Raw genomic sequence first — 288,358 nt, 5'->3', positions numbered from 1 at the left:
TAAATTATAGCGAGAAAACATCAATGCACCGCATTAGGAACGCAGCAGACTTGCTCCCTGCGGAGTAGTGAAAGCTAGAACCAGACTATGCCTTTTCACCTGATATGAAGTTTGAATGCTTTAAAGGTTACCTTCTATTAATGTATGTTTTATCAAAAATTTTATTCACAGAGAGAATTCCCAAAATTCTTCACATTCCGGGCGAGAGATAAGGTAGGTGTTGACCTAAAACGGGTTAAAGTGTCCACTCTTTGCTAAAAATCATCAGTTGCTAACATTAAACTGATTAAGAGTCTTCCATTTCCATTATATTTGGAAAGAAAACAGATTTACCACTCGTACCCCTCCCTCAGCGCTCCTGAGTTTTATTCTTTCCGAATTAGTGATGACTCGTCTTGTCCAGCACGCCTGATAGTTTCTGTGCAACTCCACTCCACTAAAACTCATTACAGTAATGAACTCTTTAATTATGTTCCCCATTTAAGAGAAATGACACCCATTAGCAGCTTCCTGAGATTAAGATTGTTCAGGATTTCATTTGCTTAATACATTGTGTTGCTCCAAGGCGTCTCTCTACTCTTATATCAACTCGGTCCTAATATGTTCTCCTGCTACTTCTCCTATTAAAAAGACTGTTAGATGTTATAACTACAGAAAATGTGTTTAGATATGAGTTGAAAGAAGCTTTTTCAAAACTTTCTTGAGCTAACTGTTGGTTTCGTCTCTCTGCTTTTCCTCTCAGTTTGAAGAAGACAGGATCTATCGACACCTGGAGCCGGCGTTGGCTTTCCAGTTGGAGCTCAACCGCATGCGCAATTTTGCACTGACCGCCATTCCCTGCGCCAACCACAAGATGCACCTGTACCTGGGCGCAGCCCGTGTGGAGGTGGGCACAGAGGTTACCGACTATCGATTCTTTGTCCGAGCAATCATCCGCCATTCCGATCTGGTCACAAAGGTGAGAAAAGATGGAAACTTTTTTTCCCCTATCTAAATAAATCTGAATAATAAGAACAAGATTTAAATTATGAATGAATTTTCTAGCCTGCCTATAATGAAGTGTTATTTATATCAGTAGCAAGGGTGCCACCATAAAACAAGGTTTTATTAATATTTTAAGATGAAGACATAAAGATGATGAAGTGGACATTTTTAACTGTCTTTAGCATTTGTTGTAATACTTTGTGCTTTAAAAATAACATCTAACTTTGTATTCTGCCCTTCACAACAACTTCCACACTAAAGAGTGGGAGTTCGTGTTTACCTGGTAGCATTTAGTTATGTTGTGTACTTTGATCAGGAAATAATTGGACTTTTGAGTTTCTTGCTAGCTGTTCACCACATCAGGGCCAGACAAAGTAAAAACCAACCAAATCCTGCCGTCAGCAGGAATGGGATGCTGGTGTATCTCTTGGTGCATCTCCTTTCCCAAATGGTTTTATAATATACAGGATTTATTTATTAATCTTATTCAAACTACTGTTCTGTTGACTTAATAGGAAGCTTCCTTTGAATACCTTCACAATGAAGCAGAGCGTCTTCTGCTGGAAGCCATGGATGAACTGGAGGTGGCTTTCAACAACACAACTGTGAGGACAGACTGTAACCACATCTTCCTCAACTTTGTCCCTACAGTCATCATGGACCCATCAAAGGTTTGTCAAACATTTGACACGCAGCACAGATTATCATAAGCGCATTTGCTGCTTAGTAATTTAATTCCGTACAAACGTCAGATCGAGGAGTCTGTGCGCTCCATGGTGATGCGCTATGGCAGCCGTCTGTGGAAGCTTCGCGTCCTGCAAGCTGAACTAAAAATCAACATCCGCCTGACTCCGACGGGAAAGCAAATTCCTATCCGGCTCTTCCTAACTAATGAGTCAGGCTACTACCTGGATATCAGTCTGTACAAGGAGGTCACCGACTCCCGAACGGGACAGGTGGGGCCCAAAGATCGACAGGTGGGGCACTCATCCATTTTTCATCTCATCCTCTTTTTATTGTCCAGTCTTGGGCAAGGGACTACAAATTATTTCTAGAAGGCTATGGTTCTGGTTGCACTTTGTGAGTAAAGAATTTAAAAAAAAATTATTTTCAAAAAGTCACTTTTAAGATTTGTGACAATTCAGAGAGGATCCTCTATTTGGTTTTGTGCCCTTTGCCTGGTGGACAATTTTTTGTGTTATTTTGCTTCCTGCAGCAGATGAGGTAAGACTTGCTTCATCCAGTCATTGGGTCATCATCCTTTCATCCCTGTGATTCATTCATTAACTTCATGTTAAAAAGAAAAAGACTAAATCCATATTAAACCATCACCAAACATTTACTTTGGTTCACATTTCCATTTATTAATTTTTTTCAGTGGGTTTGGGGGGGTTGGTTATCCATTGATTTCTTCATGTATTCCTTCTACATGACTGAGAGGTTACTATTTTGTTTTTTAATTGAAGATTGGAGAAACTCGTGAGAGAGATCAGTAAAATTTAAATAGGAACCAATCTTTTACAGTTTGAGTATGTCAAAGCCTTAAAAAAGGAGAATATTGTCCTTATTCAGCCAATCAGTTTCTTTATCTGTTTTGTTTTACAGAATAAGAAATACATTGTGGTGCTGGATGCTGTACGATAGATCAATACCTATTATCTAATATAAAATTTATAATTTCCATAAACTCTTACCCAGAACCGCACTTCGTTGTAGGCAGAAGGCAGAGGAAAGGCTTTAACTGCTCAACCTCTCACGGCTTAGCTAAGAAAGATTTGTGGAATCAACTGACTCACTCGCTCTTTGGTTACCTAGCAACAATTTAAGTAACATGCCAGCAGCAGTTTCATGTTCGCCCTCAACATATTCGGCCATACTTCACTCCTCGGATGTCCGCGCGTGCTCAAGCCGATGTCGTAAAGAGAACGTCCGTAGGTCCCGAAGCCAACGTCCGAGGGACACGTTGTCGCAAAGGTAGTTTTTTTATTCTAAAGACTGCGGACGTGTACTCGGTGTCGGACTGTGTTCACATCGAAAATGTTTGCGAATTGCGACACCGAGCTCACCATGTTGAGAGTCAGCTTTGTGTGACTGCTGCTCTCTGTGCAGCGCCGACAGTTGTACGGTGTCTGGTGGAGAAGAAAGAGATCTGGACGCCCGACTAGCTCATCAAACTTGCTAGTATCCATTATGATTGTGGGAAATGAAGGACTTGTAAGAAAATGTAAGCTTGAAATCACCGTCCACCGACAGTGCACACGGAGTCTGCGTGGTATGCGGAGTATGTGGAGTGGAAGTCGTTTCATATTGTTCCACCATTCGGCGCTTTTGAAAGTTCGCGATGAGCGCGCGAGATCCAAGACGGTCAGATCAGCATCCGCTGTCAAATCGTCATACGCCTAGCACGAACTGATGGCTATATCTATCAGACAAGTATACACTGTCATTACCATATGATTTTTATTTAATCAGCAACATAGAATCGTGACGTAGATCGTCATACACTTTGCTATTAACAGCCGTGTGACATCCCGACTTAGCGGTTAAGTGGGTTAATGAGTTTTACATGGGTGTGTGTTGTAGTTGACTGCAGCTGCAGCTAGACCCTGCTTTAAATCCACGTTGAAACCACGACAATGCATGTATATACATCTAGTTATCATTGAAAACAATTTAATGACTTATTTTCGTCACAACTTTTCGCGTATGCTGAACTGACAGTTCCTCTGACGGTCGGACTTCTTAATGCGCATGCGCAAGCATGCGTAGTCACTGCACGTATTCATTGCGTATGATAATCTGATAGGACACCGGCGTTCATAGTAATGTGGACGCCGGAAACGTTTCTGTCGTCGGCGCTTTTGGTGCACGCTGCCATGCGCCCGGTTCAAAGCGTCAACTCTGAATCTAGCTTTACTGCGTAGAAAAATAACTAAAATAAAAACGTCTCGGTGTAATAAAAGGAAAATGATCAAAACGGCTTAAGAGGACATTGTGGTTAAAAGAGGAAGGGTCACGTCAGTAGTTTGGGAGTATTTTGGATACTTAAAACAAAAAAAAAGTAATCAATAATTATCGATATGAAATTACATGAAGTCTTTATTTATTTTACAAACATGTAAAATGTTAAAGAAAAATAAAATGGAAGATGACAAAAAGTACATCAGAAAATTAATCAAACGAGAAAACAAAACTTTCATATCCAGTCCAAAAAAGAGTAGGAAGAAGACAAAAAATAATTAATTCCTATGAAATGCTTATTGTAATACTTTTTCAGCCATATTGCCCAGTCTTCTAATTACTTCTGTCCTATAACTTGGAGGATTCCACTGCACAATTTTCAGTGATGCAGAGAGACAAAAAGCTTCTAAGTTCTTTTTGTTGTTGTTCAGACTTTACTTAACTGGAATTGACGGGTTGGACCTCTTACAAAGTTGGTTAATATAAATTAATCGGATTTCTGATTTCTGCATCTCTGCTTTTTCATTAAATTTAAGGGGATCACTGTTTGTAGTTGCAATAGAATTTAACTACGAATGTGATGTCAGTGGTACTGTGATATGTCATAATCATTAAATAATTGTTTTATTTTTTCCATTTTAATCCCAAGTTTGAAGACAACAGTGCATAAGTAAATTGGCTAATTTTATAATTTGTCTTTCCAGATTATGTTCCAGGCATATGGTGACAAACAAGGCCCCTTGCATGGCATGCTAATCAATACGCCTTACGTGACCAAGGACCTGTTACAGTCCAAGCGCTTCCAGGCTCAATCTTTGGGCACCACATATGTCTACGACTTTCCTGAAATGTTCAGACAGGTATTGAACAGAAACTAGATTCTTTTTAAAAATGGTGCATATTTCTTAATGCTCATTTCTATCTTTTTGTTATTGCCTAGTCTTTGAAAAAGCTGTGGAACTCTAGTCAGGCCTATGCTTTGCTTCCTGAATGCCCGCCTCCTCCTGAGCTCCTCACCTTCACCGAGCTGGTTCTGGATGCACAGGGTCAGCTGGTGCAGATGAACAGACTCCCAGGAGGAAATGAGGTCAGTGAGTTAAGCTGCATAGACGAACACATACAATAAAAACGGAAGTTTTTCTGTCAATATTTTGACATATATTTTTAAGTATGTAATTCATGATTTCCTCTGTAGGTGTCTCTGTTGCTTTGGCTGTCTGTTTGAGTTGTTGTCAGGCACTTTCTTCCCTGCAAAGCTCAGGATTTTAGTCTGTAAAGTCAGAACTTTTTCAGAAGATTGCATTTATATCAAACAAAAAAAACAAATATAAACAATTTATATAAAATCCTGTGTCCAGTTTTGTAGCTTCTTTTCTAATCAGTCTTAAAACAAATCTTAAATCTTAAAATTTTGTATTCATAATATGTTTTTTTTCCCCCTTTATCACTCTAAATTGTCTAATTGTCTGTGCAGATTGGCATGGTGGCGTGGCGGATGACTCTGCGAACCCCCGAGTATCCAGCAGGACGTGAGATCATAGTCATAAGCAATGATATCACTCACAAGATAGGCTCATTTGGACCTCAGGAGGACGTTCTGTTTCTACGAGCTTCCGAGATGGCGAGGGAGAGCGGCATCCCTCGCATCTACATCGCAGCAAACAGCGGCGCCCGCATCGGCCTGGCGGAGGAGATCCGACACATGTTCCATGTGGCCTGGCAGGATCCAGCTGATCCATACAAGGTCAGGAAATGTTTCAGGCATCATAAACCAACTCAGGGTTGTTGGGTGTTTTTAAAATCTATGGGTAATCTGCGGAGAGTATTATTTATTTGCAAAAACAAATGTAGTTTTCTTCTTCTTACAAGATTTTCCTGTTTTATAAGGGGAAAAGTCATCTGTATTTCTACAACTTCATTTCAAAAATCCATATTATTTGTTTTCTATCAACATTTCTGTCTATTTATGTTTAATTTACTATGAGTTCTATATTCTCTGCAGGGTTTCAAGTATCTGTACCTCACACCTCAGGACTACAAAAAGGTCTCAGCTCTTAACTCTGTACATTGTGAACATGTGGAAGACGAAGGAGAATCGAGGTAATATTTGTTGTTTTTTTGTTGTATTTATAACAACAAAATCTTGCTACAGAATGCGAGAAATATGCATCGTTCTGTTGAAATTGTGTAAAATTCACAAAGTCTGCCGGTCACATTTGGTTTGGATGTAAACTGTCGATCCTGTCATGCAGGTACAAGATCACTGACATTATTGGAAAGGAGGAGGGGCTTGGTGTGGAGAACCTGAGGGGATCTGGAATGATTGCTGGAGAATCTTCTTTAGCTTATGAAGAGATCATCACCATGAATCTGGTAAGACTAAAGCACACATGTTTAACTTGAGCGAAGGCTTGAGTCCTACCTCAAACTTCTGTGGGTTTCATTGGGATTTCATGTGATGACAAACACAAGGTATATAGCTGTAAAATGGAAGGAAAATGTCCATGTGTATAAATCTGAAAAGTGTGGCCAACATTTCACTTGGTACCGAAATAAAATCCAGTGCAGCCAATTGCTTTCAGAAGTCATTTAATTAATCAGCTCCTACATGATATTGTTGTGTTTTTTTCTTTTTCTCTTTTATTGTTGCAGCCTAAAAATGACTGATTTGTTATGTTTACGATTTCCTATTACGATTTGTTACGTTTTTCAAAATGTTGCAATCAAAATTGCAAATGTTATTGCAAAGCTTTATTTTTACCATAACTTGATCTTACAAAAAAAAGTTTAAATTGCTGCACATAACCTTCCCAAAAAAGACAAGATTTTAACATACCTAAAATTTAAAGTGCAATTAACATTTGCACGTTCCTTCTTGAAATAGCATCCTTAGGACACATAAAATCGTGGCCTGTGCAGTTGTGAACATGCAAAAGAAGAATTAAATATTGATAATTTAACTTAACATGAACTGTATACACGGTATAAGCAAATACTACAGAACATCTCAAAACGTTTTTAACCGTTTAGCATCATATATGATTTCATGTTGTAGGTTTGGCTTTCCAGAGATGTCCTAAAACAGGAAGTTAAATTAGAGCGGGACTAAAAGGACTGCTCCAAATTCAGCCCTGGTGCAATGATTAGTCAGAAAAGACAAAAATACAGAAAATGCTACCGTGATTGGTCAGACTTGCGGAAGAGTCGCGATGACTGAATTTGTATTAACAGTTGGGATCTCAAATTCCTAGAGGGACTAATTATTAATTAAATGGTGTTGAAAGATAATGGTAGTGGTGGCATCACGATGGTTTGGGAGACTTAACAGGCAAGGCAAAGGAAAACCTGCAGCCAGAGAGACAATGTAGCAATTTAAATCAAAGCATATGCATGTCTTAAAGTGAACATATGCCACAAGACTTGCAGCTGTATGCATCTAAAGGTGATTCTGCATAGCATTGACTCAGAGGGTCTAAATACAAATTCACATCACACTTTTTAGATTTTTATTTGGTAAAAAAAATGTAAAATGTATATGCTTTTGTTCTGTTTCATATATATACTATACTCTGTGTTGGTATATCACATAAAATCCCAAGAAAACATATTGAAGTTTGTGGTGCGAACATGACAAAATGTGAAACAGTTCAAGCCTTACAAATACTCTTGCTCTATTAAAGATGGCATGTTGCTACTTTGAAAATATCTGATATTTTAGGACGCTTGTCTCACAGGTCACATGTCGAGCCATCGGCATCGGAGCCTATCTGGTGAGGCTTGGACAGAGAACTATCCAGGTGGACAACTCTCACATCATCCTCACTGGAGCTGGGGCGCTCAACAAGGTAAAATGAGCTCAAATGCGCAATCTGTGCTTCGGCATAAAGACAATTTACTTTTTTTGTTAGTGGAATCAGTGTGAGCACCAAATGAGCTGTACCTTAAATTAGCACCAATAATGAATCTGCATTTTAATGAGGAAAATCTCTTAAAGGATTTACTAGTTGACTATTAAAATTTAAAGCCATTAAGGAGAGAAGTTCAAATAAGTGTTAGTGAAACACTTTTTTTTAAACCTGTTTTGCGATATAATGAAGAAATCCTATAGAAGGACATGATTGGAGGAGGAAGGAGATTTTTTTGTGTCAAAAAAGAGAAAAGGATTCTGCTCGGATTTTTTTTTTTTTTTTGTGGCTTGTTCCGACTCGCTGATCCTGCAATTTTCAGGCTCGCTCCTCTCTGCTCTGCTCTGTTCTACAAGGATTCCCTTTCCGACGGCAGCCACGGGCCTGCCTGCCACTCAAAGCGGAATAATTGAAAGCGAACCATGAAGCTGTATTTGCATAGAAATAGAGTGACATGCCAGAGGCTGCAGTGCAGGACACCCATATCATTTGTTTTTAATCAAAATGAAAAGTTTTGCTGATGCAGATTGTTTTTCTGCACACAATTGATGTGTGTGTGGGTGTGTGTGTGTGTGTGTGTGTCTGTACGCTTCATTGCCTCCTGCTGTCTTGCTTTCCATTCTCTGTCCTTGTCAGTGCATTAGGATGACTCCATTTCAAATTATATGACACGCTGCAACATGGTAAACCATGCAAATGGCCAAATGATGGCATACAAATATTCCTGGAAGCTCAGTTATTAGATCGCCCTGCTGTTTATCTCCATTTGTGGGAGCAGTGATTGTTATTTAAAAATATTTGCAGTCTAGAAGATGTACAGTATATCTGAATGCAGTGCTGTAAAATAGTATTTTCCATTTTTGTTTTTGTCACATTTAAAGACAAGAATAACCTGAATATGACTGACAGCTTCCAACTGAAGATCTCATTTACTGCTTAAAAAAAGTTCTACCTGAAACCTAATAACTTGGGTTGTCATCAGTGACAGCAGCTAGTGTTTTTGTAAACGACGATGAGTATTTTTGCATCACTGGGGAGAAATTGGAGTGTCAAAGGCTCAGAAATCTTTTGTGATTTTTCTGCCTACTTTATGCTATCAGACAAGATGCACTTATTTTTTATTCTACACATCAGACAGACGGTCATCAGACTCGGGCTTGGATTGGGAAATTCAACCATTAAATTTAGTCATAGTTTGTTCACTATTTAGGAAGATTAGAAAATTTGTGCCTAATGTGAGTTGTTCTTTTTCTTTGTTTTTTTTTTACTACAGAATTGGATCCAATTAAAGCTAGAACTATTCCACTTGAGGATTTCTAAGTAAAACATATTTGTGGAAGCAGTTTATTTACTAACTTCAATGCAAAATGTAAATATTTTTTTGAACAGTTTTGCCTTAATTACTGCTGAGTATGTTGTTCTTCCAGCCAACGACCTCGTTTTAAATATATACTCCAGTTAACGCTAGTTTTAATCTAGAGTTCAAAACTCTAGATTAAAACATAGAGTTATATATAAAGTTGACAGTCATTTCAATAATCGATTCATCATGATTATTCCAATTAATTGTTTCATCCCTGTCTGAAGATAAAATACGTTTCATGATCTGCAACATTTAAGCGCAACAAATAAACAAACCTGATCTGTAAGTAGTTAAAGTAGTAGTTATTGGGGGTTTTTTTTGTTGTTATTTTTAATGGAGCTGTATATTTAGCTTCCATTCAATTTTGAGGAAAGTGAGGAATCTCTAATCCGTCATGTGGATTCTTGGCTATTAGCTGAAATGTAATGGGGAGCAGCAGGCGGCCACCCGCAGATCATCATTTCATTAGCTGCTAGAAAACGCTCCGATTTTCATGGGGAGTGGATAGTAACTACTACCACAAATACCCCAGTGAGCTGTTGCTACCAGTTGGCCTCGAGTTTTTCTCCTCCCAGTCATCCCACTCTGTCCCTCGTCCAATATCTCCTCCTCCTCCTGCTCTTCCTCTCTCCGCCGCGGAATCTTAATGAAGCAGGCGATGGCCAGAGGCTCAGAGGTTTTGTGTATGTCAAGGTGACTGTAATGTTTCTTGGGGCTGCCGCCTCTCCTGACAGCTTTAGGAGAGTGCCCCAGATTTGTGGCCAGATACATAACCATTAATGGTAATAAAGAAAGTAAATGATGGCTGAAAAGGTGAGAGCTGAGGGTAGGGATTGAGCTCCACTCTTGATTTTTATGGGAGCATGTCAGCGCCCAGCCACCTGTTCTGAGCTGCTTATGAAAATAGGGTGGGCTGACAGGGGAGACTTTATGGCTTCACTTCACTTCCAACTTGCTCCTTTATGAAGCCTGTTTGCCGGTTACATCTGGACGATTCACAACTTGTCAACAAATACCATGCAAAAGACCAAAATTAGTTTTTCATCATCTCTGAAAGTCCCGGGGTAAGATGAGGCAGGATCTGTTTCTGAGACCACTGGCCTGTTCCTGCTGTGATGCTGTGCTCTCAAGCTTGTTTTCGCCCCTATTGACAAAGATGCTGTTCCTTGGGATGTCTTCATCTGTGTCAGATCTCATTAAACTCAGTTGAAAATACCTTCAGCTGTCAATGTTGGATATTTCTTTGAGAGCTTTTGGAAGAGGTTGTTATCAGTATTATGAGGTAATCATTACTTCATGATCTTTTCTAAGAAAAACTAGTTGCGCTAACCTACGTTTTTCTTTCTTTTCTAAGAAAAACTAAGTTTTAAGTTTTTCTTAGAAAAGGTTTGGGTTTTTTTAATTATTTTTTTTATTTTTATATGATCAAAAGAGAAGAAACTATTCCTATACTATAAACATTTCCCACAACTGCAAAGGTCAATGTATTTTCCTGGGATTTTAATATGATATGCTGACTCAAAGTTGTGTGTCATTCTGAAGTGGAAGGAATTGGATAAATAATTTTACACATTTCAATCAAAATATGAAAATATTGTTCTTGGACTTTGACTGGGTCATTTTATCTCATGAACGTCCTGTGATGTAAATAACTTATTTGGCATTGTTTGACTAAAAGTGGAACCTTCACTCAAGTGTTAAAACTTTTTCCTTTTTTTTGTTGCAGCCTCCAACAGATTTTCTTCCAACATTACTCTGTTCAGGTTCCTATTATGCATTACTTTGTGCAGAACTATCACATAAAATCCCAAAAAACTGCAGTCATTTTACACTGAAAAAAAGTTTGAGTTAAACTCATTTAAAGTTTATACATACATTTATATTACCATTTATATTGTTCACCCTGTGAGCGATTTAAACCGGAAACAAGTTCCTTATTTGTGTGAACGTCTTGGCTAGTAAATCTCTTTCTGAATGCAATTCTGGGATTGAACCGATTTAAGTGTTGTGTTTTCCTTCTTAAATTCAACAATCATTTGTGTTTTCAGGTGCTAGGCAGAGAGGTGTACACCTCCAACAACCAACTGGGCGGAATTCAGATCATGCACAACAACGGTGTGACCCACAGTACTGTCTGCGATGACTTTGAGGGAGTCTTTAACTTGTTGCAGTGGCTGTCCTACATGCCCAAGGTAATCTTGCTCTTGTTGACTTTCACACATATGAAGTTAAAGAGCTGTTCTATACGTTTGTAACATGTATGTTCCTTAGTGCACATCCAATCCAGTACCCATCATCAGTGCAAAGGATCCCATAGATCGTCTGGTGGAGTTTGTGCCGACCAAGACACCTTATGATCCTCGCTGGATGCTGGCAGGACGTCCTAGTCAAAGTAAGTCCCTTATGTCTCTGAAAAAAAAAAAAAAATAGATAGTGCAGATAATGTCAATCTTACTAAAGAAAGTAAATATTTCAGACAAAAGTTAGAAGATATATTTAAGTCCATATCACCTAGCCCGTTTTTCCTCATTCTGTTTATGTTTCAGTGGAAATCATGCTCTGTTACATGTGAGGCTTAGAATTTGGTAGTATTTACTCTTCTGGCTTCTAAGCTGTGATGATAAATATAACTTATCAATTTGATGTTGCTCCTCTAATTATTAATGCTGCTTTATCTGCGACTGATAAAAGTTGCAGTCTGATTCTCTGCGTCTTTTGAAGCACACGTACAGATTTATCATTCCAGACGATGAGTTAAAGGTTGGAACAATTCATTAGAATATATAAAGGCTATTAAGTAAATAAAGTATTAGAGGCAAGGTCATCAGCAGAATGTGTGTAGTACATCTTACTCTGCAGGTTAAACAGTGGTGTAATTACAGAGGATTTGAGGTACGGTGTGGGAACTCTGTCAACTTCTCTGTTAGCGAGGAGTGGCGAGGCCTAATTGAATGGTAACCTCAAAGGCCGGGCATGTTCCTTGGAGTGTGCAAGCAGAAAAACCGCTGAGCTAGCCTGCTTCTACAGTCATCCATCATGGCCACTGCTAAGCACAGAGAAAGAACAAAATGAGACGAGACAGAATCCAGAAACAAGTTGAGGAAATAGAGGGAGAAGGGATAATCATGTAGCGATTGATTTGGCTGCTTTTGGTGTACTATTCACGTGAGGTCTGAATAAAGCTTTGTGCTTTGTCTTGACGCTCGTAACTCCTCTCTTTGTGAAGATCCAAAGGGTTCGTGGCAGAGTGGATTCTTTGACCAAGGCTCCTTCATGGAGATCATGCAGCCATGGGCTCAGAGTGTGGTGGTGGGCAGAGCCAGGTATAATCAACACTCACAGAAACATTAGCTTTGTGAAATGTTTTGGGCGCTTCTTTGTGACTGTTTTCCTGTTTTTTGGGGGGTTTTTTCAGGTTGGGAGGGATACCTACTGGTGTTGTTGCTGTGGAAACCAGGACAGTGGAGCTGTCAATCCCAGCTGATCCAGCCAATTTGGACTCTGAGGCAAAGGTAAGATTCACTTTGAGTGAAAAGGTGCAGTGCCTCACCAGATGTTTCCATCCTTCCTTTGTGACCTTCCTTTCTTTCTTCCTTGTCTCCTTTCTGGCTTCATCCTTCACTCATCTCCTGTCTGATTTTCTTTCTTCCTTGCTTGGTCCCTTACACCTTTCCATCACGGTTTTCTGTCTTTCTGTTTCTGTTTGTCTTTCTTTCTATTACTTCCTCTATGTGTTTTTTTTTACTCATTCTCTTTCCCTGTCTTTCCTTCCTTGTCTGTTTTTTTTCTCCCATCATTCTTTCTTTACTCGTTTGCTTCCTGATTTCTTCCTTGTGAAAAAGTCTGGAATATTTACATAAAAAATGTGCAGTGGAAAAGCTCAAAGGATAAGAATACCTTGACTGGACGCTGTGTATTAGTATTAGAATACTAATTGTGGTATTGATGCTGAGTATCCTGTTTTTCTATGTTTAGATTATCCAGCAGGCGGGACAGGTGTGGTTTCCAGATTCTGCTTTTAAAACAGCACAAGCCATCAAGGATCTGAACCGAGAGGGTTTACCTCTCATTGTGTTTTCCAACTGGAGAGGCTTTTCTGGGGGAATGAAAGGTATTTCTCCTCCTTGGTCATCTACCACTATGAGTAACAGTAAACTTTCTGTAATTTGACTTGAAACGATTCTTCCCAGACATGTACGACCAGGTGTTGAAGTTTGGAGCCTACATCGTGGACGGACTGAGGGAGTACAAGCAGCCTGTTCTAGTTTACATCCCCCCTCATGCGGAGCTGAGAGGAGGCTCCTGGGTGGTCATAGACCCCACCATAAACCCCCGTCACATGGAAATGTATGCCGACAAGGACAGCAGGTAAGTTCATAAAGCTGAAAGATATAAATTATTAACCGGGTTGCAAAAACATGCATCCCTTTTCAACTCTTTCACGTTTTGGAATTTTACAGGACAATCATAAATATCACCGGATTTAATGTGACAAACGGGGAGAGGACGCTTTTCTTCCTTATGCTTAAAAACTCTCTTTAAATAGATGCCGCAAAATACCAACCCAATCTTTGTAGCTTATTTGTTTAAAATCTTGAAAATTGCACATAATTTTCTATTGATTAAACAATCATCTTCTACTTTATGTTTGCTCTATCACATGAAATCGCAACATAATCTACTGACATTTGTGGTTGAAGTGGAAGTAAATTGGACTGAAAAGAATCTTAATTATTAACTTTATTGTGTCTCTTTTTCAGAGGTGGCGTGTTGGAGCCTGAAGGAACAGTGGAGATCAAGTTCAGAAAGAAGGACCTGGTGAAAACCATGAGGAGAGTAGATCCGGTCTACATGGGCTTGGCCGAGAGGCTTGGTGAGTCCTGCCATCTTTACACCTGATGCTTTTCCACTTGTAGCCCTTTTTTCAGTTCAGTGAGTTAGCCGTACATCAAGTGGGACTTGTGTGTGCTTTCCCCACCCTGCTTTGTTTTGGTGTTGATTGTGTCATCTTCGCTGCAGTCCCCCGGGAGATGTGTCAATCACAGCCCACTCGGATCAATCACCAACTCCCCGGTGCAGGCTATTGATTTTGGTTTCTCTGATGCTGCGCTGGTTTGGCGCTTTAAGCAAAACATGATGGAATAAAGGTGGGCTTCTGGAGGGCTGGAGAGCTTACAGATTGGAATTGACAGAAATCAGCAAGGGGTTTGGGAGGGGGGAGGTTGGAGCTCCAAAACAAAATGCTGTTGATTCTTTAGCTTCATTCACATGGGGAACTTGAATTGATGGTAACGGGATAAGGAGATGAGGAAAGGTGAATACACACGGAGAGTTCTTTTTGATTGTAGAATTTTTGTGTTTTAGATTCAAGCTTCACCTTTATTGGCTTTGGCAACAATGATTTATGCAGTGTTTATCAGCCACATTAAAGGATATTAGTGTTAATGAGTCAGTCTAAAAGTTATCAAGAATCTATTTGACTCTAATATGTCAAGAGGATGGTTATTCTAATGGTCTAATTCTCATTTTTATGGTCTGATTTAAGTGGTTTATTAAAAGAGGCAAGCAAAACAAAGTCCAGAGTTTCAAAGCTACTTTGATAATCCAGCAACCTTTGGTATTTGTTAAAAGTGAAGAGCTTTTTTTTTATTGTCTCAAACCATGCATCTCAGTTTTCCAGGTTTTCATACTAAAGATTGAAAAAAGTCCTTTTGTTTCAAACAGAATTTAGAAATGTTAACTATGAGCTTGTGCTTCGATGAAAAGAGGGAAAGACGTTCAGCAAAGGAACCAGGATGAGAGTCGAATTCGGGACGGCCGCACTGAGGTCACACATGGTTTTCTACTGAGTACAACAATGCAGAGTCCAAACGCGACTAAAAAGATGAGCAAAGAAAGTCAGAATTTCACTTTAACAACATAGCAGTTAGAGCGCGCGCCCTGCATACTGAGGCTATACACACTGCTTTATACGAACCCTTGGTGGCAGAGAGGCTTTTAGGTCAAAATGGGTAATGCAGTTAATCTACATTATGTAATATTTAAACGTTTTAGGTTAATCGGATGCTTTAATGTTGACAGCCATATATATAATGAATTACTATTCATAAAATTATTTTAAAGCAGCTGTGATCAAATTTGTGCGGCTGCTGAATATCAAAGGTGATGATTTTTTTTCCCTGTTTTTTTTAATCATTAAACTAAGCAGTTTAAAAGGTCTGAAAAAACTTTTTTTTTCTTTTTTTTTTTTTAAAGGAGAATTATGAACTACAATTTAATTTTGTCTATATCCTAAAATCCACTCTGACTGGGCAGAAGAGCAAAGACTCTTTGGGTTTTCACCATTTTGCTTAAAATTGTGCCATTTGAATCTGAACAGGAACTCCAGAGCTGAGCCCCGCTGACCGCAAAGAGCTGGAGACCAAACTGAAGGAGCGAGAGGAGTTCCTGCTGCCCATCTACCATCAGGTGGCTGTGCAGTTCGCTGACCTCCACGACACGCCGGGCCGCATGCAGGAGAAGGGCGTGATCACGGTGAGAGCCCAGACCTCCATTTGTTCATGTGTGGCGTCAGTGGGAGCGTGTAGTAAGTGAATCACCTGAAAAGCCCCCAGGGCAGCATCGGTCTAGCTGCTGCTGCACCTGTCCAGTGAATAATGTTTGGTCTTACCAAGCTGCTCGACTTGTCTTCATAATTATCTTCTGATGACCCTGGTCAATCATCTCACCTAGTATAGAGCAGCCTGAGGCAGGCCTCAGCTCATTCTGCACCTCCACAGTCCCATCCCTCACACACACATACACTCTTTGCTCACATTACCAGAAGGGTGTTTCACAGATGGATGGTTGCCAGTGTTTTATTACACACAGTATTCACCCAAGAAGATTATTATTTGAACTCGACTCGATGTTTACCTTAGTCTGCCTAGAGAAATCTGTGATTGAGTCTTTGACTGATTGTGATCACTCAACTCAGAGGTTTACATTTCTTTGATAAACGTTAAGAAAATGTCCTGCAAGTTTTATACTTTATTTTTAAAAAAAACAACTAATAAATAACCCAATTTTTAAAATTATTATCTATTAGTCTTACATAGTCCAACAGAAACCTTGGGATATTCCACTTTTCAGACTTTGAGTTTTTCCAAGTCCTTTCCAATGTAAAATGCAGAACACTTTATGAAATTGTAAACACATGAGACTATCTATAGTATCTAAAAGTCATATTTTGATACTTAATGCCCTCTCTTTGCCCTTTTTCCCCACTCAGGATATCCTGGAATGGCAAACTTCCCGTCAGTTCTTCTACTGGCGTCTGAGGCGCCTGCTGCTTGAGGACACAGTAAAGAGGAAAATCCAGGCGGCCAACAGTGAGCTGACAGACGGCCAGATTCAGGCGATGCTGCGGCGCTGGTTTGTGGAGGCAGAGGGGACTGTGAAGGTAAAAGCCTAGTATAGGCGTGAGCCCCAGCTGATTTTGGAAGTAAAGTATGAAAAAGTATTTTTCTTATTCTGATTAATGGAGTCAGAATATCAAGAAAAGAACTATTCAAAAAGTAAAATTTTGCTAGCCTATGGGGATGGTGTTTTTCAAGTCATGCTCAGCATTTTGTAGATGTTCACTGATAAACTTCAAATAGGATTTTACATGCACCTTTGTTAAAGCAGGAGTCTGCAGGATTTCGACAGTAGAATAAAAATGGCTAGGACAGGTTTTCCTAGCCACCAGTTTTTTAGTTTCATTTTATAAGCTTACTTCTGGAATTTTCAAAAATATATATATTCTCTCTGTATTAAGATGAAACTGGCAAAACTGTTTGCTAAATTATCAAGTGATCAAACCGAATTCCCACCAACATGGACATGTTTTTATGCATTTATAAGGAAACTCGGCTAATTCTGACCATATTAAAAGTTTTCCGTATGGGTATTTTATTTGGAAAATTTGGTCTCTTATTCCGCTACCCATTATCTGTGTTTAGAGTTATCTCTCACTTGAAATGAGCCAGTTGTCCAGCATCTGTAGGTTGCTGTGTGAGAGACTCTGTGGAAAGCCAGCCGACTCACATCGGGGTCAGCCACAGCAGCAGCCTTAATAGACCTCATGAAGGGAAACATCAGACGAAATGGGCCGGTGCTTATCACCAAATAATCAGCCGCAACAGATTGGTCAATAAACTAAAACATCCCTCAAAGATCCAGAAACGGCGCTTCCCTCCTGGGCCGGTCTGGGTTTCAGACGAGCAGCTGCTGCTGTGACGGGAGCCAGCTCCGCGGCGGCGATCGCTCAAGAAAAAGGCCTTGTTAGCTCATACGTTACTCCGGTCCCGCCCGCCTGTCTTAAGCCACAATTAATCACGGCCCTGGCACGCACAGATAGGAGAGCAACACACTGTTTCTTAATTAAAAGCAAACAGATTAAAAATGATTAATAAGGGCATTAAATGTTCTCGTGGACCTCAAGCAGGACTGCTCAGGAGCAGCAAGAGCCTATTAAGGCCTCCCTCCCCCCAAATCTTTGCTAAGCCCTGCAGCCTGGCTTTGTTTGGGAGCAGAAATAACTGCACTTATGAATGCTAATTTTTTTTTTTGACCAGACCAGTCAACAAGAAATGAAGACTTTACCTTTTTTGCAGTTATTAATATTTATTTGTTCCTTCAGGAGGTGCTATAGTTTTTACTCATTATCTTTATATATATATAAACTGAAATGACCCTTTTCTTATCCTTGTCACCACCTAAGGGGAAAAAAAAAAAATATATATATATATATATATATATATATATATATATACAGTATATACATATAGAATGTGGATGGATTTTATTTTATTTTATTTATTTACTTATTTTTGCAAATATGAAGCTGAAACATTTGGCAGTTGAAAACAGCCCCTTTTATAGATATTCCTAAAATAAAACTGAACTCCAAGTCACTTTATTGGCAAATAAATTCAAACTATATGTAATTGAATCTTGAACTTGAAACACTGTCCCAATGGAGAAACACGATAGCAGCAGAATCATGCTGTGATTATGCTTTTCTTCAACTGCTTAAAATTGATGGGAGGATTGGCCTACAAACCATAATGGCATGGATTTGAACAAGTCATATTCATTTCTTGCATGGCCCAGTCAAAGTCCAGCTCTAAATCCCATTGAGAATCTGTCACAAGGCTTGAAAATTGATATTTATTGATGCTTGTTATTGAATCTGATTGACTGAACTATTTTAGAAAGGGAAAAAAAAATATTATTCATTCTCCTTTTTTTTCCTTCTTCTTTTTCTTCTTTTTTATTTTGCTCAGGCGTATCTGTGGGACAACAATGAAGAAGTGGTGGCCTGGCTGGAGAGGCAGCTAGCGGAAGAAGAGGGCGCCAGGTCCGTCATCGACGAGAACATCAAGTACATCCGGCGGGATCACCTCCTCAAGCAGATTCGCAGGTGATGACTCGCCCGATTCTGCTGTAGAAATTAGTTAAAGACGTGACGTCGTTTGAGCTAAAGCCATTTTTTTCTTCCAGCCTCGTGCAAGCCAATCCAGAGGTGGCTATGGACTCTATCGTGCACATGACCCAGCACATCTCCGCCACGCAGAGAGCTGAGGTTGTGCGGATCCTGTCCACCATGGAGGCGTCTACCTCGTCCTAACAGGAGCCCCGTCTTCGTCTTGCTCTCTGTTGCAGCTGTGGGAGAAATGACTCTGAGCTGGAAACACTGGACCAGAGGAGCCGGGTTGATGCAACGGCCAATACGGGACTGCTGATGAAACGTTGGCAATGATTCTCGCTCAGCAAGACGGTAGATAGTTGACATTAGCTCTAAAATTTTGTAAATTGTCTTTCCTAAGTCTAAGTGTTTGCGTAAGTTGATTTTCAAGTGCAATCTTAAGAGAATTGACAATGTAGAAATAGCAGGTGATTAATATTTAATGTTTAGGGTTTGTTTATGGATGGATTTTGTCCTTTGATAACAATCAGTGGCCTCCATCCTTTTGATCTGAAGCGTTCACATTAATATATATGTATGTATTTTTGAAAAAAGCAATACTGCTGTTAGAAAAGCACCTTGGTTTGTGACATATGCTTGTGAAGGTTTACAAGTGTTTTGATGACCAGCTCAACAATGACAACGCGTCGCCTGGGGAGTTGACCAAAAAGGAGTTTTCACTCTGCTAAATAAAAAGCACTTAGTTACTGAACAAAGACGGGGGGAAACGCCAAAGCAGATTTGGCCGGGGAAGCCCAGCGGGGAGCGGGACGAGGTCCCTTTTAGACCCCGACTGTTTCACAGTTACCCTGCGGTGAGCGGTGGGCAGCTTGCCTCATAACAAAACCACAGCTGTCCCTTCTGTTCTCACCCACACACGCTGCTTAACAGGCACTTTAGTGCTTACTGTTCCCCTCGCACTGCACCGAGAACCGCGCCCGCGCAGGACTCTCTCGTGGACGAACGCGCGCGCACAAAGTGGCACAAACTCTGCCGCACAGAGTGGATAAAAGCTTAAAACACAAATCGGTAATGGCTCAGTTGAAAGAGAAAGCAAAAGGAAGTGTGTTTGAAGGGATTAGCTTGAGGTTTTTAGCCAAAGATGTCAGTTTGAATTTAGGACAGATAGGTAGCCAAATCAAGAAATGTCTTAGAAATAACAAATGCTGCTGTTTACTTTATTCGACATGTTACACGTCTGATGTTTAAATGTGACCCGCAAACACTTTTCTGTCTTGTTAATGAATGAATTGTTACTGATTGTTAATGTTCTTGTAAGCTCCGTGGGAATCACATATGACTTGAGTTTGCGCCTGAATCTGTCTTAGACAGGAGAACATAATACTAGCTAAACGGCTCTATTATGATGAATTCAGCTTTAGAAGTTTGTGTCATTTTTGCTCCGTTGAAATCTTTACTCCTGCATGGATCAGTTCTGTGCCTTGAGTTCCGTCATTTACATATTCTCTGACCAGATGTTTTACATGTAACCGTTTACCTACAGACATGGAGAAGAACTTACAGTGATGAACTCTAAACGTGTCTGCAAACTGAATAAAACTTTACCAATTCCCGTTTGTTTTTATTGCAAACTTAACATTTTGATTTGTATTCCTTCAAACTTCAACTGAACCTTTGTGTTTTAATGGAATTTTACACAATTGACCACTAGCACATTGAGCAGCACATACATGAGTTTGATTAACAGCACCTAGACATTCCCCATGGCTATGATTGGTTGTTTCGTTTCAGACTTATCTGATTTATCCTGATGGCAGTAGTTGTTTTTTTTTTTTGTTTGATTTTTTTCAGATTATTTTTCGTTACACTCACAATATAGTGAGTTTTAACAAATATGAAAAAAAAAAGTTACATACTGCAGCCTTAGGGCTTTATTTCAATAGCATAATAAAATTTAAAAGTTTTAAGGAATATTAATATATTTGCAGAGCGTTTAGAGGTTTCAAAAAATGCCTCACTAATTTAATTTGACAAATACGTTCATATATTGATGATTTGCGGAACAGATAAGCACATCACAGGAAGTCTCATTAATTTTTTCCAGTCAGGAACAAAGTTCGTCACTCCAGAGAGACTTTTCTCCTGATTACTGGAAAATGATAGTCTTCCTGTCCCTCACACCACAGATTATTAAAGTGGCGTTTTGTTTCTGGGTTTTAAACTTCAACAGTATTAAGAAGGATGAAGCAGATCAAACAAATATTGAGGGATCTATCATCCGTTTCCCCCATCCCCCCCCAATGTCTGATTCTTTTAAATCATCCCCTTGGCTCTGTCAACTCTATTACCATCCAACCAACAAATATGTAAGACAAATTGAGTTGCATGCACCCAATACCCACCACAATTATAGAAGGCCCAATAAGAAAATGAGTCATTTGGAAGTATAATTGGAAATGTTCTTTGCTTGGTCTCTCTGGTTTCCCAGAGGGCTCTCCTCATTTGGTGGCATGCAAGGCAGGCTAATTCAGCTTTTAATCACTGACAAACTGCAGAATCAGGTTAGTCCTGAGCCAATCAAAAGACGCGCAGAGTTTGGTAAAACTTGCAGGGAGCTGCTTAATGTCTTTAAACTTGTTAACCATCTGGACCCAGAGCGCCGAATTTGCTTTTTGTCACATCATCACTCCACATCAGCTTCACTGGCTCTGAAGCGCTTAATGTTACAATATACTGTGTATATATATATATATATATATATATATATATATCAAAAGGCTAAAGTCCCAGCAGTGACTGCCAGTTTCGGGCACAAACCTTCTCAACAACTGTACACAGGAACAGAGAGAAATCCTAATGAAAAAAAGGGGAGGAAAAAATCAGCATCTGCGTTGAAACTGAAATGGACGCCTTAATATAGCGCAGAGGGGGAGACATTATCACGCATCTGAGGCACCCATAATTCCACATTCACGCGTCTCAATGACTTGACAGCACTTGAGAGACAAAGCCTGTGACCCAGTTGCAGGATTCCAATTAGCAGGGTGTATGCAACAGTTGATATGAAAGGAGAACAGGGTCTTTACAGAGCCCCAGGGCTGTCTGATTACTGCCTGAAAACACAAGTCTTTTGCCCGTGACAAAGGCTGGAGTGACACAGAGGGAGCGCCAGGACTCAGCTGCTCTACAGGCTGAGGATTCTGAAGAGCTCATCTCATCTCATCTAAAGCCCGCACTGCCAGGCTTTTTACATTTCAACTAGAGTTAAAGTGCGGAGCGGCGGCCCGGCTGCTAAGATGCTTTTCAGACATGTCCAGTGGGTGAAGTGGTAGATTTTTCCTGCCAGACTCGGGTCAGATGAATGACCTCTAACTCAAAATCCTGTAAAGTCAAAAAGAAACTGCAATTTTTTTCTTTTTATGTTCTAAAGTTTTACATAAGAGAACATAGTAAAAATCCACTGACCTTTACTGGGCTCTAAAAATAACTATATTTAACTTCAACTATGCAAAAACATGCAACAGACTCCATGTTTTTATTACTTATTAAATGAAGATGAAGTGGTTGTTTTCTGTTGATGGGCCTCTCGCAGTGTTTTGGGGGAATTTTGACCCACTCTTTCCACTGATGCTTCAGTTCACTGATGTTGGCACACACACTTTTCAGACCATAGCTTTCAACCCGAGTTGAGGCCAGGTCACTAAAATAATTTCCAACCATTCTGCAGAAATGTAAGTATGTGCAAAATTGCACATATTTACATTAAATATGTACCAATTTTCCAAACTGTTGAACATTTGACTCTCCACTATTTCACTGGTGAACGTGCCCAAACCATCACCCCTCCATCTTCAGCGTAGTGGTGCCATGTTGTTTTAACTACAAAAGATTAATTTCCTATGAGGTTCACTTCTGGGAAAGTGGCATCCATCTTTACTGGGATCTGCCTCATTCCCATTCCCAAAATGATGGGAAGCAACAGTCGCTTTTCGAAGTTCATTGATGACGCCCTTCCATCGTGGCATTGTGTAAACACACCTGTATGCTCAGCAGACTAAAAAGGTGCTGGAACTCCTGCCTTTTTAGCTGTGGTCACACTTTCTAATGACCAAACGGTGAACTGCATTCATTTGCCATGTCTGATCCCATTTTTCAGAGATTTGTGTGCATAAATATTGGCTAAAAATCATTCAGCTGCTACTTCTCCTCTTTCATTTCCAATTTTCCTTTTTGTTTTGATGATCAAAAATACCTGCTGAAGTACTTCTTTTGTTTGTTTTTTGTGCACTTCGCGTTAAACGTCAACAATTGTGGCACCTTGTCAATACCTGATTTTTTTTGTTTTTTTCTGGTCTGACACATTTTTGACAATCAACAAAACAGTTTCCAAAAGTTTCCACATCTAGACTGAGACTTCTTGAGTATCTGAATTTTATTCTATTTGCTGTATTTGTCCAAAAAATGTTAGCATTTAAAAAGAAATATCTTAGCTCTGCATCTCAGCATTTTGTTACAGTGTAATTTGAAAACATAAACGACTTTTCCTTGGCAGGTTAATCTATTGAAAGCTGATTTATGTGGAACTTGAACTTTATGGAACAAAATAAATCCCAGAAAGAACCTAAAACTTGATGAAGGCAACTTATCTGTGGTAAATTGTTGGATTCTTTAACAAGATTTCCACAGTGAAAGCAGGGAACAAATAAGACAGACATTATGAACTCTTAGAAAGTTAATAGATGTAATAAGCAAAGAGTGCTGAAACTGAAGCAAAGCTTTTTCATCTGGAAAATAACCTTTTATGATGGATGTACCTACAAGTGGGACTCAGAAAACCTTCAAATTATAGATCTAAATATTTTTTTAAAGAAATAAATCCTTGTATCTTCCCTGCATGGATGTCAGAGTGCAGAGAAAACCTCTGGGAGCAGAGAGGCAGCCTGTCAAACAGATGCAGCGGTTAAAGATTACAACACCCTCCAATCATCATCACCACCTAATGCACACATTTTCAGTCAGCAGGCGCTAAGCAAATATTAGAAGAACACAAATGGCAAAGGAGAATATTCACAAGTAAAAAAAAAATAAAAGCATTGGACAGGAAAAAGAGGAAGAAGACAAACTCTAGAGTTTAACAAAAGTGCAAAAAAAAAGAAAAATGTTTTAATCACCTTGACTAAAACGGAAAAAAGGGTTCCTCATTTATTTATTTTCAAATTAAGTTTCCAGCAGAACACAAAGTCTGGCCTCCCGTTCTCTTGTATTACACTTTTCCACTGTCCATGCGGGTGTCGGTATTTAATATTAAACGTGATAAATGTAGCAGATCCAACATGAACCGTTATATGCAAAGAAGCTCCTGTGTGTACTGCAGACCAGGTGAAGCTGCAGCCTGTGTCGTTCGGTTCCCCCTGCTTTCCCCTCCCCTCTCCTCCCAGCATTAACATTCATGGAGTCAGTGGAGTGTGGCGAGCCGCATACATCGAACCGACCACGAGATGCAGCATGATGTGTGTGGGTGTGTGCGTGTGTGTGTGTGTGTGTAGGGGTGTGGGGGTGTGTGTGTGCGTGTGTGTGTGTGTGTTGGCTTTCCTGAATGTGGGTGGCAAAAAAAAAGAGGGGGGAGGGCTGCAGAGGAATGATGTTGAAGGTTGCCCAATGTTGGATGGTGGAAAGGTCAGCAACCAAAGTGCCACGCCTTTACGGTCATAGATCACAATTATCACTGGGGGTCATTGAGCGCTGCAGGAATTATGGGAGCAGGGACAGGTTCACGCCGGAAGAGCAGGCAAGGCCAGGTTAGCTGCTCTTACTGGGTCTTGAAGTAAATGTCAGGAAAAATATGGCTCCAGCCGTAGCGGCAGCAAACCTCTAGGGAGGGAGAGGAGAAGTTGTTCTGGTGGTCTACAACCTAGAGCCACATTACATAAAATATTCCTCTGATTTTTTTTTTTTTTTTTCGGTAAAACAATGACTTGACTTTTAGTGCAAGTGAGATGCATATATTTCTAAATGTGCACCCAAATAAATGCAAAGTTGTTTTGTCTCTGCAAAATAGAACATTAAAGAAAACCAAACACATACAGAGTCGGGACTGTGGAGATAATTTTACCTCTAAATCTACCAATCAGGGATTTCAGTAGACTCTCAGTTTAAGTTTTTTATGAGTTCAAGTCTTGACTTCAGGAAGAGTTCTCCATAAAATGTAAGCGTTACCAGAGCATCAGCAGAGCGTAGAAAGTCGAGTTCACATGGAAGTGTTCGCTTGCCGGTTTGTCGTCGCCTCAGTGAAATGAATGGATTGGTGACCGCGTCCTTTGTCTTTGAAGGACAGAAGCATCCGGACAGAGAAATCATTTTTGCTTGATGGCACATCTGCCTTTGTCATGTAGCAACCTTTGAAGGTTCTCAGAAACTTGTACCATTTCATAAAAACATGTAAGAGTAGAATTAGTGCAAACGATGGGATACAAATGAATATGAATGCATGAATGAATGAATGAATGAATGAATGAATGAATGAATGAATAAATGAATGGGAAGATGGATGGAGCTTAATGCAGGACAATGCTGTAAGGTAAATCGGCAGGATTTACCTTACAACAGAATAATGCCTTTGAACATAAAGCCAAATCTCCAATGCAATAATTCAGTTCAGTATCACGAGCTAGAATGGCCTAGTTAAGTATGGAGCAAGAGATGGACCTGTTTTTCAAAGAAGACTTGGTCTCTTGATGTGCACATCTGGTAGAGATATAAACCAAAAAAGACTTGTGATGGAATGAAAGTAACAGCTGGTTCCACAAATGATCAACTCAGAGGTTCTGTGTACAAATGCACACATTTTATTATTATTTTTTTTTTAAAAACATCACCCATCAATTTTATCCTACTTTATTATGCACCACTTTGTCTCAATAAAATTCACTTCTATATGGACAAAATGAAACATAAATGTTGCCTGAATATTTCATGTATCCACTGTGTAAATATTTGCTCCAATAAACATTCGGGCCGGTGAATAAGATGGACATCATTCTCTTCAGGTCGGGGAAACTCTGTGCTAAAGTGACAGAAAAAATAGTAGAGGGAGGTGTGGGCTACCACCCAGATTCCTGCACCTTCGTCCTGCTCTTTCATCCCATTACACACATTATAGCAGAATACCTTTCCCCCCCCCATCACATAAACATAAACAGTACATGCTTGGATGCAAATGAGAAAAGCATAGAGTCTTCCCGGGTTGTCTCTTTGTCTTATAGCGATTCAGTTGGTAAAAGTAGAAAAAAAACATCTGATGAAGCCACAAATGTTTCAGAGAACTGCTTTTGTGTAGATGTGAGGCATCTCTCTGTTTGCTGCTTAAGGCAAACCTAGAAGAAGAAAGGGCATAAATTGCTAATTTCATGGATTAGCGGTGACAATGATTGCAATCACGTTATCTGACGGGCAAAACTGGGGTCTGTGTGTCAGTTTACATCGCTGCCGTGGAAAAATCACAATCTCATCAACATATGGTGGAGCAAGCGACCCAAACATCCCTAAAACAATGAACACTAAGTGATGGGAATCTTAACAAGCCAAAGCAAGGCTGCTTTTTCTCTCAACGAGTGGCTAGTCAGCATCTGTGGCTGAAATCTGCTCCTGGGTCTCGCAGATTAAACACCAGCAGAAGAGACAGTAGGTGGGGAACACATAATTCTGTCCTCTTCAACTTTAATCAGGAGTACACTGACGCGCCGCGGCCCCCCCTCCACGTCTCTCATAATAATAGGCCGCTAAAAATTCAGGAGGCAGGCTCCACATCAATCACTCGCCAGATTTGAGTCCAATGCAATAAATATGTAAATGAGCAGAAGCCAATGTCTCATAGCTTTGAGATCTGCACAAGGAAGGGCGGGGAGGGAGAAGGAGAGGGGCTAGAAGGGAAAACTGTATTAATTGCCCGTGGCCAGAGGAATCCTATTACTGTGGGCATTGATTATAAAATTGTACGTGTGAATGATTTTCATGCAGAAAGTGGCTGGCCGAGCCTAGGGCAAGAAGTGTAGACGGAGTTGAACTGGATTGGATTGTGTAAAAAAAAAAAAGAGGAAAAAAATTAAAGGGAAACAGTCACAACAAAAAGGCCAAATATAAGTTGAAGTAAGATTTAGATTAAGGAATGAAAAGGATCTGGCTCCAATTACAGAGAAGGAATTATTCCGCTATGACTCGCTCCATTGTGCCGTTTTCTAGAAACCGGTTACGCCCGCAAACTAAGGATTCCAACATTGTGGGTCTCCTTCCACAAAAGTAGCTCTAGTAAAAACTGAGTCAGGTCTGCAGGCCATCTTGCTCTCATGCATATTTTCAGCTATGCCCAGACTTTTTTATGGAAGAGAGATCATGCCTTCGAAATGGACACTCCAAAATGTCAACCAAATTTGGTGTTAGATGCTTAAGATTTCAGTCCATACGGAAGATCGATTGTGCACAAGCTAGAACTTCCTGTCTGATGTTCTTTCAGTGTTTCCACGTTATTTTGTGAAGTGCACCAGTCTCTTTTGCAGCAAAGCACCCACACACTGTGATGGATGCTGTTGGGATGGTGTTTTAAGGCTTACAAGTTTCCCTCATTGTACCAATTGGTCATTATGGCCAAACACTTACATTTTAGTTCAATTAGAGCACAGGGAATGTCTCCCAAAGGGAAGGAATTTACCCTAGTGTGTATTTACAAATGGTAATCTGCTTGTTAATGTTGCTTTAGTAATGATGGCTACTTCTTTTCAAGTTATTTCACAGTGGTAAAGCCACTCTCTTATTGCTTCAAGCCAATATGTTCACATTGTAGTTTGTTTTCACACCAAAAAAAAAAAAAAAACTCTAACCATAGAACTCAGAAGATCTCTCCTTGCTAAATAGTGTGGTACTGAATATTCTAGTGCTTTTTATTTTTACGTATATCTGTTTGAAAAAATCTTCTGGAATGAACCAGTCTTGTGGAGATCCACAATTCTCTTTCTGATGTCTTGACTGATTTATTTCATCTATGAAATTATGTCACAAAAGAAAATAGTTAGTTTGATTTGTTGCCTTGAAATATACATCCACAGGTGCTGTGATTCTTTTTGGTTTTTAGACACTTGGTCTTATATAATTTCCACCAAACATTGGGTCAAAAACTCAGATCATTTTATTAAGTTAGAAGCAAGACTAAACAAATCTCTTTTTTAAATCTGCCTTTTCTTAATGCCTCATGTGGGTTTATGCATTGTCTTGCATAAATGAAGTTTTACTTACTTACTTATTTACTTAGTGTCTTGTAAAGATTAATCCTCCTTTACAGACCTCCACAACGTGATTAGACTTCACTGAACTTTTGCGACAAGATCGAATAACAAATAGTAAAATAGCACTATACATTAATATTCATGACTTTAGTTCACATCAGAGAACAAGTTGGCTAACTTAAAACTATTCATCACCAAGCATAACCTTTGGTATTTTAACCACCGAATACAGTCAAAAAGGATTGTTTTTCTGTTCGTTACAGTGAGGTACCAAACAGAAGTATAGGAATTATAGCAATTTAATTGTTGGAGAAAAAAAAAATCTTTGAATTGTTTTAAATTTGACTATATGTTATACATTATGAAAATATCCAGGACTCCTTCTCACCTAATAGTTTAAGTTTGGATTTAGGGTGAATGGAAGACTCATGCATTTTGACCCAAATATTCCCTGTTTAGAACTTTGTCCTATGGATTATTCTCTTCAAGCCATACTTTGGTAGCTACAACATTACACACTAGTCCTTTCACCCTATTTTGTGGATTGAAAAACTGACCAATCAACCCCATAATCCAAACCTTTTAGAGTTAAATCCTTGCAGGCCAAGCGGTTAGCCCATTTTTAACCCAAGTCGGGTTGTTATCAGCACAATAGATATTAGAGTGTACAGGCTACATGGAACATATGTAAACCTCTTATGCTCAATAATATGATCAACAAACTAAACTATAGAAAACATTGTATAATCAAAGACAGATTAGAGATTTTGTTATAAACAGCTTGACCAATTCCAGTACCATAGTAGTTTCAGTATGAAGTATTAGGGTTAACGCTAACCCTAACCCTAACCCTACCCTAAATGAATTGGGCTATCCCAAGAGTATTAATGTGTCATATCATCAAAATATGACATGACCTTATAAATCTTAATGATAAGATAATAAAATTATCAAATTGACTAATAGCTTGTTTTCGTCCTGGTCGTGGAACGCTGGACCAGCTCTACACCCTCGGCAGGGTCCTGGAGGGTGCATGGGAGTTCGCCCAACCAGTCTACATGTGTTTTGTGGACTTGGAGAAGGCGTTCGACCGTGTCCCTCGGGGAGCACTGTGGGGGGTTCTCCGGGAGTATGGGGTACCGGGCCCTTTGATACGGGCTGTCAGGTCCCTGTATGACCGGTGTCAGAGTCTGGTCCGCATTGCCGGCAGTAAGTCGGGCTCGTTTCCGGTGAGAGTTGGACTCCGCCAGGGCTGCCCTTTGTCACCGATTCTGTTCATCACTTTCATGGACAGAATTTCTAGGCGCAGCCAAGGTGTTGAGGGGATCCGATTTGGTGGCCTTAGGATCTCATCTCTGCTTTTCGCAGACGATGTGGTCCTTTTGGCTTCATCAGATCGTGATCTGCAGCTCTCGCTGGAGCGGTTCGCAGCCGAGTGTGAAGCGGCCGGGATGGGGATCAGTGCCTCCAAATCCGAGGCCATGGTCTTGAGCCGGAAAAGGGTAGAGTGCCTTCTCCGGGTCAGGGGGGGTGTCCTGCCCCAAGTGGAGGAGTTTAAGTATCTCGGGATCTTGTTCACGAATGGGGGAAGAAGGGAGCGGGAGATCGACAGGCGGATTGGCGCAGCGTCTGCTGTCAAGCGGGCGCTGTACCGGTCCGTCGTGGTGAAGAGAGAGCTGAGCCAAAAAGCGAAGCTCTCGATTTACCGGTCGATCTACGTTCCCACCCTCATCTATGGTCATGAGCTTTGGGTCATGACCGAAAGAACGAGATCGCGGATACAAGCGGCCGAAATGGGTTTTCTCCGTAGGGTGGCTGGGCTCTCCCTTAGAGATAGGGTGAGAAGCTCAGTCATCCGGGAGGGACTCAGAGTAGAGCCGCTGCTCCTTCACATCGAGAGGAGCCAGTTGAGGTGGCTCGGGCATCTGGTCAGGATGCCTCCTGGACGCCTCCCTGGTGAGGTGTTCCGGGCACGTCCCACCGGGAGGAGGCCCCGGGGAAGACCCAGGACACGCTGGAGGGACTATGTCTCTCGGCTGGCCTGGGAACGCCTCGGGATTCCCCCGGAGGAGCTAGAAGAAGTGGCTGGGGAGAGGGAAGTCTGGGCCTCCCTTCTGAAGCTGCTACCCCCGCGACCCGACCTCGGATAAGCGGAAGAAGATGGATGGATGGATGGATGGACTAATAGCTTGCAAATATTTTACATATAATCGACAAATAAGCCAATCCAGTAGTAGGGGAAACATTTGTATAATAGAAGATTGTGAAATCCAGCAGTTTTATATTTGAATCTGTATAGAAAAGCCCCCTTTTATTGCTTACTTGTTTATTTTTTAGACAGAGTTTGTTGAAACTGTATGCGTTGGAACAGCTAAAAGTGCAAGACTGGATCCATGTTAGCCTTAAACTGTTTCTCCAACCGAAAGACAACATTTCACTGAAATCAAACACTCGAGCAGCAGAGCTTTCAGAAAACCATTTACTGTTCTGTAGGCTACAATATTTCTTCATTAATCCACTTACAGCTGGACTCATATCGAAGCCAAATCATCGTTCTTCACCAATATAAAATCATCAGACTTACAAAGATATCATTCTGAAGGCAGACATGTAAAGACGTTACAAAAAAACCCAAATCTGATCACAGTCCTGAGAGACGCACTGTACTGATCTACTGGGCGTCACAGTCATAGTTTGTGATTTGTCACTAAATGATAAAATCCTATTTTACATCATTACAAAGAGACAAAGTTCTGTGTATCAGTTTGTATAAAACATATACAGTACATCATGCATGTTCATGTCAGAATCTCAGACAAGTAGATCTTAGAGTAGACAGTGCTGCAAAAACCTCCAAGATGGTCATGTAAAATAATAATTTAAAACTTCTTTATCAATCAACTGAAGACAAAGTTCGATGTAAACAAAGGGAATAGAAGCGTTTCACATCTTCCTCTCCAAACAAATGTCACATTTATTTACTTGAACACGGATTTGAAGGTTTGTCGCAGGTTTTGTAGGTTCAGCCAGTCTCACCCGACACCCTGTGGGTGTCTTTTAAAACCCCCGGACTGACTTGGTAAAGTTGAATTTTGATAAGGTTGAATTTTGAGATTGTTTATAATGACTTTTGCTGCCCAACTTCTCAAACTAACTAAAGTTCCTGTAGTTGCTTTTGCTTATTGCTTGATCAATGAGGCCTGGAACTTGAGAAATACTGGCAGTCATTCACATTTAAACTTTTTTAATATTTAAATATTAAAAAAATCTTGTCAAAAAAAAGTGCCTTAATGATAAATAAATAAATAAATAAATAAATAAATAAATAAATAAATAAATAAATAAATAAATAAAGTGTGCTTTGTTTTAGCTGGATTACCAGGCAGTGCCTTCACTCAGTTCCGAGGACGGCTGTGACAGCTGGTTGGTGTATCCGTTGTCGCTGAGAGACACGGCCGTGAACGGCGTGCCGGGCCCGCACATCTCGCTGGAGATGCTGTGAATGGAGCCGGGCCCGCTGGGCTCCGGGCTGGGCGAGTCCGCGGGGTGGTGCGACGCGCCGTCCGAGAAGCACTGCACTTCTGCGCCGCAGTGGTGCTGCCCCACCCCTGCGTGTTGGTGGGGGTGGTGGTGGTGGTCCATGGCTCCTAACGGGGTGCCGGCGGGGACCGTCGAGGGTACAAAGCCCAAATCTGCGGGGGTCTGAGCCTGGGACGAAGGGGGGCCTTGGAAGTACTCGTAATTCCCACCTGGGCCGTAGTATTCGCTCGGATAATCTGCGTTTGTGAGAGGTGGGATTAGCGCATGAATCGCGTCAAAACACAGAGAAAGAAACAATTTGGAAACGTGCCCCCCCCCCCCCCCCCCCCCCCCCCCCCCCCCCCACACACACCCCACCCCTTTTTTTAAGCTTATGACGTTTTATCAAATAAATGATTCCGTCGAGCATCTGACCTCCATAATAAGAGAAATGGCCGAGCTCTCCTGGTTCCAGTCTCTCTCCTAGAGATCTCATTCTCCTCGGACTCCGGAAAAACACGTGTCTCCGCGCGCTCAGCGCGCTCAGCTGCTTCATGCGTCGCTCTTTGGACCTCCGGTTCTGGAACCAAACCTTAAGGAGACACGAATAAACACTTTTACTTAGAGAATATAGACGAATTAATAAAATGGGTAGATACTCTTTCATTGATATCAAACGAAAAGGCTGTTTCACTCGATATCAAGAATCTATTGTGAAATCTTAAAATAACAAACAAAACAGAAAATATTAAATAAGGAAGCAGTAGAAAAAACATGCAAGTTTCTTTTTTTTGTTGCTGAAAACTCACATTATTGAGGTTATTAAATATTAGCCATTCAACTGCTTGAGTGTTATCCAAGCATGTTAATTTCTAAAGGTAATTTAAAATAAAGTGTAATTTGGAACTTATATATATATATTTGGAATCTATATATATATATATATATATATATATATATATATATATATATATATATATATATATATATATATATATAAGTTCCAAATTATATCCCATTTAGATTAGAGTTTAAGTTGAGATTTTGGCTCATCTCATTTGTTGTGTGAAGGTCCATCAAAGACTGATGAAGCAATCTGTTGATAAAGAATTTCAGCAATACAACTTACTGTAAAAATGTGCACACATTTTATTCGTTTTATTGATATTTATGAACAGACGTTTTGGAAGTTGAACACCCATGGAATGTCTAAATAATTGTTTTCAGCTTTATTGTATTTATATTTTAAAAATATTTTTACTGAACCGAGGCTGCTCAGTTCTGACTAATTGCTGTGATAAGATAAACATGCCCAACCACAGCTAGGAAGTCAAGCTTGCTAACAAGTTTGACTTCAACTTTAGCGCTGTCACTAAACAATACCAAAGCTGGATAAAAATTGTGTTCCAACAAACACAATGTCTCAGCCAAGTCTCATAGCAGTTATCTGCGTTTGTAGAGTTGGTGAAATCCACTAGAATGCATAAATACTCTGATATCTGTTGAAAACAAGACAGAACAAATTAAGCTAACAACTGACTTCAGAAACACTCTTCTTTAACTATTTAGGAAGGATTGGTCACCAAAACAAAATAATAAACCTTGGTAGAATTTAGGCATTGTAATATCAACTAATTATAATTGGTTTATTGATATTATTTTTACAATTGGAATGGTTGATATTAAAATCTGTAAAAAAAACAAACAAAAAAAACAGTGTGATGTGTTAATCTGAATGGCATTATGAATAAATAGAAGAGTTCCATAAAAACTAATGACTGCCATCAGACTTTTTTAAAAAAAAGTTTTTTTTGATAGAAACAAGAATAATGACGTTTGTGTGACTTTGCATAAAGTCAGACTTACAAGCTGGGATTCTTGGCAGCTCCTGTCAATGAATGTAACATCAGGTGTTAGTTTGTTACTTCAGTAACAGTTAAGCCTTAATCACAAACCAATTCTGATTTTTGGTTTCTTTTAAATAGCGAAGAACAGCCAAAATCTCAATAATTATTATTCATTCGCTTGTTTATTTGAGCGTCTTTAAGACCTTAAGCTTACATAATCGCAACTCAGAAGTGTGCATTTATTAGAAAACTATGCCAATTAAAATATGCAAATTGTTTCTCGGATCGTATTGGTTGAATTCTAACAGTTTGTTTTATGAGTGTTGGAGAGAAAGAGATTAGCCAAGAATATTGTGAAGTTTTTTGATTGGGGGACAAACGAAATAAAGAAAAAGCTGGGAATGCAGAAATAATAATAATAATAAAAACACACAAAAAAAAAACAAATGAAATGATGTTTAATCTAGTTTGAACCCAAATACTCTTCCGAACTTCGTCACACCAAACTCTGGGTTTTTAGACAACTTTATTATTATTTTTTTTTTAATAACTCCTGCTGTTATCCCGAGAGCATGACCGCCTGCTCACCTGGATCACCCTCATGTTGAGGCCGGTCTCCCGGGACAGCTGCTCCCGGATGTGCCTGGTGGGCTTCGGCGTGGCCGCGAACGCAGCCTTCAGCGTCTCCAGCTGCTTGGCCTTGATGGTGGTCCGGGGCCCGCGCCGCTTGCCGACGGCGCTCTGCTCGTCGTTGTCGTTGCCGCACGCCTCCTTGTCGGACGCGTGTCCGCCCTCCGAGTCCTTCCCGTCGTCCTGCGGGTCCTGCGAGTCCGGCGAGAGGCTCGGGTCGCTGCACGTCGTGACTGTCACGAAAGGGAACAGTTATAGGAGTGGATCTGAATTCGGCAGTAAAATATTAAATATATATATATATATTCATAAAAAAAACCCCAGTAAGATAAGATTCGATGAGTTCACCTGACAGGAGGATCGTGTCCTTCCCGTTGTTGTTCTGGTAGTCCTCCTTGCAGACAAACTTGAACTCGTCCAGGATGTACAGCTCCTCCCCGGTGGACAGCTGCTTGTTACACATCATGCAGGTGAAACAGTTGAGGTGAAACACTTTGCTTTTGGCCCTGCGGACAAGATCACTGGGCAAAATCCCCTGTGAGCAACCTCCACACTTGGTCCCAAATCTCCTGTTCAGGAAAGATAAGGTAATAAATAATAATAATGAAAAAACAAGACGAAGAAGAAGAAGAGAAAAAAAAACAGGCCAAAGTTTTAGCAGACTATAACGTGGTCAATAAATATGAATATATAAACAAACATTTTAATAATCGTGACCGAAAGCACAAAAGGCCTTAGTTTTTCCAACAATATGGTTAAACTATATTTAGTTGCATTTAGTTATATGAGCACAATAATTGTCAGGCCCAATGTTTGTTACAATTTCCACCCGATTCTTAACAGAAAATAACACTCAAACAAATTTTAAAAAAATGCTAACAACAAAAATATAAATAATAATCCAAGCATAAAGCAATGTGAGCCAATATTTTCCCTATCACTTATTTATTTAATCGACTTTTCACCTTCTTAGTTTATTGAGGGAATTCTCAATTGTCAAATATTGCAGTTTATCTAAAAAAAAAAAGTAAAATAAAATTTCACACCTGTAAAAAAAAAGAAAGAAAAAAAGAAAAAGTGCCATTCCTTCTTCTTGAATTGAAGAAATAAACGCGTTGGAGGCTTACCTAAAGAAGTCGTTCTTACAATACAGTCTCCCATCCCTAGAGAAGCACTTTTCTGTCAGACTACATTTGCATTCGCAGCACTGGACACACTTGATGTGCCACGGTCTGTCCAAAACTTTGAGCAGGAACCTGTCCAGAATAGGTTTCTCACAGTCGGCACAGTGTAGCATCGTTCCGGTCCAGCTGATGAGAATTTCACTAGTTGTGTCCTCCCGACACCTCCACTCTCCTCCCTCAACAATCTTCGATCGTCCGAGTGTTCTGATACTGGATCAGGGGAATCCACTGGGTCCAAGCTGCGCTGAAAGACCAGGCTTACATCACCATCCGTTTGCGGGGGTCCTGTAATCCACATCCAGACATCGGCTCCAAACGAGACATTGTTTTCATCACGTATACAGAAGCATTTCTGTGATCAAATTATTTATTGTAAATCAAAGTGGGCCCCGCCAGGATCTTCCAGTGTTTGCCATTTTATCGAAAAGCACAGGGGAGGGAGAGGCAGGTTGAATTAAAAACAATACTGATAAAAGGTGACAAGATATCCCCAATGTCGTGTGATGAAGAGATAAATAATGTAGAGCAGCAGCCGGAGCGCTTTGCCTCGTTGTTTGTGCTCCGCTTTTCCTCTGATGAGCTCTGAGCCTGAGAGGAAGGCTGTAATGAGCTCACCTTGCGCTGCTCAGCCTACTGCCTAATAAGGAACTGCCTACGTCATCACCACGAGAAACCTATGAGGAGTCATTTCTGTTTTTGTTTCACCTCAACACTTCATTATAACAAATAAAAACACAGTAATAATAGTACAAAATCACCCGGTGTATTTCCTTAAAAAAAACAACAACAAAAAAAACAAACAAAAAGAATTCTAGAGTTACACTATAAAAATAGATTTTTGATATTTAGACAAAATATACTGACATTTTAGTTAAAATATATTAGTTTGTAAATATAATGTTTATTAAAAGATAAAAATAACATAATCTACTTCATTTTTGAATACTTCTCGCCTTAACATTTTATCTGAATTGAGCAGATGTTTATTTAGTCAGGTGTTGGCTTAATTCATTGAGTTATAACAAAACTCAATGAGAGCAAAGTGAGCAAAGAAAGGTTCATATGTTTATGTGGTAGGTGTTATTAATAAAAAAAATAGTAAAAAAGTTAATAAAACTTGTTAGTTTTTTGGTTGTGAACGTTTGTGTGTTGGGGTAGAAATCTAAGTTTGTAACCAGGCTTAAGTAGCTTAGCAATAGCGCTAATGCTAAACTTAAACTTTTCAACCTTGAGACAGTCATTTCCAATAACCACACGTTAGCTGTGGCTAATTGTCCGGTAAGCTGTTCACATGTCAGCTCGTTATAATACATTCAAAACGTTTTCATCATCTTTAATTGTTTAAAGATAGTTCTGAAGTCAGACTTGCTAGTAAGCAGCTTCTGAAAAGTTTAGCTGTGGTTGTCAGAAAAACAGTTCAACCTTATTTTATGACTATTTCAGTAGCCTACTATTTTCACAAATCAGTTCTTGCTATGTACACAAGCACTACTGGTTAAATAAAATCCAGCAGTCTGTTTTAAAAAATAATAACTTCGATTTTATAGCTTAATTAATTTTTTCTGGCTGAGGGAACTCTAGTTTTACAAAACATTATTGTTATTTTTTGTTTATATAAATGTTTGTTTTAGAAACAATAATAATTTCATCCTGAGAGTCAATGATGATGTCATGAATATGTTCTCCTTGGAAAAAAGCCTGGAAGTGGTGGCAGCTGACTGATGATCAGCAGGTCTGTCCCTTCAGCATAGGAGAGGACAGATAGATTAATGTTGTGGTCCGGCATTATTCTTCATTTCTCTGAAAGGACGAGATTCACTAATGGTTATAATCTGAGGCGATAGGCCGTCTCTTATAGATCTTATCGGATCATGTTGGTGCACATGGGGACGTAGATAGCGCACTTCCCCCTCCCAGGCTCCCAGCTCTGTTCGACTCCGATAGCTGCAGTTCCCGGCAGCAGGGAGAACTGTACTGTGGGGAAATTAAAAAGCCCAAATGCAAATTGTTTCTTTTTTATTTTTATTTCTTTAGTTAAAAACAGAAAACAGATCAGATAGTTGTAACTTTTCCTTGATATTTTAAAATGCCTTTCTTTTTGTTTGTTAGTTTATCCGTATCACGTTTGTGTTGATCATTTTGGCGCAGAAACAAGATTGCAGAATAACATTTGTTCCAGGATCTCTAGTCCTACTTTCTGTCTAAAAGTATTTCATTTAAAAGATTCTATTGTTTAGATCTTTTTACGTCCATTAAAGATGATTGATTAGAACCTTGTCAGTTGGATAAGAGGGTGTTTATTCACTCTAAACTCAAATATTTGAACTTTTTTTGTGTGTTGTAATCATTATAGTCATGAAACACACTGAAAACACAGCTTAAAACAAAGTACAATATTTTGAATTAACAGGAATTTGATTGTCAACTTAATAGCTATTGGTATTAATACATAAAGTCAATATTACTCTTATTATTTATATCAACATTTTGCCTGTCAATCATGCACCACAGGCAGCAACTCTGAAATGTAGCCTTTTCTTAAAAATAAATGAAAGATAAGGCTGCAGGCTGCTGATTATTCAGAAATTTTTATTAGATTGCACTCTTTCATCTATTTATTTATATATTCATCCATTCATTTGAGACTGGCAGAAATATCAGTTGTCTGTCTCATTGCAGGAAGTACAGTTTTTCACATTCATTTTAAGAATGCATTATCATAATGCTCAACTCATCAGACGTGTCTGATAATCTTTGCAGGAAGAAAAGTTGAACAATGTTGAAAAAAACAAACAAACCCAGAAATTATTGCTTGAAATGTTTTCATATTTCCTCACAGCAGAATGAACCAGGTAATTTTTGTTTAATCTTAAGAAAGATGATATGCATGTTATTAGTAGCCTTTTCTCTGCACTGGATAAGAGATCTTATAGTGGGTTTCAAATTCAAGTGTGTTCAGCTCTTTTTAATCAGCGTCTGATAAAACATCAGGGTAAAAGAAAATCACAGCACACATAAAGCAGATCCAACTAAATCTCTCTTAGCTCGACTCTGTTTGGAAACCTACTTGGAGATATCGCATGCGACGACCATAAAAAAAAAAGCTAAAGTGAAAAACTTATTCCACCCAAAGCACACAAGTTGGACCTCCTTGATGAGTAAATGTGTGTCTCATCGAATACCCACCCTCACACCAAAAAGGTCTCTTCGCAGTGCTGGAATCTGGCAGGGTGTGCACTGTTTGTTTTGGAATGAAAAGAGGCACGTCATTAGTGTTTGTTAATTGCAGCTAATTGGCCCTAACGAGTTGAACAAGACCACCCACTGGGATCAGTCACACAAATAAATTGTAGAAAACAAAATTAATTACTAGATGCTAATTAAAGTCAATTAAAACTGATTAGGCAGGAGTGGGATGGGAAAGTTATAGAGAGCAGGAAAATACCTGGCAGCGCACAATATGGCATGACAAGTGTGTCTGGCAGCATCGGGAGAGACTTGCTGTGAAACACGATGGCTTCACTTCCTCTCATAGAGACACACTCGGCGGTGCTGATTCCTTTGTTCAAACAAAACACTTAACCATCTGGCATGAAGAACAACTTGATGATGGGAATACAAACGAAAAAAGTCGTTCAAACACATTGAAACGTCCAAATTATTCACATTTTCATTTATTGATTTTTTACAAAAAAGAAATTCTCAGTATTTCTTTGGGGACAATGTTTGAGTAAGAGAATTATTCACTAATCCTTCCTCTTTCTCCCCTTTTTGTTTTCAGTCACACTGTTTCTTTCCTGTTTCATTTTCCAACTACTCCCTTTGCCATGTTTGGGACTTTTTCATTGGAAATCTTAATACATTTCTTCTTTCATCCTTCCCTTTAAATATGTGGGTTGTGGGAGTGCCAAGTGGTGTAGGACAGCCCACACCCTACTTCTTCTCACCTGTAAAACTTCACCTTTGGCATATCATGTGGGGATGATGTGCAGAACCAGTCTTTCTTTAAACATTATGTGCAAAATGATAGCTAAAGAGTTTCTTTCTCTTCATCTGAACAGACTATATTCTCCCAGTACTTCCCAGTATTTGACTACCTTCCGTAAGTTCAACACGTATTTTCTTCATCAGTGGAGTCCTGTTTAGAGTGTTAATTGAGGCCATTGTGTTTGATTGCATTACTTTATGTTTTCATGGGAAACTTGTGCTTGATACTTCCAGAATTTCCTGGAGGACCTCGCAAGTGTTCTTTGATTCTTGTATAACTCTTTTGATAATTTTTTGACCCCTCTGTCAACCATTTTATGAAAGTCACCTGGTCATGGCTTGTTTATGGTGAAATTATGTTTATGGCAGTATATGTATATTCAGAGGTTTAGAAATGCTGCTGTAATCATTGCCCTATTAGTAACATTCATTCTTTGTGAAGGTTGTTTGCTTTTACCAATCTTACCACTCTGTGCAATACTTTGGTAATGAGAAACCTTATAGGTAATTAATTATCATGTAATCTGACATTGATTTGTATGTACTAGCACATATGCTTCATACAAACAAACACATTTACAAACATTTCTTAACTTTCTTTGCCATCGTACATATCATTTTCTTGATGTGTTCAATACTTTCCCCCACTATCATACCATTTATTTACACAAAACTTCATTTATGGAGTAATCTGATTAGATTTCTTTGCATGTGTGGATTACTGGCCTCATTTGAAATATTTTAAACAAGAAAAATTGGGATGTGTTCAATATTTCATTTACCTGCTGTATCTCACTTTAACAGTGGGAAAAAACATGCAGCTATTTGTAGTGGTCTCTATTTTATATCACAAACCCATGGCTATTTACACAGGGGTGTGTACAGTTCTCTGGCCAGTTTTAAACAAAGTTCATTATTCTTTTTCTGGCAACGGGGTAGACCATCTGTACTTCCTCTTGTCTGAGCCAAATGACCCGAAAGCCTCAATATTTTTAACTGAAAAGTAGAGCAGCTTAGCATGACATTGGCAGTTCAGCAGAAATCGCACATACATCTTCCCCTAATACACTCTGCTTCAATTAGCTGTAATTTTGTAAGAATAGAGATGTGCAAGATTAATCAGTAGTCAGTTCTCTGAATAGATTAATTTCTACATAAATGGATTATGCAGAGTGCCTTATGAAAGTATATTTCATAAACTCTTCAACATTTTACCACATCACAGCAACAAATAGCACAATATTCAATACTCAACATACAATGTCTCAAAGAACTGTGTTTGAAAGCATGCAACCTATAGAAGTCACCAAATTAGAATACAGAATAGTGCAATTGTGTGTATCTGATCTGTTCTGTTAAAATTGTTATTTACCCTTTGTGATCTAACAGCACCTTGAAAATCACACAAAAATGATCAAGGGAAACTTTGGGGAAGTTTATTGTAGTTTTAATTTATCCCAAGTTATAAGAATTTCATACACTTGCAAACCCACCCAGACGCGGTTGCTCATATGAACTGGCAGGCTAAAGAAGAGCAATAAAGAGCTGGTCAAGAGGCCAGTGGTAGCTGCAAAGTTTTAAGAACTCATGTGGGAAAATTTATGAGCGTTATTAGTGGAACACATTTTTTCCAAGGAATCAAGTTTGAAGTTCTACGCAAGTCATGTAGGGAGCTTCTGTTTCCGTCTGCATGCAAAACTATGTAATAGTGTTTTGTAAAGCTAATGCTGTACATTGTACACTGTGGACATACTATCTCCAGAGTGAAACATGGTGATGTCAACATCATGCTTCAGAAAAGGGGATTTCATTAAAGCTGATGGGAAGACGCATGGAACAACCTGCAGGGTAGTTCTGCAAGAAAACCTGTTAGAACCTCTAAAGGATTTGAGACTGATGGAGATTTACACTCCTGAACATACAACTAGATATACAATCAAATGGTTGATTCTCTTATTAAGATATATTTTTTTAAGTCTAACTACTAAAGAAGATTATTAAAAGAAAAGACTCAAATTATGTGCTATAAACTCATGAGGAAAACAGCATATGCAAGGTTAATGGGAAAACTCCCAGGTGTATAATCCAAAACCTCTTGTGAATAAGATAAAATCACATCCTCATATGATGAATACCATAAAATTATCCCTAAAACAGATGTAATATCTGCTATGATAGTAATAACCTAATCCTGTTCACATAAAAAAATGGGCTTAAAATAATATTTTGTTGATGACAGTTTGAGGCAGTGTTGAAGCAGCGTCACATTGTTTGCATGCTTGAATACGACTGTGAGGTAGCCGGGGTGGTGAGATGGAAAACGACCCCATATGAGAGGAGTAGAGAGAGTGATTCGCCTGAGGGGGGCCGCTCGGTGAGAGGGCCCAGGGGACCGTGGGGGTACCCATGGCCCTGGCGGTGATGATGGTGATTGATGTGGGCACAATTCAGACGGCCCAGACGCTGCAGCAAATTAAAAGGCTATTTTGTAAAGTTGTAAAAGAGCAGAATGGCAGAGGGGAGTGACGAGCCCCCGACAACCAACACACCCTGCCACCCCTCCCGCCCCACTTGACTGTTCTGTCACACCATCAGCTCCTGTTTGGTTTCCCTGGTGTCATCAGTCCCGCGGGGAGGAGAGCTATCACAGGCCTCTCATGCTCATTCATACTGGATGAGTACATTGCTGATGCTCCACGTAGACGTACGGGGGAGCTTGGATGAGCGTGATATGAAAGCAAATGACCATGTTTTAAATTCAAAATTTTATTTTTCTGATTATAAATATGGTGCCTTACAAAATTACCACACCTTCCAAACCCTTTCATCTTTCACTGCATTACCACGAAAATTAGCATTTTATTGGGATTGTGTTGTTGTGAGAGAAGCATTAAAACATTACAATGTGAGATGCAAAACAAAGGAGCAGGATTTTCAAAAGCAAATTGTGGTGTCCTTTTGAATCCAGCCCTCTTTACTTTGAGAGCCTTAAAGAAATCCTGTGGAATCACCAAAATTTGCCTAATTACTGTGACATGTTTGATTTTCAGTATGACCCAAATTAAGGCAGATCAGAATCAGAGAGGTAAATTGAAGAGTTTTAATGCTGAATAAAAAATAAAAAATAAAGCCTTGAAATACTAGCATAAAGAGAGCAAGAAATTGAGCAATGAACAATGCAAACCACGGACAAAGGTGGAAAAATACAAAGGAACCAGGTGAGCTAATCAGATTAGATGTGGAACAGCAGTTAAATGGAAACTCATTAACACAAAAAGAGCTAAAGTAAGTGTCAATAATAACAAACTAAAATGCACTGATGAAAGAATATAGGAAATAGATAAGAAACTAACCACAGAAGAATGAATTTATATGGCAAACCAATAATGACAATAATAAACAACTGTATATGGCAAGACCTATAATTTTATTTTATTACCTTTTTTAATAGGCATGTTCTCATTTACATTATTATATAAATATTTTTTCATCACAAAAAAGCATGAGATATTAAACTTGATTTTAGATATTTTGACATTTCACCCCAGTAAACTTTTTTATGCGCTGCTATAGTTTACAAATTATTCATTTCCTTTGATTTGAGAAGATGCCGTAAAGGCAGACTTAAGGTGCTCCAAACTTTTGATATTACTTGTCAAAAGACGGCTCATTGTCATCGGGCATGTATTAGTAGTTGTGTAGCTTACATATAAACTCCTGAATTATAAAACACAATTAGTGGCAAAGTTTACCCTTTTGAGCATTAGTTTCTTATTTGAACCATTGAAAAACAACGGTTCTGTTTTTTTTATTTTCTTTCATGAGGATATCTGCATTAACTCAATTCCAGGTCAGTACGGTCACATTTACAGGCTCTAGATGCAAGCCTAAGATTGAAATAGCTGCTTTAAAGTTTTACATGAGGAAGTGATTACAGAGATTTTAAAATATTTAAACTAATTTATCAACCTAATTTTTCAGATGCATTCATGTAATACACCACAGGATTGAGAAGCCAGTAACAGACCTGATGATCATTTGGATCGATTAGATTAATGTGTCGACATGCAGTCATGTTCCAATGGTTTTAAATGGATTTGGGAGGAGGATTCCGCTTTCCAGCCCGGATCAGAATGTGTCTGGATGTTAGGCCTAATCCTTTAAGTTAATTTGAGTAATTAATCTGTCTGTTTCATTAGAGGACTTCCGTGCACTTTTTCAGTAAGGACAGCCTAGGTGGTTGTATTTGTCCCAGTCTCTCCATTTTCGTCACAGTGATGGCATTAAAGGAGTATGGAAGATACGGAAGAGGATTAGGGCCACCGGAAAAAAAAGCAGTTCTGACTTTAATCTCAGAATTTTGAGAAAAAAGTCAGAATTTTTTCTGACTTTCAGAAAAAAAGTCAGAATCTCAGAATTCTGACTTTATAATTTATGGGCACCGATTGGAGGAACCATCTTTCAATGACCAACATGCTAGTTGTGCAGGAGGACAACGAAATATCTGGAGGAACATGTTGGATTAAATCAGCTTTTCCGTGTTCGAGGGGTCTTCGAAGATGCCCATCATTAATTAAACAACAAAAAGTGAGTAAAACAAGATAGATAGTTTAATGTCTAAAGTATTAACGGCTACAGCTAGTTGTTAGCATGGTTTTAGCTTTCATCGACGGAGGAATTAACGTGTCTCGCAATGTTACATCACATGCGTTTTAATAAAGGGTGTAAACAGTTGTTTACTGGATTAAAGTCAGAATTCTGACTTTAATCTCAGAACTCTGAGATTAAAATCAGAATTTTTTTTTTTTTTTTTTCCCAGTGGCCCTAATCCTCTTCCGTAAAGGAGGCATTTTAAGGCAAAGTTAATTCTTGGGCTAATTGCCTCAATTAGACTAAGACCTAATCTGAAGTTTCCGTTACTCTGATCAGTGTCCGTAGTAATAAGGATGGGCGCTCCTTTTCTCCCTTTAACTGGACATCTGCTGACTTTGCACGTCACAAAGCACAACAAAATACCAACACAAGCTTCATGAATTAAGTTTGTCTTTCAAGCCTAAAAGGGACTTCAGAATCAAACAAGACAGACACAAGTCACAATCTGCATGCTGTCAGTTTTTGGTACTTTATATAATTTATGCCTTCCTAAACAGCAGCTCAGTAAAAAATTACAGTAAAACTTAGGGGTTAAACATTTTTTACTTTTTATTGTCACTCAGATCTTTGTGCTTGCTCGGTTTTGCTTCCACTTACCCAATTGTGAGTTTGCACACGTCCCAGTGTGTCCCATCCATCCCTGGGTGGCTGCCACTGTAATGAAATAGTCAATGTTAATCATTTCACTATTAAGTGGCTTAAACGTTGTGGCGGATTGTTGCATAAGTACATGTTTGCAAACAGCCTGTTGGTGCTTAAAGAACACACACAGGATAAATTGAAGATTTAAAACCCATCTGAAGAGTCACAGGAATCACAAGTGCATGGAACCGGGGAAAAGCGGGCATATACTGTACCTATCCCAGCAAAGGTGAAGACAAGCCACAGTGTGACACAGTTTTACTCTGTCTCAGATACTGACAGATACTGACACAAGCTAATTATTAATTCATATTATACAAGTAGCAGCAGGCTAAAACCCAGCAGCTTTTTCCTGCCACCCGGATTCCAAACAGGATAAAGCCAGAGCAGACAATGGCAGGCGAAGGGATGCCTTCCAGTGAAAAAAGTGCCAATTATATTATGCCATTTTATTAATTCAATTTGATTATGTGAGGATTTTTTAAACTAAACTCGTTTTAGTTCGTTTACCACTCACTGAACTGAGTGGTATTTATAAGTGCCTATGAATACCACTCATTTAGGTCTAAACATTAATTTTAAACCTAATATTTAGGTTTAGACCTGTACATTTAGTTTTACCAAATAGCTGAGGATAAACAGGAATCTTATTTTTCAAAGTAAATGTGAGTCTAAGCAAAAGCATATTAACAATTCTAATATGGCCCAGCCAGAGCTTAGAACTAAGTCTGACACAGTTTGTGTGGTCATCTGAAGAGGACTTAATAGTCTAATAAATTTGGAGAAAAGACATAGTGGGGCTAATATTACCAAGTTGTCTTGTGTGATGCCGATCATCTTCAATCAAAAATGGCTGAATGCTGATGTCAACGCAAAGAAGAAAGTGAGGTAAGCGTAATATTATTTCAAGGGTGTGCAGGTCCATCCAACCATCAAATATGGATTGTCTACTGCATGGTCATATGTAGGAGTTGGTACCTAACTGCAGCACAATGCAGGTTTTCCATCTGCAAGGTACATATTGGACATGTCACCAGTCCAGAACAGAAGGTTGACCCAGCTTCTTCTCCTTGTTTATCAAAGTTTGTTTTTTTTTTCTTCCGCATAACAGTGACCTAGGGTGAAAATGTAACCCCGTAAAATTGTCTGACAAAAACAACAGCACAAATAGAAAAATAAAAAGGTTCTAAATTTGAACCTGTCAGATGACGATCCCATACAGTATTGACGATGTAAACCAAACTTAACTCCTCTGTTGCCATCTAGCGGCCCATAACGGCATTGACAAAGATTGTATATTCCTTTAGTTTACGTCAATGATTCAGTTCCTTCATCTCCTACTCAAGGGCATATATTACGTTATCGACAAAACATGAGGGTACACAATTATTTTGCATAAAAATGTACTCATCATTAATCTGAATAAGCTGAGTTGGTTAGTTTGGACATTTGATCGTAGCCTCTTGCTTATTTCCCTTGCATTGTGGTATTAACATGAATGCATAAGCAATATGAGCGATATGTTCTACAGCAGGATTTGACGTGACCCTCACAAAAAAAGTTAAAAATAACTTGATCCCTGGACATAATACTGTGACGTTTTGGTCAACGGCAGGTAAATTTACAAACCAACGTATGTTAAAACGGTGGAGTCTAGCTCGAGACTGAAACCAGATAACAACACACCGGCACACGACGCACGTGCAATGGCAGTTGACAGTCCGGCTCTTCCGGGTGCATCTCCTCGTGCGCCCGCTCTAACCCCGCCTACAAAAGCATTTGGAATTTTGATTGGTCCGCCATGAATGGAGAGTTTCTAGATGTAGTTGTTACAGATATGAAATACTCAACTCGAATCTATCTAACATTTGAAAAAATACTTTATGGTTTGACTTGATTTTAGTGTAGTTCGCCCTGATTATTTATTTAATTTAAATTAATCAACATTTTATGACATCAAGAAAGGAGAAGAAACAAATTTAAAGATGCAGGTGTTTTGTAAATTTGAGGTAGTCTTTAAAGTCTCACTTCATGAAACTGCTGATGTTCTTCTTTCTGTGTTTTTGACATGCAGTAAATTTAATTGTCATACTTAAAAAGTACTAATAAAAAATAAATAAGGCTTAAATAATAAGCCTTATTATTTAATAAGGCTTTATTAAAAATTTAAAAAGGAACTTTAATTTCATCTCCACATTGAAAACCCGTTGGGAGCAACGTTATCTATTGGAACTAGTTCTACAGCGGAAGAAGTTGTCATAGGTCATTGTCCCCGGAGTAGAACCTTCCTGCGCATCATCACATCACCCCACTCTCATGCTGTGGAAGCGGCTGCGAGAGTGGAGTGACCTCACCATGATGTATTTTCTTTCAATTTTTTTTTTTTTTTGTTTGTTTAATCTTGCAGAAGAAAGACATGTCCGAAAGAAACCGCTAAGTTATTGATTTCATTCAGTCAACCTTTCCAGGATTACGTGTCGGTTTATCTGCACCGGTAGGTTTCATGCCGACTAGATATTATCCCAGATGATGTTCTAACAAAGAGTCCACGCTGTGGGACTGGTGTTTTACGCTATAGGATTCGCGTTCAGGCAGTGCCACTGTTCACTGTAACGCATTATAATAGCTTTAGCTGTCGCCTTGTGAGCTAGCCATATTAGCATCTTATCCTCCTCTCGTCTCTACCTGCTGTAACAGTAGAGGCAGCTAGCTTTGACAGGTGAAGTAAACTCGAAGCGAGGTTTTAATAAAGAGCTTTAGTTATGTAATATTATTATGTCTGACAGGGAGTTATGTTAGATAACAAGCTAAATGCAGCCATCGTTGTCATTTAGTGATGTTTCCCTGGCTCACCTTTACCGTGTGTCTGGCTGCTGTGTTCGGCTTGTTTTTCTGGTCCCGCAAGCACTTACCGATAGGTAAGGTGTGCCCTAAGAGACGTTTCTTCCCTTTTTAAACCAACAAGAGGGGTAACAGTCAGTGAGCTTGTTTTCTCCGCTCGGTGTTTCACTTTAAGTTGGACATTCTTGGTAATTTAGAAACCTAAAAAGTTACTGAGGAGTTTAGAATTACATTTACTTGCATTAAGTGTCGTTGTTTATCCACATATTTAGTTTGCTCTTGTGTTTGTTATATATATATATATATATATATATATATATATATATATATATATATTTAGGGTTAGTATGTATTTTCTTTGTAATAGTGTCACGCTGTAAAGGAAAAGCGTGTTTAATGGTAATTTGTATGTATTTGTGAAGTAGACCCCAACTCATAAATTAAGGGCTTATTTAAATAAATTTTTTATGCATTTTTGTAAAACTGTTTAGGATATGTATCACTGTAGATTTTTTTTAGGTTCATTTTACACTTTTGTTCAATAATTTATATAAATATGCGTTTTAAAAGCCAATTCTTAATTGGCACTTAGGGCCTCTGATATATTTGGCCTCCTAACTACTGTTGAATGCATTGCAATAATTGTATACATACATTGTATGTAAGAGTGGCGTGTTTAATAAAGTGTATCTTTCTAGATGCTGTTAAGGATCTGGGTCACTTTCTGTTACCCAAGTGTTGCAATATCAATAAAAGTTGTGTTTATGCAATCCACTTTTGCAATTTAACAAACAGCACCATGCTGCAGCTTGATGTGATGCGATATGTTATGAACTTTGACCCTCCTTTAGAACTCATTATGCCTCTGTGCCGCTTCCCATTTTCAGTATTCGCTGCCTGCTCGCGTTGGCCGGCCATGGCAGAGCAGGACGGTGCCGCCAAGAAGAACCCGGCCGTCGGGTCCTTGCAATCTCACTTCCTGGTGGGCTCCATATCGGAGGAGAACTCCGAGGATGAAGTCCACGGAAGGGTAGACGGGTCGCTGGAGGACAAGGAGATCAGATCGCTGTCACCGTCTTCCTGTAGCTCCGACAGCACAAATGAGATGGGTTTCGATCACATTGAAGGCACCATGCACAATTTAAGGTGAGCATCAATTTGTGTTTTTTCTTTTTCTTAGGTTTGTCTTCATTCAGAACTCTTTTTCCCATTGGAATTAATGTGTAAGGCATGCAGATGTGAATTGTTGTGTGGTCCAGTGTGAGTTAGAGCATAGCTGTACTTTTCCATTCGTGCATAAGGCCTTTTTACAGTACGTCTGAAAAATGCGGTCTCCATATTTGCACATGGGTTTCTGTGTGTACACTGTGTGTGTGTGGTTTTCCAGGAGACGGCGCAAAGATTTCTGAGTGTGGGTTTGGAAAACATGAAAGACTCACACACAGAAATCTTTTAAGTAGGAGTCAGAAGGAGATGCTCAGCACTGATGGACATTTGTCGAAAAACTCCCTAAAAAAACCCCAAAATCTTCTTTTGACTTCATGTAACTTTTTTTTTTTTTGTTGAGATCATTTTTTTCCCGCTGTTTTTCACTTAAATTTTATTTCTAAACAGTATTCAAACTCGCAGCCAGCAGGATGAAAACTCTAGAAATAGTTGTAGAAATACAACTTTAAACACTGGATGGGGATCCCTCAGGCAGCCATTTACATCTCAAACTGTCAAACTAGCTGAAACTCATTCGCCTCATGCCGTGACCCCTGCAGTGATGCAACCAGTCAGGATCAGGCCACAGAAAGCTAACCAGCCATACAAGCTCAGTCCTGCCACACCCGCTAGCTGATAGCAATTCTCCACGTGTTTGTCATAGCTCTTATTCTGACTGATAGTTAAAACTCGCAAATCTCACTGAGCCCATGTTGTTACAGCTGTGTTTTAATCCCGGTAAAAGAATTCCAGTTATTGTTTTGCACATTGTGCTTTCCCTGTTGCATTGGTATTCCCTTCCTGCCAGTGCTTTTCAGGTTTTTAGCACAGACGTTTCTGGGCTCTTGTGTAACTCACCTACAAGCAATTACGTGTGAGATACAGTAGTCAAGCAATTTGCAAATGCAGATAAGTTTCTTATCTAAATTAGGTGATCTGAATGCTGGGCTTTAAACAGATTTCTTTTGTACCCAAAAGGCGCACACTGAGGATTTGCCTGTATTAGTTTATGATTTTGTGTATTTCTTGTGTTTTTATTTTGTTTTTTTTAAACAGACCAAGCATGTCAGGGCTCCACTTGGTGAAACAAGGCAGAGATCGCAGGCGGATTGATCTTCAACGGGACTTCACTGTCGCTTCACCTGCTGAATTTGTCACCCGCTTTGGTGGTACCAAGGTCATTGAAAAGGTAATTCATGGGGTGCTGTGGTGGCGCAGGGGTTAAGCACAACCCCCATATAGAGGCCTTAGTCCTCGACACGGCTGTCGCAGGTTCAATTCCCGGCCTGGTTATCGTTCCCGCAAGTCTTCCCCCTCTCTCATTACCCCTTTTCCTGTCAATTCACTATCAAATAAAGGCCACTAGTGCCAATAAAACCTTTAAAAAAAAAGAAGGTAATTCATGTTATTTGGTGCTCTTGTTAAAAAAAAAACTTTTGAGAACTAGTTAGTCAGTGTCTTGGAACAACTGAACTTTTAGATATGTTATACAAATCTCAGTGTATTATATTATGTTTTGATTGTTCTTTGATGTACCAATGCTAAGAAACCCCAAGTTTTGAAATGGAAGAAAATGTGACACATGGTTTCCAATTTGTCATTTATAAGTAAGAAAAATAAAACACATATTGTGTATACAGGGATACAATTTAGGTTCTTATTTTGACAGTGAGCTTCATTCAACAGCCCTCCTTTTTAGTCATTATCCCTCTAAAAATTCTTTGTATTAGCCCTGAAACTTTTAAATTCACCAGTCAATAATTTGTATCTCTTCAGTACCATGTGTTTAGTTTTTTTTTTTTTCAATCTTTCTGGAGTCTCTAATTTATTTATTTATTTTTAAGAACCTAGTACATTTAATGGTATGTATTAGAGCCACTGTCAATCAGAAAAAAAAATGTCGTGGACAAGTAAATATCGCCCAAAACGTGTCCGACTTTACAATGTCGGAGAGTTTTTTTCTTGTCTATCTGTCCTGCTCAAAACATGTAGCACTTTTTTTTTCTCCAGGACAGGCTTATATTCAGCTACCGCTCTCCTTCCCCCTTTCTGCTTACTTTGGCCGGTTCTTTAAAAACATCCCCACAACATAATGCTGCCACCACAACATGTAGGGATGGTCTGTTCACAGAGATGTGCAGTGTTTGCTTAACACTGCAGCTCGTGTATTGTTCTTCTGTATATTTGCTGTGTCACCTACTAGGTTTGTAGCCAACTGCATCCTGGTCTTTATGTAGTATTCTTTCCACATCTAACAAATTCTCAGAACTGAACTGTGATACTCTTATAAAAAATATATATATATTGCTTCTTTTCCTCACAGTTACTGCCCGATATCCAAACAAAAATCTTCTAAAGTTTTTGCTCGTAATGTGAAAAGGTTCACTCAGTATGACAACTTTTTAAAGAATCTACTTGAACGTACAATATTTTCATTCCATCGCTTTTTTTGTTTTCATCTCACTGAAAAAATAAACTTTAATTATCAAAATATTTTTGCTCGTTCAGGTGCTGATTGCCAACAACGGCATTGCTGCAGTCAAATGCATGCGCTCCATCCGCCGCTGGGCCTACGAGATGTTCCGCAATGAAAGGGCAATTCGGTTTGTTGTCATGGTAACCCCAGAAGACCTGAAAGCCAATGCAGGTCAGCGTTCTCTTAGTTGTGTTTTTTTCTTTTTTGCTCACATGGAGCTAGTCAATAATTGAAGCCCATTAGTTATAGATTATGACCTGGAGTCATTAAGAAGTTAGTAAACAGGTTCCTGAAACACTGAATTTGATGTCTGTCCAACATAATGATTCAGTAAAAACCAGATTTGCCTGTTTACACATGCATGTTAATCCAGTTTTAGTAGTAATCTTTGCATCTAGTCTTGATGGTTACCTTTTTGCAATGGAACGAGTGCAGTTAGCGACCAGGAAGTAGACTGCATCCGACTCGTTTGACTTGTACTTTTGAGTCATTTCACAAATCAGGTATTTTGCATTTCCCAGAATACATAAAAATGGCCGACCATTATGTGCCAGTACCTGGAGGAACCAACAACAACAACTATGCCAATGTCGAGCTCATTCTTGACATTGCAAAGCGTATACCTGTTCAGGTACAAAGAGTGTGCTCATTTTTTTTTTCTTTTTTCCACAGTTAACTAATGATTTTTCTTTTAGCTGTGTCTCCTTTGTCACTGTTGTTTATTTACATGTTGCAGGCTGTGTGGGCAGGATGGGGTCATGCCTCAGAGAACCCAAAACTCCCAGAGCTTCTTCACAAGCATGACATTGCTTTCATGGGTAAAGGAGATTTGGGTTCCTATTTTTCCTACATTTTTCCACCCACTTTTGTTCATTCGGATTTCCTTAATTTGTACGGTTTTCTAGGTCCTCCAAGTCAAGCTATGTGGGCTCTTGGAGACAAGATTGCCTCTTCCATTGTAGCTCAGACCGCCGGTATTCCAACTTTACCCTGGAGTGGAACAGGTAACTAAAAGATTTTTTTTTTTTTATACTGTTAAAAAGTTTTTTTTAAGCTCACACTAAAAGTAGTGAACTGAGTTTTCTTCACTCAGAAAAAACTTCCACACTGAAGGGTGTTGACATTGTGACCTTGCAGCGATTATAGATGCTTTTCACTGATTGCAGGAAAATAACTGCTACTCTGTCAGCTCATTTCCCTATATCTTACTGGTGTTTTAAGGCTATTTATCTTTTCACTTTAGCTGTTTGTCTTTATATTTTAAGGCCTGACAGTGGAATGGTCAGAAAGCAATCAAAAGAAGAAAATCATCAATGTACCTAACGAGTTGTATGAGCGCGGCTGCATCCAGGATGTAGAAGAGGGCCTCAAAGTAAGCACAGTTTTAACACCATACCGTCGTTTTATCTGTGCAGAGGTAGTGCATGCTCAAAGGGTTTCTTAAAACTCCCGTGTCCTATTTCCAGGCTGCAGAGAAGATTGGCTATCCAATAATGGTGAAAGCCTCAGAGGGCGGTGGTGGAAAAGGTATCCGTAAAGTCAACTGCGCTGATGACTTCCCTAATCTCTTCAGACAGGTAAGCATTCATTTACATGTCTAATTTTAAGCCGAGGGGTGTTTTGTTTCACCTAATCAGGATCACACTCTCCCTCCGGCGGTCTAGGTCCAGGCTGAAGTTCCAGGATCGCCTATCTTTGTCATGCAGCTAGCCAAGCACGCCCGTCACTTAGAGGTGCAGATTTTGGCGGATCAGTATGGAAATGCGATTTCCTTATTCGGCAGAGACTGTTCTGTGCAGCGCCGTCACCAGAAAATCATAGAGGAGGCTCCGGCCACCATTGCCACCTCGGATGTGTTTGAAGATATGGAAAAGGTTTAGTTGAACTTGCCAGGCTTTCAAACATGAATATGATTGGATTTAAGCCTTTAAGTTATTTGTTTTGCTTATTTATGTTTTCTGCAGTGCGCTGTGCGGCTGGCTAAGATGGTTGGTTACGTCAGCGCAGGAACTGTGGAGTACCTCTACAGCCAAGATGGCAGTTTCTACTTCTTGGAGCTCAACCCCCGTCTGCAGGTGGAACACCCCTGCACTGAGATGGTGGCTGATGTCAACTTGCCTGCCGCTCAAATGCAGGTCAGTAAATCTTGCAAAAAACCCTGCAAGTTTCCCTTCCCCCCTTTGTTTCCTTGGATACCATTTGAAAAAAGAAACAGGCAATATGCAGAGACAGTGTGGTGGATCCAGGCGTTGTAGCATCATTAGGTCACGAGGTCTGTTCTGCAGCGTTTAGGATTGTGCATAAATAGGTCAGAGGCAGTGAAGCAGAAAGGCTGGGAAAGCTTTCTGGCCGAGCTGATTGGGCGTCTTTGTGGGAGGATGAGTGACCACCCTCTCTGTCCCACTGGGAAATGACTGACATTGTCTTGTAAACTGAAAATTTGATCCTCATATCCATGCCTTGGAAAGGCTAATGTGTAATATTCAGGTCACTGTACCTTGAAAAGTATTCATACCTCTTGAACATTTCACTTTTTGTCATATAACGCCAAACTTGTAGTTTATTTTGATTCGGTGTGATGTGCAACACAGGGAAAGGCATGATTGTGAATCACCTGGATTTTCCCAACGCGGGACATTAAAAGATATCTCTATTCCTTTCTATTCTATTTTAAACCTTCACCTCTGTCCCAAGTGTTTTGCAGCTCCTAACTTGCTATCTTCCATGATTTCCTTTTATTTAGTACCATCCATGTTCTTGTTACCTCTGACTAGCTTCCTTTCACCTGTTGAAGAAAAGTGTTCCAACATCAAGAAGCTGCTATGTTTCAATTATGGGACTTTGTATTAGTTTGCGCTGGATTTGGTTTAAACATTTTGAAAACCATGACTTCTTTTTCCCCCCACTTTATGCAATAATTGGTCAATTTCAAAATTCAGACCAAGTTCGTGTTTGTAACATAACAAAATGCAAAAAGTTGACTTATTGAACCTGTCATTGTCTTCCAAGCGAATTTCTTAGCATGAACATGAACTTTTTTTTCAGATTGCGATGGGTATTCCTCTTCATCGGATCAAAGACATCCGGATGCTCTATGGAGTCCAGCCTTGGGGAGACTCTCCTATTGACTTTGAGTCTCTGTCAAACACACCGTGCCCACGGGGACATGTCATCGCGGCGCGCATCACCAGCGAAAACCCCGATGAGGTACGACACCGATTCTCTTCTCACAACCAAATATCTGTGGTCTCTTTTTGTAGTTGTTTTCAGTTTGTGAACATTTAGCCCTTTAAAGGTAAATTAGTGTATCTTTTATGTGTCTGCGCAATTGCAGGGTTTCAAACCAAGCTCCGGGACAGTGCAGGAGCTGAACTTCCGGAGCAATAAGAACGTGTGGGGTTACTTCAGCGTCGCAGCAGCAGGAGGCCTGCACGAGTTTGCCGACTCCCAGTTTGGACACTGCTTCTCTTGGGGAGAGAATCGTGAAGAAGCTATCTCGTGAGTTAACATTAAAACACTACCACCGCTAAAAAGATACCCCCACTCGGATTTAGCTAAGCAAATTAGTAAGAGGCTTCCTTTGGATTAATAAAAATGAAGAACATTACAACATGTGGAGCTGTAAAGAAGATCTGTTATAACTGCACATGGTTTAGTCTCCACAGAGTTGAAAAATTAACCTTATTTTTATTTGCAATGGGGGACCCCTTTAATCAGTACATTTAAGTGTGGTGGGTTTTGGTTAATTGCTAGGGAAGAACGTCTTTATGATCATTCCTAATCTGATTTTTATTTTGTTTTTTGTATTTTTCTCAGCAACATGGTGGTTGCTCTCAAGGAGCTGTCCATCAGAGGAGACTTTAGAACAACAGTCGAATACCTCATTAAGCTGCTGGAGACCGAGAGCTTTCAGCATAACAGCATCGATACGGGCTGGCTGGACCGACTCATTTCAGAGAAGATGCAGGTATGAAGCCGTCGCCACCTACTGGTCGTGCAGAAAACAAATCAAGTCGCAGGGCTGAAACAGAAATCCATGTCAGTATTGTAGATATTGGTCAAACTCAGCTCCTTAGCATTCACTGATGAAGGTTTTCATGACTGAGCGGTACAGAACTTGTTGCATGCAGGCGGAGCGTCCTGATACCATGCTTGGCATTGTGAGCGGGGCTCTCCATGTAGCAGACGTCAATCTAAGGAACAGTGTTTCCAACTTTCTGCATTCTTTGGAAAGGTAAATAGATACAACCGGAATGAACTTTTAAGAAATTAAACATTCTTGTTGGGAAACAACGAGCCTTTGTTCTCTTTCATCAGGGGCCAAGTGCTGCCAGCGCACACACTACAGAACACTGTGGACGTGGAGCTGATCTACGAAGGCACCAAGTATGTCCTGAAAGTGACACGGCAGTCTCCCAACTCGTACGTTGTGATCATGAACAGCTCTTTAGCGGAGGTGGACGTTCATCGTCTGAGTGATGGAGGTCTTTTGCTGTCTTACGATGGAAGCAGCTACACTACATACATGAAGGAAGAGGTGGATAGGTAAGACTGTACATAATTATTATTTTTGGCACATTAAGTGGTCACTTCATTTTTTTTTTTTTACAGAAAATACAGCATGTTATAGATTTAAAACGTCACATATCTGGTTATGTTAAAGTAAAGGGTGTCTCCTTACTTAGGTATCGGATTACGATTGGGAACAAGACTTGTGTTTTTGAGAAGGAGAACGATCCGTCGCTGCTGCGATCCCCCTCAGCAGGAAAACTCATTCAGTACTCAGTAGAGGATGGCGGACATGTGTTTGCGGGACAGTGCTTTGCAGAAATAGAGGTAAAGTGTCCATCCAAAGCATGAACAAACCCAGAAAGATTGAAACTACTTCAAGCTCTAAATGTTTCGGTGAATTTCAGGTGATGAAAATGGTAATGACCCTCACTGCTGCAGAGTCGGGTTGTATTCATTATGTGAAGAGGGTCGGAGCAGCGTTGGAACCTGGCTGTGTCATCGCCAAACTGCAACTGGATGACCCAAGCAGAGTGCAACAGGTTGGACAGATTCAATATACCCAAGCATGCATTTTAGAATTCCAAAGCATGGAATACCTGTCTGTTTAGGTTGGATTAATGTGTTTTTTTTATTTATTTTCTTTTTTTTTTTTTTAACAAAGTTAAAAAATTTTGTTTAAAATGTGTTAACTGTCCAGATTAAAGGGTGCAGATTTATACTCTGCTGCATATTGAAGACATTTTACTGTGGTTGTTGAGGTGTTGATACATCATTCTGGAGTCAGAACATCAGTGAGACAGTAAATCAATGCTGCCAACAAAGATGACAGCTTCATTATCTGATAAAAAGAGACGTCTCCCTGCTTCAGTGTGTCTGGACCCAAATATGCTGCTGTCTTTAGAAAAATTCAAGACAGACCTGACTTTGGCCAGGTTTTCATGATGGTTATCAGACAACTAATAGGACAGTATAATAATTACAAACCCTCCAGCATGCTTAAATGTGTGCATGAGGTTCTTTTCCACATGTTCATTGTCTATTGCACACCAAACCCACCCTGACTAATTATTATTCAAATGGCAGAACACTCACATCCTTAAAAAGTCTTAAATTCATGTATCTAAAAATATCTTTTAGTCTGTGTGTGGTCATGACAACAGGCTGCGTTTTGATACGTTTCTTACCTACAGGCGGAGCTCTACACAGGGACGCTTCCTTCAACCCAGGCCGTGGCTCTGAGAGGGGAGAAGCTGCACAGGGTCTTCCACAGCACTCTGGATCATCTCGTTCACATCATGAACGGGTACTGCCTTCCTGAGCCGTTCTTCAGCGCTAAAGTAAGAATTTGCGGAAATGCAAGTGAACGCTCAGATTAATTGTTACAATGGTAGATTCTAACCAAAATGTGCTTTGTGTGTCTCCCAGCTGAAAGAGTGGGTGGAAAGGCTCATGAAAACCATGCGTGACCCCTCCTTGCCCCTTCTTGAACTTCAAGACATCATGACCAGTGTTTCAGGCCGGATCCCTCCTGCTGTGGAGAAGTCCATTAAGAAGGAAATGGCTCAGTATGCCAGCAACATAACGTCTGTGCTGTGCCAGTTTCCCAGCCAGCAGGTACACATTTATCACACCAACTTAACTATGTAGACATTGCTTTTCTCAGCTGCAATTCCTGCTTCGAAATCAGTCCTAATCTATAGGAAAATGAGTCTTTAGTTTTTGAGTCTCTGCTGCCTGCATTAAATACTCACTCCATCGTTTCCAGATTGCAAACATCCTGGACAGCCACGCTGCTACTCTCAACAAGAAATCAGAGAGAGAAGTGTTCTTCATGAACACTCAAAGTATCGTCCAGCTGGTGCAGAAGTAAGCCATGTATTCCACAGCTTATTATGTTACATACTCTTGAATTTGTTTTTTGGGGTTTTTTTTACGCAAAGCTGTACTTATTTGTTCGTCTCAATCAGGTATCGAAGTGGCATCCGAGGCCACATGAAGGCAGTGGTCATGGACTTGCTCAGACAGTACCTGAAAGTAGAGATCCAGTTCCAGAACGGTGAGATGACACACATCGGAGTCAATTAGAATTTTGTTCTATGTCCCCTGAAGAGTTGCAGTGGCTTTCTCTTTTCATTTGATGGAGTACTTTCATCTCATTTGCCCCATGCGATGCTTTCTTTGCAGGACACTACGACAAGTGCGTGTTTACACTTCGTGAGGAAAACAAAGTTGACATGGTCAATGTTGTCAACTACATTTTCTCCCACGCACAAGTAACCAAGAAGAACCTGCTGGTGACTATGCTGATTGTAAGTGTCCAGCCTTTCTGTGAAAAGATTTGTGTGTTGTCATATTGATCTTCCCTGATGTCATGGTCATATTCCAAGATGACAACTCCAGGATTCATTGGGTTCAGGGAGCACGAGACTTCATTTCCAAGCAAATGTCAGAAATATGTTTTATATATGTATGCAGACTAGTTAGCATGGGTAGCAATGATTGCATATAAATAAAAATACACACATGTAAAAAATTACATATTGCAGTTTTGAAGATCTTTGATCAGACTCTCCCATCACCAAAACAAGATCTTGGTGAAAAGTTTATGCAACACTGGATGCAAATAAATATTAACAGGAAAATGCTGTAACAAATATCTGCCATATTTGTTTTTTGTATGTTGAAGCCAAAAAACATAGAATATAATCTATTTAATTTCTTTCCTTATGTGTACTTTCAGAAAAATGAAGTAGTATAAAATGTTAATTACTGTTTCATAATGCATTCGCATGACATTTGGTTGACTAGAGATGTACATTTTATTATTATTATTATTGTTATGAATAATTTATGTTTTAACACTGTGTTTAGGATCAGCTATGTGGTCGTGATCCCACTCTGACAGATGAACTGATGACCATTTTGACTGAGCTCACTCAGCTCAGCAAGACAACAAACGCCAAGGTGGCTCTGCGCGCTCGGCAGGTCAGGTGTCGCCCTCAGCTCCCCTTTTCCTACAGCAACAGCACACGCAATTCTGAAAGCAACAAACAAGAATTTGGACCTGTGAGCAAAAAGCAGGACTTTTCAACTGCCTTACTTCGCCAGTAGGTGTCACTAAAGGCCTACTACAGTAACAGAGACAATATAGTGACAGGAGTTTTTAATGAGTATGAATTTAGGCATAGATGGATAATTACATGCTTCACACTCTATAGCCACAGACAAATTCCGGGGGTAAAACTGCATGAAGGTATATACTGTTGCAAGATGTCATAAGATAAGTAAAGAAGTATTGTGGTGTGTCATATGCTTGAAGGACCCCATTAATCTTCCTCACCCAGGTTCTGATAGCGTCCCACCTTCCCTCCTATGAGCTACGACACAACCAGGTGGAGTCCATTTTCCTATCTGCCATTGATATGTATGGGCACCAGTTCTGCATTGAGAACCTGCAGGTAGGTAGCAAACAAGATGGTTGCTCTTTCCATTATTGTGCCAACAAAATGGGTTAACACATAACATTTTTCTTTCGTAGAAACTCATCCTTTCAGAAACGTCCATCTTTGATGTTCTGCCCAACTTCTTCTACCACAGTAATCAGGTGGTCAGGATGGCTGCCCTGGAGGTGAGACGAACAATGAGCTCAGTCCGACAGTATGTTTCCTGTAGCTGTAACTCAACAAACTTACAGGCGCTTCACATACTGTGGCTTCGTCTTCATTGAACTCAGGTGTATGTCCGGAGAGCGTACATCGCCTATGAACTCAACAGCGTTCAGCATCGACAGCTGAAGGACAACACATGTGTGGTAGAGTTCCAGTTCATGCTTCCCACCTCACATCCTAACAGGTAACACATGCCACTATGATCTCCAAAAGTTGTGAATCATCTTTCTACTTCTTTGCTATTACTTAGTAGCACTACGATGTATTTGATTATAAATATACAGTACAGTTTCTTTCAAAATACTTATGTTCTTTGATTTTTTATTTTTGTATTGTTTTTGGTGGGATTTTATATGACAAAGTAGCACTGGCAAAGTCCCCCTGATTCTTACAGTCATTTTTGCTTCAGTTATAGCTACAGACTAGGTAGATTTGTACTTCTAGATACTGCTATCTTTAGCATAATTTGGGTAATTTATGCAAAGGTGGACATTATTATATGACCTTTTTAAACAGTTAGTTTTACTGGATTTCATTTAGGGTGAATAGATGTGAATTTGATCAGATTTTTATTTGTATAAAAGTATTTAACAACTGTAAATTTTCCTTTCGCTTCATATTTACAGACTATTTTGTGTACGATTTTATCACATAAAATCCTGACAAAATATATTGGTGTTTGTGATTTTGATATGATAGAATTGAAAAAGGTCAAGAGGTTGAAATATTTTTAAAGAACACTGTATATTTGGCCATTTAAAAAAATAATCTCTTATAATTAATGGTTCCTTGTGATTTGTGAACATTCCATCCATGTTCCATCCACTGTGTCCTTTATCCTCATTGTTTGTCACACAAAGTAAAGTGGTTTAATGTTTACATTTTGTGATGTCTGAAAGCAACTAAATTCACATGTTTGAGTTCTAAAATGCACTGATTTTCCATTAAAATTAGAAACCAAAGCAAATATATTATATTTTATGTTAAACATAACAGAAACAATCCTAATGACAGAGATGTTTGATTTGCTGGATTTCGGGTTTGATGCTAGATTTTTTGCTTTGTATGTTTTGACACTTTTGCTTGCTCCTCCCCCCCCTTGTCGTTTATATTTTTTGTGCATTGCTCTTTGATTTTGCTGATTGTATTTGTTGATGTCCTGCTTATGCTATTCTGTTCTCATTCTGTTGCATGATATTTATCTGACATGGCTGAATTAACCTTTACGTTTGGCACATAATTTTAGATGACACAACAGCATGTGTGTGTTAAAGGATCATCTCTTGACAAAAAGGAGGTTTTTAACATCTCATTATGCATGTTTTAAAAAGGAGCAGTCAGGAAGTGGGATATGTGTTGTTTTTTTTTCATTCCTCATTCTTTTGTTAATATTAGACTGTAATTCACCCAGGGTGATATTCCCACACACTTCTCTATCTTGACTGTCTTCTTCTGCTGATGCTTGACACTAACCACATTGTAATCAATGTTGTTTGATTGCAGAGGGAACATTCCAACTCTCAACAGGTATTGTGAACATACTTTTTATCGCATAAACTAATGATTGCACGATAAAGTAGAAACTGCATACCATTTTAACAAAGACCTTTAAATGTCAAAAAACCTGCGCACTCTAGTGCAATTTTTTAGTGCAAAGTTGTTGGCCTTTATTTGTGCAAATGTTTTGTTTACACTTATGTGTTAGAGATTATGTGTTTAATCAAAACTGTTATGCAAGTCCTTCAGTGTTGCTTAGACGGTGTGTAATGTTACATAACAAAGAAAGTTATGGGAGAAATAACGGGCATCAGTAAGAATATCCAATACTAAAACTTCTACCCTGTCAGGAAAATGGCCACTCCTATCCTGGACTATCTTAAGACCTGGGATGGTAAAGCACAGGAACCAAAACCACGGGAGCTTAAATCCCAGGATAGTGAAGCTAAGGATGAGAATGCTGAGAAGAAAGATTTGGAATCTGAAGAAAGGTTAGATTCAAGAATGTCTTTAGTGGTCACAGTTGGTGCAACGTCTGGGAAATCTTATCACCTACTGACTAACAACCTAACCAAATGAAAGGAAACAATCTAAAGGGTCTTTCTGGTGGATTTAGCTTTTCTTTGTCACATGAGAAGTATATTTTCCTTCCTGTAATGTAACTGACACAGCCTGTATAAGTTACATTAATTACATGAAAGATAATTGTTCTTGCTTTTTTTTCTCTCAAGTTCCTTGTATCTTAGACGTGAGACTTTCTTCTGCTGTAATAGAAATTAGAGATGCACCGATCAAAGTTTTAAATATGATAACATCTCAAAAACACAAAATCTTAACAAGTATTTTTATGTCTAATTTCTAGTGCAGATATAGGAGCTTGTCAAGAATTCCTTAATATGGATAAAAGAAAAGTACTGGTTTCAGTAAAAAAAAAATTTTCATTTGTAACAGGAAATTTTTTAAGTGGGAAAAATGTAGAAGCACAGACTTGTTTCAACATTTTATATTAAAGTCGTCTTTACTCAGTAAAAGTGTCCAGAGTGCAGTTGTTTCGGTGGAAGAGCACGGTGCGTTTGCTGAACAGAAAAATATTGGATTTTCACCCTATTCCATTCACAAGTCGATTTCTCGGTGCATCTCTAAAATTATGGTAACGTTGTTTACAGACCTGCCAGAAAACAGAGGGATCAAAACTGAGTTGGTTTTTAAGGTGGTCTGGGATAACCACCCTCAATTTTGCCAAACTGGCAGTTTTTCCTCAACTTTGTTTTACGTTTACATATTAGGATGTCCTTCTCATCCAACCTGAATCACTACGGCATGATGCATGTGGCCAGTGTAAGTGATGTCCTGCTGGACACGTCTTTTACACCACCCTGTCAACGTATGGGAGCCATGGTTTCTTTCCGCTCCTTCCAAGAGTTTACAAGGTCAGTATCTTTTTTTATTTTCTTTTTTAAGAAAAAGCTCTACCCCTGGTATCACTGAGAGAAAAATAAAATATTAAACATTTATAAAATATATTTTATGATTTTTGTCTCCTTGCAGGAACATTAATGATGTCCTGAGCTGCTTTTCTGACTCACCACCTGCAAGTCCTATGTTCCCTGATGGAGGCAACCCTGTCTTGTATGGTGAAGAGGACACCAAGGTGATGACTAGAGACCAGCACAGCCATGTAATTGACCTGTACATTTGTGTAACCTGAAATAAATACAGCTTAATTTATCATACAGAGTGTCCAGGAAGAGCCTATCCACATCCTGAACGTAGCGATAAAGACAGACAGCGACATCGACGACGATGGCCTGGCAGCCATGTTTCGGGAGTTCACTCAGTCAAAGGTTAGCAAAGGTTGTTGTTGACAAACAAGTCTTTCTCAATTTCGCAAGCAGCATTTAAAATTTGAAATGCACAAAAAAGGTTCATGCAGCGCTGAAATTGTTTTATTTCAGAAATCCTTGCTCTTTGAACACGGCATCCGAAGACTGACATTTCTAGTAGCTCAGAAGGTAGGAATTTTGATTTCCATGGAGTACACCGTCTGCTTCTTCGCATGTCACCAATTGAGCAGTTTTAATGGCATCTCACAGAATATGACAAATGTACTAAGTCTTGCATGTTTCTTTCTGTAATTATTTGTACTTTATAAACAATTATATTGAACTGTATTACTGTGGTAATTACACTAATAATTTGAAATTTAGCGTGTCTTCTCTCTTTCTCTGTATCTTTCTGCATGCCTCGCTTTTGTTCATTTTTGATGGTAGGATTTCAGAAAACAAGTCAACTGTGAGGTGGACCAAAGGTTTCATGTAAGTACTGAGAGACAAGTGAAGTCTGATTTGTTCTTGCTCACCTTTATGGAGAAAGAGCGTACTAAAAATCAAGTTAATGTCAAATCTAACTTGATTCTAATAAATATCATTAAATAGTCTCTTGTAATAGACAAGTTGTCGTTTTTCTAGTATTATCATGTCTTTCCATCTACTCTGACCAGTTTTCATATATAGGCTAATGAAAAGCATCTCCACAGCATAATGCATCTACCACCGTGCTTCAAGGGGGTGGACGGGGTGTTCAGGATTATATGCAGGCTAAGTTTTTTGTCTCATATAGAAGTTTCCATGTAGGCCAAAAGTTTAATCTGGTTTCATCTAAGCAGAGAATCAACTTCAGTGTTGTATAAAGTACTGAAATCTCAGAGTCAAGTAAAAGTACAAGTACCTCTCCAAAATACGACTTTGGTAAAAGTCGAAGTCACTGACTGAAATGTTACTTGAGTAAAAGTCTTAAAGTATCTGAAACTTCTTGTACTTAAGTATGGAAATTACTGTAAAAATGGATGTACTCAAGTAATGTAATGAAAAGTACAAGTAAAAAGTAAAACAAGGCAAGTTTGAATGACATTTCTTATATTTTGGTAAACTTGTCAAATAAACTTAAAATAATGTACCCAACCAAGTGCAGGCAAAATGAAACCTGCTAATAAATTGTTCCAGTTTTAAAGAGTAGCACATGTTTGTGGTTTTGAACTTGCATGCCTTTCCTATATTCGTTAAATTTAGTCTAAATTGCTATCGCTATGGCTTCTGTCCCCCATTGAACTAGGGTGACCAGACGTCCTCTTTTTCCCGGACATGTCCTACTTTTCAGACCTAAAAAGATGTCCGGGGGGAATTTAAAAATTGTCCGGGATTTTGGTCAACTGCCTCAAACACATTACATAGCTTACAGTGCATTATAGGGCACGGCGCTGCGTGTCACGTAATCCCTGAGCCGCGTCAGTGGGCAGCACTCTTCTCTGTTCGTCCCTCCCACCCGCCAGCTGTAAGGTGTTCTGATTTCTGATTTCCCCAACAATGGGAGAAGCGAAACAGGTGTATCCTATTGGAGGTGATGAACAAGCCCAGGCAAGCAGGCTACGGACTTTGTTCGGTAGCCTACTTGCTACTTGCTAATCAGTAGGTGGGGTCAAAACACTTGCGTTTCTCTCTCTCGCTTTTTTGTAACGAGTAACTAAACCACACATTGAAAATGTATCGGAGTAAAAGTACGCAATTAAGTTCGGAAATATAGTGAAGTAAAAGTGAAAGTCATCAAAAATTTTCATACTCGAGGAAAGTATGAAGTACTCCAAAATATACTTAAGTAAAGTAGTGAAGTATTTTTACTTCGTTACTATACAACACTGATCAACTTCCACCTTTTTTGGTTGGTTCCTATCTATGCTGATGAATCTACATTTATAGAAAAAGGAAACCATGTATCCTTCTCTTCTTGTTTGTCAATTTGGATTAAATTTGAAAAGATTTGCATGTCTCCCACCTCTGTTATTTCTTTTAATTTGTCTTTTCGTAGAGGTATAACAAGAGCCCAATCATGTTAGCTGCCACATCTTACAGAGAGGGTATTCTGCTAGTTTTCCCGCCTATGTGATGTATGTATTCATTCCAAGGTCTTGCATTGTGAAAAGTATTTTTTCTATAAATCTATAATGTTAAGTAGAAGCGATGTTTAATCACGACACCAAATCATGTCTTTGGAGGTTTGCAGCTCTCTCATCATCGCGTCAGCTGCGAGTTGATAAGAGCATCTCCAATCGCCCAGGCATTGTTTTGGCAAGTGGGACGCTTCATCTGATAGCGTCAAACAGCGCTACCAGGCATTATTCAGAAGATCACATGTCTCTGAGGGAAGAAGATATTTTATTCATCAGCATAGCAAGTGCTGCATGTATACGTGGCTTGTCAGTGCACCAATAATAACTTGCTGCTTTTGTGAACACTCTGATTGTATGGCTGATAAATTATAGCGAGAAAACATCAATGCACCGCATTAGGAACGCAGCAGACTTGCTCCCTGCGGAGTAGTGAAAGCTAGAACCAGACTATGCCTTTTCACCTGATATGAAGTTTGAATGCTTTAAAGGTTACCTTCTATTAATGTATGTTTTATCAAAAATTTTATTCACAGAGAGAATTCCCAAAATTCTTCACATTCCGGGCGAGAGATAAGGTAGGTGTTGACCTAAAACGGGTTAAAGGGTCCACTCTTTGCTAAAAATCATCAGTTGCTAACATTAAACTGATTAAGAGTCTTCCATTTCCATTATATTTGGAAAGAAAACAGATTTACCACTCGTACCCCTCCCTCAGCGCTCCTGAGTTTTATTCTTTCCGAATTAGTGATGACTCGTCTTGTCCAGCACGCCTGATAGTTTCTGTGCAACTCCACTCCACTAAAACTCATTACAGTAATGAACTCTTTAATTATGTTCCCCATTTAAGAGAAATGACACCCATTAGCAGCTTCCTGAGATTAAGATTGTTCAGGATTTCATTTGCTTAATACATTGTGTTGCTCCAAGGCGTCTCTCTACTCTTATATCAACTCGGTCCTAATATGTTCTCCTGCTACATCTCCTATTAAAAAGACTGTTAGATGTTATAACTACAGAAAATGTGTTTAGATATGAGTTGAAAGAAGCTTTTTCAAAACTTTCTTGAGCTAACTGTTGGTTTCGTCTCTCTGCTTTTCCTCTTAGTTTGAAGAAGACAGGATCTATCGACACCTGGAGCCGGCGTTGGCTTTCCAGTTGGAGCTCAACCGCATGCGCAATTTTGCACTGACCGCCATTCCCTGCGCCAACCACAAGATGCACCTGTACCTGGGCGCAGCCCGTGTGGAGGTGGGCACAGAGGTTACCGACTATCGATTCTTTGTCCGAGCAATCATCCGCCATTCCGATCTGGTCACAAAGGTGAGAAAAGATGGAAACTTTTTTTCCCCTATCTAAATAATCAAAATCTGAATAATAAGAACAAGATTTAAATTATGAATGAATTTTCTAGCCTGCCTATAATGAAGTGTTATTTATATCAGTAGCAAGGGTGCCACCATAAAACAAGGTTTTATTAATATTTTAAGATGAAGACATAAAGATGATGAAGTGGACATTTTTAACGGTCTTTAGCATTTGGTTGTAATACTTTGTGCTTTAAAAATAACATCTAACTTTGTATTCTGCCCTTCACAGCAACTTCCACACTAAAGAGTGGGAGTTCGTGTTTACCTGGTAGCATTTAGTTATGTTGTGTACTTTGATCAGGAAATAATTGGACTTTTGAGTTTCTTTCTAGCTGTTCACCACATCAGGGCCAGACAAAGTAAAAACCAACCAAATCCTGCCGTCAGCAGGAATGGGATGCTGGTGTATCTCTTGGTGCATCTCCTTTCCCAAATGGTTTTATAATATACAGGATTTATTTATTAATCTTATTCAAACTACTGTTCTGTTGACTTAATAGGAAGCTTCCTTTGAATACCTTCACAATGAAGCAGAGCGTCTTCTGCTGGAAGCCATGGATGAACTGGAGGTGGCTTTCAACAACACAACTGTGAGGACAGACTGTAACCACATCTTCCTCAACTTTGTCCCTACAGTCATCATGGACCCATCAAAGGTTTGTCAAACATTTGACACGCAGCACAGATTATCATAAGCGCATTTGCTGCTTAGTAATTTAATTCCGTACAAACGTCAGATCGAGGAGTCTGTGCGCTCCATGGTGATGCGCTATGGCAGCCGTCTGTGGAAGCTTCGCGTCCTGCAAGCTGAACTAAAAATCAACATCCGCCTGACTCCGACGGGAAAGCAAATTCCTATCCGGCTCTTCCTAACTAATGAGTCAGGCTACTACCTGGATATCAGTCTGTACAAGGAGGTCACCGACTCCCGAACGGGACAGGTGGGGCCCAAAGATCGACAGGTGGGACACTCATCCATTTTTCATCTCATCCTCTTTTTATTGTCCAGTCTTGGGCAAGGGACTACAAATTATTTCTAGAAGGCTATGGTTCTGGTTGCACTTTGTGAGTAAAGAATTTAAAAAAAAATTATTTTAAAAAGTCACTTTTAAGATTTGTGACAATTCAGAGGGGATCCTCTATTTGGTTTTGGGCCCTTTGCCTGGTGGACAATTTTTTGTGTTATTTTGCTTCCTGCAGCAGATGAGGTAAGACTTGCTTCATCCAGTCATTGGGTCATCATCCTTTCATCCCTGTGATTCATTCATTAACTTCATGTTCAAAAGAAAAAGACTAAATCCATATTAAACCATCAGCAAACATTTACTTTGGTTCACATTTCCATTTATTAATTTTTTTCAGAGGGTTTGGGGGGGGTTGGTTATCCATTGATTTCTTCATGTATTCCTTCTACATGACAGAGAGGTTACCATTTTGTTTTTTAATTGAAGATTGGAGAAACTCGTGAGAGAGATCAGTAAAATTTAAATGGGAACCAATCTTTTACAGTTCGAGTATGTCAAAGCCTTAAAAAAGGAGAATATTGTCCTTATTCAGCCAATCAATTTCTTTATCTGTTTTGTTTTACAGAATAAGAAATACATTGTGGTGCTGGATGCTGTACCATAGATCAATACCTATTATCTAATATAAAATTTATAATTTCGCTAAACTCTTACCCAGAACCGCACTTTGTTGTAGGCAGAAGGCAGAGGAAAGGCTTTAACTGCTCAACCTCTCACGGCTTAGCTAAGAAAGATTTGTGGAATCAACTGACTCACTCGCTCTTTGGTTACCTAGCAACAATTTAAGTAACATGCCAGCAGCAGTTTCATGTTCGCCCTCAACATATTCGGCCATACTTCACTCCTCGGATGTCCGCGCGTGCTCAAGCCGACGTCGTAAAGAGAACGTCCGTAGGTCCCGAAGCCAACGTCCGAGGGACACGTTCTCACAAAGGTTTTTTTTTTTTTCTTAAGACTGCGGACGTGTACTCGGTGTCGGACTGTGTTCACATCGAAAATGTTTGCGAATTGCGACACCGAGCTCACCATGTTGAGAGTCAGCTTTGCGTGACTGCTGCTCTCTGTGCAGCGCCGACAGTTGTACGGTGTCTGGTGGAGAAGAAAGAGATCTGGACGCCCGACTAGCTCATCAAACTTGCTAGTATCCATTATGATTGTGGAAAATGAAGGACTTGTAAGAAAATATAAGCTTGAAATCACCGTCCACCGACAGTGCACACGGAGTCTGCGTGGTATGCGGAGTATGTGGAGTGGAAGTCGTTTCATATTGTTCCACCATTCGGCGCTTTTGAAAGTTCGCGATGAGCGCGCGAGATCCAAGACGGTCAGATCAGCATCCGCTGTCAGATCGTCATACGCTTAGCACGAACTGATGGCTATATCTATCAGACAAGTATACACTGTCATTACCATATGATTTTTATTTAATCAGCAACATAGAATCATGACGTAGATCGTCATACACTTTGCTATTAACAGCCGTGTGACATCCCGACTTAGCGGTTAAGTGGGTTAATGAGTTTTACATGGGTGTGTGTTGTAGTTGACTGCAGCTGCAGCTAGACCCTGCTTTAAATCCACTTTGAAACCACGACAATGCATGTATATATATCTAGTTATCATTGAAAACAATTTAATGACTTATTTTCGTCACAACTTTTCGCGTATGCTGAACTGACAGTTCCTGACTGTCGGACTTCTTAATGCGCATGCGCAGGCATGCGTAGTCACTGCACGTATTCATTGCGTATGATAATCTGATAGGACGCTATGGCGTTTATAGTAATGCGGACGCCGGAAACGTTTCTGGCGTCGGCGCTTTTGGTGCACGCTGCCATGCGCCCGGTTCAAAGCGTCAACTCTGAATCTAGCTTTACTGCGTAGAAAAATAACTAAAACAAAAACGTCTCGGTGTAATGGAAGGAAAATGATCAAATCGGCTTAAGAGGACATTGTGGTTACAAGAGGAAGGGTCACGTCAGTAGTTTGGGAGTATTTTGGATACTTAAAACAAAAAAAAGTAATCAATAATTATCGATATGAAATTACATGAAGTCTTTATTTATTTTACAAACATGTAAAATGTCAAAGAAAAATAAAATGGAAGATGACCAAAAGTACATCAGAAAATTAATCAAACGAGAAAACAAAACTTTCATATCCAGTCCAAAAAAGAGTAGGAAGAAGACAAAAAATAATTAATTCCTATGAAATTCTTATTGTAAACTTTTTCAGCCATATTGCCCAGTCTTCTAATTACTTCTGTCCTATAACTTGGAGGATTCCACTGCACAATTTTCAGTGATGCAGAGAGACAAAAAGTTCTAAGTTCTTTTTGTTGTTGTTCAGACTTTACTTAACTGGAATTGACGGGTTGGACCTCTTACAAAGTTGGTTAATATAAATTAATCGGATTTCTGATTTCTGCATCTCTGCTTTTTCATTCAATTTAAGGGGATCACTGTTTGTAGTTGCAATAGAATTTAACTACGAATGTGATGTCAGTGGTACTGTGATACGTCATAATCATTAAATAATTGTTTTATTTTTTCCATTTTAATCCCAAGTTTGAAGACAACAGTGCATAAGTAAATTGGCTAATTTTATAATTTGTCTTTCCAGATTATGTTCCAGGCATATGGTGACAAACAAGGCCCCTTGCATGGCATGCTAATCAATACGCCTTACGTGACCAAGGACCTGTTACAGTCCAAGCGCTTCCAGGCTCAATCTTTGGGCACCACATATGTCTACGACTTTCCTGAAATGTTCAGACAGGTATTGAACAGAAACTAGATTCTTTTTAAAAATGATGCATATTTCTTAATGCTCATTTCTATCTTTTTGTTATTGCCTAGTCTTTGAAAAAGCTGTGGAACTCTAGTCAGGCCTATGCTTTGCTTCCTGAATGCCCGCCTCCTCCTGAGCTCCTCACCTTCACCGAGCTGGTTCTGGATGCACAGGGTCAGCTGGTGCAGATGAACAGACTCCCAGGAGGAAATGAGGTCAGTGAGTTAAGCTGCATAGACGAACACATACAATAAAAACGGAGGTTTTTCTGTCAATATTTTGACATATATTTTTAAGTATGTAATTCATGATTTCCTCTGTAGGTGTCTCTGTTGCTTTGGCTGTCTGTTTGAGTTGTTGTCAGGCACTTTCTTCCCTGCAAAGCTCAGGATTTTAGTCTATAAAGTCAGAACTTTTTCAGAAGATTGCATTTATATCAAACAAAAAAACAAATATAAACAATTTATATAAAATCCTGTGTCCAGTTTTGTAGCTTCTTTTCTAATCAGTCTTAAAACAAATCTTAAATCTTAAAATTTTGTATTCATAATATGTTTTTTTTCCCCCTTTATCACTCTAAATTGTCTAATTGTCTGTGCAGATTGGCATGGTGGCGTGGCGGATGACTCTGCGAACCCCCGAGTATCCAGCAGGACGTGAGATCATAGTCATAAGCAATGATATCACTCACAAGATAGGCTCATTTGGACCTCAGGAGGACGTTCTGTTTCTACGAGCTTCCGAGATGGCGAGGGAGAGCGGCATCCCTCGCATCTACATCGCAGCAAACAGCGGCGCTCGCATCGGCCTGGCGGAGGAGATCCGACACATGTTCCATGTGGCCTGGCAGGATCCAGCTGATCCATACAAGGTCAGGAAATGTTTCAGGCATCATAAACCAACTCAGGGTTGTTGGGTGTTTTTAAAATCTATGGGTAATCTGCAGAGAGTATTATTTATTTGCAAAAACAAATGTAGTTTTCTTCTTCTTACAAGATTTTCCTGTTTTATAAGGGGAAAAGTCATCTGTATTTCCACAACTTCATTTCAAAAATCCATATTATTTGTTTTCTATCAACATTTCTGTCTATTTATGTTTAATTTACTATGAGTTCTATATTCTCTGCAGGGTTTCAAGTATCTGTACCTCACACCTCAGGACTACAAAAAGGTCTCAGCTCTTAACTCTGTACATTGTGAACATGTGGAAGACGAAGGAGAATCGAGGTAATATTTGTTGTTTTATTGTTGTATTTATAACAACAAAATCTTGCTACAGAATGTGAGAAATATGCATCGTTCTGTTGAAATTGTGTAAAATTCACAAAGTCTGCCGGTCACATTTGGTTTGGATGTAAACTGTCGATCCTGTCATGCAGGTACAAGATCACTGACATTATTGGAAAGGAGGAGGGGCTTGGTGTGGAGAACCTGAGGGGATCTGGAATGATTGCTGGAGAATCTTCTTTAGCTTATGAAGAGATCATCACCATGAATCTGGTAAGACTAAAGCACACATGTTTAACTTGAGCGAAGGCTTGAGTCCTACCTCAAACTTCTGTGGGTTTCATTGGGATTTCATGTGATAACAAACACAAGGTATATAGCTGTAAAATGGAAGGAAAATGTCCATGTGTATAAATCTGAAAAGTGTGGCCAACATTTCACTTGGTACCGAAATAAAATCCAGTGCAGCCAATTGCTTTCAGAAGTCATTTAATTAATCAGCTTCTACATGATATTGTCGTGTTTTTTTCTTTTTCTTTTTTATTGTTGCAGCCTAAAAATGACTGATTTGTTACGTTTACGATTTCCTATTACGATTTGTTACGTTTTTCAAAATGTTGCAATCAAAATTGCAAATGTTATTGCAAAGCTTTATTTTTACCATAACTTGATCTTACAAAAAAAGTTTAAATTGCTGCACATAACCTTCCCAAAAAAGACAAGATTTTAACATACCTAAAATTTAAAGTGCAATTAACATTTGCACGTTCCTTCTTGAAATAGCATCCTTAGGACACATAAAATCCTGGCCTGTGCAGTTGTGAACATGCAAAAGAAGAATTAAATATTGATAATTTAACTTAACAATGAACTGTATACACGTTATAAGCAAATACTACAGAACATCTCAAAACGTTTTTAACCGTTTAGCATCATATATGATTTCATGTTGTAGGTTTGGCTTTCCAGAGATGTCCTAACAGGAAGTTAAATTAGAGTGGGGCTAAAAGGACTGCTCCAAATTCAGCCCTGGTGCAATGATTAGTCAGAAAAGACGAAAATACAGAAAATGCTACCGTGATTGGTCAGACTTGTGGAAGAGTCGCGATGACTGAATTTGTATTAACAGTTGGGATCTCAAATTCCTAGAGGGACTAATTATTAATTAAATGGTGTTGAAAGATAATGGTAGTGGTGGCATCACGATGGTTTGGGAGACTTAACAGACAAGGAAATTAAACCTGCAGCCAGAGAGACAATGTAGCAATTTAAATCAAAGCATATGCATGTCTTAAAGTGAACATATGCCACAAGACTTGCAGCTGTATGCATCTAAAGGTGATTCTGCATAGCATTGACTCAGAGGGTCTAAATACAAATTCACATCACACTTTTTAGATTTTTATTTGGTAAAAAAATTTAAAATGTATATGCTTTTGTTCTGTTTCATATATGTACTATACTCTGTGTTGGTATATCACATGAAATCCCAAGAAAACATATTGAAGTTTGTGGTGCGAACATGACAAAATGTGAAACAGTTCAAGCCTTACAAATACTCTTGCTCTATTAAAGATGGCATGTTGCTACTTTGAAAATATCTGATATTTTAGGACGCTTGTCTCACAGGTCACATGTCGAGCCATCGGCATCGGAGCCTATCTGGTGAGGCTTGGACAGAGAACTATCCAGGTGGACAACTCTCACATCATCCTCACTGGAGCTGGGGCGCTCAACAAGGTAAAATGAGCTCAAATGCGCAATCTGTGCTTCGGCATAAAGACAATTTACTTTTTTTGTTAGTGGAATCAGTGTGAGCACCAAATGAGCTGTACCTTAAATTAGCACCAATAATGAATCTGCATTTTAATGAGGAAAATCTCTTAAAGGATTTACTAGTTGACTATTAAAATTTAAAGCCATTAAGGAGAGAAGTTCAAATAAGTGTTAGTGAAACACTTTTTTTTAAACCTGTTTTGCAATATAATGAAGAAATCCTATAAAAGGACATGATTGGAGGAGGAAGGAGATTTTTTTGTGTCAAAAAAGAGAAAAGGATTCTGCTCTGATTTTTTATTTTTTTTTTTCGTGGCTTGTTCCGACTCGCTGATCCTGCAATTTTCAGGCTCGCTCCTCTCTGCTCTGCTCTGTTCTACAAGGATTCCCTTTCCGACGGCAGCCACGGGCCTGCCTGCCACTCAAAGCGGAATAATTGAAAGCGAACCATGAAGCTGTATTTGCATAGAAATAGAGTGACATGCCAGAGGCTGCAGTGCAGGACACCCATATCATTTGTTTTTAATCAAAATGAAAAGTTTTGCTGATGCAGATTGTTTTTCTGCACACAATTGATGTGTGTGTGTGTGGGCGTGGGTGGGTGTGTGTGTGTGTGTGTGTCTGTACGCTTCATTGCCTCCTGCTGTCTTGCTTTCCATTCTCTGTCCTTGTCAGTGCATTAGGATGACTCCATTTCAAATTATATGACACGCTGCAACATGGTAAACCATGCAAATGGCCAAATGATGGCATACAAATATTCCTGGAAGCTCAGTTATTAGATCGCCCTGCTGTTTATCTCCATTTGTGGGAGCAGTGATTGTTATTTAAAAATATTTGCAGTCTAGAAGATGTACAGTATACCTGAATGCAGTGCTGTAAAATAGTATTTTCCATTTTTGTTTTTGTCACATTTAAAGACAAGAATAACCTGAATATGACTGACAGTTTCCAACTGAAGATCTCATTTACTGCTTAAAAAAAGTTCTACCTGAAACCTAATAACTTGGGTTGTCATCAGTGACAGCAGTTAGTGTTTTTGTAAACGACGATGAGTATTTTTGCATCACTGGGGAGAAATTGGAGTGTCAAAGGCTCAGAAATCTTTTGTGATTTTTCTGCCTACTTTATGCTATATGACAAGATGCACTTATTTTTTATTCTACACATCAGACAGACGGTCATCAGACTCGGGCGTGGATTGGGAAATTCAGCCATTAAATTTAGTCATAGTTTGTTCACTATTTAGGAAGATTAGAAAATTTGTGCCTAATGTGAGTTGTTCTTTTTCTTTGTTTTTTTTTTTACTACAGAATTGGATCCAATTAAAGTAAATCTGTTTTACTTGAGGATTTCTAAGTAAAACATATTTGTGGAAGCAGTTTATTTACTAACTTCAATGCAAAATGTAAATATTTTTTTGAACAGTTTTGCCTTAATTACTGCTGAGTATCTTGTTCTTCCAGCCAACGACCTCGTTTTAAATATATACTCCAGTTAACGCTAGTTTTAATCTAGAGTTCAAAACTCTAGATTAAAACATAGAGTTATATATAAAGTTGACAGTCATTTCAATAATCGATTCATCATGATTATTCCAATTAATTGTTTCATCCCTGTCTGAAGATAAAATACGTTTCATGATCTGCAACATTTAAGCGCAACAAATAAACAAACCTGATCTGTAAGTAGTTAAAGTAGTAGTTATTGGGGGTTTTTTTGTTGTTGTTTTTAATGGAGCTGTATATTTAGCTTCCATTCAATTTTGAGGAAAGTGAGGAATCTCTAATCCGTCATGTGGATTCTTGGCTATTAGCTGAAATGTAATGGGGAGCAGCAGGCGGCCACCCGCAGATCATCATTTCATTAGCTGCTAGAAAACGCTCCGATTTTCATGGGGAGTGGATAGTAACTACTACCACAAATACCCCAGTGAGCTGTTGCTACCAGTTGGCCTCGAGTTTTTCTCCTCCCAGTCATCCCACTCTGTCCCTCGTCCAATATCTCCTCCTCCTCCTGCTCTTCCTCTCTCCGCCACGGAATCTTAATGAAGCAGGCGATGGCCAGAGGCTCAGAGGTTTTGTGTATGTCAAGGTGACTGTAATGTTTCTTGGGGCTGCCGCCTCTCCTGACAGCTTTAGGAGAGTGCCCCAGATTTGTGGCCAGATACATAACCATTAATGGTAATAAAGAAAGTAAATGATGGCTGAAAAGGTGAGAGCTGAGGGTAGGGATTGAGCTCCACTCTTGATTTTTATGGGAGCATGTCAGCGCCCAGCCACCTGTTCTGAGCTGCTTATGAAAATAGGGTGGGCTGACAGGGGAGACTTTGTGGCTTCACTTCACTTCCAACTTGCTCCTTTATGAAGCCTATTTGCCGGTTACATCTGGACGATTCACAACTTGTCAACAAATACCATGCAAAAGACCAAAATTAGTTTTTCATCATCTCTGAAAGTCCCGGGGGTAAGATGAGGCAGGATCTGTTTCTGAGACCACTGGCCTGTTCCTGCTGTGATGCTGTGCTCTCAAGCTTGTTTTCGCCCCTATTGACAAAGATGCTGTTCCTTGGAATGTCTTCATCTGGGTCAGATCTCATTAAACTCAGTTGAAAATACCTTCAGCTGTCAATGTTGGATATTTCTTTGAGAGCTTTTGGAAGAGGTTGTTATCAGTATTATGAGGTAATTATTACTTCATAATCTTTTCTAAGAAAAACTAGTTACGCTAACCTACATTTTTCTTTCTTTTCTAAGAAAAACTTAGTTTTTCTTAAACTAAGAAAAACTTTAAGAAAAAACTTAGTTTTTCTTAGAAAAGCTTTGGGTTTTTAAAATTATTTTTGTTATTTTTATATGATCAAAAGAGAAGAAACTATTCCTATACCGTAAACATTTCCCACAACTGCAAAGGTCAATGTATTTTACTGGGATTTTAATATGATATGCTGACTCAAAGTTGTGTGTCATTCTGAAGTGGAAGGAATTGGATAAATAATTTTACACATTTCAATCAAAATATGAAAATATTGTTCTTGGACGTTGACTGGGTCATTTTATCTCATGAACATCCTGTGATGTAAATAACTTATTTGGCATTGTTTGACTAAAAGTGGAACTTTCACTCAAGTGTTCAAACTTTTTCCTTTTTTTTGTTGCAGCCTCCAACAGATTTTCTTTCAACATTACTCTGTTCAGGTTCCTATTATGCATTACTTTGTGCAGAACTATAACATAAAATCCCAAAAAACTGCAGTCATTTTACACTGAAAAAAAGTTTGAGTTAAACTCATTTAAAGTTTATACATACATTTATATTACCATTTATATTGTTCACCCTGTGAGCGATTTAAACCGGAAACAAGTTCCTTATTTGTGTGAACGTCTTGGCTAGTAAATCTCTTTCTGAATCCAATTCTGGGATTGAACCGATTTAAGTGTTGTATTTTTCTTCTTAAATTCAACAATCATTTGTGTTTTCAGGTGCTAGGCAGAGAGGTGTACACCTCCAACAACCAACTGGGCGGAATTCAGATCATGCACAACAACGGTGTGACCCACAGTACTGTCTGCGATGACTTTGAGGGAGTCTTTAACTTGTTGCAGTGGCTGTCCTACATGCCCAAGGTAATCTTGCTCTTGTTGACTTTCACACATATGAAGTTAAAGAGCTGTTCTATACGTTTGTAACATGTATGTTCCTTAGTGTACATCCAATCCAGTACCCATCATCAGTGCAAAGGATCCCATAGATCGTCTGGTGGAGTTTGTGCCGACCAAGACACCTTATGATCCTCGCTGGATGCTGGCAGGACGTCCTAGTCAAAGTAAGTCCCTTATGTCTCTGAAATAAAAAAAATAGATAGTGCAGATAATGCCTATCTTACTAGAGAAAGTAAATATTTCAGACAAAAGTTAGAAGATATATTACCTAGCCCGTTTTTCCTCATTCTGTTTATGTTTCAGTGGAAATCATGCTCCGTTACATGTGAGGCTTAGAATTTGGTAGTATTAACTCTTCTGGCTTCCAAGCTGTGATGATAAATCTAACTTATCAATTTGATGTTGCTCCTCTAATTATTAATGCTGCTTTATCTGCAACTGATAAAAGTTGCAGTCTGATTCTCTGCGTCTTTTGAAGCACACGTACAGATTTATCATTCCAGACGATGAGTTAAAGGTTGGAACAATTCATTAGAATATATAAAGGCTATTAAGTAAATAAAGTATTAGAGGCAAGGTCATCAGCAGAATGTGTGTAGTACATCTTACTCTGCAGGTTAAACAGTGATGTAATTACAGAGGATTTGAGGTACGGTGTGGGAACTCTGTCAACTTCTCTGTTAGCGAGGAGTGGCGAGGCCTAATTGAATGGTAACCTCAAAGGCCGGGCATGTTCCTTGGAGTGTGCAAGCAGAAAAACCGCTGAGCTAGGCTGCTTTTACAGTCATCCATCATGGCTACTGCTAAGCACAGAGAAGGAACAAAATGAGACGAGACAGAATCTAGAAACAAGTTGAGGAAATAGAGGGAGAAGGGATAATCATGTAGCGATTGATTTGGCTGCTTTTGGTGTACCATTCACGTGAGGTCTGAATAAAGCTTTGTGCTTTGTCTTGACGCTCGTAACTCCTCTCTTTGTGAAGATCCAAAGGGTTCGTGGCAGAGTGGATTCTTTGACCAAGGCTCCTTCATGGAGATCATGCAGCCATGGGCTCAGAGTGTGGTGGTGGGCAGAGCCAGGTATAATCAACACTCACAGAAACATTAGCTTTGTGAAATGTTTTGGGCGCTTCTTTGTGACTGTTTTCCTGTTTTTTGGGGGATTTTTTCAGGTTGGGAGGGATACCTACTGGTGTTGTTGCTGTGGAAACCAGGACAGTGGAGCTGTCAATCCCAGCTGATCCAGCCAATTTGGACTCTGAGGCAAAGGTAAGATTCACTTTGAGTGAAAAGGTGCAGTGCCTCACCAGATGTTTCCATCCTTCCTTTGTGACCTTCCTTTCTTTCTTCCTTGTCTCTTTTCTGGCTTCATCCTTCACTCATCTCCTTTCTGATTTTCTTTATTCCTTGCTTGGTCCCTTACACCTTTCCATCACGGTTTTCTTTCTATCTGTCTTTCTGTTTCTGTTTGTCTTTCTTTCTATTACTTCCTCTATGTGTTTTTTTTTACCCATTCTCTTTCCCTGTCTTTCCTTCCTTGTCTGTTTTTTTTTCTCCCATCATTCTTTCTTTCTTTACTCGTTTGCTTCCTGGTTTCAAGGAAGCAAACGAGTGAAAAAGTCTGGAATATTTACATAAAAAATGTGCAGTGGAAAAGCTCAAAGGATAAGAATACCTTGACTGGACGCTGTGTATTAGTATTAGAATACTAATTGTGGTATTGATGCTGAATATCCTGTTTTTCTATGTTTAGATTATCCAGCAGGCGGGACAGGTGTGGTTTCCAGATTCTGCTTTTAAAACAGCACAAGCCATCAAGGATCTGAACCGAGAGGGTTTACCTCTCATTGTGTTTTCCAACTGGAGAGGTTTTTCTGGGGGAATGAAAGGTATTTCTCCTCCTTGGTCATCTACCACTATGAGTAACAGTAAACTTTCTGTAATTTAACTTGAAACGATTCTTCCCAGACATGTACGACCAGGTGTTGAAGTTTGGAGCCTACATCGTGGACGGACTGAGGGAGTACAAGCAGCCTGTTCTAGTTTACATCCCCCCTCATGCGGAGCTGAGAGGAGGCTCCTGGGTGGTCATAGACCCCACCATAAACCCCCGTCACATGGAAATGTATGCCGACAAGGACAGCAGGTAAGTTCATAAAGCTGAAAGATATAAATTATTAACAGGGTTGCAAAAACATACATCCCTTTTCAACTCTTTCACGTTTTGGAATTTTACAGGACAATCATAAATATCACCGGATTTAATGTGACAAACGGGGAGAGGACGCTTTTCTTCCTTATGCTTAAAAACTCTCTTTAAATAGATGCCGCAAAATACCAACCCAATCTTTGTAGCTTATTTGTTTAAAATCTTGAAAATTGCACATAATTTTCTATTGATTAAACAATCATCTTCTACTTTATGTTTGCTCTATCACATGAAATCGCAACATAATCTTCTGACATTTGTGGTTGAAGTGGAAGTAAATTGGACTGAAAAGAATCTTAATTATTAACTTTATTGTGTCTCTTTTTCAGAGGTGGCGTGTTGGAGCCTGAAGGAACAGTGGAGATCAAGTTCAGAAAGAAGGACCTGGTGAAAACCATGAGGAGAGTAGATCCCGTCTACATGGGCTTGGCCGAGAGGCTTGGTGAGTCCTGCCATCTTTACACCTGATGCTTTTCCACTTGTAGCCCTTTTTTCAGTTCAGTGAGTTAGTCGTACATCAAGTGGGACTTGTGTGTGCTTTCCCCACCCTGCTTTATTTTGGTGTTGATTGTGTCATCTTCGCTGCAGTCCCCCGGGAGATGTGTCAATCACAGCCCACTCGGATCAATCACCAACTCCCCGGTGCAGGCTATTGATTTTGGTTTCTCTAATGCTGCGCTGGTTTGGCGCTTTAAGCAAAACATGATGGAATAAAGGTGGGCTTCTGGAGGGCTGGAGAGCTTACAGATTGGAATTGACAGAAATCAGCAAGGGGTTTGGGAGGGGGGAGGTTGGAGCTCCAAAACAAAATGCTGTTGATTCTTTAGCTTCATTCACATGGGGAACTTGAATTGATGGTAACGGGATAAGGAGATGAGGAAAGGTGAATACACACAGGGAGTTCTTTTTGATTGTAGAATTTTTGTGTTTTAGATTCAAGCTTCACCTTTATTGGCTTTGGCAACAATGATTTATGCAGTGTTTATCAGCCACATTAAAGGATATTAGTGTTAATGAGTCAGTCTAAAAGTTATCAAGAATCTATTTGACTCTAATATGTCAAGAGGATGGTTATTCTAATGGTCTAATTCTCATTTTTATGGTCTGATTTAAGTGGGTTATTAAAAGAGGCAAGCAAAACAAAGTCCAGAGTTTCAAAGCTACTTTGATAATCCAGCAGCCTTTGGTATTTGTTAAAAGTGAAGAGCTTTTTTTTATTGTCTCAAACCATGCATCTCAGTTTTCCAGGTTTTCATACTAAAGAAGATTGAAAAAAGTCCTTTTGTTTCAAACAGAATTTAGAAATGTTAACTATGAGCTTGTGCTTCGATGAAAAGAGGGAAAGACGTTCAGCAAAGGAACCAGGATGAGAGTCGAATTCGGGACGGCTGCACTGAGGTCACACATGGTTTTCTACTGAGTACAACAATGCAGAGTCCAAACACGACTAAAAAGATGAGCAAAGAAAGTCAGAATTTCACTTTAACAACATAGCAGTTAGAGCGCGCGCCCTGCATACTGAGGCTATACACACTGCTTTATACGAACCCTTGGTGGCAGAGAGGCTTTTAGGTCAAAATGGGTAATGCAGTTAATCTACATTATGTAATATTTAAACGTTTTAGGTTAATCGGATGCTTTATTGTTGACAGCCATATATATAATGAATTACTATTCATAAAATTATTTTAAAGCAGCTGTGATCAAATTTGTGCGGCTGCTGAATATCAAAGGCGATGATTTTTTTCTGTTTTTTTATCATTAAACTAAGCAGTATAAAAGGTCTGAAAAAACTTTTTTTTCTTTTGTTTTTTTTTTTTTTAAAGGAGAATTATGAACCACAATTTAATTTTGTCTTTATCCTAAAATCCACTCTGACTGGGCAGAAGAGCAAAGACTCTTTGGGTTTTCACCATTTTGCTTAAAATTGTGCCATTTGAATCTGAACAGGAACTCCAGAGCTGAGCCCCGCTGACCGCAAAGAGCTGGAGACCAAACTGAAGGAGCGAGAGGAGTTCCTGCTGCCCATCTACCATCAGGTGGCTGTGCAGTTCGCTGACCTCCACGACACGCCGGGCCGCATGCAGGAGAAGGGCGTGATCACGGTGAGAGCCCAGACCTCCATTTGTTCATGTGTGGCGTCAGTGGGAGCGTGTAGTAAGTGAATCACCTGAAAAGCCCCCAGGGCAGCATCGGTCTAGCTGCTGCTGCACCTGTCCAGTGAATAATGTTTGGTCTTACCAAGCTGCTCGACTTGTCTTCATAATTATCTTCTGATGACCCTGGTCAATCATCTCACCTAGTATAGAGCAGCCTGAGGCAGGCCTCAGCTCATTCTGCACCTCCACAGTCCCATCCCTCACACACACATACACTCTTTGCTCACATTACCAGAAGGGTGTTTCACAGATGGATGGTTGCCAGTGTTTTATTACACACAGTATTCACCCAAGAAGATTATTATTTGAACTCGACTCCATGTTTACCTTAGTCTGCCTAGAGAAATCTGTGATTGAGTCTTTGACTGATTGTGATCACTCAACTCAGAGGTCTGCATTTCTTTGATAAACGTTAAGAAAATGTCCCGCAAGTTTTATACTTTATTTTTAAAAAAACAACTAATAAATAACCTAATTTTTAAAATTATTATCTATTAGTCTTACATAGTCAAACAGAAACCTTGGGATATTCCACTTTTCAGACTTTGAGTTTTTCCAAGTCCTCTCCAATGTAAAATGCAGAACACTTTATGAAATTGTAAACACATGAGACTATCTATAGTATCTAAAAGTCATATTTTGATACTTAATGCCCTCTCTTTGCCCTTTTTCCCCACTCAGGATATCCTGGAATGGCAAACTTCCCGTCAGTTCTTCTACTGGCGTCTGAGGCGCCTGCTGCTTGAGGACACAGTAAAGAGGAAAATCCAGGCAGCCAACAGTGAGCTGACAGACGGCCAGATTCAGGCGATGCTGCGGCGCTGGTTTGTGGAGGCAGAGGGGACTGTGAAGGTAAAAGCCTAGTATAGGCATGAGCCCCAGCTGATTTTGGAAGTAAAGTATGAAAAAGTATTTTTCTTATTCTGATTAATGGAGTCAGAATATCAAGAAAAGAACTATTCAAAAAGTAAAATTTTGCTAGCCTATGGGGATGGTGTTTTTCAAGTCATGCTCAGCATTTTGTAGATGTTCACTGATAAACTTCAAATAGGATTTTACATGCACCTTTGTTAAAGCAGGAGTCTGCAGGATTTCGACAGTAGAATAAAAATGGCTAGGACAGGTTTTCCTAGCCACCGGTTTTTTAGTTTCATTTTATAAGCTTACTTCTGGAATTTTCAAAAATATATATATTCTCTCTGTATTAAGATGAAACTGGCAAAACTGTTTGCTAAATTATCAAGTGATCAAACCGAATTCCCACCAACATGGACATGTTTTTATGCATTTATAAGGAAACTCGGCTAATTCTGACCATGTTAAAAGTTTTCCGTATGGGTATTTTATTTGGAAAATTTGGTCTCTTATTCCGCTACCCATTATCTGTGTTTAGAGTTATCTCTCACTTGAAATGAGCCAGTTGTCCAGCATCTGTAGGTTGCTGTGTGAGAGACTCTGTGGAAAGCCAGCCGACTCACATCGGGGTCAGCCACAGCAGCAGCCTTAATAGACCTCATGAAGGGAAACATCAGACGAAATGGGCCGGTGCTTATCACCAAATAATCAGCCGCAACAGATTGGTCAATAAACTAAAACATCCCTCAAAGATCCAGAAACGGCGCTTCCCTCCTGGGCCGGTCTGGGTTTCAGACGAGCAGCTGCTGCTGTGACGGGAGCCAGCTCCGCGGCGGCGATCGCTCAAGAAAAAGGCCTTGTTAGCTCATACGTTACTCCGGTCCCGCCCGCCTGTCTTAAGCCACAATTAATCACGGCCCTGGCACGCACAGATAGGAGAGCAACACACTGTTTCTTAATTAAAAGCAAACAGATTAAAAATGATTAATAAGGGCATTAAATGTTCTCGTGGACCTCAAGCAGGACTGCTCAGGAGCAGCAAGAGCCTATTAAGGCCTCCCTCCCCCCAAATCTTTGCTAAGCCCTGCAGCCTGGCTTTGTTTGGGAGCAGAAATAACTGCACTTATGAATGCTAATTTTTTTTTTTGACCAGACCAGTCAACAAGAAATGAAGACTTTACCTTTTTTGCTGTTATTAATATTTATTTGTTCCTTCAGGAGGTACTATAGTTTTTACTCATTATCTTTATATATATAAACTGAAATGACCCTTTTCTTATCCTTGTCACCACCTAAGGGAAAAAAAAGTATATATATAGAATGTGGATGGATTTTATTTTATTTATTTATTTATTTTTGCAAATATAAAGCTGAAACATTTGGCAGTTGAAAACAGCCCCTTTTATAGATATTCCTAAAATAAAACTGAACTCCAAATCACTTTATTGGCAAATAAATTCAAACTATATGTAATTTAATCTTGAACTTGAAACACTGTCCCAATGGAGAAACACGATAGCGGCAGAATCATGCTGTGATTATGCTTTTCTTCAACTGCTTAAAATTGATGGGAGGATTGGCCTACAAACCATAATGGCATGGATTTGAACAAGTCATATTCATTTCTTGCATGGCCCAGTTAAAGTCCAGCTCTAAATCCCATTGAGAATCTGTCACAAGACTTGAAAATTGATATTTATTGACGCTTGTTATTGAATCTGATTGACTGAACTATTTTAGAAAGGAAAAATATATATATTATTCATTCTCTTTTTTTTCTTCTTTTTCTTCTTTTTTATTTTGCTCAGGCGTATCTGTGGGACAACAATGAAGAAGTGGTGGCCTGGCTGGAGAGGCAGCTAGCGGAAGAAGAGGGCGCCAGGTCCGTCATCGACGAGAACATCAAGTACATCCGGCGGGATCACCTCCTCAAGCAGATTCGCAGGTGATGACTCGCCCGATTCTGCTCTAGAAATTAGTTAAAGACGTGACGTCGTTTGAGCTAAAGCCATTTTTTTCTTCCAGCCTCGTGCAAGCCAATCCAGAGGTGGCTATGGACTCTATCGTGCACATGACCCAGCACATCTCCGCCACGCAGAGAGCTGAGGTTGTGCGGATCCTGTCCACCATGGAGGCGTCTACCTCGTCCTAACAGGAGCCCCGTCTTCGTCTTGCTCTCTGTTGCAGCTGTGGGAGAAATGACTCTGAGCTGGAAACACTGGACCAGAGGAGCCGGGTTGATGCAACGGCCAATACGGGACTGCTGATGAAACGTTGGCAATGATTCTCGCTCAGCAAGACGGTAGATAGTTGACATTAGCTCTAAAATTTTGTAAATTGTCTTTCCTAAGTCTAAGTGTTTGCGTAAGTTGATTTTCAAGTGCAATCTTAAGAGAATTGACAATGTAGAAATAGCAGGTGATTAATATTTAATGTTTAGGGTTTGTTTATGGATGGATTTTGTCCTTTGATAACAATCAGTGGCCTCCATCCTTTTGATCTGAAGCATTCACATTAATATATATGTATGTATTTTTGAAAAAAGCAATACTGCTGTTAGAAAAGCACCTTGGTTTGTGACATATGCTTGTGAAGGTTTACAAGTGTTTTGATGACCAGCTCAACAATGACAACGCGTCGCCTGGGGAGTTGACCAAAAAGGAGTTTTCACTCTGCTAAATAAAAAGCACTTAGTTACTGAACAAAGACGGGGGGAAACGCCAAAGCAGATTTGGCCGGGGAAGCCCAGCGGGGAGCGGGACGAGGTCCCTTTTAGACTCCGACTGTTTCACAGTTACCCTGCGGTGAGCGGTGGGCAGCTTGCCTCATAACAAAACCACAGCTGTCCCTTCTGTTCTCACCCACACACGCTGCTTAACAGGCACTTTAGTGCTTACTGTTCCCCTCGCACTGCACCGAGAACCGCGCCCGCGCAGAACTCTCTCGTGGACGAACGCGCGCGCACAAAGTGGTACAAACTCTGCCGCACAGAGTGGATAAAAGCTTAAAACACAAATCGGTAATGGCTCAGTTGAAAGAGAAAGCAAAAGGAAGTGTGTTTGAAGGGATTAGCTTGAGGTTTTTAGCCAAAGATGTCAGTTTGAATTTAGGACAGATAGGTAGCCAAATCAAGAAATGTCTTAGAAATAACAAATGCTGCTGTTTACTTTATTCGACATGTTACACGTCTGATGTTTAAATGTGACCCGCAAACACTTTTCTGTCTTGTTAATGAATGAATTGTTACTGATTGTTAATGTTCTTGTAAGCGCCGTGGGAATCACATATGACTTGAGTTTGCGTCTGAATCTGTCTTAGACAGGAGAACATAATACTAGCTAAACGGCTCTATTATGATGAATTCAGCTTTAGAAGTTTGTGTCATTTTTGCTCCGTTGAAATCTTTACTCCTGCATGGATCAGTTCTGTGCCTTGAGTTCCGTCATTTACGTATTCTCTGACCAGATGTTTTACATGTAACCGTTTACCTACAGACATGGAGAAGAACTTACAGTGATGAACTCTAAACGTGTCTGCAAACTGAATAAAACTTTACCAATTCCCGTTTGTTTTTATTGCAAACTTAACATTTTGATTTGTATTCCTTTAAACTTCAACTGAACCTTTGTGTTTTAATGGAATTTTACATAATTGACCACTAGCACATTGAGCAGCACATACATGAGTTTGATGAACAGCACCTAGACATTCCCCATGGCTCTGATTGGTTGTTTCGTTTCTGACTTATCTGATTTCTCCTGATGGCAGTAGTTGTTTTTTTTTGTTTGATTTTTTTCAGATTATTTTTCGTTACACTCACAATATAGTGAGTTTTAACAAATGTGAAAAAAAAAGTTACATACTGCAGCCTTAGGGCTTTATTTCAATAGCATAATAAAATTTAAAAGTTTTAAGGAATATTAATATATTTGCAGAGCGTTTGGAGGTTTCAAAAAATGCCTCACTAATTTAATTTGACAAATACGTTCATATATTGATGATTTGCGGAACAGATAAGCACATCACAGGAAGTCTCATTAATTTTTTCCAGTCAGGAACAAAGTTTGTCACTCCAGAGAGACTTTTCTCCTGATTACTGGAAAATGATAGTCTTCCTGTCCCTCACACCACAGATTATTAAAGTGGCGTTTTGTTTCTGGGTTTTAAACTTCAACAGTATTAAGAAGGATGAAGCAGATCAAACAAATATTGAGGGATCTATCATCCGTTTCCCCCATCCCCCCCTATGTCTGATTCTTTTAGATCATCCCCTTGGCTCTGTCAACTCTATTACCATCCAACCAACAAATATGTAAGACAAATTGAGTTGCATGCACCCAATACCCACCACAATTATAGAAGGCCCAATAAGAAAATGAGTCATTTGGAAGTATAATTGGAAATGTTCTTTGCTTGGTCTCTCTGGTTTCCCAGAGGGCTCTCCTCATTTGGTGGCATGCAAGGCAGGCTAATTCAGCTTTTAATCACTGACAAACTGCAGAATCAGGTTAGTCCTGAGCCAATCAAAAGACGCGCAGAGTTTGGTAAAACTTGCAGGGAGCTGCTTAATGTCTTTAAACTTGTTAACCATCTGGACCCAGAGCGCCGAATTTGCTTTTTGTCACATCATCACTCCACATCAGCTTCACTGGCTCTGAAGCGCTTAATGTTACAATATACTGTGTATATATATATATATATATATATATCAAAAGGCTAAAGTCCCAGCAGTGACTGCCAGTTTCGGGCACAAACCTTCTCAACAACTGTACGCAGGAACAGAGAGAAATCCTAATGAAAAAAAGGGGAGGAAAAAATCAGCATCTGCGTTGAAACTGAAATGGACGCCTTAATATAGCGCAGAGGGGGAGACATTATCACGCATCTGAGGCACCCATAATTCCACATTCACGCGTCTCAATGACTTGACAGCACTTGAGAGACAAAGCCTGTGACCCAGTTGCAGGATTCCAATTAGCAGGGTGTATGCAACAGTTGATATGAAAGGAGAACAGGGTCTTTACAGAGCCCCAGGGCTGTCTGATTACTGCCTGAAAACACAAGTCTTTTGCCCGTGACAAAGGCTGGAGTGACACAGAGGGAGCGCCAGGACTCAGCTGCTCTACAGGCTGAGGATTCTGAAGAGCTCATCTCATCTCATCTAAAGCCCGCACTGCCAGGCTTTTTACATTTCAACTAGTTAAAGTGTGGAGCGGCGGCCCGGCTGCTAAGATGCTTTTCAGACATGTCCAGTGGGTGAAGTGGTAGATTTTTCCTGCCAGACTCGGGTCAGATGAATGACCTCTAACTCAAAATCCTGTAAAGTCAAAAAGAAACTGCAATTTTTTTCTTTTTATGTTCTAAAGTTTTACATAAGAGAACATGGTAAAAATCCACTGACCTTTACTGGGCTCTAAAAATAACTATATTTAACTTCAACTATGCAAAAACATGCAACAGACTCCATGTTTTTATTACTTATTAAATGAAGATGAAGTGGTTGTTTTCTGTTGATGGGCCTCTCGCAGCTTTTTGGGGGAATTTTGACCCACTCTTTCCACTGATGCTTCAGTTCACTGATGTTGGCACACACACATTTTCAGACTATAGCTTTCAACCCGAGTTGAGGCCAGGTCACTAAAATAATTTCCAACCATTCTGCAGAAATGTAAGTATGTGCAAAATTGCACATATTTACATTAAATATGTACCAATTTTCCAAATTGTTGAACATTTGACTCTCCACTATTTCACTGGTGAACGTGCCCAAACCATCACCCCTCCATCTTCAGCGTAGTGGTGCCATGTTGTTTTAACTACAAAAGATTAATTTCCTATGAGGTTCACTTCTGGGAAAGTGGCATCCATCTTTACTGGGATCTGCCTCATTCCCATTCCCAAAATGATGGGAAGCAACAGTCGCTTTTCGAAGTTCATTGCTGTTGTCCTTCCATCTTGGCATTGTGTAAACACACCTGTATGCTCAGCAGACTAAAAAGGTGCTGGAACTCCTGCCTTTTTAGCTGTGGTCACACTTTCTAATGACCAAACGGTGAACTGCATTCATTTGCCATGTCTGATCCCATTTTTCAGAGATTTGTGTGCATAAATATTGGCTAAAAATCATTCAGCTGCTACTTCTCCTCTTTCATTTCCAATTTTCCTTTTTGTTTTGATGATCAAAAATACCTGCTGAAGTACTTCTTTTGTTTGTTTTTTGTGCACTTCGCGTTAAACGTCAACAATTGTGGCACCTTGTCAATACCTGATTTTTTTTGTTTTTTTCTGGTCTGACACATTTTTGACAATCAACAAAACAGTTTCCAAAAGTTTCCACATCTAGACGGAGACTTCTTGAGTATCTGAATTTTATTCTATTTGCTGTATTTGTCCAAAAAATGTTAGCATTTAAAAAGAAATATCTTAGCTCTGCATCTCAGCATTTTGTTACAGTGTAATTTGAAAACATAAACGACTTTTCCTTGGCAGGTTAATCTATTGAAAGCTGATTTATGTGGAACTTGAACTTTATGGAACAAAATAAATCCCAGAAAGAACCTAAAACTTGATGAAGGCAACTTATCTGTGGTAAATTGTTGGATTCTTTAACAAGATTTCCACAGTGAAAGCAGGGAACAAATAAGACAGACATTATGAACTCTTAGAAAGTTAATAGATGTAATAAGCAAAGAGTGCTGAAACTGAAGCAAAGCTTTTTCATCTGGAAAATAACCTTTTATGATGGATGTACCTACAAGTGGGACTCAGAAAACCTTCAAATTATAGATCTAAATATTTTTTTAAAGAAATAAATCCTTGTATCTTGGATGTCAGAGTGCAGAGAAAGCCTCTGGGAGCAGAGAGGCAGTCTGTCAAACAGATGCAGCGGTTAAAGATTACAACACCCTCCAATCATCATCACCACCTAATGCACACATTTTCAGTCAGCAGGCGCTAAGCAAATATTGGAAGAACACAAATGGCAAAGGAGAATATTCACAAGTAAAAAAAAAAAAAAAAAGCATTGGACAGGAAAAAGAGGAAGAAGACAAACTCTAGAGTTTAACAAAAGTGCAAAAAAAAAGAAAAATGTTTTAATCACCTTGACTAAAACGGAAAAAAGGGTTCCTCATTTATTTATTTTCAAATTAAGTTTCCAGCAGAACACAAAGTCTGGCCTCCCGTTCTCTTGTATTACACTTTTCCACTGTCCATGCGGGTGTCGGTATTTAATATTAAACGTGATAAATGTAGCAGATCCAACATGAACTGTTATATGCAAAGAAGCTCCTGTGTGTACTGCAGACCAGGTGAAGCTGCAGCCTGTGTCGTTCGGTTCCCCCTGCTTTCCCCTCCCCTCTCCTCCCAGCATTAACATTCATGGAGTCAGTGGAGTGTGGCGAGCCGCATACATCGAACCGACCACGAGATGCAGCATGATGTGTGTGTGTGTGTGTTGGCTTTCCTGAATGTGGGTGGCAAAAAAAAAAGAGGGGGGAGGGCTGCAGAGGAATGATGTTGAAGGTTGCCCAATGTTGGATGGTGGAAAGGTCAGCAACCAAAGTGCCACGCCTTTACGGTCATAGATCACAATTATCACTGGGGGTCATTGAGCGCTGCAGGAATTATGGGAGCAGGGACAGGTTCACGCCGGAAGAGCGGGCAAGGCCAGGTTAGCTGCTCTTACTGGGTCTTGAAGTAAATGTCAGGAAAAATATGGCTCCAGCCGTAGCGGCAGCAAACCTCTAGGGAGGGAGAGGAGAAGTTGTTCTGGTGGTCTACAACCTAGAGCCACATTACATAAAATATTCCTCTGATTTTTTTTTCTTTTTTCGGTAAAACAATGACTTGACTTTTAGTGCAAGTGAGATGCATATATTTCTAAATGTGCACCCAAATAAATGCAAAGTTGTTTTGTCTCTGCAAAATAGAACATTAAAGAAAACCAAACACATACAGAGTCGGGACTGTGGAGATAATTTTACCTCTAAATCTACCAATCAGGGATTTCAGTAGACTCTCAGTTTAAGTTTTTTATGAGTTCAAGTCTTGACTTCAGGAAGAGTTCTCCATAAAATGTAAGCGTTACCAGAGCATCAGCAGAGCGTAGAAAGTCGAGTTCACATGGAACTGTTTGCTTGCCGGTTTGTCGTCGCCTCAGTGAAATGAATGGATTGGTGACCGCGTCCTCTGTCTTTGAAGGACAGAAGCATCCGGACAGAGAAATCATTTTTGCTTGATGGCACGTCTGCCTTTGTCATGTAGCAACCTTTGAAGGTTCTCAGAAACTTGTACCATTTCATAAAAACATGTAAGAGTAGAATTAGTGCAAACGATGGGATACAAATGAATATGAATGCATGAATGAATGAATGAATGAATAAATGAATGGGAAGATGGATGGAGCTTAATGCAGGACAATGCTGTAAGGTAAATCGGCAGGATTTACCTTACAACAGAATAATGCCTTTGAACATAAAGCCAAATCTCCAATGCAATAATTCAGTTCAGTATCACGAGCTAGAATGGCCTAGTTAAGTTCCGTTCTAAACTGTATGGAGCAAGAGATGGACCTGTTTTTCAAAGAGGACTTGGTCTCTTGATGTGCACATCTGGTAGAGATATAAACCAAAAAAGACTTGTGATGGAATGACAGTAACAGCTGGTTCCACAAATGATCAACTCAGAGGTTCTGTGTACAAATGCACACATTTTATTTTATTTTTTTTTAAAAACATCACCCATCAGTTTTATCCTACTTTATTATGCACCACTTTGTCTCAATAAAATTCACTTCTATTTGGACAAAATGAAACATAAATGTTGCCTGAATATTTCATGTATCCACTGTGTAAATATTTGCTCCAATAAACATTCGGGCCGGTGAATAAGATGGACATCATTCTCTTCAGGTTGGGGAAACTCTGTGCTAAAGTGACAGAAAAAATAGTAGAGGGAGGTGTGGGCTACCACCCAGATTCCTGCACCTTCGTCCTGCTCTTTCATCCCATTACACACATTATAGCAGAATAGCTTCTCCCCCCCCCCCCATCACATAAACATAAACAGTACATGCTTGGATGCAAATGAGAAAAGCATAGAGTCTTCCCGGGTTGTCTCTTTGTCTTATAGCGATTCAGTTGGTAAAAGTAGAAAAAAAACATCTGATGAAGCCACAAATGTTTCAGAGAACTGCTTTTGTGTAGATGTGAGGCATCTCTCTGTTTGCTGCTTAAGGCAAACCTATAAGAAGAAAGGGCATAAATTGCTAATTTCATGGATTAGCGGTGACAATGATTGCAATCACGTTATCTGACGGGCAAAACTGGGGTCTGTGTGCCAGTTTACATCGCTGCCGTGGAAAAATCACAATCTCATCGACATATGGTGGAGCAAGCGACCCAAACATCCCTAAAACAATGAACACTAAGTGATGGGAATCTTAACAAGCCAAAGCAAGGCTGCTTTTTCTCTCAACGAGTGGCTAGTCAGCATCTGTGGCTGAAATCTGCTCCTGGGTCTCGCAGATTAAACACCAGCAGAAGAGACAGTAGGTGGGGAACACATAATTCTGTCCTCTTCAACTTTAATCAGGAGTACACTGACGCGCCACGGCCCCCCCTCCACGTCTCTCATAATAATAGGCCGCTAAAAATTCAGGAGGCAGGCTCCACATCAATCACTCGCCAGATTTGAGTCCAATGCAATAAATATGTAAATGAGCAGAAGCCAATGTCTCATAGCTTTGAGATCTGCACAAGGAAGGGCGGGGAGGGAGAAGGAGAGGGGCTAGAAGGGAAAACTGTATTAATTGCCCGTGGCCAGAGGAATCCTATTACTGTGGGCATTGATTATAAAATTGTACGTGTGAATGATTTTCATGCAGAAAGTGGCTGGCCGAGCCTAGGGCAAGAAGTGTAGACGGAGTTGAACTGGATTGGATTGTGTAAAAAAAAAAAGAGGAAAAAAATTAAAGGGAAACAGTCACAACAAAAAGGCCAAATATAAGTTGAAGTAAGATTTAGATTAAGGAATGAAAAGGATCTGGCTCCAATTACAGAGAAGGAATTATTCCGCTATGACTCGCTCCATTGTGCCGTTTTCTAGAAACCGGTTACGCCCGCAAACTAAGGATTCCAACATTGTGGGTCTCCTTCTACAAAAGTAGCTCTAGTAAAAACTGAGTCAGGTCTGCAGGCCATCTTGCTCTCATGCATATTTTCAGCTATGCCCAGACTTTTTTATGGAAGAGAGATCATGCCTTCGAAATGGACACTCCAAAATGTCAACCAAATTTGGTGTTAGATGCTTAAGATTTCAGTCCATACGGAAGATCGATTGTGCACAAGCTAGAACTTCCTGTCTGATGTTCTTTCAGTGTTTCCATGTTATTTTGTGAAGTGCACCAGTCTCTTTTGCAGCAAAGCACCCACACACTGTGATGGATGCTGTTGGGATGATGTTTTAAGGCTTACAAGTTTCCCTCATTGTACCAATTGGTCATTATGGCCAAACACTTACATTTTAGTTCAATTAGAGCACAGGGAATGTCTCCCAAAGGGAAGGAATTTACCCTAGTGTGTATTTACAAATGGTAATCTGCTTGTTAATGTTGCTTTAGTAATGATGGCTACTTCTTTTCAAGTTATTTCACAGTGGTAAAGCCACTCTCTTATTGCTTCAAGCCAATATGTTCACATTGTAGTTTGTTTTCACACCAAAAAAAAAAAACAAACTCTAACCATAGAACTCAGAAGATCTCTCCTTGCTAAATAGTGTGGTACTGAATATTCTAGTGCTTTTTATTTTTACATATATCTGTTTGAAAAAATCTTCTGGAATGAACCAGTCTTGTTGAGATCCACAATTCTCTTCCTGATGTCTTGACTGATTTATTTCATCTATGAAATTATGTCACAAAAGAAAATAGTTAGTTTGATTTGTTGCCTTGAAATACACATCCACAGGTGCTGTGATTCTTTTTGGTTTTTAGACACTTGGTCTTATATAATTTCCACCAAACATTGGGTCAAAAACGCAGATCATTTCATTAAGCAAGACTAAACAAATCTCTTTTTTAAATCTGCCTTTTCTTAATGCCTCACGTGGGTTTATGCATTGTTTGCTCTTGCATAAATGAAGTTTTACTTACTTACTTATTTACTTAGTGTCTTGTAAAGATTAATCCTCCTTTACAGACCTCCACAACGTGATTAGACTTCACTGAGCTTTTGCGACAAGATCGAATAACAAATAGTAAAATAGCACTATACATTAATATTCATGACTTTAGTTCACATCAGAGAACAAGTTGGCTAACTTAAAACTATTCATCACCAAGCATAACCTTTGGTATTTTATCCACCGAATACAGTCAAAAAGGATTGTTTTTCTGTTCGTTACAGTGAGGTACCAAACAGAAGTATAGGAATTATAGCAATTTAATTGTTGGAGAGAAAAAAATCTTCGAATTGTTTTAAATTTGACTATATGTTATACATTATGAAAATATCCAGGACTGCTTCTCACCTAATAGTTTAAGTTTGGATTTAGGGTGAATGGAAGACTCATGCATTTTGACCCAAATATTCCCTGTTTAGAACTTTGTCCTATGGATTATTCTCTTCAAGCCATACTTTGGTAGCTAAAACATTACACACTAGTCCTTTCACCCTATTTTGTGGATTGAAAAACTGACCAATCAACCCCATAATCCAAACCTTTTAGAGTTAAATCCTTGCAGGCCAAGCAGTTAGCCCATTTTTAACCCAAGTCGGGTTGTTATCAGCACAATAGATATTAGAGTGTAAAGGATACATGGAACATATGTAAACCTCTTATGCTCAATAATATGATCAACAAACTAAACTATAGAAAACATTGTATAATCAAAGACAGATTAGAGAGTTTGTTATAAACAGCTTGACCAATTCCAGTACCATAGTAGTTTCAGTATGAAGTAATAGGGTTAATGCTAACCCTAACCCTATCCTAAATGAATTGGGCTATCCCAAGAGTATTAATGTGTCATATCATCAAAATATGACATGACCTTATAAATCTTAATGATAAGATAATAAAATTATCAAATTGACTAATAGCTTGCAAATATTTTACATATAATCGACGAATAAGCCAATCCAGTAGTAGGGGAAACATTTGTATAATAGAAGATTGTGAAATCCAGCAGTTTTATATTTGAATCTGTATAGAAAAGTCCCCTTTTATTGCTTACTTGTTTATTTTTTAGACAGAGTTTGTTGAAACTGTATGCGTTGGAACAGCTAAAAGTGCAAGACTGGATCCATGTTAGCCTTAAACTGTTTCTCCAACCGAAAGACAACATTTCACTGAAATCAAACACTCGAGCAGCAGAGCTTTCAGAAAACCATTTACTGTTCTGTAGGCTACAATATTTCTTCATTAATCCACTTACAGCTGGACTCATATCGAAGCCAAATCATCGTTCTTCACCAATATAAAATCATCAGACTTACAAAGATATCATTCTGAAGGCAGACATGTAAAGACGTTACAAAAAAACCCAAATCTGATCACAGTCCTGAGAGACGCACTGTACTGATCTACTGGGCGTCACAGTCATAGTTTGTGATTTGTCACTAAATGATAAAATCCTATTTTACATCATTACAAAGAGACAAAGTTCTGTGTATCAGTTTGTATAAAACATATACAGTACATCATGCATGTTCATGTCAGAATCTCAGACAAGTAGATCTTAGAGTAGACAGTGCTGCAAAAACCTCCAAGATGGTCATGTAAAATAATAATTTAAAACTTCTTTATCAATCAACTGAAGACAAAGTTCAATGTAAACAAAGGGAATAGAAGCGTTTCATATCTTCCTCTCCAAACAAATGTCACATTTATTTACTTGAACACGGATTTGAAGGTAGGTTCAGCCAGTCTCACCCGACACCCTGTGGGTGTCTTTTAAAACCCCCGGACTGACTTGGTAAAGTTGAATTTTGATAAGGTTGAATTTTGAGATTGTTTATAATGACTTTTGCTGCCCAACTTCTCAAACTAACTAAAGTTCCTGTAGTTGCTTTTGCTTATTGCTTGATCAATGAGGCCTGGAACTTGAGAAATACTGGCAGTCATTCACATTTAAACTTTTTTAATATTTAAATATTAAAAAAATCTTGTCAAAAAAAAGTGCCTTAATGATAAATAAATAAATAAATAAATAAATAAATAAAGTGTGCTTTGTTTTAGCTGGATTACCAGGCAGTGCCTTCACTCAGTTCCGAGGACGGCTGTGACAGCTGGTTGGTGTATCCGTTGTCGCTGAGAGACACGGCCGTGAACGGCGTGCCGGGCCCGCACATCTCGCTGGAGATGCTGTGAATGGAGCCGGGCCCGCTGGGCTCCGGGCTGGGCGAGTCCGCGGGGTGGTGCGACGCGCCGTCCGAGAAGCACTGCACTTCTGCGCCGCAGTGGTGCTGCCCCACCCCTGCGTGTTGGTGGGGGTGGTGGTGGTGGTCCATGGCTCCTAACGGGGTGCCGGCGGGGACCGTCGAGGGTACAAAGCCCAAATCTGCGGGGGTCTGAGCCTGGGACGAAGGGGGGCCTTGGAAGTACTCGTAATTCCCACCTGGGCCGTAGTATTCGCTCGGATAATCTGCGTTTGTGAGAGGTGGGATTAGCGCATGAATCGCGTCAAAACACAGAGAAAGAAACAATTTGGAAACGTGCCCCCCCACCCCCCACCCCAAACCCCTTTTTTTAAGCTTATGACGTTTTATCAAATAAATGATTCCGTCGAGCATCTGACCTCCATAATAAGAGAAATGGCCGAGCTCTCCTGGTTCCAGTCTCTCTCCTAGAGATCTCATTCTCCTCGGACTCCGGAAAAACACGTGTCTCCGCGCGCTCAGCGCGCTCAGCTGCTTCATGCGTCGCTCTTTGGACCTCCGGTTCTGGAACCAAACCTTAAGGAGACACGAAAAAACACTTTTACTTAGAGAATATAGACGAATTAATAAAATGGATAGATACTCTTTCATTGATATCAAACGAAAAGGCTGTTTCACTCGATATCAAGAATCTATTGTGAAATCTTAAAATAACAAACAAAACAGAAAATATTAAATAAGGAAGCAGTAGAAAAAACATGCAAGTTTCTTTTTTTTGTTGCTGAAAACTCACATTCTTGAGGTTATTAAATATTAGCCATTCAACTGCTTGAGTGTTATCCAAGCATGTTAATTTCTAACGGTAATTTAAAATAAAGTGTAATTTGGAACTATATATATATATATATATATATATATATATATATATATATATATATATATATATATATATATATATATATATATAAGTTCCAAATTATATCCATTTAGATTAGAGTTTAAGTTGAGATTTTGGCTCATCTCATTTGTTGTGTGAAGGTCCATCAAAGACTGATGAAGCAATCTGTTGATAAAGAATTTCAGCAATACAACTTACTGTAAAAATGTTCACACATTTTATTCGTTTTATTGATATTTATGAACAGAAGTTTTGGAAGTTGAACACCCATGGAATGTCTAAATAATTGTTTTCAGCTTTATTGTGTTTATATTTTAAAAATATTTTTACTGAACCGAGGCTGCTCAGTTCTGACTAATTGCTGTGATAAGATAAACAAACCCAACCACAGCTAGGAAGTCAAGCTTGCTAACAAGTTTGACTTCAACTTTAGCGCTGTCACTAAACAATACCAAAGCTGGATAGAAATTGTGTTCCAACAAACACAATGTCTCAGCCAAGTCTCATAGCAGTTATCTGCGTTTGTAGAGTTGGTGAAATCCACTAGAATGCATAAATACACTGATATCTGTTGAAAACAAGACAGAACAAATTAAGCTAACAACTGACTTCAGAAACACTCTTCTTTAACTATTTAGGAAGGATTGGTCACCAAAACAAAAATAATAAACCTTGGTAGAATTTAGGCATTATAATATCAACTAATTATAATTGGTTTATTGATATTATTTTTACAATTTGAATGGTTGATATTAAAATCTGTAAAAAAAAAAAAAAAAAACAAACAGAAAAAACAGTGTGATGTGTTAATGTGAATGGCATTATGAATAAATAGAAGAGTTCCATAAAAACTAATGACTGCCATCAGACTTTTTTTAAAAAAAAGTTTTTTTGATAGAAACAAGAATAATGACGTTTGTGTGACTTTGCATAAAGTCAGACTTACAAGCTGGGATTCTTGGCAGCTCCTGTCAATGAATGTAACATCAGGTGTTAGTTTGTTACTTCAGTAACAGTTAAGCCTTAATCACAAACCAATTCTGATTTTTGGTTTCTTTTAAATAGCGAAGAACAGCCAAAATCTCAATAATTATTATTCATTCGCTTGTTTATTTGAGCGTCTTTTAGACCTTAAGCTTACATAATCGCAACTCAGAAGTGTGCATTTATTAGAAAACTATGCCAATTAAAATATGCAAATTGTTTCTCGGGTCGTATTGGTTGAATTCTAACAGTTTGTTTTATGAGTGTTGGAGAGAAAGAGATTAGCCAAGAATATTGTGAAGTCTTTTGATTGGGGGACAAACGAAATAAAGAAAAAGCTGGGAATGCAGAAATAATAATAATAATAAAAACACACAAAAAACAAAACAAATGAAATGATGTTTAATCTAGTTTGAACCCAAATACTCTTCCGAACTTCGTCACACCAAACTCTGGGTTTTTAGACAACTTTATTATTATTATTTTTTTAATAACTCCTGCTGTTATCCCGAGAGCATGACCGCCTGCTCACCTGGATCACCCTCATGTTGAGGCCGGTCTCCCGGGACAGCTGCTCCCGGATGTGCCTGGTGGGCTTCGGCGTGGCCGCGAACGCAGCCTTCAGCGTCTCCAGCTGCTTGGCCTTGATGGTGGTCCGGGGCCCGCGCCGCTTGCCGACGGCGCTCTGCTCGTCGTTGTCGTTGCCGCACGCCTCCTTGTCGGACGCGTGTCCGCCCTCCGAGTCCTTCCCGTCGTCCTGCGGGTCCTGCGAGTCCGGCGAGAGGCTCGGGTCGCTGCACGTCGTGACTGTCACGAAAGGGAACAGTTATAGGAGTGGATCTGAATTCGGCAGTAAAATATTAAATATATATATATATATATTCATAAAAAAACCCCAGTAAGATAAGATTCGATGAGTTCACCTGACAGGAGGATCGTGTCCTTCCCGTTGTTGTTCTGGTAGTCCTCCTTGCAGACAAACTTGAACTCGTCCAGGATGTACAGCTCCTCCCCGGTGGACAGCTGCTTGTTACACATCATGCAGGTGAAACAGTTGAGGTGAAACACTTTGCTTTTGGCCCTGCGGACAAGATCACTGGGCAAAATCCCCTGTGAGCAACCTCCACACTTGGTCCCAAATCTCCTGTTCAGGAAAGATAAGGTAATAAATAATAATAATGAAAAAACAAGACGAAGAAGAAGAAGAGAAAAAAAGAGGCCAAAGTTTTAGCAGACTATAACGTGGTCAATAAATATGAATATATAAATAAACATTTTAATAATCGTGACCGAAAGCACAAAAGGCCTTAGTTTTTCCAACAATATGGTTAAACTATATTTAGTTGCATTTAGTTATATGAGCACAATAATTGTCAGGCCCAATGTTTGTTACAATTTCCACTCGATTCTTAACAGAAAATAACACTCAAACAAATTTAAAAAAATGCTAACAACAAAAATATAAATAATAATCCAAGCATAAAGCAATGTGAGCCAATATTTTCCCTATCACTTATTTATTTAATCGACTTTTCACCTTCTTAGTTTATTGAGGGAATTCTCAATTGTCAAATATTGCAGTTTATCTAAAAAAAAAAGTAAAATAAAATAAAATTTCACACCTGTAAAAAAAAAGAAAGAAAAAAAAAGAAAAAAAGTGCCATTCCTTCTTCTTGAATTGAAGAAATAAACGCGTTGGAGGCTTACCTAAAGAAGTCGTTCTTACAATACAGTCTCCCATCCCTAGAGAAGCACTTCTCTGTCAGACTACATTTGCATTCGCAGCACTGGACACACTTGATGTGCCACGGTCTGTCCAAAACTTTGAGCAGGAACCTGTCCAGAATAGGTTTCTCACAGTCGGCACAGTGTAGCATCGTTCCGGTCCAGCTGATGAGAATTTCACTAGTTGTGTCCTCCCGACACCTCCACTCTCCTCCCTCAACAATCTTCGATCGTCCGAGTGTTCTGATACTGGATCAGGGGAATCCACTGGGGCCAAGCTGCGCTGAAAGACCAGGCTTACATCACCATCCGTTTGCGGGGGTCCTGTAATCCACATCCAGACATCGGCTCCAAACGAGACATTGTTTTCATCACGTATACAGAAGGATTTCTGTGATCATATTATTTATTGTAAATCAAAGTGGGCCCCGCCAGGATCTTCCAGTGTTTGCCATTTTATCGAAAAGCACAGGGGAGGGAGAGGCAGGTTGAATTAAAAACAATACTGATAAAAGGTGACAAGATATCCCCAATGTCGTGTGATGAAGAGATAAATAATGTAGAGCAGCAGCCGGAGCGCTTTGCCTCGTTGTTTGTGCTCCGCTTTTCCTCTGATGAGCTCTGAGCCTGAGAGGAAGGCTGTAATGAGCTCACCTTGTGCTGCTCAGCCTACTGCCTAATAAGGAACTGCCTACGTCATCACCACGAGAAACCTATGAGGAGTCATTTCGGTTTTTGTTTCACCTCAACACTTCATTATAACAAATAAAAACACAGTAATAATAGTACAAAATCACCCGGTGTATTTCCTTAAAAAAAACAACAACAGAAAAACAAAAACAATTCTAGAGTTACACTATAAAAATAGATGTTTGATATTTAGACAAAATATACTGACATTTTAGTTAAAATATATTAGTTTGTAAATATAATGTTTATTAAAAGATAAAAATAACATAACCTACTTCATTTCTGAATACTTCTCGCCTTAACATTTTATCTGAATTGAGCAGATGTTTATTTAGTCAGGTGTTGGCTTAATTCATTGAGTTATAACAAAACTCAATGAGAGCAAAGTGAGCAAAGAAAGGTTCATATGTTTATGTGGTAGGTGTTATTAATAAAAAAATAGTAAAAAAGTTAATAAAACTTGTTAGTTTTTTGGTTGTGAACGTTTGTGTGTTGGGGTAGAAATCTAAGTTTGTAACCAGGCTTAAGTAGCTTAGCAATAGCGCTAATGCTAAACTTAAACTTTTCAACCTTGAGACAGTCATTTCCAATAACCACACGTTAGCTGTGGCTAATTGTCCGGTAAGCTGCTCACATGTCAGCTCGTTATAATACATTCAAAACGTTTGCATCATCTTTAATTGTTTACAGATAGTTCTAAAGTCAGACTTGCTAGTAAGCAGCTTCTGAAAAGTTTAGCTGTGGTTGTCAGAAAAACAGTTCAACCTTATTTTATGACTATTTCAGTAGCCTACTATTTTCACAAATCAGTTCTTGCTATGCACACAAGCACTACTGGTTAAATAAAATCCAGCAGTCTGTTTTAAAAAATAATAACTTCGATTTTATAGCTTAATTAATTTTTTCTGGCTGAGGGAACTCTAGTTTTACAAAACATTATTGTTATTTTTTGTTTATATAAATGTTAGTTTTAGAAACAATAATAATTTCATCCTGAGAGTCAATGATGATGTCATGAATATGTTCTCCTTGGAAAAAAGCCTGGAAGTGGTGGCAGCTGACTGATGATCAGCAGGTCTGTCCCTTCAGCATAGGAGAGGACAGATAGATTAATGTTGTGGTCCGGCATTATTCTTCATTTCTCTGAAAGGACGAGATTCACTAATGGTTATAATCTGAGGCGATAGGCCGTCTCTTATAGATCTTATCGGATCATGTTGGTGCACATGGGGACGTAGATAGCGCACTTCCCCCTCCCAGGCTCCCAGCTCTGTTCGACTCCGATAGCTGCAGGTCCCGGCAGCAGGGGGAACTGTACTGTGGGGAAATTAAAAAGCCCAAATGCAAATTGTTTCTTTTTTATTTTTATTTCTTTAGTTAAAAACAGAAAACAAATCAGATAGTTGTAACTTTTCCTTGATATTTTAAAATGCCTTTCTTTTTGTTTGTTAGTTTATCCGTATCACTTTTGTGTTGATCATTTTGGCGCAGAAACAAGATTGCAGAATAACATTTGTTCCAGGATCTCTAGTCCTACTTTCTGTCTAAAAGTATTTCATTTAAAAGATTCTATTGTTTAGATCTTTTTACGTCCATTAAAGATGATTGATTAGAACCTTGTCAGTTGGATAAGAGGGTGTTTATTCACTCTAAACTCAAATATTTGAACTTTTTTTGTGTGTTGTAACCATTATAGTGATGAAACACACTGAAAACACAGCTTAAAACAAAGTACAATATTTTGAATTAACACAGGAATTTGATTGTCAACTTAATAGCTATTGGTATCAATACATAAAGTCAATATTACTCTTATTATTTATATCAACATTTTGCCTGTCAATCATGCACCACAGGCAGCAACTCTGAAATGTAGCCTTTTCTTAAAAATAAATGAAAGATAAGGCTGCAGGCTGCTGATTATTCAGAAATTTTTATTAGATTGCACTCTTTCATCTATTTATTTATGTATTCATCCATTCATTTGAGACTGGCAGAAATATCAGTTGTCTGTCTCATTGCAGGAAGTACAGTTTTTCACATTCATTTTAAGAATGCATTATCATAACGCTCAACTCAACAGACGTGTCTGATAATCTTTGCAGGAAGAAAAGTTGAACAATGTTGAAAAAAACAAACAAACCCAGAAATTATTGCTTGAAATGTTTTCATATTTCCTCACAGCATAATGAACAAGGTAATTTTTTTTTAATCTTAAGAAAGATGATATGCATGTTATTAGTAACCTTTTCTCTGCACTGGATAAGAGATCTTATAGTGGGTTTCAAATTCAAGTGTGTTCAGCTCTTTTTAATCAGCGTCTGATAAAACATCAGGGTAAAAGAAAATCACAGCACACATAAAGCAGATCCAACTAAATCTCTCTTAGCTCGACTCTGTTTGGAAACCTACTTGGAGATATCGCATGCGACGACCATAAAAAAAAAAGCTAAAGTGAAAAACTTATTCCACCCAAAGCACACAAGTTGGACCTCCTTGATGAGTAAATGTGTGTCTCATCGAATACCCACCCTCACACCAAAAAGGTCTCTTCGCAGTGCTGGAATCTGGCAGGGTGTGCACTGTTTGTTTTGGAATGAAAAGAGGCACGTCATTAGTGTTTGTTAATTGCAGCTAATTGGCCCTAACGAGTTGAACAAGACCACCCACTGGGATCAGTCACACAAATAAATTGTAGAAAACAAAATTAATTACTAGATGCTAATTAAAGTCAATTAAAACTGATTAGGCAGGAGTGGGATGGGAAAGTTATAGAGAGCAGGAAAATACCTGGCAGCGCACAATATGGCATGACAAGTGTGTCTGGCAGCATCGGGAGAGACTTGCTGTGAAACACGATGGCTTCACTTCCTCTCATAGAGACACACTCGGCGGTGCTGATTCCTTTGTTCAAACAAAACACTTAACCATCTGGCATGAAGAACAACTTGATGATGGGAATACAAACGAAAAAAGTCGTTCAAACACATTGAAACGTCCAAATTATTCACATTTTCATTTATTGATTTTTTACAAAAAAGAAATTCTCAGTATTTCTTTGGGGACAATGTTTGAGTAAGAGAATTATTCACTAATCCTTCCTCTTTCTCCCCTTTTTGTTTTCAGTCACACTGTTTCTTTCCTGTTTCATTTTCCAACTACTCCCTTTGCCATGTTTGGGACTTTTTCATTGGAAATCTTAATACATTTCTTCTTTCATCCTTCCCTTTAAATATGTGGGTTGTGGGAGTGCCAAGTGGTGTAGGACAGCCCACACCCTACTTCTTCTCACCTGTAAAACTTCACCTTTGGCATATCATGTGGGGATGATGTGCAGAACCAGTCTTTCTTTAAACATTATGTGCAAAATGATAGCTAAAGAGTTTCTTTCTCTTCATCTGAACAGACTATATTCTCCCAGTACTTCCCAGTATTTGACTACCTTCCGTAAGTTCAACACGTATTTTCTTCATCAGTGGAGTCCTGTTTAGAGTGTTAATTGAGGCCATTGTGTTTGATTGCATTACTTTATGTTTTCATGGGAAACTTGTGCTTGATACTTCCAGAATTTCCTGGAGGACCTCGCAAGTGTTCTTTGATTCTTGTATAACTCTTTTGATAATTTTTTGACCCCTCTGTCAACCATTTTATGAAAGTCACCTGGTCATGGCTTGTTTATGGTGAAATTATGTTTATGGCAGTATATGTATATTCAGAGGTTTAGAAATGCTGCTGTAATCATTGCCCTATTAGTAACATTCATTCTTTGTGAAGGTTGTTTGCTTTTACCAATCTTACCACTCTGTGCAATACTTTGGTAATGAGAAACCTTATAGGTAATTAATTATCATGTAATCTGACATTGATTTGTATGTACTAGCACATATGCTTCATACAAACAAACACATTTACAAACATTTCTTAACTTTCTTTGCCATCGTACATATCATTTTCTTGATGTGTTCAATACTTTCCCCCACTATCATACCATTTATTTACACAAAACTTCATTTATGGAGTAATCTGATTAGATTTCTTTGCATGTGTGGATTACTGGCCTCATTTGAAATATTTTAAACAAGAAAAATTGGGATGTGTTCAATATTTCATTTACCTGCTGTATCTCACTTTAACAGTGGGAAAAAACATGCAGCTATTTGTAGTGGTCTCTATTTTATATCACAAACCCATGGCTATTTACACAGGGGTGTGTACAGTTCTCTGGCCAGTTTTAAACAAAGTTCATTATTCTTTTTCTGGCAACGGGGTAGACCATCTGTACTTCCTCTTGTCTGAGCCAAATGACCCGAAAGCCTCAATATTTTTAACTGAAAAGTAGAGCAGCTTAGCATGACATTGGCAGTTCAGCAGAAATCGCACATACATCTTCCCCTAATACACTCTGCTTCAATTAGCTGTAATTTTGTAAGAATAGAGATGTGCAAGATTAATCAGTAGTCAGTTCTCTGAATAGATTAATTTCTACATAAATGGATTATGCAGAGTGCCTTATGAAAGTATATTTCATAAACTCTTCAACATTTTACCACATCACAGCAACAAATAGCACAATATTCAATACTCAACATACAATGTCTCAAAGAACTGTGTTTGAAAGCATGCAACCTATAGAAGTCACCAAATTAGAATACAGAATAGTGCAATTGTGTGTATCTGATCTGTTCTGTTAAAATTGTTATTTACCCTTTGTGATCTAACAGCACCTTGAAAATCACACAAAAATGATCAAGGGAAAACTTTGGGGAAGTTTATTGTAGTTTTAATTTATCCCAAGTTATAAGAATTTCATACACTTGCAAACCCACCCAGACGCGGTTGCTCATATGAACTGGCAGGCTAAAGAAGAGCAATAAAGAGCTGGTCAAGAGGCCAGTGGTAGCTGCAAAGTTTAAGAACTCATGTGGGAAAATTTATGAGCGTTATTAGTGGAACACATTTTTTCCAAGGAATCAAGTTTGAAGTTCTACGCAAGTCATGTAGGGAGCTTCTGTTTCCGTCTGCATGCAAAACTATGTAATAGTGTTTTGTAAAGCTAATGCTGTACATTGTACACTGTGGACATACTATCTCCAGAGTGAAACATGGTGATGTCAACATCATGCTTCAGAAAAGGGGATTTCATTAAAGCTGATGGGAAGACGCATGGAACAACCTGCAGGGTAGTTCTGCAAGAAAACCTGTTAGAACCTCTAAAGGATTTGAGACTGATGGAGATTTACACTCCTGAACATACAACTAGATATACAATCAAATGGTTGATTCTCTTATTAAGATATATTTTTTTAAGTCTAACTACTAAAGAAGATTATTAAAAGAAAAGACTCAAATTATGTGCTATAAACTCATGAGGAAAACAGCATATGCAAGGTTAATGGGAAAACTCCCAGGTGTATAATCCAAAACCTCTTGTGAATAAGATAAAATCACATCCTCATATGATGAATACCATAAAATTATCCCTAAAACAGATGTAATATCTGCTATGATAGTAATAACCTAATCCTGTTCACATAAAAAAAATGGGCTTAAAATAATATTTTGTTGATGACAGTTTGAGGCAGTGTTGAAGCAGCGTCACATTGTTTGCATGCTTGAATACGACTGTGAGGTAGCCGGGGTGGTGAGATGGAAAACGACCCCATATGAGAGGAGTAGAGAGAGTGATTCGCCTGAGGGGGGCCGCTCGGTGAGAGGGCCCAGGGGACCGTGGGGGTACCCATGGCCCTGGCGGTGATGATGGTGATTGATGTGGGCACAATTCAGACGGCCCAGACGCTGCAGCAAATTAAAAGGCTATTTTGTAAAGTTGTAAAAGAGCAGAATGGCAGAGGGGAGTGACGAGCCCCCGACAACCAACACACCCTGCCACCCCTCCCGCCCCACTTGACTGTTCTGTCACACCATCAGCTCCTGTTTGGTTTCCCTGGTGTCATCAGTCCCGCGGGGAGGAGAGCTATCACAGGCCTCTCATGCTCATTCATACTGGATGAGTACATTGCTGATGCTCCACGTAGACGTACGGGGGAGCTTGGATGAGCGTGATATGAAAGCAAATGACCATGTTTTTAAATTCAAAATTTTATTTTTCTGATTATAAATATGGTGCCTTACAAAATTACCACACCTTCCAAACCCTTTCATCTTTCACTGCATTACCACGAAAATTAGCATTTTATTGGGATTGTGTTGTGTGTGATAGAAGCATTAAAACATTACAATGTGAGATGCAAAACAAAGGAGCAGGATTTTCAAAAGCAAATTGTGGTGTCCTTTTGAATCCAGCCCTCTTTACTTTGAGAGCCTTAAAGAAATCCTGTGGAATCACCAAAATTTGCCTAATTACTGTGACATGTTTGATTTTCAGTATGACCCAAATTAAGGCAGATCAGAATCAGAGAGGTAAATTGAAGAGTTTTAATGCTGAATAAAAAATAAAAAATAAAGCCTTGAAATACTAGCATAAAGAGAGCAAGAAATTGAGCAATGAACAATGCAAACCACGGACAAAGGTGGAAAAATACAAAGGAACCAGGTGAGCTAATCAGATTAGATGTGGAACAGCAGTTAAATGGAAACTCATTAACACAAAAAGAGCTAAAGTAAGTGTCAATAATAACAAACTAAAATGCACTGATGAAAGAATATAGGAAATAGATAAGAAACTAACCACAGAAGAATGAATTTATATGGCAAACCAATAATGACAATAATAAACAACTGTATATGGCAAGACCTATAATTTTATTTTATTACCTTTTTTAATAGGCATGTTCTCATTTACATTATTATATAAATATTTTTTCATCACAAAAAAGCATGAGATATTAAACTTGATTTTAGATATTTTGACATTTCACCCCAGTAAACTTTTTTATGCGCTGCTATAGTTTACAAATTATTCATTTCCTTTGATTTGAGAAGATGCCGTAAAGGCAGACTTAAGGTGCTCCAAACTTTTGATATTACTTGTCAAAAGACGGCTCATTGTCATCGGGCATGTATTAGTAGTTGTGTAGCTTACATATAAACTCCTGAATTATAAAACACAAATTAGTGGCAAAGTTTACCCTTTTGAGCATTAGTTTCTTATTTGAACATCATTTGCAAATCATTCATTCACAGCTTGAATTGAATTAACCTGGCTGACCTTTGTCTTCCCTGGGAGCAGTAAACAGTGTGTGTGGTTAGAGAAGATAGACAGACAAACTGTGTTGGGCTACAGGCAGAGCACCCTTCGGGGAGGACAAGTCACATGCCTGAGGTCAAACTGGTGTCAAGTGGGGAGTGAAGACAGCTGAGCTGCCCGGCCTGAGCATTGTGCTCATCAGTGCAGCTGCTGTCAGTTATCACAAGTGTGAGGCGGGAGGAGGGGGGCCTGCTTGGATAAAAAGGAGCGTGCCCGTGTGTAAGTTTAGGAGTGGTGGGCGGGAGTACTGTTGGGGCTCAGGGGCATATGGGCCTGAATGGAGAAAAAGGGCTCTTGTTCATGCAACACATGTTGGCTTTCTCGCGAGCAGGTCACCTGCTTTTACATCTCTGCTGCTCAGTCACTTTTCCGCTTGTATTTTGAATAAAAATGATTTGGTCGCGTAATCGCCCACATCTTCAACTTATAAAAAAGATAATTCATTCCCTAACTGTGACTTATGCCTTTTTTTGATATATCAAAGTCAATTAAACCAAGCATTTCCCCTGTTCAGGGTCAAATGGGATGTGAAAGCTGTTTGACAACTTATATTTATACTGTAATTCAGTTACACACAAGAAGATTGTATTTATTGTAAGTGACATCTGTTTAATAACTCCAGTATGATTCAGACACGAAAATGTAGACAACTACCGGGAAATTGTTCAATTGTTTATTATTACAAAAAGAAAAGGTGTGAGGTGAGAAAATCCTTCTCTTCCGGAATCATTCGCCAGTCAGACTCAGCACGGTAAACAAAGTGGTGAGTGATGTTGATATAGAGAGGATAATGCAGTAGAATCAATAAAGAGGATCTTTACTTATCTGTAAAGGGAAGAACTTTCTGAATCCAGGGACCAATACCTGAGTAGCTTACAGCATAACTCAATAGCATTAATCCTAAGAGAGACAGAAGGACATGAACCCACAATTCAAAAAGGTTTAGCAAGAAGATAGTCCAGGACAGTAACAGAAACGTTCTTTTCCCTGGGCGATGTTTGTCGTTGGTCTAACACTGAACTTTGAACTTAATAGAAAAACTGAATCTATATTAGGATTGCATTAAATAACAGGCTTGTCACATTTTTCAGGCTTTCACAGAACAAACGTTTCAAAAACCGCGCATAATTTTCATTTCACTTCATAATTATTCACCTTATTCTTATTTAATAAAGCAAATTTTAAGCATACAGTTTGTTTAACATCTGTAAGTGTTTTGCAAGTCATAGTTATAGCTCATGGGAGTCATTGTAAATTTGATCAACATTTCCAGTTAGGATTACCAAAATGATTGCTAGTGACTAGTTGTCAATCCCATAAAATGTAAATCTGTCATTCTAGAGGAAAATCAATAGTGTGACTTTTAATTAAACAAACAAAAAACCTGAGAATAACAAGAGTACGATGGAAAACTAAGAGCAATAAAGTAAAAAAAAAAATCATCTAAACATGCTATAGGTGTGTAAAAACATTATGATTTAGTTCTGACTACTGTGTCTTAGTGTTTGTAATCTCTTAAATAGCTGCTGCACTCTCAGTCAGGAGTGATATTTATTATAGTGCGATGCAGAGGCTTGATTCCCAGACGGAGCAGCCCTGGCCAAGATATAATCAGCCTTTCTGCAATGAGGTCACGACTCTCACTGGAACGGGTTGACTGGCCTGCAGCAGCTTATCACCTGCTCCCAACCAAGCCACCGAACAGTGACAACACAGACGGGGCAGCCCACTGTATAAATCGATCTGTGCTCACACAGATACGTCCCGCCAAGAGGGACACCAAGGATGGGTAATGTGTGCACTGTCAAGTCAATAGGAAAATATTAGCTAAACAGCTTAAGAGAGAAAGAGGGAACACAGATGCTGCATGCATGAAAGGACGGAGCTTGTGTCGGACACCGCAGTCTGCTCTCCTCCGTGCATCTGTCGGTCTCTGATCTCGGCCTTGTATGCAGGCAGGGGAGTCACGGAAGCTGCATTAGAATAAGAGTGGTCGGCGGGAGTGCCTTAGAGGCAGACTGCGTCCTGAAGCGGCCGCCCACCCTTGTCTCTTCAGCTGGGTCTTCTCATGCTTGGCTCTTTCATTCCTGCAGCTCTGGGGAGACTGGGCTCGTCCCAATGCACTAAACAGATGGGCGTTTCACAATGGGCCGCGCTTCTTCGCAAGCTGGTGTACTATATGGATGATTACTCCTCAATACTGAACCCAGAATTGATACAGTGGCTCCCAGTCACATTATGCCATGACTGCGGAGGGGACACAATCAAAGGAAATCAAAAGACCATTAAGGTTGAAACCAGCGTGCATTGTTTATGATGATAAAACTTATAAAGGGTGTTTTGTTTCAAGAGAAATGCATGCACCATGATTTGGTTACTCATTTTATTGGGATTTTATGCGATATGACAACAAATTCTACTGCATAACTGTGATAATAAGAAAAATAAATATCTTGCAAACGATTTGCAAAAAAAACCAAACAAAAAATACAAAACAAATGTGGTACGCATATATCATCATTCTTTTTTTTAGTCCTGTTTTCCTAAAGATTTTGTGCAACAAATTACTTGTATAATTTAGTTTTTTTGATTGTATATAACCTAACTCACAGCACATTTCATTTACAGGCCCTTTAAAGACAAACGTATAATTCATATCCACACATGTATTAGAAAACTAGTCTAATACACTCTGCAGTCCTTTAATTACATGCATTCCAATTTGGTCTTAGTTATTATCCAGTCCTACTTCTAACTTGTTCTAAGTCGTATAATTTCAAATGGCATCTACCAAATACCAAAAGGAACTGCATGTAAATATCTGAATTTGAAGGAGAAAAAAAAGCCTTAAAATTTCTTGCAGGTGTAACCCACATAAAATGGGGATGCCTCTTTAAGAAACGGAGGTTAGGGAAGCTAGGTGGTCTACCTAGCCAATAGGAAGTTTAGTTTCCAGTGAGTTTAAACCAATCAGAATTCGGACTGCCGCTGCAGGACCCGCCCTTCCGCAGCACTGAGTGTGTAAGCGAGAGAGATCCGGAAACGATTAAGCTGGGCAGCGTGAGAGTCTCTGATTTAAAACAGTTATACAACTCTAAACAAACGCTTTCCCAGATCATCCGACTTCTAAGCTGGACGCGTGAAGTGAAAAAAAAAAGAAAAGGAAAGACAAGTTCACTTTTTCTGCTGAACACCGTTAGAGCTGACTCGTTAGCTCTAACGGCCAACGGCTACTGGTTTAGCTCTAACGGCTACTAGGCTAACGTTTTAAGTTCATCTTGTTCTCCGTTCAGCTGAAGTGCCTCACGGGTCCGGACTGAGAGCCACCATATTGTTGTCCCTAACGTGTCGCATTGAGATCGGTCAGGTTTTTTTGTTTATGCTGGATTGTTCCTGAGGTGGATTCCTCCTGTGACTTTGATGGCGAGCCTTCCCACCTGGACTTAGAAAGAACTGGATTCCTGGATTCCTTCTTTTCCGTTTGGAGTCCTGCTGCACCCCGCGGTGTGGTAGGCTGGTACCACTCACATCTTCACACACAGTTGGTTATGAATGAGACCCCTGACTGACATTTTTCTTTTTATTGTTTAATCCTGGAATTTCTGATCTCACCTTTTGGACTGGTTTTTATTTGGTACTTCGTAACAAACTGCTGTGTAGGAAATTCTCCTCATGTGAATGGTGTTGAGCTGAACCTAATTGGAACTGGAATTGATTGATCTGTTGCCTATTACGATTTAGAATTCAGATTACCAGGGTGCACCCAAAAGATTCAAAACTGAGAACTAGCACTTGGCCAAGTATTTGTATTATTTTTTTGTATTTTATTGTGTGTAATTTTATTTTCATAATTGTGTGTCTTGTATAACTGTTTGTTAATTTCATGGTTTATGTCACTAAAGCCAGTTGTTTTTTTTAAATTCATTTAACTGCCTTTGTGTGTCATTTAAACACCCCACTATGCTCCGATAGTCGAACCTATTGGCCCATTCATCTAATATATAAAATACCCTTCTCATCTGTGTTACACAGTCATTATTAAGGACTTTAGCAAATAGAAATCATCTTGCTCATCTTACTAGTCAAAAACCGGAAATGTAAGTCAGATCAAAACATCAGTAAACAGAAGTGAAAAAAGGTGATGTGTGTCTTTGTGCAGTGTAAATCTGGTTCCAACTGTACCACAGTATACCACATATAATCCCAATGAAATAAAATGAAGTTTGGGGTGGTAATGTAAAAAAAAAAAAAAAAAAAAATCAGATTACAAGGGGTATAAACACTTTTTGCAAGGCCTTCTACTGTGATATTTTATCACTGTGGCAACATTAATCCAGCTGTCAGCACTTTAAAATCAGAGAACTCCTCATCAGTGATCAGCTAAGTCAGCATCATGTCGTTGAACGTAAAAATCCTCACCGCCTCAAGTGTCTTGGCACTAATTACTCCACAATGCTACCATCTTTCGTGCTGCATCTGCTAAATGACTGTGGATAAAATCAGAACTCAAGCATTGCGATTTAAATTGTATCTTTTTGCATCAATTTCTCTAAAATAAAAAGAATAACATTTGTTATGTGCAAAGAGACGTACCTAATCACAAATAAACATTCGGGTTACTTATTCTGTGTAGCAGATGAGAATAAACAAGCTTTTCTTCTCATAGTCAGGGCTTGTTTTATCCTTCATCGCTGAGATAGGACTGCTGCTGATGTGTGTCTGTATATCAATTCACATCTAGTGCTGTGCACATTAGATAGCGAGGTACAGAGCAATGGGAGACTCTACATGCCTTTAGCAAGACTATCCACATTTTTTTTTATCAACACACGAAGAAAAAAGAAAGGAAAAACAGGGTTCTTATCAGCAACTGTGTCCTTTCCTTCCTCTCAGACTACCCTCCCATCCTTGTCTGGCCTCCCAGATATGCTAATCGCTATGTAAGAATATCCTGTTGGATAATTACCATACATTACCCTGTGCTCATCTCCGGATTAATTCTTCATGTGCATAATCGCATTTTGGGCTTCTTTTCCAGCGTAATGTTAAAGGTGAAATGTGGGTAAATACAATTTACCCTGGTCAGACATTATTGCTTGGAATGCATTGGCAGCTCCTAGCTCCAGGACATCGTCTGCAGCCTGAGATGGCTGAATGAGGAGGATAATCTCCTCAGTCATAAACTGTCTAGGTTGCCGATTCTTAGAGAGTTGTAATACCACCCAAGGCTTTTTTTTTTCAGTAGTGGATATCCTTGCTCTATCCTTTGTGTACTTGTGGGTTGTTTTTTTTGCTTCTTTTGGACATGAATGGTTTTCTTAATCTTTCAGCACAGAATCCCTAATTACAAGAGTTAAACTTTCTCTGCTAAGAATGCAGCACGCATTTTAACAAGCAGGGGTGCCAGATTCTTTTTTTTTAGTTGCAGTTTTTTTATGTCTTCAAATTAAATATTTATATCATACAAAGCAGGCCTGAGTGAATACACAACAGCAGTTTTATCTTAAGATTTTCTTAATTCTGGAAAAAATGGTGTCCAAACCAGGCTGGTCATAAAGATCTAAAGAAATTCAGGAATATATTAGAATAATATCAATGACATCTATGAATCTGCAAAGTGTTACTATGCCATTTTTAAGTCTTCAGTGCTCCAGCAGATGCACAGGTCCCGGCCTGCACCACATTGTGGCCACTGATTTTAGATCATACTTTCCATTTAGTTCTTTCTCTGCTAGGCCAGTTTTTCATTCCCACTGAGGTTCTTTGGCCAGGAGGTCATCAGATATCTGCTCTCTTCTGAACCTAATGCTGTCTGGTCTCTTTGGTGCACATTTGCAAATGCTCAAGGAAATCTATTCAGGGCCTCTGTTGAGCATTAAGTTATTGTTTTCGTACACAACTGTTCAAGAGTCAAATGTAAGCTCTGTTTGAGAGATAAAGCTATGGTCATAAAAAAGACAGTGATTTGAAACACAGCTGCAAACCCACAACAGAATTTCAAAAAAAGAATATAATTAAGGTGTTTAAGGGCTGATAAAGCCATTCAATAAAAGATTACGTCATGTTATAACTGGTAAAGGTATTACTGTAAACAATGTGGTATGCTTAGTTTTCTTCTCTGTCTTTGTTTTTTGTTTAGTGGCAGTGTGGTTTGAATGCCTGAGGTGAGATTTAAATAATTTTATGAGAACCTTTTAGTTGTACAACAGGCCTGGACATGTGCCTGAAAGTGGAACCTCGTTTTAATGTATTCGTCCTGACAGCTGATGCGCAGTCCCCCGTACGTGGACCTTCGAGCGAAGCCTTGTTGTGCCAGTTGCACACATGACCCTCATGAGCAAACCATAAAGCCACCATTACACGAGTAATGAGTAATTTAACAGTTTGTTTCGGCACACCTGGGTTCCAGACAAGAGCTGTATATTTCCTCTGACAGTCCCAAACATCTCAGAGCAGCCAAGCAGAACATAACTGGCAAGGTCAATATCCCCAGAGAGAAAAGAGAGAGTGGTTAAAGGATGTGATGCATTTCAGGGCTCTTGTTTGTGGCTGTATAAATGCCATAGTGGAGGACAGCTAAGACTGGAATCAGTCTATCCATCCTATATCTATAGATTGAGGTCAGGACTCTAACAATCCTATCTATCTATCTATCTATCTATCTATCTATCTATCTATCTATCTATCTATCTATCTATCTATCTATCTATCTATCTATCTATCTATCTATCTATCTATCTATCTATCTATCTATCTATCTATCTACCTACCTACCTACCTACCTACCTACCTACCTACCTACCTACCTACCTACCTACCTACCTACCTACCTACCTACCTAACTACCTAGCTAGCTAGCTAGCTCTCACAGCTACTAGTCAGCCATGTTTTCCCATCAAAGCCAACAAGATTCCCTTCTTTCAGTTCATTTATAGTCATACAATCTTCCAATCTTAAGATGTGAACATGTTACACTATATTTCTAATAACGCTGCGTTTCAATTAAATCTTTGTTTTGTCAAGTGACAGCTGACCGAACAACCACATTTATGCAGATGCTACTTGCACCATGTCAATATGGCTATTTCTATGCAATTGATTTGTTGGAGTGCTGCAGCTCCCATGAGAAATGAGTGACAATAAGGGTGAGAGACAGGACGCAAGAGTGACAAGTACCTTTTACCTTTTCACATCTGACCTTGAGAACTGTGATCTGCTCCTCTCATCATTTCCCTGCTGATGCTGCTGGGAGCTAAAAGACACTTGTCATTCTGCTTCACAGTATTACCATGGCTTTGGTTTAAAAAAAAAAAGATTGATCAGCTCATAGTGGTGTCAGGGTATACCAGCCTTGTTTGTCCCTGATTCATTTATTGTAAACTTATCAGTTTTTGCCAATGATTGAACCTTTGGGAACATTCAGGTAACAAAGTAGTATCATGCTACCTCATGGTAGGTCAAATTTGCCTCCAGAGGTCAACACACTGTATGAATTGAATGTCGTGTTTTCTTGCCTTTCCTCTTTTGAATAAAATTGAGCCTCATTACATGACATACTCACACCTCTGAGATCCTCAGCCATTTATTTTACTAAAATAAAATCACACATGTATGATCAAATAAAAGGCTGTATTCTGCTTCTCTTGGCCCACAATTTCTGCTTCAAAAAATAATCTGATGGGACATCAGGAAAAGACTACTGTTGTAAGGAAGAAGTGCAAAAAAATAAAAAATAGAATTTGCCTAGTACCGAAGTTTTTCAAGCTTAAAATACCATCTCAGAGCAAAACATTTTGTAGGAAAGAAAGACATCTCCAATGTTAATGTAAGTGTCCAAATTTCAAATAAGTTTCAGAAATGATCAGGAAACACTTAATAGCTTAATGGGTATAATAAGACTTTACACCAATTGGATGGTTGACTGATAAATAAATATATTTGTTGTTGAGCTCCTATGTCTATTTACTGAGCAATTCAACAGCAAATGGGATTTTTGAATTGAAGATGTTGCTTATTTTGTCAATCTTTGGTTTTGTTAGCAATTAAATGCAGCCTCTCCAATTAGCTTGATTAAAAATTGTAATCTAGTTCCACCACAACTTATTACACGTTATTTACTTAAACTATTCAGCTTGACGGTATTAAAAATTGCAGTGGTTGTTAGGTAAAAACAAACAAACAAAAAAAGGTATGTGCCTTTCCAAAAAACCATAAAATATTTGTGCCATATACTTTGCGGCTTGCACCATAATTGTGTTTTACAGTGTTGGTGAAGCCCCTTCTAGTGAACACATTGGTTCCTTATGGAGGGGTTAAGTATTGACTTTAAGAAGAGAATAAATCAACCTTTGCAGGATGTGGAGCATTAATTACCAGAGGGACATAATACAGAGAGATGGAAAATGAAAACGGGGACAGCCTGTCACCGGTGGTGATGAATGGAAATGGACCTCTCTTCTTCATCCTCGGCAGTCTAGCATTTCCTGCTTTCCTTGAATGACACATTTCTCATCAGTCATGTTTTAGACATTTGTTGCAAATAACTCCACCTGACATTGCTGGCATCTGTCTGTACCACAAAAAATAGAGAGTGATGTCGAACGGACGGTTGATTGACAAGGACGAGGGAACCAACCAGTGGCAGAAGCTGGGAGGGGAGAAAGAAGAGCCGAGCTGGAAAGCCTTTCTGAACATAAATCCCCCTGGGTAAAGCTGAATCGGTCAATCTGGGGCTAATTCATGTCAGAGTCTGTGTGTGTTATCTCATTGAGAGGCCATCAAAGGGTTGAGGAAAATCAAGAAGGTGCCCAAATGGTCAGATATAACACAAACGATGAGAAAAACTGTTTTAATAATATTCTGTAGTGGTCTCATCTGACCCCATTTCCGGCTTTGTATATATATATATATATGTATATAAAGAGCCTCCTTAAAGAATGACAGAGGACACTATACCTTCTGAATACCAGTCTCAACAAGGTTCAAATCAAATTTACAGTTTTTCGTCTGAGTTCTGCTTAAATCACAAAAAAAAAAGGTAGAAAATTAGACGGTAAAAAAACACCGCAGGAGTTCAGGAAAGGAGGATTGGTTCTCACCAGTCACAGCAGGCCGGTTCGAATTTAGAGCAGATGGTGACGTTGGGGCTCTGTGTTGAGTGCATAATGTGCCCTCAGGCCTGGGAAAGCAATGTCTAAATTAATATGATTTGTCCACCTTTGATATTTAAGAGGATTATACCTTATACTCCAACACATGGTTCTGAATGGACTTAGATGAAAAGTGACACAGAGTAGAATATAATTAGAGGCTCCTGAAGGACCTTTACATTCATTGTTAACTTCAATCCTAATCCCTATTAGGATGTACAGGTCCGAGGGAGTAGGCTGTGGCTAAAGGGACACGCTTCCCCATTGTGCCGGTGATGGTTAATTGTGCTGTCATGGCAGGAGGAGGGGAAAGCAAATGGAAGGAAAATAAGGGATCAAGAAAATGCATAAAGCCCCCCCTGCTTTCCAGGGTGTTACTCAGTCTGGCTTTTCTTTTATCCTCTATGTTGCTGAATATGAATTGCGGAGGGCAGCCAATGGCTCCGAGCGTGGACTCACGAGGCATGTCATATGTGTTTAAACAGAAATCTGGAAAAAAACCCCCCATATATATATACACAGCAGGTCAAGTAAATTAAACTGGGAGACTTGAGATATTTCTGATTCTAAGCTTTTCGTGCTGCTGAAGGGGAGCTGTTGTCATTCTGTTGCGGAGACATAAAGCAGCTGACTTTTAGTTTAGATTAGCTTTTATGACGTCCATAATTACTCTTAGCAGGCAAATGAAGGTGCTAAATAATTTACAAGCACGGAGATATAAAATTTTGTGACCAGAAGCCAACAAAAATGTAAGTTACATGCCAGACTGAAATCCTTCAAACTGCTAGAGGACCCCCAGTTGAGTGCATGACTTTCTCGGTGTATCTTTGGTACAGTTCCTCAGAATGTTTCAGCGAAGCCACAACTTTTTCTTAGTTCTGAAATCATTCTAGTTTGGTATTTGATCATTATTGGTCAGATAACATTTACTTGAATAGCACACCAGAGAATTACAAAGCACTTCACTCTACATTCAGTCATCATTCACCCTTTCACCTACACACTCAGATGCTGCATGGACAGAACTGCCGAAAATACAGTGGAACAGAAGCCAGTCTAGCGAAGAACAATGAAAATTCAGGAGCTTAAATATGTGCAAAATGCACATAAGACATAAAGGAAACACAAACTGAATGGTGAAACCTGGTGGCGGCTGTATCATGCTGCCAGGGTGCCTCTGATTAATAGGGGAAAGGAAGCTGTTCAGTGTGAATAGCAAAATGATTAGAGTTAAATACAGGGAGGTAAAACCCTGTTAGAGGCTGCAAAACTTAAAAGCTTCAACACACAGATCAAAGCACACGCTGGTATTAGAATGGCCCAGTCAAAGTCCAGCCTGATATCCAATTGAACTATAGGCAGTGGCAGTTTCGAATATGGGTGACATGGACAACCTCCCAGACCTCTGACTGTAAGACTTGGGGAAAAAACTTAATCCATTCTGACTAGCTGTTTTGCAAGGAGCAATGGGCAAACGTTCACTTTCCACACGTTCAAATAGTAAAAATGATAGTGACATGATTACTTCATCCAGCATAAGGACTTCCATTCTCTGCAGTGCAGGCGACCCCTTTAAGACAATCAATTGCTCGTTACCACAACATGGAAAAATCAAAAGAAAATGCTAAAAAAAACACATACTTCTAAATGCAATTAATATCTGCTTAATACCACAACAAAACCATTTGTGACACAAACTAGAATCTCCTTAATAGGTTTATCCATTATGAAAGAAAAAAAATCTAAGCAAAATCCAAATTTAAATCCCTTAATATTATTATTATTATTATTATTATTATTAATAATAATAATTTAAACAAATAAGTAACTACTCTAACCTTTACCCTAGTGGCACTTTATAAATGACTTCTGCAGAATTGCAAGCGCTTCTCCAATTACCAGTTTATGTGTTTCTAGCTGTTGTGCACCTGTTTGTGTACAGTCTTTTGTCAGGACAGAAGCATTCGTCCCTGCTTGTGTGCACACACACAGCATCGGGGTCACTGTATGCTGTAAGCCAAGTCATGCAACAATTCAACAACAATTCGGCAACAATTCAGCTCTGGCCTTTGTCCAACAACCATTACCTTTTTGAAATGAGAGACATAGTTGCTCTCATTTAATATATAGTAAGTCTGAAAAAAAAAACATAAATGGCATAATTGTGGTGGTTAGAGCAAATTATGACACTTGCAGTTGCGGGTAAATGCCCTGCAAACCGCCATTAGAGGTGAGGAGGCTCCCTGAGCTCCATAAAAATGAAGAGTGAGGAGGTGGAGGGGGCGGCAAGCTTTACCCTCAACAATCTGCCATAATCACACCTCCACTTACAATGCAACGCCTCCCATCTTCCATTTTTCTGAGTCGCTGAAATACGTTGATAGTTTCAGACAACTTTTCTTTTGATACCAGACACATTGTGTTCAAATTGTTCTTCGTTGAATTCAAAAGATTATTATTATTTTTTTTTACCCAAGTTTAAAATCTGCCATTAGTCTGAGAGAGTGCATAAAATAAACAAGGTTTATAATTGTGAGGAGGTTTACAGACACAAAGCTTAGTAGCGGGGGTTTTTTTTTCAACCAAAAACCAAATCAGCATTAATTCATTTTTATTCTTATTTTTTTATTAGCTACACAAAATGCGCTAATTGTTTTTACCCATCAAGTTATTATGGAAATATCAGTTATACAAGCATCTTGTATGATGTTAGAAGCAGAGTTCCACTTTAATTAACAACTGGCTTTTCTACGGTCACTTCTCTGAGCTTTGTTGTGATCAACATAATTGCACAGGCAATGTTGCATTTGTTTCCGGTAAAAGGAAGTTGTTGCTGACTGATACTTCCACCAAGCATTACAGCCATGTGGAGAGCAGCGTGGCCTTCTAAGGTTACGGGATCTGATGTTGTGATATTAGTTACTCTGTCAATGAGTCTCTTCTTTGTTCTGTGAAAATCGTCTTTTTTTCATTATCACTTGAAAAGTTCTTCACTGATTGAATTCAAATCATAACATCTGATTTGTTTACAGTATAAAAACAGCACTTAGATTGCGGTTTTTATGTTTGGTGGGTGCAGTCAGTGGCCATGTAAAATATGATCCGTAAGGCTTTCTGCCCAGGGCAGCACACATTTGAGGATGGCGCAGGTACAAAGCAAAAAAGTAAGTCATAAGTACATCCCAATTATGGATGTACTTAATTATGATGATGATTCTTCCAATGATTCTTCTTTTTTCTCATTTGTTCTTCATGATAGCATCGAAATACCATGCTGCCTCAGGTTGACTTTTTATTGCTGTGCATGGTCTTTAGTTCCCTTTAATTATTCACAAATTAAGCCTGTGAAAACATTTACTTGATTTATATTTCATCTGCAAATACATGAAAACAGTACTTCAAATACAACTCAAATTTAAGAAAAGTCATATTCATAATAGAGCATGGTCTGATTTTGGACTTTACTTGCTGAAAATGTCTTCTCTCTGCAAACAATGGATCTCTGCGAGAGTCTGTTTTGTAGGCAGTTATTGAAAAAGAGTTCAAATTTGGATATTTTTAGCTCGTCCGTCTGGACCAAATTTAGCCTAAAGAGAGAATAAATGTTCATCTCTCACTTTCAATCGGATTTTTATGTCTGAAGAAATTGCTAAAGGAGATTTGCTGTGCCTTTTTAATGCAAATACCTCCAGGTTGTTGGCAGGTTACCTAGTTAATGATGTGAAAATTATCTTTATCATATGATTCTTGTGTGGGATGAACAATTTTTCATGTAAGCAGACCGTCTCTCACTGAGCAAACATGAACTAAGGCATATAAGAATTTCACTTAGGAGAACAACTTTCATAAAGTGTGCTTATAAAATATGGTTTCCAATGTGAAAAGGGTAAAGAATGGTGTGTCAGATTTAAAATGAGTGAATAACTCTTAATGTTCTTCCTTTAGAATATTATGTTTCCTAAATATATATGAATTATTAAAATATATGAATATTTACCAAATACCACAATACAACATGTCAGATAAAACCTTCTTTTTTTTTCTTTTGCTATTTTTGCTTTGACTAAAATGGCAATATCATAAAAATAAATACCTTCTGGGTTTAAACACAGGACTTAGCTTTCTCTTTGCTTGTCATAGTATTACTGCAGTACTGACAGTCTTGATGATGGACTCCCCGTAGCAGTGATGTTCCTCAGCAGTGTTGGCCCAAAGCGTTGGTTACACTTGTCTCTCATAATGATATTCATAGCAAGACATCTAATAACTATGCTAATTATGAAACAAAGGAGAGCATTTCTCTCTGGTTTGGTTATCTTGGAATGAAGAGTAAAATCAGGAGTAGCGTATCAATTTGAAACGGAAACAAAAAAAAAAAAACAACAAAAAGAACTTGGAGTGAACTCTACGAAGAGCTCATGCTTTATCATTAAAGCAACTCAGTCCATTAGCCAAATCTTAGAACACTGCAATTAACCCTGCAATCATTTATTTAGGCTCTATATGTGTGAGTCTCATAATTAATCCCCCTGTATGTAGTTAAGCTTGGGCATCATCAACTAAGCCTGTCATGAAGTTAGTCTGCCTAATCTTCTTGACCCCCACCTCTTTACTGGCTTTTCATCTAGTCAGCAGAACTTCCTCATTGCTGAAAATATGTTTTAAAAAATCCCACCTTAACATATCATAATTTACAATAAAAACTGATTCTTTTCTATAAACTCTTACTGTTTAATTATTTATTTCTGTTGAGGGTGAGTAGGTCAGTTCTGTACATTAAAAAAAAAAAAAACAACCAACAAACAGTTTAATATGCAAATATAGTCAAAATAACTGGCAGTCATGTGGAGATGATCTAACTTCTAAAATTATTTAAACATGTTGATAATTCTGAACTCTGTGAGAGGTCAACGCAATAATAATCACTAATGCATGTTAATGCTTTCCATGGCTAATGAGAAATAGCCATGACAAACAGATTGCAAACCGTTTTGATCTTTTTTTTTTTTTTTTTTAATACAAAATGTAAACATATAGGCTCAAGTATATATAAGTACACAACTCAAGATTGGTGGGTCTTACATGAATGGCCCTAATAGTGAAGACCTCCTTACACCGCCCTCCCAACCAATCAAAATGCACTAAATCATCTAAAATTCTGATATGGGATGAAATATAAGTGCAGTTCTGCACAAAGCTCATTCCTTAATCCTCTTATTCACAGCAGCAAACAGGTGACACCAACTCAACACACATAAAAAACGACTTTTATTTCACAAAAGCAATAGAAAACTTGTTCAAGGAGCAGCTGACAGATACGTTTTGCTCGTGTAGCTCTGGACAACTGAAGATACTGTAAGTCCCTGTGATAAAGTAACTAACCCTAACCCTAACCCTATCCCTAACCCTAACACCTTAAATAATAAGTAAATAAATAAATGAGTAAACTTTCAGGATTTCTTTAACAACAGCTTTTAAATTACATTTATTCCTTCAAATAAAAGAGAAAATCAGTAATCTGAGTTAAGTAATATGTGGAATCCTAAATGATTCACTCTGACTTTTTGCCTATTTGGCCAAGACCCACACACAATCATAGAGCTATGTTACAGATGACTTAAAAATGCCATTTAAACAGCATGAAATATGGCAGTGAAGTTAAATGTGCATCTGTAAATCAAGCAGTTATATTCTGCCTGCAATTATGAGGCCTTTATTAAAAATATGTCCCACAAAGCTAATTAAAGCATGAAATACTGCTGCTGCTGCAGCAGCAGCTATGCAGCCTATGGTTCTGCTCTGACATTCTGAGAGCAACATATAGGTTTTTATTGAAACATTTTTGTTAAAACCGAATCAATTTTCTTTTTAACTGAAAAAAAAAAAATCCCCCCACTTCTTCTTACTGATAAATATCCAGGCACAACGAAAAATGAAATGATTAATGATAGCATGATATGAAAGTGCATTTCCTGCTTAGTGATTAATCAAGACACTTACATGTTCTTTTACTACCTCCTGGTTAACATATTAAAGAAGGAATTAAAGTTTAATGTTTAATTATAAAAAAGATCCAAGATTAAATATTAACGGCATTTGATGAATAAGGTGTTGATCGCCTTTCCGTTACAGCTGACAAATATGATTTTAACGGGGTTAATTTTGTAATCCTTGGATTTTGACAACACAAATTCCATTTGTGTTTTCCCTTTCCTTTTTCTTTTTAGCTGACTTTTAGTCATCGCTACACGCCCAGTGAACAGCGATCTTATCGTTCGTGCTAACAGTTTGAAAATAGAGCTCTTGACAAATGAAGCTGAACTTCAAACCAACGCTGAAGTTATTAATGTTTTAATTATGCACTCCACTCAGTCAAATTAAAGCGATCTTCCATTTTCCTCCGTCTCGGCCTCGCCGTCACCTGCTGTCTTCTGCCTTCCTTTTGCCGCGCTTTGCAACGTTTAGGTTTCGTCACCCAAACTAGTTTCCACCGGATGAAAACATTGCGCGTTAAACACACAGCACATGTATGTGTGTACACTGCAAAGATAACATTGTTTACACCTTTCAGTAGGTGTCACGTTGTAATTAAGCCTCATGAAGACAAACTTTACTTTGCATGACTAGCAATGGCCAAAACTGATTCTGCATCACCGCTCAGAATTTCTACACACAAGAAGAGACTAAAATCGATACAGGCCACACGTTCTACCAGAAAAAGGATCCATTATGTTGAAATCATGATTTATGTCAACTGCAGAAAGGATGTCAGGTTGAGCAAGGGATGGAGGTATAAGCCAATAATGATAAATGTCCTCATGAGGGCCCACAAAGCCCCTCCCCTCCCCGTCACACATACACAGCATGTCACCCGAGCCACAGCTTTTCAGGACCCCTCTGAATCCCTCCGAACTGCCCCAGCTCCCCTTGCAGCTTTTCACCACAACACCTTTCAGCCATGTCTACTTTTAATTCTTCTTCTGATCAGATGTAGTTCTCCATCCTCTCGCGTGTCGCTCGTCTCCTGTTGTCTTTCCCGTGCGATCTGTTGTCTGCAGAGGCAGGCGCCCATACAGCCCATGATGGATTCCAATGATGCAGCGCTTTGGGGGAACACAGACCGAGGCAGTCACCTTTAAGCTGAGGCTGTGCAATCTGTCTCTGTCAGACATCTCCTGGACATGCAACATGGGCCAGACGTTGAAAGGAGAAGGCGATGAAGAACATAAGCCGGTTCTGTGTTTTTTCTTCCCCTAAATCTTTTCACATCTTTTAATTATATATTCGCAAACGTTGATGTGACATGGGGGAATTTACTTGACAGTAGTAGTAGTGGTGCTGTTATGAATAAAAGTCTGAAAACTGTGATCTCCACATGAGTCTATATTTTACAAAACTATCCTTATCTGCGATAAGAGCTTTTGGATTATGTCTCTATCTTTGCACATAGTGACTCATATTAATCCACAATCTTTGCAAAATAGGTTGTCAACATGGTCACATTGCGTAAAAATTGTCAGTGAACATCAGTTTTCAATCTTACCACAAACTCTCTCTTGGATTTAGGTCTGGACTTTGACTAAGCCATGAATATCCTTTGATCTGAACTATTCCACTGTAGCTCTAGCTGCGTGTTTAGAGTCATCTCTTTGGTTGAGGAACCACCGACATGATTTTCAACTTCCTATAACCGCTAACATATTTCCTTCCAGGAACCAAGTAGCCCCACTATGTAGGTCAAACCACCTTGCTGTCTGCTCTGACTGTCTTTACTCTCCATGTGGAAAATAAGCAAGTACCCACAGCATGATACCGCCACCACCACTTGTCACTCTTATTTACCTGGTCAACAATTGCATCAACCTGATCAGTGAATCTCTGCAGTTCCTTCAGGCTTTTTGACCGTCTCTTTGAGTTACTCTCATCTCATCGGAGCTCATGTTTTACCAGGACTGATAAGTCTTGGTAGGTTTGCAGTTCTATCATGCTGATATAATAACATTTTTCAGAAAGATTATGTGGTTTTGAGCCATAAATAGCACTTTTTTAATATGTAACATCAACTTCAGATCATACACTAATTATATATATTAATAATCACTTGGCATGTTTTGAAAACTACATTCACTGATTATCCAGGTTACCCTGACCTCTGCTTATTGTGCTTCTCCCCATCAGTCACTCACGGACTAGAGTAAGTAATTTGCCATTCAGCATTAGCATTACGATCTGCTCCTCACCAACATCCAGGGAATCAGACGTTGCCACCTCTCCTCTCCCAGCACAACCCCATTAACTCTCTTAAATAGGAATAAGCAGGCTAAATCAATGAATTAAATCAGGACTGGCTCATGAAGCCAACTCTGCACCGAACTGCTTATTCAGATACAGTCATTAAGTGTCTGCTGTGGATGCATTGTTGGATGTGTTTCACTGTTTGGTTGCAGGAGGGCACGAAGGCGCCGAGTGTGTAATTGATGGAGACAGATAGCAGTCAGATAAAATTAGTTCCAGTTTGGTAAGCAGTCCATTGCTGGCATGGCTGAGAGAAGAAATCAGAGAGGTGCAGAGACAGCAGTGAGATCCTCAGTATAGCTGTTCTGGTCACAGAGCAGTGATAAAGTAAAGAGGGGGGAAATTTTTTTTTACAGGTCCAGCTGCATGATCAAAGTATGACTGATCTCAAGAAGGTCAGGTATTCTCCATTAAGACTTCATGCTAAAGAACAGAAGAAAATGGCTTCATCATTTCTGGAGAATAATCCAAAGCAGTCCCCGATGATCACACCACCAGCACGTTTTATTTTTTATTTATTTATTTCTTCTTTTTTAGTTTTCCCTAAATGCTGTTTTAGTTTTACTCCAAATGTGATTGCAACTTCCAAAAAAATAAAAAAAAATAAAAAATCTGTCACCTGGTCCACTAAATATTTTCCCCAAATTATTATTTTTTTCTCTTTTTTTTTTTTGCCAAATTTCAGATGGTGTTTTGTATTCCTCTTGGCCAACTATTTGTTTTTCTCCCATTGGTGGAGGCCAGTGAGGTCTGGGTGCTTCAGATGTTTGGTCAGCTTGCCACTCCTGTGAGGGTTTATCCCTGTTCCATCATTTCTCTATTTTGGGATCAATCCTCTCATTGTGGCTTGCTGTAAAGACTTAGAGAAGGCTTCCTAACCCTTTCCAGATTGATAGATTTTACTGACTTTTTTTTCTTCAGTAACTTTTTTAAAATTTTTTTAGACTGTGGCATGTTGCAGTCAGAAAGTCATCAGACTTGTGTGTCTATCTACTCAGTGAGAACTTATATTTCCAAAGAACATGTGCAGCCTATTTGGCTTGGACACTTTTTCCCATAATAAATCAAACCACTGTTTCAAAATTGCCTCTTATTTTCATGCATTATTGATATATATTGAACTTTATATCCAACAAATAAAATGTTACAGTTTCTACATTTAAAATGTATAATTTTCCATTTGACAATCATTGTATTAAATGTCACTACTCATTGTAAAATAAGCTGTAGATTATTTAACATGCACAGGTAAAGACGCCAGGCGTTGCACATCCTCCATGCCTCCAAATCTGCAGTGTGGCAAACAAAAGCCTCCCATCTCTTAAGCTTTCTACAAACAGGGCTGTCAGGTCCATATTTACATATGGAATGAATAAGCGAGGCGACACATTGCATGCTGACAATGTACAAGAAAAAAATCTATATAGATATAATGAAAAAACCTGTATAAATTAATGGAAAACTGCAAAGTTTTCTTACAAGAGCTAGCTTCGAGCTTTATGTTTTTTTAGCTTTAATATAACATTAGTTGATGTTGTTGAGATGCAGTTTCCACATGAAGATTGTTTTAGGGCATTACTAAGTTCCCCTCGCTTACCACCGAAATGTCTGAAAGTTAAATATTCTTAGAGGGTCATTATAATTCCTCTGGTGAGGACAGAGCCGGCGCCCAAACATCTGACAAAATGTTTTTGCTGCAGGAACATGATCAAAATACTAATCAAACATCATTTACAACTGGCTTTATTCGAGGCTCCTGAGAGGCTGTCCCATCCTGCTTCTTTGCCATGGTAACCAGAGATTCATTTCAAAGGTGTCATGCTGCATTATCATCTCACCGGCTCATCCACCACCCTCCGCCCTCTGGCTCGCATGCTTTTGTCCCCTCTCTGTTCAGACCCCTCAATCTCAAACCTGCCCGGCATCCTGAAAGGAAAACATCGCCTATCTTGCTCAAGCTCAGATAAGACACCGATTTGATTTCTCTGCCTCGGCACACATGCAGACCGAGACACGTTGCATGCAGAGTAGAAGGAGACACACAGCTACACACACACGCACACCCCCCCAACAGCCCCAAAAAGATTCACATTATCTATATGTTAAAAAGGAAGAAGTGTGACATGTCTTCAAAGTGTGTCATTAGCTGCTGCCTTTTGGAAATTCAAACACTTGTGTGAAGCATTCGTACGTATGAATCTTCTGAAGTTCTTAAGCTCACTCTTTGTCTTTTGAACTCAGCAACATTGCATCGGTAACATTCAGTTTTCAAGTATTTACTTTTAAATAAATCAGACTAAGTCCAAATATGACATCTGACGTTTTTATTATTTATGAACATTTCTCTCTGAGGAGGCTCTGACGTTTTACTTATGCTAAAGGATCACAACACAAGAATTTAGCTATTGTGGAAAAATGTTTGTATAAGTGTGCCTAACCTCAACCTAACACTAAAATATAGTGGTGGCAGCATCATGTTGTGGGGTTGCTTGTCTTCAGATGGAATTAAACTTTTTATAAAAGTGGACGGAAATAATGAACCCTTATAAATACCTACTCAACTTTCTGCTGGAAAGATGAAGATGAGGGGGGATATTTTTTGGTTTGTTTTTCAGCATCGCAGTGAGTAAATAATAATGTCTATAGGAAGAGAAAGATGCTTTGGAACAACCAAAACAGACAAATCTGTTTGGTCACCAAATGTCTTTTAGTCTGTGAAAGCTAAAAGACTTGAACTTTGCTAAGGGAACAAAACAACATGGCTCTACATATTGTGTGAAGAACATTTGTTTCACATTAAAATGTTATGATGTAAGCTACTTGCTAAGAAAAGGGCATCCCCTGTAAAATACTAAAAATAAAATGTTGAAAATTTTCAATTAATATTGATTAATCAGACTAAATAAAGGCTCTTTGCACCGACTGCAAATGACCAGTAACATTTCTAGTAACATCTTCTGTACTGTTTGCAAGTGAGGATGACATAAAAAGAAATGACGTAATGACAGACTTCAGAGCTTTTACTTTTGGTGGGACAGTTGGAATCAGTTTTTGCCTCTTCTGCAATTGATAAAGCCTCAGTAAGGTTCCACAGCATAAAAATCCTATTCCCCCTCCTTCAGTCTGAAATGAAAGTGATTAGAGTAATTGAAAAATAAATCAATGTTTATATACATATTTTTTTTTAATCAAAATTTAAAATAAAATAAATAAAAAATCTGTTTCATATTACCAAAACAATGGGAAGAAAATGATTATTTTTCTATTTTTTATAAGTCAAGTACATTTGAAATTATGTCTTTTTAAAACATCTGCTCGGTTAACATTACATTAAAAACATTTTTAAAAATCATTATTTATTTATTTTTTCATTTAAAGTGTCTGTGCACTTATATTTTACAGAGCAAAGCGTAACTCCGGTCCTGACTTTACCCCTGTGTTCATCGAACACTGCACACCAGACCCTTTGAACGGGTCATTACATTAAACTACATTTACCCGTCAACCCTGCGGTGAGCACGGCGTGCCCCGGAGCAGCCGACACGGAGGAGGAGGTCTGACGGTCTGCTGTATTAGCCGCTTAATTGCCTCATCCTGGTCTCTGCTGGATTGTGAGCAGCACATTTTACTTTAATTGAGAACCATCCGCAGCCTGCCACTTGTGCACGGTGGGAGCATCAAGTGCTGGGAGATGGTCCTTGTAACGCGCTTGATGCCAAGCGCGTCCCCTTTCTCAGAGATCTGGTTTGGTAGTGTGCTGCCATCTATTGGCGTTCCTGAAAACTGCAGTTTGAGAAAAACAATGGCGTACACACAAAGGGGTCAAGACTGAGGAAGAGGAATCAGAGAAGCCAACTTTTGCATACAAGAACCCCCAACCATTTAACAATACTATTTATACAATGCAAAAGTTCAAGAATATGCTTGTGAGCAAACTTCAGGTCTATGAGAGTGGATGTCTTGGGCTGCTCTGCCATTGATAAACACATAATTTACAGAAAACAAGTTAATACATGGGTGGACTGCCAATTGCGCCCCCCGCCCCCCACACCTCCACACAAATGTATTGAAAAAAATTTGCATTTTAATGGCTCAAGCTGCTCTATACGTCCCCCTGCATCAGAGTGAAAGCTCAGCTGAAATCATGGGTGACTGCTTCCGAATGATCCGCTGAGATAAACCGACTCCCACATAAACACAGGCACAAGAAAAAAAAAAAAAACGTGACATGCTCATAAACTCCCTCCCTCTCACTGGATGCACCTCATTTACTGTGATTCAAATGAAACTACAGGACCGAAGTGAAAGACCAGTTTGTCAAGACAGAATAAGGTCAAACTTTGTGGATTTTATTTGTTGAGAACTTTAGTTTATTGTTATTATTTTGTTTTCTTCCAGATTTATCTACTCGTGGTTCAATAGCAGCAATAATATCTTCAGTAAAATAGTTCTGGTGTCATCCAGTTATATGTTTTGATCCTCAATTATCTGATTCAAATCAGCTTCTGTTATCAGCCTCAAATAATAAAAACAACCGGCCTTTACATGCCAATTAGCCATTTAGACGCTTTCTAAAAACTTTTTAGTCTGACTGTATCATTTAGTTTTAACGTTTTGCTGTCAGCATGATTTATCTTTCAGCAATGTGCCTTTATGGGGATTTTGTTTGATAGAGCAACACAATGATAGAGCGTAACTTTGTTAGGAAAAGGATACATGGTATATAGCAATTTTTTTTTTTTTTACAACTATATGGCGCTTCTATACAAAATAGCTCAAGCTCAGTCAGACTGAACACATACAGGCTGTAAAGCAGCAGCGGTTTTCACATCTAGCATAGATGCTGGTTGGAATTTTGGTCTATGTTTTGACTAGGCCTTGGGTGTGCTTTGATCTGAACCATTCCATTGCAAAATTTGGCTTTAAGTTTAAGGTTGATGTCCTGTCGGAAAGTTGGCTGAGCTAGCGCTTCTAACAACCAAACATTCACTCTCTCCTGCAATTATCTTTTTACTTTTCATTAACAAAGTGGTCCTACACCACTTCTTCTGTGTGCGTGTGTGTGTTTTTTACATGATCATCCAGTAGAGGTGAATAATGCAAGTCGATGACTATGCAATCTGCTGGGTTTCCTTACATAAAAAAACCTTAAGCCAATTTGAATAATCAACTGACCGTAATGCACTGTTCGGTAACTATGAACTATTTTAATGTGAGCATGACTGAATTGCAATGACTTGAGACGACGTGTTGTTGAATTGGTGCTATATAAATAAAGTGAATGGAATTTAATTAAATTAAGCGTATGAAAGCATATATATTTTTTATTTGAAATTGTGCAGTAGTTTGTTTTGGTCCGTAACATAAAATCCTGAACACAATGAAGTTTGAGTTTGTAATTGTATAAACTGAGAATATATCCAATTTGACTTTCAAAATTTCAATAGACGTTGAAGCTTGAAACCCATTTTTAGTCACTGAATAATTGTAACTATTTACTTTTTAAAGTGTCTGATTATAATAAAACAAACTTTACCAAATGTGCACAGTACTAAAAGAGATGTGAAAACAAGATCTGAACGTCAGTTATTCAGCTTTACGCCTTACCCGTTACTCTGCTACCATCTAGTGTTTAAAAAGTGCCACTTTGCTAGAAATTCTTCTTGAAGACACAAAACAATACTGTTAGACTAAACCCAGTCTATTTGAGAACACTTAATTCTCCCGATATTACATCTGATCCTTATGATAATAAAAAAAGTACATTTTCTCCACAAGTTTTGTTCTAACTCGTAGAGTACTGTACTTGTAGACAAAATAAATTCACTCAAGGAGTCGATGACAGAGATTAAAACAATTGTTAATTTTATTATTATTCAGGGAATCATATATACACTTAAGGTGATGTGGTTTCCTGGGTGTGGCTGCAGCGGCTGTGAGGCTGAAAGAAAACAGCTTTTACAGCGAAAAGCAAACACACAGATGAGATAAATACGTCCATCTTCAAATTCAACACAAGCAGATGCAAAACAGCTTCATCGCCACTCGTCAGTTTTAAATATATATATATATATATATTTTGTTATTTTACAGAGTGTGCTATGCAAATCATTTTAGTAACATCACTGAATTATTATGTTTCTGTATTTTTAAAACGAGGGAGTTTACACAGCCAGGAGCTGCGACCAGTCGATGCTGCTGATTCTTTGAGGCAGATTTTAAGATGTGGCGTACAGTAAGAACACTGGCATTCATGACGGATGAGAAACGTATCTGAGGCTATATGTTGCTGGAAACCACACATCGGCTGGTGGAAAATTCTTCCATAAATACTTTGAAGTGAGATTATATGAAGGTAAGGTGGAGTGCTACGTTAAGCCGAAACAATAACAAATGATAGTTAAATCTAGACTCAAGTCATACAAATGTTTTCATGTGTGATCTCTCAGGTTATAGTCAGTCGTGAGGCACTCATATTGGACAGGCAGTTTATTTACAAATAGCAGTCCCATACACACACAGAAAAAAGACGAAAAAAAAAAAAAGTCATGATAAAATTTACAAAAACTGTGGAATGTCGGGGGATCGTAAAAAAAAAACCCCAAAACAAAACAAAAATCTAACCATTTTCCTCCTCTTTAAATGTAACTCGCTGAGGCCATCGAAAAGTACTTAAAAACATACAATCACCAATGGTCATCAACGACTTACTTTATAAAAATATCACCATGGCGTTAAACAGGATCACAGATTCGACTGTGCAGGAAAGAGAGACTTATTTACATTAATACAAACATAGCAGAAGGTGAAAGTAGATATTGATTCAAATAAAGTGTCGGCAAATAACCATGAGGAGTGCAGAGAGGGTCCCAAAAGCCAAAGCTTGAGCAGTTCCTGCTTTAAATGGACACCTCTAAAAGTTTCTCATTTTGTCCTGTGAAAACCAGAGAGATGACTGATTAAAAATTTCATTAAAGTTACAGTTCAGGCTTAATATGTTTCATTAAGATATTCTTAGCACAGTTTTATGATTTGACTGACACACTGATGCTGATTAGTTAAATATTTTTGACAAATCAAGCTGTTGTTGTCAGGAAATTACTTAAATATTGAACAGTTTGTGTTTTAAATCATTCTTAAGTGTTCTGGTCACTTATTTTGGTTTATTTTATCCCTATAATGTCAACACAAAAGCCCCAATAAATAATTCAGAAATGAGTTATTGATTATAACCATTGATTGTAATGGACTGTTTGGAAGGGAGCAGATAAACCAAAAGTAATAGCACACTTGGCAACCTTCTCTTTCTGCACCTCCACCCGCCCAATTACCTAGTTTCTGGGTTTTCACATTTAGGATAAATGTTGGTTTTTATTTCCAAAAGCTGAATTCTAAAGTGTAGAACAGCCATATTTAGCTTTGCGCCACCTATGTTTTCATTTTAGATCTACAGTAGACATGCTCAAATGTACTCAAGATTCCCTAAACAAAAACATTAAAGTTTTTGGTTGCTACAAATTGAAAACCAGAAATCGAAATTCAACTAGCTACATATATGCAGTACTCATAACACATGCGTCACTCACTCCCCTTTGAACGAACATACAAGCAGAGCTTTAAAAAACTTGTTCTGGAAGCAATTAGCATGATTTATTTATTTATTTTTTTCTGTTTTTGGTGGTGAGTCATATTGCCCATTTCAAAAACTGCCTTTGAAGTTTCCCCAAACATTAAAGCAGTTTTCGCTTTCACATTTACTGATTGATTAACATCAAAGAGAAAACAGGAAAGGAAACTATATTGAAGTAAAAAACTAAAATGACAATTTATGCATAATTGGTATTTACTAGATAACAAGGGATGCTCCCGTCTCATTTCCTGCTTTTGTTAGAGGTCCTAATAAAAGAATTCTTAAATGTTCAATTCCAGAGTCCCTGACTGAACTAGACTGCTGATACCTGTTACAGGTCTGTTGTTTTATATGTCAGCCAAACTCCTAGAAAGCTGTGTGGCTGTATTTGTAGAATTTACAACAACATTAGGAAATGAATATATTCACAGTTCTTATGAAAACCATCTACTGTGATATTTTACAGCAGTTTAATTAGCAATAAGAAATAAATAACAAAAAGATAATAACAAAAACTGCAACAAGATCAACCAACATATGTGGGAATATTATTAGATAAAGCTAAAAACATGTGGCAGCAGGATCACTGGACAGTAAACATGCTGTTGCTTTAGTTGACAGAGGGAAATCTCACCTTGTAGTTGTTGTGCAGTAAAGCCAAAGTGGAAATACTGACAGGGTTTAGTATCTACAACGGGTCTGCCAATGCTGCAGAAGCAGAGAAAAGAAGAATAATGGGGAAAGCTTAAAACTGCTAATACAAATATCAGCAATAGCTGTGTGCTGTTTAGCCTGGCATTAAAACAGAAGTCGTAAAAGTATACATACCACTTGAACTTGTAGGGATTTATCATGTTACAACCACAAACTGTATTGTAATGCGTGTTAACACAAATTAGTGGATAATTGTGAAGTTAACGGAAGTAATTCATGGTTTTTAAACTTTTGTACTAAAACAAACAACTGTGCACATACAGTATATTGCCCTTTTTACTCCAGAACCAACAGAAAAATCCAGTGCAACCAATTTCATTTTTCCTGATAAAATAACATCTGATTGCATATAGGTACTTGACTGTAATTGGTATCAGAGAAGAGGGGGCTATATACAAATACACACCACAGAGACAAAGATTGCATTTGTATTTGTAATAGTAAAAAAAAAAAAAAATCTAAAAATATCATCTTCATATCACCTCACCATAATACAATACTTTTGACTTGTCTTTTAATAAACCAAATCCTGAAAGCTGGTTGCTTGGTGATTTTGGAGTGAGAGGGCTGGATGTAAATGCAAACAAATTTGACAAACCATGAAAGATTTTGTGTACTCTAATTTGTGTTGGTCTATCATGTAAAAGAATACAAATATTACTGAAGGTCTGTCTTTGTAATTCACCAACATGTATGTGAAATAGTTGAAAGGGTATGAATACCTGCCCTTTAAAACTTCAATTTGACATATAAAGGGCATTATAAATAAAATTAAATATTATTATGTTATTATTATTACTACCTTTGCATGACAGTGTATATGCTGTGTATATTTGTGGCAAGATGACGTAAGCAAGCAAAGGCAGGCAGAGTATGGAAATGCAACTCAAATTTCCCATATTTATTATAATTTACCAATCTGGTTAGATAAAGTGGAATGACTTTGTTAGGAAAATTATCCTCCTGTTCATTTACTCATGAGTTTATTTTACAAGTTATCTTTTCATATTATTCTTTTTATATTATTCTTTTTATATTATTCTTCTTTTTATATTTACTTAACTTCTCTTTCTTTTGTAGTATGTTATTAACTTTGTTTAGGATGTTTGCTTAGAAGCTAAAAACGTTAAACATTCATGTGTTATTAGTTCCATATGTAACTGATTAGTTGTGGTCAGCCACATGCCCTTATAAGGGCATGTCCATGAGAGGTTCCAGAATGTAAAGACGGTTGGTCAATTCTCTGTGTGACTGTGTGAAGAGAAGCCCAACCTCCTTTTTCTATACAATAAAGAGAAATGCAAAGAAAGAACTGGCAGAATTGAGTCCAGGCAGTGTTTGACAGCGATTCGTCGCGTCTGTTCTCAATTCTCCTATTCTGCAGAAAAGAAATCAAAAGAAACCTAATCTCTGTCTCTGGCTGATTCTTTGCAGGTTGTGACAAAATAAACCTATCAGACTTCAAAATAAACAACAAAACATCTGCCTATGTAATAGGGAACAGAAAGAAAAAAAAATGCCACAATAAAGAAATGAAGTATGGAATATCCCAACAGGCAAATGATATCACAATGTTCAGTGTTTGATCTCACTGATGATACTGATGGTGATGGAGGGTGAAGGTGCCCTCTGCTGGCGTGAAATGAGATGACGTTGGGATGACAGCAGCGGGATGGAGGAGGATCAGGACAGCACACTGGTGTTCTGCGAATCAACGTCCTGCATGCTCATGACATCCGTACTTACTCCACTTTCATAAATAGGGTTGTCGAAAGCCGACTCTTCCGTCATGTTGTCATACGGTGGAGAGGATGTCGGCATCCTGACAGATTTCCCTTGAAGTCTGAGCAAAGAGTGGAAAAAAAAAAAACTGAACATCCTGCAAAGCCTCCTTTGACTGCAAATACAGTATATGAAGTTTAAAGATATTACTCACTTCACAAAGTAGACATAAATCCCCAAAACAATCACCAAGACGATTGCAGTTGGAATAAAAACTGCAAGGGTAATATTGGTCCCCTCCATGCTGTAATCCATACTAACAACTAAAAAAAGAAAAAGAAAAACAGTCAATATTTTGTGCAATTTTCGCAACAAAGAAACATCAATATTAACTGGGTTTGAGACTCTTTGTAACATGGCTCACCATCAAGCTTTCGTTGATTCACATACTGCGCTGAAGATGCTACAAAGACACAAAATCGTCTTTGTCAAGAAGCTGCACAAAAGCACAGTGCACACCTACATACAACACTTAGGTGTAGAAATAGTACAAACAGCATCAGAATCAATGTGAGACCGCGGTGCAATTCAAAATGTTTAGACAAAATGTTAAAAAAGGGGAATGTTTGGCAAAAACTCGACGCTTTACCTCTGCAGACAGGAGGAGTGCTGTTCCACTGTGACGGGTGTCCGGGGACACAATAGATGGTGGCACCACCCCGCAGCTCGTAGCCTGCAGCGCAGGAGAACGTAAGAATCTCACCCGCTTGATAAAAGGCCTTTTCAGAGCTCTGGATGCTGGTGGAAGCTGCACCAGGGTTTCTGCAAGGCTCGTACTTCTCAGCTGGAGATCGGATGGGAAAAAAAATAAAGCATTGACAAAGTCAGTCTTTAAAAGATTGACAGCGTGAAGTAATTGTGGGCTCTCGATTTCTGGAAATGTAACAAAAACAGGTGCGAGCAACTTACGGACACACTTGGGCAGTCTGTCGCTCCACTTGGGTACTGCTGAGTCCCGGTTGTTGCAGGTGAGGAGACTGGAGCCAGACAGAATGTAGCCTTTGTTACAGATGAACTGCACGGTGGAGCCGACGTTGAAGCGGGGGCCTGTGATCACCTTCCGACTATGCTCCACGTTTCCTGGATCTCGGCATGTCAGGACTGGTGTGGAACAAGGAGGGAGTGATAACTTGTTTACAGCTTGTGGCTAAAAGAGCTGACGAGGTTGGAGCAGTCACAAATTCCCCAAAACAATCACCAAAATGAAATATAAATATATTCATTTTTTAGATATGCATTCATGTATGTCTAAGCTACTTGATAACTGAAATGCACATTACCTTGAAAGGTTTTTATCCCACACGCTACTTGTAATGAAAAATTAAAAAAGAATTTATCTAATGTCAAAAAAACTCTCGCAGAGAGGGACCTTGCAAAACGTTTCAGCTTGAAGCAGATATTTTTTAAAAATTTAAGACATTTTGTCATGTAAATTTAAGCAGCTTCTAAATTATTTTAGTCTTTCAAACCCTTTCTAGCCTCATACAATTTCACTGGCCTTCTCAATGATTTGCCCCAAGTATCCGTAAGAGACCCAAAAGTCTCTTTGTAAATGTTGGGAGTGTGAACACACACACAAAAAAAACTTTGGGATTTTACATTAATACAAATAATGGATTTAGGATGTTTGGACAGAAGTTTGATAGTTTTAACCAAATTTGGGTCACAAACTGGGTGATCCAGGTTGTTGATTTTGAAAAGAGTCTAGAACAGAAGACTAGTTCTAGACTCAAGTTCAGTTCTCAATGGCCGGTGTCCTGCAACTTTTGCATGTGGCTCTGCTTCAACACAGATCAAATAAAGAGATTGTGAGCAGGACTGAACACTGAGAGGTAAAATCAGATGTTTGATTCAGATGTGCTGGACCAGAGACATGCAAACATTGCAGGACAAAGGCTCATGAGGCATGGATTTGAGGACTCTTGGTCTAGAAGGAGTTTCATCATTCTTCACAAAGCAATGAAGGCTTGATAATGGTAATCTTTTAGCTCTCAGTTAAGGAAGAGTCAGCAATAGCTAGTGCATGATGCATACATTTCTCTAAAGAATTGGCTAAAAAGTCAGGAGAGATGTACAATTTGTTGGGCTTCCACCATTAAACCTTGTTTTGGTGGAATAGTGACCAATGTAATGGCAGGTAGAGTTGAAAGGAGTTGATCCATATGGAAAGGTGCTTGAGCACACATGATATATTTCTAAGCACCAGTGTTTGGCAGTTTCAATGAGAAATCTTAACTATCTCATCATGGATAAAGACATCTAGTTCATTAATTTTACTGATTTTGTGTGTTGAAACTGCCTTTTTCAAACCAAACCAAAAAGTTGGAATTAGGGTTGAAAATACAGTCAAATTTAGGGTTATGAGAAGGTGTTAGGAGGTTTGGAATTAGGGTTGATTTTTTTTCTGAAGACTGAGAATAATGCAAACAAAAACTTGACAATAGATTTTATAAAAATCTGTAAAAGATAGAAGAAGCTGAAGTAAACAGAAGTAGCTTAAGTAGTTGAAGGATATGACTACATTTTAAAGTTTGAATGGCGTTTATATGTGAAAGTATGTGGAAATAGTTAGCTGTGAAAGAGCGCAAAGTTTTTAGCACAGTTTTTCAGCAATTATGGGATAGTCTATTCATTTCAATGGGGCCCAAGATGATTACAAAAAGCTGAACATTTCATAAACCGTCCTGAATGAGCATAATATGGTAAAAGTTGAATGGCTCAAATAGCACAAAGTATGCAGAAGTAGATAAGTGGCAATAAAGAGGAGCTCAAGAGTCTGAATGACTTCTGCACAACCTTTTGCAAATGGAATTGTAGACATCCTCAGAGTATATCAATTATGTACCATATGAATAACTAAGAAGACATCCATTGGCTTCGTCTCACCTTCATCACACTTTGGCACGTCGCCACTCCAAGTAAGATCCCACTGGCACATGAGGATCTCGGAGCCTACCAACGCATATCCCGGGTAGCACTGGTAGGTGACCACTGTGCCATGGATGAGATCGGGGTGGGATGTGCTCTTCCAGCCGTTGGGGATCTCCGGCAGTTCAGGACAAGTGTCATTCCTTGGCACCTCTGTTAACAATTGAGTAGTGGGTCAAATAAGAAAAAGAAATTGTACTAGACAAACTGAAGCATTTTTATAATAAAATACAACCCAGAATAGCCTTAAGGAGAGTGAAGCATTAATATGCAACAGCCTCTGGAGGGAAGGAGTATGACAGCACAATTAATTGTGTGTGTTTTGCTGTGGTCTAAAAAGCCACTGTTGGAGAGGAAACTAAATAGAAGACTGTGATGTGCTGGAAGGAACACAGCATGTAATCTGGCCGCCGTCAGTCTCTTCATAGATGGCCAGCAGCATAAAAACATTGGGTAAAGGCGGTTGATATTGATGTCTGCGCTTTTATTGTGCTTCTTTGTTTGGTGTTGCTTAATTTTGTGCATCTGAGGTAAGCAAAAAGACTGACAGCAGCACAGTAGGAGACGGGAGGATAGAGGCAACGGTTACATTCCGTCCCTCAGCCTCAAAAATATATTCCACACTTGTTCTTTGTGTGAGGTGTGGGGGTTTGTCCAAGATGGTTTAATTTTAAGTTACTGATTTCATTTAAACATTCTACAAGCAACAGTTCCTTTAGAAAAATATTTCAAAGACTTGGAGAAGTATTCAAACCCCTTGACCTTTTTCATATTTCACATGCCATGTGGGGATGCAAGTTCACATAGAAAGGTGCTCTGGTGTGATGAAACGTTTTGGTGTATATTCCAAACACTGTGGTAGAAATCTAAAGGTGTACATCACCTTAAGCACACCATTAGTGTGTACAAACATGGTTGTGGCTACAACATGCTGTGGGAATATTGGGGATAGATAATGTTCATTGAAGCCATTTTGCAAAAAAAAAAAAAAGGGCAATGTTGAAAGTTGTTATAGACACACCTCAAAAGACTTGCACCTTTGACTAAAATGAAAGTTGGTTGAACATTATATTGACTCAAGGGCATTAAATATAGATGTACACCTCACTTTCCAGGTTTTTAACACACTTTATGTTAACTTGAAGTAATGATAATATACATTAAAATATATGGAAGGATCTGACAAAATGTGAAAAACTTCAAGACTTCCATTCGGAAGGGAGCACACACAGCTTACCAAAGAAGTGAACTACAAAGCCGTTGTTGTAGCCGTAGATGTTAGTGGCAGGATCGGACTGGAACTGAATAGTGACATCGGCCATGGATGTGTAGAGTTTGAAGTGCGGCCGTGCGCCGCTGTACTGGCCCAGGATGTTGCCCGTCAGGTCGTCACCGTCGTAGAATGTCAGTTGGTCGTTCTTACCCAGATTGAGACTGAAACAAAAAAAAAGGTCGCACCCATAAATGCACACATACAAAGAATTTACAACTCTGTGGTAGTGAAGGAGTGTTAAGTTCATGATGTGTTTATTAGCCAATGAAAGGAGAAACTGGAGATATAGGGTGACGTCAGCAATACTTTGAAATTTGTAATTCTGTTTGTATTGGAACAGAACGGCGCAGAGTAAACACTAAATAATTTACAACCTGCTAGCCTCAATTGCTTCAAAACATAATGACGTAGATCTACAGTATGGGCAAATGACTACATTGGAAGAGTCCAAGGTGAGGAACAAATTAAAGAAACAAATAAACATTCAATGTAAATGTGGGGAAATGTCAACATGGATGAGAATCAACATTGGAAACTTAAAATGGGACAGAAAGCCATGATGAAAATACACCGACTGTGTCAATCCAAATATTGAAATCTTATCTAGATGGTAAAGTGTTCCTAACCTTTGGACATTTTTACTTTTTGTGAAGTTAAAGCCACAAATTTCAATTTATTTTATTTCTGTCTTATGTGGTGAAGTAGTTTATCACCATGGAAAGAAAAATGATAAACAGTTCAGAAATATTATTTGCAACTGAGCCTCAAAAACTTATCTGTGCTCCTTCTACTGTAATTGCAGAATCTAGTGCCGCACCTGTGGACATGTAAGTACAAACTGAATGTTTTGCCAGGTCTTCTCTGAAAACAATAACAACAAAACAAATTTTAAAAAAACCCCACAAGATCTGCCAGATTAGATGAAAGTATATATGAAATCAAATTTCACATTCCTCAATAGTTTTTAAGTTTGCACTTTGATTGGGTTATTTTAATTCATGAATATGCTTTGATATAAGCCATTCAACTGTAGTTCTGGATGCTTGTTTTGGGATCATTGGAAGTCTCAAATCTTTTGCTCAAACAGGTCTTCCCTTAAGTTCACCTTCCACTGAATTCAGAGAAGCTTCCTTGTCCCTGTTGATTGCTTTCAGTAGTGGCTTTCTTTTTACTTGTCTTCCAAATATGACACACATCGTCTTTAAGACCGTGTATTATTTTCACTCTCCTTTTACCACAGCTCTGTCTGACATGTGTTGGTCTGTCACATAAAGTGGCAATAAAACGATTTGAAGTTTGTCACTTCTAAATTAACAATAAGTACAAAAAACAAGGTTTTAAAACACTTTTGCAAGGGAATGTAATTCAAAGTCTATGTTTAAATGTGAAAAAGAATTCTGCTGTCACTGATTGACGTAAAAATAAATTCTTCTTTTGATCAGTAGTTTGACAGTATGGAGTGGAAAGTTAGACGAGTAAAAGAAATCTTAGTGAGTTGTAGAGATGTTCTTACAAAAAATATATCTGTATTGATTGGTTGCATAAGATAAATCAGGTAAGTATTAGGATAAGGATTTATCTATTAAAATTATACCACCAAATGCTATCTTTTGAAAATGGGTTGCAGATAGAGGACAAGAGACCTTTTGGGACACATATCACATGTGTCTCACCTAACACCAGGCTACCGCCGAAGTACAAGAATATAATGAGAAACTGCGTCTGCTTTGAATTTATTAACACAGACCAGAATTAAATCAATAAGGGAGACTTGGCTTGTCTTCAAGAGTGACCACATGCTGATGAGCATCTATTTATCAGACCTAGTTTGCTTTGAGCAGAGAAAGTGAGAGTTCTATCTTTTTTAAAAATCTCTTTTAGCTCTGACCAGTCACCCTTTCTTCAATACAACCATAAGATGGCAGTTTGTTTTTCAATGCACAAGGACATGTGAAAGCATTGCAATACTTTCCACAAATTATTAGTTGCATGCGTCTCACACACCAGACCTGACAGCTCCAGAGGCTTCTCTTTCCTCGAAAGACTCACTGCGTGTGTATGCACCAAGGGTTGTTGGCGTCATCTGTTGTGAAGCAGCGCTGCACATTTGAACATCCAGTTCTTTTCATCATTGTCATAGCATGCGGAGTCTGCGTGTGTCGAGAGATCACGTTGGCTCGTGCAACACAGACGCTGTGGTAAAAAAAGAAGCTGTGCCAAAACCTTTTTTTAATGAGGGGACAACCAGTGGGAAAGCTCCAACACTCGGCTGGCTGACCACTTGAGTCATTTCATCAGTCTGTCAGTGGCAAACAAATTTGCAAGGAATTGCCTACAAAGCCAGCACACTGCTGCCAAAACCCATCTGAGTCACAAATGAAGTGCCGTGCTGTTAAATCTGAGACTTGCTGTGATGTAAGAATCAATGGCACATAAACATGTAAAGTAGTCCTAACAGAGCCACAAAAGCAAAAGTAAATCCACTTACTTTTGGAGAGATTTTGATGAAGGTCTTGTACCAGAAACAACTAATAACAATATTGACTTGTGCTGCAAAGTACTTCTTCTAACTTGTATAAATAATAAAGTGCACAGTAGATGTTTTCATACGCCATAATTTTCTTCAAAAACTCTAATGTACAGTATTTAGTTTCATTGTGTGTGTAGACAAACAACAAGTAGAGAATAATTGTGACTTGGAAGGAATTATCCGCTATGATATTTTTAAATTAAATCCAAAGGAATTGCCTTTAGAAGTCACATAATTACGAAATATATTCCATCTGTGTGTAATTAAATTACACAATTATACCCAACGTGTGTAACTTTTTAACCCATGTGAAATAAAAAATAAAGGAGACCTGGTGTAATATCAACTCCTGTCATTTGTGTTGCCTTTAACGGCTTGAGAGCATGAATATTGGAAACAAGGGTGGAATTCACAATGTCGACTCTGCCATTTTACTTTTGCTGTGATATTACCATCTCTCTTTTTTCACACTCAAGTATCAAGCGACTGGGAATTTCATCTTAGTGCTGTTTGAGTGTCCACAGGTTTTCAGCTAACTATTAGCCAAATTAACTAAAAAGCAAATGATAACATCATTTAGTTTTGAGCATCCAGCATTTGGAGGCGAGTGAGTAGTTATTGAAGTAGACAGCAGGTCGTAGCGTGAGATTAAATTATGTTATTCTTTGGTTATTGTGGTGATATTTCTATTGCTGATTGTGTCTGTAGCACAGGAACACATGGTGCGTGAGAGGTGTGGCACTCGTGGTAAAATCTTTTGATTTGACTAGTCAAAGGTGCAATACAGTGATACCAGAGTGTTGTTGTATGGTTTTGTCTTTTTACACCATTGAAACAAACCGTAGAAGTGAAATATTTTGATGAAGGTATAACAATGCCTATTACACTGAACATACCAACCCTATGGTGAAACATGGTGGTGACATCATAATGATGTTAGGATGCTTTTCTTCAGCAGGAAGATGGAAGCTGATGGGAGTTATTGAAAAGATTGAGATAAGACCAGGGTGATCCTTGAAGAAAACATGTTAGAGGCAGCAAAAGATATGTAAGCCTAGCAGAGTCTTGTAGCTGCAATTTCAGTGAAAATATAGACCTTTGCAAGGCACTGCAGTAAGAGCACCTCTGGAAATCTCTAATCTGGACGTGTCTTTAATGGCAAATCAAATCTTCCTTTCGATTTTTTTCAACAGAATAAGGTACAAATTTCAACAGCTTACTTTTTCCTCACATTTGTGCAACATCTGATTTCAGTCAGCCATCCAAACCCCTATTGGAATATCAGCCACAGGTGATTTTTTTCCTCCTGTCTTTTCTCTATCAGTGGTGCTTTCATGGTCTGCAGGTTAACAGCCCTTCCAGATGGCCTCGTCGTATTTAGTCAGAATAAAACCTCGGGCAACGTCTGTGAGACACACAACAAGTTGGTTTATTTCTTAGTGAATTATTTCGCTTTCCTCTACCTGCTGATTATGTCATCAAGGCTTCCCAGTTCTCAGCATTTTATTGTTTCCCCTCCAAATATAGCTCCCCTTGATTTCAGGCTACACTTGAGGGAAGGACATTTGTTTGCCAGTTGGCAGTCTCGCCGAGTGATTACCTTCAGTCATGGCATTTTATCTCTTTTAAAAGAAGGCCCTCCATTCACTGTGAATAATTTAGAATTTTGCCACCATTGGAGGATTAAATGACTGATTGTATTAACTTAACAGACCACTTTGAGTGCATCCGCGATCAGGGTGCCAGAACAGAAGAATAGAAATGTGTAGTGCCTTTTCAGACCTCTGGCAGGTGGCTCTTTTAAGACTACTGGAGTACTGTTGGGCCTCCGTCTATGACCTGGAAGCAGCCAGCGGCAAGAATGACTTAATAATGAGTGACCCGTAGGAATAAAGTGAAGCAAAATAACATGCACACAAAATTGAAGTGCACTTCCTTGAAATATAAAGAAAAAGATTTGATTAGTGTGCTGTCACTGTGCCTTGGAAAAATATTAATGCCCCTTGAACACACTGTGTCCTTTCACAATGATAGACTTTATTGTGTTTTATTGAGATTTTATGCTAAATAACAAAACACAATTTTGCTACGTTTTCAAAAAACAATTTTTACATCTGAAAATTGTGGCATTCATTTTTATTCAGCCTCCATGAATCAAAACCTTGAGGAACCACATGTGGCTGAAATTACAGTCACAATTGTTTTAGGATGTCAAGAAAGTTAGGTTCTATTCAGATTTAAGTCTGGAGAAGTCAGCCATTCTCAAACATGAACATGAGCACCACCAAGCACCATCAGTGTAGTGATGGCTAAACTTTGTTCAGGGGAGTTTTGTTCTGCTGGAAGGAAAACCTCTGCTCCCACTGAAGAAAAACATCCTCAAATCACGATGCTATTGTGCGTTGCAATAGTGATGATGTGTTCAGGATGTCGCCCAGCATTAGTTTCCTAGCAAAGTAGCAAAGATAGCATTTTGCATATTGGCCAAAAATATAAATTTTGGTTCATCTGATCAGAACACCTATTTAACGTTTGCCACACGTTTTGAGACAAACCATAGGAATCTGTCTTTCCTTTCAGAAAGACAAACTCCTTTTAAAGGAGTCTGTCCTTTAAGAAGGACATTTTTAAAGGTTTTATTGGCTCTAGTGGCCTTTATTTGATAGTGAAATGACAGAAAAGTGGATAATAAGAGAAGGGGGAAGACACGCAGCAAAGGTCGCCAGGCCGGGAATCGAACCTGCAACAGGCGTGTTGAGCTTAACCCCTGCGCCATGACAGCACACCTGGACATTGTTCTAAACCTTACTAATATTTAACCTTCTCCAAAACTATCTATATACTGTACATGTCTGGTGTTTCTTTTGTGATGTTAATGTTGTTTGTTGACTAGTTTTCCCTAATGTACCTCTGATTCTTTCACAGCTTATGTTTATTTACACAAGGTTTAACTAGTGAACAAACTGCTGAAGATAATTAGTTCCACTGGATTTTATTTCGAAGTGTAACAGTAAAGAGGGTGGAAAACAAAGTCTGACTTTAAACTTAAAAGTCCTCTTCCACTGCATAATTATGCACTACTTAATGTCGGTCCAATGCACAAAATCCAAATATAGTGACTGAAGTTTCTGGTTGTAAGGTGACAAAACATATTAATGAGCAGTCATGAAAGGCACTGTTTCTGATGAAATATTTCAGTTTGAAAACACGGTCTTGACCTTTTCAAACTTTTGGAGTGCCGTGTTACTTGAAGAAGCTCTCTGCATACCAATCACACCGACTCAGCTCAGCAGACAGGATGAGTAGAGAACAGTTGCTTCTCACAGGCCTCTAGGCATTTGTCTCCTTCACCAACTTGACAACTTCAGAAAAGCCACAGCTAATCTCCAGCAACTCGGACAGAATAGGAATTGCTTTCATTGTCACGCTTTTAGGAGAAAGCTTCTAAATCTTCCTAACATGGAGATTATGCATTTAGATTTTTGTTTTTTTTGTAGCTTCACATAAGTTTGAAGGACACAAAGACACCCCATATATGACTTATGGGATAGCATGTAATTCTCAGAAACTCCACTAGAGGATGCAACCCACTCAAACTAAAATGCCCTTGGTCCTGGTCAGTAAACATACATAAACACTACTTTAAGTGGTGCACGCAGTGCAATCGGAATGTTAATCTATATTTGAAGCATTTACTGAGGTGTATCCTACAGGTGGGAATATCAACTGTAACCTCTTGTTTCTGGCTCCTGGTCGAGCCATGCTCCGCACTAATTAGCAAAGAGCCAGCCCTCCTGTTTGGCCTAAATTAATTAATCAGTCCTCATTATGCACACTGCTCCTCTGTAATTGCCAGCACAGGCACAGTGATGAATGATAACACAGAAAGCATTCTCATTAATGCGGAAAAGTGTGTTCCCACCCTTATAATGAGACAGCTCTTATCCACAAGAGCCTTTTGCGCACAAACACACTTTGACACAAATTGCGTGTTGACCAAGCCTATAGGAATGCTGTTTCTCAAGCTAAACGGAGCGGACACAGAGGTAACGGTGGGGTCTGTGGGGATCAGAGGGGCTGCCACGACAGCCACGCCTGACCGACTTTGAGATAAACTAAAGCTGGACGCGGCGCTATTAATTTACAGTGAGCTGCCTCTTGTGGCCCAGATTAAAACAAACATCCAACAGGTAGAATTTAAAGAGAAATCCCTGAATGAAAATCAGATTACCTTAAACCAAACCTGTTTACATAAGCTTTGTTCTCTGAGCTTTGTTATCCGAAGTACTCTGCTAGACTTTCAACATCAGACATTTATCAGAGTTCTAATCTTGACCTAAAGAACAGAGAGGGATGCCAGGTCACACAAAGCCCTGTGTGGCATTAAGACACCGTGTACTATTTCTTAGTATGACTCACGCTATTATTCTGTGGAAAAATCCATGTGATGGCTTATATCTTAGTGCTTGTAAGCCTGAAAGATAGCTTAGGAAAATCATGTCCTTCACAAATGTCACTGAGAGGTGTGCAGATGTATCTGTTTGTTTTGTGTTAATTCAACCAGCAAAAGAAAATCAACCTCAAAGGTGTAATTCTTCCCTGTCTTTCAACCGTTGTCTTTCAAAATTCCGTTGTTTTCCTTACGGTATGATTTTACAATTCCCACTAACATGGCTGTTCAGCAAAAACTGAAATCTTGTTGCTGCTTTCATCAAACAGCTTTTGGTAACAAAATTAGATTTTGTTTTGCAAATAAATTAATTATTGAAATAAATGAAAAGAATGGAAAATATGAAAGAATATTTTCAATACTTAGCCCAACACTGCTTTAGTCTTGCTCAGGATCTTCGCGCAATATTTAACTCTCCCCAATCCAAAAATATTTTGGGTTATGCACAAACTTATTTTGGAAAGCAAATGTTTTCATCTGATTGACATATTTGAATTTGGTCTTAAAAAATATCTAATTTAATAGCCAACAAATAAACCCTCTTCTCTTTTTGGATAAGGATAGGGAAAAGGTAAGCTTCAAGACCACAGTTTGCGTTAGGTGTCAATACTGAGATGAGGTTACCCACTGAGCATTTTGGAGTTGAAAATACATTTGAATAATATCAAACTGTTCATAGCCATCTAGGCTAAAAAGGCATATGTTTTGGTACGTCCAACTTTCGTCCTTGCCTTTTCTTGTAGAGTGGCTGTTGTCTGTCTTCAGCTGTCATTAGGGAAGAGGTTGGGTACACCCCTAGCAGGTTGCCACAGAAACACACAAAACAACCATGCACACACACATGCACCTAAGGCTACATTAGAAAAACCAATTAACCCAACAGTCATGTTTTTGAACTGTGGGAGGAAGTTGGAGTACCTGGAGGGAACCCACACATGGTCAAGGAAAACATGCAGACTCCATCCAGAGACCCCAGGCTGGGATTCAAACCCAAGACAATTTTTACTGCAGCTTAATAATGCTGCCAACTGCTCCACCATCCAGACCCTATTTTGGGACCTAATTTTAAAAATGGTCATTTATTAAATGGGTTTTTATCTAAATATAGACTTACTTCAGCTGAGATTGACAAGGATAAAAAAGAACAAGGAACATCTGGAATTGAATTTTGGATTATTTAGATAATCTTGATTAGATTATCTAAATAAATACACACTTTAAGTCAGCGCCCTCCTTTAAACACAGCTGGATCAAATGAATGGCTCTTTAGCAGGCCTCTGTCAGTAACTCAGGCATGTTGGAGCTGGGATGCAAAGTTGCAAGGTGGTCATGGATTTATTTACATTGGTAAATAAGTATTGACTTATTAAAAAAATACAAATTTAAATCTTTACTTTCAAATATTCCGCCAGTGCTGCATCATTGCTGTGTTACATAAGAGCAACTTGAGCACAGTTGCCTCTGTATGCAGATGTAGTTCTGTTTGGAAATATAATGAATGATCAACAGCAGACGGTTTTTCTTTCATGCAAACAAAATGAAAGTTATCTCTTTTGATATCAGGAAAGCATCTGGAAGTCGTTGCACATTCAGTGTTACTGCTCGAATGCTTCATGACACATTAGATTAAAATGTGTGTCATCTGCCATCCTCCAGTACAATACAGCTCAAATATGTTAGAAATGAAAAAAAGTGGAAATTAATTCATACTGAATCAAATGACGCAGACTATAAGCTCTGGTGTAATCTTTCTAGCATTTCTGCATGATTTACTGATTTTTTTTGTAAACCTTATGACTTTCTAAATCAGGTCAATGTGTAGATCTAGCGATGTTGCAGAGCTTTTGCTCAGTAGGTAGGCCATAAAAACACAGAAATAATAATGAGACAAGGCTCGAAAGTGATGGGACCTGAAGCTGTTTCGCCTAAGAACACACATTTCTGTGCTTTTCTTCTTTTAAACTGGGCATTCATAAATGTTGACGTCGCCACCTACTCGATATGTTCAACATTTCTGACTGAAATTTCAGATGCCGTACAAGTAGAAATAATGAACAAGCGGATGAAAAATACTTGTTTAGAGCTGGATTTATGGAACAAATACTAGACAAAACAGTGGTCTGTTGCAATAGAAGACATTTCTCTGTGTCCTCAAGAAAAAAATATGGATATGGAAAAGATAGCATTTGAAGGAATCAACTACAAGCCTGTGTAAACGAGGAATGCAACCAGTACACCAGCTACAGTCTGAGTCTTTCCACAGTCGTTGTTTGGTGGGACCTCAGGCAAATTCCTACCAGCTTAATTTTAACCTCTCGCTGTGCCTCTGCAACTGCTTTGAGCAATAAAACAAATCACTTGTGCTGTATTGTTTTGTGTCAAGACGGATGCACATGCTGAAATGGTTGAATCCCTCATCCGAAACAAGCGGATGAATCTATACAGGATAATGAGACAAGATTTGAATTTCTATACTAACACTTGAATCGTTTTTTGGTTTTAGAGAAATGCTCAATGCACCATAAAAAGAAATCAAGGTTATGGGTTATTTTTCACTTAATTTAAGACCAATAAGAGGTGCAGAGACGGGAGAAACAGATGTCTGTGTGTTTGTGCAAGTGTGACTATGTGAGACGGAGCTCGTGAAGGTGAAGAGTGAAGGTGACACACAGTGTGCATGTGTCCATTATGACATCTGTACGTGTGTGCTGGATTCCATTTGGGTGGACTGGATAAGTGGCTCAGAGTAGTTCACTTGCCAGAGCATATTCATTTCAAAGCCAACTCCGAGGCAAACACCAGGGAAGTGGGAGCAGGGAGGCTTACTGGCTAATCTGGTCAGAGAGCAAGCTGGAAGCAGGACAGAATCCTTAATGTGGGCGGATGTAAAAATGTAAAAAAAAAAAAAAAAAAAAATCTAATTAATGAGTGCTGCCACAGAAAGATTTCTCTTTGTGCACAAGCCTGCTGCGATAAGAAAACAGATGAGCAAGTAACAGAGAAAGTGTGTGTTTGAAGCAAGAGATGGAGTGTTAAACGCTAGCAGCTCAATCTGACCTCCTCCCTGACTCCCCCTGTGTGAGTTCCAGTCTGAGACCTGTGTATGGGCTCTTACACTTGGATGTCAAGCATGATCCTTTTGTCCTCTTCCACATGGATGCCCCAAATGCAGTCCTGCCCCTTGTCGTAGGCCTCGGGCCAATTAGGAGACAACACCACGCCAGCAGAGTCTGTGATCTCTCCGCTGCACACAGCTGTAACACACAGAGACAGCAAAGTCAACACAAAGAAACAAACTGCAGCCAATTTACAGACGGAGGAGTGAGATCAAGCCTCTAAAACGCAAACACTGGTGCAGGGATTCTGTTTTTTTTTTTTGTGTTTTTTTTTAATTTAATTCAATGAACCCTGACTTTAAAGGACGAGTGCAATGGAACATGCTTGGCAGGATCGTTGTAAAACTGTGTACCAACAATGAACTACTTGGCGACCGTGACCCAAAAGAGCAAAGAATTTAATTTTCCCATATCTGGCTTTACAAGAACGCTTTTCAATTTTACTCTGTGACGGAGTGACCAGGCAGGCATTAAAGCAACCAAAGTAAGGTCAGCAAATTGTGTGTAAGTATGAGGGTGTGGCCTTGTATTTGATACATTGTAAGTGTTTCGGGGTTATGGGTTAGGTTTAGGACTAAGGTGGGAATTGAGTTTCGATTAGGTTTAGGGTCAGCGTCGGGGTTAGGCAACAAAAAGTAATACAAAAATTAATAAAAGTCAATGCAAAGTCCTTGTGAAGACAGAAAGATGTATTATATGTGTACATAAGATGAGTGTGAACAGAGAGCAATAGGTTTAGCAGGCTGTTATTAAGTACTGTACATAGTCTGCGCTCTGTGGAGAGTTCAATTCAGGGCAGCTATTGTGTGCCTTTAATCTTGAGCACTTGAAAAATCTGCCCTGAAAGCACACATATCAAAGTAAATCATTCCCATAATCCTAAGAGGGAATTTATCACGGATCAGAGCAAACCAGCTCAGGAAGACACAGTTAAATGCTTTTTGGATTTAATGTTTGAACAAAAGACATCACCACCTACTGAAATGATCAAGCAAACACCATGAAATCTCTAGATTGTTTAGACCAGGCATATTTGACTAGGTTTTTTTTGTGTGACTTATTTAAAAAGTAATAATAAAATAAGACTTGATGCATTATAACAATGATAATGAGATTGTCATGGCATAATTACTTTTTATTACAAAATACCATGATGATATAAAACTTACATCAAAAATATTTCATTAAGATTTGAAACACATGTACAATATGGTCACTGCCTTCATTTAAAATAATATCTATTCCTTCTAATATTTCCCACAGCTGTTTAAATAATCTAACATCTTAATCACTACATTTAATAATTTCAAATTTTATTGGCACATTTAGGCAAACTTTAACAGCATTTTTCATAAATGTGCTTAATGGGCTGAATATTTTTGCTTCTGATATTCTGTTGTTTTCATAAAAGTGAAAAAGTTATTAGTTGGTCAATTAGGCATCATCCTATGTAGTCAGGTTGCAGTCAGTGTCTTTACAGACATTCTGCCTGTAGCTTGCCAGCTGTAATTTTAAAATAATCTTTTATTCCAAGCCATAACTGTGGGTTTTTTAATCAGCCAGAAACATTTCTGAACAGCCAAATGTGACAGTTTTATTATCCAAAAGAAGAAAAAAGAACTGGCACAATTTTAAGCTGACATGCAGTGCAACAACAGGTGGGGGAAGGACATTACTGTGTTAGTATGTGTTTCAGATAAACCACAAAAATGCTGGTTACTCTGTCAGTTTCTCTGGGCTCTCATTAGAAGGACTCTAATCTATAGGAAAGACTAGATGAAAAAAAAACTGTCAGCTGACAATAGAATGCCGTTTTTTGAGGCATAATAATATTTTTATTGGCAAGTGTTTTTATTTTTCACCTTTTCAGCAATTATTGCTACAACCACAAAAAACTCTAAAACATCTATACTCATCTGTAAGAGTGTTATGTTCAGAACTGTTTTCTTTGGTTCCTTAAAGTGCATTTATTTTATGGCAACTTTGTTTGCCATTAATGGACAACTAGGTGTTGTGACGAATTAAATCATAACATTATGAAGAACTACTCCCTTCTCACACTGTGCAATATTTTCACAGCTACTTGTAGAATGTGTCAAGGGATGGGAATTGGGAGGAGATTTAATGGGAGATTGAAGAGATACACGTGGAAATATGAGCCCTACTCCCATACATATGCAGACAGCAAACACAGAGGAAGGCCAACTGAGTAGGATGTAAATGGCTTAAAATGGGATTCGGGGCATGCAGTGGTGGCATAGTGGTCAGCGCGACCCATATTTGGAGGCCTTGAGTCCTCGATGCGGCCGTCGCGGGTTCGACTCCCGGACCCGGCGATATTTGCCGCATGTCTTCCCTCCTCTCCTTCCCCGTTTCCTGTCAGCCCACTGTCATATAAGGGACACTAGAGCCCACAAAAGACCCCCTGGAGGGGTAATAAAAAAAAAAAAAAAAGGGGATTTGGACAAAATCTGTTCGCTTACCCCTGCAGGCGGGTTCCGTCTCATTCCACTGTGGGTTTTGAGAATCCACGCATTCGATCACTACGGAACCTTGCTCCAGTGTGTAGCCAGGATTACATGAGAATTCAACTACAGCTCCCATGCTGTAGGTGGAGTCACTGCTGCTGAAGTTGCCATACTTTACAAAGGGCTCGTAGCACATCCCCTTTGCAAAGGCTGCATTGACAAAGTAAATAGTTAGGGACCTGTGACATTGCATGTACAAAATGAATCACTCTGCAGTGCACGTGATCTGCTTGCCTTCGTATCTGATGGCTGCTCCAGTGGATGTCATCGTCCCATCTGTGGTGAACTCCACAAACAAGTAACGGCCGGTGCTGAGCACGCCCTCGTTTGGCAAGTATTCCACTTCGTAGGAGTCATATACAGGAGGAGAGTCGATGTTGTTCCCATTTTTTATCAACAGCCTGTTTAGAAACACACCGGCAAAAATAGTCCTGTGAATTAGACTGGGAAGTAAAATAAGAAAAAATTAACTTTCCACGAGACTCTTGTAGTTGCAGTTGCAACAACTTTGTGGTAATATCCCAGATCGGTCTTGTAATAAGGCGAATGACCATGCATGACAGTAGCCACGTCGATCAGTAGATTCAATTGAAAATGTAATGAATCTGCTGTCCCCTATTTCATGCTACATCAGCCTCCTCAGTTCACTGGACTTAAAGAATGCTCTTAAAGGATTGTAGTGACAATACATGCTTTCAAATTCATCCATTACTCTAAAGACTTTGGTCATTAATGACCCTTGAGAATGTAATGCTCTGTTCACATGGATAATGTCATTCAGATGGTAAGTTTAGGGCTTGATAGTATCAGCTATTAGCTAAAGAAAAACACAACAGCAAGTCCAATGTGTTGACTTGTCCTGCAATTTCTTCAGATCTTAATCTCAATGAGTATCTGTGGGATGTAGAGTACAAATAATTAGTCTAAACTTTACAACTGGTAAGATCTAATGAATCCGTTAGTAAAGGTTTGCGTAAGATAGTAAACTCCTTTTGGACTAGTTGAGTCTCTTTCTCTACTAACGGGCCTTTATGAGGCTTTTTATGTTTGTTTTTCTTTTTCAGAATTATGTCAGGTATAGCCCACCTGTCATCATCTTCTGCCAGAGCAACCTTCTCGAAGTGAATGTGAAGCCGGTGGCCTTCGGGGGCTTCCAGTACCCAGTGGCAGGTCAGATTGTTGCTGTAGTTGCCAGGGAAACCAGGAGAGACGATACGACCATAGGTGGCATTCTTTATCATCCCCCCACAGGACGCTATATGAGAAGAAACCGAGCAAGAGACGGGAGAGCAAGAGGATAAAGAGTTAGAGGGTAAAAGCTAGATGAGAAATGTAATGAAACTATGGAAGGGGGGATTTCAGAGAAAAGTCACTGTCTGTGGACAGATTGCATCAATATCCAATGGACTGTGGCTGTGCAACACCAGGCAGCTCTCCTGGGTCTAAGAGTGTCTTAACGCGGCAAAATGGCAGCGGTAATGCTATCAGCCGAGAGCAGCTGCAGGCAGGCGATGTGAAAAGGCCGGAACAGGAAGATGAGCCTTTACAAGCAGGAGACTGACAGCCACATGTGCTAATCAAGGCAGCCAGGTCCGACGGCTTTGTTTTGCCCCGTCTCTAAAGAATAGCTCCCTGTGCACAGTTGGTCTCTCAAATCAACTCAGTGGGAGACACTCTGGTGAAAAGCGTTCATTAATCAAAATTACCAGTTTTCTTCAGGAAGGCTGGAAAAAAAAAAAAAGGCTCGCTTTGTTTTCGAAGGTTCGCTTTTGTTCTCGATTTCAGTTGTTAAAAATGTTAGGAATTTCATTCTTAGCGAGATGTTTGCTGTGATTATTAGATAGTGAAAAAAATGAATGTAGGTGGGTTTAATGCAACACAAAAGTCAAATAAACCAAACCAAATCACACATAGGCGTGGCTGTGGTCCCTACTACTGGGGCTCCACTCTACTGTATATCGCTACGACAATTCCAACTGCAGAGATTTATTTGAATAAGCTTAGCAAAGGAATTAGTTGCCTTACCTACGCATTGAGGTTCTTTTCCACTCCAGTAGGGTGTAGTTGCATTGCGACATGTGAGCATTTTGGGACCTTGCAACTTGTATCCAGTAAAACAACTGAAGTAGGCCTCCCCACCAGCATGGAGATTGGTCACTGAAACTTCTCCACCCGCAGGTTCTTTGGGGAATGTACAGCTGAGCACAAAAGCTGGAGAGAAGAGAAAGTCACAGAAAGAAAACAGAAAATAGAGGCATCTTTAATCAGCATAGATAGATAGATAGATATTTCATATGAAGCAACAATAAACAGATCATTTGCATACAATTCTGTATAGACAATATCCTGTCCTACAATGTGCACAACCGCTGTTATTTTGAATGTGTGTTTTTTATGTGTTCACCATGTTGTGTCCTCCCCCAGATCACTGTTTATCACTGTTAAATATTTGCATATAGAAGGGGAGTGGACTTTTGTTGCCCATTATTTCTTCAAACAAATCAAACACTATATTTCAGCCAACTGTCTCAGTCCTTGTAAAACGTTCACACAATTAGAATTGGTGCGAAACTGAGCATTAGCTCCCTAGTCTTCATCTGCTATTTGTAATTTACCAACAAATAAAATATGCAAATGTACAGAGGGACGTTTGGAGCCCTTGGTAATAAATAGCACTGCGTGATTCTTGTTACTGCAACTATGTTGACAAATGGAGGTTTCGCTGATAAGCTGAACATCCCAGTGGGTCTGTAAAATGATAGTGGGAGGAAGAATAGCCTATGTTGCATCTGTCCAAGACGTACGATTGCTGTGGGGTAAGATCAATGTTTCTGGAGTTCCTTTGCATTGTTGTCCTGTCCCTGTTTTTAAACAAATGGTGCAGAATGGGATGAAGTTAGCATAGATAATGAAGTAAGCAAAGCAAGCCTTTAATGGAAGCTATTAAACAACCTTCTCCTCCTGTCTAATAACCGCACTGTTCTACCTCATTAGTGAAGGGACTTTAATGACCACACCAAAACTTTTAAACTTCTTGAAATGTGTGAATAACAGAAATAGCTCTATAATTGGATCCAGTATGGTTGGCGCTACAACAACAAAGGCATTATGAAAGCCGTATGAAACAGAAAACAGCTAGAACTTGACCAGCCTAATTTGAGCACACTTCTCAGGAAAGACTCTGACCAAGGAGGAATTAGCAACAATGATTCAAGCACTCCTTAGCAGACAGCAGGTAAGACGGGCATAAGTTCAAATCATATATATTTTGTGTTTGTAAATCTGAATTGTGAAGAAAAAATGTCAACCAGTAAAGCAACCATATCTTTGTGCATCCAATTTATGTGGGTGTATAAAACACCCAATTCAAATATGTTCCAGCAGAAAGTCTGAAAGATGAACCAGTTACACATTAATCGATTTAAGCTAACCTTTACCCTGATTCTTAAGTCTCTCAAGAAGTTCCCCAGCCTTAACGTAAAAAAATGCAGAGTGACTAAAGTTAATGGCAAACAGAAAAATCATCCGAATGAACGACAGCTGAGAGAAAAAAAAGTAATCTTAACATTTTTACTCGTTCACAGGTAAATTTTTAACTTCCTTTTAAAGCCTTTTCCACCTTTCGTAAAGGTATTTCCGTCAGAGCTCCAATGCCAAACAAGACACGGAATGCTAGTAGGTTGTATGTAACTGTACAATTCGATACTCTCAGGTGAAAATGTGTTGCGCAAAGAGATGTGGGGCAAGTGAAGGTTAAACTGCACAAAAATTAAACCAGCTCTGTAGTTTGGCTTTGAAGTGTTTTCACTTCAACCAGCCATTTGTAGAGTAAAAGAAATGTGATAGGTTTTATGCTGTTACCTTGAGACTAAATTGTCTATTCGAAATGTCATTCTATTAGTCTTTGAAGTAAAACGTAAGGAAAAACAGCCCTAAATGCTTAATGGCCATAAAGGTTTCTCAAACCTCTTACTTGCATGTTTTTTTGTTTTTTTTTCTTGAGCAAACCACTGGTTTCTTATGAAACAGGACCTTTGCTTTGCAGTAAATCAGTGAGCCACAGGGACAAAGCACTCTGCCCTTGGGTCATCCATTCCATTCATAGTTTATCACTAGCTCCAATGAACCTAGTTATTGCCATTATCATAGCAGCATTTAAATCCCTATTGAGCATACGACGGGGGAGCCAGAGGCAAAAATCGTGGAGCCAATTCCTGAAGTATTAAATTACGTGCTGCTTCCATTCCAGTAGATGTGGTGCTGGGCCATAAAGCCTGATTGTTTTGCCATTAGAAATAATAGATCCACGGTGCAGGCAGCCAGGAAGATTAGCTGCTGGTGCTGTAGAGCCACAGGAAACAGATGTGGAGCTGATGTCTGTTTTTCTGTTGTTTTCTTGTAAAAATGTCAAGGAGAAGACATGCACATATACAATAAGGTGTAGAGCTCAACAAGTATGAACCAGAATTTTAGACCCAATGTTGCATCATATTAAAGAGCGAATATTAAAATCAGTGTTGTTTGCACTTAGACATTGCACATTTTGTGCCATTTGCATCACATAATGCTAATAATATTGACACATATGACTGCTGAAGTATTCAAATATTGTCTGACTGAACACTGTTAATAGTTACATATCCAGTTATAAACAGTATGCCACAGCATCGTGCTACAGTGTTTCGGTGATGGTAGCATAGATAAAAAAAAAAAAATTGTAACATTGCTGATAAAATTCTGCACTCATGCTCTCATTTTCTGTAACCTACCTAATCCTGTTCAGGGTCACTGCAGGGCCGCAATTTATACCAGCAGTTATAGAGCAAGAGGTATATATCCTGGACAGAAGTCCATCATTATGACACACAAATATCCAAGCAAGCACCCAAGGTAAATTTATATTTTCTATTTCATGTCTTCTTAAAACAGCTAGACTAAAACCAACCCAATTTGGATTATTGTGCTTCCATCCATTTGTATTCATCAGCCTATTGTTCTATAGCCGCTTTATTCTTGAAAGGTCGTAGGAGGGCTGGAGTCTATCTCCTGCTGTCAATAGGCTAGAGGCGAGGTTCATCTGTTGAGAGGTCACCAGTCCATCACAAAGACAAACAAGAAATAACTATGCGTCCACACACTCACGTCAAAGGGTAATTTAGAATGACCAACTAACCTGTCATGCATGTTTTTAGTTGAGGAAGCTGGAGCGACGATGCAAACTTCTCACATAAACCCATGACCTTTCTGCTGTGAGGTCAGATTGCAACTTCGTGCCCATTCAACTCTGAGTGATATTTTTGTTTTTAGTTATACTCTGCCATAGAAATGGTCAAATAGGAAAAAAATATAAAATTTACTATAGAAATTACTATACATTACTAATATTAGGTTGAAACGACCCAATTTTTGCCATAGTAGCATAAATGTAATCTGACCATTGCCCTGCCAAGGACTTCCACTTGATTGTAATCACTCTTCCATTCTCCGTCTGGGTTTTCTCTCATTGAGATGAATTTCTCTGGAAGAAATTCAACCGGGCCAATCACAATGAAGTTGATTTTTTTATTTGTTATGCAGTTTTAAAACTGTAGCCTTCCTATAGTTTGGCAAAAGCAGCGGAGGAAGTGAACGAAGCTGTTCAGTCGATGTTGGCCACGCTTCCAAATAACATTATTAATTAACATTCACAGCCGCCTCGTTCGGCTCGGCACTTCTCCCTTCGCAGTGGAGGAGGGCTGTTTTACAGTGCAGGCAATTTTTGGTAAGCTCCATGGCATCACACTGTCATCTTACATACTTACGTCATGGCCAGTCCGCAAGCAATCATGCAAGTCTCTACAAAGTAAAGCGTAGAACAAGGGGCTGTTTTTTTTTATCAAGCTAGTGTATAACTAGAATTTGTGTTAAATAAATTCCCCAGGCAGTAATATAGTGCTTATTTTTCCACTCTCAGGACACTGTTTGTATCTGGAGTAAGATTGTTGAAGACACTCTGTGGTTCTGAGAAAATTGTCTTAGCCAGCGCCACAGTCACAGGCTTTCCTTCTAATAAAAAATAGATGTTTTAAGCATCCTTGAGTATTGACTTTCTTAATAATTCTTACGTCTCATACATATATTGACAATGGATTATCACTTAGAAAAATTGGCTGCAGCCCTGCTAACAAATACAAAAACCATGAATGAGTATTTTGTATGCAATCGCTATTTTCACCAGCTCCAGATAATCAAAATGAGGGAAATCATTCAAAGGCAGCAACCACTTCTCAAAAAAAAAAAAGTTTGCCATTCACTCACACATCTGTCAAATTAGTTGTTTTTTTTTCCCCTGCTGCATGCACATTTCATTTGCCTAAGTACTTAAAATTGAGAATGCTCCTCTTCAACCAGTAATGGACAAATGCTGTGGAGTACGGTAGAATTGTTGAGACGAGAAAACCGGTAATAGTGAGTTACCCAATAAATTTGGACACACAAATAAAAATGCATTTCACTTTAGGTCCACTGACTGCTATATTGTTGCGTGATTGTGTATTTGTGTGGGCGTGTGTGTGTCTGTGTGTTTATTTCCTAAATGAATCCAATCATGTAAGGAGCTGGAATTGGATCAAATTGGCCAAGGTGAGGGCAGGAGATAATGAAATGGGGGTGACGGAAAACAAAACAAACCATGAATGTTGTGTAGATTGGTACTATTATTTAATGGAAGTTTATTTGGGGAGTATCATTCATTTTCTGTTACATTGACATTTAAAGAAAAATGTGTTGTCAGGGGAAACGTGCGCTGTTCCAATGACTAGTCATTTCTTGTCAGCTAGTGTGATGAGCAGATTTAGCAACAATCCTTTGTAAGCGACATGTGGGAGGGGGTGACTGTCATTGCATCCATGCCTCATGTCGATGGCTGTGCATCAAGACATTGCCTTTTACAGAAAGATCGATGGTGTTGTCTCTGGGAAAGTGATTCAGTTGTAAAAAGTGAAACCATTGCTTTGCCCTGATATGGCCTATTGATATTTACGTGGTTGGGCAAAATCCTCAATTTTAATGGTCATTTATTCAATAAAGGCTATTAAAGAGAGCTAACTTTGAACTAAAGGAGGAATTCAGTCAATGCTCCTCAGAAGCCTTGATAAATTGTGAATCACATACCCTTAGTAGAAGACATGTGGCCACCATAGTTGTCACTACAGCATATTAGTTAAATTCAGTCAGAAATGCTTGCACAATATCACAGCACTGGCAAAGATAAAACTACACCTATTAAATCAAAACATCTTCACAATAAATGGGGAATTAGTTCAGCAGGATGTTAAAAATTTCTGCGTTTTAAATGTTCGCCTAAAAACAATACAAGCAGGGTGTGACCGGCAGGCGTGTCCTCAAAGCTGGGGGTCGACAAGCCCAATCCGGAGGAACCTAAAGAGCAGCAGATTTAAAGAGGCAGGGGATTTAAACAGCCAGGGTAAAGACTATTTGGCTCTATAACTGGCAATAAGGCCTACTACGTTTTATGAGCGCCCGCATTCCTTGATTTTACGAAAATACTTATCAACAAACACCACCCACCACCACCTGCTGATTTCAGCCTCTGTGGGTATCCTGACCTTCCTCCCCCGCAACTCCACTATCTCTAGTCGTAAGCTAATCATCCCACCCATCATTTCCATTATATCCCAACTACTGTATATCTTACTATTTACTTCTTTTCCTCAGTTCCTCAATTCTGTGTTCTGAACCATGAAGAACTATTCATTCACTTGTATCAATAAACTGTTCAAGCTTCTCTTTGATATCTGTAGCTGTTGCCTGCACAAATGTCTCCAACCAAACTAATATGACATGTAATGCATCATATATCACAATGATGTGGGTTAATATGGTAACACTTTATTTCTCACATTACTAGCTTGTAAATATTCAAGTCTTTCTTTATTAAATGTTCACAACAGTGAATCTACTTTCTTTATTTTAGCATTCTTTATTTAAGAATATGCATTGTTATGAACCCAACATATATGCATCTAAATATATATACATACACATACTCAATACAACAGAAAAGAAAAAAGGATTAGTGTCTCAGTAAACATTTAAAATTCATTTCAGCAATTGATATGAGGCTACTTTCTTACCAGGACTCTTAACATACTTTACCGATGACTTTGCAAAAGTATGGAAATGTTATTATTTTTTTTAAGATTAACTTAAATATTCAGAAAACAAAAAAATAAAAACATTTGTATTGCCTATTGTTGACTTTCTAAAACTGAGTTAGAGTGGGGTGATTTTTTTGCCCTATGTATTTTGACTGTTAGCAAGACAAAATCAAAGTCAACAAGTCTTTTTGTGAGAGGTTAATTGATCACATTAATAAAAGAGAGGCCCTACTCCTAACAATTGAAAAGAAATAGAAAAGCATCTGAACCTACTTCATAATTTTTATTTTTATTTTAAAATGATCACAATAGGCAATAGCTTCCTGTTTCCTGTGTGTATGGAAGGGGATGCTACTTCTCTATCCAGCTGCTTTAAATGGAAGAGACCAGAGTAGATGCGATTCAATTATTTCTGCTATGTTGATATTTTTTTCATAAGTCAGGAAATAAGCTTGCTCACCTCTATAGTCAGAGGAATTAAGAAACGGTTTGGAAACAAATAAAACTGTGACTAAGAAGTGTAGAGATGGGAGCTTATCCTACGAACTCTCAGAAGAATGGCAAGAGAGGATGAAAATAAAAGTCTTCAAACATTACTTTTAGACATGTAGCAAAAAGTGGCATCTTTGAGTCAGCTTTTGTACAGACCTTTACCTGAGGGAACTATAATTATGGATGGTTATCCATAGCAGTGTACAGGCCTTAGGAAGAGATCCACAGCCACAATGTTCTTACATGAACCGTATGTAAAAGATAATGGTGAGGAGATGTGCTGAAAGTAGTGTCTCCTCCTTTATTCCACACCCCTACTTCCTACTGTCTTTGCATTAAACATAGAACGCATCTTAAATCATGTTCCGAGTGTCAGGCACACTGCTGATGTAATAGAGGCATCCATCAGTCTGTCATCACAGAAAGAGCTAACGTTGTAGAAGATATTAATTACCTTGAGCTGAGAAGAACCTCTCCACGGTTCTGTCTCCTTTTCCACGCTTGTCCGGTCACATTACTCACAGCCCATTCTAAAGGACAAGGTGATATTCTGCTTACGAAGCAGAGAAACACAAACTGAAAAATCTTCCATCTGCGACATTTTTATTTTTTCTTGACAAAACTGCCCATTGCCTTTTTTCATCGTTGTAGCTAAATTTGCAGCACCAACATACATTTGTGTCTTTATTTTTGTCAATGATGCATTCCTTGCAAACAGCAGAGAGGAGTATTCATGGTAATTTGATTGACAGCTTAAGAACTTAAGAGCAACCTGTGAGAAGTTTTCTTTATTAGCTGAAGCTGGTGATTTGTTTATTAGTTTTCGGCTTTTATAAGCCTCTGCAATGGGATTTCATATGTCTGTATTTTTATGTTTTGAAAAATACAGACATATTTTGTGTTTTTCTTGAATTATGCTCAATTACAGTATGTTAACGGCCTCACATTATAATTAGAAACGTAGTTGTTCAGTGTTTTGTTTTTGATCTCCCCACCCATAGCAAAGTATCCTTGGGCCTGGTGCTGTTCTGTCACTCTGTCCTGTCCTCTTTACCCCGGCCGGTGAAGCCAGATGGCCCACCTGTCCTGACCATGCATCTTTTAGAGGAGTTTTCCTGTTGAAGGACAGGAGGTGGGAAGAAAAGTCAATGTGAAGTTTTAATGCAATCTGTTGGCATTTCGGTTGATGGTGGACTTTTTATGAATCAGGATTATGTAGAGAAAATGTATTGAAACTGGCTGTATTACATTAGATTGACTGTGTTGGAATAGAGTGAGTTGTAATAAATTTGAGTTAGATTTTTATTTGAATAATTTTTTTCTTTCTGTATTGTGACCCAAACCTCTTGCCATAATTATAAATGGCCTGTACAGGTGTAATACCTTATCAAGTCTTCAAAGCACTTTACACCAGATCATTCATACACACATTCAGACTGATATAAGTGAGGTAATCATTTAGTCAGTGCCACCGGGCCCTCAGACCACCACCAGCAGAGGGCCCGGTGGCACCAAAGTAGCTTTTTTAGAAGAATTAAATTTCATATTGTGGTTGCCCTCAGGGACATTAGGGAGAATATCAAGATTACACATAGGAAAAAAGCAGGTAAAAAAACTTGTTTCTGTTTTCTAAGCCACTGTGAATGTTATATTAAAAGCTAACAGAGTGACAGTTAAATGCCAAACTAAAATGTACAGGTCACATTTCATTTGCAATCAGATTTAAGAGATTGTAAATTTATTGTACTGGTTCATAACAAGTGATACTACTACAAACATTTAACCTTTTTGAAATTTTATCCCATTACAACCTGAAACTTTTTCGTATTCTATCTGCATTTTATACAGCAACATTAAGTAATAAATAATTGTGAGTAGGTTTGAAAAACTGGTTTGCAATTATTTAAGAAGTACACATCTGAAAAGAGTGATGTGCATGTCTATCAATCACCCCTCAGCCAATATTTTGTAGAACTAAGTTTTCTATAATTACAACTACCAGTCTTTTGGGGTATGGCTGTCTTAGCTTTGCACCCTTAGAGACAAAAATACTTGTTCATTCGTTGTTTCTGGGCTTCAACAGGGATATTCCAGCACATGAATATATCTTAATCTAAATAAAACAGTTGTTGCTTTGGCCAGTGGGGATTTTTGATGTAAAGATATGACTCACTTGACCTTAAAAGGTGTCATAAGAACTCAGAATAATAATAATAAAAAATTTAGTTATCACTTTCAACCCTAATAAGTTTTCTACTGCCTATTTGCATGCTCAGTCATTGGAAAGCGGGGTGCCTCACAGCATTAGCTGGTCTAAAATATTTGCCCATACACCTTACCGTTCTTAATGACAGTCAAGTTGGTATTTGATTCAAAGCTCCTCATTTTGATGTAAATTTAAAACCTTTAATGATGAGTCTACATAAAGTGCTGATATGTAAAACCTTTACTTTTATGTACGGTTTGGGAAAATAGTTGAGGTACAGAAGTAGAAGAACAATGACCTTTGTTGGCTATCCATTTAGGGATTGTTGTCCTTCTGGAAGGTGAAACTCAGCACAGGTGTCAATTATAAAGGTTTTCTTTCAGGATTGTCCTATATTTAACTGCCTCATCTATTCAGTCAGACCAGCTTTTTTGTCCCAGTTGGAGAAAAAAAACTCCTTGTTGCATGATTCTCTCTCTGCTATACATTGCAGTGGAGATGATGTGTCCAGGATATGATGTACTGTCATTTAAAAAAATAGTAGAATGTGCCTTCCACTGAGGTTCCTTTGCCAGATCAAAAGTAGTTTTTGAAAATAACAACCCTCAAGTAGGTATGACTAATTTTTTTTTATTAAGCTCACATTTCTGCATGAAAATGTAATTTTTTATTGGTCTAATATAATATAACAATATTAAATGTCATTTATTTCATTAGTTGTAAGCAGAAATTCATCATAATAAACATAAATAAAGGCATGCATGAAAACATCAGTCTGTGTGTAATTAATCTACATAATGTGCTTCACTTTGTGGCTGTAGTGACTGAAGTAAATGAACTTTTTAATAAGATTCTAATTTATTGATTTGGTCTGGGATGAGATGGTGCACATTAAGAACAAATGAAGTAAAAATTTGCAGTGTTAGCCAAAGGCAGTTTTTCATTTGTTGTCCCTGTTACAAAGTCACAACGTAAAAAACAACAGCATGCTGCCAACGCTGGAGCTGCAACTCTTCCTGAATTACCATGGGACTCTTGGTGGCTGTGCCTATTAAGGCTCTCCTTTGTGGGGCTGTTAGTTTGGGTGGAAGGTTACATCTTAGTGAGTTCATATTTATGCCATAATCTTTCAGATGATGGATTGAACAGAGCTCTGTCAAATTTTCTTTAATGAAGAACAACTTTACCCTGAGATTAAATTGCACACAGGTTAAGACTTAACAAAGTTAGGCAACTGGTTGCATTATATTTTAGAGGTACCGGAGTAAAAGGGGCTGAAAACCAATGCATGACACATGTTTCAGATTTTTTTTATTTACCAAAAGTATATTTTCACTTCCCAATATGACACCATTTTGTGATAAAATTTCAATAAATCACATTGATATTTATGGCTCTAACATGATGAAATGAGGAAACAAAAAAGTCCCTTACATGAGAGGCACTGTGATTTTCAAAGGATTAATGGAAAAGCAAGCTAGAGTTGTAAGGGTGAATAATAAACCTTCATACGTAAAATTACAGTGAAATAATACATGGATTTTGACATCAACACATTTGTCACTGTCCTATTGGATCACATTAAAGATTTACTCTTTAGATGTTTACAGTGAAATACAATTTATCATCATCTGTCCATAGCTATTCTGCATCACTACTCATAGCTTGTGTAATCTATAATGACTTGTCTCTGTAATGACCTGTCACTGTCATCATTTGGCCTAGACCACACAATAATATCCACATAACTGAGAAGGGTGGATTCATCTCACGTCAGCGCCAATGTTTAGATGCTTTATTTCATTTTCTAACTGACCAAAAATGTCCTATTAAAGTAGAGGAGCGAATGCTTTGTACACTGGCTTCCCCCCATCAGCTAAAATCGATGGGGCATGTAATTGGTGGTCGCTTTGTGTTATTGCTAAGATAAACAGACATTGTTAGCGGCACAGAAGATCAATGTCATGCAAAAGCAAGGGATGGTTGTGAAGAATGTATGGATCATATTTATAGAGATTGGGAACAAGCAACTTTATTTCTGGAGACACGCTTTGTACTCTTGTCATCATAGTACTGGATAGCCACCTTAGGATTCACTCTAAGATTTATGTTTTTAGTCCATCCTCACAGCTTCAAGATGAACGGCCATGTGGGGAAAAGCCTTTACATGTTGTTTATGTTGTTTGTTTCCCGACTTTACAGTATAGTATTACTACATAATTACTTTACATTACATTACAGATGAAATCTGCACCTTATCACTGCTCAAATAATGCCTTGGCTTTAATTTAACAACCTCAGCTTTTTTGTTCTTGGCTCAAAATTTATATTTTTGTATTAAGTAACATAACTATTTTTCTGGTCTATTGAATGTTTCCATGTATTGATTTGCCTCCCAACTAAAAAAGCAGAAAGAAAGAAACCATTTGAAGCACTATGTTTAAATGTTTCCCTGAAACCTGCTGACACCAGTGAGCAGCTTGGAATATTTGACATAGGTTGGTAAAACAAAATATTAAAGAAAATATATTTCAGATTAGAAAACATCAAATATTGTATGCAATCAATAATCTTAACTTCTCTAAAGTAAAAAAATATATATAATTACCTGAGTGTCATGCATACTTTATATTTTATGTGACTTCCTAATGCATTAACTTATAACTCCCCATCAATAATTCTAATTCAAATATTTGTTTCTTGATAATTATAACAACTTACAAAGAATTGCATTTCAGTGAAAAATGTAATGTATTTGTGCTTGCACCACACTTTGCTCTTCATCACCAGGTAAGATTTTGATTAACTTTTTATGTATTCCATCTTAGAAGTGGCTAAAAAAAACATTTTTATTCTGTATCAACGCAAGCACATTTCTTATTTTTTCCTGCTGACACTGAATGTATTCATTCCAAAGCCACACCAAAGTAGGGGAGATTACGGTAACTAAAAAAATGTTGAGGTAAACATGAAAGAATGTTTACCATAATGTTCTTCAAGTATGGGTTTAAAAAAATGTCCAGATCCAATTCTTAGTATCAGATTGCATTTCGGATCACAACATTTTTTAATAATCAGTATCACGAACCTCAGCTCATGGATGTTGGTCTACTTACCCAGGGAAGCTGCAACATCAGTAGTCATTAATAATATATTAGTAGTAATATTCGTAATAATATTTCGGCCCAAAATGAAGGAAGAAAGAAAATAACATTTTCTCCAAGTTCCATCTACACACATTATAAGACAAACTAGCAGTTTACAAGTCATTTCAGCAAAATGTAAACAGGAGGAGCAAGGTCAGGAGGATCAGAATGGAAATTCATGGAGGGCTGTTGCTGTATGTGTTCAGAAACAAATGATGAAGTTGTCTATGGTTTAGTCAACATGTCTGAATCTTACAGCAGCTTTCTTGACCTAGTTATCCTGCGTTCAACAGGCGTTCCCACCTGGCTTTCCTCCAGGTGGGATAAAACATCTTTTGCTTTTGAGAAACACGGATAGGTGAGACTCCAGCATCCTGAAAATCATTGGTCAACATTTGTTGCAGTAGCAAAGGATCAGATGTGAAGAAAAGCAAATCGGACGCACTGTTTATCTAAAGCTTTACATCAGTTAAAACAGGTGGAGGATATGAAATTGTGTGAGGTTCTGTGCATTTTAAAGTCTTTTCTTTAAATGAAAAATCAAATGTAAAAGTATTATTTTCACACAGTTAAATCTGACAAGCATTTCTGACAGTTGACAAAATGTCCACTGTGCACTGAACTGTACCACTTCATTATATCCGTGGCTCCACAAATATGATGTGATAGCTGAACAGAATTTATTGCTTTTCCACGTAGATCCTGTGGGACTATTATGAGATGAACAAACACTTCTCTACAAACTGAGTTTTAAAAAAGTTAACTTTAATGTTATTGCACTTTCCAAAATCAATAAGTGGTAACAAAAAAAAAGCTTCAAAATTTGAAAAAAGTTTGCATACAAATGCCTAATTTTCTATGCCAAACTGTTGTGAATAAGATGAATGTAACAATTGTTGGATTGATCAAATCTGAATGGACTTGGCTCACCTTGGTAATGCAGCAGGAGGAATCCTGAATTGAGCCGCTGATTGCCACGGAAACGAATCGAGATCTGGTTGCTCCAGCTGCGAAGAACAAGGCCCCTCATCAGCACTGACTCATTGGCGAGGATGAAAGGTTCTTGACCACCTGTGTCCTCCACTGTTATCTGCTCTCCCTCCATCACGCTCACATTTAGTACCTAACAAACAGATAAGGTTAAACAGCTTCTTAGCCTGGAATTGCATGCAAATTGTAGGATAGTACAAGCATAAAGGTGTATCCTATAACTTTAGTCTAATTTTTTGGAAGTAGATATTTGCACACAACCTGCCTTTTTTTCCACTCTGAGAAAAAAGTCAGACTAGCCCTTTCCTTTCATGTTTAAGGTCAGCTGGGATGATCCAATTATTTCTGTCTGCTAAGAGCTGAAAAATGTAAGATAATTTTCTTTTATTGTTTACTTCAGATTGTGAAATTTACATAAAATACTTATTAAAATTATTCTTTCCATGGCAGATCTGGGTTTAAAGTAATCTTTTTTTTCCCTGTCTGGAATTATATCAACATTTCAGAGCAACCCGGTTGGAGTTCTGACTTGAACCTAATTATGAATGTATGCAATGAGCAAAAGATTAGGGCGATGGTAAAAAGAACTTCCAGCCTTAAACAACTTTAAACTCATCATCAAAAATAAATCAGTGGAAATACAGTATTACAAGCTGGTCAACAATTATAATATTATGATTTTGCCATTGAATGTCAAGAAGGTTATGGAAACTAATTCTTTACATGCTATTTTTAATAAAATGCGAAAAGAAGATAAGGTATAATTTTCAATCTTAATCTAACCAGAGGTATAGATAATTTTGGTTGTAACAATACACAGTTTATAATGCCTATGGATAATTAGGAAAAGCCCATATTATGATGCTGTAGCTTTGTGAACATCTTATAGGTTACCTCACAACATTTATGCATTAGATGCCTTTTGAGGCATGTGTGAAAAAAATCTAATGAAATCAAACAAAATATAAGGTGCAAAATAGATGATCCTCACAGCTCTGGTTCATCCTTAGGTAAAATTTCTAGATGCCACAATTCAAACAATGTTATGCAAGAATAAATAGCATGAAAACGTCTAGCCAAGTACAGTTCAGAAATTACATGGATTCTGTGTCGCGGTGTTGAAAAGCTGTGCTGAAAAATGTGTCCATCAATCAAGGAACAATAGCAAAAGACTTTGTGACGAGGCTGACTGAAGCTGATAAGAAAAAGTCATTATCCACAGTGAAACAAGTGTTGTTCTGCTATTGGCTGAATGGCCACTCAGAAAAGAAGAAGCCGTTACTCCAAAAGCAACAACAACAAAACATATTGCAGTTTGAAAACTACTAAAGTTAGTGTACAAATGTGTCTTCCAAATGGGCTAAGAGATCTTACATAGCAGAAAATTTGTTACAAAGTTGTATTTTGGTTTTTGCCCTTTTTATTTTTTATTTTTTGGAGAATGCTGCAAAAAAAAAAAAAGCAATGAGTTCATTTTCATAAGTTGTGACCAGAAAAGTTGTGACCAGCAGTACTGTCAGGAGCCCAACATTTCAACTAATCAAATCAAACAGTTTAAAAGAAAATTCTACTAAATAATAAGAAAATCCATGTAAACTTCCAAATTTGGTTTTAAAAAACTGGCTTGCTAATCATTCTGGTATTTTGCAAATATAAATCATTCTATTTTGGCCTTTCTACCTCATGTTAACACAACTGATTTGATGGATATAATTGAAAAAAAAAATATTTCTCTTTTTCTACGATGCAAGCAAATATCTGGTTAGAACTGTAATGACTACTTTGCTGTCAATAATGCAAATAGATGCCTTTGCATCTATGCTCATTTTACTCTGAAACTTCAGCTTGGATAGATCCTGTTCTATATATTTGCACTTGTTATGCATATCTACTTTGCAATCAAGCCTAATCTGTTAACATCGCTGTGAAAAATTGGGTCACCTGCTGAGTTAGTTTGCACACTTGCCTCCCAACACAATTACAGGCGGGAAGCATTTAGTCAGTTCTTCTTGCTAACCCGCTGCCAGGCTGTACGTGGTTTTGAGTAATTGTAGAATCTGTCTAGGTCATTCCACTTATGGTTTGTTGCACAAATGATTCATCCTCTGTGCCTGTAAGCAACTCTGTCAGCTCTGCTTTATGTCTTCAACAGGTTGAACAGCATCTGCAGCTAAATCTGGTGAAGGAATCTCTGGAGTACAGCATGTAGTTAAACTGTCGGGATAACAGAGTGCTGACACCCTTCGCAGCCGCATCTCATTTTCCCCTGTAGTACAATAAACTAAAGCTGCTAATTCAACAGCGGGTCATAATTATTTTCTATATGACAAAGGAAAATGCTTTCACCTTGAGTTTATAGGGATTTTCTTACATTAAAATATAACCCACCCTTGAGTTTTCTTTTTCTTCGAATCCAAAGCGATCATTTGAATTGTTTATGAAGTTTTGAGTAGGAGTGAAACAACTGCAGAGAAAAGCCCGGCAAACTTGATTTTCACAGCCTTTATTAATAACATTTCAATCACGGATAGAGCTTCATCAGTTCAAACATGTGGACGGCAGTCACACACACACACACACACGCCCCCCCCACACACACCTACACACCCACCCACACACACAGATTATAAGCCTTGTCTCATTGAAAATGACTATGTATTTTTGTAATGAAAAAACATAAGCAGTTCGGTTACATCTACACACTAAATGCTGCAGTATTACCAGTAAAAGCTGTGATGATCTAGTGTGACATATTATCCCGTCAAGGATAATACCAGCATACATTTTGATGTTGTGATTATCAGTAAACAGCGTTGTACTTTCAAAGTCAGCTTGTTGGTGACTTTAAAAACTCAGACCAAAACACAGCAACATAAACATTTTCTATTGTTCACATGTTAACCCAAGTAGCAGTGCGCTAGCTGAAAAGTCTATCAGACAGAATTCACACTGCAGATTCTCTGTTTGGATCCAGTGACGTGCAGACCTGTTCAGGTCACGGAGTGAACCTGACGAGATTTAGAGCTCAGCAGCTGCTTATGTCATATGAGTTAAGGACGGACACGAGACGGAGACTAAAGCAGCTGCACGTGTGGTCCAAATATAATGGCGGCAGTTAGTAGAAGCACTCTTAGTGACTGGAAAATTAAGATGTTTTTAACATACTCATATTTCATATTTTTTGACCAAGATGTTGATGCCTGTGTTCATAAATTTGTTGAAATTTTTGTTCTCTGTAAATTAATTTTTACCCAAAACACAGCTTGTGTTTTGTGCTTGATCTAGAGGAGAAAGGAGCGTGTTTAAATTACATTTGTGATTATAAATCCTATGTTAGGCAGGGACAGTCATATATATAGAAAATGCACAAAAAACAGAATGCTATTCAAAGTATAAACGCAAGTGCATTTACTTTGGTTATTACTATGGTTATCTAGTACACCCTAAAAAACCATAAAAAGCACAAAATTCTAGCTATAAAAACATTATATTAGTCATAAACATTGCTATTGCCACCAGTAGCAATAGCAATGCTAGTAGTAATAGCAATGCTACTGGTGGCAGTAAATTCAGTTTGATTTTTTTTTTTTATGATCTTATAAAAATATTTACCTTTGGCAGTCAGGTTTTAACTTTTTGCTGTGTGGAAATACATTTTACCACATTTTATGAACTATTATTGTATAATTTGAAAGTCATAACAAGCAGCTCTACTGGAAAACAAAAACAAATCATTGGTAGAGTAACAGAAAAGATACAACTGATTTGTTAGCTCAGTGAGAATAGCACGACTGCTGAAATAAAAAGGATATGTTATGCAGGAGATATTTGCTTATTTTACTTTTTTGAACGATTTTTATGGATTTGACCACCAGTCATTTAACATCCAAAATATTTAGGCCGATCAAACCTGAAAAGAAAATCTTTAAAACAGGCTTTAAAATTGATGTATTTTCAAGAAAATACATGCAGGACATTTGTCAAGAAAACTGGCATAAGGGTATGAGATCTTTCCAGGCACACGCAGAAAAAGATGCATAATGGCTTGGAAGAAATAAAGTAATCCTGTAGTTTGATTAAAAGTTAATTAAGTTGAATAAGTCTGAATAACATGAATATAAGTAATCACTCAATAACTTTCTGCAAAGAATCTCTGATTAATGATCTGTAATGATTTAAATATGTAATGATTATGTTAATAATTAACAACAAGGAAAAGATGTGATGTATGGAAAAGATGTGATGTATTGTCAATGAATATGAAGTTATAATCATCTGAAATCAATTTAACAAGAGGTTGAATGTGTTTACTGAGTTTTAATAGATAAAGTGAGTTATAGAATATAGAAGAGACGAATGTGCAGTACAGCTCTGAGAACAGGAAATGTCGCAAGCAGTTCTGAACAGATGGCCAAGGAGCACAGGAAGAAAGGAGAAGTACGGGAAATTCCACTGTGGTCAGCAAGAAGGTTGAGAAATGGGGGGGACTTTTTCATGAGACACAGCGGCCGTGAAGAAAGTCACGTAGGCCAAACCTTCCCATACACACACATGGTGAGGAGAGGCATAAAAAGGGGCTGAAAAGAGGAACCAGCTGTTCCCAGTCCGGCGGCGCAGAAGGAGAAACAACTCACAGAGGAGCAGATTAAGCTACGGACCACACTTCAGAACCACGGGGAAGCTCGGACTTCACACCGCTAAGAAAGGACTGGGTCCCATCGCCCCATCTCTGGTTCTTTATTCGACCGCTGGTCTCGTCTCAACCCAGCCTTTTCAAACTCTGCAACAAGACTTGGAAGAAGGACAAAGGTCCCTCAGGGATAAAGAACTGGGTTTTGCATAAGGATTCAGACCCTTTCTGCTTTGCTACCTTTCTGAGGAGGGTTTTCCCACACCAGGCAAGGACCTCAACCAAGGACGCAAGAAATTCCTGTTGCCAAAAGATCCACCATCACCTGGGTATGAGTTGAATCTGCTCATTGAAATTCTATTTCAGAACTTGCGACTTAACTCTTAGGGAAAGGAGACAGAGTAGTATGATTGTACATGTAAATTTTATTACACTGTTTTTGAACTATTTACAAATGATAATTGATTTGTATGTCGCATATCCCTGCTTAAGCTTGCTTAATAAATTTATACTACAAAATTCTAATGAGGTTGGTGGACATTGGAATTAATAGAGTCATTTAATCTTTGTCCAGTTCTTTTAATCAAGGTAAAACTAATGTACATGATTCCAGTAAATAGGAGGCTTCATAATTTCCTTTGGTGAGAGTAAATAATGACCCTGGGACTTACCTCTAAGTCACTAAACATAATCTAGCCGGTTCCAAGTGCAAGTTATGATTTAGAAAGTGGGCTACCGTTAACAGAAGTGGTTATTGGAATTATGCAGCTGCGAGGGCTACTCAGCTGACTGTTTCTTAACTGTAAAGGGTCATAACTTCTGGATTGGAGGTAGTTAGAGCTAGACGAGTCACTTTCGCTACCAGTTTAAATAGATTATCTCTTATAGAGTACTCTTAGGGTAATACCCAGGACTCAGAGATTTTCCGGACCTGTTAGACGGAGAACTGGTCAGTAGGCAGCCCTGGGGAGTAGTGAGGAGTGGGCGGGGCTGACTATTGCAGGATAACCTACACATTATAAATGAGAGAAGGCCTTATATTTAGATAAGCTTAAAAACCACAAAATATGAACAAGTGAAACATTTGAAGACTATTAAAAGCTCCTTATTTAAAATAATATTTAGGATTTTCTTTTTAAACGTTTGATAGATTTCCTAATCTTCCTCGGTAAAATTGTGATCCCAATTATACCGACTCCTGAGCTGAATGTATCATTTTATGCCTAGTTATGGTGACTGTGTATCATATTCTTTTTAACTAATACAATAACGTATTTGGCAAACAGGCTAGCATACATCTGCACTATAAACTTCTTGACTTATTCAGTTATCTCTGATTTTTATGTCTGCAATCTCTGAGAGAATATGCATGCTATACGCTTCTCCATGTTTAGCCGCTCGCCAGCTGCTCTGTTTTCTTTTGGGCTCTCAGTCGGATTTTAGAGTATTCTCTCTGTTTAGCAGCTGCCTGCCACAGCCATAAACAACATTAAGAGTTATGAGAGCTGTAAGCCGTAAAACAATGAGTCGAGACATCGGTGCAAATAAATGGTAGATTTTTTTTTTTTTTTGTTCCTGAAGAAAATTGTGGAGAATACATCTATGAGACCTTTTACAGCCCAGCGAATCTGATTATTCTTAGGCAACATTCGGGCCGCTGGGAAGAAAGGATCTGTAGCCCATCACAGCCAATTCAGCCACATCTTTTTCAAAAGCCTGTTGAATTCCTGACACATTCTTAAAGCCGGCGCTGTCATAGGCAGTGGGCTCAGGTAGGCCACAAGGCAGAAAAGGCTTGCCCTCCATAGGCTGGAGTCCCTGAGGAAATCTGCGAGCAGAAGTGTTAGAGCACTGGCCTGGAAAAGCTGAGACAGTGGTCAGGTAGAGCACTATCCACAATGTTGCTGGCCGCAAAATGAAATTGGTCATGTAGGCTAACTGTCACTCAGTCGAACAGGATTTGCCAGTTGAGCGCGGGAAGTCTAATGGATGCTGTGGGACTGAGTTTAGAGGTGACTTCTTCCAGAGTGATTCATGAGATCAGCAACTTTGATTGATTTGTTTTGTTTTAATCACCACACTTGAACACAACAGCACTCCAGAGGTTTTCTTGTGCACAGTTAATAAGGAAGGCTGACAACCATGTAGTAGGGGTTGCATTTGTGTTACAACGATATCTGTCAAAGTAGAAAAAAAATAAAATAAATAAAACAACTTCATAGTGAATAATAAATGACTGCTTCGTAATTTTAGAATGCAAGATATAACATCCCTCAAGGACATGGCAATGACAACGCCTCGGGCGATTTTCAAACGTGCTTTTCCCCCCTCAAGTTAATCCAAAGAACTTCACTGTTTTGCAAAAAAAAAAAAAAGTTTTGTTTCCTTCTTGCTTGGTATTTAAGTTTAAAAGTTACCCTCTACAATACAAATCTTGTATTGTAGAGGGTAACTTTTAAACTTAAAATGCTCAACCAAAATACTGTGTATTGCAGACAAAATGCAAAAATATTTAAATAAAACATGCAAATTGGTACTGAGAGTAAATCAGGCTAATTAGAAAATCACTGAAAAGCCACTGTAACGTATGTTTTTAATTGAAATCAAACATTGTTGAGAGAGATGGTGATTAAAACTTCAACTACATCATGATAAAAACTGAATAAAAAGAACAATCATTTGGAACTTTGACATTATAAGGTCTTCATCTTAATATTATTTTTCTTTGAACATATATGTTTTTATATTTCAATGGGTTACATTTCCTATTTGAACAGTTTTCAGAATAATGGAGAGCAGCTGCATGTCATATTAAATGCTAAAAGATTCTAATTTTACTGATGGAAGAGACAACATCCGAATTTAAAGCCTTCAACAATTCAGTGTTACAGACAAACTAGATGGTGTCAGTTTGATGAGAAAGTGTTTATTTCTATAACAAAAATAAGGTTGGGAAAAACAACCTGCAAACATTACGAAATGCTAACTGTTCTGTCTTTTTAAATTAAACAAGTGCAAATAAATAAACTAAAGGTCTGATGTGGACTTCTTAGACGTGAAGTTAAGATGATTGGCGTTCCAGTGTAATTCATAAAATTCCCCCTGTCAGTCTGTGAAGAAATGACTCTCACCTGCATCACTGAGAGATGTTTTATTTTTCAGCTATATGCTACAATTATGTTGTTCTATCCATCGGTTTGCTTGCCAAGTTCCAAAATGTTTACAATGTGGCTGCAAAATCCTGTTACACTAATTAAAACTACATTCCCCCCCCCCCAAAGAAGTTTTAAAAGAAAAAGGCTCCCGTCTGTCAAAGAGTATTATACCAACTCGGACAAAATGAAAGTGTTTTGTCCAGAATTATTGTCTCTTGCTGTCACAGAATGGCACAAGCCTTTATTTTTCCCTGCCTGAACACCTGTGATCATCTGATTCCAGTGCCGCTCCACTGACTCCAGCTGGTGTACAACTCCGAGGCTTGAAACAGTGCTGAGAGGTATGAGCAGTAATTTTTCAGCTCTGAGAATTTTGAAATGATTTTATGATTTTATAGATTTTAAGCTGAAGTAATCAATTTCCTACTTCAGAATGCAGAATTGTGTCCAGAGCATATCAGCATTATAGAGCTGGAAGTGCCATTTACTATATACCTAAAAAAAAAGAAGAATATCTGCCGCTATGCATCCATCTAACCTGTGGACACAAAACAACAAGCTGATTTATTTCTGATCTTTTTTTTTTTTCCCCCCCAGCGCCTAAAGAGAAACCAAAAGTCTGCAGTGATAGCTGTTAGCGCCATCACACAAGAAGACACAAAACACACCATGTGGTGTCTCCTCTTTCGGTGAGCCTCTGCAACATTGTTGTCAATTAGATTAATTTAGAAGTCGCTCATTCAATCTTGAATCATTTTAGACCAGACTTTATTTTTATTGTTAAAATCATTTATTCTCTTGCCTTCTCAATTTACCCATAGCAGACTCAGCTTGCTGCAGGGGCAATCTACTTAGTAATTCAAAACCAAATGACTGTGTGAATATTTCATGTACTCTATGTAGCTGTATTTAAGAGCCTTTAATTGTTAAAATACCCATATTTACTTTCATTTGTATTTGATGCAGTTATTCATTTATTCATCTCCATTCTCTCCACTTTTATTCTCTTTCTGTGTTTTTTATTCCCTGTAAGGAGACAGTAATGCTACTTTTCTTTAAAATGATGCTATAAAGAAAATACTTTGGATGTGATATATACATATGTGAATACAACGCAATAAGATACAATTAAAGGATGGTCAGTTATTACTTCCAAAGGGCACATGTCTGTTGTTATTTAAAGATGTATAGATGGCTCATTTGTGCTCTACTCTGTTCTTTTCTTAATAAGGACTCATCCAAGCTACTTAAGTATGAAGCTTGCATTAGTAAGCCTTCCAAGAAAACTGGAGTTGTTTTCTGCAAATCTACATGCCTCAAAGAAAATAATACCACTAAAAATACCCCTGATGTTTTGGTACAAAGTGCACCTACATGTGCAGTACACTCCTTCCGTCTGATGTTTTTATCTTCTAAGGGATAACAGAGACTTTAACCCCGCTTTAAGTTTTGACATGTTGCAATCCAATCTTCAGTGTATTTTATTAGGCTTTATAGGAAAGGAAAATGTTTTTATTTTGCATTTATAAACCAGACAACTGGCAATGTCTCATCCTGAGCAAGCATAGGGCGACCGTACAAAGGAATAACTCCCATGAAGAGACTTCCAACAGAACCTGGCTACATATGAGCAACTGTCTGCTGCAGTCAATAGGTTTTTGAAGAAAAAAAACAGAAAGCAAAGCACTTTTAACAGGAAATAAAATGTATTCAACACAGAGAGTTAATAGCAGCATAAGCTCTGTTTGTGGAATTACCTAAGGAAGTGATGTACTTTAACAGACAATTGATGAGCCAGTAGATTTATGGGATGAAAAACAGAGTACACACAATCGCATCAGCAGCCATTTCTTCTGCTCTGTCCAGGACAAAGATAAGGTCAAAGACATAAATTACTGGGCCAGTTGAATCCTCTATGGGAAAATAGTTATTTGCAGCCATAGATCTCAGTCAATGTCGTGCTGTGATGACAATGATAAAACTAATTGATTTTTTCAAACCTCAAAAACCTAGAGCATGGTCAGGATTGTTACTTTTACTGTAACTACTTTCTTAGGAGCACAATTGCTCGAAAGCAGTTTTACTGTTTAGTGTAGTTGGTGTTGCTTTGTAGCCCATTTGAAAACAGCATTTTTTTTGATAGAGCCATGACTTCAAAAGACTGTAATGAAGCCTAGGCGCAAATTCAATCTGGAAGACTCTTTTAGCCCCACCTGCATCATCCAATTGGTGCATCCTGTTCATCACCGATGACCTATCAACGCTGGACCAAGCCACGTCACGTCCAATCACTGACCAGATGATAAGGACCTCCATCCATGGCACCTTCCGCTTTCCATCCGAGCTCAACCCACCTCCGCCCCTTCTCCTCCTCCACTCTCCCAGTCCTTCAGGCCAGCATCCTTCACCATCTCCACCACCAGTGTTGGGTCCCGGGGGATGACATTAGTATCAGCATCGAGAATGCTCGTTCGAGTTTATCGCTAATCTTTGCTCGATGTCCTCAGCTGGGCCCAAGCGCCAAAGACTTTAATTCATTCATGTCAATAAACTTTTCTAATCGTCTTCTTTCTCCGTCTGAGTCTTTCCAGATTGAAATAAGTTTTGCAGTAATTTCTATCAATTACCTTTCTTCATCATTACAATTAATGGTACAAAATATTGTCTTAAGCTCAACATCTCTACATAGCATGTCCTTGAGCCTGATAATCATTGTGTTTGTGCTAAGCTGAAAAAAAATACAAATAAAAAGTGTACAATAAAGAACAAAGAAGAGAAAATCCTTGTTGTGCACATTTACATTTTTTTGGAGTTCCCCTCGTGGATGATATCCTGCGTGCGTCACAAATAGCTTCCCTCACATTCAACGAGCTCAAACTGATGGAGTATCTGTGACCACAACGTTTACATATACCAGGGAGGCTCATGAAGGATAGGTGAGCAGATAGTGTACAGGGAACATTTGGACTGATAGATAGTTCAGCCCCAGAGGGCCCTATCATCTGTCATCCACCCTGGGACATGTCAGTGCTGCCTGCAACAGCTGTCCTGCCTCAATTATGAATCATTGGCCATGTCAGGAGACCTCAGACTACCTTATCTACGCCGGTACTGCTGCCAAATGCCCTGAGGGACTTTTTCCTCCTCAACATCTCCCACTTACACACACACACAAGTAGGCGTGCGCATGTAGGTGTGTATGTGTCGCTCTGTGACTGTAATGAGAGGTGCCTTTTTGTAAGTGCAGGAATCTCTTCCTCAGCAGACACATTTGTGGGACCAAGTATTTGGCTGAGCAAGCACACTTCTGCACCAAACCACAACTTCATCAGTGGATCTAAACACTATGCTGTTTCGTTCCCCCCACCCCCCAAAAAATAAAAAATTGTTGACGTAAGACAAGAATGACTTTTTTTCTTAAGAGAGATTTTTTTTTCTTTTTTTTAGCACCTACAAAAGAAGAAAAAATCTGAACAATGGAAGAAATGCAACACCGTCCTCCAAGAAGAAATGCTTTCACTTCATGTTTTCAGCTCCTACCGAGCAACTCTTTCAAACGTCATTTTTCCAAGGAACTAATCAAAACTAGAAAGTCGAGAAAGTTGAAGGTCATCTTCAGCCTAAAACTGCAGTCTTTTCAAACAAATTGCTGCAACAAACACAACATCCTTCAAGGCTGTGGGACAACAGGCAGGCCTCCATCGGCACAAGAGCACAAAGCATGAAAAGAAAGATATTTCAGGCAAAATTTTGAAGACTGGAAGCATTTGCAGGATTGAGTGCTTTGGTTTCTGAGTTAGTCCCTTTAGAACTGCTGCAGAGGAGACGACTGAGATTAAACAGCCACAGATATGAAGGTCCTATCCTTTTCCAAACAGAAAGCTGCTTGGTCTGGCGTTTAATCTTGACTAGAGTCACCCTTAAAAAAATAAAATAAATAAATAAATAAAGATACAAAAACATCTACAGGGGGGCTCTGAAACAAACAATCTGTCAAACAGGCCCACTGTTCCACACGTGACATATCGTTGTTATTTGCTAATGTATTCATTTATCTGCTTGTGCCGTGCACAAGATGAGTGAACCGTCCTCGGAGAGCGTGTCTGACTGATGTTTCATTGTTGAAAACATCTGGCGCTGCTCTGCCTCACACATTTACACTGACTCACAGGAGCCATTGCTAAGGTGGAAATGGGACTCACGTAATCAAAATGATACAGCGACACAATACATGGAAAATAAATGACCCAGCTGCTGCGGGCAATGAATCAACAGCTAGTGGACTCGCCAGCTGCAGTGTCATCATTACCATGATAAAACCCAGTGGATTATACTGTGGGACATACTGGTTATGTGCCCCGTCCTTACAGCCTCTATCTCTGTCTCGCATTCGAATCATCTCGGTGCTCCATGCAGAGGCAGTGTTTTTGAGCCTTCCCGAATAAATTCATCCAGAAAGACACAGAAAGAAAAACAAAACAAACAAAAAAAGCGCTCATAGAATTCATTATAATGAAATGGTATCTTAATTGAACATTCACCTTTCCATAAAACAGCCAAGGCCATTTCCCGTTTTCCATGTTGTTTAAAACAATGGATTTGAATAAATTAGCAAAGGAAAAAAAAAAGCTGAATTTTAATTAGAACGTCATTGGGCCAGCAGATGAATACAATACAAATATGTTTGTTTTCCCTCTTGTCTCATCTACACAAGCAGTAAAACAAGCAGTTTGAATTTAACCAAGAAGACGAGTGTAACATTTCGAATATATGGGAAATTTGATTGTGTTTTAGCTGAGTATGGAGCGATTTATTATTACTTTTTCATGCTGTTGCTGTTTTATTAAATGTGTCTGGACTTTGGGTTGTATCGGCCTTACAATCACTGAGCCGTTTTTATCGCTCAGATATACTTATTCATGGTGTCACAAGTTTAGGTGAAATTTTGGCTTTCTGATACATCCACCTCCCTTTTTCAGATCATTCATTGGCTCAGTTTATTTAACGTAGAGTACATTTATGAATAAATTACGATTTGCTCGTTACTCATCGTGTATTTTCACCCTCTACCTCCCACCATGCTGCTGAAACAGTAGGAGGGAACTTAGACTTCTGCCAGACAGACTTCTTCGTCGATGACAGCAAGCTGGGTGGAGGAGCAATTAGTGTCACCTGAAAGCTTTCCTCTCGGGATGGCTGGGCCCCATGAAAACTCATCTCTGCAAAGCCTAGACACCCTAAAGAGCCCATCAAGATCAGGCTAGCCATCTTCATGTCCTGGCTTACTAGCCCACATCACAGCATGATGAAGGTTTTCCTTTGCCTCATCTCAAGTTGATTAAAGCCTGGAAGCCTGTCCTGGTTCCCATTACTCAGTCAGGCTGGCTCTGCCTCTGATGTGTAGACTATGTCCTGTGTCACTTATGCAGTGTCCCTGAATCAAAGGATGTTTGAGGGGGATGGAGGGAAGCTCACATTCATATGTGAATTTTAAAAAGAAACTTGCATGTTTTTTTGTTTGTTTTTTTTTTTTAAATAAGAGCTGACACTTGTTTGTGTTGGAAATATTACTATTTCTCCAAAACCCTTTCATCCGACCAGAGCGCTAGCAGCCACCAAACACCAACAAAAACAAATTAATTCCCTCGCTCATCAGCCACCCTCAGCCAGGGTCAATGCCTTGAGAATTTTGCTTCTTTTTGTAAGAAATACTGGAATTAAAATGAAAGTGCACGAATCAATACGACAATTCAACCAGCAATGAGAGGGACCTGCGTGTCAAGTATTGGTGCCGCTTATTAACATGCCTATTGATTGGAGTCAGAGGAGCGTGGTCGCCGAGGCAGCATCAAATACCAATCGTTAACCCTCAAGTCGGGATTAGCTGTAAACACTTGGCATGCTCTGTAACATCTCAATCCTTAGGGTGCATTTCATTGATGATCCTCCTCAAACAAACAAAAAGAAAAAAAAACAAGAGAAAACACCTTAACTTAGGCGGAATACATTTGCACACAAAGCCTTGAGCTCATGATGTGCTTCCAAATTGATTCCGTACCGTCTAGAAATTTGTGAAGCAACATTCATTCGTCTCAGTTTGTGAAACTTGGAAGCTTTAATTTGCCCCAATGAGACTCAAGACGATTGTTTTATATTTTAATATTGTGAACTTATGAAACAAATAAGTTTCTCTGTATGTTATTAAGTTTTAAATGTGTTATATGTACTACTATATTCTCTTGAGTCTATAATAATAAAACATGTTTTTGTATTTTGTTATTTGAGCAATTTTGCAATTCAAGCTGTTACTGAAAATCCTATATTGCATATTTATCTATGTTTAATTTAGAAAAAAAAATTGCCAACTAATAACAAAAAATGAGGTCATATATGATCAGCTATACAAAACATATTCATCCCTTCTAAACTTTTTCACATTTTGTTTCACAAACTTCAATTTTATTTGGATTTTACAGTGATACACCATCATCATAAAATACTACTTAAGTGGAAGGAAAAAGAAAGCAAGTTTCACCAAAAAAAATCTGATTATTATGTTGTGCATATACTCATACTCAGCCAGTTTTATTTAATTATTTGATCAATTAATTTAAATGTGTACATTGTTATTTTTCTTTCCCTCTCAGGTGGGATTTTCATGCTTTTTCGAGTCCAAATCTGAACTGAAGTGAATATCATGGGAAAGACTTTACTGACTTTTTCACACACTCCTCATTCAGGCTAAGTGAGATTGCAATAGTTTATGCAAATATGCAATCGTGGTAGACACAAAATGACTTGTAACTGTAACTGAAACAAAAATATGGCTCTACAATTTATTGACTTTTTGAGTTTGCAGCTGTAATATGACAAATTGGGACATTAATAAGAAAAATAAATCAATACTTGAATAATATAGAGTGAATAAGCTATAAAAACACCATGAGATGAGAGGATAACAAAAAGGCAAAAAAAAAAAGATAAATAATGAGAATAAAGAGAAAGTCCTCTCTATAATTTACTTAGATCTTTTCACTTCAAGTCTGTCAGCAGATGGGAACACATAAATCAGCCATTACGACATTGCAAGAAGCCCAATGTTCACTTCTATCCCCTGTGCTTCTGACACATTCCTACATTCTGCTATAGAAATACTGGAAGATGTTCCAGTAAACAGGCCAATCAGTGTGTTTGCACAGCCTCCTAGGAAAACCCAGACCCAGGCAGGTAAATCGGTGAGAAAAGAAGATGCAGAATTCGGAGGACAGATGGCCTGGAAGGAGCTGATAGCTAGCTTTACCCCAACAAGATTTATTTGATCACAAGGAAAAAAGCTCCAAAACAGATTTTAAGCCCTTTAATACCATAGCCCAGCAATAGAAAATCTCCATCTGTCCTGTGCTAAAACTTATTGCAGAAGTGACAGTGGTGAGGAAGAAAATGGGAATAGGGAAAATATTGACTTAAAATATGATCAAAACACTGGAAAAGAAAGTTCACGGGTAGTTTACATTACAGTAAAACTACATTTTCAAACTTTAATTTTCATTATCTAACGTTAGTATTTTCTTAAATGTATCTATATTAATAGTGCTATGAATGTAGACTTTAAAATGAATAAAAATATGAATACACCTGCTAAACCTGTAATAATAACTAAAATTAATGAAAAAAACAAATGACTATACAAATAAAGATACATACAGTTATGTGTAATTTTATACATTATATATGATGAAACAAAACCTTCTTTTACTAATGTAAAATGTTTTTGGTTTTTGTTTTGGGGTATTCAGGCTTGCCAAGATTATTTAAATCTTGTAAATGTTACAATGAAGAAACACTTTTTCTTTTTTTTAGATTTTTTTTCTAAACTTGAGAATGTGGACATATTTTTTCCACTTGTATATGGCTGAACTACTTTTTAAACTCTGTCTAAATATTTACACACAATCTTCTTTACTCATGATGTCAAATATGCTGTGAAGGGAACCAGTTCCCACACACTCTGATGCTGCCAGCCCCATACTCCACAGTCAGGGTGCCGTACTCGGGACTACACAGTTCCCTCTTTTTCATCCAAACATAAAATTCACCAGTATTGCCCAGCACCTAAATTTTAGTTTCATGAATCCAGAAGACATGCCTCCTAAAATCAAAATCTTTTTCTTAGTGAATTTGAAATCTATGATATGGCATTTTTATGCCATTTTATGTTTTTGGGGGGGGTAATCACTGCTTCTTCTCTGACTGACACTTCAACCTACATCAACACATGATAAAAAATGACTCATCTCAACTTCAATTAATATTTTCACATGGTCTTTTGCTTTTGATTTGAAGTTGATAAGCACATTTCACACTAAAACATGTCCAATACTAAGAAAAAGAACCCACGTCCTTCCGGAACAGTATGATTACTGGATATTTCTATCTTACTCATACATAATATAGTTAAACAGATGAACTGTGGTATTTCTTTAAATTAAGAATAGTGAAAGAAAGTTTTATATTTGAATTTTATATTTGAATTTTAACCTACAATTTCTTTCCCCATCTATTAATGCCATTTCTTTTTTCCATGTCATTTCTCATCAGTTTATATAGCAAACTTCGATGATTTTATGCTATTTTCATGAGTATCTACTACACTGATAAAATATATCTGACTTTATTAAGATCAGATTAAGTGAGAACTAAAAAAGGCAGTACTTTTAAAACACAGAAGGCAAAACGCTTCCCATATTTATAACATTATTTATCTTTGTGCCAAAAGTTGATATATCAGCCTCTTAATATTCCCACAATAATTCCACAAATAAATCATAATGCGGTCAGAAACACCAGCTGGGGCAATGCATTATGTGCTGCGAGAGGGGTAGAACAGTGGGGCTGAGGGCAGTAAATTCTCCTGCTACATTTATCACCCTCCTTCTCTCACAAACTGCCAGACTGCTAAAAATAATGTAGACTAAATGCAGGAATTGTCTCATCACGTTTATTTCTTGCCCATATTTTTGATCCCACTTTCAAGCATCTTTGAGTGCTGGAAGTGGAAATCTGTTTGTTTGTATAAGATGTCTGAGTGAAATAATGATTTTTTTTAAAAAAAGAAGAAAAAAAACAGTATGTGAAAATATTCATTTCAGTCTTCACATCTGTCCTCCAGATTAATCCGTTAATTTAATTACCATGCTCTGCCCTTGCAAACTGCTGGACTGTCAGCTATAATGAAAACCTCCTTCCATAACGAAGGCTGGCTGCCAAACTATGAACATGCACTTCAACCATAATGTCTCTCCTACAGCTCATCACCTCAGAGCTGTCAGTGAAATGTCAGCCTGTGATTGACACTGCAAATTATAAGACCAAGACCAAGGAAATTGATTGAACTTTGGAATCATTGCAAGGATGGTAACTTTGACTTGATTTTTCTTGGAATCACAGAGATATATATAGACATACAGCATATATATAGATATAATTTTTTCTTTTTTTCAGAACTTTAAGATGGGGTACCTTCACTTTTTTTGTGGTTTTACTAGAGAAAAATAACACCTGCTTGTTTTGTGTTTGGGAAAATGGCCAGCCAGTCTTACTAGAATTTACATTACCACTACCATTTTTCTTTTCTATTTTCATTCATACATGCAGTGGCATCATTCATACAATTTTGATTTATTTTGCAGAAAACTAACTTTTTAGACATTTTGATCAGAACAGCATGCAATTTTCTCTTTTTGTAGCTCCTGTTAATATTTTCTTTTAACATCTGTCTATCTGTCCAAAGTTTCAAGCATGGTTTCCATCACTCCCTACAAGTACAGTGTCAAAGAAATTAAAACTTAGGCAAATATTATTCTACACAGATAACATTTTTGTAAAGTAGCACACAGATATTTCCATGTCTGTTAAGACAAAATCTGAATATTCTTGTTGCCCCTACCTAAACATTTTGTGCCTCCATCCTAGGGGAGGCAGGTGTCACATTTTTTCTGAAATACTTTCAGCAAAAGAGTTATAAGGTATGCTAGATGTCTGCAGCTCTTTGAAAGAAAGCCGTAGCAAGTTGCGTTTGACATTTGCCACAACCATGTGGAAAAAGCTGCTCTGGTCAAACAAAACAAAACAAAAAATGTAGTTATTGAACTTCAACAAAACGAGAAACGTGGCCAAAAGCAAACTGTACGACATCCTAAACACATCAACCCTGAGGCTGCTACCAGCATTATGAATGTGGGGTTACACTTTTCTTTTTAAAAGAGGATGGGGCGAGTTGATAGGAAGATGGATGGAGCTGAATAAAGGACAAAACTTGATTAGAGGCAGCTAAAGACGTGAGCAAATATTCAGCTTCCAGCAGCACCACTATCCTCAACATACAGGCAAGAGCTACTATAAAATGTTTTAGATCAAAGCATATTTGTGTGTTCAAATGGCCCAGTCAAAGTCCAGACCTTAAAAATCTTTAAAGAATTTGTGGGACTTGAAAATTGTTGTTTATGCTCTCCCTCCACAAAGATTAAACCAATTTACTGTTCTGACAAGTTGAAATCTAAGCAACATTGTTGCACATTTTTCAAACAATTTTTCACAAAGCGATCCCTTTAGAAAAAGAATAAGCTGAAGGAGTGGACAAACTTTACATCAATATTTCCAGTTTTAAAAAGTTTAACTGTGTTAAGTCTAAAATTGCAGATCCCAGTAAATCATTTGCACATTTTCTCTTTTGAGAACCACACAGACTGAGCAGTATTGATTAAATGTCAATAATTGAGTTAACAAACTGAACTTGGAATTTGTTTTGAGACTTAAAACATTAAAATGAGCTGCAACAAGTTAAAGTCTAAATTTTATTAATCTGTTTTGATAATCAAGTCACAGAATCCTGGTGCCAGTGATTTGTATGTGAGAAAACTCATGACAGAAAATTATTGAGAAACACTGATCTGAACAGAGAACCATAAAACTATGCATGTAGTAAGTATATCTAATCTTATCAAAGGAAATACAGTACAGACCAAAAGTTTGGACACACCTTTTTATTCAATGAGTTTCCTTTATTTTCATGACTATTGACATTGTAGATTCACACTGAAGGCATCAAAACTATGAATAACACATGTGGAAATATGCACTAAACAAAAAAGTGTAAAACAACTGAAAATACCCCTTATATTCTAGTTTCTTCAAAGTAGCAACCTTTTGCTGTGATTACTGCTTTGCACACACTCTGCATTTTCTTGATGAGCTTCAAGAGGTAGTCACCTGAAATGGTTTTCACTTCATAGGTGTGCCCTGTCAGGTTAATTAACCTCCGGTGATTTATTGCCTTATAAATAGTCATGAAAATAAAGAAAACCCATTGAATTAGAAGGTGTGTCCAAACTTTTGGTCTGTACTGTATCTGTGATAGTTAACAAAGCATTTGTCTCTAGAAGAAGCATTCTAGTTCATAAAGGAAAAAGGAAAAAAATCACAACCACAAGAAGAGTATTTGGGATCATTGGTCATTTGTATAGCATAACAAAGTGAACCAAAGATGGTTCTAAGTCTCCCAAAGTACAAGTGACAATGTATAGCACATTTCTTTTTGTTGAATATATGTTTTCCTCTTGTAACTTTTGTATATTTTATAACTTGCAAGATACAAAAACTTTCTCCTCTGACTGTCAGAAGGAGGTACACAGTAGCCCCCATCTGTCTGCATAGTGCTTGAAAAGAATGACTTCCTTTTGGGTTTTCATGCAGCCTGGCTGAACTTTTTCATAAACTTACAAAAGAAATGTACCCGAGACACCACAAGCAGTGAAAGCCAAAGGCTGATACATTAAACACATGTGTGTGCGCAGGTAAGCATGTGTCTACTCATAAGTAGTTCAAAATTTACTTAAGTTATCCAGAGAAAGCTTTTGGAGAAAAGCACATTCTCAAACATATACTCCGTCAAGACTTATCTTAGCCCTCCAGAGGCACAAGACAAAGCTTGTGCATTTTAAAGTCTCCGGTGGTAAATGAAGCGTTTGAGGAATTGCAAATGCCGAGGAACATGCTCACACTGACAGTTAATTTTTATAACCTTTTGTGAAGAGACTTACTGAACAAACATTCAACCTCAGATGAAGCCCTGTCTCTTTTGCCCCCATCCACCCACTCACTGCAGCGAATTCACCGTCTGAATGTCTCCAACAAGCGACAAAACGCCAGCGACTCTTCCCTTGGCTGAAACTAAACCAGAATAAGTCAGGTCTGTTCACTCCTTGAATAAAACATTGTGGTGCTAAAGGATGTCAGTTTAGCAGGTGTTTCCATAAGGACCACAGTTTAAATCAGCTAACTTTTCACCATGCACTGCTCCCTCAGCTTTAATAAACCTTCTGATATCTTTGATGGTTTTTCTTTTGGTTGGCTAGCCTACATATTCAAATTATATTGTTTATTGTTTTCTAACATGTCTGTCAAGTTACAATAAGTTGAATTTGTAGTAACAGACAACATGTTTTGATCCACTTAAAGTTCCCACAATCCCCTCCTCACCTTGTCCTGCAACAAACAGAAGATTACTCAAAGAATTGAGGGGGAAAGACTTAAGATAACTCATTCTAGGCTGACAGAACAGAAAACAAAAGCTTTGATTGGACCTTGGGGTCTTGCTTACTGTTTATTTTTATTTTCTTCCAAAAAGCCAGTTAATCCGACTTTAATGATGTGTATTTGAACCTACCAGAGATGTTCCCAAGTATTTTTTCCCCAAGTGTAAGTCTAGTATGTAATTGAAATATCTAATGTCTGAAATAAACATTTGCTTAATGAATGTATGCCTATAACACTACAGTGCTGTAGGTTATGAATTCCCGTTATGGGCTCTTTTATATATTCATGCCCCATTTAACACATGGACATATGACAACTTTTATAACACTTAATTTAAAATAAAGAACTGCAATTAAGCTGCCTGAAGTGTACCCAATGACCGCTGGAGGTAAGCACCAACCTTACAAGCATAAGCAATTATAGACAATGGGTAGATGGATAGAAACTGTTATAAATACTATGAAGTATTTTGGGAAATTGTTATATGTCCCATGAGAAATAAAACTGAGACTTTTCTGAATTCAATAGAAAATGTTATTTTTCTAAGCCATAGATTTATTGGTAATGACATTGTTGACAGCTTTTAATTTTTGTGTTTGTCTTGCTCAATGTTTTTTTTTTCCTTCTTATTCTAAGTTAGAGATTATTCAAGAATCATTGGAAACCAGCATTGGAAGTGAGCAGAGTATTCAAAAATTGTCCTCAAGTAAGAGTATAACTACTTTAACATATTTTTACTAAAAAGCAGGCATCCAAAACACAAAAATACATAGCTATGTGCAAACTAAAAGAATTACAAATATAGAACATAATAACAACCAACAAATTCATGACAAAACAAGAAGTCTCAGTTCAACATGTAGATATGTTTCTCATGCATTTTTGGCTTAAATATGTTTGTTTTTCATTTAGTGAAGTTACTCTCTGGGTAGAGTAATCAGGAAGTTCACTCAAGCAAGAGTAGCAATATTCATAATAATATTTGTCAAATTAAATAAAAACAAAAGTAAGGTCTAATAAAACAACTCCTAGACGTACATTTTTTTCCAAAATGATATTCCAGTAAATGTAGAATATCAACTGGCTGTGCTGGAAACCATGTTACAAATCCTAATTTACATTTTTTGTCATTTCCATAAATGTACATTTGTTGCAATTTATGCTATACATTATAAACTGTGGAGTATGGTGCAATCTATTAAGTGCTGAGTGGTTTTATCCTGAAAAGCCAAACATGTATTTGATAGTGGCAAAAGCAAAACAGTGAAAAAATAAGATGGGGGTTGAGGAAAAGTTGGGTTTATTTTAATTTGAAATTGCTGATCTCTTGGTGAGAGGCATCAATTTGGTCATCATTAAGAAGCTACAGCCAACGTAAAAATATTGCAGGGTAACAAATCAAACAGAATATGAGCATTTCACACTGGTTCATGTCACAGCCTTATTACAAATGACAAAGATTGTTCATGATTCTGTCAAATCTGAGGTATTTTTTCTTTTTTGCTCCTGAAGAGCAACTTGAAGTAAAGTCAAACATTTGAGTCACAAACTTTGATGTCATTTCTGGAACCTACTATAGAAAACTAGGGAAGTTTTAGAGAGACAAACAATAAAGTGTCCAGCACTTACCTGAACCTCAATGCCATATCCTAGGTAGACAGTAATCAAGTAGGTGCATTCCACCCCAGGGTCAACATGTTGCTGGATTTCAATGTTGCCCTCGGACTCAGTAAAATTCATGCTGCATGGCTCTGTTGGAGAGAGCAAAAATAAAAGTGATTTCCTTTTTTTCCCCTCATCGCCAATCTTTCTGACAGCCCACCTGTGTCTCTCCATGAACCCCATAACCCTCCAACTAACTCGGCAGATATCCTTTTTGATATCGCTTATCTGGGCCCTCAGCCCTCTGTGACCAGAGGAAAGGACAGGCAGGACACATCAGGCAAAAAAATCAGATTGTTTTTGACACATGAGCAACTCCGTTATCCCGTGTGGAGGGATGAATAGCAAGCTGTGTGTGCAGAATGAAAAAATGAACAGACGTGATGCTGATGACCTGGTGCTTAATTTCTTCCCTGCTGGGAGAAATGGGTTAAGCCTTGCAGGATGATGCACCCAACTCTGAATATTTATTTAATAAAAAAGAAGAAGACTATATGTTAATTATCCAGTTATAACACAAAACCCTTTTTTTGTGGAAGACATTTGAAGGTCAAAATACAGCATCTACACACTGACCTGATGTTTGCATTGTGGTGATGATAGTTGTGATGACGGTCGTAGATGCTGAGCTGGGATCTTCTTGAAATGACGAAGGAAGCTTAGAGATCAGATGATCGGGGTTCAATTTCTCTCTGACCTGGTCTTTCTTCATAATTGTTGAAAAGGGTCCAGGTGTGGCATCAATGGGAAAATATCTTTCCTTTGAGGATAAGATAGCCACTGGAATGCCTGGCCCTCTGCTGTATGGTGTCACTTGAGTAGTGAGGGAATCTGTTGTTGGCTCTAAATCGCCTGAATCCATCATCTTCTCCTTGGGTGATTTCTTCAGAGGGAGGGACACGGGCGGCCCCGGTGTTGTTGGAGAGTATGTGGTAAGCGGAGATGTGGCAGGTTCCGTGGCAGTAGTGGCAATGTCCGAGAAGGCCGGGGCATCCTTGTGGGCCACGATTTGAGTGACAGTGTCTCCCGCATTTGGAGCCGAGATAAAACCGGGCATGGTGGGGTCTCCAACCACAGAGCCATCCTTCTTGAAAAAATGCTGGTCTCCCTGGAAGTCTCTTGTGAGTAGGTGTTCATGAAGCAGCAGACCCTTGAGGATAGGCCGGTGGTTGGGCATGTTCATCGGTGAGACAGTGGTGACTGAGTGAACTTCACTTTCTGTGTCTTGTGTGGGTAAATAAGTGAAGAGGTCCCTGTCTCCATCCAACGCCTTCTTACTGATGCTGTTCATTTCTTTTGCACCTGAGGGTAAAATAAAAACTTGATTAGGCAAACATGTCATAGTCTAATGAACTATAAAATCCTGGAAGCCTGTAGGCTACCAAAATTGTGCGTAACAAAGTGTGAGGCTTTCCTCTTGTGTAATTCTATCTCTCATTTTGTTACTGCCAATAATTCAATACGTCTCTGAGTAATTGCCTTGTTACAATGGAAACTGTCAAGAAGAAGGACATAAGAAGCAAATGAGGCCTTAAAATGTATGTTCTGTAAGAAACAAAACAATTCCATTTAAAAATCAGAGCAACTTTGACCTAATGGTTAAACCCCACGGCATCTGTTAAAATTGTTAAATTTGATGCATTGCAGCTAAAACCTTCATACGAGGTAAAATGAAAGATAACAGGAAAACATGATGTGAGGATATAAATTTGTTGACTATAGGAACAGGAGGGTATGAGAGTCTGACAATATTATAGCCTTAACTAACCACTTCATGGCATCATAGTGTTTAAACTGAAACTTTGTGATAAAAATACACAAAATCATCTAATTCTTTTTAATATATAAATCTCTTTTCATAACATTTGGTTCACATAAAAGCAAAAAAAAAAAAAAGTATTACATGATTATGACAGTATGTATGTGTTCAGTAAACTGGCAGTAAAATGTTTGCAATACGTGAAGACCGCTGACATCAACAGCAACCATAACGGCAGCTACAATAGATTCTAATGATTTCTATTAACTCGAACTGCAAGAAGGCAAAAGTAAGCTTTTGGATGACATAGCTGGAATATTTAATCACTTTGTGTGGATGATTTTTTTCTCTAAATATTCTAAGAATTTTAGTTTGAACAGAATGAGACGTTTAATTAAAGCAGTTGCGAATGTGATATGCAACACTTTCGATGGGAAGGTAGGTAACGTAAGAGGAGGGTTGCTGAATAAAGCATCCCATAAACCATGTTCTTTATCACTGTTGCAAGAGTGGAGAGTGAGTAATCTATTTAAACTAAGAATATACACTGAAGAATGGAATTCCAGCTCAAGAAAAGTAAAAGTTTATGAAAAGATTAAAAAAAATAAAAAGTATGAGATAAAATTTGTTATGAAAGTCCTTGAGTTGGAGAGCTGCCCACAGCATTTAGCGCCTGTGAGACAGTAAAAGAAATGTGTTTGTTTTTTGGGGGGGTTTTCAGGGTTTCTGTACCCAGACCATTCTGAAAGCAGTGACTACAGGCTTATAGATAGCAAGTTTAATAAAACCAAATTAAAGAGTTGCTGGCAGGAGGATAAAAAAAAAAATAGCCAAAAGAAATTCTCTGTTTTCTTATTAGGTGGAAAGATGTACTCACCACCACAACATAAAGGTGAACAAATAAAAAAAATGTAGATAAAGAAGACAAAAAGCAATGAATAGATTAACTTTGGAATATAAAAAGCATACTGTATGTATTCAGCCTCGGTACTTTAATGAATAAGAAAGAGATGAGAAAAAAATGCTTTCTCTTTCAACATTATAAAATGTCCCCGCACAATGAAGTATATGTTCAGCAGTATGCAAAATAAATCTGCAGATTTTAGTAACAGAAAATGAATGATGAAACTGAGAAAAAAAAACTCGATATACCACATGTTAGCTAACCCTATCTCTGCAGTACCACCTTATTAGCATCAAGCTGCAGTAAAACAAAATTCATAGCAAAAATCATTAATTCCTCCAATTTCCTTCCAGGAACAGAGAGCGAACCTTGCCTTTAAAATAAAACCACATGAATAAAAATCATTCCACAGTATCATATTTCTTCATTTCAAACTTCAGTAAAGCTTTTACCACTCACACTAGGACACAATGATCAATCACCTCATGCTATGTGATTCTGCAGTTAAGTAATTGCACTGTGTGTCCAAAAGGACAAGTATATTCCCCATTTTCGGCTGCAGTTTTCTCGCTTCGGCTCTTAGGAGAAATCTAACAAATAAATTGTTCTCACTGCTGCAAGGCGTCAAATAATCCAGACAGTTTTTCAGCAAAGAGGGAATACTAGAAAGGCTCTGATGTAAGAGCTATTCTGAAATGATTAAACGTTTGCCAGCAGAGTTTACTTTCACATGCTTAGGATATTGTTCATGTTACCTTGACATTGGAGATTCTTTTTTCTGGTTTGGTTGACATAAAATAATACGAGAAGCAAGACAGATAACAATGAGTGTCTGCTTTACTTTTCCATATTTACATACATCTTTCAGACTTTTCTGAGACCATAAAAAATACTGTTTATATAAAACAATAATAGGAATTTCAAGCACTGCTTACAATGTACACATGATACATAACTGCTAACAATGATGGAAAAATGTAGTCAAAATTGAGAAAAAGTTCAAATGACTCTTCCTTGTGTTTGTTAATGTGTCAATGTGAAATAATGCCGTCAGCTTTGACACCTTAATTAGCTTCCATATGGGGTGGCTGTTCTTCTTAATGAGGCAGAAAAACTGCCAACAGATTTTTATTTTTTATTTTTTAGATGAAAGACTGTTGACAGGGGCTGCAAATTAGTGAGACCTCCCTACAGCGCCTTAAAAAATATGTATCCCCTTGAACTTTTTTTTACATTTTGTCAGGTTGAAGCCACAAACCTTAACGTATTTTGAATTGATATACTTTAATATATTTACTCTGATCTTATTTACCAACACAAACTAGCACATATTTGTACATTGCAAGAAAAGTGATGCAAACACTAAATTTAAAAAAGGTTATTTTCTCAAATTAAGAAATATGCGTCAACTCTGTACAGCCAAATACTCTCCCACAGTATGATCCTGCCAGCACCAAATTTCCCCGTGGGGATGATGTGTTCAAGACAATGTGTCATGTTGGATTTCTGACGTAGATATTAGAAACACTTTGATCTTGTTTGACCAACTGGCCTTGATCAATTTTATTTGTGATAAAATAAAAATAGGATTGATTGCAAATGCATGCCACACTTATCAGTTGCTGTTTTTAAAAATAAAAACAAAAAAACATTTCCCTTCACTTCACAATTACAATACAAGGCACTGCATATAGATTTTAGTGACAACACACAATGAGGACCATTGACAGGGCTTTAGTTGGATATAAACACCAAAAGATTTCTAAAGTGGTATACAACAACTTGGACTTTTGAATGATGCATAACTTTAAGCTAACTTCAGTAAAAAGAAACTGTGATGAGCAACTCATCAAACGAACCTCAAACGTGTGTTTGAGAAAAACTTCCCTTGAGTCACAAATTCCATTTTAACTTTGAAGCTAAATATAACTTTCACTTAGAAACAAGCTAAAGTATTGTTGAGTTAGACATGGATAAAATCTTTATTCAGCATTTATAACCCTCATTATTTATACATTTTTAGGAAGCATGACTAAAATCAATGAATTATTAAAAAAAAAGACTGAGACAGACCAAACTGAAAGGAAAGTCGGGCTTACATGGAGTGATCAACCGTCACAGGAAAAGCTTTTGTCGAGACAGAATGGTAAGGAAGTCTCAGTTACACTGATCTGGTTTGCCCATTTTCAAAGGGTGGGGATGTAATGTAAAAATCTGCTTTTTTAAGATTCTTAAAACGTTATAAAGTTATCCACTCATGAAAACATACCTGGAGTGTTGCTTTGATTCTTCCATGCATGTTTGAGAAACCCTCGACTCTCTTCTGGCAGCCAGTCGGCTTTTTAGAATATATTTAATATTCTTAACACTGAACACATAAGTCTCCAATTAGATGTGTATATAATTGAATCTGGAATGATTCCTAAAACTGAGCACATTGAAGTTTTAAATATATAATGGTATTTAAATAAATGTCAAAATTACCTGAGCCTTGTAGAAAATCTGTTTTTGCTCATAAAACTTTGAAAGTAATTGAACGCCCCAGCAACGTTCTGCTGATGCAGAGTCATTTTAACACATCTAATAAAAGATTGATCAAGCTATTCAAAAGGCTCGGGTAAACAATTTTGTTACAAAGCCTGTCCCAAGCTGACGGAACTGACACATGCTTTTACATTTTGCACTGACAGACACAACAGCGGAGCATTTATCTTTCTTGGCAGCAGAAGCGATTCAAAGACGTTTCTGATGTTTTAGGATGGAGCAGAAAAAAACATTCCTCGTAGCCTTATTCTGTCACAACAAGAGCAGCTAAACAGCACTATAAAGGCAAACTAAGCGTATTTGACATGTCCCACTCCCAGACAGAATAAGGAGAGTAAAGAGAGGTCTTCATAAATGATTGAAGGGTGCACCACTGCACCCCTCCTTCCCCTCTTCGTAAAAGCAAACTACAGAGGAATCTCAAGTACACACTACTGTACGATAAAGCTGGGGAATAATCTTTAGCCAAGATGGATGTTATAGCTGCTTCAAATCAGACTCTTAACTAATGCCTCCTTTATGCTTTCTTTGCTCATTTATTTTTTTTGTCTCCAACTCTGCTTCTATGTGTGGTACAGATTTTGACCATGCAGTTGCTGTCCTTCAGTAAGAATATCGAGCGTACACCGAGAGAGAGAGAATGGTAGAGGACTGGGCTGGACTAGAGTTTCTCATACACAGATCTATACAGGATCAATGGGTGAAGGCTGGAGACCTCGCTGTAGTGATTACAGAAAGGAGAAGTGGAGCTACCATATTGTTCAGATCTCTAAAGCTTAATTGGGTGTTTATGGGTGAGGTTTTTATGAGGCACAGCATAAAACATTTTTAATTTGAAAGTGTCATTAGTGTTGTGTGTTTGACAGCTTTTACTTCCTATGAGTCCTGGGAGCATGATAAGAAAACACCTCGATATTTCTCATGCAAGTGAAATTTATCTCCCAAGATGCTAAAAAGTTGTTAGAAGTACAGTATATGACTTCATCTGGTGAGCTAAGCCTGACCTTGTATTACGAATATGAAGGTCAGTGATTTAAGACTGTGTCTTAAGACTTTTATTTTTTATTTTTTAGACAGGACGTGGTTTTGGAGTTGTTCTGTTTGGCTGAACTATTCAGTGAGATGGCCAGTGGCTAAAGATTGGATTCTTGGTTCTTTGTATTGAGCCAGAGCTTCAGGATCTCTTCTTCCTGAGTCATTCTAAATAATGTGCCTCATCGATTGAGCGACGAGGACGTGGAAAATATGTTATGGCAAATATTGTACTAAAGTAAATGGTCATTTTAGATTTTATGTTTGAAATGAATTTGATTATCTGTAGTTGCAATCTAAAATACTTACACTGACCAAATTCTAAAGTGACAAATTCCACACTTAATGGAGATTATTTAAAACATTGCTTGAGATTTATGAAAAATGTCCTCAACATTTTTTTTAACAATTAGAAATTTGACAAGAATAAGAAAACACGATATGAGGAGTGATCAAACCTGAACTTAATTATTCTGCACTGATTACAGATTCACTAAAACATGTGTTGCATGACAAACTGTAAAAACTGGGGATTCTTAGCTTTCCTGAAAAAAACAAAATCGCTTTTTTGTCTCATAGTTATGAATCCAGTGTTATGAATAATCCCATCTTTTCGGCTGTAAAGATGTAATTTTCAAGATGTAGCTTTGGGCTTTGCTCCACTTCAGTAGAAGTGGAACAATGTGGTTGTTCCACTTCTCTCGGATTTGATCTCTTTCAATTTCAATTCACGAACAGCATTAAACACTTTTTTAGTTTTAAAGTCCTCTACATTGTTTTGTTTTTTTCCTTTTGATAAGCATAAGATAACATTACCTCATAATGTTATCAAACCTGAACCTAATTATTTTGCACAGGATTTTTCTGTTTGGCTGCTTATTCACTCTATGATTCCTGATGACGTAGCAAGATGAGGTAATCAGATTAATGAATTATTTCTTGTCAAAATGAAATCTGTTGCAGGTGAACTGAGTCCTATGTAGCTGCAACCTGGCAGAGAGCAAAGGTGTGAGCAGTGCGAACGCCCTTTCCTTTGTGTTCAGATGAGGAACGCTAAGGCATCTGTCATCTTATTGGTTGTTTGTGCCTGGGAATCGTGTATTTCTGCAGATGGCTATAGGACCACCAGATTATCTGTATCATGTTATGATGTCATGACACAGTGATAGTTTTAACAAATATGTAAAAGAAAAAACATACTGTTTATAAAAACATACATGTAAGTTTTTAGCATCCATTTGCCAGAATGGTTCCACTTAGACTGTCCATAAAATCATCTCTTGCTAAATCCTACAAATATTACCCAAAAGTACTTTAAAATTATGTCTGCGTTCAGCAAACTCCTCCTTAGTGGCAACACTTTTACAGTTATTGTGCTTGAAGGTTTCACATCAGCTACAGACGCACTGCGATAAGATGGCACAGCCAGTGTACTTCCACAGCTAAGTGATCCTGATATGCTGTGTCAGGTCCACAAAATGGATGTCATGCTATCATAACCCTTGACACACTAGGAAGTTGCATCAAATCATTTTGTGGCCAGACTTGTGACAAGATTCATAATAAATCAAAACTGGATGACAGATGGTAACTCTTGTGAAAGCTGTTGTTGCTCCGCTCCTTGTTCAGGCCTGATTCAGTGCCGCAGGCCTGGCGGCTAAAAGCAGCAGCCATGCTGCACACTCGAGGGGGTTCTGCGCGTGCCAGTATCAAATCGCATGATGCTGGAGCTGGTTAATTAGAGCTTATTCATAAATTAAAGGTGGTAATTACTATGATAGAATGAGATCACAGTTATTTTATTCTGAAGCAGTGGCACAAATACAATAAAAAACCATTAGCTGTCCCGCTGGAGTGGTTATATTCGCCTTGTCGGAGCAGTCAGTGCAACAAAGCAATGAAGCGTTTCTTAGAAAAGTAAAGTTTTTACAGGCCCCAGGAAGGAACTTGTGTCCTCCCACTCCATTTGGAAAACAATGTAATGCACTGAAGTAAGCCACTGTCTGTGTTTTTACAAGGCGGGAAAATCTATAATTGGAAAAAAAGAATGACTTCGCAAACAAATTAATATTTGTTTAAAATGTCCCAGCTTGTCTATGAATTATCTCTAAGATGTTCAAACACCAGGTTTTCCAGAGTTGAACTGGAACTGGTGGGAGGAGGGTCTGGGGAGTGGCTTCATTCAAAAGTGCCTTAAATGGACCAACAAAGGTTTTACGTATTTTTTTATTGCACATTGGATCGACATTAAACAAGAACTGTGTATCACCAGTCACCATCTATTTTTATGTTTACAGATTTCAAAGGTTTATTTTGCATGTTACATTTCTCAAACATGCATGAACAAATCAAAGCAACACACTCCAGGTATGTTTTTGACGAGGGAATAATATTATGACATGACAATACCTCCACCCTCGGCCCCCTTTCAGCATATCCAGTATCAATTTTAGCTACTGTTATGAGGTAACAGATTAGTATTAAATAACTACTGACTCTTTAGTGACTTGGTTTAATAAAAGGAACAAAACAATTCTTGACTGGGATGTGATTTTGGTAAAAAAAAAAAAAAAATGGTTTAAATGTATTTTTGTTTTTTAAATCAGGAAAGACATCCAGAAATTCTTGAAAAAAATGTGCAGGCAGAGGTTCAGACTTTGTTCAATTCAGACTCAGTTCAAAAGTGTCTCATGGTGGTTGCTATTTTTTGTTCTTCATTTGAATTTCCAGAAAGATATAATTAGTCTTTTAAGCACATGAAAATGATCCCAAAGTGTATTTGCAGATATATTGTCCGTAGATTCCGTCTTAATAAAAGCTGTTTAGCTCTGATGTCTGCAAGTGACACTTATAACACAGCTACAAGCTTGTGCTCTGCACTAATATGATGTGAATCTATAACAATCGCTCAGTCCACGCTGACTGCGATGACAGATTGAGCAATCACAGGGGAATGATCTTCAAGAAGGCAAGAGAAAGCCTCTTGTCTCAGGTTGCCTATCTACGGAGTCATCAGTGAACACTCAGTGCATGTAAAGAGCGCTAATAAGATGGGACAAGCCACACTTGAGGCAAGCTGCTGATTGACATCAATCTCCTAACATCCAGGGGTTTTATTTCCTTAATATAACAGAGGGCCACTAGAAAAGCAAATCAATAAGGAGCTTCCGCTGGGCTCAGATACAAGTCCCTCAGATTACCCTGCAGGATCCCTCATAGGCTTCTCAATGGAGGTCTGCGCTCAAAATTTTATTCAAACACTTTAAGGGCAAACTCCATATAACAGCGACTTTCTCAGTTTCTCATGCAGCTGGTGCATCTTACGGAGTATGCATCTATAAAATTGTAAAGACTGATAAAGACACACTGAAATCCTAAGACGGAAAATAGTACTGAACATGTTAAAATTCTGTACACATAAATATATCTGACGAAGCTACTGACATGGAATCCCTACCATATCTTCTTAATAAGTAATCTACTAATACAAAAAAATAATAATAAGCAAATAAACCCATAAATTACAGAATAAAAAAATTCTGTAATTTAAAATCTGTCAACATTTAGAAATCAATCAAATTCACTATTTATATTAATTAAAATTAGATGGTTAAGTTCAAAGTTAAGGCCATAAAAAGTTTCTTATTAATGATCATTTTTACATCAGAAGCCTCATTTAGCTTACGCAAGCCAAGAATAGATGTTCCTTACAAGATTTCAGACAGAGGAGTCTAAAAATTAAGATCTGTCTAAAGTTAAAGACAACAGTGAGAGTTGAAGAGAAACATGGAATTTGTAGGTAACATTTGTAATGCACTGAATGACTGTTGCCTCATTAAACGCTCACCACAAAACACTCCACTGCAGGAGAAAGAACGTGTTGGAGATCGTTCAGTTTCTGGTGCAGAACAGTTTGGCAAGTGAATGAAAAACTGAGGATATTGTTTCATCAAGTAACAACAAAATGTAGCTGTTTGAGGTTGTAACACTGCACAATAATCCAAAAAATCTCTTACAGTCAAGTCTGAAGGTAGAACCGTCATGGTGTGGGGCTGATTTTCAGTGCCTGGTACTGGCAGACTTCAAATAACTAAGAGAAAGATGAACTGAAAAATGCAAAAAAAAAAACCATTTTTTTCCCTGCATTAATTATTGATCATTTCATTTTATTTATAAAAGATGTATCTAGAAGAAATATTTAAAAAAGAGCCTTTCAAAAATGAAAAAAAGCCACACATTTATTTTCCTAACAAAAAAAGGAAGAAAAAAAATCGAAGATCACACTCTTCAGAATTTTCAGTTTCTAAGGATCACATAGTCCTTTCACTGGCCTCTTGGTTTCTGAGTCACGAGGAACAACATGTTGAGGACGAGACACTCTCCCATCCTCCAGCCGCCCTTTGACTTCATTGAGCGGAACCAGAACTTTTCCTTTTCATTTATTTCGGCCTGTCGATGTTTTGGTTCACTGGGCGCTCTCCTTCAGACTGACTTTAGCAAAACAGCCTTAATGGTGCTTATAAGGTCTGACCTTTAAACTGCAGCAGAACAAAAAGAGACTCGCTTGTCTCTATGATTTGCATGAAATATGCACTGAGGCACTTTAGCTGCGGGAGGTAAACTGGACAATCTAAAAGAAAAAAACGAAACAAAACAAAGAAAATATTCCATAATGATAATTGGTTGACTATATCTTATTCGGTGATAAATTGTGAACAGTTTATCTTCAAAAAACCTCAGCGTTTCTTATTTGGTTTTCCTCATTAACTTTCTTTTTTTTATATTTTACTTTTCCTTTTCTTCCCTAGGTTGCACAAACTAAATGTGCCATGTACAAATGCCGCCTCTGTAATGATGGTGGGATCTGTCACGCGCCATAACCAAATCCTTGCTGTGTTTTAATTTACCAATGCTCTGCATCCTAGAAAATTCTTGGAGGAATGTCTCTTTCCACACTTCATTTCCTTCCATTAGAGTAATTCATCTTTCCATTTTCTTCCCATTTACGCCACGGGTGACGTCAATTACTGTGATAAGAAAGCTTTGGGTGAAATAAGACCTACAAGTTTAAGATCTGCCATCTAAATCCATCTATTATTGTACAGTACGGCAAGGAATTTGTTAAATGTCTGCTAATGACTCTTGTGAAGTAATGAAAGTTTGAAATAGACAAAAGAAACTTTTAATTGTGATTTTTGCGCGCTTTTTATTGCAATCTCCCTCACCTTTAACTGCCTCATCCATTGGAAACTAATAATAAGTATAAAGAGGCAAAAATAGCTCACATATTCACACAATATTGTCTGGAGTGTTCTTTGAGAGAGCAGGTTGTACATCTGGCTCCTACCCCTGACAGCACAGACATTAGCGTTGAGTTTAAAAGCTGCTTGATTGATGCCACACTCTCCGTCCGTCGTCAAATGATTTCCCTGCCCCATAACAAATCCATCAGCTCATGGAAAACACAGCTTAAAAAAAAAACAAAAAAACACGTTGGCAATTTTCTACCTCATCTGTGAGCTGGCTATAAAGTGGCATGCCTACGTCGGCCATTACACTTGTCAATACTCTGTATCTCATGGGTGGGCTCTTGTCGTAACGCTGAATTAGTCACAGGCTAGACAACAAAAACAGGAATGACTCATTTTTGCCTTGAGAGTTCCCCCCTTTCCTCCCCGTTTTTTATCAGAAGAAGGAAAAAAAAAAACTTGTGGAAATGAAAGCAACCAACAAGATAGCTGTATTGCTTTTGGCAACAAACAGAATTCTCCTTTGCTCGAGTTAATAACGCTGGTATTGTCAGCAGTTTGTGCAACCATGACAGTATTTGGCTAGGCCTCAGAGAAAAGTTTAAAAGTCAATGAGGTGGTTCTGCTTGGCATTCTAGTGTTTACATTTTGATCCTAGTTGGCTTCTATTTCAGCACTAATCATTAACAAAGCCTCACAGGCCAAAACATGCTGAGATATTGTTTTACAAAGCAAATAGTCTTGAAAAACTTCCTATAGTAAAGTTTTATTGTTGTAGCTTTAAAAAGCTTAAAATCCTATAAACAATGGCAGCACAATTCCTCATTGCAGGAAGTAACGTAATTGCGGTGGATATTAATTTCATTTATGAAACAAAAACACTGGCTAAACTGAAAGGTGATCACAAGACGAACCTCAGCAATTAGGTTTTATGTCTGTTTACACTTCTATTTTACAACTTCTTTCCAAAGAGAAAATGTGAATTATGACAAGCGCATAAGTCACCTACTGAAGACTATCACCTTAAGTGCAGAAATTACAGAAGTAAGAATAGTACACTACTGCTTTCAAACCCTGATTATTACTATTTATATTATAAAACAAAAATATTCTTAAAAATAAAAAAAAACAATGGCGATTACCGTAAACTACCAGAAGAAAATAAATATCTGAGGCTAGTAATGTTATGTCAAAACATTTGTGGGATTCATTTTTGGAAAAATATGCTATTTTTCTCAGTATATCTGTGTGAGGTTGGTAGTATTATCCAACAATTGTATTTTTAATTTTAGGACCAAGGTTACCAAACCCAAGCCTTCAATTGTTTCTGCAGGTTTTCCGTATTTTACTATTAAATTGAATGTGTTGAAGAAGAAAAACATGGACAAACATGCAGGAAAGAGGACTTTGGGGGTATGAAGGATTCTCCTTAACCTGCTCTGTGTATGAGATCCTTGTGTGCTGGCTGCTGTAGTCCCATGCCATAACCAATTATGTTTTTTGTTTTGTTTTTTTAATTTGTGTTTTTTGGTTTGTTTATTTATTTATTTAGTTTTAACTGTTGTAGGTGCTTTTTGATCTGAGGTTTAATGCCAGTCTGAATATAAAGTAATTCATCTTCACTTCAAAACCTATGATGCAATTTGCCTTAAGATCCATATACTGACCACGGAAGGCTAAAGCTAGCACTAGCAATAAAAACAGAGGAATGTAATTTGTTCAAAGATGACTTCTTTCATTTCATTTCACTTAATCAGATTACATCCTTTTCAAAATTGCAAGCCCTATTAAAATACAAAACATGATACAAAGAATTATTTAATTTACAATTTACGCAAATTATATTTGTTAAGTGTAATTAATACAATCTTCAGACTTCTTATATTTTTGTGCTGGGAAAGTTTTAAATTTACTTCATCAAACATTCATGACATCTTGTCTCTGACAGCTCAGTTAAAAATCCTGACATTTGCCGTGAAACAGGAGCTGGTTTTATGTCGTTTTAAGTTCAGATTAAAGGTCCTCATACCTTCTTTCCCCCACCTTAGCAGCTGTTCCTTTTATCAGCATCTAAAGAGCCGGCCACTCAATGTCACTCCTATGATCTATAAAGCCTTTTTATTCCACTCCCACACACTTATGGTATAACTTCAAAAGCCAGATTTAATGCTGCTGCCATAGTTTCCATATATAGCACACACACACACGGTGATTCTTACATTAGACAACGTACACCTATTTATTCAACAGCAGTCACAACCTATAAGTGTTGAGGCAGGTCATTACAGCAGTCATGCTGAGTCACGCGTCAGGAAGATAATAAAGACAGCACTTTAGAGCACTTTTCTCTGGGAATCAGGCTGAGCATTTGGCGTGATGTCTCCAATTGTGGTCTTGGCATTCTGATCTCTTGCTTCAGGCCAGTGCTGCTCATTTCCACATGGTGCCATGAAGAGCTTGTTAGAGAGTCATGACTTGAATATTATATTTCATCAGTGATTTCTGATGCGGTTGCAAGACTGCCAGACACAGATCTATGAAATAAGCTGTGATCTTTGTCTGTACAATAAAATATTTCTGCAACCATATCCTCGCCTTGTCTCGTTTAAAACTAGGTACAAAGTGTGGGAGAAATGATTCATAATACGGAGTTTTCTGAAAGAATAACAGACCGATCATATTCAAGAGCGAATCTTGACCTTCCTGCATTTATTGGAGTGGATGAGAGAGAAAAAAAAGCGAGGGGCGGAGGATTAACAGAGTTAAAGATAAAACATTGCTGTTTCTGCACTGACACATTCAAAGCAATAAAAGTGTTTTATCTGAACCGCGCTAAAGCAAGTGAGTGGAATAAAGTGTAATTGGTCATAAGCGCTGGAGAAAAAAATGAGAAAGGCAAAAGTGCATGAACACAAGACTTTAAATTGATGAATGTTTTGACACATAATGGTTCAATCCCTTTGAAAGAAAACAGCGACAGTTCAGACAGAATCCTGTGCAATTAGGTTATCATTCCTGGAGGAAAATGTTATTCTTTCCTTATAAACATGACAGCCTGAAAACCAAATCTGACTGAAGAGACAAAAGAGAAGGCAAGACAGCATGCATTTGTTGGATGAGTGATGAGAGATTTCTTAACAATAGTCTTTTTATATGTCAATTGAGACTTTTCTTAAAACCTTTTTTTTTCACAGTCTGTGCTGGTGTTGTATAATAATGCAACTTTCCTAGGACAGACTGATCAATTATTTTCCCCAGCAAATGATCAAAATATCTCTTAGGCAAACACCTGAAGCAACATTGTATTGCTGTACGTTTATACAGCCTTCAATCCTAGAAACAACTGCATCATGTGGCTCTTTGTTGGAAATAATTAAGTAAGGTGAATATTAGTCTCTTACTACTTAAATTTACATAAAATTATAAAATGTTTGTACTCTAAAACAAGTTTTAAATTAGGTACAGTTTGTATGTAACTGTGGACAATAAAGGGATGTTTGGTTTACCTTTTGTTGTTTCTATCTCTGTGCTCTCAAACCCTGGTTCAGCTTCTTTAGCATCGTCACTTGAATTGATAACTTGAGAAAAAAATACTCTTAAACATCTTAGCCAACAAAACTGAGCTAATTCTGGTAGCAACACAAGCATTTCACCGCAGTTCTCTTCAGGAAACACATTCTTCTGCGGCAGTTTCAAAGATTATCATAGCAGTATTCTGAGTTCTGATACAAAATAATGTAATATGCCTCAGGGACCGCGATTACAGAGTTTGGGAAGTGGTGAGAACGGCCATGTCAATGTGCTGCATGTGTTGTTGAAATTGGTTTTATGGGTTCTGGCAGGGGGATGGCAGAGAGCAACGCCAGGTGAGAGCCCGTGAGTACACAAGTCTCAAACTATAAACGCTGTAAAGCAAAACAAAAGCTGACTATTGGGAGGTGAGAAGGGGGGGGGAAATATTAACTCTGACAATGATGGATGACGCTGCCTCCCAAAGAGGGGGGTGAAAAAAAATCGTCCCTTTTTAGAGCTGAAAGATGAAGCTATAGACCAAATATTGCACTCCATGTGTTTTTGACAAACATAACACTAAATGTTTATTTTATTTTTATCAGTGTATCAGATTTCTATTCTTTTATTTTTACCTAAGCAGTAAATGTTAGACCACACAGCACAGCTTACACAATGCTTGTCAACACTGGTTGTATTATAGACTAAGTACAGAAGAATCACCAATGCTTGTTAGAAAACTCCTGAGATGGCCACTGGATATATTTTACTGAAAAAATGGCATGAAAATTTATTGAAAAATTGTTAAGGCCATTACAGAAATCAAGCTGTTCAGATGGACACACAAATACAAACTGATTGTATTTTAGCCTCACTTCTATCCCAACCCTCAACCCCAAGGATGTCAGATACACAGCAAATAGAAAGACTGAAGTGCATGTTTGATTCCTTTATTGTTTGTTTTTACTGTATTTCAATAACCGTGTTTCCCCCGTGTTGTTACTATAAAGGTCCATCTCATTTGTTGAAGACAATTCTTGAAACATTTTCCAAGCACCAAGGTCCTTTCAGGGACCATCTATCTAAATCCAACACATGTATGAAATCATGGTTCACAGTGCGGCTACCTGCAGTGCACCCACAACCAGGGTGCAGGAACTTGACAGGATTTAAGTATATATTTATTTTCTCAAGAAAAAGAGCAGCTACAGGTCAACAGCTATCCTTTCCAAAGACAATATAATGCATTGTCCATTTGAGTTGCGCTCTGAAGCTAAAAATCGATGCAGGTCTTCCCACCAGGACAATTCTATTCACCAACCACTGTGATAATTTGAGATTAAGGTTATTCTCTTCAAATTTTTTCCAACCTTACAGTGCTGAAGCCGGGGTTTTTTTGTTTTTTTTTCCCACCAGCCAGTGAAAAGGTTAAAGGGAGATAAGGTCCAAGCTGTCCAAACAAAAACATGAAATTGCCACTGATAACAATAAGAGATAATGGTGAATCTGCTGGACTCTAAGGAAGAGACAGAATGAAAAACGCAAAGAGGAAAAGGTCACAACAATTGCTTTTGCTTTAGATTTTGTAGCATTTTTGCAGGGGTTTTTTTCAGCTGAGTGTATCATTTCAGGAGTAGTTGTTGAGTTGTTTGTACGTATACATATTCAGCTCATGTGGTACAAACTGTTAGTTTGATGATTCTTAGCTGTGTTCTTCACTATTCTGTGAAAATCTTGTCTGCAGTTTGCCACAAGTCATGTAAGGAAAACAAGTGGAAAACGTTGATCAGGCCACTGCAAAACACCACGGATGGTAGTAAGTAAACATTGTATAAAGGAACACTTTAAGCAAAGAAGATTGGGTCAATTGACTTTATATAGATGTGCAAAGCTTGAACAAAACAGCTGTGTTCATGGTAAAATTACATTCTAAGCTGAAAAGTGTTGCCCAGATTTCTTTTCCTTTTTATTTGTGTAAATCTGATCACTTATTTTATTGAGACACTCAAAAAAAGAAAAACAACCAAAGAATTGCTGGTACCTCTGAACAGATTCCAGTTTTGACTTTTAAAATCAAACATTTACTAATTCCTATTTATCTGAACCTAAAAGTTATTTTTTTGTTGTTGTTGGGGAAATCAACTACTTTACAACAGCAGCTTACTTCATTCAGTAATGTAGCGGTTTTACATTTTCAATAACTTTAAGACCTTAAATGTTTGCTTTAACAAACACAATTATTATGTGTGACTCCAAATGTTCAACTTTCATCTAATTTAATTTTTTTCACATAACAACAAGGCCCTTCTTCCTTCACTGAGAGCATGCCATTATAAAGCGCTTTAAATTACCAGGTGCTGGGTCAATGTTTTTGCACTCAATAAAGCTGACACTCTAAGAGACTGTGCAAATCGAGATAATTAACGGTTATTTTGGCAAGCTGCTATTATTTTGAAGCGAAATTTATACTGAGTTTAAGAGCTCGACAAAAATCAAAATGACCCTTTTCGCCACTAGATTTAAAAAAGTGAGTTCAAGGTTCCTTCAGGGGAAAGAGGATCATCACTGTTTGTAAACTTTTTATGACCTCTTTTCTTTCCCCTGTGCTTTCCTAACTTTGGCAAAATTGGATTTCAAGCGTGGCTACCCTAAGAAGATCTACAAACACATGTCACGCAAGAGCAAATCTGTGTGGAAGAGACCGCTGAGTGAAAAATAAAGCTGAGAAAATTAAAGGTTTAGCTCGAATGGACTTAAGGGCCAGAAATGGATTTATAGTGCCCAGTGAATCATTCTTGTTTCATCCCCGTTAATATGCATTTTTAATGGTTTGTCTGTTTCTGTTTCAGCAATAATAATGCCTTCATCAGGGGGTCTTTCATCCTCACCCTGTCTCCGGCAGCTAAACTGTTGCGTGGGTGGCTTCATCGTTAATGTAGTTTTATTAATTATAGCTCCCTGCAAGCAAAAACATACAAAGCGGTAACCATTATGAGCACTTTCACATATGAATTCACACTTGACATTATTCACTAAGACTCCTCATCTGTACTAGCAGGCTTCTCTCATCCCCTACCTATTGTATCTGAAACTTTTTTCTATTTAATGTTGTATGGTGGACATTTATAATACTTTAAATTTTCCCAGAGAGTAAATATGCACATTTTATTTATTTAGCAACTTTCACAGATAAAAATTACAAAGTGCTTCAAAACGATAAAGAGCAAAATTAAAACATGATTAACCAGACCAAAAAAGAAAAAATAATTAAATAAAACAAACAAACAAAAACTTCTTTTAAATTATGGATTGGTCTTATTTAAGTGATGCCTTTTAAGTATTAACTACCAGATATTTTGTAACTCATATGGTCTAAAATAGTGTGGTAGTTCTTTGTTGCTATTACAGATGCTTTTTACGTCAAGAGACCGGATTGTTTGCAATTCTTTGCAAAATGAATCAGGCTCAGTAAGACTGGATGGTGAGCATGTATTAATATACATGCTCAGTTTAAAAGGTAAATTTTGACTGGACAATTTTAAATATATGTTTTTTTACATTTTGTGGCGTTACTTACATTTAACCATTAGTCGCTTGACAGAAGAAAGGGCATAGAGACAAGGAGAACATATCCAGTAAATAACTTTCCTCTTACTCTCCCAAATAATCTGTGGATCTCTGCCACTCTTTTTATGACCCTAACACAACAATTTTCAAATTTCAGTGTGTAAAAAGTGTTTATGGTTAACAGTTAGTAGATTTAATGTTACAAATTGAAAAAAATAAGATGAAGGGATACTTTTTTTAAGGAAATACACATCCAGCTATCTTTTCAGCCCCTCCTACTTCCCACTGGCATAAATTCTGTTCATGTACGAACAACGCTTCATCGATAGAGACCGACTTCTTCTAAAAGGCCCTGAAGATTTCAGCCCCGGTTAATTGGCCTTGTTGGAACTCTGAGTGTTTTAATAATGCAGATCCCAGGGTTCAGTTTGATAGGGTATGCTTATCGATGGGTTTCAGTCAATAAGCATATACACTGACAGAGGAAGAGCTTTATCTATACCATTTTCACACTCCTGGTACAGAAGATCAAAGATCAGGTGTACTATATAGATTTTTAGTTTTTTTTTTTATCTCAGTTGTTTTGTTTGGTTTGGGATCATTTTTCTTTGTAAAAATCGAAAGTTTATTGTAATATGGATTCAAAATATAAAGGTGTCTGCATAGCATCATATACTAAATTAAGTACATTCCCACCAATAAAGTATACATAGTGTTCACATACAATGTTCTTGAACTTATGGCAGAATGATTAGATGAAATTTTAAGTATAATAAGAACCTTAATTGGTGAGCAAAATAAGCTCAGCTACTGCAACTATGAGGGAAATCTTGCCTCATTTTCCTCTTTCATGTCTCTTATTTTTCCAGTTTGCTCCACTCTGAACCCTCATGACTGCCTAGTGCAGCTCCTCGAGGTCTTTAAAGACAGCAGGTGGTCACCACACCCACGCCAGCACAGACTCTTGTGATATCACACATGGAAGAGACGTGCATCAAAGCCGATACTCAACTCCGCAGCTGTTTATTCAGTCGCCAGGCAGGAGGTGAGTAGCTCTTTATTTCAGCTCTCTGCTTTGCATAAACACAAAGAACCCGTCTCACATCTATTAGCTGAAATCTACTGAGTCTCTATGTTGTGTTTTTGTTGAGTACACAGAAAACCGGGTCATATTGTGAGATGCCATGTAGCATGTATTAGCGGGGGTCTTAGAATGACAAATAAAAAAGCTGTCTTCTGTTTTTCTTCTTCTTTTTTTGACACCTGAGTGAATTTTCACGGTTCGTTTGGAAAATAACATGGCTCACCACCCAGGGCATCAAGACCTTTCAGAAAACCCAGCACAGAAATAAAATGGAGTCTGTCACTTGCACCCAAATTGAGTTTTTGATTGCTTATTTATAAATTCAGGCAATTAGAACTTAGTCTCAACCTACATTATGCATGTTGTGGCCACTGGAAAAATCAACATAATATCTGATTTAAATCTTGCAATATGGATTCTAAGCTAAATATTAGCAGATTTTGAAAATTAAAAGTCTGGCCTGAATCTGCTAATCTAAAGTTCAAAATCAAAGTTGACAAAGAAACTGAACAGAATTTTTCTGCACTGATAGCAAATTCTTTAAAATACAGTTTGAAATGTATATAAAAATATATATATTTATACTGTTGATGTAAAATCACAAAAATTGAAATTTTTCACCATTAGGGTTACCTTGAAAACTGCAATATATATGTATAATTAGTTACTATACATTGCTTGCATCTCTAGAAAGTACAGTTTTATTTGTGAAATAAACTAGAATTTTTTAATTTCTCGTTTTTTCTCTCTAAAACTAATTCCACACATCACCCCAACTCAATATCCCCACAGAGAAGCATCATGCTGTGGGGATACATTTCTAGGAACTGAAAAGCTGACTGATGGATGATGCAACAGAGTGTGCTATTCTTTAAGAAATTGGGTTAGATGTGGCAAAAGACTAAAGACTGATGTTCCCCCAGCCAGAGTTCCAGTGGTTTAGATGAAAGCCCATTCATGTGCCAGAATAACCAAGTCCTAGTGTAAATAAAATTTCAATCGAGAATCTGCAGCAACTCCATCCAAATTGTCTGAACTTGGACTATTTTGCTGCCCAATAAGTCCCCGTTTCTCACCAGCCTTTGCTTGCCTCAACTCTTTAATGTAACACTGCCAGTATTGGTCATATTTGTGAAGCAAGTAAAGTTTCAACTCGAGACCAAAAATATAGAAGTAATATGTAAAACAATATTAGCCAACCTCCACTTCTGCGTCCACATAACAAAGTAAAATTCTCACCAAGCCATCAAGGCTTATCTGTATCTATCCTCTGGCAGGTTTTCACAAACATGACCCAAAAACCTCTCTCTTATCTGTTTTTTTTTTTCAAAGTGATGTGGCCTGACAGTAGCAATATCATGCATGAGGCAGAGTGAATAATTCAGGGTATTTTTTTTAACTACAAAAGACTGGGGAAGAGTGACAACTCATCAATGCCGGATAAAGGGACTCCATGAATAAGGAATGCAGAAAATAGATTCTGGTACCCCAGCACCATCCACTTTTCCTGCAGTATCATTTCACATGTTTATCTTCTTTACCCTGCATGTCCCAAAAAAGATTTCTGTGGCCGAGACCAGTTCAAAGGAGGTCACGGGGGATTGAGGTGAAGAGATTTTTAATGATGACTAACGCTGGCTGCTAATGCCTCAGGCCACTCTGTGACTCACTTTGGCTCCTGTCACAGCGAACTCTGACCGAATCTGTCCAACAAGGCCGTCGTGCACAGGGCTGAAGGGGAGTAACGCAGATGAGACAGGAAGGGGAAGGGCGCACAGCGTAACTACGGGAGCGGCCAGGAGGCAGGTTCTGCTATGATTTGACAGTTTATGGTCACTGCGTTTATCACAAATGTCAGCCTTCATCACTGCTGAGTTGAAGCACACAGCCCACATGTGGGAAGCATTTGGAAAAGGTCTGAATAAACACATCAGTGAGGTGGAAGTGCGAGGTGGGAGATACAGAAAAAGCAATAAAAGTGTGAACCAAAGCCAAGACAACTAATAACAGCAGCAGAAAGTCACACATATATGCTTTGTTTCATGTCGTGATTGGATAGAGCGCGTCCAGGAGCCATTTTCTTTTTTTTCTCCCCTCCATGGGGTCTTTTGTGGGCTCTAGTGTTCCTTATATGAAAGTAGGCTGACAGGAAAGGGGGAAAGAGAGAGGGGAAGACATGCAGCAAATATCGCCGGGTCCGGGAATCGAACCCGCGACGGCCCGTCGAGGACTCAAGGCCTCCAATTGTGGGTCACGCTATTCCCTACGCCACCATAGCACGCCCCAGGAGCCATTTTCAAGTCTTGTCACCCAGATTCTAAATTGGACTTTGACTTGGCCATTTTAATTACTTCAATGCAAGTCATTAGATGCAATTTCCAAACATAAGTCACAATTATATTATCAGCATGAGCTTGAACCGCAGGCTTGGAGCTGTGAAGGATTATTATCTTCAAACTGGTGGAAGAGACTGGCATTGCTGAGTTTAATTAAGTAAAATGTGGTCTTTACAAAGTAAATTTTTAGAGTTAATTCATGTTATACACAGTCTTGTGGCTGCTATCAAAGATTCAACCACTTTCTGATATTTTATAAGAAAGCAAACAGAAAAAGGTCAGGAAGAGTTAAGAGTTAGTTCCGCATTGTCAGTTTTGTTCAGGCTCAATTTAATGGCAAGCAGTCTAATTATTTTGTCTGAATTAAAAATGTTTATATAGACATTTGCGTAACAAAACATTCCTGCCGAAATAAAGTGTCATAGAGGAAATATTTCACCTGAAAAACACCTACCATTAAGATCTCTATAAAATAAGGCAAATTGCTACACGATGTACTAATTAAGAAGCCATCGAGAGATACTGGATTATAAAATAGCTATTATCTTCAGCATCAAAACCCCTTCAAAGCCTTTTAATTAGCCGTGACACCACTCATTACTTTTATTCATCAGTTACAGGTGAGAGACAATTTGTTTTACATCTGCTCTATGCAGCACATTCTGCAGAGCCATATTAAACTCTATATGTAATTGTGATTCTATCTTTATTTAAGGTATCTTACACTTTGGAAGCACTGATGCAATCTCATTCTTGTTCAATATAAAGCATTGAAAATTTGCGGGATGTGTGTGTGAATGGGTGTATTTTGGGGAGGTGTGCAAGATTAAGAGAGAGAGAGAGAGAGAGAGACCGTGTTACTGGCATGGAAAAGTATGAGGCTTGAAATTCATGAAACTAAATCTTGTCAAAGATTTACTTACAAAATGTTACATATTTTCCAACTTTAAATGAAGGAAAGCAAATAAAATGGACCTTTATCGACATGAGTGCCTAAAGCAGTATGGTGATGTGTGTGGCAGATGGTTAATCTTAGCAAAAAGCTGGTTTTCAAAGGCCAACAGAAATGTAGCAATACAGATGAAATACAACCCTGGTTTATCAGGAAAAGTGAAAGCAAGTATTAAAGGAAATGCATGCAGCAAAATCTTAAAGATGTCATCTCATTTTTAAATGTTTTATTTGCAGAACCTGCAATTAAAATATCTTTGGTTACTTTTTTTTTGCATAAGGAGGGAAAAGAAAATCTATACATAAAACGAACAAACATGGAAAGTCATCGAAAAACGTTGCATTGCTCTTGTTTATTGACTCTGGAGGCAGGAGAAATCTACGTAATAATTTTCTTTTTCAATCTGAATTTTCTAGGATAATCTCAGTGTAACCTCAGGGTTAACTGTGTATAGTTTTTGACAGGTGTGTACGAAACCAGTTTTCAAAAACGCCAGAGGTGTTATTGGGACTTGCAGAGTGCGACTTAAATATTTAAATAATATAAGAGACTCTGTTTAGGGCTTGTTACAGTGTCAGCTGTCATCTCTGCAAAGTCTGCCAGCCACCCTCATGCAGCTCAGCCTACCTGTCGACTCTGTCCCGTGGGGAGCTTTATAAACAAGGATTCGTACACGTCAGTGTCAGTGCTTCGAGTTGTGCCAAGCACAAGGTTAAAAGGACAGCAACCTACGTGTAAGGCTGTCCAGAGAGAGGTTTGGTGATTCTGATCTTAATTCAAACTGAAAGAGTTCTTTTTTCCTTCTTTCCCTTTATTTTCGAGCGGCATATCATTATGTTTTTGACGCGTCTGTAGAGAGAGGAAGAGAGAGAAAGCCAAACGAAAAATGGAAATTTTAGCAGAATCGGAGCCTGGGAGCATCTAACTTTTCCCCCCACGTTTTAATATTCCAGAGTCAGAACTGAAACACTTTTAAACATGCCTCTTCCCCTCAGGTTGTTTAGTGTTGAATAAAAATTGAGCATGCAAATGATCAAAATGGGAATGAATATAAATAAGATTTTTATGAGCAAATGTGAGTATTAAGTATTAAGATAAAAACATAAAAATTACTCAAATGTCATCCATGTCAATCACTTAGCAGGACTTCTGCTTTGATTCATTTATGAAGATTAGCAATTTAGAAGATTGCCTAAGAAATTTGTTAGGTGAAGCTAAATTATAGAAGAAAGAAAAATCACACAGGCAAATCCAGGTCTGTACATGTTAGCTCTATTTAAATGCCATGGAGTATCAGCACTGCAGCCCAACTAGCATCTGCAGGAAGTTAGACAAGAGGGAATTGAATATTTCTCTGAGTCATTGTATTAAATGTGGTCAATATACTTATCACTAACATTAAGAGTATTTCAAAGTAATAATGTTATCCAGAACATTTAATTTCTCCCACTTTAGACAGATCTTTTCTTTACAACATTGGCTGTTCCTCTCCAGAATAGTGAGAATGCTGTTAAAAAAGGGAAATAAAAATGTAGTCGGATGATTTTCAATAGTAAATAGTAGTTCAGCAGATAAGTATCAGGGTTAATTTTTTACTGTAGGAAACAAACAACAGTATTTGTGTTTTTTATGATACAAGGGGAGTATGTAAACCTCATTAGTGTCTTTCACACTGGAGATGTCAAATGATCTAAATTACACATGAGGGTTTCCAAATTTCCCTAAAATCTGTGAGGATTGAGATCTTCAGTGACCACAAGACGAAAGCTGCTTTTTATTGGCTTGTGCGTGTGTGTAGCTGGAATTATCTGGACATTTTTCTCATAAAGTGGCATGAGATTTGTTGTGAATCAGTGTTTTGTAAATAAGCTAAGATGGACTGCGGCATAAACAATCCACATTCCACAGAAAATCTTTTGGACAGCCATGTGCTTCTTTTCACATCAGTTCTTTTATTCTTTTTCTGAAGACAATATTTATAAAGGTTTTTATACATTAAACAACAAAGTGTAGTGTATAAAACATTGATTTATACAGAAACACTCAGAATATGCTTGACAAAAAAGGACCAATGCGACAGTTTTCTATTATTTTAAGAGCATTTTTTTTTGCAAATTGAATTTAAAATGTTTACAAAATGATTTGCACTTTTAGGATTTAGAGAATTGTATATGGGACTCTTTTCATAGCTGATGTGCTACACTGTCAATTCTCTCTAACATCCCTTATCCTTCACTGTTCTTGCAATTAGTTCTGATGGCTGTCTCTCTGGACTAGGTTCTGAGAAAATGGGACATGCCTCATAGTGCCAAAGGTATAATCAACTCACTTTGAACAAGAGAAGGTAATTTAGGAATGAATACTCATAAAATGGCCATTTAATTTTCTTTGAAAAAAATAAACACAAATGTTTTCTTTTTAAACAATAGATAAAGTCATTGTTGCATTACTCCACATCCAAAAAGCATTACAGTTTTTTAAATTGTAAATTAAGTCTAAATAGAGCACACCACAAAAAGAGTAAACTGTGTTCATCAGAGTCACAGCAATAGTCAGCATTCATAAAACAAGCCGGGTAGATGTTCTGCAAATGAGTCAACCTCGCCTGAAAAATGCACCTGGGAATCGATGTTAGCATGTGCGGTGTGTTGGATTCAGCTGCAGATAAAACAATCTGACTCCGCCAGCCTAACAGCTGAGGACAGAAAGAGGTCTAGGTCATGTTGTAGTGGAATAGAGACAACTTTATAAGTCTATAATGTTGTAGAGATTTGGCACAGCTTGATTTTATATAATTCAAAAAAAAAAAAAAAAAAAAAAAGGTCACGGAAGCCATGAATGAAATCATATTCTAACTAAGCACACAGGGTTGTTGATTATAAATCCAGTGTTTTGCTCATGGTGACGTATGAGGGAGATTTATCAAGTAGTCCCTCTGTCAGCTGTGCTGTGGGACAAAGGGCATTTGGATAAGGCCATATAAAAATAAAGCACTGACAGTTAGAGGCCACAAGTGGCTACAAAAAGGCCTGGAATAAATGAAACGTATGAGAAAAAACAGCCCACTGCACAGTTCAGAAATGGCTGCAGATTACTGTCATCAAATGTATTTTGTTTAAATGTAGAGTAGTGCAGTCAGACATATTTAGACTGAAAAGGGATTACTTCTTTTATTCATGTATTCACTGTCATCTTCTGCTTCACAAACCACCGAAAGTGCCAATGTCTAAAACAGCATTGCTTACTAAGAGACAGAAAAAAAACAGATGGACCATTATTATCTGGCCCTTTCTATGTCACTGAGCCTCAATTTGTTTGCTCCAACTGTATGTTTGGAATAAATTTTAATATTTAGTGTTGCTCTGGATGTTACGGTCAACAAATACCACCATAAAAACCACAAATTAATAAGCATCATTTGGTTCCAATCAATCTAGCCGAGGCTACCATTTGTATAAATAATTATGCAGGTATTTCCAAGAATATGCATTCTGATAATGCATATTCTGATAATGCTTGTTTACCAGAGTAAAAGTACCTAAAAAATTGAAAAAAAAAATACAACTTCATACCTTTAAACAGATATGTAGCATACTTTTCATTAAGCTCACATTTCTTTATTATTATATGTATTATCATTTTTATATATTTATTTCCCTCCAGGTATACAGTATAATCTTAAAGGTCATGTTTTCATAAACTGTAAGTGGAAAGTTGTCATAATTAGGAGAAAAAGACTTGAAAACATCAGCATGTGCAAATAATCTATGTAGTGGGTTTCACTTTTCGAATTTAGTTACTGACATATGAGCTTTTCAGTATTATTCTAACGCACTGAATATGACTGTAATTTAATTGATCCAATATCTGATGAAGGCAAACTGTTCCGCCATATTTATTTATGTAAGGATAATACAAGAATCGTGCAAAGGTCTCTTTACTCCAGCGTGAGTCAGGTCCAAATGGAAGGCATCAAGTTTGTTTGTGGAGGCAATAAATAATTGAAATGTCTGTCAGAAGCTAGAAACAGAGATTGTACTGATTTTGCATACTGCTGATGCTGCAGAGAAATATGGCAATGGAGCACTGTAGTGCCATAAAATTTAGGTTCACTGAGCAAGAGAGCAAATATGCAAGAGAAGGGGATTTTCTTTCCATGCTGATATAATTTCTAGACCTCAAAATTACATAGAATGAGGTCTACAATTTTTCTAAAAATTAAGAACACTAAAAAAAACCAAAAAGCTAACTCTGAACCATTTCATATCTTTCAAATGACAGGATTCCTTTGAAAAATATGAAGTCAAATTGGAGAGCGAATCAGCAGTTAATTCCTGAAATTGATATGATTTTAATTATCTATATACTAGTATATTATTTGGATTCTAGTATTGAGATCTGAACATAATTCAATAGATTTGTCATGATACATCCACAAACTTGATGTTATTTAATTTTAATATTACAATAGACCAACAAGTAGCAGTGCATTGTATTAAAGTAAATTGAAAATTATATATATATATATATATATATATATATATATGTATATATGTTTTCAATTTTTCCAAATGAATAAAACATTTGACATGCATTTTGTATACAGTACCTACTGTATATCACTACTTAGTAAAGTGACCCTCCGCTACAGTTAGACCTACAAATCGTTCAAAGGAAGTGACTCATGGAGTCCACATCTATATGTAATTTTAGCCATAAACCATTTCATTTGCTTGTTGGTCTTTATGACTATGTTTGATCGTCAATATTTTCTAACAGTCCTTTACATACCACCTGCAATTATTATACTAATAATTAAATTAATTTACTGATGAGGTGACCTCTGAAGGCACCTTTTATTTAGCACCACATTTCAGATTTAGTGCTAGTTTGTGCTGGGTTGTCTCATAAAATCCCACTAAAACCAGCATGATTGTTCTGAAATCACAAGATTAACTAAGACGACTGTTGAAGAACAGCCATTTTCATTTTGCTTCTGAAATCATATGTAAGCTGAAATGAACTTTAAAGCTGCTCCCTTATTTTTGAAATGACCCCTTTTTTGTCCTGCTTATCTTCAGCTAAATTAAAAATGAAGACTGTTATCAGTTCCAAAATGTGTAGTAATGGATGAATGCAGCTCAGAGGGACAAAAGGACAAAGAAAGTGAGTGATAGAGACAGCAAGTGATGCTCCAAGAGATGGTGGCAGGAAAAAGGCTGGCCATCCTGCAGAATTTTAATTACTGCAGGCAGGAGCACTTCTCACTGACTAATCTCCTTCATGGTGGGATTTATTGGCCTTACTGATCCTACCAAACTGATCTCTCAGGAAAAGATATAACATTTAAAATAAAGCTTGGAAATAAGGGTGAGTAATACTTCTTTCAACTCTAAGTTGATTTCTGCTTTTGTCAAAACAATTTTTTCTCGTTTCATTTTGACAGCATTTGGAAAAAACTATTTTTAGTTATACTCGCGGCAGAATGTTAAAAATCAAGTCAATTTCAAAAAGAGACAATTACACACATCTATTATCACCAAGCATTGTTATTTTGAACAATGCGAACAGAAGTATCAACAGAAATTTAATAGTACAATTATGATTTTTTTTTTCTTTCTTTCTTTTCAGCAGCAAAGGTCATTGCTGTTTTAAAGCCAATGCGAGCTGGAAGCAATTAACATGAATTCTGAACCCAGCTGTGATTTCAAAGGGCTGCACTTATGACACCCCCTCACCCCTCCTATTTCTTCCTCTTCCCCTTCCTGACATTTCTATTATTGAGAAACAGCAACTCAAGTATAGCACGCCTCTACCCCCTGACTATATCCGCTCTGACTTAATCCTCCTGGCATTTTGGTAGCCAGCTCCCCCACCCTCACATGCCAAACTGTTTAATATTCAATACACACTGGATGGGATTACCATGCCATGGGTTAGTCGGAAATTCTGGTGGGCTATGGCCTTATCAGTGTTTATGATGCAGGGCAATTTTTTTTCCTTGCTCCTCTTTGGCCATTAAGGACGCGACTTGATTGTGCCTGTTGAGTGTGAACAGGGATTGATGAGAGGTCTGAGCCTGCAGCAGGAGTTCCTAATGAACAAATAAATCAAACATCTCTCCGAGATCGAGTCAGTCTCTTGGATCTCGCAAAGTCACACCACATCAGACTTGCTGAGGACGGTGATCGGGGGGGGGGGGGGGGGGTCTAATTGAATTGCAGTGGATGCACAGGCACAGTGCAATAAGCTCCGCCCCTGGACAACCTCGCCTCTCACCTCCATGGGTTTTTTTTTTCTTTAATTTCACAGCCTGAAGTCAATTTCACAGCCTGCAATCTCCATATGTTTATCTACAGAAATGTAATTTGTGTTATTAGTGCCAGTGGTTCGGCCGCACGCTCAAGTGCGCCCACTCGCTTTAGAAAAAAAAAAAGAAAAACACACATACATATTTCCCCAGTCAAGGATACAGAGTTAATAACAAAAAAAAAAACACATACACCCACAAAGTTAAAGTATGAGAGCAAAACTGTTTCATAAAGTGTAGGTTGAAGAAATATTCGTGCCCCGTCAACAATTCCACATATTATGTCACAACCATAAAGTTCAAAGTGTTTTGAACGGCATGCATTTGTTTTCAGTACTTTTAAATCAGATAGCCCTAATCAAAATCCGGTTAATCAGTCAATTAAAATTCGTCTCCGAACAAATACAGCTGTTCTGAGAAGGCCTCAGCTGCCTGTTCACTTACTGTCAAGTTAATTAAGGAGAGCATTAATCAGAGAAGTAGCAAAGGGGCCAATGATAACCCTACAGGAGCTGCAAAGATTTACAGCTCAAGTGGGAAAATATTGACTGGAGAAATATAAGTTATGCATTCAATAAATTTGGCTTTTGTGAATGGGTATTGTGAAGAAAGATGTATAAAATCCTGGTTGCAGTTTGATACATTTTTGGAGAACCAAAAACATGTGAAATAAGGTGTTGAAATCTTAAATATTTTGGCCTGCATCCAAAACTAAATACTGAACACACTGCATATTACAGTAAACACAGAATACCCACCATAAAGCTCTTTAGTGGTAGCATTATGCTGTGAGGCGATATCACTTCCTCAGAGTTAAAAGAGGCAGAACACAAATGCACGACATTTTTGTAGAAAACAAAATGATGTTGGTTCATTTAACTATGCATAACCTTGTGCTGGTCACATAAAACCTGGATTAAAAAAACAGTGAAGTTGTAATTGAAGTGCAATAAAATGTGAAAGAGTTCAAAGGATGTGAATACTTTAACCAAGGTACTGAATAGATTTGGTTAATTGTTTGTCATTGCAAAACTGATGACAATATGATTTAGATCCAAAAAAAGATTATTGTTATCTTTATTTGTTTAGATAATTAAACGGATACAGAAATAGTTAAGATGTCTTTTAATTTCCTGTGAAGGAAAGCTGCTGCGTTGAAGCAGAGCTTTCAAGATGTGATTAATGTTCTACGCAAAGCTTCCCATATGTCCGTAATGTTATGATACTCCTTAGATTTTAGACAATGAAACTAGCTGCTCGTCTACGGGGACTCCTGCAGTCAATCTCACAGATGGGAAACACAGGGATCATTACTGGGGGCGGGGAATCACGATCCATTCTTGTGTGATGAAAACATCAGCGAGGATCCAAGAATAGAAACAAGACAGGTTCACAAATCATGAGAACTAAACGCATCGATTAAAATCCAATAGAACTGGTTTCAAAGAATTCCACGGATAACAAGCGGCTGCCTATTTCCCTGTGGTAAACAAAGCAGACTTTAGATTTTTTGACAATACAGATACTTCTTCTCTGGCGGATGTCTTCAGTTTCTATCATGTGTATCTGTGCCGATTCAAATCAATCAGAATGCCTTCTGCAAAAGCAACATGGAGAAAACAGACTGGTTTTATGTTTTACAAAAAAAATATGGAGAAAAAATGTTTTTTTCCCCCAAAATTAGCATGTATTTAGAGTGAGGGAATATAAAACTTTTGTAAAAATGTAAAATGAACAAAATAAAATGAAAAAAATATCAAGGAATCACTGACAAAATCATGTTCTTAATGGATCAATATGAAAAATCTCAAGAAACCAACAAACTTTTCAGTGTTACTCTACAATCCACCACCAGATCAAATTTAAGCAAAGTACTTTGGCTTAAATTAAAATGTTTTTTTTATTTATTTATTTATTTAAGCCAAATTAAATTTGGCTTAATTTAATTTGCCAAATTAAATTGGCAACAAATGTGTTTCATCAAATGTTGCCAGAAAATCATCATAATTGACAGAATAAAAGGCTTGGAAATATCAGTCTGGGTGTAAATAATCTATATAATTTTTTACTTATTGAATGTATTTATTGAAATAAATAATCCTTTCAATTACACAAATTATTTTGACTGGATTTGTCTGTAACATTAGACAATAAGGTTGCTTTCTCAAATGTATAATTATTCCGCAAAATAAAAAGTTGTATTTTTTTCATGCTGTGAGACACTAATAATAATCAGTAGGGGTGGAACTGCAAACAAAAATCACCATTTAGGACATACTTTGTGCAGTTCAGTACAGTTTTTGGTTTCTTTCAATCAAAAGAAACAAATTGTGGCCACATCAAGCTGATTGGATGGTTTTAATTACGGTGTATATTATTTTTATTATTGACAAAGAATCAGCAACTATCTATGGATGGATTATACAACTACACAACAATAAAATCACTACAAAATGTTCAATGTTAATGTCTAGGAATTTTTTTATAAGACTGGGTAGAGATTTGAAGATAGAAAATAGCTATGACCAATAGGTGTAAGAAATCAAGTGTATCAGATGTACTTCTGCTAATGCACTGTAAAAGTAAAAACACTGGGAAATCCCTGGTTAGAAGGACTATCGGTGCCAGTGTGTTGTTGCCTCTCATATACTGTGCAATGTTTATGACTGGTTGAGCATTACAGGCAGTTGGATTTGGATTTTAGCTGATTTGTCTCCAATACCAGTGGTGTTCACATTCACCTTGACATTGTTTCAAGTGAGTAATTCAGCTAGATCCAGAGCGAGTTTTTTGCTTGTAAAGAATGAGTACACTGACTGGTTCTGTCCACCTTTCATCCCCTCTGTAGTTGGATGAGAAACCATAAGATTCACAAATAGAGTTTAATGGTAGATAGGAGTCCTCTCCGTTTTGGTGTCACATTTTAGAGTTGCGCAATGGAAAGTTATACTGCACACCTACCCTTCACGTCAATATTTTTGCTTGTGTTTAGGAATCAAGGTTATATATTTTCAGTACATTTAATGAACAAAGAATATTTTTGATACGAATATGTGTATTTATATTGAAAACGATTTGTATTTAAAGTTATGAGTAAGCATTAGATTACTTAAAGAACCATATATTTCTAAACTGGCAAAATCGGTTTTGTCAGTAGTTGGACTTTGACACGTATTGGCCTTCTGGCAAAACCTTTTTGAGTGTAAAAACTAATGAGGTTTGCTTTTCATGTTTTTCTAGACTTTGAGACATAACCTGCATGGAATTATTTATTACTACGACTAAACTTAAAATTCAAAACGGACATAATAAATTACCTGGTGAAAGGCACAGCTTTTGTTAATGAAAGGTGAAATCTAAGGTGTTCATCTGCACTACGAGGTGTATTATTTTCTGTGTTTCTACCTCTTGATAGTCATTTTGTGGTTTGTTATTATATTCTCTTTCTACTTGCAGTCATTTTATGGACATTTTGCAGCGAATCTATTAAACGAGTGGCTCTATGCCTTCTTTGTGCCACTCTCTTGGAGCTGGTTCTGGCTCACACTTTGTATGTGATTCAGAAAACATCACAAAAAGTCACATGTGGAATTGGGGACCTGTGGGAGAGGGATTTAGACGTGTCCCTGACCAGTCTGTGTGATTATCTGAAACTGTGTGAAAGCTCAACATGCCGCCATGAAAAATGAGATTTGTTTGGTTGGCAATGATTTCTCGGGGCAAGAACAAATAAGAAAAAATATGGGAATGCCCACTGGCCTCATTCCTGCAACCTTACATTTGATAAGCCGCAAGTATCTTGTCTTGAGCTGCCAAGCTGGTGTGTAACACAACCTCATCTGGCCAAGGCAGTAAGCTGCGACATTTTCACCATCTCCCTCCACACCACACCCCACCCGACACACACGATAAAAAGATCCTTGTGTGTCTTCTCTCTCCAAAGCTCTTGGGCCTTGTGGCCTCTGAGAGTACCATCAGCATGCAGCTGTCAGATGAGGGTGATTGAATTAACAGGCACAAAATCGGCTCTGCTTGCTGGGCCTGGTGGACAGACGAATGCATCGGTTGCAGTTTGAACCTAAGAAATATGAGTTTGTGTCTGATATAAGCTTTCACTGAGATATATTGGCTCAGATGGTCATTAGAGGAAAATACATTCTCGGCGCAACATCAAATAAAGCCGGGATGGCTATAAAAGATAAATCCTAACTCAGACTCTCAACTCAGCATTTTTTATCCTACTGCACACGATCAAAGGCTGACCTAATTGTTGGATTTTATTTGGCTCCAGTAGCATCAAAAGTTGTATGGGTTACCTGAAAGGTCTGAGTGGTAGAAAATATCAGGAAAGTATTTTCTTGTGGTTGGAGGGTTAGGGTTATACTCCATCTAGTCTTTCATTCCTTACATTGCACCAAGAAATATAAAAGAATCTGACCTCAGTGGACTTGCCATTCCTGTGAAATCTTCTGAAAATTCTACTTGTGGAGTAGATATGTCTACTGGGTGACTTAAACATGGGAATAAATAGAAGTTCAGACCAGTTCAAGATAGATTATCCAAGAGTTTTGGGGTTTCTTGCACAAATAAATTTTTGTCATGCAGACATATGCAGATGATGGCCTGGTTTGTAGTGAAGAATATCTGATTAGATTTTTACATTTGTAAAATTCTTCCTACAAACCTACGTTACTAATGAAGGAAAATGGAGTATTTTCTCAACAAGGACACTGTGCCATCCAGTTTTTTTCTCTCCTAATTTAACAGGGCTGTCTCCACAACAAGATGTGTGCTTATGAGATTCTACATGAGGAAAACCCCCGTAGGATAGGCGCATGTTCAGCCTAAGGGATTGATTCATTGATTCCCTTCAGCCCTTGAGGCAAGTTTGAGAGCCACTAGGCAGGTTTCAAGGGCTCTCATTACCAACATGTACATGTAAAGCTGCTCAGTGCTGCCTGAAGCCGTCTGGTAAAAAAAAAAAAAACTAAATCGGGTGCTGCAGTGAGGATGATGGATAGCCTTGTCCGAGATACAGATGGCTCCTGCAGGAGGGGGTCTGGTTCCCCTTTGGGACGAGTCAGCCAAGCTGAGGGCCTCACGTTGACAGCCAGAGGCAGTGCAACAAAACGCACTGTAGACACATCTTAAACAGCTTGGAGAACAGGCACGTCTTTAGGAAGCTGGTTTAGAGCCACACAATCAATAAAACACACTAACAGCATCAAAATGCATGTAAACCAGGTAATGTACATCCATGCTGGAAAGTGACATAAAGAAAATAGACGTCTCAATTTTATCATCTGTTAATAGTTATTTTATTATTATTATGATTATGCAACTGCATATAAAATTTGGTGCTCAGTATGACAAAAAAGTTCTTCAGTCCTGCCCACCTATTACAACAATAAGAAGCAAGACCCATACAGATCATTTTATTTTGTGCTCCCCTTCGATTTAGTTTTTCAGAATTTTTGACGATAAAAGCACATTTACTCAGACAATTTTGCCTATGAAAAATTTGCACCACAGCATAAACCTTTTTAATTTGACTGACAAAAAGAAAAAGAGGAATTAATAACCACATCCTTAAATAAATCTGAGCACCACATAGTGATGCTGTAAAAAAGAATGTGCAATCTATATCACTTTGAAGGCAAAAGTACTAAGGCAGTGCTTGATGGAGTGCGTGAGCATGAGAGAGGGCTCCCAAGTCTCTTGTCTTTGTGTCCTGCCCTTTGAATGGGCCTTGCCCTCCTGGTTCTCTTGGCCCAGAGCTCGCCTGTTGGTACAGGTAGAGCTAATCACACATTGTGACACAAAGTCCACAAGGAGTCAGGTCTGAATAAAACATGCAGGAAGAAAAAAAAATGCAATCAAGAGAGGGCATCTGCGGCCCTCTCCTTCAGCTGCTCCCAACACTCCAGCTATTCGCCACATGTGTCCTCATACTAATGACAAGCCTAAAAGGAGGCAGAGGGCAACCTCTTTTCATAATCAAAGTGTTTTTATTCATAACATGTCTATTAATTAGTTTGGAATCGTCGGCTCCATGTGCTCTGGAGAATTTAAATTGGCTGAAGAGGATTTGCCCTTCCTCTGTTGAGCCAATGATTTCTTGGCGAGTCTTTATAATCAGGGAGGGACAAAGAGGAGGAGAGAAAGAGACAAGGAGATGGAATGGAGATGCGTGCGCGCGTGTGTGTGTGTTTGTCCGTCCCGCCTTTCTTTTTTCTTTCTCCGTGAGTGACTCTTGCGAATCTGTATGGGGCCACAAAATTGAAACTGTCAGTAGCATCTGCTGTGATGCACTACGTTTAGCTAGGTGTGTATTTTATTAAAGTCACTACACAGGCAGTGTTTGGGTTATGGTGGATTTGCAACATCTAAAGGAGATACTCACATGTAAAACAAAACATAAACTTCAGAAAATCGAATAAATTAAACAAAGCAGACAAAAAAGTGGAAAAAAAAGATGAAGCAGATATTACATTAATAGTTTGTTTTTGCTGATTATAACAATAACTGTAGTACCCAAAGAGAAATAGTCCTCATTTAAACATTGCACTAATACAGGTGAAGCCTTAACATACACAGTTTCTTAGACAGAAGGGATTTCAATTTTTATTTGCTAAACTTAGACATACTTTAGACAAATTTTTATCATAAAATGCTCAGTTTGAGTAAGACCAAGGAAATTTCATCTGGTGATCTTATTGCTAATTTTAGCTGTTTAGGAGGTTCGGGTTGTATTACCAACTCAGAAAGTACAAACTCAACACACCAGAGTCCTAAGAGTAAACCAAACAGTTGGACGTTAGGTAAGTCAGAAAATTTGTGCAAATGTATTGAAGATGGTGCATTGCTTATTCTTAACAGAAAATAATCCAGATGGAGTCACAATTAACCAATTAGGCAGGCTGATACAGCCCACAACCTCAATCAAAATCATTCTGGTAGCACTGTACTACAGACTGGTAGACTGAGGATTTTTTTAAACTTTCCTACAAACGTATTGTTATATAAAATTTGTTTTGCAAATTAAAAAAACTATTATGAATAACTTCACACAACCTCACATTGTAATGACTTACAAATGCCCTCCCCCCTTTTTGTGGAGGGAGTCTTGTGATTTTTCATGCATAAAATTATCCATGTAATTTCTTTTTTGTTTCAGTTTTGTGTTTTAAATGTCCATAAGCAAAATAAACAAATCCCTACTCCACAAAAAAGGAAAAAAAGTGCCTGTAGTTATTCTTTTGTCTTCAATCAGGTCACGCTAAGGCTCCCATACATTTTTTGCCCTTTAGCAACAGCTGTGCATAAAAACAAATACAGAAGCTCCACATACCATTAAAATGCTCTCAATTACAAATATATAAACAGAATGGATAGACTAATCACATGGTACTCTCACAAATCAAAACCAGGAATCAATTCTTTTTTCTGCAACCTGCACTGGTCAAATGTAATTTTTTTTAAAATCATTTCAGAGCATAACGTATTCGTTTTTTTTAGTAATATTAAATGTTTAATTATAGAATTTACAAATAACTTTTAACTCGGTGACGTCTCATCCTTACCAGGACTTCCGGCTTGCCACGTCGGGGAGGCCTGGCGCACAAGAGCACACATATTTGTTTTCACTTGTGGTTTTGTCACCGTCCACGGTGAATGTAACCCGTACGTGACGATGATGCGATTTGGAACAGGCCAAATATTACACGGCCTCAGATTTCATTGAAATAGTTCCTGGCAATTTCCTGCAAAGGACGCGACGCTGGCGGCGGTTGTTGCTATGTCAAGATCTGGAAGGAGACTTCCATTTTTCAAACGGAAAAGGGAACCAGCTTGAACAATCTGATTGGTCCGCTTACCCGATTGAGCGGACCAATCAGATTGAGTTCATGGGAGGACCGTCAGAGATCAGGGGCGTGTCTGAAAGTGTAGCAGGACGGGAGGGGCAGAGGGAGAGCAGAAAAGCATGCAAGCAGCTTTGTGGAACAAGCGGATTGTCACAATTTAAAATTTCCAAACAAGCTCTTTTAAATTCAAACCCTATTTTTTTGGTGTTATTTTTTTTTTTTTAGGTTAAAACACAGCTATAATAAGATCTGCTTTGTTTTTGGCCAATGCGATGCGTTTATACGGTTTAGGTTGCGATTGTGAATAAATTCCCTTACAAATGTATCGATATCTCCATCCATTACATCCATTATGAAGCAAAAAATGCTCATGTAAGAAAAATATCAGTACCATTCCTTTAAATATGTTTGTAAAGTAGATTAGCAGTGTTATACATTGACATTAACAAATAAATAGGTTTACAGAGTATTAACACTCATGACTTGAGAGAAAGCTAATTAAAAATGTTATGACCTCTCAGGATTTTGTGTTATCCACTTAAATCCTTTACCAGTGGTTTCCACATATTTTAAAGCTGTAATAATTGACTTGACAGAGATAATTAAACGTCTCCTCAAATGGCCTAATCTGTGTTATCTGTGTTTCACCTCCACATTAAAGAAGAAATATATTTATTTTAACTGTTGTCATTAAAAAAGCTCGGAAGTACCAATCGTGTGAAGTAAAACAACCTGGTTCATAATCTGCTTTCGTTCACACTAATATCCTGTTAAAAGCCACAATAATGGACCCCTCACAAACAGCCTGTCTCCTGTTAGAGCTAACAAAAAGGCGTGCAGTATTGACACTTGTCAAGACATAATCAGCGATGATGTTTTAGTCGCGCTGGAGTATGAAACAGGAGGCAAATTGCTCGCTAATTCTCATTTCACACTCCCAATGTGAAATCAGCCAGGCACGCAGAGCACCGGTTCTTCTAACACGCACAATGGCCTGGCCTGCTGCATAACGCCAAATTATCTTTCCCCTGGCTTAATTATTCATTAGGCAAACATAATTAATTTAAGAAGCTTCTCTCACAGGAAGTGTTTCAAATAAAGGCCAGGAGGACAGCTTTCTGCTTAATCATTAACTGAACACAGCCAAGAACCTGCGAGGGTATGCATGCTTTGTTGAATAGAAATAACAGGTGCCAATTTGTTATTTTGTCGTCTTTTCTCTCTCTTTCTCTCTCTCTTCCTCTGCATAACTTCACGTGACACAGTACCTTCAAAGTACACTATTTTCAACTGAAGGTGAGCACAGCAGTTGACATAAGCTTTTGCCTCCTTGTTAAAATCCCAGGATTTTGGGATGGAAAACATGGCACAATACAAAATGATTTCAAAGCTTATTCCAGATTTAATGTAGAATAAAAGAATAAAAGAATGTGTTATACTATTCTTTTATATTTTTAGAATATAAAAAAATAGTAAAAAGTTGTAGCAAAATAGTTGCACAAATGTAAACTCACCCTCAAGCTACTATGTTATTGAGAAAAAAAAAACTGAGTCAATTTAAGCATTCAGTTTAAGATTATCTTGCTTAAATGGGCAAAATTTGCCTACTGATGCAAAAGTTCTACAAATCTTAATTAATTAATTAGCAAGAAAATTATGTACTTTCTAGGTGAAAATTTCTTTCCATTCGGAACTTTTTGTGAGTTCTGAATGTTTGCTTGAACTCACAAGATGAAGATGACACCACCATCCTTTACTGATGGGTATGTTATTCTATCATTGAAGTGCTATGAGGTTTTTCTGCCAAAATTACTTTTAAGAATTTTAGAATTACTTTTATAAATCAAAATAAAATATGATCACACAGACATTACCAAATTGTTTATGCTCCAATGCATTCTGGCTAAAGACGTACTGTATATTAGGTTTGATTGCACTAGCTCTGTAGAGCCAAAACAGCGATGAGTAACATTAAGTCTTTTCAATGTGAACCGAAGCTTGCTGAAATTGATGGGAATGTAGAAATCACAAAGGTAATGAAGATGAGGAGGAAAGAGTTGTCCGCTCATCTGGTGTTTATACCGATGGCAGTACCAATAGCTTTGTTATTATTTAAAAAAGCTGCCTTTCTCTGATGTTTCTCCCAGCATCTTTCCATCACTAGCCAGTGGCGGGGTTGGGCGCTTTGTGGATAAAAACTGTCTGCACGCCATTTGGTTTTAGCTTGCGACGGTAACAACCACCTTCTAGATTCTTCATTAGGTTTGCTCGTACAAATGACTTACAGTCTTCTGGAGAGAAATGTTGAGAGCACAAACGTGGGTCCTTCGGAAGTTGTGTTTGGCTCTCTCTCACTGTGCTCTTCTTTTTTTATTTCATGCGATGGAAGTGATGCAGACTCGCCTCACTATTTAAATTTTCCTTTTAATTACAGCCAACAGTGACACAATATGAAATTGTCTAAATTAACACCAGTAAAACGCAATATGATAAACAACTTGGGTAATCATGGAGCCCTTTAAGATAGAAAAAGCTCTGAAACCTTATTTCTCACTAATACCTGCAATTTTAACAAGGGTGTAAACTTTTTATATTCACTGTATGAATTTGTTAAAAATACCATCATTACATTTTAAACGAAGTGGCAATGTTTGTATTTTCTAAGGTTTGACTAATATTTTTTTGACCCACTGGATGTCAAGCTGGAAAAGGATTTTCTTCTCTTCCGTACAAATTCGTCTCCCACTTCACACGTTTAGCAGGAAAAAATATTGCCCTCATTACACACCCACATGCACACGCACACACTGGATCCGCCAGCTCACACAAACAAACTTCGCCCTTTACACTCCTCCTTTATCTTCCTTTTCCTTTCCCTCAATCTTTCTGACTCCAGCGGAAGCATGTTAAGGAGAGGGAATGGGCTTTGATGTATCTTCCCTGTGATTCCGAGCCTTCAGATCAAGGGGCTGTTTGTCTTCAAACTCACCAAATCCTCAAATGGTCCGAGACAAAGAGCAAACATACTGAAGTGCCTTTCCATATTCATTTGCGTAATGGAGGACCTGTCTATCATGAATCGTTTTTCTTTTTTTCTCTCCCTCGCTCTCTCTTTTTGTTTCTGATACATCACTTTTTTTAATCAAACACATCCTTATCAACATTTTTTAACCGTGATGATATGTTTTCCAAAACTGGTCAGATTGTGTTACCTTTGACTAGAATATTTTCAAGTAAAGTTTGCTCATTGGATCACTGACTGCATGCAAACAGTATTCACACATATTACCATGGAAACTACAAGATTATTTTTCCCCCTAAAATCTATTAAAACTCTTCTATTCAAGGGACCTATTTACAACTCAGTGAAAAGGATGACTCCTGTGAGCTTCATCTGACAGTACGTCTCTTGGTCAATGATTTTACTTCCATCAAAACAAAAAACATATATAATTGATTTCCTGATATGGTTTGTTTCAAAGAGCATAGCATGTTGAATTTATCTGTCAGACACCTGTTTCATATTTGTCCGTAAATATGAAAAACCTCAATTTTCGTCTTGAAAATTGAGGTATTTTTACTTGTACTTTGCAAAAGGGTTTAAGCCGCTTCAACCTTTTCACATTTTGTCATGTTGCAACCACAAACAACAATTCATTCTGTTCCAGTTGTATGTGATTGACTGACAGAAAGTAGAGGATGTTTTTGAAATGGAAGGAAAATAAAACATGTAAAATTTGAAAACTGCAAATAAAATTGCAGCTCCGCAATATTTACAGTGTTGGTTGCCTCTCTGATTATTGCTCTTTATGCTCAGCCTGGAAGTTTAGGTGGATGAATGTGTTTAGATTTCTTTTCAAAATGTTACTTGTTGAAAACCATGTAAGATATTCTTTCTATTTTTTCTGTTGGTTTGTCACTTAAAATCCTAATGAAACACATTGATGACAAAAATGTTTAAAAAGTTCAAGGAGTATGATTACTTTTGCAATCATACAAAAGTAATGATTGCATACATAAAAATTGAGCAATGACAAAATATGTTATGATGGTGTAGACACAATTAAACAATTACAAATCTGTAAATCCATCTACCTTTTGTAAGTGAACCTCTTCACTTATTTTTTTTCTAAGTAGTGACACACTGTAGCAAGAAAAAAAAAATCTAACTTTAGAATGGGTTTGAACTTGAGCCTTCAAAATTGACTGCATATTTGCCTTCGTAATCAGTATGGAGTGACTGGATTGAGCTTTGAAATGAAATGTGCACTCACAAATCCCGTTGGCTTATAGGGTGACAAATCCGGCTGGCTTGAAACCTTTCTCTTATCTCCGCTTTCATTTACAGCTGAGTGCAGTAAATACGGACAAATCTGGAGTTAACTTTGTTAGGGTTTCGGAGGTTAAAGCATGGGTGCGGTACAAAGAGGGGTGCGGATGTGACCCCTTTAATGCCCCCGCACAAATAACTTAAGATTCTAAGACACCTGGGTCATGTACAGACAATAAAAATGAAAAGGCTGTGAAAAAAAAATTACTCCAAAAATCACTGCAGAAGTTTAATCCTATTTTCTTGGCAGTCAGAGCCGTGTAGAAATTATACAGAGGTTTGGCTGCTATAAAAACCACAAAGATCTTTCACTAAAAGGGGATGACTAAAAAATAAAACCCCAAAAAATCAGACTGAAACAATAATCTAACAAGAACAAGACAAATTTCACAATAATTGATTGCAGTCAATAGAAGAAGGAAAACCCAGACGTGGACTGAAAGAAACAACCAATCTCTGTTAGTTTCTTGTTACTTCTCATTTTGTGAACAATTTGTGCACTACTACAAACCGATAATACAGGCGTACATATATTGATATATAATCAAGATTGTAATAATACTTCTCAGGATATTTCTCTCATTTTTAAGATGATTTAGCATTTTTATAACTTAGGTATCAGATAGTTTGGTGTGCAACTGTTAAAAGATCGGACTGAAGTATAAGTGGACCATGCAATATGACAAATATTCCATCCATCTCCATTTACCTCTCTCTCTCTACATTGTCAAAAACTGTTATTGAAATGACAATAACGCAGTTTTGTAATTTGATCATTTGATGCTTAGCATAACACTACTGCTACCGTCATGTATTACTGTAGGTATGGAGTATTCACCATAATAATTTTATAATAATTATTAATTTCACATCCTACTTTGCATTCCCACAGCATAAAACTGACACAAAGAATAGAAATACCAATTTCCCTTCTTTCACAATTATGTCCTACTTTGTTTTGTCCAATCATAAAATCCCATGAACACTTTTGCGAGGCAATGTAAAAAAAAAAAAAAAAAACGGATGTTAGTTGAAATAGAATTATACATAAATTTCATGGGCATGGATGTCAAACATTTGATAGAGCACCCTTTATCTTATTTCACTCCTCTGACCATGCTTTTAAAATATTAAATACACTGTTGGCCGACTTGCACCACAAAAACTGCATTACTGTGAGCTGCCTCCTGCCTCCCGTCTCCGTGCTACCTTTCATCGCTACCTCGAATGTTCATCCGCATGCAGAGCCAGGGCTCCTGGAGCGACGCCAGCCAGCGTCCGCACAGCCTCCCAGCAGAAACAGCTTTGTCAAACTCAGTTAGCCGCCTCCGAGGGGAAACACCTTTCTCCACAGTAATACTCCAGCTATTCACATCATGCCCCCGCCTGCGCCTCAGCCACCTCATCAATCCACACCACAACAAAGGTAAACAGCCTCGCACCTTCCACACAGAGGCCCGCGTTGCTTTGTTGACATAGTGTTCGTGCACAGAGAGGGAGCGACTCGCAGGACATACTGAGCTTCATTTACAGAAGGTAATTGCATTGGAGCCAAGTGGTGCACTTTGTGATGAGATTTTTTTTTTCCAGCTTTGCCAAAACCTTTCCAACCCTCTCAATTTGTTTACCTGCCAAATGAAGCTTCTGTGACAGGGACATATAATAAGTTCAGGTAAACACAAACATGTCACCTTCTAGGCGGAATGGTCACCGCCATTGACAGGTTATTTTCCAACAGGCCCACTTATTGTGCACACCTAGGCATGAAATAACATGACACTTGTCTGCTTGGGATCACCTAACATGATCTGAATGAAAACATTCATAAATATGAACATTTTCCAGGTTAGAGTTTTGAGATGTGTTGGGTCCTTCATGCTCCATCGGTTTTGGTCAGGCGCTCTGGATAAAAAATATTCGCCAAGTGATTCAGGCTCTACCTAACAGAATAAAGATGAGCCAGCATGTTTCAAATTTCTTTTCTACGTCTTATCTCTTAGACTGTGGAGATTTTGTCCGAGATTTTGTGACCAATTTCTTCGGTGAAGTGAAAGAACAATTACTGTTATAAAAAAAAAGTCAACAATAATTCAATTTAAGAAAAAAAATATTGACGTGGAAATCACTAACAACTGGCTTGTGACAAGAATTGTGCTTTTTTTTTTTTTTTTTTTTACCTTATAGGCTCTGGAATGTGATAAGCCAGTCAGAAACATTTAATCAGATCATCATTTTTTGTGGTCAATGAATTCACCATATCTAAATACTAATGGGTCATATTTATAGTTTGGGAAGCTGTAACTTGGTAAAGCGTCAAAGTTAGATATTGTTAGCATCACTGAGCTTTTTAAAGCTGAATTTGCTCTACTAACTTGACAGAGAGTAAGGATACAGACTGGTGCTTAGTGTCACTAGCTTTGCTAATCATGCTAACTGTACTAATCACAACTATACAATGCTGAATGCATCTTAAAACAGGTGTGGGGAATTAATTTTCCCCCAGAACCACATGAGTAACTATGATCGCTAAGTGCAAGATCATTGACTGGGCTCAATTATTCCAAAAATATATCAGGTACTAAACATGACAGACAATTTTGACTGGCTTTTTTATGAGACAACAATTGCAGCTTAATCATAAAGTTAGCATCCACTGCAGTGAGACTTCTTTAAACATACTAAAATCTAATTGTTATACAAAGTGTGTACTCATGACAACTGGAAAATACAACCAGTGAATACTGCAGCCCAAACAGTGCTTTACTGAGACTCGTTGTACATACTGATAAACTGTGACAAACTGTAGCTCTGACTTTGAGCAACATGTCTTGTTAAGAACTTTGCATTCTGTTTGCTTTAAACAGAATGCAAAAACAAGTCCTTACATATTAATGAGCAATAGAATGTAAATGAGGTCATAGACAGGTGGCAAATTTCCATTTCTTGCCCCTTTCGCAGGTTGGTGTGATGCACACAAAAAAGCACAAGCAAACAACAAGCAGTTCTGATAACTAAGGATAAAATGGATAAACATCCATGCATATATTATCATTTACCATAATTTAAGTGTTATGTTAACATTTCTGGTTTTCCAGTTGTCACATTTTAGGATATTTGTAAAAACAAAAGGTGAGGACTGGGAGTTCCTCTGTATTAGCATGTTAAGCACAGTCACAATTAGAACTTGCTCTCAATACATTACTGGATATGCAGAGTGTAACTATTAAGTCTTTTGTAAACGAATAAACAATAATTATTACTGTAGTTCCAAATAATGTTTTTGGAGTTTTATAAGCTTTTTTTATCTAGCACTTTTAAAGCTTGCTTATGGTTTAAGTGTTGTCTTACAAGCTTACGCCTGGCCTTATCAAAAGATTAAAATAACTTTGCCGTTAATTTATTTCTAATAAATTAAAGTTTGACAAGTTGGTTTTTATTGTCTTTCACAATCCCCTTTCCCTGTTGCTGGTGAGTGTATATTGATTCCTAGGTATTGAAGTTCTTGTACTATTTCTATGAATTATAGCCTCTCTTCTGGGCATGAGCCAACATTGGTGGGCATATGAGTGCGCTGATATATAGCTAACCAAACAGAGAAACAGCAGTGTTTGCTTGTTTTCTTAAGAAAAGCAGATTATTTGGATTTGCGGGTGGGAAAATTACTTCATGCATTTTAAATTTTAAATTTTCTATCAAGCAGTGTGGGTCAGTCTGAGACAAAATGTCCATGACTGGTTTAAAATGTCAACTCTTTAATACCACTGTTTTGAGTTTTTTTTGGTAATAGCAAAATCACGTTAAATTGCAGAGCTGCGTAACACAGGATGCTTGCTCTCTCTCTCTGACACACATGCTTTGATGTCACATCTGTTCCTAAAATGAATAGCCACAAACAGGCCAGTAAGCTTACATCTACACTAAAGTAAGGTTTAAATAACTTAAAGTCTGATAATGAATCAGAGCTCTTTCCTCGGCAATATTACTTTAAAAAATCTATTATTTAGCTACAATGCATTTTGTATGACAGAAAGAAACTTTGCTTTACTTAAACCAGGTAGGGGTATGAACAATTGTGGGGTTTGTGAATCATGAGATTGAAAACTGGCCTCAAAAACTCTGATTGGTGCATCTATAATTCTGATAACAAACAATGCCAAAAAAGAAAGAAGAAAAACAGAAAAAAATCAATATCCTGTGTTTGGAGATAACAAAAGACTGAAATTGTGTACCGGAGTGTCTAACATACTCCTTATTTCAGCAGTTTCCCTTGCACATTCTAAATTCAGCATTACTCCTTTTCCGTACTGATGAAAATCACTGGATGCAGCCGAGCAACGGGAGCAACACAAATGGAGAAAACCTGTGATGTGTGAGAGTGTGTGTGGTGGCAGCATGGACATTTTCTCAGAAAATGCCCCCAGACGATCTTTTACAGAATATTTCTCTCTCTCCCAAAGCTGCTTACAGATAAACATTGGAGCGTTTTGTTCTTCCCCATATCAGGTTCAAACATTTTTTTAAAAAGGAAAAAAAAAAAAAAATTCTTTCTATACTCATAAAATAACAGAAAAAAAAAAAACACCCCAGAGTTAAAAATGATAAATCTCAGGTGTTTGCTATGTTATGCCTCACAGTCAGGAATGTTTACAAGCTGATGAGGGTGGACGCTGGGGGTTTGCTGGGCAACAAACAGCACTATTAGTTTATTTTAACATGTGAAGAAAACACTTCAAAATCTGGAGTAATAAGCAGCATTGCGTTAAACGGTGTTTGTTGTTGCTATGTAGGCATATTTCCTTTTTGCAGATTCTGCAGCTGGAAATATTTGCAAATTAAAATATTTAGAAGCATGAATCAGAATTGAGCGAGTATAGAGCAACATGAATTTGCCGTGATGAACTAAAAGTTGACTCAAGCTGTTCGCTCCAACTACACTAAAATAATATAACCTAATTGAGCTAAATATGTTAGCCAACATTCATTAATGGACTAAAGCTGCTCTGTTCATATTTCACTTTTTAAATTTTTTTCTTTTGCTTCTCCTGCCTCCTCTGTTTGACTCATAAGCTGTCCCACCTGAGCCAAGACAAAAGGAATGATGGCTCAATACGTTGAGGCCAGAGGCATTTCTCTATTAGACATCCACGCTTTTGAGATCACATTTGGTTTTGACATCAGAGTGATGTATGTGTTGTGCAGCTGGATCATCAGTATTTTGCTTTAGTCCCATGCTACTTTTTCTTCCCACTTGACTTTACTGCCAAAGACAGAAAGGATACACGTGTAGCTTTCCCACCAAACCACCTCACCACTCTGCATGGCTGAAAAGGAAGAACCATGGTGCTAAATAGACAGCTAGCAAAAGCTCTAACACCAAAGCCAACAAATATGGTTTTCAAATTTGAAATGCCTACAAAATCTTACACTTGAATAATGCTAGATAGACTTCAACTATGAATAATTTACCATTTAATCTTATAACGCTTTGAAATGTCTTTAGTTAAAAGGACCTCCACCGTTCACTAGATAATTTCTTCATGTTCCTTGTCACTGTCTGCCTATCTCTTTCCAGACACTCCAACCTACTATTTCTACAGTTCCCTTCTCCTTTTTTTTTGTGCTCACATCCTGTCTGCCTACGTATCTTTTCACAATTTGATTCTGTGAATTTCATCTTTCTTCACTGTGTTCCAATGTTTACAGAAAAAGCAGCTGTCATATCAAGGTGTCTGCATCAGCCTCCGGTGTGGTATCTGTAGATGCAGTGTTCATTCCACGAAGCTGCCTACGGATTATACCCTGTTAGTCTGACACTGCATGTGCTCTTATCATCTGAGAAAGGTAATGCGGTATACTGACACAGTATGTAACTTCAAATATCCATACGTGCATTCAGCTACGTATAAAACATCTCACATCTGCCTTCTGCTCATATTTAAATGGTTAAATTATGGACAGCTCAAAGAATTCTTAAACATAATTTTCTCTGATTGAACTCACTTTAGCTATTGTTATTTCAATTCCATTCATAGCGTTCTGTAAAACTATATTTTTTAAAATGCTGGGTTATTTTTGTGCATGCTGTGAAAAGCGTTCCTTAATATTATTTTTTAAAATAAAAGTAGATTTTTTTCCTTACAATTTATGTTCTTTTCACCCTTTAATTTGACTCTCGCATGAAAGAGACACTTTATTGTTTTGCTGCCCGTGCCTGACTGTGTGTGATGTCTGAATTGTCCGCTTCTCTCAAACAGCTGTCAGTGTTTGAGAAAAGTGTGCAGAAGGCAACTGAAAATAAAGATAATTTAGCAAAGTGGGTCAAATTATCGACAAGTAACATAAAAACAGAGATGTGACTTTCTAATATTAGCAGAGCAGTTCTAACCGCTCCATCAGAAAATATTCTCAACAGGAAGAATGTAGGAGTTTATAGAATATTGTAACTAGCAAGATTATGCGATCCGTTGTATGTGCGGCTTTTACGATGAAACAGACAAAGCAGCGAACCAAAACCACACCACTTTGTGCTTTACTAATCAGTGTAAACAAGCCATAACAAGCTTTTACTTTTGTTACTTTTATGTTACTGTCACAGCGAAAGCACCAAATGCATTTGTTATATTTTATATTTATTGGTTATTTGATAGGGGCCGATACAAGAAACATAAATCAAGGCAATCCGAGGCCTGCATCACAGTGTTTATATCCATAACTAATTCACAATACCCGTTACACTTCACCATCCCAAATCATGTACGATAGGCTCAGTGCGTCAATGCGAAAAAACACATTGAAAAGACAACCAATTTTTTCAAATTACATGCTGAATCCAGTTCACGAGGAAATGATACATGGTTTTCAAAATGACTTCATTTACAACTCTAATTTCCTTTGTCTCTGCTGAAAAAAAAAATGCATGTTCATAGTCTGATACAGCCATGGAGAAAATCATTTTCTGTCCACTTCATAGTGGTTACTTTGGGGTGGCCACACATAAAACCACAATCAAATATATTCAAGTTTTGGTTGTAACATAAAAACTTGTATAAAGATTCAAGGGGTATAAATAGTTTAGCAAGGTCCCGCATAAAAACAACTAATACGACACAAGCTAAACTAACTGCAGCCTTTCCAAATGCCTGTGTCCTAGTTTACATACCTCTACAGGGAACTCCAAATGGTCACTTTGTCAACTACATCATGCTATTTTTTTCTACTAATTCATTCCTAAGAATATCCTTCCGAAATCTGCTCACTCCTCTGACACATGCGGGGCTGAACACAATAGGCTGGCTGTTCCTCACCAGGAGAGAAGCGGAGGCGGACGAAGGATGCCTTATACCTGACAGACAGTTGTCTGGCCACCCTGCAGTCACCGGGACTGACGGGGCTCGATATCCTGAAGATGGCGGTCGATGTTAGAACTTCTAAATTATACAGAAGGTCCTCTGGGACATGACTCTAATATATCTCTGAGGAGGGAACAAGGCTTGAAGTCGCAGCATGGACCTCTGCTCTGTCTAAGTCGTCTGGACTGGAGACTTCACTCGTTCAAAGAGCTCAAAAAGGTCTGTATGTGACACCTTGCTTCATTTTAGACCGTTGTTGAAACTTGGATGTCTGGTCCTTACTGCAAAGAATTTTTACTCTTAAAACCACACAAAGGGAGGTGAGAATGAAGTGTAAACTTAAACTCTTTCACAATAATGTTTCGAGGCGCCCAGAAGATGTTCCTCGCTTATGTTTGTCTTTGACTATTTTCAATTATTCACAGAGCCACTATCCCCTTCCTTGATCTAGCCACAACATTGTTATCTTTCTCTGCTACTTATAATATGTTTACTCATCCTGATGAATTCAATTACATCTTTTCAGAGGAAATTACTGTGGGGGTGGCTCAGCCTGTCAGAGGTCAGTACTAACTGTGAATACTAAAACCAGTACTCCCCCTCCCCCCCACCACACCTCCAAACACATTACACAGCCTATTACCTGCTGCTTTCCACACAGCACTCTGCGACCCCACATATAAGCCTTTTCCACTGCCACAGATGAAATGCTTTCTAGATGGGATCTGGCATGAAGAAGACGGGGATGAGAGCCGGAGCTGTCCCCAGGCCTAAACGTTTCAGAGAGCCATCCCCACTGCAGCGGCAAAATCCGCCACTCCCGATTAGGGAGGTATACACACGGCCAGGCAGAGCGTAAAAGGTGCAGAAAGGAGGCTTCGCCCCGGGGGAGGCTATTGCAGCTGACTTCTTTATTTTTTTTTTCTTCTTGGTATTTTTTTTATTTATTTATCTTGACTACTGTTCAGATCAATATGGCACAAGGCCAAAGGCAGCACAGGTTGCAAAGGAAGCCCGCAACGGAGTGACTTGACAAAGAGGTAGACGTCTCTTCTTCTCGAGTTTTGTGACAGGAGCTCTCCTGACTTGACATAAATTAAGGGTTGATGTCCCAAAGCCAATTTAACAGGACGCCGCTTCTGAGTCTGCGACTGTTTCTGCCCCAGTCCCCTACTTTTCTTGGAGGGACGTTTTTAAATGTGGGGCATCTCCAAATGTGGCCCCTCCCTGTCCTGAGAAAATTATATCCCTTTGCTGAGCAGGCTGACAATTTCATTGTGAACCTGTTCCGTTAAATCTCTGAAGAGATGATTGTGTTGAGACAAAAACAAGCTGTTGGAGGAAGTTCTCACATAATTATCTAGATGCAGAAACCCATTTCGGCTCTATCAAAACTGTCAGACTGATTAAACAAACCGGATGGGAAAAGCTATCAGGAAAAGAGCCTCTCGCTGTCCTCCCTCTGAAGGGTTTGCTATTTATAAATCGTTCCTTTTTTTAAGTGTGGCAGTAAAAATAGTGCTGTGTTTACGAGAGAAAAACAGACAGACCAGCATGTTCTAAAAACAATTTTACCTGCTCAAAACATGTGATAAATGGTAAGTAATGTTTTTCAGTGTTGGCAAAAGTATCTATACCCCTTTACCTTTTCACACTTTGTCATGTTACAACAACAAAAATTTATTTAATTTTTATTTGATAGATAAGAATGAAGCAAACTTTGTTTTGGTGGCTTTACAAGACAAAATCTGAAATGTCTGGCATGCGTTTGTATTTAGCCTCCCTGAGTCAGTACTTTGTGTTGCCACCTTTGGCTGCAAGAAAAATCTTTCAGATTTTTTTTTCTAGATAAAGATCTTTACAAATGTGTTCAAGCTCTGCCAAATTTGATGGAGTCTTGCCACAAATCCACAAGTTCATTTAGGTCTAAGCTGTGATGAGGTGATTCTAGCACAGAAATATCCAGATCCAAATCATTTCCACTGTAGCTCTACCTGTACTTTTAGAGGTACTGTCTGGCAGTATATCTTTTTTTTTTTTCCCCAGAACTGACCTACATTTAACTTCGTCCATCCTCCTATCAATCTTTTCGCTGTCTCTGTGGAGGAAAACCTTTCTCAAAGGATAATGCTGCCACCACATGTTTCAGGCTCAGGGTTAGTATATCTCCACACATGCTGTTTGGAACAGAAAGTGGAATCTGAGATTCATCTGATTAAAGCAGCACCTATATGACCAGATATAAACTTTAAATGGGACTTCTTGCCATGAGTCTCTTTGGTGATTGAAACTCTACCACGTAACCTATTGGATGTTTTCTTTTCTTTTCATGATGTTGTTTGTTCACTAATGTTCTCTAACAGACGCCTGCACAGCCTTCACTGTTTTTAAATAAAAATTTAAATGAATTTTATTTAGTAAGCTTAAATTGAAGGTGGCAGAAAATATATGCACGCCATACTTTTCTGTTCTGGATTCGAAAATCATGCATCCTATTTTACACTTTGCAATTATCCACAGCCTTTTCTGGTCTATCATAGAAAACTAAATAAAGTTTTAGCTTGTAGTGTGACAAAATGTAAAAAAAAAAAAAAAAAAGTTAAAGCGGTATGAATGTTTTTGCAAGAGTTTATAGTTCTTAAAAAGACAAGATGCTGTTTCTGTAATGACCTTCTAAATACGTAACTGTTTGGTCACTAGGACAGAAATCTTGTAGAATAATATGATATTCTAGCAAAGCACCTATGAATAGGTAAAGATTATATTTTCTAAACTTTATCCAAATTAGGCAGCTGGAATTATGTTTGCCACAGGTCAAATATCTTATTTCATTATGCATGCATCAACCTAGATGATATTCACTTAAAATATGTCCATAGAGGAGCATTTGAATTTTAGATCTGAACTGTTGCCTCTGTAAAGACTTGAGCCACAGCCTAATTTGGTGAGTACACCGAGGCTTCTATTGTACGCTTATGAAGTAACAATCAAAGTACAGCAAAGTAGCGATAAAAATCCGGAAAGATCCTCCCCAAAAATAGATTCTCCTTGGCAAATAAAGCGGCAAACACTTTTGAGGGGGAAAATTTATGAGGCAATGAGTCAAATTAGAATGCATAGACCATTCTCGCAGAGCGGGAGAGACATTTGCACATGAAGAGTTGAAAATGAGTCGCATTCAGCCAAGCTGTGAGCTCCACCTAGGAGGCAGTGAAAGGGACCGAGACAGGCACAGAGAGGAGCTGAGGCAGGCAGACGCCAAGCCTTGAAGAGGGGCATTCTGGCATAATGACTCTCATTTACCATTGACAGGCCTTGGGAAAGTTAAACTAATTATGACGGCACACAGATGCTGAATAGCCCTTAATGAAGTTAATAACTGGCAATCCGACAAACAGGTGTTGAGTGATTTGTGTTGCCTCCCCTGAAATTATGGGATGTTCGGATTTTTCCAGGATGTGGCTCAAAGCAGCAATCAAACCGACAGGAAGAATCACTCTGGCAAATCTTTTCAACTTTGGCAAACTGCAGCCTCAATAAAGGAAGACTATAAGCTATCGCTTTAGCCTGTCATGCTAATGAAAATTATCTCTTAAAGAGGCGTTCATACGTGGGAACAAAAGGACCTTCATGAGGTGGTAACAGGTGTCAGAAATACACCAGAAATACACTCCATCCTTTCTCAGTTCAGCTTTGCAATGGTCTTTGGTATGCATGTGTGATATACTGTACACCTCTTCCAACATTATTCTGATGCTAAATTTATACAGATTTTCTACACTTACAAAAGGCCTAATAGTGTTACAATCAAGTTTATCACATTTTTAAAGTCAAAATTAAGGACTGTTAAAGGATTAACAGAGGATTACCCAAAGCCGACTACCAGTGTGGATATATGTCGGTCTGCGCGGTCCTTCCTTATAAGAAATTCATCACATATCATAAAGGTTTGAAACAGTAAAGATTTATTGAACTCATATTCTACATTCTTATGTCAAGGAGAAATCTAGGACACATAAAGCAAGGCTTCATCTAAATTCCCATCTCACTACACGTCTTAGTTAACAGGTAAACACATTTTTTATGCATCAAGGTAGCAGTCTAAGCTGAATGCCTTCAGATTTATCCATTAACAAAATAGTTTTCCCTCTGAAAGGATGCAGAAATATCTATGTTTCTTTCCGTATTTTCAATTTAGGTGTTTGCCAAGTTACTGTCCATTCTGTACCAGGCTGTTTATTTTAACCTCTTTAAATTTAAGCTTATATGCATTTCAGCGTGAACTTGCCAACTGAGAATGATGTGTAAATTGGCATTTTTCATGAAAATATGAATCAAAATCAGATATTTATTGACTGCTTCTTCTACAGTCCATAAATCTAAATTGGCATAACATATCATAGTGCATATAATTTATGTTTTTTTTTTTAATTTAGTTTACGAATTGATGCTGAGAAATTATCTTTCTTCCTCACTTTTGACTTTTCCCTTCAGATGTCGCTACAGCGAATCATCCGTCTCCATTTAGTTCCACCCTCTGCACCCTCCAATTAGCTTCATGTCCCCTCCCGCCACATCCATAAGTCCACTCTTATGGAACAAACTGTGTACCAGAAAATTTACACTGCACATTTTCCCATTATCAACATATTGTTATATTATTTCCACTGTATCAAAAATAATATATTTTACTATTTTCGACACACACACACACACACACACGCACACAAGAAACAAAATATGCTTAGGCACAAAAGGATGTGCAAAAAGCTTCCAGCAACACTATGGAGCCACACGGCCATTTCCATGCAACACATATCAGAGTAGAAGGAAGAAATAATTGGCAATTCCTGCTGAAAGGCATAAAATTGTGCAATCCATTTATGTGTCTTCGTGTTTTGCCAGTCATGTTTGAATACAAACTTAGAATTATGAATAAAATTAAACTATTGACTTTTTATTTTTTTTTACAAAGGAAAAACAAACTGTGATGAGGTAAAATTATTTTCCTACTTCCATTGCGAATACCTGCTAAAGATTACAAGGCCAAGTTTGTTTCTCTTCATATCTCCACCCCCTAATTTATGAGGGAGTAATTGTTTATAATAGCAAACTTTCAGAGTTTGTGTGCTTAAAAAGCAGATATATAGACACGGGCTACTTGCCTGTTTGTTTGCAGGCCTGATAGATTAACCACAGCAGGAGAAATAAGTGGGATCTGGTTTGTTTGTTCGAGATTGATGAGAGTTTTCATGAATATTATAAGCAGGATTGGAAATTCTGACAGGTTTGCTCAGTTTTTCCTACTTTCCTTAAGCATAAAAAAATAAATCCTGCATGAAAATGTTAATGACCTCTAAAAGCAGAGGAAATATTCCCGTCTTCATAAAGATCCTCTTTCCGATGGAAGTCTGTGTTTTATGACAAATTCTCACACAACAGTTTAATCTGACATATTGAAAAATATGCAAATATCCTGTCAGCCACAGAACATTAATTGCCTATCATTTTATTAAGCAAATGATTAATTATGAAATTAGTGGAAATTACTCAGTTTGCATTATATTTTTCTGAACAACATAATGTGACAGTGCAGCATGCCGGTGGAAAAAAGTGATTCCTTATCCCCCCCCCCCCCCGAAAAAAAAAAAATCAGACAGTCAGTGTCTGTATTCCCTGCTGGGTAACAGACTGAAAGCAAGTTTATAACAACAAGAAGCCCAAATGAGAAATTAGTGCCTATTCCGAGTTAAAACGCTAATTACTTATGTAGATGAGTATTTCCATTAAGACCTTTTGACAATGATAAATCATCAAACCCTGTGGGTCCAAAAATTAAAATGCCCACTTCAGAGAGTTTATCAAACTGTGAGTGATTGTTTACTAAGCAACAGCCCAGAGTTCACTAATGGAACGCAGTTAGATATTATTTTGCTCAAAAAAATGATGGGTTGTGCATTTGTCTCTGCAGCCTTCTACCTCGCAATATTATACGGCATTCCACTGCTGAGCCTGTGTTTGTTCGAACAAGTTAATCGACATTTAAGCTATTTAAATCTCTTCTCTGTGTGTTTGCTTCTACCCTAAATAACTTGATTTGCTCGCCAACGCCTTTTGGAAGTCTATTCTGCATCAATGCGGCCCCAACTTCCCTCCACCACCTATTCACTTGAGTGGCGTTCTATTTAGAGGACCCAATATTATCTCAGGCTGCTACAAAATTACAGCTCATGATTATTTGAGGAGTCGAAATTTAATTAGGAATGTGTGTTGGTAACCTTTATGAACCTGTTCTAGGGTTGCATGTTTTAAAGTCCTTTAAATGAGAAACTATCAGCATGACTGGAGTTTTCTCCATCTGCAGCTCCTCCGGCACCTGTTGCTGTGCACTGCCTGTCAGGTGACTGAAATAAGGCTTTTTTAAATATTTTTATTTTTATTTTTTTGTTCTTGTGAAAACTGAAAGGACACAAAAATGTGTGTTACAGATAACATTAAAATTACTGTAATAATCAATATATCCTAATTGCAGCAGTAGAAATAATTAATTTATTTGAATTTGAATTATTTGAATCAAGGTTTTTTTTATTATTAAATATTTATTAATGTTTATTTTAATGTTATGACGCCTTTAAACTTACACTCAAGCTTGTCACGTTGTAAAAGTCTCTAAACCTACAATGTACACTTGTGTACAGATCAGTGAGACAGATGAATGTTAACATAGAGGATCTATAAAGGCGTCAGTTCAATTGTTATGGGTTTACATAGACAAAATGTAATTATTATGCGTGAAGATCGATCTGCTAAGTAGTAGTAACAAAAGAAAAAAGTCGGAGAGTTAAGAAACTGCCTTCTCTTAAACAGATTTGATCATTTTTGTCATGTTTCAATTTGTTCTCAAATAGTTTCAATGTGTCGCTGAAATGCTGGTTTGTTTTATTTTAAGGGCAATCTGTGCTGATGCTTTACAAAGTGCATTATGGAATTCCTGCCGAAGGGTTGAGGACTAAAGTATGGTGATAGGCAGAAACACAGATGGGGCAAAAAACGAAAACAAGAACATAGTTGTACTGATGAAGAGGGGAAGCAGATTCGGACCACTGGGAAATAATTAGGACAAAACTACTGCGCGCGAATCTGTTGCCGCTTCCCCACTCGACTGTGTCAAACAGCTTGGTCAATAATCTTCTGCAATTCCAGAGGATTAGAGTCTTATTAAGGAGCACCGTCTGTCACATGGACCCTCAGTAGCAAAACAAGTCACTTCCTAACTGTGAACCCGGGGTTTCAAAGGGAGCGATAAACACGTAAAACGCGCGGCGAGGTAAATGATCGCATTAGGTGGAATATGTTCCACAACGGTGTTTGCTTTGTGAGAGTCTTATTAAGTTCACCTCTCCCCCTGGGGCTGTTTTCATACTTGTGATTAACAGTATTACTGTTACGTAACCGAGTGCTGAACTCATTCTACCCTCCGGCAGAATGTGAGGGATCTATAACTTGTAATTGGGTGCATTCCGAGAGCCATGGGACTAATTTAGCATTTACAATGTTGCAAGAAGTGCTTTAGATTGGGAAGATTTTGTTTTTGTTTGTTTGGGGTTTTTTCACCGTCACTTTTTAAAGATAATATATTAAAGTCTTGCACGTTTAACATTCACACTTGTAGATCTGCACATCGTCAGCCCGATGCTCCTGTCCAAGCACTGATCTTGTTTTTCCCATCGCCTTTTGTAGTTCAGCAGAGACCTTCACACAAAAAAAAAGTGAAAGCGGGAAGCCAAGTTCTTACCTTCTCCGTGGATTTGGGCGATTACAGCAGCGAGAGCCAAAACCGCAAATAGAGTCTTAAACTGGCAGCAACGTCTCATCCACATGTCGGCGAAAGTCGAGGTTTGTCTTTCTTCCCGGCGTGAAACTGAACGTCCGTGTGTTACAAAAAAAGAATAACAGAGGTACTTCCAGTGGCCGGCGAACGATAGAGAAAATATTTATATGTATATGAGCAAGGCGAGGATTTGCAAAACCGTTCTGCTTCCTGGAATAATTCGCTGAGTGAAGAGGGTCGGGAATAATCAAGTGGATCGCGGAGGTCCTGTTTTAATTTGGGCGAGCGGTAAGCGGATTCCTGGCTGTGGGAGCTGTCGGCACACAGAGAGGAAGCGAGAGAGAGAGGAGAGGCAGTTCAGCACCGCGGACAGCTCCTAGCGTCTGCGAAAGGAACCGCCTCCAACAACTTAGTCGGAGGAGTTAAGAAAAAAAGAAAACAAACAAAACAAACATTCCGCCCTGATTCTTTACTCTCCTGTTTAATGTAATCAAGCAAAACGAAAAAATTTTTTCCCCCTTATTTCAATCTGTTTTTAATTACACAGTTATAATCAAGTAGAACAAAAGCAGACAAAACAGATTTTTTTTTTATATGCCAAACCAGCAAAAGCAGTCTTCTATATGCATTTGAGATCAAGTTTGAGTTAGAACCAGTTTTCCTCAATATCCGACATGAAATCAAACTCATATCAGTTAGAATCTCCAAAGTTAATGCCAATTAATCTGCTTTTCTTAATTATTAATTATTATTATTATTATTATTATTATTATTATTATTATTATTATTATTATTATTATTATTTCCTTTACTTTCTTGAAACTCAAAGGTTTGCATTTGACTTGAGTAAAAAAAAATTTTGTCATCATTCAACAAGCTTCTTGCAATAGTCTATTGCAATTTTGACTTGTTCTTCTGGGGAAAAATACTGATACTGGTGTAATCAGGTTAGATTTGTGTCCCGTCTGCTCAGCACCCTCTTAGCTCTACTCCCAACTTTTCAATCGGATTTGAGATCGAGGTTTTGTGGTTGTTAGTCCAAAATTGACTTCCTTGTCTTCAAGTTACTTAAAAGCTTCCATTTGGGTTTTTACATCCAACTGCTTTTAATGAGGCAGTTGGAGTAGTGGCTTCCTCCTGTCTGACTGGCCTTTCAACAAGGAATATAGACGCTTCCTTACTAGCTATGGTCAGTGTTTACACATTGTCTTCAGCTTTTGTTCTGGGTCTTATATAAATCTTTTGTCACCACCACATAATCATCACATCTCCCTCCTGACTGAATGTGAGTGCTGTACATTCCCATGTACTTGCTTAAAAACATTTAAACAGATCAACATGTCTTCTTTGGGCATCTTTAATTTGTGCTCAGGAATAAGTCAGACTTGTTTGACGTAGAACCAGTTTTTCCTCACTGTCCAACATTAAATCGAAGTCAAACGTTCTTGTTTCAGATCAGTTAGAATCACTAAAATGCAATTTTAGTGATTTTAGTGATTCTATCACTCCCTGATATCGTGCCTGTCAGCAATCGTGTTTGCTCGTGCGAGCTGATCAGCCAGATTCTTGTGCCTCCTGTGATGTCATCAATTTATTCCCACAAATAAGCAGAATAAGCAGGTTTTTCCTCCAGTGCACTGTAAAATCATTTAGTGGAAAACAATACCGCACTGCCGTGTGTTTGTTTATTGTCAGTGTGCATTTTTTGGCAAAAAATAAAAATAAAGTAAATCACAGCTGGATAGTATCTTTAAAGAAAATAGTCACATCTGCATACGTCTTCTTATATGACTATGAAATTTTGGATTTGAATTGTGTTGCAGAACATGCTGTGATCGTTGTTGCGTTACAACAGGACCTTTCGCTGTTCTACTGTATACAGTCACTGCTTTAAGGTGCAGTAGGAGGGCTTGGACATGTTCAATAGAATAAAAAAAAAAGCGGGTGGGGGCTTAAACAAAAGATTCTGCCAAGAAATCCGATATTGATCCTGGCCCAGTCCAGTTATATTCTTGTATGCTATGCACTGTTGTCCACACCAGTGTTAAATTGAATTTCATTTCTTTCTTTTTTTTTTTTTTCATTTCTAACCCTAAATTTATCACATACCATTATGACTATTTATTTCACCTCTGCCCTACACAGAAGCCAGGAGAGCGGCTGAGTCGATTTATTTTTTTTCTTCTCTTTCTCTATAGTTCAATTCTCAGTAAAGCGTAGACCCCCGCTGTGCGTGATAAGCCCCACAGTGAGACATTCCTCAGGTGCTGGAAATAACCATGCCATGCTCCGAGTCTGTTAGGTCACTTTTCTGTCCCCCATTTCACATTTGGTTTATGTCTCAGGACTGTAACAGTTTGCCACTGAGATGTATGTGGCCGCTGCCTTCTAATGAATAAAGTGGTGTTGTTAAATCGGTGACTGTGAGTAAACCTGTAAAATACAGCAGGCACGCCAGCAGCCAGAGTCTGACTATCATGTAATGAACAACAAGAGGGGGGATAAACGGCACCCTGGACTACAATTGCAAACCTGCACATATTTTATTAGGATTTTACATGACACAGCGTAGCACATAATTGGGAACTGAGAAAAATGATTTATGATTTTCATTTTTTATTCATATGCAAGTCTTATAGAAGTAAAAATGAGAAAGTATTGCAGTGCGATTGTGTTTGGCCCTTTAGTCTATGTTTTGCTGCAGCTCTAGCTGCAAGTCTTTTGGGTTACGTCTTTGCCAGCACATCTAAAGGCTGAAGTTTCTGCCCATTCCTCTCTGCTGAATCTATCAAGCTCAGTCAGTTTGAATGGAGAATATCAATGACCACTGGATATTCATTTTATTCTGGTCTGGTTGCTAACTGGGCTATTCAAACACATGAATTTGCTTTGATTTAAACGATTCTGTACCTTCCTGCTGGAAGTTAATCCCACATCTTTTGCAGCATCTAACATGTTTCTCCCCCAGGTCTGTATTTCATCCATTTTTCTACCCGTCTTTGCCGTCAGAAATTCAAACCTCTGTCAATGATGGTTCAGTCAGAAGAAAAACATCCCCTCAGCATGGTGCTGTCATCACCGTATTCAGGATGGTGATTTCAGGGTTTGACACACTGTGTGTGTTTTCTGCAATACATACATCTGCTGTGCCCCACCATTTCTGGAACACACAACTTTTCTCTGTCCTGTCTCGTCTCCCATATTCACTGTAACGGTGCTGTTTTTCTTGCAACAATTTCATAAATAAAGTTTTGTGAATGACAATAACAGTAGCTGTCCTGTTATAAAAATCCTCAGACCTGAGATGTGGATCCCTGCAGCTCATTGGTGCTTTTCCGTGCCAAGGCTTTTAGTTAAGCTAGCCAGCTATGTGCCATACTTCTTCCTTTTCCGGAGGACGAATGTGACATCTTTAAAACTTACTATTGTTTCAAAGGCTAACCCTGCTTCAGACTCCTCCGCAACTTTATCCCTAATAACCTGTCCATTCAGTTCCTTGGTCTTTATGATGAAATTTATTCGACAACATTCTTTTAAAAACCTCTGAGACCTTCACAGAACAGATGGATTTATATACTGAGTTTAGGTTTCATGGAGTTAGAGTCTGTTTACTAACCGAGTGACCTCTAAAGGCATAAGCCAAACTGGATTTTATTTAGGAGAGTCAGAATGCGGTGGGCTGCATGGAAATCCACACCAAAGTTTTCAGTTTGGAAATCATGTACTATTTTACACATACTTCATAGTTATGCCTTTTGTGTTGCATGCAAACAAATTGAATTTTGTTTTTGCAACGTGACAAAACCTGAACCTTTTTTAAACGATATGAAGCCTTTGTAAGGTGCCATATATTGCGTTTAGGACTGGAGATGAGAGGACTCTGCCTTCAACAACACAAGGCTCCTGAACCGCCTCAAACATTAGTAGTCTGAGCTCGTGTTATCCGCATGACTATTGTATAATACATTTGTAGAAAGATTCTTTTCCAGATGGTTTGGCAAACAAATGTTGTGTACGCTGCAATTTCTGAGCATAGCCTCAAAAAGAATAAGGCTGTAAAAGGGAAAAAAACAACAACAACAAATTTCAAGTGAAGCTCAACAAGAGATGCAGCAGTGTGGGGAAAGAAAGAAAAGTTTTTCTCTCTTTAAAAAAAAAAAAAACATGTAATCATCTAAAACTGTTCTAGCAATGCCCGAATCTACCATCAAATGTGGTTCCTTAAAAACCGTTAACAAGATGAGCTTATTGGTTTGTGTGGGCAGGACTATGTCAGACTGCTGCAAGGGAGAAAAACTCCTACAAGCACCGAAGGTCAGCCATTGTTACATGCTGTGGGTCCACCTCTGACCTCCATGTTAAGTGTGAGCATGTTAGAAAACTAAATGAAGCATGAATTACTGGTCTCCAAATGTTGTAACAAACCTTTTGTTTATTAAGTAGCATGACGAAAATGAAATGAGCATAAAGGATTTGTTAAACGAGCTTGATGAAATCTGCTTTCACCCTCTGTAATGTGAATATTAGATATATAATTAATATAGCATGTTTGTCATTGGACCACGTCTACTACTGTAGGTCACCTTGTGCTGTTATGTTAGAAAAAAAAAAAAGTTTAATCCAACCAGTAAAATAATGGGTCCCTGCACACTTTTCACCTTGTCAGTAACTTCTGCTCAATTCAAGCATTAACACTATTTCAATATTGCTTCTGCGGAGAGAAATGAGTAGAAAACTGTATTATGTATTTCTCCCCAGGACTGCTTCTCTGTTGCGTTCTTGGACTCAAACAAAGCAAGTTGGTGTCGGCCGGCCCGCATTCATGGGCAGTTTTGCAAGACATTCAAAGACATTGTGAAAATGAAAAGCGTTTTAGGGGCAAGAAATGTGGTTAAGGCAGGATTGGAGAATAAAAGCACCGCAGGAGAGCAAGAGCCCGGCTGCACAGGAGAGACTAAAATATGCACGTGTAAGCAGGTGCCATTTCAAAAACAAGAGAACTAATTCTAAAAATAAAATGTGTCCATTGGAGGCAATAAAAATGTACACCTGTTTTACTCTACCATAAGCTACACAGGATGGGTTATCATCTGTCAGCTCTTTCCCCCCCCCCCCTCGTCACACCTCTGGGAATCAGCAGCCTGGAAAAAACACAAATCTTATTCTGGAAATATTATGAATGTCATTTCCATTACATGTAGCCTTTTTTTTTTTTTTTTTACATTATTTTCCCTTTTTTCCTCTCTCTGCCTTCTTTTTTTCCTTCCTTGTGTTGACATTTCTCTCAGGTTCTATTTGACTTTGTCTCACTTTGCCTCTCCTCTGTTGCTGTGCCAGTTGTCTTTCTCTCTCTTTCTTTTTCTAAATTTATTTAGGTTCCCCCATCCTCCCTTTTCCTTCCCGCATTCCCAAATGTGGACATCGCTTCTTTGCATCACTCCCATAACTCCCCTTTGGCCTGACTAAGAAAAAGAAAAAAAAAATCTCTAATAGTGCAACCTTCTCCTCGGTGAAGCTCGATGGAGCCATAAAGCAGCCCTGAGGTCTAGTTGGCAGCCAGATGGTTGCAGTCGAGCTTTCATTCTGCTAATGGGTTGGGGGGGTAGAGCAGTTAATGAAAATCAGACCCTTGAAATGAAATGACCAATGTCCCAAGGTAATGAGGCACACATCGGCAGCGAGCTTTTACAAGCATTAAGGTAATCTTAGATGGCAGGATTATGTAAAAAACGTCTTATGATGGCTGTTCATTAGATTGCTCGGGACGTACTGATTATTATACAGCATGCTCAGCTAACAAACACACTCCCATTGACTCAGGGCACTGTCTGCGATGTTTAGATTGACTGGCTTTGCTAATAAGTGCTTCACCCAAGCAAGGCTGTGCGCCAAATGCTATCAATGAGCGTCTGCCCACGCAGCATTACAGCCTCCAAATTACAGCTCATGTCACAGGCGGCAACAATATCACAGTAACATTACACACAATAGCATGCAGGGCTAATCATCGTGCATTACATTCACAGATCTGAACCGTGACCCCTTTCAGCCAACAATCACAATTAGAGTCAAATCTGTTCAGTGTTCGCAGTCATTTAGTGCTATTTCTCCTGCATTAGTCTGCTTGGTCAGCCACTGAGATTGGGGGAGATTCAGTCTGAAACTGAGGGGAAAAATATCAGACTTTGCAGAGGGGGAAGTAATATATACCTGATTCAGCACAGTTAGCAGCAGAAGCAGCAGCAGCAACACATACACACTGATGCAATTCATTCCCCAGTTGGTTATTCTTTTTTTTTTTTTCCCTTCACTTGTTTTCCGCTGTTTTCTTCTTTGGATTGTTTATTCAGTAGATTTTGAAGAATTGTAATTGAGAAAAATATAAATAATTGCTACAAAAAAAAACATCTTTAGGTCTAATCACACAGAAATTGCAAAGAAGATACATTTGTCAAAGTTTGCTTCATATCTTTTTAATGACTGCTGCAGATTTTTTGGGGGGGGGGATATTTTCTGAGTGTTATTTTTTTTCGTAGGAAAACATCCTCCGAATAGCTAGATTGGCCAATTTTGAAAGCTGCTTTTCTTCTTGTTTTGAAACTTTATGAATTATTTGAACAGCTGGATTATTTCCTTCCACACCTTCAATCAGTCAAATCTAATCACGGAAGGGAACATTTTTAAAGTCACTTTTGTTTTTCAGTATTTCCGGCACGTCCATAAAACCAAACAGATTCCTGAATGCAAAATACATGAGAAGGCAAACAATAAAGCGAAAAAGTGTATTTTTTGTATTCCTTAATCTTGACATATTTCTCTTATACTCAAATTAAGCTAGCCAAATTTTACTAAGCACACATTTACAGTAGACAAGAATTAGCAATACCTTTGACGTTATAAAACAATAAAAACAGAATAGAGGTAAAGGCAAAGAATGACATTAATAATAAATATTTTACCTGGAACATGTGCAGGTTTCAGACAGCATCTTCTTTAACAGTTCCTACTGACACAAAAGTGCGAAGCTTTCACACTTTTGTTTAATAAAACAAGTATATTTATTGCCAGATAAATACAATTTGAAGACCCTTTTCTGTAAAAATGTAACCATCCATTGGGTTCATAGTCTATACAGGTCACCAACCCAGAGGTGGCAGAAAGACAGTCATTTAAAGTGGAGATAACTAGAACCTGTGCTAATTTTGACAGCACGTTTGTATTTCTTTTCAGTCGCAGCCTTTTGACCAAAATGTAATTTGGTTTCTGTCACATTTCTATATCTGTAGAGATTTTTAGTTTTAATCAAATTTTTGTCAGCTATTCCTTATTACATTTTCCTCCGCTAAATTTCCTCTGACTTTATTCAACACGACTTCAAAGGAATGACTTCTTAGGTCCTTTTACGACTTGAATGGAAATCATTTCATTCACCTAGAAGACGTCCGAGAATGGCGCGGAATTAGTTATAGAAAACTAGTCTCACCGTCTCACATGACTTTAATTGGATCTTATTGAGTTTCATCTCCCTGCAGTATTTTAGGCTTGTTTTGTTTTTTGATGAAAGTGGGAGTCATGTCTGTCATAGTTATCATTCTAACTGATGTTTTAATCCAGTTTTAGTGTGGTAATTGCATGTAACAAAAAAAAAACTACTTGTTGATGAAATATTTGTGTAATAGCATAATTTGATGAATTAACACTAGCTCCTATTTGACTTATTATACTTATTTGTCTCAGTGCCCGTTTTCTTTACTTTTTAATAGGAGCGAGTGGGTGATTTTGCCAAAAAATGATATCACAGCATATTTTTCTAAATACCTTTTTAACAATATCACAGTTGACATTTCACATTTTCTACTTTTTTTATTGGATTTGGCCAAAGAAATATGTAAACTCAAAAAATTGTTCTGTTTTTTTTTTTTACGTCTTTATAAACAGTCACCAGAATAAAATAATATATATTTTCCAAATTGATTTATTTTATCACATGCATTTAATTTTTTTCCTAATATTTTCCTTTTTATCGATCTGTATTACCAATATGACACACCCCTACTTTTTAGTTGCTTTGACTGTAGATATTAGTAGGTTTAGTTTTGGGGCTGAGTATTCGTGGGTGTTCTTGTGTGTATGCAACTTAGATCAATTCAAATATACTTTATTCGTCCTGAGAGGAAATGAAGTATTATTGTAACTCATGTCATCCAAGTATCTTCAAAGAGTAGTTGTGGATGGTGATGCTGTAAGTAGAAAGGATCTGGAGCAGTCAGTCTTGCAACGACTCTAACAAGGCCTCGATGACTGTTGACATACAGTATCTGTCTTATGACTGACATGATGTACTAAATGCTCAATTCCCAGGGAGCAGAGACTATATTCCACAATAATATGTCCTGGATGTCATTGCCGTTGTTGCCAAGCACTGCTAATGCACCTCATTTGCTTTTGCTGCTCCTTTTCAAATGTCTGCCTGGTCGTAAGGTTAGGAAGCTGGGGAGAGAGATGTTGCGGTCTCAATGAAAGAGCTGGTTTGAACTTCTTCCTTCTCTCTCTGCTGTTTGGTCCTGCTCTGCATGCACAAAGTCTCCTTTTTAAGTCCCCTACAATTGGGGTTGTAGTTCAGGTGTTACTGGAGCTTTTGAGATGCTAATGAGCTGTTTCCAGTTGCAAAAACAATGTGTTGTTGGAACAATTATTCATCATAGCAACTGTCCAAAAAAATAAAAAATAAAAATAAAAGTAAAATAAAAAAATCTTTCCAGCTGCACAGCATTCAAAACCAGAGGGAATAATTGTCCAAATAAGCAAAGCCACAACTGACAATATTATGACCTAAAGTCTACAAAATCAGTGGTAGTGTGACAGTTACTCCAACATGCTGCCACTTCGAGCAGCATAATACTAGATGTAGAAAATCAATTCGTAAAGAAGCGATTTCCTTCCCTGACTACTTCCATGATGCCAATATTTGATAATGACAATTAATATGCATCTGTTCCTTCTTCTTCACGTGGATCCATTGTTGTCTTCAACTCTTTAAAAAGTGTCTTAGAGAAATGAGGAGTTGTGTCGTGTCATATTGTGTTTCAGAAACAGGAAACTCCGACAAATTAAAGTTCCTAAAACACTCTGGACGATGGAAAGAAAGAAAGTATACATGGCAAAACGAAATAACAGAAATAACATCCATTGTCTCTTCTCATTAAATGAGAACACTCAAATATGTGCAGTGTTGCACAGTTGTTAGCACTGTTGCTTTGAAGCAAAAAGGACCTGAGGTTAAATGTTGGCACAAAGTTAACGTGTTCTCTCACAGCATTCGTGGGTTTTCTCTGGTTGTGGCTTCCTCCCGCAAAATATCCCTTTTAGAGAAATTGGTAATGGTAAATTACTGTGACTGTGCTTCTGTGTGATGGACTAGTGGCCTGTTCAGGATGCAACCTAAATGCAAGACTTGTTTTTGCATCTGCATGGAAAAAAAAAAGTCTTCAAATGAAATCCATTTTGCAATTACTTAAAAAATTGTTGGACAATTTCCGACTTTTGAAAACTGGACATGCAAGTGATAATGACTTTACCCAAAGAGGAAAGAATCTAATTTCCTACTTATATGCTGCATATAAGCAGGAAATTAGACTACTGATGCCTGTAGAAAAGTTTGCTTCTTATACACGCTGAATAAATATGATTAAAATATTAAAAATGATATGATAATGGAAAGACTTCTAATTACAATCAAAACTGCAATGAAAATACATAGTGTCATTTTAACTGAGAAATATTTAGTCAAGTTATCAATGTTATTACAGAAACTTCCAATGATTAGATAATATATATACAGTATATGTATATATATATATAACCACACTCCTATAAGGGACTTCTTCATTGTGTATTTCATATGTCAAATGCAGCCTCTTTGGTTGATTAGCAATGCTTACTGTGTTTTTCTGCATTGACTGGAAGCAGAATATATTAGCAGTTTAACAGGAATCAACCAAATCCTTTGAGAATCTAATGTTTGCATATTGTCTCCAGTTCATTTTTATTTTTAGATTTTTTTTTTTGTCTACTACTTTAATCAACTATTTCTCAGTTATTTTTTTGTTATGACCCAATTTCCAGAGAAATATGATGTTTCTACTGCATCAGCTCATGGCAGCCACGTAAAAAATAGTTTGGTGTAGTTTGTAGCATTGTGCTGTCTTCCCTCATCTACCCTCCCCCAGCCCCTTGTCGTGCACCTCCTGCTCGCAGAGCCCAGTTAATTGCACATTCCTCATTACCATGTATTGGAAAAGAGATCCCTCTGAGCCTTTCCGCTTTACAACAGACAGTTTTTTTCCTCTTTTTTTTTTTTCCCAGGCATTCTGTACACATCCATTTTCCGCGGCTCATTCGGGGAAACGGTTAAGTCGAGCTCCATCCGACTTTTGACCTCAAATAATGAATCTCTCCAACTACATCCTCAAGTCAAATCCATCCCAGGTAAGAAAACATTCTAATTTTCTTTCAATAACAAACTGTGTGGAAGCAGCATGGGTGATTCTCCTGCTCGGTCTGAGTCTCAACAGCGGAAATAGCGGGAATGTGACCCCCGAAGACAGAGCTGCATCTGTTAACCCTCCTGATTATTGCTTCCATCGGACGACCGGCCCCGAAGCAGCGTCTGCCCAGTCATGCGGGGCCGTGCCAATAGATTCAGCAGACTATGGTAATGAGCCTGAAAGGATTCCCAAGCTTAGTGCTGTCACTTTGATGACTCCAGAATTAACACTGCACTAGAAATTCCTCACACCTGCTGCAATAACACTCAAGATAGAGAGGAGGAAGGTGTCTTTGGTAACATGGTTACAAGAAAATTAATGTAACCCCTCTTGTCAAATGTAATTAGAAGCATACTGGTGCCGATATGGTGCAGTGAATGTTTTGAAAGGGTGAAGCAGGAAATTATTGCTGAAGGGAGAAACTCTTTTTTTTTAGTTTTTTTTTTTTTTGCCCTGATAACGGTGCTCTGTTTTGCTGCCGTGGAGGCATGTGTCAGGATGTGGGTTTCTGTGCATAGGTGTGATACAATAATGGGTTATTTAAAAAAATAATAAAAAATGAGGGCATTAATTGTCAAAACAACCCACAGAGAAGCACAACGAGCTTCTATGCGTGCAGTACTTTCTACTTTGAACTTTTTCAGAATTTGTCACATTGAAGCAGCTAACTGGGACTTGGGACTTTTCTGTTGTATATCAACAGAAAGCAGTGATTAACTGTGATGTGGAAGGAAGGTAAAACAATATTTTTTTTACAACTTAAAATCTAAAAAGTCTGCTCTGCATTTGTATTTAACCTACTTTACAACGTACTTTCCTCTGTGAAACATGACAGTGGCAGCATCATGCGATGGGGATGCTTTCCTTTAGCAAGGATAAAGGATATGGTTACGGTCAATTTGAGGATAGTGGGAGCTAAACACAAAGTCTTGTTAAAAAATGTTTTAAGAGGCTACAAAAAGCTCAGGGTGGAGGCTCCTCTACCAACAAAACCATCACTCAAACATGCAGAGGTAGCCTGGTAAAAACCAGCTCCTTGTTCTACACTTGGCTTCGTATGGATGGGTGTGGACCTTTGTCTGTTGAGAAATTATTGCCTGTTGGAGGTGTGGACTCTCATGAAGTCTGAATTTTTACCCAATCGCTAACGTTTGTCTGTGACATAATGTGTCAGTTTGACGCCAAGAAGCTTATTGGAAATAATGGCTGTGCTGTAAACAACCATCCTCCACTGCGAAGAGAGAAGTATCAAACCGAACAAGATGGCTGTTAAATTCTGTATTCAAAACTTCAAATTGATGGTGGACTAAAAGTAACAACTTGGGCATTCATGGACAAATCTTGATTTTTATTTAAATAATCTCTGCAAATACAAAAGTTTTTCCTTCCTTCTTAACAATTTTCTTCGCTACTCCAAAATCAATGATTTGGAGTAGCAAAAATAGTGAAACAACAAACAAAAATTCAGTTAATCTGATTTACTGTGGTTCTGCTGATCCAAGCTAGATTACCCAGCATTCCCTTCTTCTATCTGAGGCCTCCATTAAATGTTAACACAGAAAGGGTAGTTTAAGGGTCCTGAATGAGATGTTATTGCAATAGTCCGCAAGCCTGACCCCTTTGGTGTAAAACCAAGGCTGTTTGTGTTTTAAAATGTCCTAGATCGATATCTTATCAAATGTCTGCGGCTGAATTTCAAAATTAGAGTTCGCAGATGCTCTTCGTTTAAGTAGTCTATTGTTAATTTACAAAGAGCAAAAATGTCAGCCTCCAGATGTCCAAAACTAGTGGAAACACACCTTAAAATATCTCTGGCTATAAATGCAGCAAAAGGCGGTTCACTAACGGGGGCTGGAAATATTTTTTTAAAAAGCATAAATCCATTTTATATCCCATAAAATCCCATAAAAGTACACTGAAGTTTATGGATGTAAAATGACAAAATGGGGGGGGGAAATGGTCCCTAAATAGCTTAGCAAGGCTCTGCTTTAGTGAAAAGTTAGTGTTTCATCTCTCCTGCACACCCAGACATTTTACAAATTTGGTGACATGTTGCCCCACGTCCACAACTCTGTTCACCGATTCTTCTCTTTCCCTTCACCCCCCTCTCCTTGACCTTCTCTTTTCATTAGTCAGAGTGCGTCTCATGCCTCCAAGCATGCTGATAGTGCACTGCTCCAAGGCTGCATTTATCATGATGATAAAGCACTCCCAGACAACAGCCAAGTATCTCAAGGCTAGTGGCCGTGGTACCTGACAAGTGACAACGAGTCACACAAACAGTTCCACCTCCGTCCTCCGCCTCTCCCTCCTCCCACCGAGACACACACCGCAGCTAGATGGTCACAGGTTGTCTCCTAATGTCATGCAGGCCCCTAATGAGAAGCTAAGTGCACACGAAAGGCGGGTGGCTGTACATGACAGCGGATGTGCCGCTGCATCAACACACACGCGCGCGGGCACGCCACATCCATTGTGCGGAATGTGGGGGTTGACAGCGACATCCTGCAGACCCTGAGTCAGTGAAATGCACGTCTTGCCGCTTTCGCTCCAGCTTTCATCTTTGCCCACTGTTCACCTCACTTTCCTTTCAATTCAATGGCTTTTTTTCCACTCTCAGCCATAAAGGTGCTGTCTACCTCTAAAAAGCCACAGCCTGCAATCACCGCTCTGCTCTCAGACTCAAACTGACAACTAAGATGACAGGGAAGTTATGTTGTTCTGTTCAAAAAGCTATTAACAATTGCTCTAATGGAGAAAAAAAAGGGGAGGCTGGGGAAAGGGTCCCCAATCTTTCTATTTTTTTATTTTTAATTTTTTCCTTTCGAGTCACAATTGAATTTCATATCTGATGCCATTGTTCTTCTTAAACACACGTCTGGTAATAATTAAGAAAGTGTATTGTTTGTGCAAAGACATTTCAGATGAAAAGGCTTGAAAATCTATTTTACTTTACCAACGCGGAGTTTGATGTCTCCTGTTCCTCTTTACTAAATCCTGCTCCTCGCTCTAAGCCTATCTCTGCTTCCTCTCACTCACACACATGCACACACACGCATTCATCACTGACGTGACAGGCTGACTGAACCCTGCCAAGATGTAAAGGACATGTTTCTACTCTAAGCTACAAAGCTTATCAACAGTATTCTTGCCATGTGCTGACATGCTTGTTACATTTGGTGCTTTTATCAACATCATGTGTTTTGGGTTGTGTTTTTTTTCCTATCTATGACACCACAAACCTATGACTTCACTCCCACGCTTCAATAGTTATACAACAGAGTTATTGAAATAATTTCACGGGGAAAGTCATCACTTTTTAATTTGCAGCTGAGGAAAAAAAATTCTCATGTTTGATCAAAATATCTGGACTACAGCTCCTGTTAAAATCTTTTTCTACATTTTTTTTTCTTACATTCGTGGCGTTTATGGTCCTGAATGAATTTATTTGCAGACACGAGCATGCATCTTACCTTAAAGAAATATTTTGACATGCCATTACCTCACCGGTATATGGTAATTGTAACGAAATGCACCGAGCAGGAATTGGCCTCTTGACGGAAAAAGTAAGGGTTCTGAGATGCCTTGACTTTTTCATATATCTTGTTGAAGAAGCACGCAGTGCATCTTGAAGAAGGGAGTGATGGAGGCTACACAGAGGTAATCGAGGACCTTGAAGTGTTTCTGAAATAACAAATGTCAGGGAGGATGAATGGTCACTCTATCACCTTTTTTTTCCATCTTCTCCAGATGCTGTCAGCTTAACAAATCATTTCAAAACATGCGGTTTTGTGACATTCCGAGACATATTATGCTACTTACAAGTTACTTGGAAGCCTAAATGTATTTTTTTTTAAACTACTGGAAAGTGCATCTTGATGGTCAGCATCCATTTGTTGGCCCAAGTCTTGAAGAAAAATGTTCTACAAACATGTTGGACAATGTGACATATGATAAGCACATCCATTACTGTTGCGATTTCTTGCAATATTAACTATATCAGTATTTGCATTTAACATGAATTAGTTGTGAGCTCAATTAAGTTAAGTTAAAACAAATCTAACTTCTATTTTTTGGAGAAAAAAAACCTGCATATAATTCAGGGTAATCTGTTTACTTTGAATCTGTTACTCTGAAGTAATTCAGGGTAACAGATTACCCTGAATTAATAGGTACAATCAGATTGTACCTATTAATTTTTAATTCTTACTCAATTCGTCTTTATACACACATTGATGTTACTAGACCATTGCTGCAAGATTATAAATAAAAAGAAAACAAGAGCTCATGCTGCATTCCATTTGTCTCGGAAAAACTAGGTCGAAGCTGGGAATGATGTCACACCTGATCTGCTCTGTTTTGGTGCTAAGCACCAACACAATACATGCAGATAACAATATATTTGTCTCTCTTTTATATGTTTAAACTCACAAGGATATTATGTTCACAAGTACAAATCTCATAGCATAGTATGTGTCACTTTTATGATGTGATACGAGTCAGTAAAGATTCCATACCAATAACTTTCACAACAGTCTACATTGGTTAAGCGATACTGGTTAAAAATACTTGGCACTAAATCTTGACTTAAAGGCACATTCTTGTTTCATTTACGCGTGGAAACTGTGTCAAATGTAATTGCAGTGTACAACAAGAACACATCACTAGTTTTAGGAAGATGAAACTGTGCAAAAATCATAACATCATTGCAAAGTTAAAAATAAAACAGAATGCGCATCATCTATATGCCATCATCTGACTTATGTCAGATGCTTTAAATAAAACAAACCATAAGGGTGAAGAAAGTCGATAGCTAATAATAATTATACGAAAAAACTGCATTCTGATGAATGTCTGTTTAATAATCATGTTTATGTTAGAAAGTATAGCAGTGAAACTATGATCAGTGTAAAACTGAATTCTTGCTACATATCAGATATTTATTTATACCATTCAAAAATGGGGGCACTTGAAAGGACCTTAAAATGTCCGTAAAATTTTGGACAGGTATAAAACTCAAAATCTGTTGTGTTGAAGAGTGCACAATGTAAAACCTTGGTGTGACTCCACTTGTCCAGATATAAACAATGTGTTACAAGCAAAAAACATCAAAAAATTACCCTCAGCAGAGACGTCTGATATTGAAATCACTGAAGTAAAATGTCAGCATAATTAGTAAGCACAATGTAAGATATGAAAATATTGCAGGTCCAGAGCTTTCAGGTCATTATTATGAAACTCCTGCATTTTGCTGTAACTTACTTGTTACACTTTCAGTCTTTAGAACAGATTGATTTTCTTTGGTAAGGTTAAGAATTTTGTAAACCTTCATCTTTGATTTGCCAGGGTTGTATTATGCATGAAATTTGCACGATTGTGTTAAATTGTTGTTTTTAATTTGTTTTCTTCACCTTCAAAAATATCTCTCACCTTTTCAGGACTTGGTCATTTTCAGTCATTTGCCTTTGAATTCCTTTAAAGGACGTCCAATCTCTGCTATCCCAGCGATAAAGCGGTCTCAGTCATTGTAAAATAGTAGATTCCAACCGCAACTTGCGCCTTTAATTACCAACCCTCCACAAAAACCTCACTGAATTCCTGGTCTTTTCATATCTGACTTCATGTTTTCTCCACAGCCTCCCCTCCTCTGCACCTCCTTCATACTCTCAGATACACTGATCTCCAGAGCTGCTTTTAAATAGTGTTTTCTGTATTCCTGATCATACTGTATCTCGCCATAGATGCTTAACTCACACCTCTGTCAGCCCAGAATCCGAGGCTGTAAAGCCTCTCAACAACAGTTCCACAGCAATATCTCAGGGTCGGTGACCAGCGCTTTCTTATATTCTGCAGATTTTACAGTTTGAACCTGGTGAAAAATGTACTGTGTAACGTCTCAGCAGAAAATATCTCATTCGGCGCAGTAGAGCTGTGTGCTTTGTATTGCCAGCTGCATTCTTTTGTTTCATGCTTCACTATTTCCTTTAATGTTCCCACACTGTGTGAGTACTTGGATTCTTAATGGCCTCCTTGTGTTACGCTCAGTGGAACAGTCAACAGAGGCATGATCTGGGTCCTTTTTGTATGCATTTGTGCTGGGGTTTTTTTCCTCCCCTTCTCTTATTCAAAAACATAAAATACTGCTCGGTTGGCTCCCATGGCACTTTTGAATTCTTTTCGTACGCCGTGCTCGTGACAGAAACATGGTAGCTGAAAATACAAAGCGCCGCTGAATAAACATGATTAAAGGAAGCATTTCTGCTGCGGGAACATTTCAGGGTACGCAACACAAAGACAAACAACTTTCTGTCGAATCATAAAGAAAGTCCTCCAGTTTGTCTACAAAAAATCCAATTAGGGAAAGATCGATTCACGTGAGTGTCACATGCCAAGAGAATGTATTTCAAATTTGAAATCTAAAGATGAAAACAATTCATATTGTTTTCTATATTGCCTTCAGGCTTTATGGCCTAGCTGTAGTTAACTTGTGTTATATGTACAGTACAGACCAAAAGTTTGGACACACAGTTGTGTCCAAACTTTTGGTCTGTACTGTATATTGTACTGGATTCTTAAGATGATTTATGATATATATATATTTACAAATTATGTCTGTTTAAAAGGACTTGTAGCTTCCCTGTAACTCCTGCTGTAACCTATGAGCAACCACTTCACCCGCAGCAAACAGTAGAAAGTGTACCTGCTGAAAGAATCCCTGAAGAGCTCCCTTGTGTGGATCCAGGTTTTGTTTCAGAACAAAAGGACTCAGAAAATCCTCCCTGGAAAATTACTCGTTTTAAAATCAGTCTGGAAGAAAAGACGGCCTTGATACTTTTTCTTCCATTGTGCCTATATCATCTTGATGGAGCTTGGGCGAGGTCATCAGGTTGAGTTTGACCTTCGCTGAATGGTCTCAGGTGTAGAGCAATGATGAGAGCTATCTGTTGTAAGAAAAAAAGAGAGAGAGAGAGAGAGAAAAGCTGCTTCAACAGCATTTGCTCTGTTCTTGCTTTGCCTCAGTTCTGCTGAAGTTGAATTTTTACCCGCTGGTGTAAATATTCCAGCTAAATCTGCACAGTATGCCGCCGTGCTACTGGAGTAGTCACATTGCAATGTGTACGAACAGCAATATGCTGTTCTTATTGTATAGAGACACTTTATCAAGTCATCCGTCCACTCATCCATCACCAAGCTGCTTGAGTAACTCCTGTCCCACCTACGTCTTCTGGCTCTTCTGAGTCCACCCAATTCTTTCCAAGCCAGCTGTGAGATTTGATCTCTCATTTAGTTCTTGATCTGCCCAATCCCCTTTGAGACTTCTCAAGGGTTTTCCTACCAAACACCGTATAAAGTGGTTCCTTTCAATCACGAGGAGCAGTGGCTTCACATGGATTCCTGTTCAGTAGAATCACTGGATTCAACACCTAAAGACCATTTTCACAAGCCACCTTGCATCTATATTTGTCTAACTATTTTAAAATGGGAGCTTGTTTTCACAGAGCCTTGCTGGATGTAAAGTCCGCCAGCCTGTTTTTGCATCTTTTGTAGACATTCAGTCCCAGATGTATCTGACTCACCGGCCTCAGGATCCTGCTTCTCTCTGTTTTTGTGTTTTAACATAATTTCAACATTTTGCTTTTTTGCTACTTTAAACCCATTTATAGTTACTTGTATTGGACATAAATATTTACAACAATAATTGATACGTAGTTTCATTTAATTAAGTTTTTTTCCTCGGACAGGTTATGGTAATGCCTACAAGATGTGGTTTTGTGGTTTTAATGTATAACTGATTTAGTCTTTATTTACATGTGTGTAAATAATTTAAATAGGTTTCCTTATGCATTTTTGTTGTGCCACAAAACTAATAAATGAATAACAAATAGACACATATGTGTAATATTGATGAATTTGGATAACTACTTCTTTAAATGACCGTTTTTAATCGCATTGTGAGTCATGCTTTGAGAAAACTGAACCCTGCCATATATGGGCACTGACGTCACTAAGTGACACACATAATGATTTTTGTTTGCTTTATGCTGAAGTATGTCAAATATCGGTGGAAACTGAGTAAAGACGGTAAAGATGTGAAAGATGGGAGTGATTTCTTTTTCACATAAGGTGCACAGATTTCCAATTAGCTGCTCTCAGTGGGGTTCTAAACAAAACTCAGTTAGATTAGCTCTAATCTCAGGTGTACCAAACACACACCCTAGACTCCACACTCATTATGTATTAAACAAAGATGTGACAAAGTGGTTCAGTTTGTGTTTACCACTTGCCCCTTATTCTTACTCTTCCAATTTATTTAATCTTTCTACAATTTAAGCAACCCTGTTGCAACTTTGCTTCGCTCACTATCCTGGGTTTGATTGTGGTAGCATTATGTTGCCGTTTACATCTATGTATATGTTTTATTTCAAGCTAACACTTCTTCTTTCAAGGTACATTTATTGTAAATTATTTGTTTTTCCTTTTTACTCACCATCCTGAGCAGGTGTATGGGAGGGACCGGCTCAGCGTTTCCTGCTCAAATGGCTGAATGACGTCATTGATTGCATCACTGGGTTCTACTAAATGGAGGGTTTCCTTTTCCCTACTGTATTGCTTGTTTTTCTTTAAAGTAACCTTTGGAGTTGCCCTGTATTAAATGAGTTCTTTTGCAGACCATTTAATTATGTAAATTAGATTAATCATCTGTTTCCTGTTTCTTTGTTTAGATTTTGCTGTTTGGTTTGACCTGTTTTCTTATGGTTTGGTCCAATGAAGCGCATGTGTGCTGCCAATTTGCTGTAAGAACAGCAAGCTTTCAGATGATCTGGATGGATGTCAGAGCCTAAAAAAATGGTTAAAAAAAATAAATAAAGAATTCACCAGAAGATTCTGGAACCAGTGGCTGATGTCGATTTATTTATTTATTTATTTATTTATTTATTTATTTATTTATTTATTTATTTATTTTTGTTCACCTGTTTGATCCTTCGACTACCCTACCTCACAGGCCAAGATTAAAAAGTTTGTAAAAAACTAAGCACAACAACAAAAAACTAAAAGGGTGTGTACTCTATGTCTTCTCAAACACACCAGTTTCAACCTTGTGGTAATAACACTTAATACAGACTCAAGAAAGGAAGGGTTTCCAAGACTGATTGGAAACCCGTAGATAACTGTACCAAACTAATAAATATTAACAGACTTACTGATCAACCTTTTATTTCTGTTATGTCCCTGTCAGACATTTTCATATCCGCCCTGTATTTTGCTGCAAAGAAATGCTCCAGTGATGAATGCCCTGCTACGCATTCACCACTGTAGCATACATAATTCCAACAGTTAAGCCAGGCTGCCACAGATTTTACTTTTTTTTTTTGGACATGGCAAAATATTGTGCTTCATTAGCACCATAACTCTCACAAGCTGTGAATAATGCAAATGTACACCAGTGCTACAGAATCATCTCTAATGCTCCTCCGATATGTCAGCAGTGACCCAGTAATATTACCTGAACACATAGATGCTCTGTCTGCACCAATCACTCACCTTGGCATGCTAGGTGTTTAAAAGGGAAAGTGACACTGACTGCATGAGCCACTTTTGGATTAATTCAGCTAATACTTATCTTGATGTTCCACAAGTAGACCAAGCACTTACAGGCAGTGTATATAGTAAACAGAGTGAGACAGGAGCCCAAACACTGTTTACTATAGTGGTGTATTTATTTTCCCATTTAAAAGGGAAAATACATGTAAGGTTATCCGATTAGTTTTCAAGGAAAATGTAGACATACACTGGCTATAGTTGTATGAGTGACTTTAAAACCCTTATTTTTTTCATGCATAAGAAAATTGGGTTTTGCTAAAGAAAATAATAATAAAATATCCTGTGAGGTTACTTTCATTTAATTCTTAAGCATTCTACGGCACAAATGAAAACAACAAGATAACTTGGGTCTCTTATGAGTATAATCCGCTTGTTTGTGCAGACTACTCACATGCTAACAAACAAAAGAAACCAAATGTTTGTTTTTTTTTAAAGAACAATTCAAACAAAAATGTCCATGTGTCTTTATTCATGAAGCAGATTTTTAAAACAGTATCACATATCTTGCTTTATTTAAATCATTTTTTCTCTCTCTCATAACAAACTATAGTTCAGCAAATTCATTCAGTCTTTCAGCTGAAAAAGCTTGGGGCTACACCTGAAACACTTTTTTTTTTTCCAACAAAGAGAAATCTACTTCTGAAATACATATTTATACTTGTAGCTGAAACCTACACACGCTCAAAAAAAAAAAAAAAGTTTTTTTATACATCTGTCCACATTTCTAAAGCATTCTGGTAATCATCCTCTGAAAGCCAGCAGAGAGTATAACAAAGAAGAGCGGCACATTGGCATTTGGAGTCCAAAACTCTACACTGGGTGGGTATGTAATGCGTTGCCAGATGCTGAGAGGGGAGTGAGGTGTTCCAAAAGGCAGGTGGAATAAAGTGACACGGGATGAGAGCAGGAGGGGGTGATAATAAGGAATCCATGTGACTGACTCACAGCGACGGGCTTACCTGGCTATGAATATTTCAGACAGCAGTGAGGTGTGTTATTACAGCTCGGTGGGAGCACTCACAACATGGGGCGAGACATGTGCTGTCACAAGATAGGACAGAGCACAAAAGCACACAAACAATGCAATTTTTTCCAGCATTCAGAGGGAACACGTCTCAAATTGCTCAACTGTGCTGAATGGCGGAACGATAAAATGTTTTCATCAACAAACTAAACTCAGCATCTTCCTTGACACGCTGCCTTAAGTCAATACATCAGCCAATCCATAAGTAAGGAAAGGTTTACATATAATCGGAAGACTGGCTGTGCCTGAGAGAGCAAAATAAATCCATGCTGGTTTTTTTTCTTCTTTCTACGTCGGAGCAGTCCCACATGGCAAGAGGACGATTAAATAAATATTCTGTTTACATGGACTGGTAGCCCAGGGGTCTTCAAACCAGTCCAGTAAAGAAGCTTCACTCAGTTCGCTAACAACTTAGAGCCTCTGGCAGTTTTCATGGATTCCCTCAACTTTGTTTTTTTTTTTTTTACCACTTCTGCTTCTCAAGCAACTGCCTATTGAAAAACATTTCTTGGGAAAGAGACTGTCATTTGGTGCTGTGGCAATAAGAGATGTTGGTTATTAAAAGTTCAAAAGAAATGCATTTCGGTATCCACCAATCCTTATGATTGTTCCAATATAGCTTGCAAATTGTAATTGTATATTATATATATATATACAGTATATACATACAGTATATATATAGATTTGATGGCATGAATTTTATTACAGATGAACTGAAGAAGCAGCATTATTTAAATTCCAAAGTAAGACTTTGTTTTAATGCTCATCAAAAAACAACAAAAACTTTGCAATAAATAATACTTGACTTTCCCACGACTTTTTCATTGCAATAATAATTTTATTAGCATTTCAGGGTTTCCCTCAGTGCATTATAAGCCTGGCGGGCCACCAGGCTTTACTTGTGCCCCTACCAGGCTTAGCATTGTTAATTTATTAGTTCTACTTAATTATTGCCTTTTTAAGGTAATGATTAAAAAGGTAGATTTTGTAGGTAGTTTGAATAGGTCTTTGATGAGCTTGATGTACATTTTGTATGTTTCGCTGTGCAAAATAACCTAACCTTTTAACTTTTCAACAGGTGTTATGCAACTTCGAGTGAATTATGATTCAATCAAGAGAACAATGTATGCTCATCATGCTGCATCATGCATAGAGGACATTGCTAAAGGAACTGTTTAGTTTGTGTTGAAAGACAGAAGGGAATGCATTTTTAATCACATTTTTACATTTCTGTGCGTTGAGGATTCTGTAACTTTGTGGATGTGTTTAAAAAACTCTTTAAAAATCGAATTGTTCGGAGCAGTGCTCAGAGAGCATAAGGATGTGATGAATCGTTCTCCTTGCTGTAGCAACAAAGCCCAAGACTCAGAATAACTGTCTCAACCGTCATCGTTAAAAGGTTTTCTCTATTTCAATTAGCTGCAGTACTGTACAAACATCTCCACATGTCAAATGCTTGACTACCAGTAATTAGGAACACATGAAACTGAGATCTATAAAATGTGTCTGACAGCTTTAAAGACATGTTTTGCATTCTGTGAAGTGCTGTGTGTCTCAAGAACATATGGGGGGAAAAATTAATCCATTCCAGAAATACAGAAATAATTATGAGGTTGACCATGAATGTAAACAGCCAGTGTTTCCAAGTTTCTGGGCTCCTCAATGTTTTAATATCATACCAACGCCCCTGGCTAAATCAGATCATGATGAGTAGGACTGAGTGATGAAGCTGCATCCAGCTACGCTCTCCAGGCTGCAGCCAGCTTGTGTGCTGCCGCTGCACTGGAAGCTGTGAAATGAAAAATCTGTCTGTTCCCAAGACGCACTTTGTTGTTACCGACACAAGACACTTGATGAGTCCAACATAGAAAAAACGCTTGACACAATGATGCATTGACTCTTGAATGGATTTAACGAAAAAATTATTTTCAATGGGTGTCAAAAATGTGTAAATTAGGCTGAAAAGAAATAACAATAAATATGTTGTTTGATGCAATGTTGCTGTTAAGCACATTTTTAGGACACTGGGCTTTTAACAGATGATTCTGGCATTCTAGCAAAAGTCCTGTAAATCAGCTACACGCAGAATTTTATGTAGTTCAAAATGCCATCAATCTTCAGACTATAAATATTTCAAAATGAAAGTATTTCACCCACATTTTTAATGTTTAAGAATGTCTGACTTATAGTGACCTTCTATTGACTAGATCCTTCCTTTTTATCATTTGCTTCACTTTGTATTGCATTGTTTATTGATTCGTTCAAAAGTCCCTTAACATGAATGTGTTTTGTTCGGTTTGTATTAATCAAATCATTTTGACCGAAACTTTGTCAAATATGAGATGTTTTAATTTAACGGAAAATTCCAAGCTAAATCAATGGTGAAATGGTAAATGGCTTGTACTTGTGTAGTGTTTATCAAGTCCAGAGGACCCCATAAAGAAAGTTTTATTGTAATAAATCTATCCAGGAATTTATTACACTAAAGAGACAAAAACCAGCACCCCTACCTGCAACTGAGAAAGTTAAATTAATGAATGAATATAATGTAACGTAAACTCCATCCTTTACCACTACTAATAATTCATATTATTCCATTAATTTTACTGTTGTATATAGCCTTAGTGCTTGTGGTTCACACCCAGAAAAGCTTTAATTAGTTTCACCGTGACACAGTCATAAAGGGACTGATCAGATAAGACAATATTACAGTTATTATGTTAAGAACAGACCTATGCTTAAATCTTCACATTTCTCTTTTTATGACCGAACCCCTGTTCCCGGTTATAGAAGCAGATTAGCACAGTTTTTTTGTTCTTTTTTCTTTTTACTTAATAGCCTCAAACCGCTCATGTCATCATGACCCGGCAGTGTTGTTGTGATGATATACCCCGATGCAACTGCCGCTGTTATTAACATGACACTTAGTTAAAAGCACTTCTGTTAAAACATCAGAGACATTTCGCAATCCGTTCTCCTGAAAATAACTTCCGACACGGACACCTGAGACAACAGCAAAGCCCTGGAAAGCAATAGTCTGTCTTATGCATTATACATCAGCCCTTAGTTATTCACCAGAAAGGACACGAATTAACCTGTGTGCAACCTTGAGAGTGCTATTAATATTCAGCAGATAGTGGCATTTAAGAAAAAAAAATCCGAAAATAAATGCTTTGACTGGTACAAGTGTGTGAAACTTATTTTAGATATGTACTATGGTTTGTAAGGCTAAGTGACCCTTTTTTAAGCTAAAGTAAAGAGGGGTAAAACAGAAAAGGCAAAGTATGTCATTCATAACCATGCAGGCCACTATATATTGTAAAATATTTTATTACATACAAACGAATCCCAATTGAAAACGCCAAAGATTAACTGGAATGTGTGTGTTTTTGAAGTCCATTCAGGGGAAAAAGCTGTGTACATCCTTCCTGCTTCTATTAGACTTAAGAGGAAAAACCAGTCACCATGTAATCAGATGCACTTGACTGAATGATTATTAGTATTATTAGTTTTGACTTCTGGTCTGGAGTATAGAGTTGTATTAACATAATGCCAAGTTGAAACATCGGGAATGACTGGGAATAATAACTGATATTGTCTGGGGGCATTTCAAACCATTTCAAAACTATTTCAAGCTCATCATTACACATTAAGAAAGATTAGTGTAAGATTACTTCATAGCTGTTTTTAGGACAGCTATGAATCTATCTAAATGCTGAAGTTTCAGGAAATTCACCCAACACTGTACGTGAGACCAAAGCTCAGGTATATGTACAGATCTATGTTTGGTGAAAGGCATAATGTAACATCTGTCAAACATGGTGATGGAGAAATGATGACGTAGGCTTTATTTTTTTAACCACAAGAGCTAAGCATGAACAAGTCAGTGAAGTGAACACAATTTTTTCTTACATGACCACAATGTGAAAATTCACCTTCAATCGCAGCATCTGTCCTATTTTCCACAAAGTATTGTAGAATCAAAACTAAGGCCATCACTCTGACTGCTAAAGATTGGCCAAAATAAGGTTGTCAGCAGAACAATGAGCCCAAGTGGAGCAGAGAAACTCCAGTCGAACTGTTTTATTATTATTATTATTATTATTATTATTCTTAGAACTCAAATGGTTGCTATGGCTCAGAAAAAGGCAGAGCCTGAAAATGACTAAATTACAATACAGTAGTTAGACCTTAGAGGACAAAAGCCTAAATGAATTCCCATAAACCTTCATAGACTGAAGTAATGTTGTCAAGGAGAGTGGGTCAGATTTTCTCCAACATGATAAGAAGTTATTTTTAGGTGAATGCTGCTAAAGGTGCTTTTACAAGTTATGTCAGATCATCAAATCAACAAGCAGAACTAAAATTGGATAAAATATCAACAAATGATTACTTCTTGACTGAAAAATAACTCTTAAATGGATTTACCAAACAGTGTCAAACCAACCTGAATAGTTGTTAAAAAAAAGTCTGCAATAAAAAAAAATCTCTGACTCACTTATATTGTATTGAAATTGTATCTACTACCATACTACTTATGGAATAACATATGATAATTCATTCCATTGACATTGTAATACTCTATTTCCCATGGCTATTTGTGATAATATTACCAAATCAGTAACAAAGCTGTCTAAAAATGATTTTAAAAATAAAAAAAAACACCCTAGTTCTTGCTTTCCAGTCCAATCTCCACATTTTCATCTTTCACTAGAGTTGATGTAACAAGCTAAATGCTCCGTGTTTTCTCTTCATTGTCGAGGGATTGAAATATGAGAATAAAAGTCCCTATCCAGGGCAGGAATTTAAATTATCTTTCTTCAAAAACTTGTTGGCTAACCCTCTCTTCTTTTCTCTCTCTCTCTCCAAACTCTATTGGGGTGATCTGTGATGCACGCATATAAAGTGGTACTTCTTTAGTGATAAATCATCAAATGAGCAAACTGATGTTGCTGCAGGAACTATTTGTGTTCTCACTGATGTTACAGAAATATTTATGTCTCCCTGGGAAAGCCCAAGCTAAATATTTCACCGAGCCAATTCAATTATTCACCGCATTTCGGGGAAAGCAAAACGACAATAAGAAATCATAAGTTTTCATTAAGAAAACTTAATGAAGCTCTCCCGTTTGATAGGAGAGATAGCACAGATCTCCTGCTGACTCAGTAACTTCAGTTTTTAAGGGAAGGTTTTGAGCTTTCCGTCAAGCTGACAGGGACAGAGGAGCACGAGTTTAGGACCAGGGAGAGATTCCCACAGGAAGTCTAATCTATGCTAGCAGGAATAGCACCGGTACAGTAAAAAATTGAAAATCAGGTGCATAATCAACCTGCATAAAAAAGCGGAGCTGAGACCACATTTTTTTGCACCTGCTGAAATATAATTCCAGTGGAGTGGCAGTGAAACGCTCACTTGTCCAAAGCTGTCTACATGCGTGTTATCCCTCATGTAGAATCTCTTCTCGCATGAGCAGAGTGCACAAATTCTGCTCAAAAGCACAATATTTATCCTTTTTTTTCTACCTCGCACATAAAATATTGAAATGTTGTCCCATGGAAGTGTTTTTGGTAAAGCAATTTGGCAAATTTATTCATAGTTCAATTAAGCAAATACAAATAACTAGCAAACAGAAAAGGGAAATTCTTAAGAGGCCCAGGTTTTGTTCTGCATGAGTGGCTGCACATATTTTTCGGATTAGAGCAAAAAAAAAAAATGTTGAAGATAATAGGCTCACAACCTCTGTGCACCTCCATCCATTCTTTGACTCTTAATTTATCTACTTTTTTTTATTTTTACACACACACAGCCTTATAATGATGCTTTTGGTTTGCAAAGTGGTAAACTTGTCAATATTGCTAACTAATGTCTTCTGGCAATGACAAGATATCATGTATTACCTAGAAAAGAAGGCAAAGGCAATTCTCGTACATTTTTTCAATTGGATAAATGCAGAATTTTGGACACAAAGGGCAGGCTGCAATAAATATAAAGGTGCACAACAAAAGTCTGGTTTATTTATTTCAGTTAATAAACTGGATTTTAAAGTAAAAAGTGAAACATATTTTTGTAGAAGCATTAGACACAAAGTAAAATGTTCCAAGTCTCCAGATGTGCTCAGGTACAGTTTAGATTTGCAAAGTTACTTCAAAATAAACAAGATCCTCATACCAAACCTTAAAACAGTCAAGCTCAGTTTATCATGTTAATTGGTAAAACATGTAAGTCTTGTAAATCTTTCCACCAGGCTACATGAAGCATGATTTTGTCAAATGTTGGCGCTTTGCAAGGGTGTAAGAAACAGAAAGTAAAGATCGACAAGCTACCATGGACCACAGATCTCAGAAAAATAGAGAGAGAGGTTTTTAGGAATGCGTTGCTATCGGGTAATTTACATTACAATTGTTCTGTCAAGTCAATTAGTATTGGCGATGTCGTAAAGAAAGAAATGCAATTTTAATGATTCTAACAGCAGAGATAGTGGATCACTTCTGAAGTAAACGTTTACCTCACAATTTATTCAACCAATGTGTTCCTAGCTCCCCTTTTATTCATTAACTCTTTTTCAGAAAAGTGAAAAACCCATCTTGAGTCAGCGTAAAAAAAAAAAGAAAAGTTTTTTGCAAAATTGTGAAAGTTAGTTTGATTTCCATCAACCTTTTCTAATGCAACACTTTAAAATGTGCATAGAAAACTGTTGATGGTGACTGACTTTGCAGCAGTCCCTCCCCTTTAAGCAAAGATGTGACAGTTAATTCCATCAAGTCCATGACTTTGTGGTAATCCATCATACAGAGAATGCATGTGGTGAGACACCACTGGTGACAGAAAAACACCCATTTAACAGGAAAAGAAAACTCCCCCGGTAGAAGCTGGGATTTGAGAAGAGAAAACGCACAGACAAAAATAAAAGAATAGAACATAAGCACTGTAGATTGCAGATTGTATGTGAACAAAAAAGAAATAAAGAATTAATGGCAGCAGCAACTCTTTTAGTAGCTTCACATAGAAGAGAAACACAGTGAACTTCTGAACTCTGAGCCAGTAGTCCTTCAGTTTCTTTATCTAGAAGAGAAAAGGGTCAAACAGGCAGACAAGTGAAGTGCATCATCTAAAGAAGGAGAACATGAAGGTGTTAGCAGCAATAGCTCAGCTGTTGGCTCCCTCCAGGAATGTAACAGCTAAATAAAAACACAAGACTAGATTCAACTTTCTGTTGTTTTTTTTTTTTAAATGACAGCAGTAACAAAATTAATTGCAGAAAGAGAGTGAAAAAAGTGATCGGTATGACAGAAAGAAACCTGAAGGCTCTTCCGTACTTCACCCAAAGTGTCACAATCAACTCTTATTGACTTATGCAATAAAAATATGCAAGACACAGTTGTTTTTCATAAAAGTTAAATACTCCACCTTTAAGATATAGCAAATTATTGGGTTAAAGAACAAAAACCTTAGGAAACTGCGTCTCATGGCAATGAAATTGCATGTTCTGATTAAAGATGGCGCAAAGATTCCATACATTATCATTAGAGGTCAAGTTAATGTAACCTAGCATAAGTGACTGACTAATTTTAATATGCTCTGGTTGACAAATAATCCTTTTTTTAATTTAAAAACAAAGAAAATCAGGTTAATAACTAACTGATTGGACAAGAGAACAATTAGTACAAGTAAGTACATGAAGCCAATCAGAACATCCATTCCTGCTGAAACATGACAGAAACTCTGTAAACGTGTTGTCACTTTTTATATGATCACATAACTGATTAGCCAGCACTTCCCTAAGAATCTTAGAAAATTGGAGGAAAACTAGATATAGGTCAGAAATGTATTATGGCATCTTGATTGAGAGGAAATTTAAGTAAAAGTTAAATTACAGCCACGTTAATGCCTGATTTGCATACTAGTTTAACAAGGATACATTAATCATACTTTAACTGCAGACAGTAATCAAGGGGGAAACTTCTTTAAATAATTTGATTAGGACTAGGTTAAACACGTGGAACATGTAGAACAGATTCATTTAGTAAAAATTCAAAAAGCTCAACTGGACAAGGATCTACTCTTATTTCTAATGCTACCTTGCTAACTGAAGACCTTTCCATCTCTGGAAGCGAGAGGAAATGCCAGATCCAGTGTCTTATAAAAAGCTCATTTATTCAGGCTTCTGCACAGCCGCTTCGAAGCTGCAAATGACAGAACGACAAAGCTTCCCTCTATTTTATTTCCTTAAAAACACTAACTATCACAGCTCCAGCAATGGTGAATCACACGCCTGATTACAGACTGAACATCTAAACAAGCCGTACATGAAAACCAAACCGTGTGCTGTTTATGTTTTGTTTTTTTCCAACAGAAAAAGATCTAATCCTCTTTTTGTCCATGCATTTCCGAGAGCACCACCTCTGCATTAACAGCATTTCGAATTGAATGACTGGGTTCCCCCTTCACTGTTGCCAAGGGAGCTGCGGTGGCCATACATGAATAATCAGAAAGAGCTGTGTGAAGGACTTTCTCCTCCAACAGTGCTCCGGGCAAAGTCTAAGGTGGGCTGAAGCCACAACCATGTCTTCCCACTGTGAAATAATAGAAAAAATAAAAAAAAATGTAGTAGCTCCTCCATCAGTTAAACCCAGGAATTATATTTGCTTTTTGACACCTCCAATAGCTCATTCTTTATTTATTAGGTTTTTTTTTTTATTTCATTTTGTTGACTTAAATTGCGTGTGCGAAGGCGTAGGCGGGCGCGTGTGCGTGTGTGTTTATGTGGTGGGGGAGGGACAAATGAACATTATTGTCCTTTTCAAAATTCACCCCACATGTTTAATCTACCAGGCATTTCCATAGTCTGAGACCCCATTGATTGATTCTTCAATTGCATTGCTATCACATCTTTTTTAAAACGCGAGATTTCATTTCGAGGAGTGAATGAAGGAAATGATCAAGTTTGCAGAACACTTCCTATCTGCGTTTGTGACAAACTGTTTGTTTTGGGCTTTAAAAAAGAAAAAAAGGGAGAAAAAAAAAAGAAAAGGCAGTCGCACATCCCCGAGGGGGAGAGTTGAATGACCTGCCAAATCTAATTTCTCTGTGTGTGTATTTACCAAAGTAACTGTAGCAGGGGGAAAATGCATTATGTCAGCGCCTGGAAGTTCTCTTGGTTATGGGAATTCAGTGATCCATTATATTGTGGTGAGCTGTGCACTCTTGTGCATGGTGGCAAAAGTAAGAATTGTGAAATCACTTGACGGCGTGCTGAGACTTTACGTATTTGGCTCTTGGAACAGTTTGAAAAACGTCTCAGGACTGCGTGGGGTTTTCTAGACAGGCTGGCTCTCTTAATGGCTGTCTGCAAACAGAAATGTTCATTCATTTTCAAATTACCAACAGAGACAAACATCAAAATAATGTCAATAGACAATGGCTAGCAAATGTATTCATACACCTTTCACTCATTTTGTGACATTAACCAATAAACTCTGTGTGTTATCACGACTTTATGCAATTGCACCGACACAAGCTATGGAGGAGGAAAATTGCACATGGTTTTTGAAATGTACTGCAAATCAGAGTCAGAATTGTGCGTTGTGCCTTGGTGCAGAAGCTCCCTGAGTAAATATGTTTTAGAACCACATTTCCTGCAATTAGAGCTGTGTGTGTGTTTGCAACACGTTTTCGTCCTCTAGATATTGAACATTTTGCAAAACAGCTCACTTTCTAATGGACTTTTGAGCTCATCTAAACTTAGCACCTACTGCAGTATTTCTAGCATGATTTGTGACAAACAGCAGTGGCTTTTCTTGCCACTCTTATATAAAAGAGTCATGGATACGTTTTCAAGACACTGTAATTTCAGACACTGTGAAAAGCCTTTTAACAGTGAGGAAACATAAAAAACCAATGCCATAGATCTTCATTGGTATTCATCCTTAGTAAAACTGTGAGTAGTGCTCTTAGTGGTAGCAGCGGTATGCGTTGCAGTGTGTGAACTGTGTCGTTCAATCAAGCATTCCTGAAAGTGGGAATCCACATCCACCGAGGAGAAACCTCTAAGTGCAGAGGAAGCTAAAACAAACCGAGGACAATCTGATTCCCGTCCTCCGGACAATGAGGCCCATCACTCAGCATCCTCCGAGTAGCGCCATGGATCATATTTACACCCAGACAGCAAATTGGGGCTCCAGGGACAAGCGCAGGAAGTGGAGGTCACTTGACCAAACAGTGCGCGTGCACGCCCGCGGGAAGGAAAGCAGCAGCTATACATCACGCCAGAGGCCATCCATCACTTGAGCCGCTCGATGTGAAGCAGCCACTCCGAGATTTGCAGCAACCTCCAGCCCCGAAGGGACGAGCTGGTGTCAGAGCTTTTACTATATACCCTCTCACAGGCGGGACACTCAGTACACAGGTCATAAATGTCAGCAGGGAAGAAGCCATCACGCTTATTTAACTGTAAGTGCTGTTCTCAGGGAACTAAGAGTCCTAAGAGTTATGGTGTTGCTGCAATCAGACAATGTAGCTATGAAATTAAATGTAGTCTACATAAAATTGTGACAGTAAAGTAGGTGTAAGAGCTGTGCCTTTTGTCTCCGTTTAAAGAATAGAGCATGTCACAAAAGGAATTTAGGACAAGGTCAATGTAAGAATAGTAACTTGGCTTAAAAAGATGAGTTACCATTCACACAAAGGATGTTAAGAGGCGACTGTACTCATTCACATCTCTGCAATAATCTTTAGATGTATTTCTACAAACTAACTTTTTGTTCACATTTTTGCCATGTCACAACCAAAACAATTAGTTTATTTTAAAGGGTTCTATGACAAAATAATCTGTAATTACTGGGTCAACACTTTGTAGACCTTGTTTCACTGGACTTTACCGCTGCAACATTTTGCGAGCCAGATGGAATAGCTAGCACATGTAAACAACTGCTATAATTTAAAAAAAAAAAAAAAAAAAAACTTCCTCACATAGTGATCCAGCGCCCACCATGTTTCACCAGGGGAAGGATGAGTTCAAGGTAACATAGTAGTTTATCTTCACCACACAGAATATCCTCTGAACCAATAATCTCTTACATGTTTAGTGTTTTCTGTGCAGCAAGGCATGTGGAAACTAAATCTGCGCCTCCCTTCAGGGCCTCATGGTGGAGCAGCTTTCTCTGTTGTTGCTTTGGAGAACGAAGATCTTGGGTTCAAATCCTGGTCAGGGCATTCCAGCATCCCATTTCCATTATCTTCCCCTGAATTTGTGGGCTCCCTCAAATAGTTCAATAACATGGATGTTAGATTCCAACTCAGCCCTTTGATCAGAGTGTGTGTGCATGGTTGGTTGTCAAGTGAGAAACTGGCCACCTGTTCTGGCTGTACCCTGCCTCTTATCCATTGTACCAGCCCCAATGTGTCAGCAGCAAGGAAATGCCACAGAAAATCTCAACAAAAACACAACAAAAATGTGAACATATTTAAGGGATGCAAGTCATGTTGGAAGGCACTGGAACATAAACAAGCTTCAGGACATTTGTTGGTATTTTACTCTGGAAAAAGTAAAAAGTACAAGTTGGAGCTAGACATCAGTAATACCTTGTTTGACGTTCTGCACAGCATCAAAAGCCTGATGAAAGATTACTGCAATGACAGTAATCTGCATGACAGTAGATTACTTTCAACAATCAGCAATATTGAGATTAATTGTCCCCCCAAAAAAAGAAATGTTTGGCTAAATTGGAGACACCCAGGATTGTTATAATATTGAAAGTGTGTTCCACAGTCATACAAATTAGTTTTGTTGTAAGACACATCATGCACTCTGGACTAAAGATGAAACCCAACCATCAGTTTAATGCTTAAATGCCTTTGGCAAGGGTTATGTACTCTGCTGTTATGACAGAGGTAATGCAGAGAAGTACATTGATTTTCGAAGCAACACATGCTGCCCTCAAGACCACATCTTCTCCAAGTATGTATTTTGAAACAAGGCAATGTAAAACTACTCTCTGCTGTAACTTATTCCCTAAACAGGATGTATAAAATAATTGTCCAATTGGGAAATGTTCAAAAATGTTTTCATATCATTCCAACTGTTTGTGATTTGGGTTGGAGGTATTTGTGTTTCCACAGTTTATTATATAACAGTCTATTTAAAACTACACTTCAAAGTTCTGCACACTATATTGTCTATAATGAGACAAAAACAACTCTTTAGAGAGATATGCACATTTTTTTTCTGCTCCTTAAAGCTTGTTAATCCAGTTTTCACACTAATTCACAGCAATTTTAAACTTAAAATTTAAGACACTCAAGTGGATGATTATTGTGGTGAATTGTATTCTTAGTCTGAGGTTTTTCTTTAAAAATCTTTCTATGTTTGGGTGCAGTCATCCTACCCGCTATTCAAACTGAGTGCCACACTATGATTGTGCCACCATCATGCTTAAGTGTCTGAAAACATGTCATTATGGACTATTTTGTTTAGATTTCTTTTGAGAACACCAACTCTGTAACAACAATTCTAACCCCCCAAAAAAGGGCGATGTGAATACTAAGCAATTTTGTGAAAGTACAAGACAAATAAGATGAAACTGCTGCCTTATGTTAGTATCTAGATCTGATAAGTTTTGAATTACAGGCTAAAGAGCCAAACATGTATACAGAACCTGCCGCTGGAAAAAGAGAGGATACCAAAGATCTCAGGGGGAAAAACAAAACAGTTCAATTTCTAAAGTCTTTTGAAAACAACCTCTTCATCCTTGAAAAGCAAGACTGAAAGCTCTCCTATAATTGAAATTCCGTATTGTTTTGCCAGGAAAAACAGCAGATAGGATGACAGCTCTAAATTACATGTCTCCGCACATTTTTTGCCTGGCAGGGAGAAACGAAATAGATGCATATGCCCTTGTTCCGCGGGAGGTATGCGTTGCAGGTGGACAGGTGGTGGAGATTAATTTGCACCACTAGAATAAGAAGGGCCAGTCCATATACTGTAAGAGCAAAAGGCTTGAGCAATGGTCTGGAAAGAGGAGAGGAGAGAGGAGAAAACAGAAAAAGCACTTCTCCCGGCGTGCCCTTCGATGAGAACGACAAAGGGTGAAGGTGAGGAAATATTATACATAAATGGATTCACCTGAACCTGGTGGTGCGGCCCATTTTAATGCTTGCAAAGGTCTCGGATGAAAATAGGCCTTCCACTGCCATATAGCGTTTTTTAACAGCATCACCTCAGGAGCTGAAGCTGAATAATTCAGACCTTATTAGTCTACCATTTGTCTGGACATAAAGTCTCCTAGCAACATTGCTAGACTTTGTGATTAGGTGGGTAATGTGTCACAGGTGAGTTGTGCCTCTGCAAGGACTTAATCCCTATTTGAAGTTTAAGACCAAAGCAGGTAACTTAAGTAACAAATGTTTGTCTGTCATCAGTGTTTTTGCTAACACAAATGTAACATTTCAAGTTTGCACACCCATGTCATAAGAAAAATCTAAATAAATAATTTTCCCACATTTATTCTGCAATGTTCAATTACAAAAACATTCAACTCCACTTTAGGAGAAATGGATAAACGGGAGCAACAAGCCAGATGGATAACTATGCACACCATCAACCTAAAAAAAACAACTTTTTGGAACCGCCAATTTGATTAAACATTAGCTGTCAGACTTCTTTGGCACACACAGGCAATCAATCAATTACGATAAACCTGATTAATTATGAACAATCTTCTGCTGTATTAGAACTTGATGGAGATTTATAGATTTGTATCTTTACCTTGAACCACGCTTGGCAACAGATCCAGAGCATGTGTTTGTCAAAGGTGACAGTAAGGAGATTATTACAGACAGACATATCGTCACGATGGGCAAACGTTACCACATCAGGGTGTGAGATGCCTGTATATACAAGTTTTAAGTTGTATATTTTGATTTTGGTCTAAATATGAAGTCTGTTGGTCTGGCAACCGAAACAGCAGCTCAGCTGGTTTTGCCCTGGGTTGGCTCTGCCTAGTGTAAATCCACATAAAATGATGTTAGCTTTGCTTTTTCCTGCTAATATGTTTTTACCCCAAATAACAGGATTTAGAGTGGCAAACATGTAGCAAGTGCGGCAAAAGAAAAACGTGTTGTTGTTTTTTTTTTGTTTGTTTGTTGTTGACCTGCACCATGCTAATTTCTCAGAATCCATCTGGCCATACTAGCTTTGAGAGCAACTGTTATGTTTTCATCCAGAGGACATGGATCTACTGTTAAACCTATATTCAGCCAGAGCAGCAACTGGTTACCATGGAGACTGAAAGCAGGCTGGTGGACAGACATTTCTGACTAAGAAGTTGGACCTTTTTCTCAGCCAGGTTGCCTTGGCTTATTTTTTAGATGCAGATTGGTTCCCTCCATCTGGAAGCAGATCGATCTCCAGACAAATTAAGTGCAGCTTTTGTACCATTGTATATTTTTGATAAATAGGAAAGAACAACAACAATAACAAACTACTTGTTACTTGTTGATTTTTAAAAAGGAAAGAAAGCCGATGTGATCTTGTAGGAGGAGGGAATCAATTTGAACAGGAACCAGAAAGGAGAACAGTCCACATAAAGGCCATGGACAAGCAACAAGATAATTATGAGCATGCAAAAACAACATTATGCATTCGTAAAATACATTAAATCTACTAATGATGAAAACTCGGATCATCCAGAGTGATCATATTCCCATTTTATAAGCATGCTAACTCACACTTGAGCTCTGAGAGATTGTAAATGTCAGCGGCTTGTCAGTCAAACTAGGTCCCAAACGGGCAGCGAGACTGAGCCTGCTAAAAGGGAAGGCCAGATGACAGGACAGACATTAGTATCCTGTCTGACTCACTCAGTGTCTGCCTGTCAATCTCCAAGTAGATGTGAAGCACTACTTTACCACTTTATGAAATTTCACATTCCAATTCGGCAGCTGATTATCTTAGTCAAATGTAAGACGCCGACTGGTTTTCCTCTTTGAATAGAAGTTTTGGATCCTAAAAGTAGCGACAGGATAAGCTGCAAGGAAAAATCTTGTATCAAGTTATAAAAAAATAGAAAGAAAAATCCATTGCAAATATGAGATAATTTGAAGGAAAATACCTGTTTGCTTTGTAACATGTTTATATGTTTTACACTGTTCAGTCACTTTATTTCATGTTTGATACCAGATCATTTTAATGTACTGGTAAATATAAAATGCTTCACATTTTGTGTTACGATCATAAATTAATTCATTTCATGTTAATTTTATTGGTATATTATGTGACAGGCCAACACAAAGCAGTGTATAGCAGGAAAGTAGATGCAAAATGATTATCTTTGTAAAGTTGTATTTTTTTTTTAATATATAAAATTAAATCTGAAAAGTGAAATGTCTTTATATTTAGCTTTGGTGAGCCAATAACGTTTTGACTTACTTTCTGCGTGTGTTTTGAAAGATTTGAATGCTGTGGCAAGACAACTGTACATTCTTTGTTTTAATGCACAAAACAATTACACAGGTTGGGTCACCTCAGGTTGGCAGCGGAAAGGTCCATGTGGCCGATGACAACTGTTCACATATAATATACATTCCAGCAGAGTCATTTACTCTCTGCATATGCCAAGCCAAAATTACAGAACACCAGATCGGGGCCAAATGGCCGCAAGGCTTTTGTATGAGTTTAACTATATTTCACCGCTGAAAAGTAATGTGTCTCAGCAGAAGCGGTGTGGTGCAGTAACCAGTGGTTTGAATAAAGTGACTCCAAACACACCACTGACTCCCATCTGCTCACTGAATTCTGATTATAAATTTTCACTGTGTATGAGGCTATAGCTGTGTCGCTTGTGAGTTTCGCTGGTAAAGACCACCAAGCTGCCAGGCGCTGGCACCGAGTACAGAACGTTTTATCTCCTGGCAGAGTGACTCATATTTAACATGTATTTCCTGAAGTTATCACAGTTTTGAACTCAATGCTCTTTCTAAGTTCCGTCTGTCAAAAGCGAGAAATCTTCTTCTGGTGCGGTGGACGTCCAAAAGAATGTCTAAAATAATTAGTAACACCCACTTCTGGTATCTCTGGGACAGCAGGGACGAGCAGACTGAAGAGTGCAGAATGTTACGACCGTGAAGTGGAACGGGGACAGATTGGGCGCAGCTCGCAGAGAACAACAAGGCATCATCACAGTAAGACGTGAAATATCGAATTCAGGGATCAGCGGAATTTGACCCCGGTAAATACATTTATAGCCGCGGGCAGAGATGACGGAGAGGCATTTCTGGCTACTGGCAAAAATATTTTCTCACTTCCCTACCATTAGCAGTCACAGACTGCAGTATATGTAGTCCAGAAATGACATCCGCCAACCCGTCTGCTTGCACTAAAAATCATAAGCAACAAAGCTGCATTTTTTACAACAGAGGTGAGGTGACCATAAAAAATAGAGAACATTAATTAAATGACTTTGTCACTGGCCTTACTGCAAAGGAGCAATATTAATAATCTTCTTAAAGCACAGTGTTCTACAGCATATGGCTTTCTGTGCAGCATAGGTAAGTCAATCAGCTGCAGGGTTTGGACTTCTGTTAGTTTTGTAGGTGCGATTATTTGTTTCAAAAGTTCAACATAGTGTCAGAAAAGTATATTTCATAGACATACATGTAGCACTCCTTAACACATGCAGTGCTTTGCAAAAATGTTCTCACCGCTTGAACTTTTTGCAAATTTTCTCAGATTTCAGCCACAAAGTTCGATCTATTTTAATTGGATTTTAACTTTAGTCCTCGAGAGCTACTATCCTGCAAATTTGAGATGCATCCCTTCTCCAATACCGGAAATCAAATGAAAGGTTCATTTCTAGGCTTCTGCAGAGGCGATTGACTGCTGAAGAGGGGATTGATTTAGGTGTGTTGGAACCAGGATGCATCTAAAGGTTGCAGGATTGTAGCTCTGGAGGACTGGACCTGGATACCTGTGAAGTGGAAAGGAGATGATACATAATTCTTTTAACATGTTTTTTTTTTCTTTTCAAATGTTAAAATAGTGAGAGGCATTTTGGGGTGGAATTTGCATGTTCCTCCACCTTGTATGTTTGGGTTCTCTCCAAGTACTACAGCCTCTTCCCACATTAAAAAAATGCTCTAAATTGCCCTTAGGTGGGACTGTCTGCATGCATCGTTGTTTGTCTTGTGTTTCTTTTTTTGTTTGCTACCTGTGCAGAGAGTACACTGCCTGTTGCCCAATGTATGGACATTTATTATGGTAAGATTTTTTTTCCTTTAACAACATTTTTGGAGAAAAAAAGTAGAATTGTTCTTCCCCATAAAATTGCATTGAAACACTGTTTTTCTGTTGTGACAGAGTAAAATGTGAAAGTGTTTGAGTTATATGTACGGTACATCTTATTTTGGTTTAGAGTCCCTTAATTTATATAGCCAAATATTTGGGTATTAATAGAAAAATTGTGATTTTAGTCTTCAAAATGTTTTATTTCTTCAGTCACAAGTGAAAGAATGAGTAAAAACATTTTATATCCTCCCAAAGCTCCTGTTGACTAAAACATCCAGTTAATGAGAGGAGCCATTGTTGATATTGTTAGTTATAAGTTCTGCATTTTGCTTTGTCATGCTGCTATTTACTCTAAATCCACAGATTATCACTCAATTGTTTCTGGAATGTTGGAAGAAGTTGCTCTTGGACGACATTTTGATCCCACTCTTTATCCATGGCAGTGTTCTTGGGCAGAATTGGGAGTAAGCCTCACTGCCTTGGATGGAAACCCAGACATGGTCTGTATCAGAATGCTGTTGGCCTGACACAGGACCCGTGGTAGCACTCATCGTTTGTCCTCAACACAAACATTCATGTACCAGAAGGAAATGGACGACACCGTAATTTAAAACTTTACTACCTCTCCTGTTGAAGCTTTTGAGCATCCCCTACATGATTTCGTAAGAGTGTAGAATCAGATTCATCTTCTATGACAGAATTGTAAAATTTTTTATGAGGAAAAATGAAGAAATCACAAATAAAAGCTTATGTTTATGATTTTTAACTGTTGTCAGCTTTATTTAAGAACTCTTGTAGTTGTTTATATTACAATATGGTTTTCATGTAAAATTAACCATGAAGGTATATGTATGGCTCAATGTTAAGCACATCTAGGACAAGAAACAATGTAAAATTTTGTTTTTTAGAAATATTTGCGTAAAAGAAGAAAAAAGAGACGTGGTGAGAAAAAAGAGCACAGTTGCATGTAAATCTAGGCCTATAATGTAGCTATTTGATGTGACTAGTCTGACTTTTCATTGTTGAACTACAAGGGCACTATTGCATCTATTTTCTAGTCTTACAACAGTTGCTGTACTGAAATGTAATAGCAAGAGAAGGCGAGAGACAAAACAGATGAAATCATATCACAGCACCGAAGTAACTGCTCAAGGCAGTGGTGAAACAGGTAATGTTCTATCCTTCCCACTGAGAAAGGCGAGGGGGAATGACCATTTACACGTTCAAATCCCTTAGACGTGCCGGACTGCTGTAGAGTGCATCCTGCTTATTTTTTTCCCTCACGCACGCACGCACGCACACAAACACCTCTGCATGCCAGCGACAGGGGCAGAAACTCTCCTCTGGCAGTCACTAAGCACTGAACAGCTCTGAGCACAGCAGGAGGGTTTGGCCACCTGCACAGTGAGGAGTGGAAATGGAGACAGAAATCCTCCACTGAAACTGGTGATGGAGATTTTTCTTTTCCACACAATCGATTTCAGCCATTTGTTTTCAAGGTTTAACTCTTGTTCGGCTGAAAACGAGAACTAACCACGGTTTTCTCGTTGCTCCAAATGCTAAAGGACTCCAAGATCCGAGAGGAGGAGGAGAAAGCGCGCCATGTGCGTCTCTCCTGGGTCCCTGAAAGACCTATGCAAAATGTAAACAATGTTGGAGCCTGCCTTTGAGCCTTTTTACAAGGGCTCACCACTGTGCAGCGTTCATTAGAGTGGAAATGATATGTGCAAACAAAGAGGCGCCCGAGCAGCACACTCTGCTGCTTCTTTTCATCTCCGAATTGCAAATGAACGCAGCCTCCTCACCTGGTCCCTGCAGGCAGTGTCCCAGTGCCTCCAATCAGCGCCGTATTGGCAGCAGGCACCGCGCCACAAAAGTGGGAGTGCTAATAGTTGAGGATGATGCCTGATAAACACGTTCTCCACCCGAGCAGCATCCCGCTTACATTTTCTGTAAGAGTGGCCTGCACCCAAGGTCAAACCAAGGAGAAGCTCAGGAGAATGCAGCTGCAGGAGATAAAACTATCTTTTTTTATTCAGGAATCACTCGTGTCTTTGTTCAGATCCTTCTCTGTATGCTTTTTCCATTTAAAAGGTGCATCTGTGAATATATTTTAAACTATACAACATCTACAGATTTGGGGAAATTTCTTGGCACCTCTGGTAAATGTATAATAAAAAAAAGCCCTACAATAATCTGATTTTTTAAATCCAACCTTTTGGGGTCATTAATTCAACTTAAAAGTATTCTATTTTATAAATTCAGTGTTCCAAAGAATTTGAATATTACATATGACCAATTTTAGTACAGAAAATATTTTTTATGGTCTACATCAGTGTTTCCCCAACCCTTGTCCTTAAGGCACACGGTCCCACATGTTTTAGAGGTTTCCCTGCTTTAAATGTGCCTGATTCAACTGATTGCAGTTCAACAAACGCCTGTTAATCAGTCGTCAATTGAAATCAGCTGGACTGACGCAAGGAAATACCTAAAACATGCAGGGCAGTGTGCCTTGAGGACCAGGGTTGGGAAACACTGGTCTACACAATCCTGGGGATAGCTGACTCCACAGTCCCTCAAGAAGACAGACATTCCACAATGAGGCTAAGCTGTAAAATGTCATGATTTTTAAAAAACCTGCCTGCTCAAAGAATGCTGTGTCTGGGCATAATATAAGAAAGTTATGTGGAAGAAAAATGTAGAAGGAAGGTGTACAAGTAATAGGAAGCCTGGAGAAGATTGTGAAGCAAAGCCAGGGTTTGGACAAGGTGTGGACTGCAGGATGGAGTTGGTTCTTCAAAAGCCACGACACACAGACCTATTCAGGGTGTAACATACAACTGTCACATTTCTTATGTTAAGCCACTCCTGAACCTAAGAAAACATCAGAGGAGTCTCAAATATCAAAGCAGAAAAAGAACTGGTCCGAAGATTTTCTTTTTACATGAAGGTAAGTTCTGCATTCTTTTTTTAAATCAGTGTACCAGAATCTGCAGAAAGTGTGGGGAAACACAGAATCCAAGTTGCTTAAGGTCCGGTCTGAAGTTTCCACAGTCTGTGACGATTTGGGAAGCCATTGTTGGTCCACTGTGTTTTATGAAGTCCAAAGTCAGAACAGCCCATCTACATCTACCAGGACATTTTAAATCACACACAAACTAAGTGGAGATGCTGCTGTCATTTTTCCTGCAGGACTCTGAACCTCCGTACACCGCCAAGTGTTAAACCAATACCAAGTTTAATGACCACGGTGTTACTGTGCTTGATTCACCCGCCAGCTGACCTGACCCCCATAGAAAATCTATGGAGTATCGTCAAGAGAAAGATGAGGAACACCGCAGCAGTGAGTTGAAGGTTGCTATTAAAGCTACGTGGGTTTCTTCAGCAGTACCACAGGCTTGATCGCCTCCATGTTACAATATATTAATGCAGCAAGTTATGCGTGTATTTTATGAACAGTATAATAACATACTTTGCAGCTATCTACCATTTCTGTTTTTTGTTTTTTTAGAAATCCTTTTTAAAATTGGAGTACATGAGGATTGAGTAAATACGCAAATGTTGCTTTTTTAATGAAATTCCTGAAATAAATTACTTTTGATTACTAGGAAGCACCTGTATGCAAACATTATCTGCACATCTACATCGCAATGTCGGAAACAGAAAGACAACAAACTTAAATGTCCCGATGAAAAAGTAAATTAACCATACATTTATGTCGAAGCACTTCTCCATTATAGCACATGGCAATCCTGTCCAAAGGCAGCATTATGCTTGCAGCGCAGCAAATGTCTGAGGCCCTTCCACAGCACTTAAATAACAGGGAGGGTGGCACCGTAAACACAGGCTTGCTTGGCTTTGTCGAGCTAATGACTTCCTGCTCCAGTGGCTTGTGAAACAGTGTTACAGCCAAAATAAGTAAAATCAGGAGCAGAATTTAATCTGTCACTCAGTGGAAAGCCTTTAAGCAGGGACACGCAGTCATCCAGAGGGTGAACGTAAGGGAGGTGAAATCGCAGCAAAAGCTCCCGAGCACAGAGGGAAGCACCAGAACACGTTGTGTATAGGAATGAGGATTACCAATTGGTTGGATAAATAGGGTTATTCTTTGAAAGAAAACACACTTTTTGTGTGTGTGCGTGTGTGAGAATGTCAACCTGGGCGGTAATCTAAAACCATCAATCCTTTTGGATCTAGGTAAGCTTCACCTATGTAGTAAGAGAGATTGATGTGGAGGGGAAGACTATGCTTGCGCTCAGTTTTTGATCTTCCTGAGTTCGCCCTAAGCTCAGGTTTGAACTGCGGAGCTGTGCAGCAGTCATATTAACAACCCAAATCTCGCAAGGTAGGATGAGTTGCGTTCAGTGTCTCTTTTCATCTGCTTGGAATTAATCATTTCCATGAACCGCTTGTTTCCACTGGGATCTCCCGGGAAAACTGGAGGGGTATGATGAGGCTCTTCTCTAGGGGTGGATGAGCTAAAATTAATCAAACACATCAGTGAGATGTTCTGCCAAAACTATTCAGCCCCCTTTCTGACCTGCTTTTCCGCAGAAGTTTTCTGAAAGCAGCAAAACGAAAACAGAAGCCCATTTAAAATCCTACCTCCGCACAAATATAAAGGAAGGAAATGTGGATTCTGTCAACGAATTACATTTATTTCCTGAAAAGCAAAATAAATTTAAATCACTCAAACAATAGGCAACCTGCCTAAAAATAGAACAATTTCTAAAGTAAAAGTGACCAAAAGTGCATTTTATGCAATGCCTGTAAACTCCATCCTAATGCAAAGGAAACTTACATTACCTTCATTTATTTAATGAGTATATTCTAAACCTCCAAGATCAAAGTGTTCTGTTTTTCCCATTAATATTCATGTTAGATGGAAAGGAAAACAGAGAAAACAAGACAAAAAATGCTAATAAGTCTTTTCTGAAATGCAAATGGCATGAGCCAGACATACACATATTGTATGTGTCCCAGCCATCTAATCCAGTGGTGTTTGTCTCAACAGCACCATGCCCATAATTGATCCATTTCTACCGCTTAGGAGTTAAATTTATGTAGGAGAGTAATCTAAGCAGGGAGTTTTACAAAATGTCAACAGGTCGAGGCTAATGAGTGTGATTAGACAGACAAGGCAAAATATCTGAAAGTAATATTCTTCAGATAAGGTTTTATATTATAGAATGCAAGTTTGAATTTTTTAGAAATCTTTATGCAACTTTTCAGTGAGCAGCAACTCTATTAACACTGTGTGCAGCAGCTACGCCCAGGGAGGGCACATGGGGGCCGCTGGGGGTCGTCTGGTGCAGTCTGGCACTGGGATGTTGGATCCTTTGTGTCCCATGTGTTTTA

General features: G+C 38.2%; 5 protein-coding genes across 23 annotated transcripts in view; 2 read left to right on the top strand and 3 right to left on the bottom strand.

Moving 5' to 3' along the window:
• Positions 1 to 20,274, top strand: part of LOC116728272 (acetyl-CoA carboxylase-like) — a 37,922-nt gene extending 17,648 nt beyond the window's left edge. For 5 of the 10 annotated variants that reach the window (XM_032576233.1, XM_032576234.1, XM_032576230.1 and 2 more), the window contains 21 exons: positions 172 to 213; positions 743 to 958; positions 1,500 to 1,655; positions 1,737 to 1,940; positions 4,650 to 4,805; positions 4,886 to 5,032; positions 5,420 to 5,689; positions 5,948 to 6,045; positions 6,198 to 6,318; positions 7,680 to 7,790; positions 11,262 to 11,405; positions 11,485 to 11,605; positions 12,440 to 12,536; positions 12,629 to 12,725; positions 13,189 to 13,324; positions 13,404 to 13,581; positions 13,974 to 14,086; positions 15,593 to 15,747; positions 16,484 to 16,654; positions 18,522 to 18,658; positions 18,739 to 20,274. In XM_032576233.1, the coding sequence (XP_032432124.1) occupies positions 172 to 213; positions 743 to 958; positions 1,500 to 1,655; positions 1,737 to 1,940; positions 4,650 to 4,805; positions 4,886 to 5,032; positions 5,420 to 5,689; positions 5,948 to 6,045; positions 6,198 to 6,318; positions 7,680 to 7,790; positions 11,262 to 11,405; positions 11,485 to 11,605; positions 12,440 to 12,536; positions 12,629 to 12,725; positions 13,189 to 13,324; positions 13,404 to 13,581; positions 13,974 to 14,086; positions 15,593 to 15,747; positions 16,484 to 16,654; positions 18,522 to 18,658; positions 18,739 to 18,865 (2,997 nt within the window). In that variant the 3' untranslated portion in view covers positions 18,866 to 20,274. Of the gene's footprint in view, positions 1 to 171; positions 214 to 742; positions 959 to 1,499; positions 1,656 to 1,736; positions 1,962 to 4,649; positions 4,806 to 4,885; positions 5,033 to 5,419; positions 5,690 to 5,947; positions 6,046 to 6,197; positions 6,319 to 7,679; positions 7,791 to 11,261; positions 11,406 to 11,484; positions 11,606 to 12,439; positions 12,537 to 12,628; positions 12,726 to 13,188; positions 13,325 to 13,403; positions 13,582 to 13,973; positions 14,087 to 15,592; positions 15,748 to 16,483; positions 16,655 to 18,521; positions 18,659 to 18,738 lie in introns of all 10 variants that reach the window. The other 5 variants (XM_032576231.1, XM_032576232.1, XM_032576229.1 and 2 more) reach the window with 1 other exon arrangement.
• Positions 20,275 to 30,400: 10,126 nt separating this feature from the next.
• LOC116727922 (LIM/homeobox protein Lhx1-like) lies at positions 30,401 to 35,730 on the bottom strand. The gene is made up of 5 exons (XM_032575601.1): positions 35,063 to 35,730; positions 34,284 to 34,504; positions 33,894 to 34,168; positions 31,894 to 32,050; positions 30,401 to 31,715 (listed from the first exon to the last, which is right to left on the bottom strand). The coding sequence occupies exons 1-5, from the start codon at positions 35,230 to 35,232 to the stop codon at positions 31,315 to 31,317; spliced, it is 1,224 nt and encodes a 407-aa protein (XP_032431492.1). The 5' UTR covers positions 35,233 to 35,730; the 3' UTR covers positions 30,401 to 31,314.
• An 11,039-nt stretch (positions 35,731 to 46,769) lies between these two features.
• LOC116728310 (acetyl-CoA carboxylase) lies at positions 46,770 to 85,175 on the top strand. 10 transcript variants are annotated; one of them, XM_032576320.1, is made up of 55 exons: positions 46,770 to 46,895; positions 48,130 to 48,388; positions 49,505 to 49,637; positions 50,957 to 51,095; positions 51,446 to 51,555; positions 51,661 to 51,742; positions 51,830 to 51,928; positions 52,190 to 52,296; positions 52,391 to 52,501; positions 52,589 to 52,798; positions 52,889 to 53,059; positions 53,970 to 54,131; positions 54,259 to 54,422; positions 54,741 to 54,891; positions 55,055 to 55,158; positions 55,242 to 55,469; positions 55,610 to 55,760; positions 55,841 to 55,975; positions 56,627 to 56,773; positions 56,862 to 57,050; positions 57,202 to 57,302; positions 57,404 to 57,492; positions 57,621 to 57,745; positions 58,308 to 58,421; positions 58,781 to 58,894; positions 58,975 to 59,064; positions 59,170 to 59,288; positions 60,608 to 60,631; positions 60,952 to 61,092; positions 61,888 to 62,031; positions 62,150 to 62,252; positions 62,338 to 62,445; positions 62,557 to 62,613; positions 62,872 to 62,916; positions 65,078 to 65,119; positions 65,649 to 65,864; positions 66,412 to 66,567; positions 66,649 to 66,852; positions 69,559 to 69,714; positions 69,795 to 69,941; positions 70,328 to 70,597; positions 70,856 to 70,953; positions 71,106 to 71,226; positions 72,583 to 72,693; positions 76,212 to 76,355; positions 76,435 to 76,555; positions 77,375 to 77,471; positions 77,564 to 77,660; positions 78,145 to 78,280; positions 78,360 to 78,537; positions 78,930 to 79,042; positions 80,551 to 80,705; positions 81,441 to 81,611; positions 83,423 to 83,559; positions 83,640 to 85,175. In XM_032576320.1, the coding sequence occupies exons 2-55, from the start codon at positions 48,159 to 48,161 to the stop codon at positions 83,764 to 83,766; spliced, it is 7,194 nt and encodes a 2,397-aa protein (XP_032432211.1). In that variant the 5' UTR covers positions 46,770 to 46,895; positions 48,130 to 48,158; the 3' UTR covers positions 83,767 to 85,175. The 10 variants fall into 10 exon arrangements, with proteins under 10 accessions (XP_032432211.1, XP_032432210.1, XP_032432215.1 ...); XM_032576319.1 differs by having other exon boundaries at positions 66,649 to 66,873; XM_032576324.1 differs by lacking the exon at positions 60,952 to 61,092.
• An 8,814-nt stretch (positions 85,176 to 93,989) lies between these two features.
• LOC116727941 (LIM/homeobox protein Lhx1-like) lies at positions 93,990 to 99,258 on the bottom strand. The gene is made up of 5 exons (XM_032575629.1): positions 98,583 to 99,258; positions 97,799 to 98,019; positions 97,408 to 97,682; positions 95,413 to 95,569; positions 93,990 to 95,259 (listed from the first exon to the last, which is right to left on the bottom strand). Exons 1-5 carry the CDS (start codon positions 98,750 to 98,752, stop codon positions 94,859 to 94,861), a joined length of 1,224 nt encoding a protein of 407 aa, XP_032431520.1. The 5' UTR covers positions 98,753 to 99,258; the 3' UTR covers positions 93,990 to 94,858.
• A 30,524-nt stretch (positions 99,259 to 129,782) lies between these two features.
• LOC116728612 (seizure protein 6 homolog) lies at positions 129,783 to 244,906 on the bottom strand. Its single transcript, XM_032576853.1, has 18 exons — positions 244,513 to 244,906; positions 188,503 to 189,228; positions 187,894 to 188,015; positions 165,826 to 166,018; positions 152,918 to 153,103; positions 151,979 to 152,147; positions 151,127 to 151,293; positions 150,848 to 151,042; positions 148,364 to 148,502; positions 138,233 to 138,429; positions 136,954 to 137,148; positions 134,977 to 135,168; positions 134,657 to 134,851; positions 134,432 to 134,470; positions 134,222 to 134,330; positions 134,032 to 134,128; positions 132,206 to 132,279; positions 129,783 to 130,875 (listed from the first exon to the last, which is right to left on the bottom strand). The coding sequence occupies exons 1-17, from the start codon at positions 244,595 to 244,597 to the stop codon at positions 132,253 to 132,255; spliced, it is 3,033 nt and encodes a 1,010-aa protein (XP_032432744.1). The 5' UTR covers positions 244,598 to 244,906; the 3' UTR covers positions 129,783 to 130,875; positions 132,206 to 132,252.
• Positions 244,907 to 288,358: the final 43,452 nt, after the last annotated feature.

Source organism: Xiphophorus hellerii, chromosome 11 (assembly GCF_003331165.1).
Source record: "Xiphophorus hellerii strain 12219 chromosome 11, Xiphophorus_hellerii-4.1, whole genome shotgun sequence".
Taxonomy (NCBI): Eukaryota; Metazoa; Chordata; class Actinopteri; order Cyprinodontiformes; family Poeciliidae; genus Xiphophorus; species Xiphophorus hellerii.
This window is presented reverse-complemented; position numbering and strand designations above follow the sequence as displayed.

Bases quoted from the DNA above. Each gene is read 5' to 3' on its own strand.
- LOC116728310 (XM_032576319.1), top strand. From the start codon at position 48,159: ATGGCAGAGCAGGACGGTGCCGCCAAGAAGAACCCGGCCGTCGGGTCC. The intron at 59,289-60,607 runs GTAACACATGCC...GTTTGATTGCAG, and splicing joins CCCACCTCACATCCTAACAG to AGGGAACATTCCAACTCTCA. The intron at 70,954-71,105 runs GTAATATTTGTT...CCTGTCATGCAG, and splicing joins GAAGACGAAGGAGAATCGAG to GTACAAGATCACTGACATTA.
- LOC116727922 (XM_032575601.1), bottom strand. From the start codon at position 35,232: ATGCTACACTGTGCCGACTGTGAGAAACCTATTCTGGACAGGTTCCTG. The intron at 34,169-34,283 runs GTGAACTCATCG...CTTTCGTGACAG, and splicing joins GGACACGATCCTCCTGTCAG to TCACGACGTGCAGCGACCCG. The intron at 31,716-31,893 runs GTCAGATGCTCG...TCACAAACGCAG, and splicing joins CCATTTCTCTTATTATGGAG to ATTATCCGAGCGAATACTAC.
- LOC116728612 (XM_032576853.1), bottom strand. From the start codon at position 244,597: ATGTGGATGAGACGTTGCTGCCAGTTTAAGACTCTATTTGCGGTTTTG. The intron at 152,148-152,917 runs GTAAGGCAACTA...CTTCTCATATAG, and splicing joins AAAAGAACCTCAATGCGTAG to CGTCCTGTGGGGGGATGATA. The intron at 132,280-134,031 runs GTAAGTACGGAT...CTGCTTCTGCAG, and splicing joins ACCCTATTTATGAAAGTGGA to CATTGGCAGACCCGTTGTAG.
- LOC116727941 (XM_032575629.1), bottom strand. From the start codon at position 98,752: ATGCTACACTGTGCCGACTGTGAGAAACCTATTCTGGACAGGTTCCTG. The intron at 98,020-98,582 runs GTAAGCCTCCAA...TTTCCTGAACAG, and splicing joins TGTAAGAACGACTTCTTTAG to GAGATTTGGGACCAAGTGTG. The intron at 95,260-95,412 runs GTCAGATGCTCG...TCACAAACGCAG, and splicing joins CCATTTCTCTTATTATGGAG to ATTATCCGAGCGAATACTAC.